The 257,266-nt window shown below is 44.6% G+C and overlaps 1 protein-coding gene and 1 long non-coding RNA gene across 4 annotated transcripts; one reads left to right on the plus strand and one right to left on the minus strand.

Annotated features, from left to right (window-relative positions):
• Positions 1-14,474: 14,474 nt before the first annotated feature.
• Positions 14,475-188,724, minus strand: LOC134345851 (semaphorin-4F-like). 2 transcript variants are annotated; one of them, XM_063047154.1, is made up of 14 exons: positions 188,273-188,724; positions 102,255-102,412; positions 93,149-93,205; positions 84,358-84,456; positions 81,211-81,319; positions 74,487-74,603; positions 52,268-52,413; positions 47,440-47,621; positions 44,245-44,389; positions 38,402-38,624; positions 30,385-30,494; positions 26,763-26,926; positions 22,012-22,070; positions 14,475-18,327 (listed from the first exon to the last, which is right to left on the minus strand). In XM_063047154.1, the coding sequence occupies exons 1-14, from the start codon at positions 188,385-188,387 to the stop codon at positions 17,705-17,707; spliced, it is 2,307 nt and encodes a 768-aa protein (XP_062903224.1). In that variant the 5' UTR covers positions 188,388-188,724; the 3' UTR covers positions 14,475-17,704. The 2 variants fall into 2 exon arrangements, with proteins under 2 accessions (XP_062903224.1, XP_062903223.1); XM_063047153.1 differs by having other exon boundaries at positions 22,012-22,073.
• Positions 187,300-192,921, plus strand: LOC134345853 (uncharacterized). Of its 2 annotated transcripts, none has more exons than XR_010017779.1 (3): positions 187,300-187,544; positions 191,010-191,092; positions 191,998-192,921. It is a non-coding gene; the product is annotated as an uncharacterized LOC134345853 (long non-coding RNA). The 2 variants fall into 2 exon arrangements; XR_010017780.1 differs by lacking the exon at positions 187,300-187,544 and adding an exon at positions 189,294-189,427 and having other exon boundaries at positions 191,013-191,092.
• Positions 192,922-257,266: the final 64,345 nt, after the last annotated feature.

A 257,266-nucleotide genomic window follows, 5' to 3' on the forward strand; every position in this document is an offset into this window, starting at 1 on the left:
CAGTGCAAGCTGGTCTTAGATAGTGGGATGGTTCTGGGGCAGACTGGTGGTATTGGCAAAGCAGCAGGTTCTGGGATAGGCAAAGAAAGAGAGTGGTGGAGGATCAGACAATGAGATCAGATCATACACTCCAGAACTTTTATAGGAGAATTCCCCCCCTCCCCCATTACAGGTGCTGAGATGGGGGGGTGGTCACATTACTTGAAAATGGTACATATCACAATCTTCTGCAATGCATCAAGGAATGCAAGTAAGCAAATCTGTGTTTACTTCTTTAGTTTTTTTCCCCCACATAACTTCTCTTGGGCAAAATTTTTATTCCCCATCTGACTTATTTTGAGTAGTGATTTGTGAATTGTGTAAGGGCAAACCTCCGTTACCTGTACTTTCTCTGGCAACACGTTCAACAGACATACAAATCTTTGTGTAAAAAGTTGCCCTTCAAGTTCCCATTAAATCTTTCCCCTCACACCTTAAACCTAAGTCCTCAAGTTCTTAATTCCCCAACACTGGGAATAAAACTGAGTGACTATACCCCTGTCTATACCCCTTATGATTTTATATACTGCTATGAGATTATCTCATTCTCCCACGCTCCAAGTCATCGACTTCCCAGCCTCTCCTGATAATGTAATCCCTCAAGTTCTGGCAATATCCCATGGAAATTTCTTCTGCATTCTTTCCTGTTCAATAATATCTTAACCAATAGCAAGATGATCAAAACTGAACTCAGTACTCCAAGTGGAGCATCACTAGCATCCTGTACAATTGCACCATGCTCTTGCAACTTTTATACCCTGTTTTCATGCTGTATGACTCTATGACTCCGTACCACCTCAGGACAGCTGACACGTGCATGGAACCGCACGATTTGATTTCAAAGCAGTCTCACCTTGATCCAGTTAGATCTCTGTTGTCTGCAACGCAGGAGCAACCTAAGCTTTAAAAGCAGTGATAAACCACGTAGAAACAGTTTCCTTATTACGCGAGATATTTCAGTTGTGAACAGATTGAGTTGCCTTGAACCAGCAGATTGCTGTTCATAACAGAGACAAGGCTGTATATTATGAGTACTCTGTGGTACTACTGGAGCAATAATGAGAAGATGGCTGTTCTTCAGGAAGAACAGAATGCCATAAGACAATAAAGCATAGATGCAGAATTAGACCATTCAGCCTATCAAGTTTGCTCTGCCATTCTATTATGGAGGATCTATTATCCGTCTCAACCCCATTCTCCTGCCTTCTCCCCGTAACCTTTGACTCACTTACTTATCAACTTCAGCTTTAAATATACCTAGACGGCCTCCACAGCCACCTGTGGCAATGAATTCCACGGATTCACCACCCTCTGGCTAAAGAAATTCCTCCTCATCTCTGTTCTAAAGGAACATCTTTGCTTTCTGACACTGTGCCCTTCAATCCTAGGCTCACCCATTATAGGAAACATCCTCTTCCAAAACCCCCAGCAGACTCCTCTCCCACACCTCTTCACTTTGAGAAGACTCCAATTCATATTTCATAGGGAGAATTCTCTTTTTTTAAAAAAAGACAGAACCCGAGGTCAAAGGTGAAATATTTAAGGGAAACCTGAGGGGGAATTTCTTCACTCAGATGGTGGTGAGAGTGTGGAACCAGCTGCCGGTAGAAGTGGCGGATGTGTGTTTAATTTCAACACTTTAAAGAAGTTTGGATAGTGTGACGACAAACCAAGTTATCAGAAGATTGATGCTGATGAGAGAGATAATGGAGACAAATGGAGAAACGTTCAAAATGTTAATGAGAGAGGAGAGAGAGATAACGAAAAGAGACACCAGTCCGAGTATTGATAGACCGGTTGCTTTGAACCTGAACTGTTTGAAGTTTGATGGACAGGTGATACCCCAGCAGGGGGATAAAAAGAACAGGTTCACTAAGGCACGACACACCACGAGATCACGAGATAATAAGACCCTGGAAGAGCAGTGTGCCCCCACAAGTTGGTGGCAGTTGGAGGTCTGGTCGCGGGAACCGACCATAGACGCACAGGGTGAAAGGGTACGATCGGTGGGAACCTGGTGTGTGTGTCCGCCCTTGCTTGGGTGCGGGGTTCACCATGGAAGAATGGTTGTATCCGGAATGGAGGGGTCACAGTCGGTGACCACAGAAGACATTAAAAGGGTTCGCCCGAAAGCTAACTGCGAAGAACAAAGGTCTGTCTGAATCAGATTTGCATATTATCTCTCTCTCTCTCCAACGGCACAACAGCGATTACTGCGAACTGTACTAAGCTGAACTGAACTCTGCGTCACTTGAGACTGATCATTTTACCCCTGGACTGCGATAGAGCTTGATTGATTCCTATTATCCTAGTTCTGTGTACATGTGTGTTTTATCATTGCTAACCTGTTGCATTTATATCCTTACAATTAGAATACTGTGTTGCTCATTTCTTTAATAAAACTTTATTAGTTCTGTTAAACTAGACTCCAACTAAGTGGTCCATTTCTGCTGGTTTGGCAACCTAGTTACAGGGTACGTAACATAACTGGGGATCTCGTCCGCGATTTTGAATGCCAAATTTGGGACTGGGTAAATTGATTGGGTTAAAATTCCCGAAAGAAAGAAAGGGCATACAGCAGAAATGGAGATTGAGAAATTTCTAAAGGCGCCAATCTTGGAGGCATTAGAGGATGCCAGGAAATCAGAATTGGCAACTGTTGCCAAATGGTTGAATCTTTTTAAGGGGAAGTCGACAATGAGGAGAGCGGAGATGCACAGAGCTATCATAGAGCATTATGTATCTAAAGGTGTGTTTTCCCAAGGGGAGCTGGAGGTGGTATCTATGGGCAAACCTGGTGGAGAAGCAGTACAGCTGCAGATGGAAAAATTGAGACTCGAGCACAAGTTCTGGGTAAAACAGCTGGAGCGAGAAGAGAGGGAGAGGCAGTTAGAACGGGAAGAAAGAGAGAAGGAAAGGGAGTTTGAGCTTGGGAAGTTAAGGATGGCACTAGATAGGGGCCAAATGCTGAACCAAGGTGGAGGGTTCAGGGCGACCCAGGAGGTTAGGCTGGTTGCCCCATTTGGGGAGGCCGATGTTGATCAGTACTTTCTCCATTTTGAAAAAGTTGCTGCAAGTCAGGACTGGCCGAGGGATAAGTGGGCTGTTTTGCTTCAGAGCGTACTTAAAGGAAAAGCCCAGCAAGCTTACTCGGCTTTGTCCGCAGAAGATGCCCAGAAGTATGATGTGGTGAAAGAGGCCATACTCAGGATTTATGAGTTGGTCCCGGAGGCATACCGGTAGAGGTTCCGGAATGCGAGGAAGCAGTGGGGCCGCACGTATTTAGAGTTTGCCCGTGAGATGCAGTTGTATTGTGAGCGTTGGTGTGCCTTGAAAGGGGTCAATGGGGATTATGACAGACTGCTACAGCTAATACTGATTGAGCAGTTTAAAGGTTGTGTCCCTGAAGGTATGAGACCCTACCTAGATGAGAAAGAGGCAGACACCTTAGCCGCAACTGCTAAGTTAGTGGATGAGTACGCGTTGACACACAAAGCGAAGTGTACCCTGAGTAAAAGCTACCAGAAGGGTAGTCAAGAGGGCGGGGAGAGTCTGCCAGAAAAGTCAGAAAGTAAGCCGGGGACTAGTGAGAGGGATAAGGTAAACCGGGAGCAGTTTGGTAGGAAGTCTCCCGGGGTCGTATGCTATAATTGTGGGAAAGCCGGACACTTTGCGTCCAGGTGCTTTGCCCCAAAGAAAGAGATGGGGAAAGGAAAAAGGACGGTTCCGACTGGCTGTATTGAGCTGGTAAACAAACCGCTGGGGAGAAGAGGTCTGATAGAGTTCAGGAAGGGCGCGACAAATTTATTTCGGCCGGATTGGTGTGAAGGAGGGGCCAAACCCAGTTCCAGTGCGGATCTGGAGAGACACTGGAGCTTGTCAGTCACTGATCTTAAGGAGTGTTTTAGACTTTAGTTCAGAGACCGAGATTGGGGAGGTCAGTGTGATAAAAGGCATTGGGAAAGGGACTGAAGCAGTACCTTTGCACCAGATAAACCTAAAAAGCGACTTGGTCTCCGGACTGGTCACGATCAGGGTGAGGCCCGAACTACCGATGGAAGACGTGGAGGTCTTATTCGGTAATGACCTTGCCGGCAGAGAGGTGTACCCAGCAGTAAGATTGACAAGCCAGCCTGCCAGCATTGAGGCCCCGCCCATGGACTCACAGGCTTATCCCGTTTGCGCAGTGACTCGGCGCATGTCCAGAAAGGCTGCCGAAGCGAATGTAGATTTAGCTGAGACATTTTTACCAGCCTTGTACCAGGAGGGGTTAGAAAGTGAGAAGCAGCATAGTGAAACGGAAGTTAAGGTAGATTTATCATTAGCAAGGAAGGAATTTATACAGGTACAGGAGCGAGACGAGGAGCTGATGGTTTTGACGGAGACAGCTCTCTCCGAAGCAGAATTAAAAAGGGAGCCAGTGGGCTATCATGTGAAGGAGGGAGTACTAAGGAGGAAATGGAGACCAAGTACCGTGCTCACAGATGAGGAATGGGGGGTGATAGTGCCGAAAATTTATGGGGGTCAGATTTTTAACCTGGCCCACAAGATACCCCTTGGTGGACATTTTGGGGTAAGAAAGACAGTCGATAGCATCATGAAGGAGTCTTACTGGCTGCGCAGGAGGAAGGATGCTATTGACTATTGTAGACGTGAGCTAACACAGTTACAGGCTATTGATATGCTAACAGCTTGCCACGATAGGCGAGCAGGCCTAGTCGGTGTTATCACGAAAATTAATGAGGCTAGGGTGCCACCTGATAAGGGGAAAACCTATTTTGAAAAGATAAGTATGGTGCCGACCAGATGGGAGAACTCTATTGTTTTGGCCAGCTTTGCTGATAAGGTCTCTCCCTTAACCCCCGAACAGAGCGAACCGCTGAGAAAGCTAATGCAGATGTATGTCCGGATGTCCCGAGGCGATGCAAAGAGCCGGGACATGGTGTTGTTGTCACATCAGGTCGGCCTAGTAAGCAACACTCCTATAGGATGATTAATTCAGTGACAAAAGGGCTAAAGAACGCAGAAGCGTATATTGGCAATTTAGTGGTCTGGAGTGACACGTGGGAGGGGCACATTGTGGCAGTAGAGGAACTGTTTAAAAAGCTGTTTGAAGCCAGCCTGACAGTGAACCTCGCAAAAAGTGAATTCGGCCACGCAAAGGTCACTTATATGGGATTTGTGGTAGCAGCTGGCTCCAATGTAGGCTAAGGTGCAGGCTATCTCTGAAGTCCCCACCCCGACAGACAAGAGAGCCCTGAGAAGGTTCTTGGAGATGGTGGGGGACTATCGGAAGTTTTGCAAAAACTGCGGATATTACCCTCCCTCTTACTAAGCTCCTGCAAAAGGACGCGAAGTTTGTGCGGGACGACCCTTGTTATATTTGTCCGGGACGGAAACCACTGAGAAGTTACACTGATCACAACCCATTAGTGTTTTTGGCCACTATGAAGTTTGCTAAGTTGGAGCCTGGTCTTAGAGGATTATTAAAATAACACATATAAAAGGAACGGAAAGGTGATTGCTGACTGTCTGTCAAGGTGTTGACAACTTAAAGTTCTCTGTATTAGCGGAATAGCTGATGACCCTGTATATTAGTGTGTATCTAATAATGTATTCATGCCTATAATTTTTAACCCGGTAAAAATCCTTTGAAGGATAGGGGTGTGACAACAAACCAAGTTATCAGAAGATTGATGCTGATGAGAGAGATAAGGGAGACAAATGGAGAAATGTTCAAAATGTTAATGAGAGAGGAGAGAGAGATAACGAAAAGAGACACCAGTCCGAGTATTGACAGACCGGTTGCTTTGAACCTGAACTGTTTGAAGTTTGATGGACAGGCGATACCCCAGCAGGGGGATAAAAAGAACAAGTTCGCTAAGGCACGACACATCACGAGATCACGAGATAACGAGACCCTGGAAGAGCGGTGTGCCCCCACAAGTTGGTGGCAGCTGGAGGTCTGGTCGCGGGAACCGACCATAGACGCACAGGGTGAAAGGGTACGATCGGCGGGAACCTGGTGTCCACCCTTGCCTGGGTGCCGGATTCACCACAGAAGAACGGTCGTATCCGGAATGGAGGGGTCACAGTCAGTGACCACAGAAGACATTAAAAGGGTTCGCCCGAAAGCTAACTGCGAAGAACAAAGGTCTGTCTGAATCAGATTTGCATATTATCTCTCTCTCTCTCTCTCCAACGGCACAACAGCGATTACTGCGAACTGTACTAAGCTGAGCTGAACTCTGCGTCACCTGAGACTGATCATTTTACCCCTAGACTGCGATAGAGCTTGATTGATTGCTATTATCCTAGTTCTGTGTACATGTGTGTTTTATCATTGCTAACCTGTTGCATTTATATCCTTACGATTAGAATATTGTGTTGCTCATTTCTTTAATAAAACTTTATTAGTTCTGTTAAACTAGACTCCAACTAAGTGGTCCATTTCTGCTGGTTTGGCAACCCAGTTACGGGGTACGTAACAATAGGCACATGGATGGGAGGGGTATGGAGGGCTGTGATTCAGGTGCAGGTCAATGGGACTAGGCAGAATGACAAATCAGCACAAACTAGATAGGTCTGTTCCTGTACTGTAGTGCTTTATGATCCTTTGACTCGCATCTCATCTCAGACAGCACATACACCTATACCTTACAATCAGCCACACTAGTATTCTTCAATTGGACTTGGACCACTGTCTAGCAGGGGTTCCCAAGCTGGGGTCCACAGATCCCTCAGTTAATGGTAAGGCTCCATAGCGTAATAAAAATTGGGAACCCCAGAGCAAGAAGTTCTGATGGTTATTGAAGACATCTGTATAACTTAAGCAAATCCTTGACTGTGGCCAGATCATGGTGCACGTGGGAATTCATGTTAAAGAAATTATAGCCTCACTGCAGCTGACCATATGATTACAGTAGAGCTGCCATGTTAATCCCGCGATGATTGTGTATAACCTCCAATGTTAAGCTGATCACTACCTGGTAACATGCATAAAATGCTGGAGGAACTCAGCAGGCCAGATAGCATCTATGGAGAGGAATAAAAAGCCAATTTTTCAGGCTGATCTATAGATGCTATCTGACCTGCTGAGTTCCTCCAATATCTTGTCACTCAGGATCTTAAGCATCTGTAGAATCTCTTGTGTTTGTCACTACCAAGTGATTCCTATGTCCTGCTTGTTCTAATCTTTTAATATGCATGGTCATTTGAAAAGGAGATAACTATGAGGGAGGTTGCATGGTGAAACATCTGCTGTTATTACAAAAGGCAATGAATTCTAAAGGTCTGATTAGGTGAAGCTAACATGGATTTCTGGAAGGAAAAGTGTGTGAATAAACCAGATACTCCTTTCATATCAGTGCCTTGGAAAAGCAGCCAACCTAATCAGAGACCCCACTCCCTCTGGACATTCTCTCTTCTCTCCCACCCATTGGGAAGAAGAGACAAAATCCCAAAAGCACATACCACCAGGTTCAAGGACAGCTTCTACCCACTGTTATAAAACTATTGAATGAACCTCTTTAAATTGGGGGACTGCTTCATCAAGCACATCTGCTAAAAGCAGAACTTCCTGGTGGCCAAATATTCTAATTCCCATTCCCATTCCCGTTCCAACATGTTAGTCCATGACCTCCTCTTGTACCAAGGTGAAGCCACACTCAGGGCGGAGAAGCAACACCTATGTTCTCTCCAGGTAGCCTCCAAATTAATGGCACAAATATCAATTTCTCCATAAGACCATAAGATGTAGGAGCAGAATTAGGCCATTTGGCCCATTGAGTCTACTGTGCCATTTCATCATGGCTGATCCATTTTCCTTTTCAGCCCCAATCTTGTACCTTCTCCCCATATGCCTTCTGCCCTGACTAATCAAGAATCTATCAACCTCTGCCTTAAATATACCCAATGACTTGGCCTCCACAGCTGCTTGTGGCATCGAATTCCACAGATTCACTCTTCTCTGGCTAAAGAAATTACTCATCTCTGTTCTAAAAGGACACCCCTCTATTATGATACTGTCCCCTCTGGTTTTAGACTCCTCCACATCCAATAGAGGCCTTTCAACATTCTATAGGTTTCAATGAGGATGCCCTCATTCTTCTGAATTCCAGTGAGTGGAGGCCCAGAGCCATCAAATGCTCTTCATATATCAAGCATTTCAATCCCAGAATTGTTTTTGTGAATCTCATTTGAACCCTCTCCAACATCAGCACATCCTTTTTTAGATAAGGGGCCCAAAACTGCTCACAATACTCCAAGTGAGGCCTCATCAGCATTTTATAAAACCTCAATATTACATCCTTGCTTTTATATTCTAGTCTCCTTGAAATGAATACTTATATTGCATTTGCCTTCCTCACCACCAACTCAACCTGCAAATTAACCTTTAGGGAATCCTGCACAAGGACTCACAGGTCTCTTTGAATTTTCTCTCCTTTTAGAAAATAGTCTACCTTTTTACTTCTTCCTCCAAAGTGCATGAACATACACTTCCTGACACTGGATTCCATCAGCCACCTTTTGCCCATTCTCCTAATCCGTCTAAGTCCTTCTGTAGCATACTTCCTCACAATTACCTGCCCCTCCACTATCTTTGCATTGTCCACAGACTTTACCGTAAGGCCATCAATTCCGTCATCCAAGTCATTGACATCAGCTTCCAGTTAAAAAAAATCCCCCCCCCCACTAGTCCCCACACCAGTCTTTTACCTCTTCTCACCTGCCTATCACTTACTCCTAGGTCCCTCCTTCTTCCCTCTCCTCTCCTATCCAACTCCTTCTTCAGCCCTTTACCTTTCCCACCCACTTACCCTCCTTCCCTTCCCCCTACATTATTATTCTGGCATCTGCCCTCTTGTGGTATCTTCCTTTCCAGTCCTGAAGAAGGGTCTCGGCCTGAAATGTCAACTGCAGTTATTTCCATAGATGCTGCCTGACCTGCTGAGTTCCTCCAGCATTTTGTTTGTGTTGCTCTTGTATGATAAGGTAGACTCTTGACCTCCAAGTCTATCATGGCCTTGCACTTTATTGTCTCTGTTGCAGTTTTTCTGTAACTGTAACACTTTATTCTGCATTCTGGTTTCCCTTGTACAACCTCAATGAACTGATGCTGTGCAATAATCTGTATGGATGGTATGCAAAACAAACTTCACTGTACCTCAATACATGTGATAATAATAAACCCGTTACAGCTCCCTCCACACTCCAGTACTCTTAACTCTTGGAGAGGCAGAAGAAAGGAAACTGTAGGGCAGTTAGACTGACCTCAGTGGTCGGGAAGATTGTTAAGTATGTGGTTTCGGGGTACTTGGAGTTATGTGATAAAATGGGCCATGGCATGGTTTTATGATGTTGTGTACTTGGATTTTCAGAAGGTGCTACACATAAAAGAGTGGCGCAGTAGCTTGTTGGTTAGCACATTTTGCAATACCAGTGATCCAGGTTCAGTTCTTGCTGCTGCCTGTAAGGAGTTTCTGTGTTCTTCCCGTAACCATGTGGGTTTCCTCCAGGTGCTCTGGGTTCCTCCCACAGTCCAAAGATGCACTGGTTAGTCGGTTAATTGTTCATTGTAAATTGTCCAGTGATTAGGGTAGGATTAAATCCAGTGATTGCTTGGTCGCGCTGCTCGAAGGGTCTGTTCCAGGCAGAATCTCAATAAGTAAATAAGGCTGTTTAACAAGCTATGAGCTTATGGTATCATAGGAAAGATTCCAGCATGGATAGAGCATTGGCTGATTGACAGGAGCCAAAGAGTGGAAATAAAGGGAGCTTTTTCTGATTGACTGCCAGTGACTAATGGTGTTCCACAGGGGTCTGTGTTGACCCCGATTCTTTTTACATTATATGTCAATGAATAGGTTGAAGAAATTAATGGCTCTTTGGCCAAATTTGCAGAATTATGGTTATTGTCACTTTAACATTTTTACCACTTTGGATTGAACTGCAATCTTTGCACCATTCTGTCTTCTGCTCATTGTTCTCTGAATTCTATTTATGATCACTCTGTATACTGTTTTCATTATCATTGTCTTATATGGTGTGAAATGCGTTTTTTTTGTGTGGCAGCAGTGCAGTGCAAAGTCAAAAAAAGTACTATGTAAGTTACTATAAATAGTGCAAAAGAAGAGAAATGGGATAGTGTTAATGGATTATTGGACTTTTTGAACTCTGATGATGGAGGGGAGGAAGCTGTTCATGAATAGTTGAGTATGGGTCTTCAAATTGTCCCTCCTCCCCAATGTTGGTATTGAGAAGAAGGCATGTCCCAAATGGTGGGAGTCATTAGATGACTCCCTTTTGACTCTCTGCCTCAAAGATGTCCTTGGTGGGGAGGATTGTCCTCTGATTGAAATGGCTGAGTCTGCAACCCTCTTGCGATCCTGTGCATATAATGGTAGAACCATCCAGTGGTAGATGTTACAAACTGCGTTTGCAGTGGAGTGAGTGAATGGTTGTGGATGGGATGCCTATCAATTGCATGTACAGCACTTGGACTAAATTGCATGTAAAAAGGTTCGTAAAAATTTGAAGCATGAGTTGAGAAGTAATTATTGGCATGGATTGAAAATTAGCTGACAGAGGAAACAATGGAATACTGCAAAACACACAAAATGCTGGAGGAACTCAGCAGGTTAGGTAGCATCTATGGAAATGAATAAACAGTTGACATTTCAGGCCAAGACACTTCTTCATTTTTCAGTGGAAAACTGGGTCATTTTGGAGTGGCAGATGGTAAACTAGAGGTATTAGAGGGATCAGTGCTCGAGCCTCACCCAGTTATAAATCAATATTTAATTAGGACATGAGAATAGAGGAGCAGAATTGGGCCATTGTCCCATCAAGACTGCTCCACATTTCATCATGGCTGATCCATTTTTCCTCTCAGCCCCAATCTCCCACCTTCTCCTTGTACCGCTTCATGCCCTGACCAATCAAGAATCTATCAATCTCTGCCTTAAATATACATAAAGATGGTCTCCACAGCTGCCAGTGGCAAAGAATTCCACAGATTCACCACTCTTTGGCTAAAGCAATTCCTCCTCATCTCTATTCTAAAAGGACGCCCCTCTGTCCTTAGACTCTCCGATCATAGGAAAAATCCTCTCCACATCCACTCTGTCAAGGCCTTACACCATTCAAAGGGGTTCAATTAGGTCACCACTCATTCCTCTGAATTCCAGTAATATGGGCCCAGGGCCATCAAATGCTCTTCCTATGACAAGCCACTCAAACCTGGAATCATTTTCCTGAACCTCCTTTGAACCCTTTTCAGTTTCAGCACGTCCTTTCTAAGATAAGAGGCCTAAAAACTGCTCACAATACTCCAAGTGAGGCCTTGTCAGTGCTTTCTAAAGGCTTAACATTACATCCTTACTTTGAGATTCTAGTCCTCTTGAAATGAATGCTAATATTGATTTGCCTTCCTTACCTCAGACTCAACCTGTAAATTGACCTTCAGGGAATCCTGCACAAGGACTCCTAAGTCCCTTTACGCATCAGATTTTTGTATTTTCTCTCCATTTAGAAAACAGTCAACCCTTTCTTCTACCAAAGTGCATGACCATACATTTTCCAGCACTGTATTCCATCTGCCACTTCTTTGTCCAATCTCCTAATCTGTCTAAATCCTTCTGTAGTCTCTCTACTTCCTCAAAACTACCTGTCTCTCCACCTATCTTTTTATCCTCCGCAACTTTTGGAACAAAGCCATCAATTCCATCATTCATTGGCATATATCATAAAAAGAATCAGTCCCAACACAGACCCCAGTGAAACACCGCTAGTTACTGGAAGCCAACTAGAAAAGGGTCCCTTTATTCCCACTCTTTTATCCATGCTGGAATCTTTTCTGTAATAGCATGGGCTTGTAGTTTGTTAAGCAGCCTTATGTGTGGCACCTTCTGAAAATCCAAGTACACAACATCAAGTAATTCTCCTTTGTCTATCCTGCTTGTCATTTTTTCAAAGAATTCCAAAAGATTTGTCAGGCAGATTTTCCCTTGAGGAAACCATGCTGAGTATGGTCTATTTTACCATGTGCCACCAAGTACCCTAAAACCACATCCTTAACAATCGACTCCAACATCTTCCCAACCACTGAGGTCAGATTAACTGGCCTATAATTTCCTTTTTTCTGCCTCTCTCCCTTCTTGAAGAGTGGAGTGACATTTGCAATTTTCCTCTCTTCCGGACCCATTTCAGAATCTGGTGATCCTTGAAAGATCATTAGTAATGCCTCCACAATCTCTTCAGCCACCTCCTTCAGAACCCTGGGGTGTACACCATCTGGTCCTGTGACTTATCTACCTTCAGACCTTTCAGTTTCCCAAGAACCTTCTTCCTAGTAATGGTAACTTCATCCACTTCATGACCCGACACCTGGAATTTCCACCTTGCTACTAGTGACTTCCAAAGTGAAGACTGATGCAAAATACTTAGTCAGTTTGTCTGCCATTTCCTTGTCCCCCATTACTTTCTTTCTTTTACACTTTATATATCTAAAGAAACTTTTGGTATCCTCTTTAATATTATTGGCCAGCTTACTTTTGTATTCCGTCTTTACCTTCTGAATGCCTTTTTTAGTTGCCTTCTGTTGGTATTTAAAAACATCCTAATCCTCTAACTTCGCACTACTTTTTGCTCTATTGCCCTCTCTTTGGCTTTTACTTCCCTTGTTAGCCATGGTAGTGTCATCTTGCCTTTAGAATACTTCTCCCTCTTTGGGATGTACATATCCTGTACCTTCCGAATTGCTTCCAGAAATTCCAGCCGTTGCTGGTCTGCCATCATCCCTGCCAGTGTTCTTTTCCAATCAATTCTGGCCAACTCCCCTCTCGTGCCTCTGTAATTTACTCCACTGTGATACCGATTTTAGTTTCTCCTTCTCAAATTTCAGGGAGAATTTGATCATATTATCTCTGGAGTTTTGAAGAATGATAGGGGAATGGTTACAGCACCAGGATAATCAACAGGTTCAATTCCCACCACAAACACAGGAAAATCTGCAGATGCTGGAGATCCAATGCAACATGCACAAAATGCTGGAGGAACCCAGCTGGCCAGGCAGCATCTATGGAAAAGAGTGAACAGTCAACGCTTCTAGCTGGGACACTTCTCCAGTCCTGAGGAAGGGTCTCGGCCTGAAACATCGACTCTTTACTCTTTTTCATAGATGCTGCCTGGCCTGCTGAGTTCCTCGAGCATTTTGTATGTGTTGCTTCAATTCCCACTGCTACCTCTGAAGAGTCCTCCCCATGACCAGATGGGTTTCCTCCAGGCCTCCTCTACTGCTATGATGAGACTAAACTCAGGTTGGAGGAGCAACACCTCATATACCGTCTGGGTAGTCTCCAGCCCCTGGGTATGAACATTGAATTCTCCAACTTCTGGTAATTTCCTCCCTCTCCCTTCCCCCATCCCAGTTTCACTCTGCCTCCTCCCCCAGCTGCCTATCACCTCTCTCATGGTTCCGCCTCCTTCTACTACCTATTGTGTTTCCCCCTATTCCTTCTTCACCTTTCCTGCCTATCCCCTCCCTGCTTCCCCTGCCCCAACCCCACCCCTTTATCTTTCCCCTTACTGGTTTTTCACCTGGAACCTACCAGCCTTCTCCTTCCCACCTTCCCCCCCCCCACCTTCTTTATAGGGCCTCTGCCCCTTCCCTCTTCAGTCCTGACAAAGGGTTCCGGCCCGAAACATTGACTCTTCCACGGATGCTGCCCGACCTGCTGAGTTCCTCCAGCGTGTTGTGAGGGTTTCCTCCGGGTGCTTCAGTTTCTTCCCACATTGCAAAGATCTTATGGGTTAGTGAGTTTTTGGACATGCTATGTTGAAGTCACTTTGGGGTAGCCATCAGTATATCTGCGGACTGAGTTGGTTGTTGACGCAAAACGACACATTTCACAGTATGTTTCGATGTACAGGTGGCAAATAAATAAAGCTTATCGTTATCTTTACTGAGTGTGAGGAGGATGTTGTCCATGGCTGGGATTTCTACACTGTTCAAGGTTACAGTTTACAAGACATTTAGGACTGAGGTGAGGAGAAATTTCTTCACTCGGGGATTGGGGGAGGCGAACTATGGAGTTCATTATCACAGAGGGCTACTGAATAAATCACTGAATGCATTTAAAGAACAGAATACACTTCCAGATGCAAGCAACATCAAGGAATATAGAGAAAGGACAGAAATATGATACACATCATATTGAATGGCATAGTAGACTCAAGTGGCTGAATGAAGCACATTTGTTTTCAGTATGAGCAGCTAATGGAAGAATCAGTAACGAGTGACCATTAATGATAAAGTTGAAAGCAAAAATAAATTACAGATAGACTGCTTAATGAAACACTTTGCTTAACTGAAGTGGCTGAATAGAATTTAAACATATTTTTAAAAATACCACAAAATAGTAATTTATTTAGAAAAAAATTGAATAATACAGCAGTGAAGACTGAGGATCTCTCAGTCAGCTAATATTAACATTTACCATTTCCATTCTCTCTGCCAGAATTATGCAGGTGAAGTTCAAACTCAACAGTCATAGTTTTGCTCTGGCAGCATACAGCAATGAGTTAGATAGAAGAACATTTCAAAAGATCTTAAAGAAATATAAAACCACATTATAACTGGGCATAAATTCACATAAAAAGATTGTTGCTAACTGCAACAGTCAGAAAATCTAAAATAATCTTTCAAGAATGAAGTTTATCAACATTGAACCCCGACTCAAATCCTAAACCTCTCCCCTTTCTATAGGGCACCAAACTGCAGTGGGCTTCATTTCGAACCAGAGGTCCTTCAGTGTCCGTTCAGCAAACCAGAGACCATGTACAGTGACAAGTGATATGAGACTAGTTAGTGACCGAATAACTGAGTGTAAGCTGATCGTAACACCCTCTACACACCCATACTGGCTTGTGCTATTGATAAACAATTGTAAACAGAAGTCACTGTGATACTTTCTCCTCATTATCTGAGGGCCATCGATAAAAATCTCTATCATCCACACTGCTGTCCCTGCAGTGCCCCTGGTACTCTGCCTGGGCCAGTACCAACCAGACGCCGTTCGATCCTTGCATCCATTAAGCAAAGCCCTCCCCAATTTGCCCTTCCCCCACATCCTACCCCATTCTTTTAAAAAAAACCTCCAGCCCAATTTTTAAAAATCTAATAAATCTGCATTATTAAAAATTTTTTTTTGCCATGTTATTAAAATCAATACCATAGAATACTGGAAAGGCTCAGGCTTTTCACTGAATACTGATAAAGGCGAGGAGCAGACTCTAGTTCCAGGCCAAATAAACACATGGAGTGATGGCTATTTTATAACAGCACTATCCTAGGATGCCTTGGTCAACTAGGATTTCAATAATGCTCCTCTTAGACTTTGTAGAGAATATCTAGCAACAGAACTCTACGTTCTGCCAATCCAATGTGCATGTTAAACTCTGCGAGACAAAGGCAGAATTGTAACTTTAATAAGTGGAGTTCATACATTATATACAATCATCCTGTTCTCCGAGGATTGTCACCTTGTTATGGGGGACAGGCTTGTGAATCCTGAGGTCCTGAGAGTGATGCCATCTGGAGTTCAGCTGTCTGGCACTTAGCTTCTGGTAGGGTCACCCATGGAGGCGTCAAGGGGGAGTTTCCAGACAAAGGTAGATGTAACCAGGACCTGAACACGGAGTTGGCGGAGGACGATGACACTTCACAATGGCAGTGAAGGATCTCCAGACATCTCGCACTCCATGCCGCAGGGCCCTGATTTCGATCTGTGGTGGCTGCCCATACATCAGCTTCCCCATGTTAACCCAGTTTACACACATGCACCCTCCATTAAGAGGACCTACCCTAATATCTCGGAATATGTGGGCCTCTACAGTCACCTGAGGACCCAGCTGTAGACAATCGTTTAGGAGAGCATCATACTCAACTCAAGTGATCTCATTACCACTACCTTTCAGGAGAAATCTATGCATGAGAATGATGGGTGGTGTATAAAGTTAAAAGGTATTTTGTTAGTGACCAAACTTTGAAATCATGCCTAAACACTGATGGTTATAGGTCAGATATTGGTGGGGGAAATTTGAAGTGATGATAAGAAAAACAATATAAATTTACTTGTTGGATTAAAGCATGGATCTTCACCCAAACAGCAGGGTTAGAGTCTATGATCTAAATAATCCTAAAAACAGTAGTTAGGTCCTCTCAAATCCAGTGGTTTTCTCGGTTAAACTGTAACAATCGATAAGGACTGAACACACCAATCATATTCTAACCCCACAATCACATCTGTGGTCCAAAACCATTTGAACAGCATCAGTTAATTGACCCTTACAAGGTGAACTTTTAGAGTAGAGAGAGCAAATCTTAAAACTTCACACATCAATTACAGAGCAGTCTCTAAATATCAAAAGTAAACTGAGAGTAACTCAACAAAACTCCCATTTGCAGCACATTTTTACAGTGGTTTCAGGAGTCCACACTTCTGGTTATATAAAGAAATCCACCACATTGGAACCATTTGGAAGAGATATTGGAGGCACCAGCAATTCCTTTCTGCTGCACTCCAGAACACCAGACAAGAAATGGATGCAGATTTCAGCTATTCTTTACAATTCCCTGTCCATCCAGGGGGGGGAGTGATTGCAAGTAGTCGCAGAGTATAAACATTGACTCTGTGAAGAGGGTTGTGGACCATTTGCAGGAGTCCTACTTTGAGAGCTGGCCAAGCACAACTTGCATTGAATATCCTAGCAATCATTTCACTGCTCAAGTATAGCAACTTTTATGTATTTGAAACAGGTGAGAGGTTCCCAGCAATCTAGCGTCTTATGATTGCTGACGTTTACGATATCAAGAAGGCATCGAGTCCTATTCAGCGTGGACCCTCCCACGTGGGGTCACTCACTGTAACCTGAGCGAGCAGAACAATACATTGCTGAGAAAAACCGTTTGGTACCTTGAACTTGCTGCTCTGAAAGGATTATCTCACTGTTCCTCTCTTTTATCACTGTTCTTCGTACAGCAGAAGACGTTAGAGGCCAGTTCTGATTCTTCACTTATCTAGAAGTACCCTCTGTGGCAGTGGTCACTGGAGCAGAAATTCTCAGTGCTCATATTTACCCTTCTTGGTCAGGGGCTGAGTCCTCACTGGTATCCCAGACCGATGCCAGTGAATTCAACACAGCATAGCAGACAACCCAGAGCTCCATGGTCCAAGTACCTCAAGTTACATTACCTAATGTCTTTCCAAACACATTTGCATTTTGCAGAATGTGAATGTTTATTCACCAAATCAAATGATTTCAATTCCTTAGTTATTTTGATGTAAATAAAACTGGAAAAACTTGGGTTGTCTATAGAAAATCGAAGGTCACAAGGTAACCACACAACGTCTCAAACAGTGCAACTGTAAACAAGGAGGTGTTGCAAACCCCAGCCACTCTACCCAAGGAGGCAGGGAAGCGGATGTGACAACGTTGCTGAGTGGGGGTTGGGCTGGGACAGCGGTCATGTTCTTTCTTGGAAGGAAGACTAGTGGACAGTGTTAAAAGCAACACCACAAATGCAATAAGGAAGATTGCGGCAAAGCAAATGCCTGGCTACCCTTTCAGGACACATTTTTCAAGGGCTCGAGTCTGACCTTGATTAAATTGAGGTTTCATCCTGGAATGATATGATTGAAATGGTCTGGTTCCTTGGAGAGCCCAAGTTCATTCCATTCACCTCCTTCTCCACGTTTTCATTAACCACCTCTTTCTCACTGGTTCCATTTCCACCCGATCCACTCCGCTGGGTAATGGTTAAGGGCCGGACTTCATCAGTAGAGTCCAAGCTGTGGACCGTGGCACCCTGCGGTGCGTTCGTGTAGTCTCTGTTGCAGCCACCCTTAGAAGCTAACATTTTTATACACCATGAGTGGCCATACTTGTAGACAAGGACACCAGTAAAAATGCCAAGAACAAGGAAGACAAACATCAGGAAATAATTAACAGAATCCTTAAACTTGCTGGAACTATTTGAAGGCTTGGTCTCCAAACTGTAGTGAGCTTCAGGAATGCATATTTCGTCCTCAACACATGAGCATTTGTATTCACCCAGAGTGCTCTGTGAGACCACGATATGAATCCCTCCAATGTTGTCATTATTCTCCAAGGTTCCGTTTGATGTTGCCCATTCACAGGTCGACCAGGCAGAACTAGGAGTGCACTGAAGAAACACGGTAGCTCCCTCCACCACGGATACTACCTTTGTCAAGGGGACAGGAGATTCTGGAGACAAAAGCACAAGCCAAAAGGTTATGTGTAGGATCTCCTCAGTAACTTTCAACTCCCTGGCCCTAACCGGCGTCATCTTAACCATGGATGTTCAGTCCCCCATCAAGGAGGCCTCAAAGCTCCCCACTTCTTCCCTGACAAAAGAAACAACCAATCCCCTCCACCACCACCCTTCTCCATCTGGCAAAACTGCTCCTCACCCTGAACAATTTTTCCTTTGCTACTTTCTACTTTTTCTACTTTCTACTTTCTCCAATCTCGAGGGGTAGCCACGGACACTCGCAGGGCACCAGCTATGCCTGCCATTTTCGTGGGCTATTAGAGTAGTCCATGTTCAACGACTTCCCTGGTTATACACCTCAACTCTTCCTCCGCTACACTGGCGACCGCATTGCTGCTGCTTCTTGCACTCACACTGAGCTGGTCAATTTGATCAACTTCCACCCTTGCCCTTAAATCCACTTAGTCCACCTCTGGCACCTCCTTCCCCTTTCTCAATCTCTCTGCCTCCATCTCTGGAGACAAACTGTCAACCGCCATCTTCTATAACCCTGCTGATTCCCACGGTTATCTGGACTATACCTCTTCCAACCCTATCTCCTGTAAAAATGCTACTCCCTTTTCTCAGTTTCTTCCCCTCCACAGCATCTCTTCCCAGGATATGGCTTTCAGCTCCAGGACGTCAGAGAAGCTCTCCTCATTTAAAGGATGGTGTTTCCCTCCCTCAACTATGATGCTGTTCTCACCCGTATCTCCTCCATTTCCCGTACATCCACACTTACTCTACTTTCCTGCTGCCTTAATCAGGATAGTTCCTCTTGTCCTTACCTACCACCCCATCAGCCTCCGCACCCAACACATGTTCCTCTGTAATTTCTACCATCTCCAAAGGGATCCTACCACTAGACATATCTTTACTTCCCCCCTCTGCTTTCTGCAGGGATGGCTCCCTCTGCAATTCCCTTGTCCATTCATCCCACCCACTGATCTCCCCCCCAGCACCTATGCCCGCAAGCAATCTAAGTGCTACACCTGCCCCTACATCTCCTCCCTCACCCCATTCAGGGCCCCAAACAGTCCTTCCAGGCGAGGCAGCACTTCACATGTGAATCTGCTGGGGTCGCCTATCATGTCCGCTGCTCCTGATGTGGCCTCCTCTACATTGGTGAGACCCGTCATAAACTGGGGAACCGCTTCGCTGAGCACCTCTGCTCCATCCACCACACGTGGGGCTTCCCGCTGGCCAAACGTTTCAATTCTGATTCCCATTCCTCTTCCGATGTGTCTGCCCATGGTCTCCTCTTGTGCCAAGATGAGGCCACCCTCAGGAGGGGCAGCACCTCATATTCTGCTGGGTACCCTCCAACCTGATGGCATGAATATTGATTTCTTCTTCCTGTAAATAAATATCCCCCCTTCCACCACCACCTTCCTTTATTTCCTACTCTGACCTTTCACTTCTTCTCACCTGCCTATCACTTCCCCCTGGGAGCCCTCCTCCTTCCATTTTTCCAATAGTCCACTCTCCTCTCCTATTAGATTCCTTCTTCTCCAGTCCTTGACCTTTCACGCCCACCTGGCTTCAACTATAACCTTCCAGCTAGCCTGTTTCCACACCCCCACTTTTTTTTCCTGGCACCTTACCCCTTCCTTCTCTGTCCTGAAGGAGGGCCCCGGCCCAAAACGTCGACTGTTTATTTATCTGCATGGATGCTGCCTGACCTGCTGAGTTCCTCCAGCAGTTTGTGTGTGTTTCTCTGGATTTCCAGCATCTGCTGATTTTCTCATGTTTACGTATAGGATTAAGCTTTAGACATACACTCAGTGGCCACTTTATTAGGTACACCTGCTCATTAATATAAATATCTGATCAGCCAATCACATGGCAGCAACTCAACGCATAAAAGCATGCAGACATGGTCAAGAGGTTCAGTTGTTGCTCAGACCAAACATCAGGATGGGGAAGAAATGTGACCCAAGTGACTTTCACTATGAAGTGATTGCTGGGTTCCAGATAGGGTGGTTTGAGTATCTCAGAAACTGCTGATCTCTTGGGATTTACGCACACAACAGTCTCTAGAGTTTACAGGGAATGGTGCGAGAAACAAAAATCATTCAGTGAGCAGTTCTGTGGGTGAAAATGCCTTGTAAATGAAAGAGGTCAGAGGAGAATACCAGACTGGGTCAAGCTGACAGGAAGGTGACAGTAACTCAAATAACCACGTGTTACAACAGTGGTGTGCAGAAGAGCATCTCTGAACACACAACACATCGAACCTTGAAGTGGACGGCCTACAGCAGCAGAAGACCACAGCGGGTTCCACTCCTGTACATAATAGAGTGGCCATTGAGTGTACATGGAGCATGGTCCAAAAGCACTTTTCAGGCAATGTAATACATACACAAAAAGTTTTCTCAGAGGTGTTTTTACAACCAAATAATCTGTTTTGGCAACGTTGGTTAAGAAATAATCATTGACAGGACGCTGAGCCAATTTTCTCTGAGAAAACCGAAAAGAGATTATTACTTTCAAAACACGATTGCCAATAGCGTCAGTCATTAAAAGAACGAAGAGCAGAAGCACAGGAAGATAGTGAGTGCAGAAAACTAATCAAGAGCAGTGGTGAGAGTGGTGGTGGTTTTACACAATAATGGGATTTTTTTTTAAATCAATAATAAAATCATAAATGATTCAATATAATAAACATGAGAAATTCTGCAGATGCTGGAAATCCAGAGCAACACACACAAAATGCTGGGGGAACTCAGCAGGTCAGGCAGCATCGATGGAAGTGAATAAACAGTCGAAGAGGGTCCGGAGGAAATTGATGAGAATTATTCTGGCAATGACAGGGTTAACGTATGAGGAGTATTTGACGGCTCTGGGCCTGTACTCACTGGAGTTTAGAAGAGTGCTCATTGAAAGGTCTTGCATAGTGAAAGGGCCTAGACTAAGTGGATATGGAAATGATGTTTCCAAAAGTGTGAGAGTCTAAGACCAGAGAGCACAGCCTCAGAATACAGGGCATCCCTTTAGAACAGGGATCAGGAGGAATTTCTTTAGCCAGAGGATGGTGAATCTGTGAAATTCATTGCCATAGACAGCTGTGGAGGCCAAGTCTTTGGGTATATTTAAAGCAGAGGTTGATAGGCAGTTGATTAATAAGGTTATGGGGAGAAGGCAGGAGAATGGGGTTAAAAGGAATAATAAATCACCATGATGGAACGTCAGAGCAGACTCGATGGGCCAGATGGCTTAATTATGCTCCTATGTCTTATAGTCTTACGGATTGGTAGGTCAATTGGTCACATCAGTGCAACTGTGTGGTGCAGATTTGAAGAGACTGGTGTTGCATCTCTAAAATAAAATTTTAAAATTGTCACTGGAGCATGGTGACCTGAGCCCACAACTGGGGTCCTGGTGCGGGAGTGCGGAGCGGCAGGGAGGGCCTTCACACCAAGCCCCTGGAGCAACAGCATTGTCAATAAAACCTCTGTGCTGACGTCACAAGAACACCCGATCCCAGGAGTGCAGGAGGTGAGCCATCAGTACACAGGACAATGATTAGCATCTGCAGAACTGCAGGAAGTTACCACCGCCGTTAGAGCACCACCTTCAGAATTGAGAAGTGAGAGGTTAAATATCTACAAGCAGGGAGCGTATCTTATCAAACATACCTTTTCCGTTCTTGCATAAGGTTTTAGCTTGCTGAGAGACATTCTCCATATTTTGAGATCTGCTGAGATTAATTCATTTTTTAGTGGGGTGAAAAAGCATCACAAGTAGCATTTCATAGTAACAAATCGATATTAAAAATCTAATTCACCAGAATTTGGTCATCAAAATGGTGCACAACACGAACAAGACGCCAAGACTGGGCTTCTACAACTGAAGGGTGCTAAGACAGTACAACATGTTTGCGTTGGTCCATTTTATGAAAATGTGGACGCAAAATTACAGTAGATATATAGGGAACTTGCTGAGGCTTTATTAAGCATTGATCAGACCACATGGAGTGTCATGAGCAGTGTTGGGCTCCTATCTAAGAAAAGATGTGCTGACATTGGAGAGGGTCCAGAAGAGAATAACCCCGGGAAGGAAAGGGTTAACATGTGAAGAACATGTAATGAACCTAGGCCTGTATTCACTGGAGTTTAGAAGATTGGGGGGGGGGGGTGCGGAATCTCATTGAAACCTATTGAATATTGAAAGACCTCAACAGCGTTGATGTGGAGAGGCTGATTCCTGTAGTGGGGGAGTCTAGGATCAGAGGGCACAGCCTCAGGATAGAAGGATGTCCCTTTAGAATAGAGATGAGGAGGAATTTCTACAGATTCCTCCAGAGGGTGCAGAATCTGTGGCTTTCATTTCTACAGATGGCTGTGAATGCCAAGTCATTGAGTATATTTAAAGCGGAAGTTGATAGCTTCTTGACTAGTAAGGGTGCCAAATGTTACGAGGATAAAGCAGGAGAATGGGATGGAGAAGGATAATAAATTAGCCATGATGGAATGGTGGAGCAGACTTGTCCTAATGTCCTAATTCTAATCCTATATTTTATGGTATTATGGTCCAAATGCACACTCAAGACATTTAGTGGTTTCTAGAGAGATCATTTGAAGAAAAATCCCAATGATTTAAGGAATCAATTCACTCCTGAATAGTCTAAGATTCTGCCTATTTTTCTGGGATCCTAAAACAAGTAGTTTCTGAGAAACTCTGTCACATAATACGGTTTGTATACTGCACTGTGACTGAATTTCAAATAAAAATCGAGGGCCGTACATGGATCTTAAAGTCCATTGTAAAGTCTAACCCAGAACTGTGCATAGTTCTCATCTCACCACACGATATTAAGGATGTAATTGACCTAGAGGAGGCGCAGAGAAGTTATACTTTATACTTTATTGTCACCAAACAATTGGTACTAGAACGTACAATCATCACAGCGATAATTGATTCTGCACTTCCTGCTCCCTGGATTACAAATATTAAATATTAAAAACAGTAAAAATTAGTAAATATTAAAAATTTAAATTATAAATCATAAATAGAAAATAGAAAAATGGAAAGTAAGGTAGTGCAAAAAAACCAAGAGGCAGGTCCGGATATTTGGAGGGTATGGCCCAGATCCGGGTCAGGATCTGTTCAGCAGTCTTATCACAGTTGGAAAGAAGCTGTTCCCAAATCTGGCCGTACGAGTCTTCAAGCTCCTGAGCCTTCTCCCGGAGGGAAGAGGGATGAAAAGTGTGTTGGCTGGGTGGGTCGTGTCCTTGATTATCCTGGCAGCACTGCTCCGACAGCGTGCGGTGTAAAGTGAGTCCACGGACAGAAGATTGGTTTGTGTGATGTGCTGCACTGTGTTCACGATCTTCTGCAGCTTCTTCCAGTCTTGGACAGGACAACTTCCATACCAGGTTATGATGTACCCCAGAAGAATGCTTTCTACGGTGCATCTATAAAAATTAGTTTCACGAGGGCATTGACTGGACTGGAAAGCTTGAGTTACAAGGAGAGACTGGATAGGGCGGGACTGTTTTCACAGAAGCAGAGGAGGCCGAGAGGTGACAGGAACATGCTTATGGAATTACAAGGAGCATAAAAAGGGTAACTGATAAAAGTTCTTTTGACTATTGGGTAGCAGAGTCTATATCTAGAGGGCGTATGGATAAATTGAGAGGGAAAAGATTTAAATGGGCTTTGAGAAGGTATATGGAACAAGTTGACAGAGGAGCTGGTAGAAGCAAGTGTAATTACAATATTAAAGTGTGATATGTAACATTTGCTTATTGTTTATTATTATTACAATAATTATTTCTTTTCTCTTTCTTTTTGTATTTGCAGGTTTTTTTGCACATTCATCATTATCCACCCCCTTAGGTGCAGTTTTTCATTGATTCTGTTGTATTTCTTGTATTTACCGTGATTGCGCACAAGAAAATGAATCACAGGGCTGTATTTGGTGACATATATGTACTTTGATAAAAAAATTACTTTGAATATTGAGAAGGCAGGATAAAATGGTTGTGAAGGGGATGTTTCCTATAGTAAGAGAGTCTAAGGCCAGAGGGCACAGCCATAGAATAGAGGGGCATCCATTTAGAACAGAGATGAGGAAATATTTACTTAGCCAGAGGGTGGTGGACTTTGAAGATGCTTGGCTAGATAGATGGATAGGAAAGGTTTAGAGGGATTTATATCAATTGCAGGCAGATGAGAATAACTCAGATGGCCATCTTGATCAGCATGGATTTTTTTTTTTGGCCAAAGAACCTGTTTTCTTGCTGTATAATGCTGTGAATTCATGTTTCCTTCAGTCTCATTCACCCAGAGCCTGCTTGTAATCTGGGACACACTGAGTGTACGAATACAAGAACCCTCGATGTTTAAATAGTATCAAACACCCAAAATGACAAGATGCAGAAGGTTAGGGACAAAGTGATGATAAATGTCTTGGATGCCACAGTAGAGTGCTGGTTAGCAGGACACTGTTACAGCTTGGAGCTCAATTCCAGCACTGTTCTATAGGGGCAACACACGCAAGATGCGGGAGGAACTCAGCAGGCCAGGCAGCATCTGTGGAAAAAAGTACAGTCGACGTTTTGAGCCAAAACCCTTCAGCAAGACTGGAGAAAAAAGAGCTGAGGAGTAGATTTGAAAGGTGAGGGGAGGGGAGAGAGAAATGCCAGGTGATAGGTGGAACTTGGAGGGGGAGGGATGAAGCAAAGAGTTGATTGGTGAAATAGACAGAAGGCCATGGAAGAAAGAAAAAAAGGTGGGGGGGGGGAGCACCAGAGGGAGGTGATGGGCGGGCAAGGAGATAACATGAGAGAGTGACAAGGGGATGGTAAATGGTGAAGGGGGGAAAGCATTACTGGAAGTTTGAGAAATTAATTTTCATGTCATCAGGTTGGAGGCTACTCAAATGGAATACCAGGTGTTGTTCCTCCAACCTAAGTGTGGCCTTATCACAACAGCGGAGGAGGCTGTGGATGGACATATTGGAATGGGAATGGGAAGTGGAATCAAAATGGGTGGTACTGGGAGATGCCACTTGGTCTGGCAAAGGGAGCATAGATGGACTTCCAATTTACATTGGGTCTCACCGATATACAAGAGGCCACACCGGGAGACCAAACATAATATATGACCCCAACAGCCTCACAGGTGAAGTATTGCCTCACCTGGAAGGACTGTTTGGGGCCCTGAATGGTAGTGAGGGAGGTGGTGTAGGGGCAGGTGTAGTACTCGCTCCACTTGCAAGGATAAGTGGCAGAAGGGAGTTGCAAGAATAAGTGCTAGGAGGGATTACACCCACCTCTACACCTCCTCCCTCACTACCACTGCATCTGCAGATCTTCTCTTGTTTACTGTTCTATAAGGAGTCTGTACATCCACCCCGTGGAATGTGTGGGTTTTTGCCGGGTGCTCTGGTTTCCATATGATCATAAGACATAGCAGCAGAATTAAGCCAATCAACTCATTAGGTCTGCTCCACCATTCCATCATGGCTGATCTTGGATCCCACTCCCACGGTCCAAAGACATACCAGGTAGGTTAACTGATCATTGTAAGTTGGCCTGTGTTTAGGTTAGGGTTAATCGGGTTTGTCGGGGGTTGCTGGGTGCTGTGACTCAAAGGACCAGCAGGGTCTATTCCACGCTGTGTCACCAAATAAACTAAATAAGCTTGAAAGAGCACAGAGAAAATTTACAAGGATGTTGCCGGGCCAGGAGAACCTATGTTATAGGGAAAGATTGAATAGATTAGGACTTTATTCTCTGGAACGTAGAGGACTGAGAGGAGATTTGATAGTGGTATACAAAATTATGAGGGGTGTAGATACGGTAAATGCAAGCAGGCTTTTTCCACTGAGGTTGGGTGAGGCTAGAACTAAAGGTCATGCATTAAGGGTGAAACATTTAAGGTGAACATGAGGGAAAATTTCTTCGCTCAGAGGGTGGTGAGAGTGTGAAACAAGCTTCCAGCACAAGTAACCCATGCAAGCTCGATTTCAACGTTTAAGAGGAGTTTGGATGGATACACAATGGGAGGGTTATGGAGGGATATGGTCGATGGGACTAGACTGTTTAAATGGTTCTGCATGGACTAGCTGAGCCAAAGGGCCTGTTTCTGTGTTGTACTTCTCTCTGACTCTAAATGGGATATATATATATAAATATGTACTTGGTTATCGAAATGATCCCAGTGGAGTGTAGGGCTGGTTTCTGTCCCCTATGACTCTTGATTTTTACACGCACATCTCTTTGCAATGAAGTATTTACAAAGAGCCTGTCCTCTTTCTATTCACCAAATTATGTATCCACAATTTTGTCAGATGGTCCTCAGCGAGCGAACCCTCAATTTTATATTTGGTATTAAAGCATTTCCCTGTTGAAATTCATTTTATGGTTTTAAGACCACACACCTCTGGATGTTTGTGCTTTCAATGTGAACACATTCCCATTTCTGCACATCCCAGGTACACGATGGATCCCTTGCCAGGAGACAGGCATTACAGTGGGAATATCGGCTGCAGTTCACTGCTGGAAGTTGAACCAGCCTATTAGATGATCCAATGTAGAGAAACCCCTGAAAAATATTAATCAGTACATAATTCACATGTAACCAACAAATAACTCATGTACAAATTCTTCTTCATTAAACAATTTTCAAACTAAACTCTTCTGTCATTGATACAAGATCATCAGGTCCCACCCCACCAGATTCAGGGACAGCTATTACCCCTTAACCATCAGGCTCCTGAACCAGAATGGTTACCTTCACCTACCTCAAAACTGAACTGATTCCACAACCTATGGATTCACTTTTAAGGACTGTACAACTCATGTTCTAAGTATTTATGAGGTATTTATTCATTATTTTTATCTATTTTTTTTCTTTTATGTTTTTGCACAATTTGTTAACTTTTGCACATTGGCTGTTTGTACATCTTTGTTCTGTGCAGGTTTTCATTGGTTCTATCGCGTTTCTTTGTATTTACTGTGAATGCCCACAGGAAAAAGAAACTCAGGGTAGTAAATGGTGACATAGTTTGTACTTTGATAATAAATTTACTTTGAAGTTCAAAAAAGTGGTGGAGACGGCCCAGTCCACCACGGGTGAAGCCCTCCCCACCACTGAGTACACCACACTATTGAGCGTTGTCACAGGAAAGCAGCATCCATCATCGGGGACTCCCACCACCCAGGACATGCTCTCTTCTCACTGCTGCCACCAGGAAGGTGGTACAGGAGCCTCAGGACTCACACCACCAGGTAGAGGAACTGTTATTACCCCTCAACCATCAAGCTCTTGAAACCAAAGTTCAAAGTAAATTTTATTATCAAAGTACATAGATGTCACAATATTACAACCCTGAAATTCATTTCCTTGCAGGCATACTCAATAAATCCATAGAATAATAACCACAACAGTATCAATGAAAGACCGCACTAACTTGGGTGTTTAACCAGTGGGCAAAAGTAACCAACTGTGCAAATACAAAAAGAACGAAATAAAAATAATAAGTAAGAAAGAAATATCAAGAACATGGGATAAGAGTCCATTGGTTGTGGGAACATTTCAATGATGGGGCTAGTGAAGTTGGTTCAGGAGCCTGATGGTTGAGGGGTAATAACTGTCCCTGAACCTGATGGTGTGGGACCTGAGGCAGCAGCGAGGAGAGAGCGTGTCCTGGGTGGTACGGTGCCTGATAATGGATGATGCTTTCCTGCGACCATGTTTCGGGTAGATGTTCTGGATGGTGGGGACGGCTTTACCTGTGATGGACTTGGCCATATCCACTACATTTTGCAAGTCTTTCCATTCAAGGGCATTGGTGATATAGCCAGTCAATATACTCTCCACCACACATCTACAGAAGTGCATCAAAGTTTTAAATGTCATGCCGAATCTTCACTAACTCCACGGAAGTAGAGATGCGGCTGTGCTTTCTTTGTAATTGAACTTGGGTGCTGGGCCCAGGACAGGTCCACCAGAATAATAACGATTGAGGAATTTAAAGTTGCTGGTCCCCTCCACCTCTGATCCTCCAGTGAGGACTGGCTCATAGGCCATCAGACTCCCCTCCTGAAGTCAATAATCAGCTCCTTGGTTTTGCTGACATTCGGTAAGAGGTTGTTGTTGTGGAACCGCTCAGCCAGATTTTCAATCTCCTTCCAGTATGCTGATTTATCACCACCTTTGATTCGGCTAATGACAGTGGTGTTGTCACCAAGCTTGAACATGGCTTTGGAGTTGTGCTTAGCCACACGGTCAGAAGTATAAAGTGAGTAGAGCAGGGGCTAAGCACACAGCCTTGTGGTGCGCCTGTGCTGATGGAGATTGTAAAGGAGAGGAGGAGGAACTTTGAACTGTGGGGTTAGGCGTTTCCAGCAGGACAGATGATTCATACTTCATGTCTCTTAGTGAAACATCATTAATATGCAGAACCATTAGTGTGTTGCATTGAGTCATAACTAAAGCGTGTGAATAAATAGGAAGCTTTCCATAAAACTGTCCCTCAATTAATACAGAATGGCTTATTTAGACAGAGGGAGGTGAATCTGTGCAATTCATTGCCACAGATGGCTGTGGAGACCAAGTCACTGGATATACTTATAGCAGAGGTTTGTAGGTTCTTGGTTAGTAAGAGTGTCAAACTTTTTAGGGAGAAGGCAAGCAAATGGGGGATTAGAGGGATAATAAATCAGACATGATGGAATGGACCAAATGGCCGCATTCTGCTCCCACAGTCCTGTGCACAAGTCTTAGGCACATAAATATAGCTAAGGTGTCTAAGACATTTGCACAGTACTATAGTCACTTTATGTATTGCACTGTACTGCTGCTGCAAAAAAAATTCATGACCTATGCAAGTGATGATAAACCTGATTTAAGATTGCCTATAGCACTGGGAAAACAGAATCAGCACATGGCTCTTCTGTTTGGATTTTCCTTCAGCTGACTGTATTTGCAATGTACAGTGGAACACCGGAATAGCCTGTCGAACATGTTCCACCATTTACATATCTATCCTCTAACTCCTATACAGCACAATAAAACTCTCAAGACATGTGGCCACTTTATTAGGTACACCTGTACACCTGCTCGTTAATGCAAATATCTAATCATCCAATCAGGTGGCAGCAATTCAATCAAGTATGCAGATATGGTCAAGAGGTTCAGACCAACCATCAGAATGGGGAGGAAATGTGATCTAAGTGACTTTGACTGTGGAATGATGTTGACGCCAGATGGGGTGGTTTGAGGATCTCAGAAGCTGGTGATCTCCTGGGATTTTCAGACAGCAGGGGTCTCTAGAGCAAGGGTTCCCAAGCTGGGGTTCACAGACCCCTCGGTTAATGGTATAAAAAAGGCTGGGGAGCCCAGCTCTAGAATTTACAGAGAATGGTGCGGAAAACAAACAAAAAATCCAGCCAGCGGCAGTTCTGTGGGCGAAAATGCCTTGTTAATGAGAGAGGTCAAGGAAATTGACCACAAAATACTCTGCAGATGCTGGGGTCAAAGCAACACTCACAACACGCTGGAGGAACTCAGCAGGTCAGGCAGCATCCGTGGAAACGATCAGTCAGCGTTTCGGGCCGGGACCCTTCGTCAGGACTGAAGAGGGAAGGAGCAGAGGCCCTATAAAGAAGGTGGGGGAGGGTGGGAAGGAGAAGGACCAGACTGGTTCAAGCTGACAGGAAGGTGACAGTAACTCAAATAACCACGCGTTACAAAAGTGGTGTGCAGAAGAGCCTCTTTGGATGCACAACACATCGAACCTTTAAGCAGATGGGCTACGTCAGCAGAAAACCACAAACGTACCAATTTATTAGGTACAGGAGAGCTTAATAAACTGACCACTGTGGATACGATTACTGGATCAACATGGCAATGAGTTCAACAGGAATTGGACAGAATGTCCAATGCAGCTTATAGGACAGGAAGTCCGCTGAGATGAATGGCCACCCATACTTATGAGTGTGTTGGCAGCAATCTAATTTCTGTTCATTCCGTTAAGTTTGATCGACTGTCGTCCTTACCTGCCGTAATGCAATGCTGAGTACTTTCTCCTCTGGTTTAAAGATGACATAATCCTCCACCACAAGAACTTTGGAGCCGGTATTGATCACTTTATGCAAATGTCCAGTTTCTATGACAAAGTACAAAATAAATCTATGTTTTTTTTTGAATTTTATTGAGAGATGCAGGGCGGCACTTCCACCCCAAAGAGCCGCTCCACCCAGCAACCAATCTATCTAACCCTAGCCTAATCACAGGACAATTTACAATGACCAATTAACCTACTATCTGACTGTGAACTGTGGGAGGAAACCAGAGGATCTGGGGGAAATCCACACGTTCATGGGGAAGGACAAACAAACTCATTACAGACAGCAATGGAACTGAACTCTGAACTCCGACACCCCAAGCTGTAATAGCGTTGCACTAACTGCTACACTACCATGGTGACCCCTTGTTTGTTCTCAATTAAACTTAAACAGATGTAGTGTACTAAAACCTCCAGTTCATATGGCAGTTAGGAGATAAATCTGACTTTAGCCTTAAAGCTTCCCACTTTAAGGACTCTCAGCATCTCATGTCTGGCTTATTGATATTGATAACACAAATGCTTCATTGGCACTGCGGCATGCTCTGTATAATAGATGGTAAATTAAATGCACTTTAGCACTTTAAATTGCTACATTCATAAATTCACTACTTTCCCATGGAATAAAACAAAAATTTCTCCCCAAAACTTATGTGAATGACTTACAGGCAATCAATGTCACAGCCCTCCAAGACGATCACAACCTTCTGGAGGCTTGCGTGCCTCAGTGACCTGGAGAGCTATGTTGGCTGGAGTCAGGGCCTTATGCTTTAGCTCTTGGTAGGGGCACCCATGCCAAACAGGTCAAAGGGTAGAGGACAGACTAAGAGTGGCCCACTGGTCCTCCCAGGTTCGGGAGTCAGCTCAGTGCTAGCAACGGACTGGTAAAAAACTGTTATGGAAATAGCTATGAAGAATCCTTCTACATCTGAGTGTGATGGTATTCCTGAGTCTCCTCCTGGGACTTGCACAACAGACAGTAGTGAAAACCAAGAGGAGGCTACTGACACAGTGAAGGAAGCCCTGAACACTGCCAGAGATGGAGGTCCTTCTTTGCTGCTCTAAACGCCAGCGGTGTAACGGGCAGTAAGTTAGTGTCACAGCAGTCTTGTTTCAATGTGAGCAACTGGATGACAGCCAACAACGGAATTTATGTCTACATAAGCAGATCCCTGGACAAAATGTTAAACTGCATCCTATTTGGCTCAGGTGAATGATAGAAGATTCCACAGCCCTATTTCTAAAGAGTTATAAAAATGAATGGGTGACACTCTGGAGCCAAATTCAGTCCCTCAGAAATTATTGCAGTATTGATTGACGATGCCAGTGCATACTTTGGGCTAACTACTTCCTCATACAGCAATCAATGGCAGATGACAATAAAACAGATGGTACAGTGGACAATAAAGAAGGTCATCAGAAATTGGAGGGTGTTCTTTGTCAGCTGAGTATGTGGGCTGAGGAATGGCAAATGAGTTTAATTCGGATAAATAAATGCAAGGTGTTGCATTTTGGAAAGTCCAGTCCGGGTCGGATTTTCACAGTGAACGACAGGGCTCTGGTGGGGAGGATACAGAACAGAGGAACCTTGGAGTACACGGTTCACTGAAAGCGAAGTCACAGCTAGACAGAGTGGTGAAGAAAGCATTTGGCACACTAGACTTCATGATTCAGGGCACTGAGTATAAAAGTTGGAAAGTTGTACAGGATGCTGGTTAGATTCAGAATCAGAATCAGGATTATTATCACTGGCATATGTTCTGAAAATTGTTGTTTTGCAGCAGCAATACAATGCAATACACAAAACAACTATAAATTACAAAGAGACACATATATAAAACATTAAATTAAAAGTGAGCAAAAATAGTTTTCATGGGTTGGTTCAGAAATCTGATGGCAGACGTGAAGAAGCTGTTGCAGAATCGTTGAGTGTACTCCTCCCTGATGGTACCAGTCAGAAGAGGCCATATCCTGGCTGATGGGCGTGTTCAATGGTGGATACTACCTTTTAAGTCCACAATTGCAGAACTGTGCTTTGGTCACCCTGATGTAGGAAAGATGTGATTAAACTGGAAAGAGTGAAGAAAAAATTTATAAGGATGCTGAAAGACCTTGAGGGCCTGAGCAATAGGCAGAGGATGGGCAAGCAAGGACCTTATTCCGTAGAGCACAGCGTCCAAACCTCTTTATGCTATGGTCCAATACCATTAAGGAAGGGGTCCGTGGATCACAGGTTGGGACCCCTGCCTTAGGGGTGATCTTATAGAAGTGTAAAAAATCAACAGGGGCTTAGATAGGGTGAATGCATTCAGTCAGTCTTTCTTCCAGAGCAAGAACTAGAGGGCAAAAGTTTAAAGTGAGAAGGGAAAGGTTGAAGAGGAACAGTCTGTCAAGAACACAGGCATATCAATAACATTCAGACAGTCGGTCGGTGTTGCTACATCTCAAATAGCAACAAACTGCATTCAAATTGTGGAAGGTGTGAAACGAGAGCAGAGACAGCCAGGTGGACATTGTGGGTTAAATGGCCCCTTTTTGTGCCATAACCAATCAACGATACCGTGAATACTCTGCGGCAAAGAGACACCATAATTGATCTTAACCGGATGTCCAAACAGGAAAGCCACTACTTAATAATCAGCTTCAGAACTGTGGGTAGATTCTTCCACTCTCTGCCCAAAAGAGACGGCATTATAATTGATATTCTTATCAGAAGGCAACCATGAAGTGGGTAACGGTCAGGAGGGGGAAGGACAGGAGTCAGAAGCTACAGAGTACCCCTGTGGCTTTCCCCCTTAACGATAAGTACTCCTGCTTGAGTACTGTTGCTGGGGGGACAGCCTACCTGGGAGAAGCAACAGTGGCACAGGGTCTGGCTCTGTGACTCAAAACGGTAGGAAAAGGAAGAGATGGCAGGGGGACTCTATAGTTAGGGGGTCAGAAGGCAATTCTGTGGACGCAAGAAAGAAACACAGATGATAGTTTGCCTCCCAGGTGCTAGTGTCCGGGACATTTCTGATCGCATCCACAATATCCTGAAGTGGGAAGGAGAACAGCCAGAGGTCATGGTACATATTGGTACCAACGACATAGGTAGGAAAAGGGAGGAAGTCCTGAAAACAGACTACAGGGAGTTAGGAAGGAAGTTGAGAAGCAGGGACACAAAGCTAGTAACCTCGGGATTACTGCCTGTGCCACATGAGTGAGTATAGGAATAGAATGAGATGGAAGATAAATGCATGGCTGAGGGATTGGAACAGGAGGTAGGGATCATTTCTGGATCATTAGGACCTCTTTTGGGGCAGGCGTGATCTATACAAAAAGGACGGGTTGCACTAGAATCCAAGGGGGACCAATATCCTGGCAGGGAGGTTTGCTAAGGCTATTGGGGAGAGTTTAAACTAGAATTGCTGGGGAGTGGGAACTGAACTGAGGAGACAGAGGAAGAGGCGATTGGCTCACAAATAGAGAAGCTTGGAGGGACAGGAGACAGTGCCAGAGGGAGGACAGGCAGATGATAGAGAAGGGACGCGCTCAGACCGATGGTTTGAGATGCGTCTATTTTAATGCAAGGAGTATCTTGTGGGCACATGGCCAAGTGGTTAAGGCATTCGACTAGCGACCTGAAGGTTATGAGTTCGAGCGTGTTGTGTCCTTGAGCAAGGCACTTAACCACACATTGCTCTGCAATGACACCAGTGCCAAGCTGTATCGGCCCTTGTCCTTCCCTTAGACAACATCGGTGTCGTGGAGAGGGGAGACTTGCAGCATGGGCAACTGCCAGTCTTCCATACAACCTTGCCCAGGCCTGGCCCTGGAGAGTGAAGACTTTCCAGGCGCAGATCCATGGTCTCACAAGACTAACGGATACCTTCAAGATCATGAACAAAGCGGATGAGCTTAGAGCGTGGATCAGCACTTGGAGCTATTACAGAGACTTGGATGGCTCAGGTTCAGGAATGGTTATTTCGCAGGGGCAGGAATGGTTATTTCGAGTGCCAGGCTTTAGTTTCAGAAAGGACGGGGAGGGAGCAAAAGAGGTGGGGGCGTGGCACTGTTGATCAGAGATAGTGACACGGCCGTAGAAAAGGAGGAAGTCATGGAGGGACTGTCCACAGAGTCTCTGTGGATGGAAGTTAGGAACAGGAAGGGGTCAATAACTCTACTGGGTGTTCTTTATAGACCACACAATAGTAACAGGGACATCAAGGAGCAGACAGGGAGACAGATTCTGGAAAGGTGTAATAATAACAGGGTCGTTGTGGTGGGAGATTTTAATTTCCCAAATATTAATTGGCATCTCCCTAGAATGAAGGGTTTAGATGGGGTGGAGTTTGTTAGGTGTGTTCAGGAAGGTTTCTTGACACAATATGTAGATAAGCCTTCAAGAGGAGAGGCTAAACTTGATCTGGTATTGGGAAATGAATCTGGTCAGGTGTCAGATCCCTCAGTGGGAGAGCATTTTGGAGATAGTGATCACAATTCTATCTCTTTTACCATAGCATTGGAGAGGAATAGGAACAGACAAGTTAGGAAAGTGTTTAATTGGAGTAAGGGTTGAAATATGAGGCTATCAGGTAACAACTTGGAAGCAAAAATTGGGAACAGATGTTCTCAGGGAAATGTACAGCAGAAATGTGGCAAATGTTCAGGGGGCATTTGTGTGGAGTTCTACATAGGTACATTCTAATGAGATGTGGAAAGAATGGTAGGGTACAGGAACCGTGGTGTACAAAGGCTGTTGAAAATCTAGTCAAGAAGAAAAGATGAGCTTACAAAAGGTTCAAAAACCTAGGTAATGATAGAGATCGAGAAGATTATATGGCTAGCAGGAAGGAGTTTAAGAATGAAATTAGGAGAGCCAGAAGGGGGCATGTGAAAGCCTTGGTGAGCAGGATTAAGGAAAACCCCAAGGCATTCTACAAGTATGTGAAGAGCAAGAGGATAAGACATGAGAGAATAGGACCAATCAAGTGTGACAGTGGAAAAGTGTGTATGGAACCAGAGGAAATAGCAGAGGTACTTAATGAATACTTTGCTTCAGTATTCACTACGGAAAAGGATCTTGGCGATTGTAGGGAGGACTTGCAGCGGACTGAAAAGCTTGAGCATGTAGATATTAAGAAAGAGGATGTGCTGGAGCTTTTGGAAAGCATCAACTTGGATAAGTCATCGGGACCAGACGAGATGTACCCCAGGCTACTGTGGGAGGCGAGTGAAGAGATTGCTGAGCCTCTGGTGATGATCTTTGCATCATCAATGGGGACGGGACAGGTTCTGGAGGATTGGAGGGTTGCGGATGTTATTCCCTTATTCAAGATAGGGTGTAGAGATAACCCAGGAAATGATAGACCAGTGAGTCTTACTTCAGTGGTTGGCAAGTTGATGGAGAAGACCCTGAGAGGCAGGATTTATGAACATTTGGAGAGGCATAATCTGATTAGGCTTTGTCAAAGGTAGGTTGTGCCTTATGAGCCTGATTAAATTTTCTGAGGATGTGACTAATCACATTGATGAAGGCAAAGCAGTAAATGTAGTGTATATGGATTTCAGCAAGGCATTTGATAAGGTACCCCATGCAAGGCTTATTGAGAAAGTAAGGAGGCGTGGGATCCAAGGGGACATTGCTTTGTGGATCAAGAACTGGCTTGCCCACAGAAGGCAAAGAGTGGTTGTAGACGGGTCATATTCTGCATGGAGGTCAGTGACCAGTGGAATGCCTCAGGGATCTGTTCAGGGACCCTTACTCTTCGTGATTTTTATAAATGACCTGGATGAGGAAGTGGACGGAGGGATTAGTAGATCTGCTGATGGCACAAAGGGGGGTTGTTGTGGACAGTGTGGAGGGCTGTCAGAGGTTACAGCGGGACATTGATAGGATGCAAAACTGGACTGAGAAGTGGCAGATGGAGTTCAACCCAGATGAGTGTGAAGTGGTTCATTATGGTAGGTCAAATATGATAGCAGAATACAGTATTAATGGTAAGACTCTTGGCAGTGTGGAGGATCAGAGGGATCTTGGGTCTGAGTCCATAGGATACTCACAGCTGCTGTGCAGGTTGACTCTGGTTAAGAAGGCATACGGTGCATTGGCCTCCATTAATCATGGGATTGAGTTTAGGAACCAAGACCCTGGACAGACCCACACGAAGTACTGTGCTCAGTTCTGGTCGCCTCACTAGAGGAAGGATGTGGAAATCATAGAAAGGATGCAGAGGAGATTTACCAGGATGTTGCCTGGATTGGGGAGCATGCCTTATGAGAATAGGTTGAGTGAACTCAGCCTTTTCTTCTTGGAGTGATGGAGGATGAGAGGTGACCTGATAGAGGTGTACAAGATGATGAGAGGCATTGATCGTGTGGACAGTCAGAGGCTTTTTCCCAGGGTTGAAATGGCCAGCACCAGAGGGCACAGTTTTAAGGTGCTTGGAAGTAGGTACAGAGGAGATGTCAGAGGTAGGTGTTTTTTTTGTTTTGCTTTGTTTTTTACGCAGAGGGTGGTGAGTGTGTGGAATGGGCTGCCAGTGACGGTGGTGGAGGCGAATATGATAGGGTCTTTTTAGAGACTCCTGGATGGATACATGCAGCTTAGAAAAATAGAGGACTATGGGTGACCCAAGGTAATTTCTAAGGTAAGGACATGTCCGGCACAGCTTTGTAGGCCGAAGGGCCTGTATTGTGTCATGGGTTTTCTATGTTTTTATGTTTCTATGATGCCCTTCCTCTCCTTCAGGTCAAGAAGAATTAATTCTACTTGGTATAAATTCTATTGCTGTATCAAGAACTGCAAGAAAAGCAACTTTCTTATTCATTCTCACATTTTGGGTATCACTGACAAGACCATAACGTTTTGTCAATCCATAAATGCTTTTGAAATGAATTAATGAAGTCCACCAGGGAGGTACACTCAGTGTACTCTTTATTAGGTATACCTGTACATCCCTTTGTTAATGCAAATATCTAATCAGCCAATCGTGTGGCAACAACTCAATGCATAAAAGCATGCAAACATGGTTAAGAGGTTCAGTTGTTGTTCAGACCAAGTATCAGAATGGGGGAAAAATGTGTTCTTAGTGCTTTGACTGTGGAATGATTGTTGGTGCCAGGCGGGGTGATTTGAGTCTCTCAGAAACTGCTGATCTCCTGAAATTTTAACACACAATAGTTTCTAGAGTTACATTCATTTGGTGGGTGGTGAATCTGTGGGTGAATTAATGACTGAGGTCAGAGGAGTTTGGCCAGACTGGTTCAAACTGACAGGACAGCAACAGTAACTTAAATACTGAACACAGTACAGGTCAAATCTCGAAGTGGATGGGCTACAACAGCAGAAGACCATGAACATACACACAGCGGCCATTGGATTAGGTGCACGAATAAAGTGGCCACTGAGTGTATGTCTCCTTTACTGTCCAAACAGTAAATGAGAAAGCTAACCCTTGATATACAAACAGTAAATGAGAAAGCTAACCCTTGATATAAAAACAGCAAAGGAGAAAGCTAGCCCTTGATATACAAACAGCAAAGGAGAAAGCTAGCCCTTGATATACAAACAGTAAAGGAGAAAGCTAACCCTTGATATACAAACAGTAAAGAAAAAAGCTAACCATTGATACACAAACAGCAAAGGAGAAAGCTAGCCCTTGATATACAAACAGTAAATGAGAAAGCTAACCATTGATATACAAACAGCAAAGGAGAAAGCAGGCCCTTGATATACAAACAGTAAATGAGAAAGCTAACCCTTGATATAAAAACAGCAAAGGAGAAAGCAGGCCCTTGATATACAAACAGTAAATGAGAAAGCTAACCATTGATATACAAACAGCAAAGGAGAAAGCTAGCCCTTGATATACAAACAGTAAAGGAGAAAGCTAACCGTTGATATACAAACTGTAAAGGAGAAAGCTAACCATTGATATACCAGAAGACAGGTTACGACTTCTTACCTGTTCCCAAATAGAAAACTTCATAATCTGAACCACTCCTGGATTTTTCTCTCTGGACAATAATCTTGGAATACCGCGTGTCCTTCATGATTAGGAGTGGCTTCTTACCAATCGGATTTATAAATCCTGCCATTAGCAGATGATCTCGAATAAACATTAGCACGTTGTCTGGAAGATCTAACGTTGTATTATAGCCTTTCTCTTTCAGCTTATCAGTGATGCACTAAAATAAAACATGAAAAATATCACTCAGATTTTGGATCTTTGATGATGGCTACTTCTTTAACAATGTTTGCCACAGTCAGGTAGTATCTTAACCAGTTCTCTTTCACTCAGGAACCCCTCTTCCTAATTCTCTACATAGACAGTGCCTTGTAAAAGTATTCATCCCCTAACGCTTTGGTTTCATGAATGAGTATTATAACCAGGGATTTTGATCAATTTAACTGAGAATTTTTATTTATGAATCACATGCTCCTTTTTTTTCCCCCACAGTACAGCCCAAACAAACAGGGAAAATTGTAAAGCACTAAAAACTATAAAATTCAAAACCTGAAATGTTAACAGTTCAAAAGTATTCATCCCCCTTTGCTCAGTAATTAGTTGAATCATCTCTTGCAGATATCACAGCCAGTAGTCTTTTTGGGCAAGTCTCTATTAGCTTTGTACAACATGATGGAGCAAGATTTGCCCATTCCTCCTTGCAAAGTTGCTCAAGCTGTGTCAGGTTAGCTGGGGAGCGATGGTGGACAGCAATCTTGAGGTCTTGCCAGAGATGTTTGATCGGGTTAAGGTCAGGTTGACTGGGCCTCTCAAGGACAACAATCTTCTTCATTTGAGCCACTCCACTGTTGCTCTGGCAGTGTGCTTTGGGTCCTGTTCTGCTGAAAGGCAAACCACCTGGCAGGTTCTTTTCCAGGATCTCTCTGTATCTAGCAGCAGTCATCTTTCCCATCAATCCTGACCAGATTTCCAATCCCTGCTGCTGAAAAGCATTCCCATAGCATGATGCTACCTCCACCAAACTTTACAGTAGGGATGGTTTTACTTGGCTAATATGTAGTGTTAGATTAATGTCACATGCACCACTTGGCATTGAGGCCAAAAAGTTCCATTTTAGTCTTGTCTGATCACAAGAACTTCTTACACATCGTTACAGTATCTTCTAAATGATCCTTTGCAAATTCCTTACGGACAAGGAAATGCTTCCTTTTAGCCAGGGTTTCTTCCTTGCCACTCTTCATTAATGCCCTTTTTGTGCCAGGCCTTAGAGATTGTGGAGCCATGAACTTCATCTTCAGTTGTAGCCACTGACCTCTGCAACTCACTCAGAGTGACTGTTGGCATCACAGTAGCCTTTCTTACAGTGCCATTCTTCTCCAGGGACTAGTTTAGAGAGGCGGCCTGACCTAGTCAGTGCGACTGTGGATTCATATTTTTTCTGCCTTTTCACAAAGGACTGCACTGAGCTCTGAGGAACCTTCAGTGCCTTTGAGGCGGTCTTGTACCCTGCCTCAGATTTGTGCTTCTCTATTATCATCTCCCTGACTTGTCTTGAATGCTCTCTTGCCTTCAATTTGGTTTTCTGTTGAAAATATACCATACTGTCAGACCTCACAGAGAAAGGAGGTATTTATTCTTATAGATTCATGGAAAACAGGTGATCCTCCTATTTTCTACATCAACAAATTGGGCAAGTTGGTAAGGTAGGAAAGTTAGCGTAGTAATTACAAAGGGGATGAATACTTCTACAGCCTCATAATTTTGTTTTTTTTTAAATATTTAGTAAATTGTTGACAGATTTTGATTTTTTTCTGATTTGACATGATGCACCATGTTTTGTAGATCAGCTCAAAAAATTCCTACTTCAATATATTTTAAATTTAGAAAATGGGGTAGTAAAAGGTGGAAGTAGTTGTGGGGTCTGAATACTTTTTCAAGGCACTGTAGCTCAAATGACAATAGTCAACTCTAGGGACCTACAGAGACTCCTTACAGAACGGCGCTGGAATTGAACTCTTAACTCCAGAACACCCTGAGCTGTAATAGCGTCACGCTAATCACGACGTCACCATGAGTACTGGGATTTCAGCGGTCCCTCTGCCTGCACGGATACCAGATTTTCAGAGGCACAGGGTGGACAACCAGCATCTTCTTTCTCCAGCATGGCAACGGCTGATACCAGAGGACATCTGTTGAGGGCGAGTGGAGGAAAGCATTGGGGAGATGTCAGAGGAAGGTGGTTTTTTTTTTAAATAACACACAGAGAGTGGTGGATGCCTGGAATACAGCGCTGGGGTTGGTGGCAGAGGTTAATATAATATGGACATCTAAGAGACTCTTTGATAGACTCATGGATGATAGAAAAATGGAAGGTTATGGGCTGTGTCAGAGGAAAGCGCGAGATTGATCCTGGACAGCACAACATCAAAGGCCAAAGAGCCTATAATGTGCTCTGCTATGTTTAATGTCATCACTCCCTTACAATTCTCCTATTTCTGATTCGCTTAATGCTCAAAAATATATTGATTTCAGAAATGAACATTCAAGCCCTTTATAATGCCCTCTGAGCTGGAAAATTCCACAGAATCCTCTACATGAAAAGCTGCATCCTCTTGTCCGTAAGACAGCCATTGGAACAGAATTAGGGCATTCAGCCTATCGAGTCTGCTCTGCTATTCCATCATGGCCAATTTATTATCCCGCTCAACCACATTCACCTGCCTTCTCCCCATAACCGTTGACGTTTGTTCATTATGTTCATATGATGTGGACTACCATGGTCTTTCCATGACCATGATTGTTCTTAGCATTTTTTCTGATCATTACATAGTGCATTGAGGAAGAACAAAGTAAAACACAGTCGTACAGAGCAAATGGATCATTCTGCTCTCTCCTGGAGATTCTACTGTCATCAATACCAGTCATCATCATCATCACTATGTGCTATGTCGTATGACATGAGCAATCATGATCTTTTCACGACCATGATTGCTCTTGGCAAACTTTTCTACAGACTTGTTTTACCATCGTCTTCTTCTGGGCAGTGTCTTTACAAGATGGGTGACCCCAGTCATTATCAATACTCTTCAGAGATTGTCCGCCTGGCGTCAGTGGTCACATAACCAGGACTTGTGATCTGCACCAGCTGCTCATACGACCGTCCACCACCTGCTCCCATGGCTTCACGTGACCCGATTACCTGAATTGGGGGTGGGGGGGGGAAGCTAAGCAGGTGCTACACCTTGCCCAAGGGTGACCTGCAGGCTAGCGGAGGGAAGGAACGCCTTACACCTCCTCTGATAGAGACACCTCCATTCAACCGCTCAACCTGAGACACACTGAATAATCAAGAACCTATCAACCTTCGCTTTAAATATACCCAATGATCTAGTCTCCACAGCCATCTGTGGTAATGAATTCACCAGCTTCTGGCTAAAGAAATTCCTACTCATCTCCATTCCAAAGGGGCATCCTTGTACTGTGAAATCATTGGCCCCTCATCTTGACACCATGACCCAATGTAATTGTGAATTCTAATTCAGAGAGTTGAAAAGGAGAGAAATCTGTTAAGTGTTAGGAATCAGAAATAAAAACAAAAGAATGCTGGGGATAAACAGAGTGAATATTGCATGTCAATGACTTTTCATCGGAAGGGGAAAAGGGAAAAATAAGCATGTTTTAAATTGCAGAGAAGCGAGAAGAGGTGGAGAGAACAAAGAAGATCTCTGTGACAGGATGTACAGCGGGATCTTGGGGATCAAGTCTGTAGCTCACTGGAAGTGGCCTCACAAGTGGATAGGCCAGTAGTGGTGGAGGAAGTCATACTCGCCTTTATTAGCTGAGGTATTGAGTTGAAGACTCCGGAATAAGACTCTCGTTAGCTTGCAGCTGGAGTATTGCATTCGGTTTAGCTCATCACATTACACAAAAGATGACGAAAGTTCAAAGTAAATTTATTTTCAGAATACATATATGCCACCATAAACTATCCTGAGATTCATTTTCTTGCAGGCATACTCAATAAATCCATAATAGTGTAATAACCGTTTCAGAATCAATGAAAGACTGCACCAACTTTGGCATTCAACCAATGTGCGAAGGACGACAAACAGAACACAAAAATAAATAAATAAATAAATAAATAGATAGATAGATAGATAGATAGATAGATAGATAGATAAGCAAGCAAGCAAGCAATAAGTATCGAGAACGTGAGATGAAGAGTCCTTGAAAGTGAGTCCATAGGTTGTGGGAACACTTCAAAGATAGGGCAAGTGACGTTGAGTGAAGTTATCCCCTTTGGTTCAGGAGCCTGATGGTTGAGGGGTAATAACTGTTCCTGAACCTGGTGGTGTGAGTCATGAGGCTCCTGTACCTTCTTCCTGATGGCAGCAGCAAGAAGAGAGCATGACCTGGGTGATGGGGTCCCTGATGATGGATGCCGCCTTCCTGTGACAATGCTCCGTGCAGATCTACTCAATGGAGGAGGGGACTTTACTTGTGATGAACTGAGCTGTATCCACTACTTTTTGTAGGATTTTCTGTTCTATGCTTTGGTGTTTTCATACCAGGCTGTCATACAGCCAGTCAAAATACTCTCCGCTACACATCTATAGAAGTTTGTCAAAGTCTTAGCTATCATACAGAATCTTCACAACTCCCAAAGTAGTAGAGGCCGCTGTGCGTTCTTCGTAATTGGACCTACAGTACGTGCTGGGCCCAGGACACGTCCTCTTAAATGATAACACCGAGGAATTAAAAGTTGCTGACTCTCTCCATCTTTGATTCCCAATGAGGACCGTCTCATGGACCTCTGGTTTCCTCCTCCTGAAGTCAATAATCATTTCCTTAGTCTTGGTGACATTGAGTGAAAGGGTTGTTGTTATGGCAACACTCAGCCAGATTTTCAATCTCCCTCCCATATGCTGAGTCATCACCACCTTCGATTCAGCCCACAACAGTGGTGTTGTCACCAAACTTGAATATGACATTGGAGCTCTGCTTTGCCCCACAGTCATGAGTAAGTAGAGTAGGGGGCTAAGCACACAGCCCATGGTGTACCTGAGCTGATGGATACATTATTATCAATGCACTCATTATCAAAGCACATATATGTCACCAACAATTACCCTGCGATTCATTTTCTTGCGGGCATTTACAATATATATATATTGAAGAAAAACAACAGAACCAATGAAAAACTGCACACAACAAGGACTGACCAACAACCAATGTGCAAAAGACAAAACATTTGGAAATACAAAAAAAGGTGGAAAAAACTAATAATTATAAATAAATAAAGAATAAATATTGAGAACATGAGTTGTGGAGCCCTTGAAAGCGTGTCCATAGGTTGTGGAATCAGTTCAGTATTGGGCTGAGTGAGGTTTTTTTGGTTAGTGAAGTTATCCATTCTGGTTCTGGTTCTTAACTTGGGGTTTCCATCTGTCATCTATCAGCTTCTGAATTAATACTCCTACTCTCTCCCTATCTCCATCTGCCACCCACACCCTGTACGTGATTCCACATGACATCTGCCAGCCTCTGTCTCACCTCTCCCTTTCACTTTGACATACGGTCCATCGTCCCTCAGCCCTTTAATAGGATTTGAACCCAAAATGTCCAGCAGTCCTTTGGCTCCATAGATACTGCTTGACCCACAGTTCAACTTTTGATCCAAATTCCAGTAGCTGCAATCTCTTGTCTCTCATGAAACTTACTTTTAAGACCTTAAAAACGGTCTTGGGTATTTGAAAAACCAACAAACAATGTTTTCCTCATTTCAAGGTGCAGTATTTCACTGTTTGGAGATTCCTTACTGTGATAGGGTTTCCACTTACCATGCCAGGTCGGGGATCCGGAACTTCACCCTCAAAGATAACCCATTTCCTCGCATCACTTTTATATCCCATGTATGACCCAAGGAAAGCATCATTCACTTCCTTAATGCTGTACGCACACACTGCAGAAATAACTTGGTTGTACCTGGAGACGAGAAATGGCAGTTTAAACAAGAATATTATTTCTCCCCCATATAGTCTTTATTACTTAGCAAATAGCGTGACTTCAAGTTCATTGTCATTCAACCCAATACATGTATACCACCAGACGAAACAACTTCCCTGTGAACCAAGGTACACAATACAGTACCTATAACTCACACATAACACTTAAAGTAATATTACCACAAGTAAATCAACAAATAATAAAATATATTCCAGAAGATAGATATTTTGCATAAGGTGCATTTACATCACAAGTAAAAAAAATAACCAATGTAACGTTGCTGGTGCTTCATACGTGATGAGACCTGTGTGGTGACAGGGAGTTCAGTAGTCTCATGGCCTGGGGGAGAAGCTGTTTCCCATCCTAATAGTTCTTGTCTTAATGCTACAGTAGTTCCTGCCTGATGGATAGGAGGTCAAAGAGATTGTCGTACGGATGGGAGGACTTAAAAATACCCTCCAAGCTGAAGTTCTAAAAAAGAACCAAATCAATAATACAAAACATTCTTGGTCAAGGACAGAGCAACACACATAAAAGTTGCTCCAGGCCAGGCAGCATCTCTAGGAAGAGGTACGGTCAACGTTTTGGGCCGAGACCCTGCATCAGGACTATCTAAAAGAAGAGCTCATACTTTATACTTTATTATTGCCAAACAATTGATACTAGCACATACAATCATCACAGCGATATTTGATTCTGCACTTCCCACTCCCTGGATTACAAATCGATAGTAAATATTAAAAATTTAAATTATAAATCATAAATAGAAAATAGAAAAATGGGAAGTAAGGTAGTGCAAAAAAAACCGAGAGGCAGGTCCGGATATTTGGAGGGTACGGCCCAGATCCAGGTCAGGATCCGTTCAACAGTCTTATCACAGTTGGAAAGAAGCTGTTCCCAAATCTGGTTGTACCAGTCTTCAAGCTCCTGAGCCTTCTCCCGGAGGGAAGAGGGACGAAAAGTGTGTTGGCTGGGTGGGTCGTGTCCTTGATTATCTTGGCAGCACTGCTCCGACAGCGTGCGGTGTAAAGTGAATCCAAGGATGGAAGATTGGTTTGTGTGATGTGCTGCGCCATGTTCACGATCTTCTGCCACTTCTTCCGGTCTTGGACAGGACAACTTCCATACCAGGTTGTGATGCACCCTAGAAGAATGCTTTCTACGGTGCATCTTTAAAAATTAGTGAGGGTTTTAGGGGACAGGCCAAATTTCAGATAGTAAAGATGCTGGTGGACCTTCTTGGCAGTGGACTCTGCTTGGTTGGACCAAGTCAGGTCACTTGTGATATTGACCCCGAGGAACTTAAAGCTTTTGACCTGTTCCACTTGTGCATCACCGATGTAAATTGGGTCATGCGGTCCGCTACTCCTTCTGAAGTCAACAACCAATTCCTTTGTTTTGTTGATAGAGCTAGTAAGATATTTGAAAGTGGGAGGGGGAGGGGGAGATCTGAAATGAAGGGAGAAGACAGGAGGGGGAGGGATGGAACCAAGAGCTGGACAGATGATTGGCAAAAGGGATATGAGAGGATCATGGGACAGGAGGCCAAGGGTGAAAGAAAGGGGGAGGGGGAAGCCCAGAGGATGGGCAAGGGGTATAGTGAGAGGGACAGAGGGAGAAAAAGGAGAGAGAGAAAAAGAATGTGTGTATATAAATAAATAACGGATAGGGTACGAGGGTGAGGTGGGGCATTAGCGGAAGTTAGAGAAGTCAATGTTCATGCCATCAGGTTGGAGGCTACCCAGATGGAATATAAGGTGTTGTTCCTCCAACCTAAGTGTGGCTTCATCTTTGCAGTAGAGGAGGCCGTGGATAGACATATCAGAAGGAATGGGACGTGGAATTAAAATGTGTGGCCGCTGGGAGATCCTGCTTTCTCTGGCGGACAGTGTTGGTCAAGGACAGAGGTGGTTCTTATATTCTTTGAGATTCAATAAATTGTCAGATAGTACTCCCAATAACTCAGCAACAACTCAATACATAAAAGCATGCAGACATGGTCAAGAGGTTCAGTTGTTGTTCAGACCAAACATCAGAACGGGAAAGAAATGTGAGCTAAGTGCCTTTGACCGTGGTATGATCGTTGGTGCCAGACAGGGTGATATGAATATCTCAGAAATTGCTGACCTCCTGGGATATTCACGCACAACACTCTCCAGAGCAGGAGTTCCCAACCTTTTTTATGCAATGGACCCCCACCATTACCTGAGAGGTCTGTAGAGTCCATGTTGGGAACCCCTGCTCTAGAGTTTGCAGAGAATTTTGCAAACAACAGAAAACATCCAGTGAGCAGCAGTCTGTAGGCGAAACCATTTTGCTAATGAGAGGTCAGAGGAGAATGGCCAGGCTGGTTCAAGCTGACAAGAAGGCAACTTGAGGGAAGCCAGGGAAGTGACCGAGTGGGTTTCCTCCACAGTGGTGTGCAGAAGAACATTTCTGAACACACAGCATGTCGAACCTCAAAGTGGATGGGCCACAGCAGCAGAAGACCACGAACATGCACTCAGTGGCCACTTCATTAGGTACAGGAGGTCTCTAATAATGTGGTGCAGTGTGGATCTGTAGCTTATTTGCCAGCTGAAAACCACCTCCGCCATGTCAACTCTGATTGGTGCATTTGAAAGCAGCAGCTGCTCTTCCCGTTGGTTGGATTGTGTGCCACGACATCCAGTGTCCAGTTTCAAACGCTCCAGCTATTAAGAATAGCCGTGCAGGAGACTTCCTCTCTAAAGCATACCTCACAGAACCATTGGGAAGGTATGCTCTGCACACACTTTTCAATAAAGCATCTGTTTGATGAATATTCAGTTTTACAGTTTGTGTACCTTAAGGGAACTTAAATGTTTGGTTGAAGTTTTACTGTTTGTAAATAAATGATTAATATACTTATTCATAGTCAGTGTTTTCTGTCTCGCTCACCAAACCCACGAACCTGCTTCCACAACACATGTGGCCATTGAAAGTAAATCTTCAGAGCTGTCGGAAATCCACACCACTGAAGTCAGATATTTCTTGCAAGCCACACTCACCATTTTGTGGAAAAGACGCCGTAGAAAACAGTTGATTCTGCATCACCTGGGACCCGCTGCAGTGTAAATACATCATGAATTGTATTAAAATACATCTCATTTTTCTCATCAGAGCACACCAAACGGGCTTTAAGGAAAGAAGTCCATTTCTTCTGAAGTGTCTTCAGGCCACCAATATCACTCTGCATAAAAAAAAGATATATTATGATGGTTGACGTACAGGAACAGCTGACAATCTTTATAGGTCATCATGGACTACAGGAAAAGGTATGTGAAGTTCAATCACAGATTAGACATTATCTCACTGAATGACAGAATAGGCTCAAGGAGTTCAGTGACACCCTCCTAACCCTAATGAACTTATGAAGTGAATGAGCAATTAAAGTGCATTGATACAACTAACAACTTAAAAAAGAATTTAAAGTCAAAGCTAATGTAAAAGCAAAAGAGGGTATGCAGCAATGCAAAAATTAGTGGTAAGACAGAAAATTGGGAAGTTTTTAAAAACATAGAGAGGGCAACTAAAAGAATTGTTAGGAGGGAAAGGATGAAATATGAATGCAGGCTAGCAAATAATATCAAAGTGGATAGTAAAAGCCTTTTCAATTATGTGATAAATAAAAGAGAAGTGAGAGTGGATATGGGACCGCTAGAAAATGAGGCCAGAGAAATAATAACAGGGAACAAGGAGATGGCGGATGAACTAAATGAGTATTTTGCATCAACCTTCACTGTGGAAGACACTAGCAGTGTGCCAGATGTTGAAGGGTCTGACGGAAGAGAACTGGGTGCAGTTCTATTACAAGAGAAAAGGTGCTCCAAAAGCTGAAAGGTCTGAGGGTACATATGTCATCTGGACAAGATGAACTGCACCCTAGAGTTCTGAAAGAGATAGTGTTAGAGATTGTGGAGGTATTAGTAATGATCTTTCAAAAATCGTTGGACTCTGGCATGGTGCCAGAGGACTGGAAAATTGCAAATATCACTCCATTCTTTAAGAAAGGAGGAAGGAAGCAGAAAGGAAATTATAGACCAGTTAGCCTGACCTCAGTGGTTTGGAAAATCTTAAGTCAATTGTTAAGGATATGATTATGGAGTACTTGGTGAAATAGGACAAGATAGGACAAAGTCAGCGTGGTTTCCTTAAGGGACAAACCTGTTGGAATTCTTTGAGGAAATTACAAGTAGACAAAGGGGATGCAGTGGATGTTGTATATTTGGATTTTCAGAAGGCCTTTGACAAGGTGCCATACATGAGGCTGCTTACCAAATTAAGGGCCCATGGTACATATTACAGGTTAGAGCATTAGCTGATTGGTAGGAGGCATGAGTGGGAATAAAGGGATCCTTTTCTGTTTGGCTGCCAGTGACTAGTGGTGTTCCACAGGGGTCGGTGTTGGGACTACTACCTTTTATGCTGTATATAAATTATTTAAATGATGAAATAGATAGCTTTGTTGCCAGGTTTGCAGATGATATGAAGATTGGTGGAGGGGCAGGTAGCGTTGAGGAAATAGGTAGGCTGCAAGAGGACTTAGACAGATTAGGATAATGGACAAGAAAGTGGCAAATGAAATACAATGTTTGAAAATGCCTGGTCATGCACTTTGAAGGTACAAATAAATGTGCAGACTATTTTCTAAGTGGGGAGAAAATCCAAAAATCTGAGATGCAAAGGGACTTTGGAGTCTTTGTGCAGAACACCCTAAAGGTTAACTTGCAGGTAGAGTTGGTGGTGAGGAAGGCAAATGCAATGTTAGCATTTATTTCAAGAGGCAGGATGTGATGCTGAGGCTTTATAAGGTACTGGTGAGGCCTCACCTTGAGTATTGTGAACAGTTTTGGGCTCTTCATCTACGAAAGGATGTGCTGGCATTGGAGAGGGTCCAGAGGAGGTTCACAAGGATGATTCTGGGAATGTAGGGGTTATCATACGAGGAACATTTGATAGCTCTGGATCTGTACTCACTGGAATTCAGAAAGAAGAGGAGGGATCTCATTGAAACCTTTTGAGTGTTGAAAGGCCTAGACAGATATGGAAAGGATGTTTCCCATGATGGGGGAGGCTAGGACAAGAGGTCACAGCCTCAGGATAGATGGGTGTCCATTTATAACAGAGATGCAGAGAAATTTCTTTAACCAGAGGGTGACGAATTTAGGGAATTTATTACCACAGGCAGCTGTGGACGCCAGGTCGTCGAGGGTATTTAAGGCAGAGCTTGATAGGTTCTGGATTGGACACAGCATCATAGGTTATGGGGAGAAGGCCCGGGAGTGGGGTTGAGAAGGGGAAAGAAAAGGATCAGCCAAGATTAAATGGTGGAGAGACTTGAAGTGCCAAATGGCCTAATTCTACTCCTATATCTTATGGTCTTATGGACTTTTATCATTAAAAAGAACAAAATTTGAATCCTCGACTCTCAGGAGAACTTAGACCATAAGACATAGGAGCAGAATTCGGCTATTTAACCCATTGAGTCTGTGGTGTCATTCCATCATGGCAGATTTATTATACCTCTCAGCTCGATTCTCCTATATTCCCTCCATAATCTTTGACACCCTTACTAATCAAGAGTCTATCAATCTCTGCTTTATGTATACCTAATGACTTGGTCTCCACAGAACTCTGTGGAAACACTTCCACAAATTCACCAGCCTCTGGCTAAAGAAATTCCTCCTCATCTCTACTCTAAAGGGATGTCCTTGTATTAGGAGGCTGAGTCCTTTGGTCTTAGACTCCCCCACTATAGGAAACATACTCTCTATGTCCACTCTTTCTCAGCCTTTCAATATTCAATAGGCTTCAATGAGATTCCCCCCCTCCATTCTTCTAAACTCCAGCTAGTACAAGCCCAGAACTTGAGACAGATAAAGAAAAATGCTTGTAGGACAGCATTTCTGTATTTTGTATAATTTTCTTAGATTTGACACCCAAAATTATACATCTCACACTTATCTAGATTAAATTCCATCTGCCATTTCCAACTGATCTATACTGTGCTATATCATGTAACAAGGTTCGTCCATCGTCATCGATGAAGACCTCGACACCATTAGTACTTTTTTACGAGGTCGAGTTGCTAGCTCGACACTCAACCCGGCACAGATGGAAAGCGTGCCCGGGAGCGGCTCTATCAGATTCGAACTCAGGAACCTTCGCTCCCAGAGTCCGGCGCTGATGTCACAACGCCACCAGCCGGCTGTTCTTTATGGTGTCGAGACTAGCACTTGATTTGGATTTAAGTGAGGGAGAGTTGCGCAGTGTCAACCTCACTCTCTCTTCCCAATTCCCATCTGGATCCAGTGGCAAGACAAGAGTTGAGACGGCTGGAGATGGGACTAGGCGCAGTGGATGACCAGGACGTCTTCTGTGTCTTGTCCTGCTCTACACGTTCCATGACGCTTGCAGAGACCGCCTTCTTGACCATTGGACCTTCCATTGGTCTCGTCCGCTCAATCCGTCGGAGTCTGTCTTCACATCATGTAACAATCTTTCTCACTAATCACAACTCCACCATTTCTCATGTGCACTTTCATCCATATCATTTACATGGGAATCCCAGCTGGGATCCATGCGGAACACCTCCAATGAGGGATGCCCCTCTGCACTATTACCTTCTGTCTTTCACGTGCAAGCCAACTGTCGATCCAATTTACCAACTCGCCTTGTATTCCATGTGACTTAATCTTCTGGGCCAGCCTACTAAGGAGGTCCTCATCAAACTAAGGTCCATGTAGATAATATCCCACTGCCTACACTCATCAACCATCTTCGGCACTTTCTCAAAGAACTCAACTATGAAATTGGATCTCCACAACACGATGTTGACTACTCCTAATAAGTACACACTTTTCCAAATCTGGGCAGACGCTGTCTATGAGAATCTTTTCCAATAATTTCCCTATTACCAATCTAGAATTTTCTGCTTTGTCCCGACCTCCAGCGTCTTGGTCCTTAATATCAGAGAAGTGTGAATCGAGAATGATGATTCTGCAACATTCGACTAACATGTTGAATTCAGTCACCTTAGAAATGTGACAAAAATATAGAGAAAACACTTCTAAAGAGATATAGTTAAAATGAGGAAGTAGTGTTGAGTTCAATCAAAAGTATTCTTAGTGTCATAAAGCACTACAGCACAGAAACAGATCCTTCGGTCCATCTCATTCATGCTGAACTATTATTCTGCCTACTTCAATCAACTTGCACCCGGACCATGGCTCTCCATACCGCTGCGTCCATGTCAATCATTCTTTATGTGCTGTTGCGGTGGGCGATCATAGCCTTGGCCATGATTGCTCTTGCAAATTTTTCGACAGAAATGATTTGCCATTGCCTTCTTCTGGGCAGTGTCTTTACAAGACGGGTGGCCCCAGCCATTATCAACACTCAAAATCAGAGATTGTCTGCCTGGCGTCAGTGGTCACATAACCAGGACTTGTGATAGACACCAGTTGCTCATACGACCATCCACCACCTGCTCCTATGGCTTCACGTGACCCTGATCGGGGGGTTAAGCAGGGGCTACATCTTGCCCACGGGTGACGTTTAGGCTAGTGGAGAGAAGGAGCACATTACACCTTCTTTGGAAGAGATGCATCTCCACCCTGTCACCACCCCACCCGCCCCCCCCCATCCGTGTACCTATCCAAATTTTTCTTAAGTGTTGAAATCAAACCCACATCCAGTATTTCTGCCTGCAGCTCGCTCCTCACTCACACCACCCTCTGTGTGAAGAGCATAACCCCTCTTGGTGGTGAAGTCTTTGTTCTTTTCTGCAGAAATTGTGTAAATAGATCTGAAGGGCTTGGAGGGCTCCAAACTGACCTTGCAAACACGGGCCACCCTCGGAACTCGCGGGATCTTATAGTAGTCAAACTCTCGAGCTACCTCACTGAAGAAAAAGTAGAGTTTGTCATCGTCACCACTCCCTTCATTTTCCCTGACAAATGTTGATCCCACAAACTGTGGATCTAGGAGGAAGCAGAAAGTTAGATTACTGCCAATATAACTGATAAAGTGCTTGCTTACTGAATAAACAGATACAACAAAACAGCAGGTGTCGGTCCCTTCCACATTTAGCTTGTAAGAGCCATGTATTCTGCATTACCTGTTTATTAAGGAAATTCATCCCATCAGTGGGGGTGCGGTAAAAGTGAAGGGGAATTACCTTTGTAATCATGCTTATTTTGTGGCCGTTTGTAGCCTGGGGCCAGCAGAGGTCATTTCTTTGCTGACCACTGAGATAATGCTTAATAATGCTTAATTATACATTTGCTAATAAAGGATCGAATAAAGGGCTCGACTTCTTAGAGCAATCATTGGAGCTGTGGACATGTCACGCAAGTATAACAAGTTCATATTGTGACGAGAATACACATAAAATTAAGATGTTTGCTGGCCTGGGTTAGCATCAGTGACATCAGCAAGTGGTCTGCCACCTGCCCTCAGGGGAAGGAGAGATAAGGAACAATGGAGCAGCGTCTGGAGATGTGTAATGAAGGGACGGGGGAGAGAGAGCTGTCTGGAGCGGCTCCCCCTTTGAACCCTGAACTGTTTGAAGTGATGGACAGGCAATACCCCAGCAGGGGGATAAAAAGGGACCGGTTCGCTAAGGCAGGACACACGCCACCCGAGGTAACGAGACCCTGGAAGCGGTGCGCCTCTCACGAGTGGGTGAGAAGTACCAGACAATGGCCAGGGTGGAAAGGTACGATCAGCGGGAACCCGGTGTGTGCCCGCCCTTGCCTGGGTGCCGGGTTCACTGCAGAGGATCGACCGCATCTGGAGGAGGGGTCACAGTCGGTGACCTCAGGTGACATCACCAAGGACCCGCCCAAAAGTTGCTTGTGAGCCATCCCGCTGGTCTGTGAGTGAAGCCGTTCTGAATGATCAGTTGTTCCTGTTCTATCTCTCTCTTCCCCCACGTTGTCCATCGCCATGGCAACGATTACTGCGAACTGACCTACTAAACTGGACTGAACTTTGAGTCACTTTGAAATTTGGTCATTTACCCCTAGACAAGGATAGAGCTTGATTGATGCTGTTATCTTAATTCTGTGCACATGTGTGTTTATCATCGCTGAACTGTTGCATTTATTATCCTTTCGATTACTGTGTTGCTTGTTTCTTTAATAAAACTTTCTTAGTTCTAGTAATCCAGACTCCAACTGAGTGATCCATTTCTGCTGGTTTGGCAACCCAGTTACGGGGTACGTAACAATATGTTTGCAGGTAGGCAGCAATTGTTTTGATTTTGGTCAGTTTTGCCGTTACACAGCCATCAGGGATGCTGAAAGGAAAATGTTTTTGGAGCACTGTTATCAGAAAATTTTAATTCAACTATATACCGTACATCTGAATTAAATCAGTAATAACGATCAGAGAAATATACAGTGAGATGGCAACAGGGAGCTGGCCGAGAGGTGCCAGAACAACAACTTCACACTCAATGTCTGCAAGAACAACGAGCTGATTATTGACTTCAAGAGGAGGAAACGGAGGTCCATAAGCCAGTCCTCACTGCGCGGGGGGGGGGGGTGAGAAGTGGAGAGGGTCAGTAATTTCTAATTCCTCAGTGTTATCATTTTAGAGGCCCTATCCTGGACCCAGCATGTAAGTGCTGTTGGCCAGAAGAAACTACTACAATCTACAATTAGTGGGTTTGACGAGTCAAGGACAGGGGAAGCAGACAAACCAGTTGTCTCTATTTCCCCCCATCTTGTGGTCTCTGAACTGACTCTTGCTCTGGGATGATCGAATCAGAGCAGCTGAATGTGGACACAAGGAACTTCAGGCAATGACCTGTTAAACCTGAGACCATTTTTAGATGAGTAGCTATTTATTATGTAAAATGCCAGACCTACCAATGAAGAAATTTGTAATCTTGTCAGGCTCTGTCTGGGTCACCTCATTTAAATGGTTTAGACCAATCAGAGTTGAAAGACACAAACAGACAAGGTTGGGGTGGGCAGAACCATGAAACAATGTTGGTTGTAGCCCTGGATTAGAATCAGTAAGCAGGTGACCCAGGCAGGTCAAGTGACCTTGAGCCAATGGGATGGAGATCCAACAGTTCAATTAACGAGGAACACTATAAGAGTCAGGAGCTCCATAAGCAGGGACGGTAACTCTCCAGCAACCAGAGACCAACCATTGCAGATGAGGACAACCCCACAGACATATGGAGGTCAGGACCATGAGGAACGCTAAACCAGCGTAGACTCCTTTCCCAGGTAGTACCTTTTCTCTTCGCTGACTGTTCATGGATGGACAGGGAATTCTAACAGGGTGCACACAGGTAGTTGGTTTGTGAACCCACATGCCTTTTAGTTGCAACAATAAAAGTTACTTGTTGGAAAATACAGATTCTCTGCGCCTCACTGACTATTATTGCAAGAGATGATTCTTGTAACAGTTATGAAGAAAGCAAAGCAGCAACTCTACTTCTTGAGGAGCTTGCCAAGATTCGGCGTGACATCTAAAACTTTGACAAACTTCTATAGATGTGTGGTGGAGAGTATATTGACTGGCTGTATCACAACCTGGTATAGAAACACCAATGCCCTTGAATGGAAAATCCTATGAAAAGTAGTGAATACAGCCCAGTCCATTGTGGGTAAAGTCCTCCCCTCTATAGAGCACATCTATACAGAGTGCTGTCGCAGGAAAGCAGCATCCATTGTCAGGGACTTCCAGCATCCAGGACATGATCTTTTCTCGCTGCTGTCTTCAGGAACAAGCTACAAGAATCTCAGGACTCACGCCACCAAGTTCAGGAATAGTTATTACTCCTCAACCATCAGGATTCAGGATCTTGAAACAAAGGGGATAACTTCACTGAACTCTACTTGCCCCATCATTGAAATGTTCCCACAGCCTATAGACTACTTTCAAGGTCTCTTCATCTCATGTTCTCAATACTTATTGCTTATTTATTATTATTTCTTTCTTTTTGTATTTGCACAGTTTGTTGTCTTTTGTATACTGGTTTATCGCCCAAGTTGGTGTGGTCTTTCATTGATTCTATTGTGATTATTACGGATTTATTGAGTATGCCTACAAGAACATGAATCTCAAGGTTGTACATGGTGGCAAATATGTACTTTGACAATAAATTTATTTTGAATTTTGATATAGGAGTGAGATACATCAGCAGATTGAGTGGTATCGCAACATCAACAGCCCACTCAATGGCAGCAAGTCCAAGGAAGGGGAAGTCAGGAGAACACACCAGTCTCATCGAGGGATCAGCAATGGAAACAGTGAACAGCTTCAAGTTCCAAGGCGTCAACATCTCAGAGGATCAACTTGGGCCCAACACACGGAAACAATCATGAACGAATGACAACGGCTAGTCTAAACTGTTTGAGAATATTTGGTATGTCACCAAACACTCTTGCCAACTTCTACAGATGAACAGTGGAGAGCACCCTGACTGTCAACATCACTGCCTAGTCCTATCCTCATCTATCCTCTTCTTGGAAGAACTCTTGGAGTTCTTGATTTATCAGACACGATTTCCCACGTACAAAACCGTGTCGACTGTCCCAAATCAGATCCTGTCTCTTCAGATGTTGGTAGATCCTGTCCTTCAGAATGCCCTCACACAGTTTACTCACCATTGATGTTACACCCACAGGTCTCTTGTTTCCCAGCTTCTTTCTGCTCCCTTCTTTAAACAACGGCACCACATTAGCTGCTCTACAGTCCTCTGGAATTTCATCAGTGACGAGAGATTAAGCAAAAATCTCTGCAAGTACTTGCCTGGCTTCCAACAAGGTTCATGCCCAAGGGTTTTACCCACCTTGATGCACTTTAAGGCTTCTGATAAACTCTTCCCAGCTAATGTGTATGTGCTCTAAGACAACACCATTCACTCCCTCATTTCCTTAACTTACATCATATTTATTTATTTAGTGAAACAATAGACAATAGGTGCAGGAGTAGGCCATTCAGCCCTTCGAGCCAGCACCACCATTCACTGTGATCATGGCTGATCATCCACAATCAGTACCCTTTCCCTGCCTTCTCCCCATATCCCTTGACTCTGCTATCATTAAGAGCTCTATCTAACTCTTTCTTTAAAAATCCAGAGAATTGGCCTCCACTGCCTTCTGAGGCAGAGCATTCCACAGAACCACAACCCTCTGTGTGAAAAAGTTCTTCCTCAACTCCGTTCTAAATTCTCTACCCCTTATTCGTAAACTGTGGCCTCTGGTTCTGGACTCCCCCAACATCGGGGACATGTTTCCTGACTTTAGCGTGTCCAATCCCTTAATAATCTTATATGTTTCAATCAGATCCCCTCTCATCCTTCTAAATTCCAGTGTATACATCCCCAGTCGTTCCAATCTTTCAACATATGACAGTCCCGCCATCCCGGGAATTCATCTTGTGAATCTACGCAGCACTCCCTCAATAGGTAGAATGTCCTTCCTCAAATTTGGAGAACAAAACTGTACACAGTACTCCAGGTGTGGTCTCACCAGGGAAACAGCACGGAACAGGCCTTTCCGGCCCACCGAGACACACTGCCCAGCAGCACACTTATTTAATCCTAGTCTAATCGCAGGGCAATTCACAATGATCAATGCACCTACTAAGCGGTACATCTTTGGACTGTGGGAGGAAACCAGAGCACCTGGAGGAAACTGAAGCGCTCACGGGAAGGACATGCGAACCTCTTACAGAGGATGCCCAAATCAAACGGCCCAAGCTACGACAAGAGTTGTGCTAACTATGACGCTGCTACAGCAACCCCTAATCCACAGTGAAAACTGAAAAGAAATGTATATTAAAAATCTCACCCATTTTGTCCCACGTGCTGATCCATTCTCTCCCAAGCAACCCTTTTATTCTTAATACACAGTACATACTGAATCTCTTGGCTTGATACTATATTGTTCAATATTCTATAGATTGTAAGAATGCTCAAAATTCAAAGTAAATTTACAATCAATAAACATATACGTTACCATATACTATCTTGAGATTTACTTTCTTGTAGGCTTTTGCAGAAAATCAAGAAATACAATAGAATTTATGAAAAACTATACATCAACAGCGACTGACAAACAAACAATGTGCAAAAGAAGACAAACTGCAAATAATAAAAAAGTTAAATAATAGATACTAAGCTGTAGAGTCCTTGAAAGTGAGTCCATAGGTTGCGGAATCAGTTCAGCGTTGAGTTGGGTGAAGTTATCCACTCTGGTTCAGGAGTCTGATGGTTGAAGGGTAGTAACTGTACCTGAACCTGGTGGTGTACGACCCAAGGCTCTGGCATTTCCTTTCTGATAGCAGCAGCTAGAAGACTGCGTGCCCTGGATGCTGGGCGTTCATGACAGATACTGTTTTCTCATACCAGCGTTCTTTGTAGATGTGTTCAATGGCGGGGATGGCTCTGCCTGTGATGGACTGTCATCATCTTCTGTCGGCTCCTCTGTTGAGAATTAGTTGGATCGCTCTTCATCTGCAGCCACCCCTTGACCATGAGGGAACCACGCCATGATGACCCTGCAAGGAGTTAAGCTCCAGAGGGCATCGCTCTTGGGATCTCAGGAACTGACAAGCCTATTCCGCTGAGACAAGATAATGTTCCGCAGAGAAGATCTGTCCTACACACCATACATGAACTGAGCTCATCAGACCTGTGCGGGGAGCTGGAGAGCATTGGGCTCCGAGGTTTTTGGAGCACCTGAATTGGTTAATGGTTGATTAATAAGATCGTTAAAATCGTTTAGAGCTCCTTGTGTTTTGCTCCAGCGATTCGCTCTCTGTAATGCAGTCTCCTGGTGCTTTCTGTTTGAGCTTGTTAAGTTATTCTGACAAGCTTGGTGAGATTTTAAGTGGATGTCCAATTAGTGCCAATCGCAGGGTCCGAGTTTTGAGAACGTTACATCTCCCAGTGTCACTCGGCCAAGCCACCGATGTTCTGTTGGAATTCTTGTGAATAAATTGTAGTTGTCATCTCTATGCAGAGTCTGTCTTTATTCCGCACTTGGGTTCCAATATTGCCAGCACACATTGTGACAATGTAAGTAACATGTATTTTTCAAACGTACTAACAAAATTTTCTACTCCTGTCTAATTATTACACAAAGTAGAGGATGAGCAGTCAGCATTGTAGCTCCCTGATGGCCAGTCTACCAATCAGTAAAACATCTATCAACTATTATTTTTTGCTTTTTGCCAGAGAGTCAACTTTGGATGTAACTTTCCTTGGATTCTACAGACTTCAATTTTCAGATTAGCCTGCATCTGGGAATTCATCACAGTAAAATTATAAACACCAGGTCAAACTATCTTACCAAATCATTACCAATCTTGCTATATCCCGAAAACCTGAATCAATCCAAGTCATAGAATCACTTAGTTGCTGTTCAGGGGCTGGAAATCTCAAAGTGACACTTCTTCATTCAGCTCACTTGTGAAACCTTACCACTATTTACCACACACATCAAGAGTGTAGTAGAATATCTCCACTTGACTGGATGAGTACATCTCCAACAACAAGCAAAGAAGGTCAATACTATTCAGGATTAAAAGAACTCCTCGACTAGCATGCTACCCACTACCCTGATCCGTCTCCGGCAGATATTAGTGGATCAAGATGGTGATTCAGTAATACGTCACTGTTGCCATCAATGAATACATTAAGCCAGAGATGGCAGGTTCTTAACAAATCCGTGCTGACTGACCACATCGTTACAGGATTAACGATTTAACGATTTGTGTGGATGAGGATTAGCGCTTATCTGCATTTGAAGAACAGTGTTGACCATTCATCAACAAAACTAGGTTAGGCAATTCACTACACAACTCGTAATTAATCGACGCTCACACTTTATTCTCTCTGCACAAGCCACAATGGAACTATGTTGACCCCTGGGCCAACAACTTAGAACATAAATACTGCTGCTCCCTTTGTACTGTTACGTACCCCGTAACTGGGTTGCCAAACCAGCAGAAATGGATCACTCAGTTGGAGTCTGGATTACTAGAACTAAGAAAATTTTATTAAAGAAACAAGCAACACAGTAATCGAAAGGATAATAAATGCAACAGTTCAGCAATGATAAACACACATGTGCACAGAATTAAGATAACAGGATCAATCAAGCTCTATCGTTGTCTAGGGGTAAATGACCAATTTCAAAGTGACGCAAAGTCCAGTTCAATTTAGTTCAGTTCGTAGTAATCGTTGCCATGGCGATGGACAACGTGGGGGGAGGGAGAGAGAGAACGGGAACGACTGATCATTCAAAACGGCTTCCACTCACAGACCGGCGATATTGCTCACAAGCAGCTTTCGGGCGGGTCCTTTGTGATGTCACCTGAGGTCACCGACTGTGACCCCTCCTCCAGATGCGGTCGATCCTCTGCAGTGAACCCGGCACCCAAGCAAGGGCGGACACACACTGGATTCCTGCTGATCGTACCTTTCCACCCTGTGCGTTTAAGGCTTGGTTCCGCCACCAGCCTTCCAAAACGACTCCTGCCGACTTGCGGGGGGGGCACTGCTTCCAGGGTCTCGTTACCTCGTGGTGTCGTGTGTGTCCTGCCTCAGCGAACCTGTCCCTTTTTATCCCCCTGCTGGCGTATCGCCTGTCCATCACTTCAAACAGTTCAGGGTTCAAAGGGGGAGCTGATCTTGACAATACCCAGACTGATGGCTCCTTCATTAACATCTCCAAATGCTGCTTCATTGTGTTCCTTATCTCTCCCTCCCCTGAGGACAGGTGGCAGACCAACTGCTGATGCCACTGGTGCTAGCCCAGGCCAGCAAACATCTTAATTTATGTGTATTCTCGTCACAGTACCAATACTCACTCGGACAACTTGTCCAATTTATAGCACCAAAATGGGCAATCTCCATTGGCCAGATGGTCTATGCTTTCCTCTCCCAGCCCCCAGCATGGGGGTTCTCCCTTGCAATGGTGGGTCTCTTGAGAGGATTATCGCTGATAGCACACTGAAAGTGTCCACTTTAATACTTGTTCCTTACCAATTCAAATACTGCATTCCTGCGGCATTGGCTTTAGGTCATGTGTCTGACCTTTAACATCTTTTTATTGGCTCTTCAGTGACCAAGTCGAATCACTCCAGGCAAGCACAGACCCCAATATTCACAAACCTACATGTTATATTATATCAAAAACACCCCACAAATAATTTCTTATTTGGAAATGGTCTCGAGTCCATTACCTGAAGCAACATTGTGTTTATTTTAAAACACAGAAAGGAAAGCAACTTCATCTCACAAAATGGAGGATTAAAACAGTTCCACAAAATGGCAGCCTCCATCTCCAAAAACACGGCAGGAACGAAGACAATTGATCTGTCTGCTTCCACTGCCCTTGACCCATTCGAGTTCAGCAATTTTTTCCATATTTTAAATCCAGCATGGCCAACAACATTACAGCCAAGAACAACCATCTGAAATAAGTGCAGCAACCATGCCTGGGTAACAACCTGAAGTAAGAACCTCACTAAAAAGTAGAATATGCAGTACAGTGCAAAAGTCTGAGGCACATGTACAAACGTTTGTATATCGCTAGGGTGCCTAAAACTTCTGCACAGTACTGTATTCGTCAACATAGAACGGAGAGCGAGATTGTAAATCTGGCAGGAGGAAAGGATGTTGGGAATGGTGAGGGCGGAGCACTGTGGCAGGGTTGTGGGAGAGGTGACAGAGAAGAAGTGCCAGGACTGGTGAGGGGAGGGGTGCGGTCCGGGTGCAAACACACCCAGCCTTGAGACACCAGGCAAAGTCATCTGATTCAAAACAATTGGTTTATTGATATTTATAGAATGTCTCTCTGGTGCTTCCCACTCCCTCTCCCTTCCCCTTTTCCCAACCATGAATCCCTCTCCCAGTCCCCTTCCCACTCTCAGTCCACAATAGAGACCCCCAGATCAGAATCAGGTGTATCATCGCTTACAGACATGTTTTTTGTGGCAGCAGTACAATATATAAAATTACTACAGTACTGTGCAAAAGTCTCAGGCACCCTAGCTCTGTGTGTGTGTGTGTGCGTGTGCGTGTGCGTGTGTGTGTGTGTGTGTGTGTGTGCGTGTGCGTGTGTGTATAATGCCTAAGATTTTGAACAGCAGTGTGCAAATTTCAAAGCAAATTTATTATCAAAGTACACAGAGAATTTGTCACCTTCACTATCGTACTGTAGCGATGTGCTACACACAGCGCTAGAATAACCACACGGAGTCGGTGAGTTAGAGTTGCGATGAAAGAGGTTTATTCAAACTTCGCGGCCCGCTTTAAAGCCTTCCCGTTCCCGCCCTTTTTGCTGCCGGCCCTCTGCCTGCGCGCGCTGTTTCGTGAGCCGGTTCGTGGGTGTCAGAAAGTGGGTCGCCACATAACCCCCCCCCCCCCCAGAACCGGCGATACCTCCCCCAATGTCCACAGTCTGGATCGGCCTCTGTTTGGGAGGTCTGCCCCTGCGCCGCGGTGCCTGAGCCTGGACCGGTTGCGCCAAGTCCACATGGGCCGGTTTGAGTCGGTCCACCGTGAAAACCTCCTCTCTCCCCGCAATGTCCAGCACGAACGTGGACCCGTTGTTGCTGATCACCTTAAACGGCCCCTCGTAGGGCCGCTGTAGCGGTGCCCGGTGTCCTCCCCGTCGTACAAAAAGAAACTTACAGTTCTGCAGGTCTTTGGGTACGCAGGTCAGGCTCTGTCCGTGCTGTGAAGTGGGTATGGGGGCCAGGTTACCGAGCCTCTCCCGTAGTCTGTCCAGGACTGCTGTGGGTTCTTCCTCTTGCCCCCTTGGGGCTGGTATGAACTCTCCTGGGACGACCAGGGGCGCGCCGTACACCAACTCGGCCGACGAGGTGTGTAGATCCTCTTTGGGCGCCGTGCGGATTCCGAGCAGGACCCAGGGAAGTTCGTCCACCCAGTTAGGCCCCTCCAGGCGGGCCATGAGAGCCGATTTCAGGTGACGGTGGAAGCGCTCCACTAGTCCGTTTGACTGTGGGTGGTAGGCAGTTGTGTGGTGTAGCTGTGTTCCTAAAAGGCTGGCCATAGCCGACCACAGGCTGGAGGTGAACTGGGCGCCCCTGTCGGAGGTAATGTGGGCTGGTACCCCAAAGCGGGCTACCCAGGTTGCGATCAGTGCTCGGGCGCAGGATTCAGAGGTGGTGTCGCTGAGCGGGACTGCCTCTGGCCATCTGGTGAACCGGTCTATCATAGTTAGGAGGTACCGCGCTCCTCGTGACACTGGCAGGGGCCCCACGATATCCACATGAATATGGTCGAACCTCCGGCGGGTGGGTTCGAACCGCTGCGGTGGAGCCTTGGTGTGCCGCTGCACCTTGGCCGTTTGGCACTGCATGCACGTTTTGGCCCATTCACTGACCTGTTTAAGAAGTCCATGCCACACGAACCTGTTGGAGACCAGCCGGACGGTTGTCCTGATGGAGGGGTGCGCTAAGTTGTGAATGGATTTGAACACCCGCCGGCGCCAGGCTGCTGGGACGACGGGGCGGGGTTGGCCAGTAGCTACGTCACATAGTAGGGTCCTCTCACCTGGGCCTACGGGGAGGTCTTGGGGCTGCAAACCGGAGACTGCAGTCCTGTAACTGGGGATCTCAGCGTCTGCCTGCTGTGCCTCTGCCAGCGCTGCATAGTCCACCCCCGGGACAGGGCCTGTATGGTAGGTCTGGAAAGTGCGTCTGCCACGACATTGTTCTTTCCAGAGACATGCCGGATGTCCGTCGTGTACTCGGAGATGTAGGACAGATGTCGCTGCTGGCGGGACGACCAGGGGTCGGACACCTTAGTGAACGCAAAGGTAAGCGGTTTGTGGTCTGTGAACACGGTGAAGGGCCTACCTTCTAAGAAGTACCTGAAATGCCGGATTGCCAGGTATAGTGCCAATAGCTCCTGGTCGATAGCACTGTATTTGAGTTCGGGTGGTCGTAGGTGTTTGCTGAAGAACGCCAGGGGTTGCCAGCGACCCTCGATGAGTTGTTCCAGCACCCCACCGACTGCTGTGTTGGATGCGTCCACCGTGAGGGCAGTAGGAACGTCCATTCTGGGGTGCACTAGCATCGCGGCGTTTGCCAAGGCTTCTTTGGTTTTAACGAAAGCGGTTGCGGCCTCTTTGTTCCAGGTAATGTCCTTGCCCTTACCCGACATTAGAGTGAACAAGGGGCGCATGGTTCGGGCTGCTGAGGGGAGGAAACGGTGGTAGAAATTCACCATACCCACGAATTCCTGCAAGCCTTTGATTGTGTTGGGTCGGGGGAAGTGGCGGACCGCGTCTACCTTGGCGGGCAGCGGGGTTGCCCCGTCTTTAGTAATCCTGTAGCCCAGGAAGTCGATGGTGTCGAGTCCGAACTGGCATTTGGCTGGATTGATTGCAAGGTCGAATTCACTCAGGCGGGAGTAGAGCTGGCGGAGGTGGGACAGGTGCTCCTGCCGACTACTGCTGGCTATGAGGATGTCGTCCAAATAGATGAATGCAAAGTCCAGGTCGCGTCCCACAGCGTCCATTAGCCGCTGGAAAGTCTGTGTGGCATTCTTTAGACCAAACGGCATTCAGAGGAATTCGAAAAGTCCAAACGGGGTGATAAGTGCTGTTTTGGGGATGTCGTCCGGATGTACAGGGATTTGATGGTATCCCCGGACGAGGTCTACCTTGGAAAAGATCCTTGCGCCGTGTAGGTTTGCTGCGAAGTCTTGAATGTGCGGCACCGGGTAGCGGTCTGGCGTTGTAGCCTCGTTCAGTTTGCGGTAGTCACCGCATGGTCTCCAGCCCCCCGTTGCCTTGGGCACCATGTGAAGGGGGGAGGCCCATGGGCTGTCGGACCGTCGTATGATCCCTAATTCCTCCATTTTCTTGAACTCCTCCTTCACCAGTCGGAGCTTGTCCGGGGGAAGCCTTCGAGCACGGGCGTGGAGAGGTGGTCCCTGGGTCGGGATGTGGTGCTGTACTCCGTGTCTGGGCATGGCTGCCGTGAACTGCGGTGTCAGTACTGATGGGAAATCCGCCAGGAACCTGGTGAATTCATCGTCGGACAGCGTGATGGAGTCCAGATGTGGGGCTGGCAACTGTGCTTCACCCAGGGAGAACGTTTGAAAAGTCTTGGCATGGACTAATCGCTTCCCTTGCAAGTCGACCAGCAGGCTGTGGGCTCGTAGAAAATCTGCCCCCAGCAGTGGTTGGGCCACGGCGGCCAGTGTGAAGTCCCACGTGAACCGGCTGGAGCTGAACTGTAGCCGCACCGTGCGGGTGCCGTAGGTTCGTATTGTGCTGCCATTAGCGGCCCTCAGGGTGGGTCCCGGTTCTCTGTTGCAGGTTTCGTAACTCGTTGGAGGTAAGACGCTGATCTCCGCTCTGGTGTCGACCAAAAAGCGGCGTCCCGACTGCTTGTCCCAGACGTACAGGAGGCTGTCCTGATGGCCAGCCGCCGTAGCGATCGGTGGCGGCTGGGCCTTGGCGTTTCCCGGGAATTTGCAGGGCGGTCTGCAGCGGCGGGCCTCCGTGCCCCACCGCTGGTGGTAGAAGCACCATTGTTCGTTGGGCTCCTCACTTCCGTCGCCGGGTTTTGTAGGCTCTGCTGCCAGGCCTGGTCTGGTCTGTCGTTGGGCACGCGGCTTGGTGATCTGTGCGACGGATGCCCCTCTCTCTTTCCTGGCATTCCACAGCACATCTGCTCGGGCCGCCACCTCCCGGGGTTTGCTGAAATCTGCGTCAGACAGCAGCAGGCATATGTCCTCGGGCAGTTGCTCTAGGAACGCCTGCTCAAACATGAGGCAGGGTTTGTGTCCTTCAGCCAGGGCCAGCATCTCGTTCATTAATGCTGACGGCGGCCTGACTCCCAAACCATCCAGGTGCATTAAGCGGCGTGCTCGTTCGTGCCGTGAGAGTCCGAAAGTCCTTATGAGCAGGGTTTTGAATGCTGTGTATTTGCCGTCCTCCGGGGGCGACTGTATAAACTCCTCAACTTGTGCAGCAGTCTCCTGGTCAAGAGAGCTCAGCACGTAGTAGTAGCGAGTGGACTCCGAGGTTATCTGCCGAATGTGGAATTGTGCTTCTGCTTGTTCGAACCATAAATGGGGTCGCAGCGTCCAGAAGCTTGGCAGTTTTAACGAAACTGCGTGAACAGATGCAGCATCGGTCATCTCTGGTCCAAATATCGTTTGGGCCGTCGGGGTCACCAATTGTAGCGGTGTGCTGCACACAGCGCTAGAATAACCACACGGAGTCGGTGAGTTAGAGTTGCGATGAAAGAGGTTTATTCAAACTTCGCGGCCCGCTTTAAAGCCTTCCCGTTCCCGCCCTTTTTGCTGCCGGCCCTCTGCCTGCGCGCGCTGTTTCGTGAGCCGGTTCGTGGGTGTCAGAAAGTGGGTCGCCACAGTACTACCATTCACTTTCTAGTGCAGGGTGGAACAGAGAAATACTGTAGAATCAGCAAAAAACCACACACAAAGATTGACAAACAGCCAACGTGCAGATGAGGAGAATTTCTGCAAATAGAAAATAACAAGTCATAATACATAATATAAATAAATAATACTGAGAACATGAGTTGGCGAGTCCCTGAAATTGAGTCCCCAGGTTGTGTTCAGTGATCAGTTCAGTGTTGAGGTGAGTAAGGTATCCACGCTGGTTTAGGAGCCTAATGGGTTTTTTTTTTAAGTAGCTGAGAAATTGCAGGGCTTCCGCTATCTACCATGGTCTCACTCATAATGGGATAAAGTTGAGGTCTTTATACTTTGAACCACTGTCTTTTTTCACCCTTTTCTAGATTTGCACACAGCAGCCAATGCCAGTGACAGCAGCAATCTGACGGGGAAGAAAAATCCTTCCCAAATCATCTGCAATTTTCACAGCAGCAGCAATAGACTATTAGACTATAAAGTAACAAGAAATAGCAGCAGAATTCTGCCACTCAGCCCATCAAGTCTGCTCAGCCATTCCATCATGGTCGATTGTCCTTCTGCCTTCCTCTGTAACCTGTAACACCCTTTCTAATCAAGAACATTTCAAACTTCACTTTACATATACCCAATGACTTGGCTCCACAGCTGTCTGTGGCAATAAATACCACAGATTCACCAGCCTCTGGCTAAAGAACTTCCTCCTTATCTCTGTCCTTCTATTCAGAGACTGTGCCCTCTGGTCCTAGACTACCTCACTATAGGAAACATCTCCACTCTATCTAGGCCTTTCAACATTTGGTAGGTTACACTGAGTTGCAATTTCAACCGAACCATTAAACTTTCCTACCTGGAAAATTAAGTTAATACAATAGATTAGGCATTGTAAATGACTGGGTTACAGTGGGCCAAAGAAATTTTTGTCAGAGGAGCCGGTACTCAGGCAGACATCAACACATGAGGTCTAAGGTACTGTACAATTACTGAATAAGTCTTATTTAGAGAAGATCAGAAATCAAGCCTGCAGCCAGGGAGTCACAGGGTGAGGGGCTCGTGAATGTCTGTATAAAGGCTGGGAAGGAGGTTTATTCTCAAATCATTTGCTGCAGGGTTTGGATAATTGCCTACAAGGGTGATTTCTGATTTTCTCAATATAAGCCAACTGAACTGATTCCACGACGCAACCTGCAGACTCACTTCAACAACTCATTACAACTCGTGTTTTCAGTATTATTTATTTAAATATACAGCATATTTTATTTTATTTGCACTATTTGCCTTTTGCACATTGGTTGTTTGTCAGTCTTTATGTATGTATAGTTTTTTTCTTAAATTCTAATGTATTTCTTCATTTTCATGTAAATGCCTGAAAGAAAATTAACTTCATGGTAGCATATACTGTACCTCCTGCACCCAGTAAAGTGGCCACTGAGTGTATGTTTGTGTCTGCTGCTGCTGAAGCCCCACTTTGAGGTTTGACGTGTTTTGTGTTCAGAGATGTTCTTCTACGCACCACTGCTGTATCGTGTGGTTAGTTGAGTTGCTGTCGCCTTCCTGTCAGCTTGAACTGGTCTCGCCATCCTCCTCTGACCTCTCTCACTAACAAGGCATGTTCACCTGCAGAACCACCACTCTGTTTTTCACACCATCCTCTGTAAATTCTAGAGACTGTGTGTGAAAATCCCAGGAGATCAGCAGTTCCTGAGATACTCAAACCACCCATATGGCACCAACAATCACTCTAGAGTCAAAGTCACATAGATCACATTTCTTCTCCATTCTGATGTTTGGTCTGTACAACAACTGAACTTCAATAGGTTTCAAAAGGTACACTTAATGTCAGAGAAATGTATACAATATACATCCTGAAATTCTTTTTCTTCGCAAACATCTACGAAAACAGAGGAGTGCTCCAAAGAATGAATGACAGTTAAATGTTAGAAACCCAAAGCCCCCCCAGCTCCCCTCCCTCCCACACAGCAGAAAAACAACAACCCCACCAACACCAGCAAAAAAGCATCAGCACCCTCCACCAAGCACTCAAGCGTGCAGCAAAGCATCAGTAAAGACACAGACTTGCAGTACCCCAAAGATTACTCGTTCAGTAATTTGACATACTACAGGCTCTCTCTCTCACTCTCCCTAATAAGAGAAAAAGATGTGTCCCTGTTTCTTGACCACATCAGCAAGTTTATATGCATTGAGTTGCTGTCATATGATTGGCAGATTAGATATTTGCAGTAACAAGCAGGTGTACAGATGTACAGGTGTACCTAATAAAGTGGCCAACTTGATTAAACTTTACTCAGACTTTTGAACAGTAACCAGGGATCAGTGCACATATCAGTAGCTTATCATTACGTAACAACAGCTAAAAAGTACACCACTGATCTCAATTGCAGTAGGTTAATCATTTATTGTTAAAGACACTCTACATTTGCAAGTTTTTTTTTAATGTTTCTTTCTCCAACAATTGTACCCTACCTTCCACAAACCTCACTCCAATTCTGAACCGTCGTCTGCAGTTAAAGCTGTTCATACTGGTGTGCTGGGCTATGCAACAGAGATAGGGGAGAACTCAGGCAGGTTAGAGATTAGCACGCTCTCTTCTCACTGCTGCCATCAGGAAGGAGGTACAAGAGCCTCAGGACTCACAGCACCAGGCTCAGGAACAGCTACTACCCCTCAATCATCACCATGTGTGGTTTTTCATCGACTCTACTGACTTTCTTTATATTTACTATGAATGCCCACAAGAAAATGAATCTCAGGATTGCATATAGTGACATATACTGTATGTCTCTAAATTAATAATATATTTACTTGGAACACTGAAGAAATGGCCTCTGGCAGTGCCTTGTGCGGGTGCTGGGCTCTGCTGTAAAGTTTTTTTTACACAATGTTCAAGAAGGAATTGTGGTTGCTTTAAACTTTAAATGGTACATTCGGTGCCGACGTTAGATGCCAAGTAGATTTGCATAGTGTAACAATATCTGAACCCACAAATGAAAGGCCGTATTGTCACTGATGGTGGGAAATCCTGAATGTGACACTCTATCATACTGCGTCCTCAGTGCCTCTGTGACTGGGTTCTTTGCCAGTCCAATCTAACCAGCGATTACATTATTGTGAACTGAGGGAACAGCAGGACGTGTCAACCGAAGTATACCATTCGACAGAAGTCTGAAGCTCTGCACGAAGGCTACAGCTTGTCTTTGCTGATGTTATTTATTCTTGTTGTGCCAATCATATGATTCATAACTTGTTGGCATTTTTGCAAGTGCAATCACTGTAGGCATAAAGAAACAGCTTCACAGTATTTTAATCAAGAACACACACAAAATGCTGGAGGAACTCAGCAGGTCAGGCAGCATCTATGGAGAGAAATAGACAATTGACACTTCAAGCCAAGAGCCTTCACCAGGACTGGAAAGGAAGGGTTGGCTTCTTCCCCCTTTCTTTTCAGTCCTGATAAAGGGTCTCAGCCCGAAATGTCATCCATTTTCTTCAAGAAGGATGCTTACTTGAAGTCTTAAGCTGATCTTTGGTTCTGCTGTTATTTTTGGTTAATATATTTGGAAAAGGGTGATGAGTCCAGAGTAGTGTCAGGGAGTTCAGTAGTCTCATTGCCTAGGGGAAGAAGCTGTTTCCCATCCTAACAGTCCTTGTCCTAATGCTACAGTACCTCCTGCCTGATGGTAGGGAGTCAAAAAGATTGTGGGATGGTTGCTAGGACTCCTCAACAATGCTAAGTGTCCTATGTAGGCAGCGCTCCCAATAAATATCTCTGAAAAAGTGGAAGAGAGACCCCATTGATCTTCTCAGCAGTCCTCACTACCCTTTGTAGGGTCTTGCAGTCAGATGTAGTGCAATTCCCGTATCAGATAGTGACATGACTGGTCAATAGAACTAATGTAAAAATAGACGCTGAAGATAGAGCACATATGCAAGGAGCATCCAGAGGAAGTGATTGAGGTACAACAATAATGACATTTAAAATACACTTTGATAGGTATGTAGATATGAAAGGTTTACATAGATATGGGCCAAACATATGCTGCACACGATGACCCCGTGATATCGGTCTCTGAGGCCGATGTTAGGCGTCTTAAAGAAAGTGAACCCTCCCAAGGTGGAAGGTCCCGATGGAGTACCTGATAAGGCTCTGAAAACCTGTGCCAACCAACTGGCGGGAGTATTCAAGGACATTTTCAACCTCTCACTGCAACAGGCAGAAGTTCCCACTTGCTTCAAAAAGGCAACGATTATACCAATGCCTAAGAAGAATAATATGAGCTGCCTTAATGACTATCGCCCGGTAGCACTCACAGTAATGAAATGCTTTGAGAGGTTGGTTATGACTAGACTGAACTCCTACCTCAGCAAGGGCCTGGACGCATTGCAATTTGCCTTTCGCCACAATAGGTTAACTGCAGATATAATCTCAATGGCTCTTCACACAGCTTTAGACCACCTGGACAACACAAACACCTATGTCAGGATGCTGTTCATAGACTATAGTTCAGTACTTAATACCATCATTGCCACAATATTGATTGAGAAGTTACAGAACCTGGGCCTCTGTACTTCCCTCTGCAATTGGATCCTCGACTTCATAACCGGAAGAGCACAATCTGTGTGGATTGGTGATAACATCTCCTCTTCACTGACTATCAACACTGGTGCACCTCAGGGGTGTGTGCTTCGCCCACTGCTCTACTCTCTCTATACCCATGACTGTGTGGCTAGGCAGAGCTGAAATACCATCTATAAATTTGCTGACGATACAACCATGTTGGTAGAATTTCATGTAGTGACGAGAGGGCGTACAGGAGTGTGATATGCCAACTAGTGGAATGGTGTCGTAGCAACAACCTTGCACTCAATGTCAGTAAGACGAAAGAGTTGATTGTGGACTTTAGGACGGGTAAGACGAAGGAACACATACCAATCCTCATAGAGGGATCAGAACTGGAGAGAGTGAGCAGTTTCAAATTCCTGGGTGTCAAGATCTCTGAGGATCTAACCTGGTCCCAACATATCGATGTAGTTATAAAGAAGGCAAGAACAGCGGCTATATTTCATTAGGAGTTTGAAGAGATTTGGTATGTCAACAAATACACTCAAAAACTTCTATAGATGTACTGTGGAGAGTATTCTGACAGGCTGCATCACTGTCTGGTATGAGGGGGAGGGGGGTTACTGCACAGGACGGAAAGAAGCTGCAGAGGGTTGTAAGTTTAGTCGGCTACATCTTGGGTGCTAGCCTACAAAGTACCCAGGGCATCTCCAAGGAGCAGTGTCACAGAAAGGCAGCGTCTATTATTAAGAACCTCCAGCACCCAGGGAATGTCCTTTTCTCACTGTTACCATCAGGTAGGAGATACAGAAGCCTGAAGGCACACACTCAGCGATTCAGGAACAGTTTCTTCCCCTCTGCCATCTGATTCCTAAATGGACTTTGAACCCTTGGACACTACCTCACTTTTTTTTTAATATATAGTATTTCTGGGTTTTTTTGCACAATTTTTAATCTATTCAATATTTGTATACTGTAATGTATTTATTTATTTATTGTTATTTTATTTAGGTTTTTTTTCTTCTATATCATGTATTGCATTGAACTGCTGCTGCTAAGGTAACAGATTTCATGTCACATGCTGGTGATAATAAACCTGATTCTGATTCTGACACATCCACATGGTCACCTTGGTCAGCAAAGAGGAGATGTCTTGTTTCCCTGCTGTCTTACCCTATGACGCTGACACTATGTGGCACATTTCCAGCACTGCACCAAGAATTCATCAGTGAAGTTTATACAGGCATCATGTATGTTAACAAACGTTTTCATTTTGTTTTGTGGTATGGATCAAGCGTGTGCAGATAAAACTCCTGTCAAGGTGTAGTTTGCACGTCACCGGCTCCCTTGTACTCATCTCGACCCCTTCATATAAGATCATGAAAGATAAGAGCAGAATTAGGCCATTTGGCCCATCAAGTAGTCTGTGCCATTCCATCATGGCTGATCCATTTACCCTCTCCACTGTTCTCCTGCCTTCTCCCCATAACCTGTGACCCTCAGACTCATCAAGAACCTGTCAGCCTCCACCTTAAATACACCCAATGACTTGGCCTCCACAGCTGCCTGTGGCAACAAATTCCACAGACTCACCACCCTCTGGCTAAAGATATTCCTCCTCACCTCCATTCTAAATAGATGCCTCTCTATTCGAAGGCTGTGACCTAAGGTCCTAGACTCCTGCACTACAAGAAATATCCTCTCCATCTAGGCCTTTAGGGAATCCAGCACAAGGACTCCCAAAGTCCCTTTAATCCATGGAATTTTGAATTTCTTGCCAGTTTATAAAATAGTCTGCACCTTTGTTCCTTCTATCGAAGTGCATGACCATACACTGTCCGACACTGTATTCCATCAGCTACTTTGCCATTCTCCTAATCTGTCCAAGTCCTTTTAAAGCCTCTCTACGTTCCTCCATGGAAACAGGCCATTATAAAGCTATGGAATGGTTCCCTGGTACAGTAAAATGGACTCTAAATCTCACAATCTACCTCGTGACGATTCTGTACATGAATGTCTACCTGCACTGTTTCTATAGCTGTGACATACTAGTGAGTTCTGTTACTGCTTTCCTTGTATTACAACGCACCAGGTCATCCTTTGAACAGTATGCTAGGCAAGCTTTGCACACTCAAGGGTACAATATTGTGCTAAAGTCTTAGGCACAAATACATAGCTAGAGAGCCTAAGACTTTTGCCCAGCAATTTAATGTATTGCACTGTACTGCAGTCACAAAAAAAACCAACAAATTCATGACATATGTGAGTGATGGTACCCCTGATTCTGGTATGGGTCTGAAAGTGGGAAGGAGGTAGGGAGAGGGGAATCATGGTTGGGAAAAGGGGAAGGAACGGGAAGCACCGGAGAGACATTCTGTAATGATCAATACACCAATTGTTCAGAATCAAATGACCTTGCCTGGTGTCTCAGGGCTGGGTGTGTCCGCACCCACACCACCCCCACCCCAGTACTCCTTCTTTGCCACCTGTCCCACACTCCTCCTGCAGCGCTCCACCCTCGCCATTCCCAGCATCTTTTGTTCCCACCAGATTTACAAACTCACTCTCCGCCCACATTGACAAATACAGATATGCTTAAATCTCAGTGACCCTAGCTATATAGATATGCCGAAGACTTTTGCACAGTACTGAACGTACTGATAATAAATTTACTTTGAACTTTGTCCTAGCCTCATTCGTTTTCCTAAGATTCATCACCTCACGCTTAACAGCTTTAAACTCCATTTCTCAGCCTATTTCACCAACATATTAATATGACCATGTAGCCAAAGACCACGGGCCACATTGTCAACCACTGCTGTCTGTAAGGAGCTTGTATATTCTCCTTGTGAGACCACCTAAGTTTTCTCCAAGCGCTCCAGTTTCCTTCTATGTTCCAAAGACGTACGGGTTGGGAAGCATTGGTGAGCTGTGGGCAGGCAACGTTGGGCACTTGTGGGCTGCCCTCAGAACATCTTCAGAATGTGCTAGTTGCTGAGGCAAATGCCACATGTCACTAGAAGTTTCAATGTACATGCGACAAATAAAGCAAATCTTTAATTGTTATCTTTAAATTTTGGATCCACAAAGTATCAAAAATGGAGCACTGCCTCACTATTTTTGACTTCCTTTTTGCACAACTTAATTATTTTTTTTAAATATACACACACTCAGTGACTACTATATTAGGTAAGGGAGGTAACGAATAAAGTGGTCACTGAGTGCTTATGCTCATTGTCTTCTGCTGCTGTGGCCCATCCACTTCAAGGTTCAATGTGTTGTGCGTTCAGAGATGCTCTTCTGCACACCACTGTTGTAATGTATAGGTATTTGCGTTACTGTCGCCTTCCTGTCAGTTTGAACCAATTAGGCCATTCTCCTCTGACCTTTCTCATTAACAAGGCATTTTCTCCCACAGAACCGCTGCTCATTGGATGTTGTTTTGTTTTTCACACCAAACTCTAAAGATTGCAGTGCACGAAAATCCCAGGAGATCAGCACTTCCTGAGATATTCAAACCACCCCATCTGGCACCAGCGATCACGCCACAGTCAAATTCATTTAGATCACATTTCTTCCCTATTCTGACGTTTGCTCTGAACAATAACCTCTTGATCATGTTTGCATGCATTTGTGCATTGAGTTGCCGCCACACGATTGGATGATTAGATATTTGCATTAATGAGCAGGTGTTCAGGTGTACCTAATAAAGTGGCCCATGAGTGTATACTACTTATTGTAATTTATAGTTGTTTTTTAATATATTGCACTGTACTGCTGCCACAAAACATCAAATTTCACAACACATGTTGATAACAATAAACCTGATTTTGATGCTGAGAATGTGGAAGTAACTTCACAGGCCACATAGCTCACCCAGAACTCCCAACATCTCCTTTTGCAATATTTCTTCACACTGACAGTTTTGACTAGCTTTCAATATTGTTGAGAAGGTGATGATAAACCATCTTCTTGAACTACTGTGGTCTTTCAAATGAAGATACTCCCCAAGTGTTGATGTACCCACGATCAGTGGGTACAAAATATTAATAGATTCTCACCACTCAGCCAATTGACAGATTCTTCCGTGCGAATCTTTTCGACCTGCCCTTTACTCTTAACCACGGCTATATCCTTGCCCTGAAAGTCAACTGCAGTCGCTGCATACAGCACTTGGTCTGGAAATAAACACACAGAGGAAGGAATTAATCTCTCTCTTTCAACCAGTTGCCAAATAGTTACATTCATCTGCAGTTGTGAAATGTACAAAATGGTGTAAGCACTATTAGTCTGAATTATAAACAGAAAACACTGGAAGTGGACTTTAAAGTTCACATTGTGCAATGAACAACAATGTTGTGCCCCGCAGCAGAACTTGAAAGGCAGTATTATTTTTTTAAACTAAATTGAATCTAGGCTCAAAAACAGTTACTTTCCCCTGAGTAGTAAGGCTAACAACACCTCCATGCAGTAACCCATCCCACCACTTTCCCTAACACCAGTACTTTACCATTTCCTGTCAGTCACCTTATGCACAGACACTCCCAAGGCTAGCGTCACTTTATGGACATAAAATCAATATACCACCCTATCCTCATTATATGCGTCTTCAGACAATGCGTTTTCACAGTTGCGTGTCGAACCTATTTCTACCAACTTCTCCTTAAATGCGTCCAAAACTCACAAGTTATGCGTGCGCGTGCGGTGGAGTCTGCAAGGCTGTTGGCCGACCAGTATTGTGTGGGATGAGACACGCGCATTCCCCCAAAAACAAGCCACACGCGCACGCCTCACAGTCTCACTCCCGCCAGTCTCACATTGGCAGCGGCAGCGTGTGCATGTGTGACCTTGCGCCCTTAACCTGCACGGTGCACTGATTGTGTGCTTGAAGTATTTAACCATGCCTCCTAAGCGTCCTATGTCAAGTCCTGGGCCATCAGCCAAGCGGCAGAGAACCGCTTTAACACTTGAAAAAAGTTGGAAATTATAAACAGGGCTGCGTCGGGTGAAGGTAACACAGCTCTGGGGCGCTACTTCGGCCTGTGAGAGTCCATGATCAGGAACATAAAGAAAAATGCTGATAAAATAAAAAGTGCAATGATTGATTCAGTGTCTTCAAAGATTGTTACCAAAATGCGTCACCCGATTATGACAAAAATGGAGAAAAGGTTGAGTTTGTACATTGAGCATGAAACAAAGAAAAAAAAACAAGTCAGTCCCGATCATCTTCGTGTGAAAGCTTTGAAAATTTATGGTCGTCTTTGTTCACAGAGGCTAGTGAGGAAATGTCAAGTGATATTGTTAGCTTTAATGAAAGTAAGGGATGGTTTTCTAAGTTTGTTAATCGTCACAGGCTTCACAATTTAGCTGTGCGTGGTGACCAAGCTCGTGCTGACCACGAAGCTGCTGAACGCTACCCTGTGCAGTTGTGGGCTGTGATAGCTGAGTTGGGCATCACATCAAAGCAGGTGTTTAATGCAGATGAGACTAGGCTTTCTTGGAAGTGTATGCCGAAACGCACTTACATTAGTAAGGATGAAAAGACTGCGTCAGGTTTCAAGGCAGCAAAGGATAGGTTGACTCTGCCTATGTGTTCCAGTGCCGAAGGGGACTGTAAGATGAAGCCTCTCTAAGTTTACCATTCACTAAACCCCCGTGCTCTTAAGGGTTTGAGTAAGAATATGCTTCCTGTCCACTGGGCAGCTAACAAGAAAGCATGGGTCACTGGTCAAGTCTTTGAAGATTGGTTTGCTAATCATTTTGCTGTTGAGGTTGAACGCTACTGCCGGGAACAGAATCTTGCCTTTAAAGTTCTTTTGTTGCTTGATAATGCGCCAGCCCATCCCAAACATTTGGACAGCATTCATCCTAACATAACAGATCTTGAGACTGCTGACGTGGTAGAACTCCTGGATTCTCATGATGAAGAATTAAGTGTGGATGAACTTCTGTGTTTAACTCAGACTGAAGGTGATAACAACGATGAAGAAGAGTGTCGAGTTGCAGGTGAAGGATTTTACGGTGAAGCAACTTGCAGAATTTTTTAAGGCTGGGGAACACTTGGCACAAATGGGATGGACATGGACCCAAGTTTAGAACGGAATCAGCATTTTAGTCATTCCCTGCAGTCAATCCTTCTTCCCTACAAGCAAATTTATGCTGAAAAACAAAATGCTGCCAAGTAAACAACCCTCACCACTTTCTTCAAACCGGTGTCACCCACACCAACTCCACCTCCACCTGAGCACTCCACACTTGTCGCATCTCCTGCTACCGGCAGTTCTGAGAGTTCCACTAACTTGCCAGAGAGTTCTGGGAGTCTTCCTTCACCCCTTGCTGTCCTTGATGATCCTAACGACACACAACCATCCACCTCATCCATGTAAAGCTGCCCCACACCACAACAACCACGCATCTCCTGGAGCCAACACATCTGCCACTGTTGGTGAGTACTGTACACCCTAGAATGTTAACTTTCTATGATTTATTACATTGAATATTACCATAAATTGATGAAATATAATATGAATGTTCCCTTGTGGTACTGCTTTTGTGTTGTATTGGTATGAAAATGTCATAATTTACTGACAAAACACATTTAGGAAGCCCTCCAGAACGCATCCCTATTTTTTCCATTTAAATAATTATTCACATAATGCGTTTTCCATACTATGCATCGACTGCGCAGACCGTATCCCTCGCATATAATGGGAATAGGGTGTGTGTATGTGTGTGTGTATGTATGTAGAGGGGAGAGAGAGAGAGAGGGAGGGAAAGAGAGAGAGGGGGAGAGAGGGGGAGAGAGAGGGGGGAGAGAGGGGAGAGAGGGGGAGAGAGGGGGAGAGGGGGAGAGAGGGGGGAGAGGAGGGGGGGAGAGAGGGGGAGAGAGGGGGAGAGAGGGGGAGAGAGGGAGAGAGAGGGGGAGAGAGAGGGGGAGAGAGGGGGAGAGAGGAGAGGGGAGGGGGGAGGGGAGAGGGGAGAGGGGAGAGGGGAGAGGGGAGAGGGGAGGGGGAGAGAGAGGGAGAGGGAGAGAGAGGGAGAGGGAGAGGGAGAGAGAGGGAGAGGGAGAGAGAGGGAGGGAGAGAGGGGGAGAGGGGGAGAGGGGGAGAGGGGGAGGGGGAGAGAGGGAGAGAGGGAGAGAGGGAGAGAGGGAGAGAGGGAGAGAGGGAGAGAGGGAGAGAGGGAGAGAGGGAGAGAGGGAGAGAGGGAGAGACCGAGAATTTTGGCAGTGTGCAGGAACACCGGGATCTTGGGATCCTTCAAAGTTGCCGCACAAGTTGATAGGGTGGTTCAGAAGGCATGTGGAGTGTTAGCCTTCATCAGTTGGGAGACTGAGTTCAAGGGTCACAAGGTAATGTTACAGCTCTATAAAATTCTGGTTAGACCACACTTGGAATAGAGAGCAGGTCTCATGAGAATACATTGCGTGAGCTATGACTTTTCTCTTTGGAGAGAAAGATGATCTGACATGTCTTGGTAGAGGTGTACAAGATGATAAGAGGCACAGATCAAGTGGACAGTCAGAGACTTTTTCCCAGGTAGAAAATGACTGAGATGAGGAGGCCCAATTTTAAGGTGACTGGAGGAAAGTATAGGGGAGAACGTCATAGGTAGGTTTGTTACACAGAGAGTGGTGGTTGTGTGGAATTTGCTACCAGGGGTGATGGTAGCGGCAGATACATTAAGGACATCAAGCAGCAGTAAATCAAGGCAACTGGACTTGCTGTGTTGTCTAAAAGACATTTCACCACTCATCCGAGAGGCTTCTTCAGTTCTGATCCATGGTGGGTCATCTTCCAGCTTATAAACTCTGTGAGTTGTTTAAAGGTATAGCAATCACACAAGGGTTGTTAAGAGTTGAGAGCATCTGTCGACAGGAATAAAGAATCGATGCTTTGGGCCAAAATGAAGGGTCATGGTCCAAAACCTTGACTGTTAATTCCTTTCCTCAGATGCTGTCTGACCTGCTGAGCTCCTCCAGCATTTTGTTTGGGTTTCTCAACGTGAATGTGGACAGCTAATCTTGGAACATTTGTACATTTTGAATAATTTATTTCAGTCATTTGAATCTTGTGAGGAAACAGCAGGAGACAGAGAGTTCAGGAGAGAGTTACAAAGGGTCTCTGTATGGTGATGCCACAGGTAAGGGTGGGTGTGAATGTGGTCTAAATTTAAATGATCATAGAACATCTAATTTTAGCAACTAAAATTATTTAATGAACTGAGGTAAATAATTAACACTAAATGAATTAAATAACTACAACTAAACTAATTAATATGAGAATGATAGGTCAGGAAATATATTGCTGAGACACGTGGGAATTTGTGGACACTTTTGTCCTAAGTGACTCCAGACTGAGGAAATATTCAGATCTGGGTTGAGAGTGGACATCCAAGTTGCAGGCACTGAGAGACAGCAGGAGAGAGTAAGTCAATTGAATCATTTGTTTTGGGAGATTAACACATCAAAGTTCAAAGTAAATTTATTATCAAAGTACACGTATGTCAGCTCCACCACGGATGGTTCCAAGCCCGGATATGGAAGGAGGAGGGTTGATCACCCCATTCTGTAAAAAAAAAACAGTACGACAGAAACGACAACAGAAGCTCCAAAGATCTCATCCCCAGGAGAGGAAAGATCCTCAAAGGGCTACAAGCCGGGGACAACTTGGGAGACACACAGGATACAGGACTCTGGCAAGCCTATGCTCCATAGGGTTGATGAGCTAAGAAGCAGACATGCATGGCACCATATACTACCCCGAGATTCATTTTCTTGCAGGCATTCATAGAAGAACAAAGAAATACAATAGAATTAATGAGAAACAACACACAAAGACTGACATCCATTATGTAAAAGAAGACCAACAATGTAATCACAACTTATAATAATAACTAATAACTTTTGAGTTTAACTCAGTCTGATTATTTACACAGGCACAATCAAGTAGCAAACATCATTCACCAAAATCTTGTTTTAAAATACAAACTTATAAAAGATACCATACCTTACTATAAATACAAGTCTGATCCAGTATTAGAGACAGATTCCTACAAATTATATTACAACTGATCCATTATTACAAACAGGACTATCTGGATATAATATTACAGGATAAACAAGCAAGAAAAGTTTACTGAATAGATATAGCCATTCCAAACACACACAATGTACAGAAATCAATAAGTGAAAAACACCAGAAATTGAAAGACTATGGAATATGAACAGGGTATATATTGTCCCGATAGTAATATCTACAGCTGGTGTCATCCCAAAGTCACTACACTATAGCATTAAACAATTAGGGCTACCCAGCAATATCTATGTAAACCTCCAGAAAGCCACAATACTAAACACCACTAGAATCGTCCAAAAGTTCCTAGCAATTGAGAAACGAGTGTGCTTGGCTAATAATAATAGTAATAATAATAATAGTAATAATAATAATAATAATAATGAGGAAGCACTTTATTGATCCCGAGCAGGAAATTCATTATGCTCGTACCAGCTTGAGCTGAGAAAAAATAAAAATAATAAAAAATAAATAGGCAATAAATATCAAGAACATAAGTTGTAGAGTCCTTGAAAATGAGATTGTTGGTCATAGAATCACCTCAGTGTTGAGGTGAGTGAAGTTATCCACGCTGGTTCAGGAGCCTGATGGTTGTTGGATAATAACTGTTCCTGAGTCTGGCTGTGTGGAACCTGAGGCTCCTGTCCCTGCTTCCTGATGTTGTGCAAGTATCATTGAATTTCAAGTCTGGCCACCATCATGGGCAAAATCAGTACTAGTAGAAGCAATGACCACTGCATGCACAGTACAAATTTGCCATTTTTATTGATTTAAGTTGATAAAATATTTCAATTTGCCCCTATATTTTTTATCTCACTGGATTGAAACCTATTGAATTTTGAAAGGTCTGGATAGAGTGGATGTGAAGAGGATGTTTGCTATGGTGAGGGGGTCTATTCCAGAGGGCACAGCTTCAGAAGAGAGGAATGTCCATTTGGAACACTGATGAGGAGCAGTTTCTTTAGCCAGAGTGTGATTATGTACAGTTTTCATAAATTCTATTGTATTTCTTTATTTTCCTGTAAATAGCCGCAAGAAAATAAATCTCAGGGTTGTATATGCTGATGTCTATGTACTTTGATGATAAATTTACTTTGACTTTGACTTCTGTGCAGCTCTCACATTCACCGCTTTGTATCAGGTCTCAGTAATACTTCCAATCTTCACTTCACAGCTCTATCATCTTCCTTTGCTTTTCTCCCTCTCACACACACATCCTCTCAATCTCTCTCCCTCCTCTCTCCCTCACCTTCTTTCCATCTGGCTCCCTCTCACTCTCCCCTTTCCCTCCAGCTCCCTCTTTCCCTCGAGTGCCCCCTCACTCTCTCATCCTCTTTCCCTCCAGCTTCCACTCCCTCTCTCCCCTTTCCCTCTCCTTCACCCTCTTTCCCTCTACCCCTCCCACATTCCTCCCTGCCCCCTTCCTTCCCCTCACCATCTGTTCCACACACAACAGGATCACCACAGTAACCTTGGCTTCATCCCGTTAAAGATACTTCCTGCATCCTATCCCTCACTCCACTCCACCGCCTCTGCACTCAAAACCTCACTTCAACTCTCTCTCCCGCTCTTTCCATATACCGTCGGGCAGTCACGGCTACCTCCAATTTTATTTCCGAATTCTAGCATCAGCAATTTTTTTGAGTGAGTTAGCTGTTTCAATATAAAAAAAAGTACTCAGCGCAGTAGTGCTCCAACTCAGGTCATGTACCTGCCAAAGTTGCTGCAAAAGGGTGCGTGGGCTCAAATGGACACCTTCCTCGGCCATTCTCCATTCCGGCAATTCTGCTCTCCGATGCGTCGAATGAGTCAAAGACGTTCTGAAATACAAGATTGCGTATTGCTGTTAAGTAAAATTAAAAAACCGTTTTAAAGTAAATTCATTTTTGAAGTACAGTACATTTATGTCACTATACACAACCCTGAGATTTATTTTCTTGCAGGCATTCACAGTAAATACAAGAAACACAACAGAATCAATGAAAACCCCCCCCCTCCCAAACAGGACAAACAACCAGTGTACTAAAGACATCAAACTGCAATTACAAAAAGAAATAAAATAATAGTAGTAATAAATAAGCAATAAATATTGAGAACATAGGGTGAAGAGTCCTTGAAAGGCAGAGGACAATTAGATTAGATTAGATTCAGCTTTATTGTCATTGTGCCGAGTACAGATACAAAGCCAATGAAATGCATTTAGCATCTGACCAGAAATGGAAAGAATAGTATTATTTACAAAATAACTGTGAATAAAAAAAGTGCTACAGCACACAAATATAAAAGTACTGAGACAGTACAATATGGGTGCAATACTGCTTAGCGCTGTGATGTGAGGTTCAGCAGGGTCACAGCCTCAGGGAAGAAGCTCTTCCTGTGCCTGCTGGTGCAGGAGCGGAGGCTCCTGTAGCGCCTACCGGATGGGAGGAGAGTAAAAAGTCCATGATTAGGGTGAGATGCATCCCTGATAACGCTTTTCACCCTGCCCAGGCAGCGTTTATGGTAGATGTTCTCAATGGTGGGCAATTGGGTGCTGATAATCCGCTGGGCAGTTTTCACCACACGCTGGAGTGCTTTGTGGTCTGATACGGGACAATTGCCATACCACACTGAGATGCAGTTGATGAGTATGCCCTCAATGGTACAACGGTAAAAGTCCATCAGTATCCTGGGACAGAGGTGAGCTTTCTTCATGCTCCGCAGGAAATAAATGCGCTGTTGCATCTTTTTGATCAGGATGGAGGAGTTCAGGGACCAGGTGAGATCCTCGGAAATGTGGACACCAAGGAATTTGAAGCTTGATACACGCTCCACTACAGTTCTGTTGACGTAGATGGGGACGTAAGTGTGACTCCTGGCATGCCTGAAGTCCAGAATGATCTCCTTGGTCTTCTGGGTGTTAAAGGCCAGATTGTTGTCGGCACACCATGCAGCCAGGTGCTGGACCTCATCCCTGTAGGCCGTCTCATCATCCCCTCTGATCAGACCAACCACCGTGGTGTGGTGATTATGGAGTTAGAACCATGTACAGGAACGCAGTCATAGGTGAAAAGGGAGTACAGAAGAGGGCTAAAGCACACAGCAAACAATTTGGAGGAGAAGTTGAGGACAAAAATATTTAAGGAGAAGCCAGATCCCAACGATCCTACATTTTAGGTTTAATGGAGGTGATTTTGGATTTTTTCCAACAAATGGTCTCAGGTGGGTTGCAGACTTTGATCTTTTAGAAAGGACGCTGAAAGCATTTCAACCTATTTTATTATTTGTACCGCAACTGAAAGAAATTAGGAAATGTGTTTCTGGCCTCGAAAAAGGCTATTTCAGCTGGGTGAATGAAAAGGCACTTTGAAGCAACAGATGACAGACAGTACACTCAGTGCCCACTTTACTTGGTACAGGAGTGGAACCCGGCGTGGTCTTGTGCTGCTGTAGCCTGTCCACTTCAAAGTGCACTCAGTGATGGTCCTCTGCATACCACTGTTGTAACGTGTAGTTATTTGAGTTACTGTCACCTTCCTGTCAGCTTGAACCAGCACTGTACTCCCTCTGTAGCTTTTATACTTTATTCTGCATTGTTATTTCTTTACTTTGAAGGAATCTCAGAACTGATCCCTATGGAACCGACCACCAGGCAGAATACACTCGATCTACTAAAACTCTCTTCATTCTGTAGGCAAACCAATTCCAAATCCACACAGCCTTGGAACCCATGCTTCATGACTTCCCTAATGAGCACACCATGGGGAACCTTGTCAAACGTCTTACTAAAATCCATGAGCACCATATACATCTTGCTGGTGATGGACAATGAAGTTCCCATCCACAGAACACAGTCAATTCTTTCTGTCCCTCCCCACCCTTGCCAAAGGTTCTTGTTCACCATCTGAAGGAGGGTGGTAGAGGGTAATCAGGAAAAGGGTTCCTTGCCCAAATTAGACCTTATACCACGAGAATTCATGGGGAGTCAATGTGGAAGATTCCACCTGCCACGCAGTCTCATCCTACCGGAAGGACAAGATCTACCCAGGAACTGCAAAGGAAGAATCTTGAATAGTCTGCAAAGCATCATTCTGTAGGTAAAACTATGTCAGGCTGTTGCCCATTGTCCCACAGATCTGCCAATTTAGATGCAAGAATTTACAAGGTCCACAGTTCTTGCAGCGATGTTGGTGTATCTGTTTTCGGTGCCTGTATTGATGCTAGTAGTCCATGACGTTTTATTTCTTCTGTGTTTAAGTAAGACCACAAGAATCAAGCCATTTGGTCCATCGAATCTGCTCCACCATTCCATCATGACTGATTTATTATCCCTCTCAACCCCATTCTCCTGCCTTCTCCCTGTAACCTCTGATGCCCTTACTAATCAAGAACCGATCAACCTACATACCCAATGACTTGGCCTCCACAGCCATCCGGGGCAATGAAAACCACAGATTCATGACACTCTGGCTAAAGAAATTCATCCTCATCTTTGTTCTAAAGGGACATCCCTCTGTCCTGAGGATGTGCCCTCTGGTCCTAGACTCCTCCAATACAGGAAACATCCTCTCCACTTCTACTCTATCGAGGCCTTTCAATATTTAGTAGGTTTCAATGTGATCCACCCTCATTCTTCTAAGCTCCAGCAAGTACAGGCCCATGTAATGGTGCTACTAGGTGGCTAGCTACCCCTTAGAGGCAGAAACGAGCCAAGCACACGAGTACGAGAGAGTATTAATCCATTTACCAAGAGACAAAAACCATTAGAGTATCTTTAAAGCACTTAGTACGGACAGGAAAGGAAATATATTAACGTGGGAAATAAAGTTCAAAAGCAGTTTTGGCCAGGGTTCACAAAGCATTAATAAACGACACTTACGATAAACGCATAATGCGGGTCAAAGGCGTAGGTCCCACAGGCAAAGAGATGCGTCTCATTCCAGACTTCCAGGATTCGAATATAATTGTTACATTTAGTCTACACCAAAAACAAAAGGAAGTCAGTCAATAATAGCCACACGGTTACAGAACACTACAGCAGAGAAACAGGCCCTTCAGCCCATCCTGTTTATGCTGAGCCATTAATCTGCCTAGTCCCAGCAATCTGCAACCGGACCACAGCACCTCCATGCCCCTCCCATCCATGTACCTATCCAAGTTTTTTTTAAGTGTTCAAATCGACCCTGTATCTACCATTAGCACCGGCAGCTCGTTCCACACTCTCACTACCCTCTGAGTGAAGAAGTTCCCCTTCAGGTTCCCCTTAAACTTTTTACCTTTTCACCCTTAACCCATGCCCTCTACTTGTAGTCTCACCCGACTTCAGTGGAAAAAGCCCATTTGCTTTTACCCTATCAATACATTTCATAATTTTGTATAGCTCTTTCAAATCTCCCGTCATTCTTCTACACTTTAGGGAATAAAGTTGTAACCTGTTAAACCTTTCCCTATGTTGGCTATCTCTATCAGTCCACATCTATCCAAATACTCATGTATCTGCTCCCTTAGAATACCTTCCAATAACTTTCCCACTACTGATATCAGACTCACTGGCCAGTAATTTACATGCATTACATGCAATTACTGGCATAATTTACATATTACTATTTAACTATTTATGGTTCTATTACTATTATTATTTATGGAGTAACTGTAACGAAAACCAATTTCCCCCAGGATTAATAAAGTATGACTAATACTATGACTATGACTAATTTCCTGTTTTATTCTCAGAGCCCTCCTTAAACAACAGAACAATTCTCCATCACCTCACCCATGGCTAAAATTGTTGTAAATATCTCTGCTAGGGCCACTGCAATTTCTGCACTATCCTCCTGTAGGGTCCAATGGAACACCTCATCAGGCCTTGGGGATTTATCCACCCTGATTTGCCCCGAGACAGCAAACACCTCCTCTGTAATCCGTATTCTGTCCAAGACATCACTGCTGCTTTGCCTCACATCTATAGACTCTGTGTCTGTCCCCCAAGTAAATACAGATGCAAAAAATCTGTTGAAGAACTCCCCCAGCTCTTTCAGTTCCATGCATAGATTACCACTTTGACCTTCCAGAGGATCAATTTGGCCCCTTGCAATCCTTTTGCTCTGAACATATCTGTAGAAACCCTCAGGATTGTCCTTCGTCTTGTCCGCTATAACCTCATATCTTCTTTCAGTCCTCCTGTGTTCTCTTGCATTTCTTGTACTTTATAAGTACTTTTCTTCCTATCTGCCTGTAAGTACCTCCTTTTTTCCCTCAACCAGGGCCTCAATATCTCTTGCAAACCAAGGTTTCCTAAATCCATAATCCTTGCCTTTTATTCTGACAGGAACATACGAACCTAACCTCCCAAAATTTCACCTTTGAAGGCTTCCCAATTACTAAAGCAACACATACAAAATGCTGGAGGAACTCAGCAGATCAGCCAGCATCTATGGAAATGAATAGCCAGTCAATGTTTTGAGCTGAGACCCTTCGGGACTGATGGAGGAAGGGGGAAGATGCCAGAATACAAAGGCGAGGGGTTGTGAAGGAGGCTAGCTGGAATGTGAAATCGGGGGTGGGGGGGAAGAGGTAAGATCAAGAGCTGGAGAAGGAATCGAGTTTGAGAGGAGAGTGGACCATGGGAGAGAGGGAAGGAGGAAGTACCAGGGGAGATGATAGGCCAGTGAGAAGAGATCAAAGGTCAGAGTGGGGAATAGACGAGGTGGGGGGGGGGGGGGGAAGAGTTTGTTTACCAGAAGGAGAAATTGATATTCATGCCATCACGTTGGAGGCTACCCAGAATATTGTCGTACCCCGTGACGGGGATAAAGAAACCAGCAGAAATAGAAACCACTTTGGAGTCTCGTATTGCTATAAACTACTAATATTTATTAGTAACTACGCAATACAGTAATATCAATGTAAATAAATCACACAGGTTAGCAATGAATATATATAAAAGTACATAAATCAGTAAGTGTGGAAATGTATGTATGATAGCCAAGCTTCTTTAAGTCTAGGGGTAAAAAGATACAGTCTTACGATGTTGAGTCACGTTCAGTTCAGTTCGTGGTATTTAGTTGAGTAGTGATAGAGAGAGAGAGAGAGAGACAGACAGACAGAGGGGGAGAGAGAGAGAGAGAGAGACAGACAGACAGAGGGGGAGAGAGAGAGAGAGACAGAGACAGAGAGAGAGACACAGAGAGAGAGAGAGAGAGAGAGAGAGAGAGACAGACAGACAGAGGGGGAGAGAGAGAGAGAGACAGAGACAGAGAGAGAGACACAGAGAGAGAGAGAGAGAGAGACAGACAGACAGAGGGGGAGAGAGAGAGAGAGACAGAGACAGAGAGAGAGACACAGAGAGAGAGAGAGAGAGAGAGAGACAGACAGACAGAGGGGGAGAGAGAGAGAGAGAGAGAGAGAGAGACAGAGAGAGAGACACAGAGAGAGAGAGAGAGAGAGAGAGAGACAGAGACACAGAGAGAGACACAGAGAGAGAGAGAGAGAGAGAGTGAGTCGAGTCTTCAGGTGAGCTGTTGCCGTCGATCTTCTCGTCGTCCTCCGAAATCCTTTACAAGTCACCGACTGTGACTTTAACCAGGGGGACCGGTTTTCCTGTGGTGGAGCTATCACCCCGGCAAGGGTGGACACAGACAACTCCCCACCCTTCAACCCCTTCTTCACTGCTGGGATAGCAATTTGGATTGATCTGCCTGACCGATCCTCCAAAACCCACTTTCTCTGTGGGCACAACAATGCTCATTCAGTGTCCAGATCATGTGTCTGAGGTCTGTATCATCTGATCTCCCATTTATTTCACCAGGCTGAGCATCACCTGTCATTCAAAGAGTCCCTCCTTCCTTTGTCTGTGAAGAAATGTACAAGCAGGCAACAAGTCCTTGAAGAAATATTAACAACCGGCTGAAAATCATAACATCGAGTGTCCATTAAATAACACCGCCTTCAGTCACCATAGCAACTTACGAGCTGCTCGGTGCTGTCTCCAACTCCAAACTCAGTAAAAATCCAAAGTTACTTCCAATGCCTTAAAGTGACAGTCCAACCGTCAAATCTTGGTCTCTCTCTCTTCTCTTTTCAAAAGCAACATATCGGTGGTAAATAACTCTGTCTCTCTCTCCTTTCCAAACAAACCATCAATGATAAATGTCTCTCTCCAAACAGTTAATAGGGGCACTCCTGGATCCCCTCACAATATAAAGTATTGCTCCTCCACCCTGAGGATGGCCTCTCATGGACCAACACATCAGAATAGGAATGGAAATAGGAATTAAAATGTTTGGCCACCTGGAGGACACGCTTGGGTCAGATGGTGCAGAGGTGCTCAACAAAACAGTGCCCCAATTTACAACAGGTCTCACCAATGTACAGGCCACAGCAATGGGAGCCACAGGGCCAGACTCCTGACCACTGTGGCTTTCCTCTGCTAGGTCACCCCACCCCCCCCCAAACAATATCCAAACTTGTTTTTGAGTGCGATGGCCACAGGGGTGTTCTGCACTGGCTAATCTAGAAATCAAACCACTGAACAGGAAAATTCATGATACTTCTCATCCCAAGTCCTGATGCAGAGATGAAGAGGAATTTCTTTAGCAAGAGGATGGTGAATCTGTGGAATTCATTGCCACAGACAGCTGTGCAGGCCAAGTCATTTAAAGAGCAGGTGTCAACGGTTACAGGGAGAATGGCATAGAGAAGGATAATAAATTGGCTACGATGGAATGGTGGAGCAGACTTGATAGGATGAATGGTCTAATCATGGTCCTATGTCTTATTGTAGACTAGAGTCTCGACCTAAAACATCGACAATCACTTTGCCTCCACAGATGCTTCACAGCCCTCTGAGTCCGTTCAGGAGTATTTTCTCTTGCGATCCTAGCACCTGCAAGGTTGAAGCTTATTTGTGGTGTGTTGATCAAAACGCTCAGTGAAATGCACCGGGGGCAGCCCACAAGGGTCGCCAAACATTGCAGCGCTAACACAGCACGTCCACCATGTTCAGCAGAACATCGCAGGACGCAACAAGCAACACCAGCCCCGTTATACACACACACACACACACCACCCCCCCCCGAACATTTTACAACAGAGGAGGAGACTATTTGACCAGTTCTCAGAATATTCAGAATCAAATCAGATTTAATATCACTGGCACATGTCGTGAAATCTGTTAATATGTGGCAGCAGTACATTGCAATACACAATAATAAAAACAGTGAATTACAATAAGTATATATATATTTAAAAAGCTAAACTAAATAAGTAGTGCAAAAAGAGAGGGGAAAAAATGTAGGGAGGTGGTGTTTCTTAAGTTCAATACAATTCCATACATCCCAGTCTCACACTTACATCCCTGGCATTGGAAAGGGTCCAGAAGAGATTCAAGAGAATGATCCTGGGAATGAACGGGTTAATGTATAACAAACATTTTGGCTCTGGGCCTGTACTCACTGGAGTTTAGAAGAATGGTGGGGGGGGGGGGATCTCACTGAAAGATATTGCATATTGAAAGGCCCAGATAGAGAGGACATTTTCTATAGTGGGGGAATCTAGGACCAGAGGGCACAGGCTCCAAATAGGTCACCCTTTTGTAACAGAGATGATGAGGAATTTCTTTAGCCAGATGGTAGTAAGTCTGTGGAATTCATTGCCACAGGTTGCTGTGGAGACTAAGTCATTGAGTATATTGAAGACAGGGGTCAATAGGTTCTTGATTAGTCAGGGCATCAAAGGTTACGGAGGAGAAAGCAGGAGAGTGGAGTTGAGGGGATAATAAATAAGCCATGGCGGAATGGTGGAGAAGACTTGATGGGCTGAATGGCCTAATTCTATCCTGTGCCTTATGCTCCCATGGTCTTAATTCTAATACCCAACGAAAACTTCCCCACATCTGACCTGAAAGATAATTATCGCAGACATTTGATGTGGAGAGTTTGGTCTTGCTTCTGAGAAACAAGTAGAAAAGTCCCTGCTTCTGAAGGTGCACGAAAGCCGTAGGTCTCTTTCCCACATTTTCCTTTCATGGAATTCAGACTGCACAATCCAAGAATATTCTTTCCTCAATCATCCGGATCAGACACCACCAGAGTTAAAATTAGGAGCTGTGTCACATGGGAACTGACAACCAATGAAAGCAAACATATCCCAAAACTATTTAAATTCTATGCGTTTCAGCTCCAAGCCATATTCTTAGTGACCGAGTCTCTCTTTTCCCCAGCCTTTCATCTATAATTAATAAAAAGGACTTTGTTCATGTGGCCTTAATCTGCTAATAAGCTCAAATTTTAACTGTTTCTTTTCTCCCACAAAGTGGAAAGCATTCCAATTATACCGATTTTGTCATTTTCCTTTTTTCTGTCACACCTTTCTTGCGCCGTAAACAGATTACACTTCAGTGAATAATAGAGCTATTATGGGAAAATGTCCCTATTGTTCCCTTGTCACAGCGTCCACAATGAAAGCATCTGTTAAAAGCTGCAGTATCTTCCTCACTTGCTTTACTGCGACCATGAAATGACAGAACATCTCCTGATGAAATGAATTATGAATCACTGTACAAAAGGAATGCTCATCATTGAACCACATCTAACCTTAAAAATAAATTGGAAGTAATTAGATTCCCACATTTTTCAGATTCCACTCACTACTAACTGTTATCAGTTTCGCCTTGATGGCCTGTTGAAACGGCAGCTCTTTATATATATATATTTATCTATGTGGGACTGGAAAAAGAACCACGTGGCCCAATACCATATGAGGAGCATTTGATGGCTCTGAGCCTGTGCTTGCTGGAATTTAGAAGACGGGAGGTGGTGGTGGGGGAGGTGGAATCTCCTTGAAACCTAATTCATTCACTGAAAGCTATCGACTGTTGCAAGGCCTAGATAGAGTAGATGTGGAGGTGACATGAGGACACAAACTCAGAGTAGGAGGACGTCCATTTAGAGTGGACATGAGAAGGAATCTCTTTAGCTAAAGGATGGTGAATCTGTGGAATTCGTTGCCACAGGCGGTGGAGGCGGAGCTCAAGTCATTGGGTGGATTTAAAGCAGAGGCTGATGGGCTCTCGATCAGTCAGGGCACGAGAGGGCACGAGAGGTCTCGGGGAGAAGGCAGGAAAACGGGATTGAGAGGGAAATGGATCAACTGTGATCAAATGACAAGAGCAGACTCGATGGGCTGAATGGCATAATTATGCTCCATTATCTTCTGGTCTAATATATGGCTTCACCCAGTCAGCTCGTAACACTCATTAACTTCCACCTTCTACTTTCAAAACAAAACTAACACTTTCCATTTACTATGGTCACCCCTGACTGGTTCTGATACCTCGGCAGACAGTCCACACAAATTCTCTTGAACTTCTATGTCTGAGTTGTTGGAAGTGCTCTGACAGGGTGTATCTCAGGCTGCTCTGCTCTTGACCGAGTGAACCTGCAGAGAGGTCATCACAGTTTTTCCCCCACTTCTTTCCACTCAGCCCACCTTCACAGTGCGTTGTTTCAGGAAGACCTTCCCTGGGAGAAGGCACAGAAGCTTGAACGTCCAGACACTCAGGAGGAGCAGGAGCCTTCTCCTTCATTGTTATCTGACCCCTGAACCAATCACCTCTTTCACATCCCACGGTACATGGGAGTTACTGTAGCGCAGCTGCTAACACGACACCATTAGAGCTCGGGGTGTTTCGGAGTCGAGTTCAATCCCGGCGTCCTCTGTACGTCCTCCCAGTCTATTGCATGGGTTTCCTCCGGGTGCTCCTGTGTCCTCCCACAGTCCAAAGACATACTGGGTTAGGCTAATTGGTCATTGTAAACTGTCCCGTGATTAGGTTAGGGTTAACTGGGTTTGTCAGAGGTTGCTGGGGCAGTGTGACTCAAAGGGCCTGAAGGGTCGTTAAATAAAATAAATAACTAAACCCACTTAGTTGCACACGTACAAAATGCTGGAAGAACTCAGCAGGTCAGGCAGCAGCTTATAGAGGGGAATAAACAGTTGACATTTCAGGCCGAGACCCTGCATCAGAAGCCAGAATAAGAAGCTGGGGGTGGGTGGAGGAGCACAAGCTGGTAACGCCCTAGGAAGGGAGACACGAGATTCTGCATATTGCTGGGAGGTAGGTGGGTCGGGGAAAGGGAATGATTTAAGCAGCTAGGAGGTGAGAGGTGGAAGAGGTATCGGGCTGATTAAAGTTCAAGCGTTCGAAGTAAATTCATTATCAAAGTATGTATACATCACCATATACAACCCTGAGTTTCATTTTTTTGTGGGCATACTCAATAAATCCATAATAGACTAATAACCATTGAAAAAACAATGAAAGACCACACCAACTTGGGTGTTTAACCAATGCGTAAAAAACAACAAACTCTCCAAATACAAAAGGTAAGAAATAATAATAAATAAATAAGCAATAAATATCAAGAACGTGAGATGATGGGTTCTTGAAAGCCAGTCCAGAGGTTTTGGGAAGTGGAGTTGAGTGAAGTTATCCCCTCTGGCTGAAGAGCCTGATGGTTGAGGGGTAATAACTGTTCCTGAACCTGGTGGTGTGAGTCCTCAGGCTCCTGTACCTTCTTCCTGATGGCAGCAGCGGGAAGGGAGCAGGTCCTGGACGGTGGGGGCTCCTGACGATAGATGCTGCTTTCCTGTGACAGTGTTTCACGTGGATGTGCTCATTGATGGGGAGATCACTGTAAATGGACCTGTGATTAGGCTCGGGTTACACAGCCGAGTCGCTGACCCGCGCAGCTTGTTGGCCTGCGCCGCACTGTATCTCTAAATAAACAGACAGACATAAAGAATGCAGTTGACGTGGTTAGTGAACTTGCAGATGACACCAAAATTGGTGGTGTACTGGAAAGTGAAGGCGGCTAATTAAGATTGGAACAGAATCCAGCTCAAATTGGGAGAGTGGATCAAAGATTGGCAGCTTCCAGGTGCTCCGCTTTCTCCCCTCATTCCAAAGACATACCAGTTAGAAGGTTCATTAGTCTTTATATACTATTGTGCAAAAGTCTTAGGCATATATATATTATAGCAAGGGTGTCTAAGACTTTTGCACAATACTAACGTAACCTTACAGCATAGTACTGCTGCCTCAAAAAAACAAATTCCATGACATATGTGAGTGATGATAAACCTGATTCTGATCTGGGTCTCTATTGTGGACTGAGAGTGGGAAGGGGGCAGGGAGAGGGGAATCATGGCTGGGAAAAGGGGAAGGGAGAGGGGAGGGGAGGGAACAGGAAGCACTGCAGAGACATTTCGTAATGATCAATAAACCAATTGTTCGGAATCATGGTGTCTCAGAGCTGGGTGTGTCTGCACATGCACCACCCCTCCTCACCCCGGCACTCCTTTTTTGCCACCTGTCCCACACCCTTCCTGCAGCGCTCCACCCCCACCATTCCCAACGTCCTTTGCTCCCCCGCCAGATTTACAAACTTGCTCTCTGCATCATGTTGACAAATACAGGTACTGTGCAAAACCCCTAGGCACCTGTGCCTCAGACTGTAAGTTGTCCTCTGATTAGGCTAGAGTTTATACACTGGTTTCTGGACAGTGTGGCCCATGGGCCAGAGGGCCTGTTGCGTGCTGCATCTCTAAATAAATAAATACTTATTACTACAAAAGTTAGAAGGCAAATGAGAAAAATATTCGAAACAAACCTTTTTGCCTTTTCGTAAGCAGGAATGATGTTCCTTCTCTGTGACTTTCCAGTCGATCTGTAAAACAAATAAATCCAATGAAGTCCATTTCTGATGTTTTTGCTGCTGCTGGTGCAAAGTGAGGGGAGGGGCTTCGGGGTTTCAATGCTTCTATCATTCATTCTATGGAGTTCCTTATTTCTTGATCGTCTTTGAGGAGTAAGAATTTAAGGTTGTATACGGTATACACTCCCTGATATTAGAAGAACCTTTGAAACTTGGAAGGTATTTATTTCTCTCCAACTGAAGAGAGGTGGACTTTGCGCATCTATACTCGTCATTCTACAGATCAGCAGTAGACAGTATCCCCTCTGTGGACAGGAAGGGTCTACGGGTAGTCAAAACTGACTCCAGTCGACCCGCCATCAAGGACATACAGTATATACAGAAAGGTGCCGGAAAAGGGCCTGTAACATCAAGAATTCCACCCGCCCTGCTCGTGGACTGTTTGTCCCACTCCCATCAGGGAGGAGGCTGGTAGCATCCACACCAGGATCATCAGACTCAAAAACAGTTAGTTTCCCCAAGCAGTGAGGCTGATCAACACCTCCACCCACTAACGCACCCCTCCATACCCCACATCACCACAAGTTTATCATTTGCTGTCGGAGTCACCTTATGTACAGACACTCCTGTGCCTAGCGTCACTCTATGGATGTATAATCAATCTATGTATGCAAGCCATCTTGTGTATTTATAGTTATTGTGTGTTTTTTTATTATTGTGTTTCTTTAGGCTGCATCTGATCTGGAGTAACAATTATTTTGTTCTCCTTTACACTTGCGTACTGGAAATGACATTAAACAATTTTGAATCTTGAATTTTAATTTAATTTTTGTTTAATAATTTGTTGGCACTGACATCCAAACTCAAGGATTTGTCCAAGTATTCTTCTTAATGCTGTACCATGTGACCACCAGAAAGCAAGCCGATTCAACATTACATCCTTGCTTTTATATTCGTGCCCTTGAAATTAATGCTAACATTGCATTTGCCTTTCTCATCACAGACTCAACCTGCAAATTAAAGGATTCCCAAGTTTTGTGCCTCAGTTTTTTTGTATTTTCGCTCCATTTAGAAAACAGTCAACCCTTTCATTTCTTCTACCAAAGTGCATGACTATAGACTTCCCAACACTGTATGCCATCTGCCATTTCTTTGCCCATTCTCCTAATCTGTCCAAGTCCTTCTGCAGCCTCTCTACCTCCTCAAAACTACCTGCCTCTACCTATCTTCATATCATCTGCAAACTTTGCAACAAAGGCATCAATTCTGTCATCCAAATTACTAACAGATACCATAAAAAGAATCGGTCCCAACACAGACCCCTGTGGAATACCACTAGCCACCAGCAGCCAACCAGAAGAGGCTCCCTTTATTCCCACCCTTTGCTTTCCTGCCAATCAGCCACTGTTTTATCCATGCTGGTATCTTTTCTGTAATACCATGGGCTTGCAGCTTGTTCCGTAGCCCTTGTGCGGCACCTCATCAAAGGTTGTTGGAAAATCCAAATACACAACATCAACTGAATCTCCTTTGTCTTTCCTGCTTGTTATTTCTTCAAAGTATTCCAACAGCTCTGTCAGGCAAGATTTACTGTTGTTATTGATTTACTGTTACTGTTTACAAGATTTACAAAGTCTACTGATAAAAGATTTACTGTTACTGTCGCCTTGCTGTCAGCTGGAACCAGTCTGGCCATTCTCCTCTGACCTCTCCCATCAACGAGGCTGCTCAGTGGATGTTTTTGTGTGTATTGCACTATTCTCTAAACTCTAGAGACTGTTGTGTGTGAAAATCCCAGGAGATCGACAGTTTGTGAGATACTCAAACCACCCCATCTGGCACCAACAATCATTCCACAGTCAAAGTCGCTTAGACCACATTTCTTCCCCATTCTGATGCTAGGTCTGAACAACAACTGAACCTCTTTTATGCCTTCAGCTACTGCCACATGATTGGCTGATTAGATATTTACATTAACGAGGTGTGTAGGTGTCCCTAATAAAGTGGCCACTGAGTGTGGACGGATTAAGTGAGCAGCAAAGATCTGGCAAGTAAAATAAAATGCAGCCAAACATGGCCTGAAGGGTCCATTTCCCTGCTACAAACTCTGTTTAAAATGTGAAATTATCCATTTCAACGTGAAAATATAAAAGCATATCTTCAAACGGTGAAAGACTGAAGAACTGTAAGATGCGGAAAACACCTGGATGTCCTACAGTGCCACTCACAAAAAGCTGGTGTGAAGATAGAACAATTAGAAATGCTAAGCGAATGTTGTCAGTTACTCAAGGAGAAATTAAATACAAATATAAGGAGGTTCTGCTTTGGGTACAGAGGGCATTGAGCATTTGGAACACTCTGTATAGTTCTGGTCTTACTTAAGGAAGGTGCTGATACTCTGGAAGGAGCTCAGAGAAGCTTTATTAGACTAACAGTAGGGGGATCGAGTATGATCTTCTCCAACGGAGTTTTCTATTGGATGGTCCTCAGGTGGCAGTGGAGGCCGATCCAGGATCCCTATATCCGGGGTGTTCGTGTGGATTCCCCTAATGGAGAACGCCTGCGCGTGACTGTGTTTAACCTGCATGGGCAGACACCACGCGGTCCATGACAGATCGGCGTCAGGGTCCAGTGGTACAGTGATATGGATTGCAAGGCGACTGATGCAGCCTTCCTCCGCCCCCACTGCCATTATGGCAGGCCACCATCTTCCGCCAGCTCCACTGTGGAGGATACAGTTGGATCGCTCTTTGTCTGGAGCCTCCCCTTTGACCTTACTGCCCACCAGGAGCGAGACCCCAGTCAGCGTCCATCACGGGACCTCAGGAATTCACAAGTCTCCCAACCATGACAAGGTGACAAGGATGAGAAGACTGGGAAAGGGCAGATTGACTTAGTATATAGAATTGGATAGACCATACCATAACTAACGAAATTTAGAAGTGTGAGAGGGCAACTGATTGAAGCAAACAGAGATTCTGAGCAATCTTCATTAAGTTAGACAAGGAAAGGAAGCTTCCTTCTGTGAGAAAATCTAGAACTAGAGACCACTGTTTAAACTTATTAGATTGCCCACTTAAGACAGATGAGATGATGTTACTTTCACCTAAAGGGTTGAGGGTGTTTGCAACTCTCTTTAACAAATGGTGGTGGAGAATCTGAATATTTTTAAGGCAGAGATGGACAAGTTCCAGAAAGTCAAGAGGGGGGTGTGGCGGTGGGAATAATAAGTTACTGTAAGTAGGCAGGAACATGAAATTGAAGTTAGTAAAATATGATTTTATTAAGTGGTCTAGCAAGTTTGAGGGGCCAAATGGCCTACTCTTCAAGTTTATTGTCATTCAACCATACACACGTATATCACCAAATGAAACAAGTTGGGTCTTTATTCTTTAGAATGTAGAAGGTTGAGGGGGGACTTGATAGAGGTATTTAAAATTATGAGGGGGATAGATAGAGTTGTCATGGATAGGCTTTTTCCATTGAGAGTAGGGGAGATTCAAACAAGAGGACATGAATTGAGAGTTAAAGGGCAAAAGTTTAGGGGTAACATGAGGGGGAACTTCTTTACTCAGAGTGTGGTAGCTGTGTGAAACGAGCTTCCAGCAGAAGTGGTTGAGGCAGGTTCGATGTTATCGTTTAAAGTTAAATTGGACAGCTATATGGACAGGAAAGGAATGGAGGGTTATGGGCTGAGTGCAGATCGGTGGGACTAGGTGAGAGTAAGAGTTCGGCACGGACTAGAAGGGCCGAGATGGCCTGATTCTGTGCTGTAATTGTTATATGGTTATATATGGAAACAACGCTCCTCTGGACTAAGGTACACAACACAGTACATATATCTCACACACATAATAAGTAATATTACCACAAAGAAATGTACCTTACTATTTGTTAATTTATAATGCAGGTTATAAAGTAAACAGTATATCATTACTGGTGCTTCATCCATGATGAGACCTGGGTAGCGTCAGGGAGTTCAGTAGTCTCACGGTCTGGGGAAAGAAGCTGTTTCCAATTCTAACAGTTCTTGTCCTAATGCTACGGTACCTCCTATCTGATGGTAGGGGGTCAATGATATTGTGCGATGGATGGGAGAGATCATTGATGACATTAATGGCCCTTCATACACAGTATTCCTGATAAATATCTTGAATAGGTATCCTGATAAATATCTTCTGTTCCTAATTTGTACATATATAGCAAATTCACTCCAGCATAACAGCTGTAGTCAGTTGAACCAAGCAATTTTAATTTAATTTTCTGATTATAGTTGTTGGACTTAATCCAAAGTACTGAGTAGAATTTGCGCATCATGTCTAATTGACCTACTGTAAATATAATATAGCAGGTTCCCCAAATACAATCACATCCTTACTAAAACAGATGTGATACATTTTCTTTAAAGACAGCTTGTACCTCATCAATATACCTACAGGTGTCCGAAGTCCTCAGTGAGCCTGCAGACACTCAGTGAGTCCTCAGAGAGTCTCAGACACTCAAACGAGTCCTCAGTGAATCCGCAGACACTCAGACAGTGAGTCTCCAGCGATGTGAATCCGCAGACACTCAGACAGTGAGTGATCAGTGAGTCCGCAAACACTCAGACAGTGAGTCTCCAGCGCTGTGAATCCGCAGACACTCAGACAGTGAGTGATCAGTGAGTCCGCAAACACTCAGACAGTGAGTACTCAGTGAGTCTCAGACACTCAGACAGTGAGTCCTCAGTGAGTCTCAGACACTCAGACAGTGAGTGCTCAGTGAGTCTCAGACACTCTAACAGTGAGTCAGCAGGCACTCAGACAGTGAGTCTGCAGTGAAGTTTGTCAAAGTTTTAGATGTCATGCTGAATCTTCGCAAACTCCTCAAGAAGTAGAGGCGCTGCCGTGCTTCCTTTGTAATTGTACTTAAATGATGGGTCCAGAACAGATCCTCTAAAATAGAAACCCCAGGAATCTGAGGTTGTTAACCTTCTCCACCTCTGATCCGCTGACAAAGACTGGCTCATAGACGTCTGGTTTCCCTCTCCTAAAGTCTACAATCAGTTCCTTGGTCTTGCTGGCATTGAGTAAGAGGTTGTTACTTGCTATAGTCATACAGATAGTACAGAGAAAGTAATCTAAAACACATGGGACGTGCACGGCAGAGCACCCAAAAGTGAGCCCACAACTGCAGAGCCCGTTCAATGCTGATGTGGGTGGAACCTGTGCAGAAGCCCAGTGGCTGCAGGGCAACAGTGGTCCTGAATCTTGTGGCGTGGGACCCAAGACTCCTGCACTTTCCTCCCGCCGGGAGCAGCGAAAAGGGACCGGTTAAACACAGGCAGGCAGCGCTGAACACGAGTTCATTCCTCTGCTCTCGTCCTCAACCATTTTAAGCCTGCTCGACATTTTAATCAGTGCGGAGTAATGGAGCTGACCACAGGTTCACGTTCCGCCATCAGGAACAACCCCAACGACGGCCGTGGCTGCACTCTCCACTCTCATCCACGCTGACTCCCCCAGGAGATTGCAGAAGCACCAGATCATTCGGTCTGCTCAAAGGCACATTCTTAGAAGGGAAATTGCAGGCTGCAATCAAACGCAGTTCAGAGAAAGAAGTATATTTAGAGGAAGAAAACTATCTGGTAGTTTAGTAGATTGTCTGCAAGATGTTGCCGTTGGTTGCAGCTTTCAAAAAAATAAGTACACATGAAAGTACAAATGCTAATGGTGAATTCATCACCTATTTGGAGATGCAGTCTGGCGAGTTTGATTTCCCTTACCACAAATATCCAACTTTAGGGGCGACAGGGTACTGTAGTGGTTAGCGCACTGCTTTACAGGGTTCAGTTCCTTCCCGTGTCTGTAACAAGTTTATACGTTCTCCCTGTGACCACGTGGTTTTCCTCCGGGTGCTCTGGTTTCCTCCCACAGTCCAAAGACACCTGTTACTGTGCTGTATCGCTAAATTATAACACTGGGCAACAAAGATTTTGCTTCCTGAATAGTTTTGGGTGTACCTTACTGATTTTTGGCTGCTAATCATGAAAATCACCTTGAAATTTCCCAATCATTCACCATTTCTTTTTGGAAAACCAATTTCCCCCGGGATTAATAAAGTATGACTATGACTAAATTGTTTATATTTGTTATTTCAATTCGTAATTCAAGTCAGAATAACTGACGCCAAGATTAAGGAAGGCTTTTTTTGTTGATCCACAAATCAAACAGGTTATCAATGATAGACAATTCAAAGAACTTCTCATGGGACCAGAGGAAAATCGCACAACATGCTCGAAGAACACAGAACCATGAAGTGCATTATGTCACTAAAGACTTATTTTCTATATTCCCATTCAGACTTCTTCCCTGTAAATCTTTGCAATGACAGTGACGAGCATGGTGAAAGGTTTCACCAGGACATTGCACTCATGGAGAAATGGTATCAGGGCAACTGGAATCCATCAATGTTGGCTGATTATTGTTGGACACTTAAGCGAGAAGCCTCAGACACAAATGAAAATAATCAACAAAACATTTTTAGCTTAGTTAAACTATTGTAAAACATCAGCACTGTTATACAATTAAATGCATTATATTCAATAAATGTTAATTTCTTATTTCTCCAAGTTCTTACGTGATACAGGTAGTCTGAAACTACATCTGCGTTCAGCTTCAAACAGTCTATGAGAAACAAAAATATTTCTGAGGAAGCAATACTTTTGAAAAACACACACACACAAAACGCTGGAGGAACTCAGCAGGCCAGGCAGCATCTATGAAAAAGAGTACAGTTGATATTTCGGGCCGAGACTCTTGGGCAGGACTGGAGAAAAAAGATGAGGAGTAGAGGTAAAGGCTGGGGGGAGGGGAGGGAGAAACACAAGGTGATAGGAGAAACCGGTGGGGGGGGGTAAAGTAGAGCTGTGAAGTAGATTGGTGAAAGAGATACTGTGCGGGGGAAGGGGGAATCTAACAGGAGAGGACAGAAGGACATGGAAGAAAAGGAGAGAGGAGCACCACAGGGAGGCAATGGGCAGGCAAAGAGATAAGGTGAGCGAGGGTAAAAGGGGATGGGGAATGGTGAAGGAGAAGGAGGGGCATTACCAGAAGTTCAAGAAATTGAAGTTCATGCCATCAGGTTAGAGGCTACTCAGATGGAATACAAGGTCTTGTTTCTCCAACCCGAGTGTGGCCTCATTGTGACAGTGGAGGATGGACATATCGGAATGGGAATGGGAAGTGAAATTAAAATGGGTGACCACTGAGTGATCCCACTTTTTCTGACGGTCGGAACTTAGGTGCTCAGCGAAGCGGTCTCCCAATCTACTTCGGGTCTCACCAAAATACAGGAGGCTGCATCTGGAGCACCAGACACAGTATATGATCCCAACAGACTCACAGGTAAAGAGCTACCTCACCTGGGAGGACCGTTTTGGACCCTGAATGGTAGTGAGGGAGGAGGCGTGGGGGCGGGTGTAGCACTTATTCCACTTGCAAGGATAGCATCAGGAGGGGAAAGTTCAGTGGGGAGGGACGACTGGACAAGGGAGTTGTGTAGGGAGCGATCCCAGTGGAAAGCAGAAAGTGGGGGGGGGGTTGGGTAGTAGAGAAAGGTGGGCTTGGTGGAGGATCCTGCTGGAGATGGCAAAAGTTGCGAAGAATTATGCACTGGACGCTGCGGCTGGTGGGGTGGTAGGTGAGGACAAGAGGAATCCTATCCCTGCTAGGGTGACGGGAACACACAAAATGCTGGAGAAGGAGATGCGGCTTTCTGAAACAAACGTGCTGTCCAGTATAATTGATATAAATGAATAGGCTTCACTCCATAAATACAGGATCATCAGTCGAAAACTCCAGGCTCGTTGTTTTAACTTCATTCTTAATGAAGTGTCCAAAAACCTTTAAATGTGTAGTTACTTTCTCTGTAAAAGCACACTATGTGTTGCTGTTCTGATCCATGTTTCCCTTTTCCTTTACTTAAAGTGGCCATTGGATTACTTGGGTGACAGGGTGGAGATACGTCTCTACCAAAGGAGGTGTAAGGTGCTCCTTCCCTGCACTGGCCTGCAGGTCACCCTCGGGCAAGATGTAGCACCTCACTTAAACCGCACCCCCCCTACCCGATCAGGGTCATGTGAAGCCATGGGAGCAGGTGGTGGATGGTCGTACGAGCAGCTGGTGCAGATCACCAGTCCTGGTTATGCGACCACTGACACCAGGCAGACAATTTCTGAAGAGTATTGATAATAGCTGGGGTCACCCGTCTTGTAAAGACTCTGCCCAGCAGAGGGCAATTGCAAACCACTTCTGTAGAAACATTTGCAAAGAACAATTATGGCTATGGAAAGTCCATGATCATCTACATATTTAAGAGCAACTATAAGACTGTAAGATCTTAAGACCATAAGATAAAGGAGCAGAATTAGGCTATTTGGCCCCTCGAGTCTGCTCCACCATTTCATCATTGCTGATTCATTTCCTTCTCAGCCACAACCTCCTGACTTCTTCCCGTGTCCCTTCATGCCCAAACTAATCACGAATCTATCAACCCTGCCTTAAATATACCCAATGACTCGGCCTCCACAGCCATGTATGGTAAAGAATTTCACAGATTTACCACTCTCTGGCTAAAGAAATTCCTCCTCATCTCCATTCTAAAAGGACACCCCTCTAATTTGAGGCAGTGTCCTCTGGTCTTAGATTCCCCCACAATGGTAAACATCCTGTCCATATAAGCCACATCTCACTCTCTAATCCAGTCCCTCCCCATCTCCCATGCAGAGCTAACCACACCATGCAGTTTGGATTCACGAGATTCAAATAATTTGACCCCCTTTAAGTGAATGCAATCATTAATTTTAAACACAAGAGATTCTGCAGATGCTGGAAATCCAGAGCAACGCACACCCACAGAATGCTGGAGGAACTCTGCAGGTCAGGCAAAATCTATAAAAGGAATAAAGAGTCGACATTTCATGCTGATACCCTTTGTCAGGACACTACAAAAACTATGCTACAAAGAGATTTTTTAAACCACACAAGAAAACATCTCGCAGCTATGCTTGTGGTGAAATTACCGTAAATAGGTCCTGGTCCACGGAAGTCAAATTGAGCACATAGATCGTATTATTTGCTCCCACATAAAAGCGGTTATGTGGTTCATCCACCAAAAAGCTGTTAAAAGTGTTATCACTGTCCTTCAGAAAGCTTCGCATTGATGTCAGTTGTTGAAGCTCTGAAAACAAAAGAAACACATTGAAATGTTAAAATATGATCTTTTTATTAACTATTTATTTATGTATTGAGATACAGCATGGAACAGGCCCTTCGAGTCGCACCGCCCAGCCACCACTGAGTTAACCCTCGCCTAATCATGGGACAATTTACAATGACCAACCAACCTACCAACCGGTGCGTCTTTGGACTGTGGGAGGAAATCGGAGCACGCGGCTGAAACCCAGGCAGTCACGGCGAGAAGGTACAAACTCCTTACAGTCGGTGGTGGGAACGGTATCATTCTGCTATTAAAAAAAGGCCTGAAGCTTCAGGCTTAAATAAAATGCAAATCTGTATCCTGTAACAATTTAACCATGGTAGAGCCCCCACTGTCTGCTGCAATGCAGTTTCTGGACAACTTTCATACAGTACTGTTGTATTCTGATGGAGTGAGTGTCGGTGAATGGGTGGTCAAAATACTTTCAATTTAGGATAGAAGAGAGCTCGTTGGCAGTGGAGCCCACAGCGCTGATTTTTTTTTCCCAGTAACAAATATCCTGGACTTTTTGTTAAGTACACTCACACTCAGTGGCCACTTTATTAGGTACACCTGTCCACCTGCTCGTTAATGTAAACATCTAATCAGCCAATCATGTGGCAGCAACTCAATGCAAAGAAAAGCATGCAGACATGGTCAAGAGGTTCAGTTGTTATTCTGACCAAACATCAGAATGGGTTAGGAAAGTGGTCAAAGTGACGTTGACCATGGAACAATTGTTGGTGCCAGTCGGGGCAGTTTGAGTATCTCAGAAACAACTGATCTCCTGGCACGGTCTCTGTCACAGGGGTTCCCAGCCTTTTTTATGCCGTGGACCTCCGTCGTTCACCAAGGGGTCCGGGACCCCAGGTTGATAACTTGTGCTCTAGAGTTTACAGAGAATGGTGCGATAAACGAAAGCCATCCAGTGACGGGCAGTTGTGTGGGGGGAAATGCCAAGTTAATGAGAGAGGTCAGAGGAGAATGCCCAGTTTGGTTCAAGCTGACAGGAAGGTGACAGTAACTCAAATAACCACAGATTACAACAGTGGTGTGCAGAAGAGCACCTCTGAATGCACAACACACCGAGGCTTGAAGTGGATGGGCTACAGCAGCAGAAGACCACAAACATGCACTCAGTAGTCACTTTATTCGGTAAAGGAGGTGCCCAATAAAGTGCAGGCTCAGTGCATTTCATTGATTGTGGCTATTAGTTACAAACTTGGCATTCAGTACCTGTTCCAAATTGTTCTTGAAATCAAGCGGGTTCAGAGGCCAGTTGCAAGTCATCACAAAAGGCCAGTTAGTGTAGACAAGGAGTTTTACAGAAAGAGCCAATAGGCTGTTTTTGGTTCCTTTGGAGCAGAGTGTTCTATGATTCTATTGGTCGGGGTGCAGGTTGATGGGACGAGGCAGATGAACGGTTTAGCACAGACTAGACGGGCTGAAGGGCCTGTCTGCGTGCTACAGTGCTCTATGATTCTCTGATCTAAGTTAAGGCAGGAAACCCAATAGAAGCGTCCAATATAATGAGGGGTACAGATGAGGAAGACGGCATAAGTTTCCCCTACAGCAGATGTGTGTGAAACCAGAGGGCAGAGGTTTAAGGTTAAAGGAGATCCAAGGAACATTCTCATTGCCCCACACAGGGGACAGTTACAGTTTGGAAAGAATTGTGGGAGAGAGTGTTGGAGCTCAAGATATTCATAACATTTAACAAGGCTCTAAACCAGTATAAGACCATAAGACAGAGGAGCAGAAGTAGGACATTCGGCCCATCGAGTCTGCTCTGCTATTTATCATGGCTGATTTACTGTTCCTCTCAACTTCAGTCTCCTGACTTCTCCCTCTAACCTTTGACACCCTGATTAATCAAGAAGCTATCAACATCCACCTTATATAAACCCAATGACTTAGTCTGCACAGTCTTCTCTGGCAATGAATTCCACAGATTCACCACCCTCTGGCTAAACAAGCTATTCCTTATCTCTGTTCCAAATGGACATTCCTCTATTCTAAGGCTGCGAGCTCTGGCTCTGGACTCCCCCACTATAGGAAACAACCTCTCCACATCCACTCTATTTAGGCCTTTCAATATTCAATGAGATCTACCTTCATTCTTTTAAACTCCAGTGAGTACAAGCCCAGAGACATCAAATGCTCCTCATAAGCTAACCGTTTCATTTGTAACAAGTACTTCACCCTATTGAAGTGTCCTGGCCTGAAACATTAACTCTTTACTCATTTCACCTGCTGAGTTCCTCCAGCATTTTGTGTGTGTTGCTCTGGATGTCCAACACCCTGCAGAATCTCCTGTGCTTCAGTATTTAACTCCAGTATGGATGGTCCCAAGCCTAGCTGTGAAAGGAGCAGTGTTGGATATGGGGCTAGCAACCCCATCCCGTGAAATCCCAGAGCTACAGAAACGGCAGCAGAAGCTCCTGAGGCTTTATTCCTGGGAGAGGAGGGATCTTCGATGGGCTACACCTGGGGACAGCATGAAGGACTGACCCAGGCTGGGGCACTCTGTCGAGCTGCTGGCAAAGGCCTATGCCCCAGTGGGGGTGACAGGCCAAAGTAAGCAAATACTTGAACTACCTAGGCTGCAGACCAGGTACCAGCAGGTAGGGTTAATATGGACAAGTACACAGAACAGTACCACACAGGAACAGGCCCTTCTGCTCACAATGCTGTACCGAACCAATTAAATTAGTAATCTAAACTAATCCCTCTGCCTACACAATATCCATATCCTTCCATTTCCCTCACATTCCTGTGCCTATCAAACTTACTGCCCGTTATGCCACTGGTGTTTCGGGCAGCAACAAAGGTCCTCCATTTCTGTCTGTCCACACTGTCGCACACAGATATAGAAGGATTCCTCATTGCTGTTTCTGTGACAATTGTTTCTGACCAGTCAAGGTTGTTAGCCCTGAGCTGAACCTCCAAATCTGGGAGGACCAGTGTCCTCTACCCTTTGACCTGTCTGGCATGGGTGACCCTACCAAGAGTCAAAGCATAGAGCGCCGACTCTGGCCAACTTATCTCTTTGGATCATCGAGACATGCAAGCCTCCAAACCCAATGACAAGGTTGTGATCTGCTTGGAGGACATGCCCATCTAAAAGTCTCTACAAAGTCCCTAATGTATCTGCCTTTACCGCCATCCTGGGCAGCATATTCCAGGCACTCTCCACTCTCTGAGGACTAGAAGATTGGCATGGACAGAGTGGACAGGAAGACATAAAGAATTACTCATGATGTTTTCTTTTATCCATTTTGATTAGCGAAACAGACCTTTAAACAATCCAGAAATGCAAGTTTATAATTTCAGAATATTTTGTATGTGTCTTCACAGAATGCGGGATCACAGGGGGAAAACCACAAGCAATTATAAAAATAGAGACTAGCAATTTCGAGAAGGACTGGAATATAAAAGCAAGGATTTAATGCTGAGGCTTCTGAGGCATCGGTCAGTCCGCACTTGGAGAATTGTCAGCCATTTTGAACCTCTTATGTAAGAAAATGTATGCCGGGCCGGCTGGTGGCGCAGTGACATCAGCACCGGACCTGGGAGCGGAGGTTCCCGGGTTCGAAACCAGTCGGGTCCGCTCCCGAGTACGCTTTCCATCCGTGCCGGGTTGAGTGTCGAGATCGCAACTCGACCTCGTAAAATAAAAAGGGAAAATACTGTGAAAATATCTGTGTGAGGAGTGCCAGTCTCTCTCTCGCTCCGCGCCTTGTAAAAGCCATGAAAAAGACATCGTCACGGACACGCACAGATTCGCACGCACGCAGGCACACGCCAGAAAAAAAGAAAAGGAAATGTGTGCCACAGTAGCGTGGTGGTTAATGCGACACTACACAGCCCTGTAAGGAGCCTCTGTATGTTCTCCCCATGACATGCGTGTGTTTTCCCCAGTTGCTCTGGTTTCTTCCCACAGTCCGAAGGGTGGGTTGACTGGTCATTGTAAATTGTCCCGTGATTAGGTTAGGGTTAAATCAGGGTTTTCGGGGGCTGCTGTATAGTGTGGCTCAGCGGGCCGCGAGCGATCTCTGAATAAGTAAAAGTAAAAGTTACATTGACCTTGGAGAGGGTTCGGAGGACGTTCACGAGAATGACTGTGGGAACGAAAGCGTTAACATATGAGGAGCATTTGATGGCTCTGGGCTGTGGAGATCAAATCATTGAGTATACTTAAAGCAGTGGCTGATCAGTCAGGGCATCAAAGGTTTTGGGTGAACGCAGGAGAATGGGGTTGAGAGGGAAATGAATCGGCCATGATGAAATGGCAGAGCAGACTCGATGGGCCGAATGGCTTGTGTCTCAAAATTTTAGTAGCTTTAGAACTGCTAGTTCTGATGACCTGAAACGTTTAATTTTCTCGTATAAAATGCTGCTTTTCTATTTCTAGACTTTCTAAGGTGACCATGAACTGTTATTTGCAGTGCACGCATGTTTCCCAACACAAGCCCAAGTACGAATGGTCAGCTTTCAATGAAGCAGTCTCTCTCATTGGCTGAAGAGTTGCAAACAAACAGTACTTGATTATGTTACAAAGATCCATAATTCTGATTCAGATTCACATTTATTTATCATATCAACACAGAAACACACAGCGAAATGTGTCATTTCTGTTAACAACCAACACACACAAGTGTCACCACACATTCTGGTGCCAACATTACATGCCCACAATGCTCAGCAGAACAACAGCAGCAAACCAAGACCCGTTGCTCCCTCCCTCACTCCCACCCACCCACCCACTCACAGACATACGCAGTCCTCTCACCCCCAGGACAGGCTGTCTTCGGCCTCCAGTCTCCAATGGACTTGAGGATTCTCAGGCACTGGGCCCCGTCTTTCCGAGCGAACTCGCAGAGATTCGCAGTCTTGGGGCTCTAGCCAGCAGCCCTCGACCGGACATCCAAATATCCTTCAATCCGGACCTCCGATCAGCCACTTGAGCTTCAATCCAAACTGCCGATCAGCCTTTGCACTTCAACCTGGACCTTCGATCAGCCTTCAAGCTTCAATCCAGCCCGCCAATCATCCTCAGGCTTTAATCTGGACTCCAACAATTCTTCAGGCATCAATCTGGACCACCGATAATCATTTGGTTCTCCTTCCTTCAGCCTTGAGGCTTCAATCCGAACTAGCAGTCGTCCTTTGGACTTCAATTGAACCCTCTGATTGGCCTTCGGGCTTCAATCTGGACCCTCCGATCTGCCGTCAGGCTTCAATCTGGACCTCCAATCAACCACTGGACTACTGGAAGGGCCAGTGATGAAACTTGCCTTACAATTGCACTGTGAATATTATTTACAAAGCCCTGTGGCTGAAATTAAACCTTCAACAACCATTACCACCTTCCTTGTGCAAGATGTGAATCTAGGTAATATATCCATTTACGGCAACTATATTGGGACTCATTGGCACCCTGAACATCCATTCCCTTCACAAGTGGGCCACTGAAACAATGCATTCCAGTTATTCTTTAAGGATGACATGAGAGCCCTTTGCAAACCTGCAGGCCAACAAGGAGGGCAATAACCTTATGGAATTGCCATTTCCTTCCAATTTCTCTCCAGTACAAAGCCCTGATGTGGAGAACCTGGACGGGCTGAGTTGGTTTTCTCTGGAGTAGAGGAGGCTGTGAGGCAACTTGACAGAGGTATACAAAACTGTGAAGGGAACAGATGAACAGATAGTAAAAATCTCATGCTAGGGGTGTCAAAGACGAGAGGCAAAGGTCATAGAGTCATAGAAACGTATGGCACAGAAACGGGCCCTTTGGCCCATCTCGTCCATGCCGAACCATTTAAACTGTCCAGTCCCATCACCCTGCACTGGGACCATAGCCCTCCATACCCACCACCATCCATGTATCTACCCAAACTTCACTTAAACGTTGAAATCGCACTCGCATACACACTCTCCACACTCTGACAACCCTCTGAGTGAAGAAGTTTCCCCTAATGTTCCCCTTAAACTTCTCACCTTTCACCCTTCAATCTATCCCTTGGCCATATCTGCCATGGTCTTATTGAATGGTGGAACAAATTCGATGGCCTACTCTTGCCCCTATTTCTTATGTTCTTAACCCATGACCTCTGGTATTTACAAAGAACCGTGCAAAAAAAAACAGAAAAACATCAAGTGAAGGGGAGCTCTGTGGGTGAAAACGCCTTGTTAATGAGAGGGGACGGAGGAGAACAGGCAGACTGGTTCAAGCTGACAGGAAGGCGACAGTAACTCAAATAACCACACGATACAACAGTGGTGTGCAAAAGAGCATCTCTGAACACACAACACATTGAACCTTGAAGTGGACGGGCTACTGCAGCAGAAGACCATGAACAAAAGGTACCTATAAAGTGGGCACTGGTGCAATAGGAGCACATAAAAGGGATTAGTGTAGAGAACTGTAACAGATTGAATACACATGCCTGGCTGAGGAGCATTTTTCTGTGCTATTTGACTATCACCCCAGTGCACTGACATTTTTGAAGTTGCAAGTTTGAATCAAAAAAGCTGAAGACAGAAACACAAAAAAAAATAATTACAGACATTGAAAAACTGAAACAAAAATAGTATGTGCAAGGTATAATCAGCAGGTCCGGCAGTCGAACGTAACCTCAAAGAACAGCATCTCGTCTACTGTACAGACCCACTGCAATCCACAGACCCATGTTCAATTTAACAATTTCACAGATAGCCCAAGCTTTCATAACTATTTCACAAGTGGTCAGTTCAGATGCAAAGTTTCCCACCCGTAACATTGACTCAATCTTTCCCTCACCACAGAGGCTGCGTGACCTGCAGGGTATTTTCATCACGCCTTCCACACCCCTACCCCCTCCATATGCCCGACATCTGCTTTATTCCACATTTAATTGTTCTAACATTCTGCGTTTTCCATGTTTAGCCTTCACACAACTACCCCTAATCTTCAATCCACAATGAGGCTTCAAAAGCATCATGCCATCTTAACAACATTGGTGTTCTCCCCCCAACACCACCCCCCAATCAGAAACAGCCCTTTTGTCTTCTCCAACCCCATTTCTAAGTACAATTTAAACCACACCAGAATCAAAATCAGGTTTATTATCACTGGCAGAAGGGGTGGAATTTGTTGTTTTGTGGCAGCAGTACACTGCAATACACAATATATATTATAAATCACAACAATAAGAAAAATGTATCTATAGTGGATTCCGGAGTTAATTGCAACACATCAAGACCAGTACATTTTGGCCCAGTTAAGCGGCTGCCCCAAATAGCCGAAGTTTCATGGAAATTGTTAAAAGGTACAAAAAAAAGACAAACTATCATTTAAATAAGTAACAAATTACATATTTAAATGAAACACAGACCAAATTAGAACACTACCAATATTACTACAGTACTATAGAACTGTGTATTAGTTCCTAATATTTATCGATGGAGGAATTCACCCAGTGCCTGTTGCCGTGTTCTTTTGATTGACTGTAAATGAACAAAATCAGTGCAAACATCTTGGGCAGATAATGGACTGCCTTCGTTGCCTTGCTGCACAGTCAAAATAAAATGATCAAAAGTCACTGCTTTTTGAATCGGCGTCCATCAGCCCAAATGGATAACAAACCATAAATACATGCAGCCGTTGCTATTTAAAAAGCTGAATACTGAGGCTTTGGGCCTGCTTCGGGCTGCTCCAGGGATTTGGGTTGAAGGACTCAATTTAGTTCAGAATGCTGTAGTTGTTTATCACTTCTATTTTTATACCTGATTTGTTTTGTGTTTTTTATTTCCTCCTTCTCTGTGGGTACTGGGGCGGGGGTTGGGGGTGGTCTTATTTTTTCTAATTGGGTTCTTTTTGATTCCTTGCTTGTGACTGCCTGTTAAGCAAAGAAATCTCAAGATTGTATAATTTATACATTCTTTGATAATAAATACACTTTGAATCCAGCGTGTTTGTCTGATGCTAGTTAGAAACTGTTCAGCAACACCTCCCTGCCCCAATTAAGCGGCACAGTGTCCCAAATAAATGAAAGGAACCCCGGCTATTTTCTTCACTAGTTTTTGTTCTTTAAAAGTTGCCCCAATTAAGTGGCTTCCTTGATTAATCATGGATATAATATAGAAAATAATCTGTGCAAAAATAGTGAGGGAGTGTACATGGGGTCATTGCCTGTTCAAAGATCTGATGGCAGAGGGGAAGAAGCTGTTCCTGAAACGTTGAGTGTGTGTCTTCAGGCTTCTATACCTCCTCCCTGATGGCAGCAATGAGAAGAGGGCATGTCCAGGGTGTTGGGGGTCCTTAATGATGGATTTGCCTTTTTGAGGCATTGCCTTTTGAAGGTGTCCTCGATTCTGGGGAGGCTAGTGCCCGTGATGGAGCTGACTGAGTTTGCAACCGTCTGCAGCTTTTACTGACCCTGTGCAGTGGTTCCTCCATACCAGACCAGTAAGAATGCTCTCCACAGTACATTTGTAGAAATTTATGACTGACTTTGGTAACATGCCAAATCTCCTGAAGCTCTGAAATACAGCCACTGGCAAGTTTTCTTGGTAATTGCATCAAGACGTTGGGCCCAGGATCGGTCCTTAGAGACGCTGACACCCAGGAACTTGGAACTGGTCACCCTCTCCACTGCTGTGCATTCCCTCAAGTGCCCCCTCCTCTCCACAATTAATTGTGGAGGCCCAACCAGAGGCAGGAGCAAACCACAGCGATGAGGTTTCTCGCAGGTCGGCGACGCTTGTTCAAAAGAAGAGCTTTGCGGGTTTCGGACATTCTGGAGGCCCAATCAGCGGGAGCAGAGCACAGCGATTTTAATAAAAGTACAGATGGGACAAGCGGGGCAGCCATTGTTGGGAGTAGGATAGTGCTGAGAGTAGGAGGGTCAGGCTTCGACTCAAAGGAAGCTTAGGCTCAGAAGAGGCATTGGCTCTGGGTGAGTTTCTGTTCAAGTTCCCTGTTTCTCTCTCTCTCTTACTGTACCTCGTGTAGGAAATGGCTGCTGTGTGTTCTTCATGCCGGATGCTGGTATCCTGGGAGACCCAGAGTATCCCAGGGAACTACATCTGCATAAAATGCATCCAGCTGCAGCTCCCTGAAGACCACGTTAGGGATCTACCGCAGCAACCGGATGACCTTCGACTTATACGGGAGAGTGAGGAGATAATCGATCAGAGTTACAGGGAAGTTGTCACCCCTAAGCTGCAGGAGATGAGGAGCTGGGTGACTGTCAGGAGAAATAGGAATGTATATAGGCAGTCAGCACAGACCACCCCTGTGGCCATTCCCCTCAATAATAAGTATACTGTTTCGGATACTGTTGTGGGGGATGACCTCCCAGGGGAGTGCCATGGAACCCAGGTGTAATGCCCTGGTACCAGGGGGTTGCGCAGGTTACTGGCACTGAGCATGGGTCCATGGTGCAGAAGGGAAAGAGAGAGAAGAGGGGAGCTGTAGTGATAGGGGACTCCAGGAGATTCTGTGGATGTGAACGGGACACCCGGATGGTATGTTGCCTCTCAGGTGCCAGGGTCAGGGACACCTTGGATCGTGTGCACAGCATTTTGGAGGGAGAGGTGGAGCAGCCAGATGTCTTGGTATATATTGGTACCAATGACATGAAAAGAAATGAGGTCCTGAAGAGAGAATCTAGAGAGCTAGGTAGAAAGCTGAGAAGCAGCGCCTCCAGTTTAGTGATGCAACACACACCAAATGCTGGTGGAACGCAGCAGTCCAGCCCGAAACGTCGACTGTACAGTACTTCTCCATATAGATGCTGCCTGGCCTGCTGCGTTCCTCCAGCATTTTGTGTGCGTTGCTTGAATTTCCAGCATCTGCAGATCTTCTCGTGTCCAGGTTAGTGATTTCTGGATTGCTGCCTGTGCCACGCACCAGTGAGGTTGGAACAGGACGACTTGGCAGATACAAACGTAAATATGTGGCTGAGAAGCTGGTGCAAGGGGCAAGGTTTCAGGTTCTTGGATCATTGGGATCTCTTTCGGGGGGAGATATGACCTGTTCAAAAGTGACGGGTTGCACCTGAACCCGAGGGGGACCAATATTCTCGTGGGCAGGTTTGTTAGAGCTGTTAGGGAGGGTTTAAACTAATTTATCAGGGGTTGAGAACCAGTGTGAAGATGGATGGTGAAAAAAAAAGCAAAGATAGCGTGCAGACTAACTGTCAGGAAGGGCAGGCGGATGATAGGACACAATGGTGGCCAGCAAGGTGAGTATCAGAGCCATAGGGATGCAGAATCAAAAAAAGTAGCAAATACAGCACTCAATCTGTTATATCTCAATGCAGAGTATAAGAAATAAGGTGGATGATATTGTTACATGATTACAGTTTGTCAAGTACGATGTTGTGGCCATCACTAAATTGTATCTGAAGGATGGTTGTAGTTGGGATCTGAATGTTCAAGGTTACATGTTGTATTGGAGGGACAGGAAGATAGGTAGAGAGGGTGGCTTGGCTCTGCTGGTAAAGAATGGCAACAAATCAGTAGAAAGATGTGCTACAGGATTGGAAGATGTTGAATCCTTGTTGGTTGAGTTAAGAAAATGCAAGGTAAAGGACCCTGATGGCAGTTATATACAGGCCTCCCCAACAGTAGCTGAGATGTGGACCACAAATTACAACAGGAAGTAGAAAAAGCATGTCAAAAGGGCAATGTTATGATGGTCAAGGGAAATTTTAACATGCAGGTCAATTGGGAAAATCAAGTGGGTAATGGATCTCAAGAGAGTGAGTTTGTTGAATGCCTACGAGATAGCTTTTCAGAGCCTACCAGGGGATCAGCTATACAGGATTGGGTGTTATGTAATGAACCAGAGGCGATTAGGGAGCTTAAGGTAAAGGGACCCTTAGAAGGCAGTGATCACAATATGACTGAGTTCAACTTAAAATTTGATAGGGAGAAAGTAAAGTCTGACGTAGCAGTATTTCAATGGAGTAAAGGAAATTACAGTAGTATGAGAGAGGAGTTGGCCAAAGTTAATTGGAAGGAGCTCCTGGCAGGGATGTCAGCAAAGCAGCAATGGCGTGTGTTTCAAAAACAAAGAAATACTCAAATGGCAAAATAGTACAACTGTGGCTGACAAGGGAAGTCAAAGCTAATATAAAAACAAAAGAGAGGACATACAACAAAGTGAAAATTAGCGAGAAGATAGAGGGTTGGGAAACTTTTAAAAATCTATAGGAGATTCTAAAAACCAATAGGAGAGAGTTCAAAGGAGGTTCACAAGGATGATCCGGCAATGAAAGGATCATCATATGAGGAACGTTTGATAGCTCTGTGTCTGTACTTGCTGGAATTCAGAAAGATGCGTTGGGGGGGGGGGAAGAAATCTTATTGAAACCTTTCGAATACTGAAAGGCTTAGACAGAGTAGATGTAGAAAGGATGCTTCCCATGGTGGGGGAGTCATTTAGGAGAAGAGGGCACAGCCTCAGGAAAGAGGGGCGTCCATTTAAAACAGAGATGCGGAGAAATTTCTTTAGTCAAAGGGTGGTGAGTTTGGGGAATTTATTACCACAGGCAGCTGTGGAGGCCAGGTCGTTGGGTGTTTTTAAGGCAAAGTTTGATAGGTTCTGATTGGACACGGCATCAAAGGTTACAGGGAGAAGGCAGGGGAGTGGTGTTGAGGAGGGGATAAAAGGATCAGCCATGATTGAATTGCAGAGCAGACAAATGGCCTAATTCTGCTCCTATGTCTTTGTAATTCCTTGCTCTTACTGACGTTGAGCAGTTCTTGGAATGGGCTTCTGAGATGTTGGAGCATGCACTTGGGGAATAACGGACCTCACATGGAGCTGAACTTTGTAGGACACATATTAAGCAAATAAAATCGCCACAGCCCTCAAGATCTGACCTGGTGTAGATGATGCAGCATTGTTTCTCTGTGTTCCAGTTTTGATACAGGGTCAACTCTGCTACTTTTTCAATGCTGCATCATCTGCTCTTTATCTCCATCACCTGTTTGGAGTTAGGAGTTTGAGGAGATTTGGTATGTCACTAAAAACAATCACAAATTTGTACAGATGTACCATGGACAGCAGTCAAACCTCTGACTCACAATGTCTCTGCCAGCCACCACATGCCAATCCAAACTAATCCCATATGGCTTCATGCAACACACATCAAAGTTGCTGGTGAACGCAGCAGGCCAAGCAGCATCTATAGGAAGAGGCGCAGTCGACGTTTCAGGCCGAGACCCTTCGTCAGGACTAACTGAAGGAAGAGTGAGTAAGGGATTTGAAAGCTGGAGGGGGAGGGGGAGATGCAAAATGATAGGAGAAGACAGGAGGGGGAGGGATAGAGCCGAGAGCTGGACAGGTGATAGGCAAAAGGGGATACGAGAGGATCATGGGACAGGAGGCCTAGGGAGAAAGACGGGGGGGGGGGGGGTGACCCAGAGGATGGGCAAGAGGTATATTCAGAGGGACAGAGGGAGATAAAGGAGAGTGAGAGAAAGAATGTGTGCATAAAAATGAGTAACAGCTGGGGTACGAGGGGGAGGTGGGGCCTAGCGGAAGTTAGAGAAGTCAATGTTCATGCCATCAGGTTGGAGGCTACCCAGACGGAATATAAGGTGTTGTTCCTCCAACCTGAGTGTGGCTTCATCTTTACAGTAGAGGAGGCCATGGATAGACATGTCAGAATGGGAATGAGATGTGGAATTAAAATGTGTGGCCACTGGGAGATCCTGCTTTCTCTGGCAGACAGAGCGTAGATGTTCAGCAAAGCGGTCTCCCAGTCAGCGTCGGGTCTCACCAATATATAAAAGGCCACATCGGGAGCACCGGACGCAGTATATCACCCCAGTCGACTCACAGGTGAAGTGATGCCTCACCTGGAAGGACTGTTTGGGGCCCTGAATGGTGGTAAGGGAGGAAGTGTAAGGGCATGTGTAGCACTTGTTCCGCTTACACGGATAAGTGCCAGGAGGGAGATCAGTGGGGAGGGATAGAGGGGACGAATGGACAAGGGAGTTGTGTAGGGAGCGATCCCTGTGGAATGCAGAGAGGGGGGGGAGGGAAAGATGTGCTTAGTGGTGGGATCCCGTTGGAGGTGGCGGAAGTTACGGAGAATAATATGTTGGACCCGGAGGCTGGTGGGGTGGTAGGTGAGGACCAGGGGAACCCTATTCCTAGTGGGGTGGTGGGAGGATGGAGTGAGAGCAGATGTACGTGAAATGGGGGAGATGCGTTTAAGAGCAGAGTTGATAGTGGAGGAAGGGAAGCCCCTTTCTTTAAAAAATGAAGACATCTCCCTCGTCCTAGAATGAAAAGCCTCATCCTGACAGCAGATGCGGCGGAGACGAAGGAATTGCCAGAAGGGGATGGCGTTTTTGCAAGAGACAGGGTGAGAAGAGGAATAGTCCAGATAGCTGTGAGAGTCAGTAGGCTTATAGTAGACATCAGTGGATAAGCTGTCCCAAGAGACAGAGACAGAAAGATCTAGAAAGGGGAGGGAGGTGTCGGAAATGGACCAGGTAAACTTGAGGGCAGGGTGAAAGTTGGAGGCAAAGTTAATAAAGTCAATGAGTTCTGCATGCGTGCAGGAAGCAGCGCCAATGCAGTCGTCGATGTAGCGAATGACATCAGTGGATAAGCTGTCTCCAGAGACAGAGACAGAAAGATCTAGCATTCTAACTGGCTGCATCACTGTCTGGTGTGGGGGTGGGGGGGGGGGAGAGGAGGAGGGCACTGCACTGCAGAAAGTTATAAACTCACTCAGCTCCATCATGGGCACTAGCCTCCCCAGCATCCAGGAAATCTTCAAGGAACAATGCCTCAAAAAGATGGCATCCATCACCAAGGACCCCCACCACCCAGGACATGCCCTGGTCTCATTGCTTCCATTAGGGATGAGGTACAGGAGCCTGAAAGGGCTCACTCAACATTTCAGGAACAGCTTCTTCCTCTTTGCCATCCGGTTGCTAAATTGACATTGAACCCACGAACACTACTACCTCTATTTCGGTTTCTCTTTTTGCACTATACACACTTCTTACTGTAATTTAAAGTTTTTAATCACCACGTACTGCATTGTACTGCTGCCAAATAACAAATGCCAGTGATATTAAACCTGATTCTGATTCCAGCTGATGGTGCACTGCACGTCAGACACCTCCCTCACCAAACAACAGGAATTCTGCAGATGCTGGAAATTCAAGCAACATACATCAAAGTTGCTGGTGAATGCAGCAGGCCAAGCAGCATCTATAGGAAGAGGCGCAGTCGACGTTTCAGGCTGAGACCCCACCGTCCTGACGAAGCATCTCGGCCTGAAACGTCGACTGCGCCTCTTCCTATAGATGCTGCTTGGCCTGCTGCGTTCACCAGCAACTTTGATGTGTGTTGCTTGAATTTCCAGCATCTGCAGAATTCCTGTTGTTTCCATATGGCTTCATGTGGTCTTTCACCCTCCATTCCTTGTTTTTTTTTGTGTGTTTTTATCCTGATGAAGTGTCTCAGCCCAAAATGACAACTCAGCTCGGATGTTTACTCATTTCCATAGATGCTGCCCAACCTCCTGAGTTCCTCCAGCATTTTGAGTGGTGCTCTGGATTACCAACATCTGCAGAACCTCTTACGTTTATTTTTCTCTCTTAAATATTGCTATAATAAAAGAAAGATGCAGCAGAAAGACCCGAATTGTTTTTCTTTTGCTTTCAAGTGAATAGCACCATTCCTCAGGGAACAACTTGGCTTTTTTTTTGCACCTATGTTAAAGAATTGGCTGGCAAGCCCACGGTTTCTAAATTTGCAGATTTGGCAAAACTTGGAAGTATTGTGACGTGCAGGAATTGTAGCTCGATGGCAGAAGGGCATTGCTGAATGGCACAGCAGGTACACACGTTACCTCACTGCTCATCCCCATTCTGTTTGTGTAAAACGCAGAGACCATCTGGGCTTCTTTCAAATACTCAGTGCCCATATCCCAAGGTCAGTGCAGGGCCCAGGCAAATTCCTACAGTGAATATACTTTATAATTTATTGTCGCCAAACAATTGATATTAGAACGTACAATCATCACAGCGATATTTGATTCTGCGCTTCTCACTCCCTGGATTACAAATCGATAGTAAATATTAAAAATTTAAATTATAAATCATAAAATCATAAATAGAAAATAGAAAAATGGAAAGCAAGGTAGTGCAAAAAAACTGAGAGGCAGGTCCGGATATTTGGAGGGTACGGACCAGATCCGGGTCAGGATCCGTTCAGCAGTCTTATCACAGTTGGAAAGAAGCCGTTCCCAAATCTGGCCATATGAGTCTTCAAGCTCCTGAGCCTTCTCCCGGAGCGAAGAGGGACGAAAAGTGTGTTGGCTGGGTGGGTCGTGTCCTTGATTATCCTGGCAGCACTGCTCCGACAGCGTGCGGTGTAAAGTGAGTCCAGGGACAGAAGGTTGGTTTGTGTGATGTGCTGCGCCGTGTTCACGATCTTCTGCAGCTTCTTCCGGTCTTGGACAGGACAACTTCCATACCAGGTTGTGATGCACCCTAGAAGAATGCTTTCTACGGTGCATCTATATCACTGCTTCACATCGAGATACACAACAATTGGGATGAGATCCTGGTAGATAATTTCCATTACAAAAAAATCTCTGGGATGTGAAGAGGATGTTTCCTATGGTGCGGGAGCCTAGGACCAGAGGGCTCAGAATAGAAGGACAACAATTTAGAACAGAAATGAAAGGGAATTTCTTTAGCCAGAGGCTGGTGAATCTGTGGAATTCATTGCCACATGTGGCTGTGGAGGCCAAATCACTGGGTATATCTAAAGCAGAGGTTGATAGGTTCTTGATTAGTCAGGGCATCAAAGTTACAGGAAGAAGGCAGGAGAATGGGATTGAGAGGCACAATAAATCAGCCATGATGGAATGGAGGAGTAGACTGACTGTCCTAATTCTCCTCTTATGTCTTATAGTCATCATCATTATTATGTGCTGTGTCATACAACATGAGTGATCATGGTCTTGACCATGATTGTTCTTGGCAAATTTTTCCACAGAAGTGGTTTGCCATTGCCTTCTTCTGGACAGTGTCTTTACAAGATGGGTGACCCCAGCCATTATCTTCAGAGATTGTCTGCTTGGCGTCAGTGGTCACATAACCAGGACTTGTGATCTGCACCAGGTACTCATACCATCCACCACCTGCCCCCATGGCTTCACATAACCCTGACTGGGGGGGGGGGGTGGGTAGGTGTGGGGCTAAGCAGGTGCTATACCTTGCCCAAGGGTGACCTGCAGGCTAACAGAGGGAAGGAGCGCCTTACACCTCCTTTGGCAGAGAAGAATCACCACTTTGCAATCCAATGGCTTGGAGTAACACTATGCAAATGCAGACATATTGCTAATTATACAAAGCATTTCCCAAACAGCTCAATGCCTAATAGTCCTTTCAGTAATGTAGATGGAAGCACAGGCAGAAAGAAGAGGAAGTCTAAGATGATTCAGACAATAGGAGCATAAGTAGGCCACTTGGGCAATCACATTCAATCATCCACTTCTGCCTTCACCACTTTTGGAAGTGCAGCACATCTACCTCCTTCTGGAATAACATACCAAATGCTGGAGGAACTCGGCAGGTCAGGCAGCATTTACGGAGAGCAGTCAAGAGTCGACGCTTCGGGCCGAGGTCCTTCATCAGGACTGAAAAGGGAAGAGGATAAGGGGAGGGGAAGGAGTACAAGCTGGCAGGGATAGGTGAGGCCAGCTGAGGGGGGAGGTGGATGAAGAATGAAGCTGGAATATGATCAGTGGGAAAAGTAAAAGGCTAAAGGTGGAATCTGATTGGAGTAAAGAGAACCATGGGATAGAGGGACACAGAGGGAGATGATCGGGAGGTGAGAAGAAGGGAAGAGGCATATGAGGGAACCAGAAAGTGGAATTGAAAAAGAGAGAGGGGGAGAAGGGGGAAGAGTCTGTTGAGTTCTTCAGTTGCATCTGCAGATTCTCTTGTGTTCTGACTTGAACATATTACCGATTACTCCATTACTGATGTTTATTGTTGTCACATCTACAGTGGAAAACATTTTGTATGACATCCATACACAGCATTTCACAAAATATGTATATCAAGCTAGACCAAAAATGCAGTATGCAGTGTTACAGTTAGACAGAAAGGCAATGCAAGCAGACAATAAAGTTCAAAGTATATTTATTATCAAAGTATGTATACTTTGGAGACCTGGTGATGTCTCCTTACAGATAGCCACAAAACAAAGAAACCCAATAGAACCTATTTTTAAAAAAGACTGACAAACACTCAACATGCAGAGAGAAAAAAAAATCAAAAGTAAGCAAATCATATTCAGATCTGAAATTCACGAAAGTGAATTCACAGACGAAAAGCTAGGCATCACTGCAGCGGATTCAGGAGCCTGTTAGTTGCAGGTCACAGTCTCAGTTCAGCACAGAACCAAGTAAATATCGCGAAGCAGCAAGCTGAACCGGCCTATCTCTCACCTCTGGCCCTGACACCCTGACCTTTTCAATCTGGCCCGGCACTCAGATCGTCCGAATCTTAGATCATTTCTTGCTCTCAGACCTGGGCTCAGCTGCTTCAATCCACTCTTAGGCCGGTGCCTCAATTCGGCCAAGGGTGAAAGTGCAAGGGCTGTGACAAGCTAGATTGTGAGGTAAAGAGTTCACCTTTAATGCATAATCGTCTAAAATTCACAGGATAGAAGCTGTCCTTGAGCTCTTCGTGCACGTTCAATCTTTTGTCCTCCTACCCTAGGATGGGACGATAAGGGGTGGGAGGGGGCCTTTGATAACATTGGCTGCTTTCCCAAGACAGCAGGACGTGTAGACAGTCCCTATGAAGGGGAGGCTCGTTTCTGTGATAGACTGAACTGTGTTCGGAACGCTCTGCAGTTTTCTTGCAGTCCTGGACAGAACAATTGTCAGACTAGTTCTGATTTAATCTCGACTGCCTTTACCCTACCGACGAAGAAATTTCTTGTGCTCTTAGTTCTAAATGGCACAGACCAGTTCTCGAAGCAGACAAGGGTTCAAAGAAAGTATACAGTATACAACCCTGAGATTCGTCTTCTCCACAGACAGCAACAAAACAAAGAAAACCATGCAACCCGTTCAAAGAAAAGCATCGAACCCCCCACCCCCCACCCCCCACCCCCCACCCCACAGGCAAAAATAAACATGCAAACAGTAACAAAAAAAAACAAGTGAAAAACACAGAATACAAAACTCAAAATCGAAAGAGTCCATGTACAGTTCAGCTCAGTTTTCGTCATCTGCAAGCCATCCCGATTCAAAGGCGCCCAAAATAGCAACAGATAAAGGAGCACCAGAAACCAGAAATATATAATGTGAACTACAGTCCACTCCACAAATTGCAAACCAAGAAATTCTGGCGCCAAGTGAGAGACCATTCTAATGCAGGGACTTTACTTTGGGAGCAGTGAGTGAGAGGGAGAGACCACCACACGCAGACATGTTCCTCCGGCAGTATCGAGCGGGGCAGTGACGACACTCGTTCGCCTTCCGCACCCGCATCGATATTTTCAATCTTTAATTGCCGAGAAATGGAGTCAATCATGGGCTCACGCCCCGTCTCAGAGGCTCCTGGTCTTCCGTCCACATGCTTCACTCAAAGCCTCTTGGAGACAGCAAGCGCCAGATCACTCAATCGGTCCATAAACGGACTATCAAACTGTAGATCACAGGCTCAAACAGTAGCAGAACCACATTTGAAAGAAAAAGAAGACGTAAAAGAAGTGGAAGTAGTAATTTTGTGAACCATCTGGAGGATGTTGCCCGTGGTGGTGGTGTTTGCTGGTGCCATCTTTCTGGTTACAGATACCTAAGCCAACAGAAACATCTTGCCCCTCTCCAGCAGGTCCAGTCCTGCTTATATCTCATCAGTTTTCACAACATACACCTTCATTCTTCTAACCTCTTGTACGGTACTCTGCAAAAGTCTTATGCACATACGTATACATAACTAGGGTGCCTAAGACATTTTGCACAGTACTGTAGTGATTTTATAGAACATAGAACATAGAATAGTACAGCACAGTACAGACCCTTCGGCCCACAATGTTGTGCCGACCCTCAAACCCTGCCTCCCATATAAGCCCCCACCTTAAATTCCTCCATGTACCTGTCTAGTAGTCTCTTAAACTTCACTAGTGTATCTGCCTCCACCACTGACTCAGGCAGTGCATTCCACGCACCAACCACTCTTTGGGTAAAAAACCTTCCTCTAATATCCCCCTTGAACTTCCCACCCCTTACCTTAAAGCCATGTCCTCTTGTATTGAGCAGTGGTGCCCTGGGGAAGAGGCACTGGCTATCCATTCTATCTATTCCTCTTATTATCTTGTACACCTCTATCATGTCTCCTCTCATCCTCCTTCTCTCCAAAGAGAAAAGCCCTAGCTCCCTTAATCTCTGATCATAATGCATACTTTCTAAACCAGGCAGCATCCTGGTAAATCTCCTCTGCACCCTTTCCAACGCTTCCACATCCTTCCTATAGTGAGGTGACCAGAACTGGACACAATACTCCCAAGTGTGGCCTAACCAGAGTTTTATAGAGCTGCATCATTACATCGCGACTCTTAAACTCTATCCCTCGACTTATGAAAGCTAACACCCCATAAGCTTTCTTAACTACCCTATCCACCTGTGAGGCAACTTTCAGGGATCTGTGGACATGTACCCCCAGATCCCTCTGTTCCTCCACACTACCAAGTATCCTGCTATTTACTTTGTACTCTGCCTTGGAGTTTGTCCTTCCAAAGTGTACCACCTCACACTTCTCCGGGTTCAACTCCATCTGCCACTTCTCAGCCCACTTCTGCATCCTATCAATGTCTCTCTGCAATCTTTGACAATCCTCTACGCTATCTACAACACCACCAACCTTTGTGTCGTCTGCAAACTTGCCAACCCACCCTTCTACCCCCACATCCAGGTCGTTAATAAAAATCACGAAAAGTAGAGGTCCCAGAACAGATCCTTGTGGGACACCACTAGTCACAATCCTCCAATCTGAATGTACTCCCTCCACCACCACCCTCTGCCTTCTGCAGGCAAGCCAATTCTGAATTCACCTGGCCAAACTTCCCTGGATCCCATGCCTTCTAACTTTCTGAATAAGCCTACCGTGTGGAACCTTGTCAAATGCCTTACTAAAATCCATATAGATCACATCCACTGCACTACCCTCATCTATACGCCTGGTCACCTCCTCAAAGAACTATATCAGGCTTGTTAGACATGATCTGCCCTTCACAAAGCCATGCTGACTGTCCTTGATCAGACCATGATTCTCTAAATGCCTATAGATCCTATCTCTAAGAATCTTTTCCAACAGCTTTCCCACGACAGATGTAAGGCTCACTGGTCTATAATTACCTGGACTATCCCTACTACCTTTTTTGAACAAGGGAACAACATTCGCCTCCCTCCAATCCTCCGATACCATTTCCGTGGACAACGAGGACATAAAGATCCTAGCCAGAGGCTCAGCAATCTCTTCTCTCGCCTCGTGGAGCAGCCTGGGGAATATTCCGTCAGGCCCCCGGGACTTATCTGTTCTAATGTATTTTAACAACTCCAACACCTCCTCTCCCTTAATATCAGCATGCTCCAGAACATCAACCTCATTCATATTGTCCTCACCATCATCAAGTTCCCTCTCATTGGTGAATACTGAAGAGAAGTATTCATTGAGGACCTCGCTCACTTCCACAGCCTCCAGGCACATCTTCCCACATTTATCTCTAATCGGTCCTACCTTCACTCCTGTCATCCTTTTTTTCTTCACATAATTGAAGAATGCCTTTGGGTTTTCCTTTACCCTACTTGCCAAGGCCCCCTTCTTGCTCTTCTCAGCCCCTTCTTAAGCTCCTTTCTTGCTTCCCTATATTCCTCAATAGACCCATCTGATCTTTACTTCCTAAACCTCATGTATGCTGCCTTCTTCCTCCTGACTAGATTTTCCACCTCACTTGTCACCCATGGTTCCTTCACCCTACCATTCTTTATCTTCGTTACCGGGACAAATTTATCCCTTACATCCCGCAAGAGATCTCAAAACATCGACCACATGTCCATAGTACATTTCCCTGCAAAAACATCATCCCAATTCACACCCGCAAGTTCTAGCCTCATAGCCTCATAATTTGCCTTTCCCCAATTAAAAATTTTCCTGTCCTCTTTGATTCTATCCTTTTCCATGATAATTAGAAAGGCCAGGGAGCAGTGGTCATTGTCCCCCAGATGCTCACCCACTGAGAGATCTGTGACCTGACCCGGTTCATTACCTAGTACTAGATCTAGTATGGCATTCCCCCTGGTCGGCCTGTCCACATACTGTGACAGGAATCCATCCTGGACACACTTAACAAATTCTGCCCCATCTAAACCCTTGGAACTAATCAGGTGCCACTGTATTGGATGTATTGCACTGTACTGTTGGAGCAAAAAAAAACAGATTTTATGACCTATGATAAGTCTACATGGGTCTCTCTTGCAGACTGAGAGTGGGAAGGGGGCAGGGAGAGGGGAATCATGGTTGGGAAAAGGGGAAGGGAGAGGGGAGGGAGCAGGAAGCACTAGAGAGACATTCTGTAACAATCAATAAACCAATTGTTTGGAATCAAATGACCCTGCCTGGTGTCTCAGTGCTCGATATGGCTGCACATGTCCACCCCCCACCCCAGCAATCCTCCACTGCCACCTGTCCCTCACCCCTCCCATGGCACTCCACCCTCACCATTCCCAACACCCTTTACTCCCACGAGATTTACAAACTCGCTCTCCACCCCATGCTAACATTACTGGGCAAAAGTCTAAGTCATCCTAGCTATAAATATACATGTCCCTAAAACGTTTGCACAGTACTGTATTCCACCCAATATCGGTCCTATTGTCTCAGTAAACCGTCTTATAAATGTCTGCTGCACGCCCTCCATGCAAAAACAGTCTCCCTTCAGGTCAATCAATGCAAACTGCACACAAGAGTCTCGCCAAGGCTCTGTGCAACCTCAGCAAGGCATCCTTGCTCCTTTGTCAAGGAATAAATGGTTGGGTGGGAGGACAACCAGAGGTCATGGCTTAAGGGTGAAAGGTGAGAAGGTTAAGGGGAACACGAGGGGAAACTTCCTTCACTCAGAGGGTGGTGAGAGTGTGGATGGAGCTGCCAGCACAAATGGTGCATGCAAGCCCGATTTCAAAGTTTAAGAGAAGCTTGGATAGATACATAAATAGTAGGGGTATGGAGGGCTATGGTCCAAGTGCAGGTCGATTGGTCTAGGCAGTTTAAATGATTTGGCATAGACTAGATGGGCTGAAGGGCCTGTTTCTGTGCTGTACTTCTCTATGACTATGTGACAGCAATGAATCATTTACTCTGAGTAAAACACCTACCACAGAGCTGCCACTTCCACTTTGTATGTAACAGTTTAAATCTAATATGTATTTATTTAACGACAACATTTTATTTTTAATTATTTATTTTAAACTGTCATCTTAAGCCATGTCAGATTTAAAACAGTCCTAAAAGAATATTGGACCTAGATGAATTATGCTCCAGATAATTAGCCTAAACTGGTTATCCAGCTACCCCAGCTAGAGGTTCCTGACAATATGGCCTACAGAGAACAGATGTATCAGCATGAGGACACATGGTGGTGCGATGGTGTTACAGTCCGGGCCGTTCCAGATTGGAGTTCAATTCCGGTGCCTTCTGTGAGAAATTTGTACGTTCCCCCCGTGACGGCGTGGGTTTCCTCTGGGTGCTCTGGTTTCCTCCCACAGTCCAAAGACTTACTGGTTAGTGGGTTGGTTGTTGTAAACTGTGCCGTGATTAGGCGAGGGTTAAATAGATAGGTCACTGGGGGATGCGGCTCGTTGGGCCAGAAGCGACTGTTTCACGCTGCATCTCAAACAAATAAAGTGACAGAGCTAGATTTTTTTTTTAAAATCTCTTGGCTCCAGAGACACCAACTGAATCTCAATGAAAAGATCTTAGAGTACGCATTCCACCATGATGGAGATGATGGTTTCCTCCAGCAACAGAAAGCCAATTATTTGGATTTCCAAGGCAAAAGAAGAATAACATTGACAGAACTGTGTCACCAAAGCCATGGTTAGTACTGCTGGCAACACAGTCAAAACCAGAATTGAAAAGCCACAAACTCTGCAGATATGGTGAGTGGTTTGCTCTGCATCACTGTGTGAGCAGCTGGAAGTGTGCTAAACTATTACTGTCTCTGTGCGAGGTTACATTTCCAAATATAGGCAGAGTCCTAGTACAGAAACAGGCCTTAAAGACTGCAGTGGAAGATTGCAGTCTGCCAAAACTGACAGATTGGAGGAGAGTTCAGACAACAGACAGGAGACATTTCAAATAGAGAAGTGTAAAGGAACATGTACTTCAGTGAGTGTATGAACAGGAACAGAAACAGCAGTAAATCAGCCCATGAAGCATCCTCGGACATTCGAATGTTGAAAGGACAAGAAAGGGTGGATGTGGAGAGGATGTTTCCTCTGGTGGGGGTATCCAGAACTAGAGGGGCACAGCCTCAAAATTGAGGGGCAAACTTTTAGAACAGAAGTAAGGAAGAATTTTTTTTAGCCAAGGAGTGGTGAATCTGTGGAATGCTCTGCCACAGACTGCCGTGGAGGGTAAGTAAGTGGGTATACTTAAAGTAGAAGTTAATAGATTCCTAATTGGTCAGGGCATCAAGAAATATGGTAAGAAAGCAGGTGTATGGGATTGAATGGGATCCAGGATAGGCCACAATGAAATGGAGGAATGGACTCGATGGGCTGAATGGCCCAATTTTCTCCTGCATATTATGGTCTTATGGTCTAACAAGCACTGTGCAAACGATGACAAATAGTGCAAATACAATCAATCAATAAATAAATAGATAGATAGATAGATAGATAATATTGAGAACAAGAGTTGTAGAGTCATTGAAATTGAGCCCATGGGCTGTGGAATCAGCTCGGTATTGAGGTGAGTGAAGTTATCCACACTGGTTCAGGAGCCTGATGGCTGTAGGGTAATAACTGTTCCTGAACCTGGTGGTGTGGGACCCAAGGCTCCTGTACCTTCTTATAGAAGGAGGTTTCCTCAGGGTGCTCTGGTTTCCTCCCACGTTCTAAAGATGTACCGGTTGGTGGGTTAATTGGTCACATGGGTGTAATTGGGTAGCGTGGGCTGGTTGGGCAGGAAGAGAATAGAAGTTAGAAGGGAGCATGGCCTGGATGTTAGTGGTCCTTGGTCCTTGATGATGGGTGCTGCTTTCTTGTGGCAGTGCTCCTTGTACATGTACTCAAAATTGGATCAGTCTTCACAATCTAATCTTCGCAGCAAATACTGCTTTCCTACTTTTATAGAACATAGAATAGTACAGCACAGTACAGGCCCTTTGGCCCACAATGCTGTGCCGACCCTTAAATCCCGCCTCCCATATAACCGTCCCCCCACCTTAAAATCCTCCACATACCTGTCCAGTAGTCTCTTAAACTTCACTAGTGTATCTGCCTCCACCACTGACTCAGGCAGTGCATTCCACGCACCAACCACTCTCTGAGTAAAAAAACCTTCCTCTAATATCCCCCTTGAACTTCCCAACCTTTACCTTAAAGCCATGTCCTTTTGTATTGAGCAATGATGCCCTGGGGAAGAGGCGCTGGCTGTCTACTCTATCTATTCCTCTTAATATCTTGTATACCTCTATCATGTCTCCTCTCATCCTCCTTCTCTCCAAAGAGTAAGACTGTTCCTGAACCTGGTGGTGTGGAGCCACAGGCTCCAGTATCTCCTACCCAGTGGCAGCAGCGAGAAGAGAGTATGGCCTGGTTGGTGGGGAGTACGGGGTGGGGTAGGTACTGGTTGACAAGACAGTTGAGTGGTATCAACAGTATTTGGATTTCAAGAAGATCGGCTTCCATTCGTCTGTACTCCGATGTTTAAGCCTTACAGCTCAACATATATTCATACGTCAGCCACTTCACCCCAGAAATCAGACTGGTGAATCTCCTCCGCCCAGGCCGAATCGGGGCGACGAGGCTTGGCAGACCCAAGGTCCAAGAGCAGGAACAACCCAAGGTTTGGACGATTTAAGCGCTGGGCCAGATTGAAAAGATCAGGGTGTTGGGACAGGCCGGTTCAGGTTGCTGTGCTGCGAGGTTTACTTGTCTCTGCGTGAAAAAGGCTTACTCATTTCTGTCTGAACTGAGGCTGTGGCCTGCAACTAACGCGTTTCTGTGGACTCACTTCCGTGAGCTTCATGTCTGAATGCCATTTGCTTACTTTTGTTGTTTGCACAATTTGTTTTTTCTCTCTCTCTGCACACTGGGTGTTCGACAGTCTTCTTTTGATTGAATGGGTTCAATGGGGTCGCTTTGTTTTGTGGCTGCCTGTAAGGAGACGAATCTCAAAGTTGTACATACTTCAATAATAAGTGGACTTTGAACTTTGATACCCTTTCTAAAAGACCACCAAAAATATATGCAGTACTCCATAGTGACACATACAGTATATACTTTCACAATAAATTTACTTTGAACTTTGAACACACGTAAAGCTGCATCTAAATTCCCTGTTTTTTGTAGTCCAGACCCCTGAGTGAACTTAGCTATATTATAATCGAATCAACCCTTTGCATTTCAATGAATAGACCTCTCAGATTCCTTTGTACCATAACATGCTGCAGTCTCAGTCAATTTAAACAGTATTAGTCTTTATTCTTCCTCTACAGCCTACAGAACTGAACGGGTGGAGCCAGTTCATCACAAGAGAAGCCCTCCTCGCCAATGAGTACATTTACATGGAGCGATGCCACAAGAAAGCAGCATCTGTCATCAAGTAGCTACCCCACCCCGCACTCCCCACCAACCAGGCCATACTCTCTTCTCGCTGCTGCCACTGGGTAGGAGATACTGGAGCCTGTGGTCCCACGCCACCCGGTTCAGGAACAGTTATCCGTCAGGCTCCAGAGTCAGTGTGGATAACTTCACTCAACTCAACACTGAACTGGTTCCATAACCAGTTATGGAATTGAAGTAAACATATGTGTATAATTCACAAAGATAGAATAAAAGCAAATTATACACAAAAGGTGTAAAAATATGCCCAGCAATTTTCCAAGGAATTGCCCCATCTCCCAGTACCACTTTGAAGAAGGGAGATTATCTGCACAAACCTGGCAAAGGTACAACCATCCACTGGGTGTAGACATCCATTGAAAGAGGAGCTGCGGTGGAAAGTGTCTGGCCCCTTCCAAAACCATTAGAGCACCCCTAGATGAGGTTAAAAACCCAGCACCCATACAGATAAAAACAGAGCTGAAATCCCAGTCCTCACTTAAAAACTCAGGGACTACGGCAGCGTAGTGGTTAGCAGGACTCTATAGCAGTTCAGTGTATTCTGGGGTTCAGAGTTCAATTCCAGCAGCAGCCTGTAAGAAGTCTGCATACATCCTCCCCGTGAATGTACGAGCTTCCCCGGGTGCTCCAGTTTCCTCCCCACAGTCCAAAGACGTACTGGGTAGGTTAACTGGTCGCTGGAAATTGTCCCGTGGTTAGGTTAGGGTTAATCGGGGTGTGGGGTTGCTGGGCAGCATGGCTCAAAGGGCCAGAGGGGCCTACTCCATGCTGTATCTCTAAATAAATAAATACTTTTAAAGAATCTTAAATTATTGAGCATCTATAATGTAAAAAGGTGGATGTAATTAATCAGCTATGATGTCTTCAACTGCTTGAGCAGAAAATTTCAATTTCAAACTTCCATTTCGTTCTCTTTTGTCCCTTTTAAAATGTCAAGCTCATCATCCATTCTATTCGTTTCAAAAATAAACCCAAGAAGAATGTACACCCACACAGAGTTTAGCTCTGCAGTTGGTGGTTTCATGTCTATCTGCTTCTAGGCTCCCCACAATGCACAATAGCCGTAATGAAAGTCTATTAACTCTTCATATACAGGAAGATAGAACATCGAACAGTACAATAACCCCTTCAGCCCACCATGCTGTGCAGATCTTTTCACCTACTCGAAGATCAATTTAAGCCTTCCCTCCTACATAACCTTCCATTCTTCTACCATCATGTGCGATGTAAGAGTTTGTTAAATGTATCTGGCTGGTAGGCGGTGTGGAGATACGTCTCTACTAAGGGAGGTGTACGGCTCTCCTTCCTCCCTCCACTAGCCTGCAGGTCACCCTTGGGCAAGGTGTGGCACCTGCTTAGACCCTGCTAACCGGCAGGTGTACCTAATAAAGTGGCCACTGAGTGTATGTCACAAATACGACACTGAACTTCATTTCAGCCCACGGTCAGTGTGTGCCGATGGCTTTGCCTGTCCGTCTTTGTTGTTGGGGGTGGTAAGTGAGGGAGGGCAAGAGTCTGGTCTCTGGGGGGGGGGGGAGTTCACAGTGGAGAAACTGAGATGCAACTTGTTCTACATCCCTATTTAAAACCTTCCACCACTGGTCCATCAAGTTTTTTAGCTGCCAGCTTCTGAGAATGAAGTTGGCAGCGAAAAAGCCTTAACATTTCCATCTGCTGAACAGACATTAATCCTGCTTTATCCCAGGGCTTGGGCATCTGTTTGAAATTCTCCAGATTTAAGATTTAAGATGTCATTTCCAGTACACAAGTGTAAAGGAGAATGAAATAATTGTTACTCCGGATCTGATGCTGTACATAAAAAAAAATAAGATAAAGAACAAAATAATAAAAAACACAATAAATATAAATACATAAGATAGCTTATATACAGAGATTGATTGTATGTCCATAAAGCAATACCAGGCACAGGTGTGTCTACATATAAGATGACAGGAAATGATAAAGTAGTGGTGATTGGGGGTGTGGAGGGGTGGGTTACTGGGTGGAGGTGTTGATCAGCCTTGCTATTTGGGGAAGGTCACTGTTTTTGAGTCTGGTGGTCCTGGCGTGGATGTTGTGTAGCCTCCTCCCTGATGGGAGTGGAACAAACAGTCCGTGAGCAGGGTGGGTGGGACCCTTCATGATGTTACTGGCCCTTTTCCTGCACCTTTCTGTATTTACAGTATATCCTTGATGACAGGTAGGCTGGTGCTGGTGAGAATTTTGTAAACTAATACATTTTTGGATATTCACTTGCATAAATCCAGAGCATATGTAAATTATTACCGCTGCTAGAAAGTGCTCTGCAAATTTCAGGAGGTGAGAAACACTGGGTTAAGGGATTCAGAGTTCAAAGTAAATTATTATCAAAGTACAGAAATGTCACCATATACAACCCTGAGATTCATTTTCTTGCGGGCATACTCAATAAATCCGTAACAGAATAGTAACCATAGTAGAATCAAAGACAGACCACATCAACTTGGGAGTTTAACCAGAATGTCAAAGGCAACAAACAAATACAAAAAGAAAGAAATAATAATAATGAATAAATAAGCAATAAATATCAAGAACATGAGGTGAAGAGTCCTTGAAAGTGAGTCCACAGGTTCTGGGAACAGTTCAAGGGCGTTATTGAGAACAAGCACTAATTCCCTAAAAAGTTAAACAAGATAAAATGGTTGTAGGATTGGATATTATGGGCAGATCTTCTCCGAGGGTCATCAGCTTATCATGGTGGAGAGGCTTGTGAGATCCTGAGATCCCGAGAGAGATGCTGTCTGGAGCTTAGCTCCTCGTAGGTTCACCCATGAAGGTAAGGTCAAAGGGGAGGTTCCACACAACAAGCAATCCAACTAAGACCTCAGTGGTGGAGCTGGCAGAAGATGATGTCACATCACAACAGCGGTGAGCGTAGAGGAAGGCTGCAGTGGTGAAGGGGCCCTAGTCATCTTGCACTCCACGTCACTGGACCTTGACCTCAACCTGCCAAAGACCATGGGTGGTGGCTGCCCGTGCAAAGTTAAACAAAGTCACGCACAGGTGTTCACCGTTAAAGGAATCCATTCCAACATCTCTGATATATGGATCCTGGATCAGCCTCCACAGCCACCCGAGGATCCACCAGTAGACAACCCCTTAGGAAAACATCATACCCAACTCAAACAACAGGAATTCTGCAGATGCTGGAAATTCAAGCAACATACATCAAAGTTGCTGGTGAACGCAGCAGGCCAAGCAGCATCTATAGGAAGAGGCGCAGTCGACGTTTCAGGCCGAGACCCTTCGTCAGGACGGTGGGGTCTCAGCCTGAAACGTCGACTGCGCCTCTTCCTATAGATGCTGCTTGGCCTGCTGCGTTCACCAGCAACTTTGATACCCAACTCAACATATGATGGGTAGGTACCATTTCAAAGGGAGAACACATTTCAGTTTCTATCAACACTTTTGTTATATAAATACTTTCACAACCTTCAATTCAAACAATCACACAAATATAGTCAAAGAAATCTGACGTAAAACAGAATGCTCCAGTTACTCAGCACACTGAGCAGCATCTGTAATGGTGTAAAGGAACTGTTGACATTTCAGGTCAAGACCGAGAAAGCGGAGGGAATATAAACTGCATATGAAAGAAGAGGAAAAAGTGTGAGATAGGGTTCAGTAGGTGATAGGTGGACAGGTGAAGAATAACCACAAGACCATAAGGCACAACTGAAGAATTAGGCCATTCAGCCCATCGATTCTGCTTTGCCATTCCAGCATGGCTGGTTTGTTTTCTCTTTCAGCCCTATTCTCCTGCCTTTTCTCCGTCTTGTCATATAAGAGGCCCATTCAATAGACTTATAACAGCGGGATAGAAGCTGTCCTTGAGCCTGGTGATATGTGCTTTCAGGCTTTTAGACTTTACTAACCAGTGACCGAGGGGAGAAGAAAGAATGTGTGGGGTGGAAGAGGTATTCAATTTACCGAGGCAGGATGAAGGGAGATGGAGTCTAGGTGGGGAGGGGTTGGGAGACAGGAGCAGAGAGGTGATCGGTGGAAGCAGACAAGGGGAGAGAGGGAGACAGAAGGTAAATGTGAAGATACCTGCTGGAGAGCGATAAGCAGGAATACAACGGACATCAGTGCTAGAAATAGATAGCTAAGAAAGTGATGATGAGAACTATCAAAAGAGAGGTTTACTTACTCGGCTATGCAGCACAGAGTGGGCCCTCCTGGCCTTTTGAGCCACACTGCTCCTGAACCCCACAATTAACCCCAACCTAATCACAGGACAATCTGTAATGACCAGTTTACATACCCAGTACGTCTTTGGACTGTGGGAGGAGACCAGAGGACTCGGAGAAAACCCACGTGCTCCACTAGGAGGACATACAGAGGATCCTTACAGAACAGTGCCAGGACTGAACTCTGCACCTCTGGAACGCCCAAAGCTGTAACAGTGTCACACTACCGTGGCAGTTTGTAGATGTAGGGCAGATGGAACTCCATAGGGGAGGTGGCCTGGTGGGTGAAGTTTGTGGGTAGTGGGCAGATGGAACCTGGAATGGTACAAGAAAAGGACTTCATTTTGAAACAAACAGGATCTCCCAAGGGTTCAGGACAGAATGGATGTAGAGAGGCCTCAGGCTGTGAGATTAGTGATCACCCTGCCACCACTGAGCTCTCGATTCTCCAACAGCGAGCTGTTTACTGTTTAGCTGTGCTGAGCACTGCGTGCTCTTTGAATTATATTTCATTAAAGTCTGTGTGGTAATAGTTTGTTTTATGCACTGTGTGTGATATACGTATTGTGGGTACACCCTGGTCCAGAGGAACATTGTTTCATTTGGTCAGGTGACAATAAACTTCAACTTGATGTTTTCTCCTGTGAGAAAAACGTCCCTTTAAAATAAAGAAGTCGCCCATCGAGGTAAACAGCAGGTGAAATTAATTCACAAACAAGAGAAAATCTGCAGACGCTGGAAATCCGAGCAACACACACAAAATGCTGGAGGAACTCAGCAGGCCGGGCAGCATCTATGGAAAAGAGTAAACAGTCGACGTTCACCATTCCCCATCCCCTTTTCCCTCACTCACCTTATCTCCTTGCCTGCCTCTGGTGCTCCTCCCATTTTTCTTTCTTCCATGGCCTCCTCTCCTATCAGATTCCCACCTCTCCAGCCCTGTAGCTCTTTAACTAATCAACCCCAGCTCTTTACTTCACCCTCCACACACCCCACCTTGTATCACCTTGTGTTTCTTCCTCTCCTCCCCCAACCTTCAAACTCTGATTCCACATTTTTTTTCTCCATTCCTGAGAAAGGGTTTCGGCCCGAAAAACATCGACTGTACTCTTTTCCATAGATGCTGCCTGGCCTGCTGAGTTCCTCCAGCATTTTGTGTGTGTGTTGCTTAGGTGAAATTAATCTTCTCTCAGAGGGCCTAGAAACTTTGGAACTTGCTTCCTCACAAGGCCAGTGGAATATTTTAAGAAAGTTACGGAACAAGGAAAATGGATTTGTAAGTTACAGTTTGATTAGCCATGACCTTACTATATAGCAGAGCAGGCTTAAGGGGCTAGACAGCCTACCTCAGCTCCTAATTTAAATGTTCATTTGGAGAAGTTGCAAAAATAAGCAGGAGCATCAAAAACACTGGACTGATAAATTTGCACACAGTACAAAAATTGGCAGAGGCATGGATAGTGAGGAAGGTTGTCAGGGAGTCAGTAGGGTAAAGATCAGGATAGAGACATGGGCAGAGAAATGGAAGACAGGGTTTAAATCCGGATAAGTGTGAGGCATTGTACTTTGGGAGGTCAAATGCAGCACAGTAAATGGCAGGACCTATTGTAGCTTTGCTGTAAAGAGGGATCTGAGGGTGAAAGTCCACAGCTCCCTGTAAGTGACAACACACGCAGATAGGATGACACGGAAGATAAATGGCATAACTGCCTTCATTTGGCATAAAGGCAACACACACAAGATGCTGGAGGAACTCAGCAGGTCAGGCAGCGTCTACAGAAATGAATAAACAGGCAACGTTTCAGGTCAAGACCCTTCATCAAGACTGGAAAGGAAAGGAAAGGGGAAAACACCAGAATAAAAAGGTAAGGGGGAGGGGAAGGCTAGCTGGAAGGTGAAAGGTGAAGCCAGGTGGGTGTGAAAGGTCAAGGGCTGGAGAAGGAGGAATCTAACAGTGAGGAGAGTGGACAATAGGAGAAAGGGAAGGAGGAGAGGTTCCAGGGGAAGGTGATAGGAGGTGAGAAGACGTAAGAGGCCAGAATGGGAAATAGAAGAAGAGGGGAGGTCGAGAGTAACATTTTTGTTAACCAGGAGAATTTGACATTCATGTCATCAGGTTGGAGTCTATCCAGACGGAATATAAAGTTTTGCTCCTTCGCCCTGAGGATGGCCTCATCTTGGCACGAGAGGAGGCCATGGAATACAAGGGTCAGAAAGTTACGTTGCAGTTGTACAAAAGGCTACTTTGGAGTACTCTATACAATTCTGGTCGGGTCACATTACAAAGTTTTGGGGAGAGAGCAGGGCTGCACAAGTGGTTGACCAAGATAATGCCTGCAATAGAGAGTATTAGATACAAGGAAGGTCAGACAACTCGATTGTTTTCTCTGAAGCATCAAGAGGTGAGGGGCAACCCAGAAATACGTAAAATAATGAGAACAAAAACAGGGTCTTGGCCCAAAACCTCTTCTGCATATTCCCCTCCATAGATGCTGCCCGACCTGCTGAGTTCCTCCAGCATGTGCTGCCCTGGATTTCCAGCATCTGCAGAATTTCTCATGTTTATTATAAAAGGAAAAGATGCAAGATGAAAAGAAGTAAAATTTAAAGCAGATTTCACACTGAGTGGAATGTGCCTAGAAAATCTATGAATTGATTTCACTCAACTTCTCAAGATGCAGACTTCAAATGATCCTGATCCACAAAGAGACTGTAGGTATTCTCTATGTTCTGCCTATCATCCTCCTCCCATCTTTTCTGTTATCTGGATTAACTTGCTTTCTCCCTTTTTCAGTTCTCAGGAAGAGCTCTAGTGTTAACTGTTTCCATCTCCACAGATGCCAAATGAACTGTTGAGTTTTCCCCAAGTGTTTTTTGCTTTAAATTTCAGATTTCCAGATCTGTGGGGTTTTTTTTGGACTTTCACTGACATTTTTATCTCCTTTCTTTTCCATTGCTGTTTAAAGATCCATTTTTATGTTACTGGCAAGCTTTATTCTTCGCTGGTACTAGCTTTTTCACAGATTTCTGATTTAACTAATTCCCAGGAATTAAAACTCCCAACCACTTAAAGAGGATTTGAATACACAGCCCTGGATTAGTGGCCCAGGCCTCTGGATGCCAATAAACGCTAAACCACTGGAATTCATAGCTAATTTGAGTGCATGTGATAGGCCTCAAAAGTAATTCTGTTGTTGTTGTTGAGTGCTGTGTGATATGAAAAAAAACCTGAAGTCCATGTGCAGTTTTACGAGGAGCCCATTCTCAGGCTGGAGGAGCAACACCTCATATTCCATCTGGGTAGCCTCCAACCTGATGGCACGACAATCGATTTCTCGTTCTGGTGATTTATTTCACCTCTCCCTTCCCACTTCTTCTATTCCTCACTCTGGCCTCCTACTTCTTCTCCTCACCTGGGTCCCCTCCTCCTTCCCTTTCTCCTATGGTACCTCTCCAGTCAGATTCCTTCCTTTACCTTTTCTACCCACCTGGCTTCACCTATCACCTTCTAGCTACCCTCCTTCTCCTCCCCCTACCTTTGTATTCTGGAGTCTCCTCCTGCTTCCTTTACAGTCCTCAAGAAGGATCTTGATCATTCGTAAGGCCAGTGATGTTGTGGGGATGGAACTGGACTCTCTGACGGTGGTGTCTGAAAAGAGGATGCTGTCCAAGTTGCATGCCATCTTGGACAATGTCTCCCATCCACTACATAATGTACTGGTTGGGCACAGGAGTACATTCAGCCAGAAACTCATTCCACCGAGATGCAACACAGAGCGTCATAGGAAGTCATTCCTGCCTGTGGCCATCAAACTTTACAACTCCTCCCTTGGAGGGTCAGACACCCTGAGCCAATAGGCTGGTCCTGGACTTATTTCCTGGCATAATTTACATATTACTATTTAACTATTTATGATTTTATTACTATTTAATTATTTATGGTGCAACTGTAACAAAAAACAATTTCCCCCGGGATCAATAAAGTATGACTATGACTACTACTAACATTGACTGGTTATTCATTTCCATGGATGCTTGTGTTTATGATTTGTAGTTTAAGAAACTTCCTCAATGTTGACTACCACAATATATTAGTCAGCATTAAATAAAGTCATCCGTTAGTCTTGCGAGACCATGGATCTGCGCCTGGAAAGTCTTCACTCTCCAGGGCGCAGGCCTGGGCAAGGTTGTATGGAAGACCAGCAGTTGCCATGCTGCAAGTCTCCCCTCTCCACGACTCCGATGTTGTCCAAGGGAAGGGCATTAGGAACCCATACAGCTTGGCACCAGTGTCGTCGCAGAGCAATGTGTGATTAAGCGCCTTGCTCAAGGACACAACACGTTCCCTCGGCTGGGGCTCGAACTCACGACCTTCAGGTCGCTAGTCCAATTCCTTAACCACTTGGACACGTGCCCACCCTACGTGTCAGCATTAGAGAATCGGTAATAACAGCGTATGTATTCCAATTAAGTCACAGAGTCTTGTCATCTTCAGAAGTTTTCTGATGACTCTGCCATAGTTGGATGCATCAGCAAGGGAGATGAGGCTGAGTACAGGGCTACGGTAGGAAACTTTGTCACATGGTGTGAGCAGAATTATCTTCAGCTTAATGTGAAAAAAACTAAGGAGCTGGTGGTAGACCTGAGGAGAGCTAAGGTACCGGTGACCCCTGTTTCTATCAGGGGGTCAATGTGGACATGGTGGAGGATTACAAATACCTGGGGATACGAATTGACAACAAACTGGACTGGTCAAAGAACACTGAGGCTGTCTGCAAGAAGGGTCAGAGCCATCTCTATTTCTTGAGGAGACTGAGGTCCTTTAACATCTGCCGGACGATGCTGAGGATGTTCTACAAGTCTGTGGTGGCCAGTGCGATCATGTTTGCTGTTGTGTGCTGGGGCAGCAGGCTGAGGGTGGCAGACACCAACAGAATAAACAAACGTAAGGCCATTCGTAAGGCCAGTGATGTTGTGGGGATGGAACTGGACTCTCTGACGGTGGTGTCTGAAAAGAGGATGCTGTCTAAGTTGCATGTCATCTTGGACAATGTCTCCAATCCACTACATAATGTACTGGGTGGGCACAGGAGTACATTCAGCCAGAGACTCATTCCATCGAGATGCAGCACTGAGTGTCACAGGAAGTCATTCCTGCCTGTGGCCATCAAACTTTACAACTCCTCCCTTGGAGGGTCAGACACCCTGAGCCAATAGGCTGGTCCTGGACTTACTTCATAATTTCCTGGCATAGTTTACATATTACTATTTAACTATTTATAGTTCTATTACTATTTATTATTTATGGAGCAACTGTAACGAAAACCAATTTCCCCCGGGATCAATAACGTATGACTACGACTATGTAAAGGGGGCATATGGGGTGGTAGGGTAGAGTTACGACTCTACCAAAGGAGGTGTAAGGCCCCCTGATCAGAGTCATGTGAAGCCACAGGAGCAGGTGGTGGATGGTTGTGTGAGCAGCTGTGCACATCACAAATCCCAGTTATGCAGCCACTGATACCAGGCAGAGGCTGAGGTCACCCATCTTATAAAGACACCACCTAACAGAAGGCAATGGCAAACCACTTCTGCCGAAAAAAGTGTCATGCTCATGAAAACACCATGATCACCCACATCATATGACACAGCACATAACGAGCAACCAAACTACAGAAAGGGAGGGGGGATATATTAAGGCCAATTCTTGCCAACTCAACATCTGGGGAGGGGCAATTCTTTTGAACAGAGAGGCAAGCTGTATTGAATACTGAAGCTATTCTAAATAGGGAGCAACCTCAGAAATCAAAGGATTAATCTTCAAAGTTGAAAGTAAATTTATTATCAATGTACATGCATGTCACCATTTACAACCCTGAGATTAATTTTCTTGCGGGCATGCACAGTTAATCCAAGAAACACAATAGAATCGATGGAAGACTGCACCCAACATGAAGGGCAAACAACTAGTGTGTAAAAGAAAGCAAACTGTGCAAATACAAAAAGAGAAAAAAGAAATGGTAATAAATAAGGAATAAATATTGAGAACCTGAGATGAAGAGTCCTTGAAAGTGAATCCATAGGTTGTGGGAACAGTTCGGTGATGGGGTGAGTGAATTTGATTTGAAATCAAATCCCTCTGATTCAAAGGGACTTGGGAATTCTTGTCCCTTTTTTATGCCACGGACTCCTACCATTAATCGAGGGGTCCGAGCCCCCAGGTTGGGGACCCCTGCCCTAAAGGTTAACTTGCAGATTGAGTATTGAAGCTACTGCACAGGAAGTTAATAGTTAAACGTTGTGTAAGATTGTTCAGAGTACATAAGTTGTGGCAAAGCATACTACTTCATTATACCTTGTGGTATTTCTTAGTTATTTTGTTGTGTATTTGTACTTAACTTTAATGGACTTTAAAAGAGTTTCCAGTGATGTTGATCTTTTGTCTTGACTAACTTAATCCACCAGTACAGATTCAGGACATTACATGCCACTGGAGGAAACTAGGACAATGCTCACTCACAATGTGTTCTCCACTAAACTGTAAGAAACAAGCACTAATTGGGAAACTCACACAAAATGTTGTGAAACGGAGACACTGCTTTCTCCCTTATTAGGGAGAGAGAGAGAGCCTGTGGTATGTTGAATACCGGGTACTGCAAGTCTGTGTCTTTGCTGTTGCTTTGCTGCATGCTTGGGTGCTCGGTGGTGGGTGCCAATGCCTTTTTTTTTTGCTGGTGGGGGGAGGGGGGCTGTTGCTTTGCTGCTGCTTATGCGTGGGAGGGGGAGCTGGGGGGGGGGGCTTTGGGGTTCTAACATTTAACTGCCATTCATTCTTTGGGGCACTCCTCTGTTTTCGTGGATGTTTGCAAAGGATGTATATTGTATACATTTCTCTGACATTAAGTGTACCTTTGAAATCTTTGGAGGAACTCGGCAAGTCAGGCAGCAACCGTGGAGAGGAATAAACAGTCAACATTTTGGGCCAAAACCTTTCATTAGGGTGATGATGGAGGGTCATGAGGGGTCTTGTCCTGCAATGATTGTGTATCAGCGCTGAGCCTCAATGGTCCAATTTAATATCAGAGAATAGATACGGTATATAACCTAAACTTCTTACTCTTCACACGTTAAGCTGATCACTGCCTAGTGACGCACGCAGAATGCTGAAGGAACTCCGCAGGCCAGGCAGCATCTACGAAGAGGAATAAACAGCCAACATTTCGGGCCGATAAAGGGTCTCAGCCTGAAGCGTTGGCTATTTCTTCTTCTCTATGGATGCTGCCCGACGTGCTGACTTCCTCCAGCATTTCTGTGTGCGCGCTCTGGATTTCCAGCAATCTGCACAATGAGGTACATACCTGCTTAGCAGAATACCTCTATTCAGTCCACAGGGGTGGCCCTGAGCTTCCAGTTACCCGTTAAAATTTTCCCGTCCCATTCTCATGCTTTGCGGCTTCTTGCAACACAAACTCAAGGAACAGAATCTCATCCTCCAACTTCCAGTAATTTCTCTTCTAACTAGGGACTTAACAGCTCTGAGGACTTGGTAAATTGAACAATATTAGATAACCCACCTTTCCAGATGTACAGGGAGAAGGCGGGAGAACTGGGTTGAGAGGGATAATAAATCAGCCATGATGGAATGGTGGAGCAGACTCACTGGACCGACTGTCCTAATTCTGCTCCTACGACTTGTGGGTCTAATATCCTTCCTACATCCAATGTGGCCACACAGTAGAATTTTACAGGTGTCTGTGAGTTCATCTTTTATTCTTGCAAACCTCCTGTCTATACTTCTCACTGCCTCAGTAAAGTAGCCAGTATAAACAAAGACCCCATCCCACCCTGGACGTTCTTTCTCCCCCCTCTCCCTTCAGGCAGAAGATACAACAGCCTGAAAGCCCATACCACCAAGCTCAAGGACAGCTTCTATCCCACTGTTATCAGACTACTGAAGGGGCCTCTTGTATGATAAGATGGACTCTTGACCTCACAATCTACCTCGTTATGATCCTGCACTTTATTGTTTACCTGCACTGCACTTTCTCTGTAAACTTAACACTTTATTCTACATTCTGTATTGCTTTTCCCTGGTATTACCTCAGTGTAGTGATGGGCCTGAAGGAATACCGGGAGAAGGCAGGAGACTTGGGCAGAGCGGAAAATTGGATCAGCCATGATGAAATGGCAGACCAGACTCGATGGGCAAATGCCCAATTCTTCACCTATAGCTGAGGGTCTAATGGATGGCATAGCTTTCACACTTCGCTCTGCATTGTGTACGTTTGACCTTATCCTATTTCAATGCATTGTGTAATGATTTGATCTGTATGAACAGTGTGCAAGACAAGCTTCTCACTGTACGTCGGTACATCTGACAATAAAAAAACCAAGACTCATAGTATCTATAGTGAATACAAGCTTAATTAACATACATTTCAGACAGCATGATAGCATAGTGGTTAACACAAGTTACAGGACAGGTGACCCAGGTTCAATTTCCGTCCCTGTCTGTACATTCTCCCTGTGACCATGTGGGTTTCCTCCGGGTGCTCTGGTTTCCTCCCACAGTCCAAACGTACTGATTGGTAGGTCAATTAGACATTGTCTAATCACGGGACAATATACCAGATTTAAGTGAGGGGATTTCTTGGCAGCACGGCTCAAAGGGCCGCTGTATCTCAATAAATAAAAGTGCTTTCGTCCTTTTCCTGTTCTGCTGTCTGGTGAACCTTCGCCGAACTCCCTCTGTAATAAGAACTTCCTTCTCCAGACAAGGAAACCCAATGTACACAATACCCAAGGTGGCGTCACACCAATAGTTGCACAACTGTAGCAAGACATCCTTCCTCTAAAACTCAGATGTTCTCACTATGAGGCCAGCATTCTGTTGGCCATCTATTCACTTGGAGTGATAGAACACTACAGCTGAGGAACAGCCCATTCAGCCCATCTAGTTCATGCCATCAATCTGCACCTAGACTGTAGCCCTCCATACCTTTGTTGAAATTGAACCTGCACCTACCAGTACCCTCTATGACACTATTTGCCACCTTAACCACCAGCATGTTTAACCTCAGCATAGGGCAGAAATTTCTGCTTTACTTAGACCAAGGGTTCCCAATCTGGAGCCCACAGACCCCTCGGTTAATGGTAGGGGGTCCAAGGCATAAGAAAGGTTGAGAACCCCCTGACTTCGATGAATTTTTGGGTCCCTGGAAGGTGAGAAGGTATGAGGTAAAAGAGCAAGTTCAGCATAGGAATGTGTGTGAGAAGGGGAGTAGGTAGGTATCTCCAGGAACAGCCTAGAAGACAAGTTCTCTTGGGGCTGGGAGATCGGAAGTCAGAGAGCAGCCCCTTGGTCGACCCAGTTCCTTCCTCGCCAATTCAGTGGCGTGGGAGGCCAGAACATCGAGGTTGGAACACCGAGATAGCAGGTGGTGTGTCTGCTAATCACCAGCTGCTGTCGGAGTAAGACCCCTGTACTAGAGAGGGTGGAGGGAGGAGGGAGGGACTGTCGGACCTCAGGGAAGCTCAGAGGCAGACTTGCAAGATTGTAACATTGCAACTCTGTCCTTGTTGTTGCAGGAACGACCTCTCTCCTCCCTCACTGAGGGAGAGCCTGTCTGAGATTCTGAAGAGGTGGTTTGTGGACCGCAGATGGAATCTGGATCAAGGACTCTTTGGGGCTTCTACTGTTGTTTGCATGGTGGAGGGCGGGGAATATCGTTGCTTCTGCTAGCGCGGTGGGAGTGGGGGGGGCCAATACTTTTGGTGCTACTTGTGCAAAGGGGCGAGCTTCGATGATTCCCTTCATTCTCTGAGGTTTCTTGTTTCGAGGATGTTGTGAGGAGTACAAATTTCAGGTAGTATATTGTATACTTCCTCTGATATTAAATGAAGCTTGAAGGATGGATGTAGTAGATAAGACAGAGAGAACATGGAGATGGAAGAGCAGGCCAGGTTGTCAGGGGGAACAGTCCTCACAATGGTGAATGTGGAAAGAAAAATGTTTCGAGTGATGGAAACTTAATTAAGGTAGCAGAAATTGTGAATGAACTGTATTAGATCGATTATGAGAACATAGAAAGTGCACACGCAGCCAATTGATGGCGCGGTGAATGGATTGGGCCTCCTACATGAGGGTGGCACTCTCTAGTTTCACGCAGGCTTTCGGGTGCGTGGGTTTACGTCTCACAGGGCCCAGTTCGTAGCTCCCGCACTACAGCTTGCTCAGTGTGTACAGTGGCTAGCATGAATCAGTAAAAATGTTTAATTAGTGAAGGACTATAAAACATGGGAGCAGAATTAGGCCATTCAGCCCATCGAGTCTGCTCTGCCATTTCATCATGGCTGATCCCGGATCCCACTCAAATCCATACACCTGCCTTCCGGCCATATCCTTTGATGCCCTGTCCGATCAGGAAACGGTCAACTTCCGCCTTAAATATACCCATGGACTTGGCCTCCACTGCAGTCGGTGGCAGAGCATTCCACAGATTTACTACACTCAGGCTAAAAAAATTCCTCCTTACCCCTATTCTAAAGGGTTGCCCCTCAATTTTGAGGCTGTGTCCTCTGGTTCTGGATACCCCCACCATAGGAAACATCCTCTCCACATCCACCCTATCTAGTCCTTTCAACATTCGGTAGAATGAGAACCCCCACATACTTCTAAATTCCAGTGAGTACATGCCCAAAGCTGCCAAACACTTCGCATATGATAACCCCTTCATTCCGGAATTATCCTCATATGGTCTAACATGTCCACCCCAGACTAGGGTCAAGCAAAGGTGCAATTGATTTTGCCGCATCGAGGAATGGCGGAGCAGACATCTTGGTGGACTCGTATCCCTCAAACACATTGACCTGTTTCCTCACTGTAACCTTTGAAGGCCTAATAGTCAAGAACCTAGCAGCCTCTGCTTTAAATATTCCCAATGACTTGTCCTCCAAACCCAGCTGTGGCAATGAATCACCACCCTCTGGCTAAAGAAATCTCTCCTCATCTCTGTTCTAAAGAGATATTCTATTCCGAGGTTGTTTCCTCTGGCCCTAAACACCCCTATTATTGGAAGCAAATTCTCCATGTCCACTCCATCTAGACCTTTCAATATTCAGTAAGCTACAATGAGATTCCCTTCCCCTCATTCTTCTAAACTCCAGTGAATACAGGCCCAGAGCTAACAAACACGCCTCACGCAATAACCCTTTCATTCCCAGAATCATTCTCGTGAACATCCTCTGAACCTTCTCCAATGCCAGCACATCCTTTCTTAAATAAGGGGCTGAAAACTGTTCAAAATACTCCAAAAGTGGTCTGACCAATGTCTTTTCAAGCCTCAACATTACATCCTTCCTCAACATTATTGATCAGAATCACAGCTTGCAGACCACAGTGTTTCAAATACCTAACAAAAAAAGACCTCTGGAGACAAATTAGAACAATGTTCTTGGTTGTCCTTTCTATTTGTTCACGCCTTGTGACAGCAGAAAAATGACATTGCCTTTGGAGCAGATTGAGGAGACCACTTGGATCATGAGATCACTAGAACACTACAATATAAAAGCAGGCACTTCAGCCCATCTAGTCTGTGCTGAACTATTATTCTGCACCGGCCCCATAGTCCTCCATACCCCTCCCATCCATGTACTTATCTAAACTTCTCTTAAACGTTGAAATTGAACCCCCAATCTACCACATGTGCTGGTAGTTTATTCCACACTCTCACCACCTTCTGAGTGAAGATGATCCCCCTCATGTTCCCCTTCAACATTTCACCTTTCACCCTTAACCCGCAATCTCTAGTTCTAGTCTCACCCCTCAGTGGAAAAAGCCTGCTTGCATTTATCCTATCTATAACCTTCATAATTTTATATACCCCTATTAAGTCTCCCCTCATTCTTCTGCACTCCAGCAAATAAAGTTCTAATCTACTCAATCTTTCCCTATAACTCAGATCAAGACCTGGCAACATCCTTGTAAAATTTTCTCTTCTACACTTTCAATCTTATTGATATCTTTCCAGCAGGCAGGTAACCAGAACTGCACACAATGAGGCATCACCAATGTCTCATACAATTTCAACATATCATCCCACTCCTGTGCTCAATTATCGATGATTACTCGACGATGATTTTGTCTCCAAAATTCCAAGCAATTCCAAGTTCCATAAACACGGGAAATTCTGCAGATGCAGGAAGTCCAAAGCAACCCACACAATATGCTGGAGGAACTCAGCAGGCCAGGCAGCATCTATGGAAATGAACAAACAGTCGGCGTTTCGGGCTGAGATCCTTCATCAGGACGGGTCTTAATCCAAAACGTCGACTGTTTAGTCAGCTTCATCGTCTTCCAGCATTTTGTGTATGTTGCTGAATATTATGTTCCAAATGCACTCTGAGAAAAGAAATTTCTTCATCTTAAATGGCTGACTTTTATCCTTAAAGGTTTGCTAATTTTAGTTTCTCCCATGAAGGGAAACGTCCTTTCAACACAACATTGGGGCTCTAACATTTAACTGCTGTTCATTCTTTGAGGGCACTCCTCTATGTTTTCATGGATGGTTGTGAAGAAAAAAACATTTCAGGATGTATATTCCACTACAGTGAGTCTGTGCAAAATTCAGAAGCACTCTCATGCCTTGTCTGTACAAAACTATTGTCTAATGGTGTCTTAATGATTCAGGTAGTTGCAAGAACTTGCCTAAAGATACCAAAACCAGTCTGACGAGAACCTCTTCCATTTTATTCGGTTTATCCAGCTAGGAGTGTGTGTTGCCTTCTAAGTAAATTTCAAACTAAAGTCTATACATACACTGCAGTTATAAGCATCTAATATGCATGAAAATGATCATTTCTTAACAGATAAGCAAACACCTGGAAATGCAATTGCATGGTATTGCAGAGAAGCTTTTATTAAGTTGGTAAAACATCTAATATACCTCTAACCCAAAAAGGGAGTTAGACAGGAGGCATGAATTTACATGCAGGCAGGTGGTTTAACATCTGTCAGTGAGGAATCTTTAGAAGCTGTTATGTAGAAATTTAAGTTAAGGTAATCAGGCAAAGACAATGTGGTTCAGTGAAATGGAAATCATGTCTGACTGAATTATTTTTAAAAGTAAGTACTTTGAATAAACAACAGGACACACATCGAGGAAGTGCTGACATTGAGGAAGCATTAAACTACAAATCATAAACACGAGATTCTGCAGATGCCAGAAATCCAGAGTAACACACACACATAAAAATTGCTGGAGGAACTCAGCAGGTCAGGTAGCATTTATGGAAATGAATAAATAATCAATGTTTCGAGCCAAGTCCTTTCTTGAGATCAGGAAAGGAAGGGGGAAAAAGCCAGAGAGAAAGGAGTATAAACTAGAAGGTGATGAGTGAAGCTAGGTGACTGAGGAATGGTGGTTGGGGGGGAGTAATGTAAGCTGGGAGGTGATAGGTGGAAAAGGTAAAGGGCTGAAGAAGATGGGATCTGATAGGAGAGAGGAGAAGATCATGGGAGAAAGGGAAGGAGGAGGGACACCAGGGGGAGGTGATAGGCAGGTAAGGAAAAAGTAAGAGGGAAGAAGGGAACCAGAGTGTGAATTGGAAGAAGACTCTCCGCCACATCTGTTCCCAGGATGGGTGCTTTCCTTTCCACAACATCAAGGATCTAATTTTTCAAAGACCGAGGTTTCCCTTCCTCCACCATCGATGATGTCCTCCACACTCTGGACATCCACCATCAACTCATCATCCCGCCATCTTAACAGGGATAGAGGCCCTCTTGTCCTCACCGACCAGTCCACGATCCTTCGCATCCAGCACAGCATTCTGCTCAAAATCTACCATCTTCAACTGGATCCTACCACCACACACATCTTTACCTCTACCCCACTCTCTGCAAGGATCACCCCCTCAGTGATTCCCTTGTCCATTTCTTCCTCATCCCCCCCCCCACTAATCTCCCCTCAGCACTTATCCCTGTAAGTGGTCAAAGTGCTATACCTACCCATTCTCCTCCTCCCTCACCTCCATTCAGGGCCCCAAACAGTCCTTTCAGGTGAGGCAACACTTCACCTGTGAATCTGTTGGGGTCATCTACTGTATCCGGAGCTCTCAATGCGGCCTCCTCTACATTGGTGAGACCTGACATTGACTGGGGCTCTGCTTTGTCGAGCATCTTCGTTCCATCTACAAAAAGCAGGACATCCCAGTGGCCAACCATCTTAATTCCAATTCCCATTCTTGTTCAGATATGTCGGTCCATGTCCTCCTCTAATGCCGTGATGGGGCCACTCTCAGGATGGAGGAGCAGCACCTCAGGTTGCATCTGGACAGCCTCCAACCTGTTACCATGAACATCTACTTCTCTGATGTCTGGTGTTATTCCCCCCTCACCCTCGTCTCTTCTTCAATTCTCCACTCTGGCTCCCTTCTTACCTCTTCTCTTCTCCTCACTTGACCTGTCACTCCCCCAACCGCCCCCCAACCTGGTGTCCCACTCTCCTATCAAATTCCTTCATCTTCAACTCTTTACCTTTTTCACCTATCACCTACCAGCTTCTCACTTCAACTCCTCCACTCACCTGGCTTCACCTTTCACCTTCTAACTTGCCTTCCTTCCCTACCCTTTCCAGTCCTGATGAAATGTTTTGGCCCAAAACATCAAATGCTTTTCCCCCTCCGTAGATGCAGCCTGACCTGCTGAGTTCCAGCAATTTGTGTGTGTTGCTCTGGATTTCCAGCATCTGCAGAATCTCTTGTGTTTACTGTGAATAAAGGGGATCCAGTAGATGTAAAAAAAAAACTAACAGACAGAGAAACACACGCACAATGCTGGAGGAACTCAGCAGGTCAGGCAGCATCTACAGAGAAGAATAAAGGGTTGACATCTCAGGCCGAGACCCTTCATCAGGACTGGAAAGGAAGGGGGACGAATCCAGAATGAGATGGTGAGGGACCAGAATTCTAACATTTTTTTATAAAAAGGAAAAGAAAGTTTGAGTAGCGGGCGTTGCTGCTGTCAATTATCTCCCTCCCAGCACCTATCCCTGCAAATGGCCCTGTACTCTGTCTAGACACCCTCCAACCTGATGGTATCTCCTTCCAGTGAACAGATTCCCACCCTCCACTATTCCCCACTATGACCTTTTACCTCTTCTCACCTGCCTATTACTTCCCCTGGGTCTCCTCTTTCCCTTTCTCCTACTGTCCACTCTCCTCTCATATCAGATTCCTTCCTCTCCAGCCCTTGACCTTTCCCGCCCACCTGACCACCTAGCTCCTTCCAGCTAGCCTCTTTCCTCTCCCCCCCCCACCACCTTTTTATTCAGGCATCTTCCCCCTTCCTTTTCAGTCCTTTAGAAGGGTCTCAACCCAAAACGTTGACTGTTTATTCATTGCCATGGATGCTGCCTGACCTGCTGAGTTCCTCCAGCGTTTTGTGTGTGTTGCTCTGGATTTCCAGCATCAGCAGAGTTTCTCATGTCTGTGATTTGCCACTGCACTTGTATATTTGTATATCTTATATCAAAGACTTGAATAAAGGCACCAACGGTATCATTGTTAAATTTGCCGATGCAAATTTGACACTATATTTGATAATGTGACAGAAACAGGCATTGTGAAGAGAACACAAGAAAGCTAAAAAGAGATATAGATGCTATCATATGGGAAAACAGTAAACTGTATTTTGGCATTGAAAAAAATATGGGAAGAAATTGAAGAGCACTTTGATATAGAGGGATTGGGGTGTCCAAGAGAACAATTCACAAAAGCCTCGTATGCAGTTACAGCAAGGAATGAGGAAAGCTAAACAACTATTACATAAGCTGAATTATTTTTTCGCCTCCTCACCCACCTCAACTCAGAGGGTTACACATTTTTGCGATGCTCTTCCTCAAAGAGCAGCACACACACACGCAGTCTGAATAATTCAAAGCTAGGAGTAGATAAATACTTGATAAGTAGAAGGGCAACATGGGAATGTGGAATTGAAGCAACAATCAGACCATCAAGAATTGGGCAGTGCAGTGGTGTAGTGGCTAGCACAACACTGTACAGTACCAGCGACCCGGGTTCAATTCCCATCACTGCCCGTAAGGAATTCGCATGATCTCCCTGTGGCCACATGGGTTTCCTCCGGGTGCTCCAATGTCCTCCCACAGTCCAAAGGTGTACCAGTACAATCCAAAGAGCTACCGGTTGGTAGGTTAATTGGTCATTATAAATTGTCCTGTGATTAGGCTAGGGTGGGTCATTGGACTGCGTGCCAGAAGAGCCTATTCCACTCTGTATCTCAATAAACAAATAAATACTTAGTAACATGGGCACGTGGCCAAGTGGTTAAGGCACTGGACTAGCGACCTGAAGGTCGTGAGTTCGAGCCCCAGCCGAGGCAACATGTTGTGTCCTTGAGCAAGGCGCTTAATCACACATTGCTCTGTGATGACACTGGTGCCAAGCTGTATGGGTCCTAGTGCCCTTCCCTTGGACCACATTGGTGTCGTGGAGAGGGGAGACTTGCAGCATGGGCAACTGCTTGTCTTCCATACAACCTTGCCCAGGCCTGCACCCTGGAGAGTGAAGACTTTCCAGGCGCAGATCCATGGTCTCGCAAGACTAACGGATGCCTTTACTATTACTTAGTAACAGAGCGGGCTTTTCTTTTCAAAGTTCAAAGTCAATTCATTATTAAAATACTTATATGTCACCATATACAACCCTGAGATTTCTTTTCTTGTGGGCATACTCAATAAATCTAATAACCATAATAGAATCAATGACAGACCTTACCAATAGAGAAGACAACCCGAGTGCAAAAGACAGCCAACTGCGAAAATACAAAAAAAAACAAACAAAAAAATATCGAGAACATGAGAAGAGCTTGAAAGTGAGTCCATAGATTATGGAGACAGTTCAGTGATGGAGCAAGAGATGTTATCCCCCCTAGTTCAAGAGTCTGGAGGCTATCGGGTAATAACTGTTCAGTGCGAATGCAAATAAGTAAATAAATAAATAAATAATGCTGAGAACATGAGATGTAGAGTCCTCGAAAGTTAATCTATAGGTTATGGAATCAGTTCAATGCTAAGGTGACTGAAATTATTAATGCTGCTCAGGAGCCTGATGGTTGAGGGGTAAAAGCTGTTCCTGAACCTGGTGGTGAGGCTCCTGGACTTCCTTCCTGATGGCAGCAGGGAGAAGAAGGAATGTCGTCCTGGATGGTGGAGGTCATTGATGGTGGATGCTGCTTTCCTGCGGAAGTGCCCCTTGTAGATGCGTGCAATGGTGGGGAGGGATTTTCCTGTGTTGGACTGGGCCGCACCCACTGCTTTTTGTACTTTTTCCATTCATTGGTGTTTCCATATCAGATCGTGATGCATCCAGTCAGGACACTCTCCACCACACATCTAGAGAGAGGTTTGTCAAGGTTTTAGATGACATGCCGAATCTGCACAAAATTCTGAGAAGTAGAGGCCTTTAGCAAATGAGTGTGGTACTCCTGCTCCAATATCACATGATTGTTGTGTAAATTTGGGGGTTCTTGTACCACAGTGTCTTCGAGATTGCCTCTGTGAAATGGTCTGACTATTACATTCTCTTAAGTGTCACTTCTAGAAAAGAGGAGAGTAATGATCTGCAAGGGATTAATTGGTTTACTCAACGGATGAAGATCACAGCATTCATTACATTAAGAGCTAGTTCACCTGTAAGTGGGACTGACAGATGTTGCCCCTCTTCCACTGCTAAATTTGCAAAGAAAGCTGACGCCCTGATGTGTCACTGCCTCTTTCTTGTATCATAGCGGTTCAGCAACTGTTGTAATCTCAAACTTTTGAGTCACACCCTGTCTTCCTGCTGTGATTAGCACTGAATGTTCATAAAATATAGTAATGGACCACCCAAGTTCAAAGTTAAATTTATTACCAAAGTACATATATGTACTTTGAACCATGAGGATCCCACCCATCCTACTCATGGACTGTTTGTTCCACTCCCATCAGGGAGGAGGTGCCACAGCATCCACACCAGGGCCACCAGAATCAAAAACACTGACTTTCCTCAATTAGTAATGCTGATTAACACCTCCACTCACTAACCCACACTTCCACCACTTTATCATTTCCTGTCAGAGTCACCTTATGTAAAGTCACTCCTGTACCTAGCTTCACCTTATCAACAAACAACCTATGTACATAAGCTAGCTTATGTATTTATATCTATTGTGTTTTAATCTCATTTTTTTTATGTTGCATCAGATCCAGAGAAACAATTATTTCATTTTCCTTTACAGTTATGTACCAGAAATTACAGTAAACAATCTTGAATATACCCTGACGTTGATTTTCTTGCGGGCAATCACAGTACATAGAAAGAAACACAATAAAAATCAGTGGAAGCCAGACAAACAACCAACGTGCAAAAAACAACAAAGTATGCAAAAACAAACTGAAATAAATAAATATCAAGAACATGAGATTTAGAGTCCTTGAAAGTGAGTCCATAGGTTGTGGGAACAATTCAGTGATGGGGTAAGTGAAGTTGAGTGAAGTTATTCCCTCTAGTTCAACAGTCTGATGGTTGAGGGATAATAACTGTTCCTAAACCTGGTGGTGTGGAACCCAAGGCTTCTGAACCTTCTTGTTGATGGCAGCAGCATGACAAAAACATGGCCTAAATCAGGGGTCCCCAACCTTTCTTATGCCATGGACCCTGCCACTAACCGAGGGGTGTGTGGGCCCCAGGTTGGGAACCCCTGGCCTGCATGGTGGGAGTCCTTAATGATGGATGCTGCTTCCCTGTGACAACGCTCTGTGTGTGTGTGCTCAATGGCAGTTCAGTAATCCCTGTTCAAGAAATTTTAGCAAGGACAGTTGGGGGCAATGAGACTGATGTGCAAAAGTCACAAAAACAATAATTCATTGAGACCAGACCAGTGCTTTATAAAGGTTCAGCCTGATATCACTCCTTTGAAAATGTGAAATCCTATTGACAATGTCCCACACCATGTAGGCCTCACTAATAGATTTTAAACAAAAAGCAATGTCCAACACCAACCACTGGAGTAAGCCTTCCTTCCTTCACCTTCAACCATGTCTTAACAAAAGCAATTACTGCAATCCACGGTTGTTTGTTACTTCACCAACTGATATCCACACTATCACTACCTCTTTGTGCTCTAACTTCACAAATAAATAACAACTTATCAGAAAGCCTTCTCGATGTCTCCGTACACCATACTGACGATACACTTGGTAGCCTCTTTAATTGTTTCCTCCTTGTTACAGAGAAGCAGGTTCACAGGTTTGGTAAGCAAGACAGAAGACACCGATTGCGAGTAACCACATTAGCCATTTATTTACAAATAGTCAAACATTCAACCAGACATCTAAGCCACCCTGCTGCATTCCCCACCTCGGTCAGTCAACAACCGGGACAGAGAGAGTGCCTTTCAACCGGCAAGCAATCTAAACTTGCACATTACACTCCTGTACCTAATGAAGTGGCCACTGTGTCTACATTTGTGATCCTCTTGTGCTGTAGCCCATCCGCTTCAAAGTTCCATTCGTTGTGCATTCAGAGATGCTCTTCTGCACACCACTGTTGTAACACGTGGTTATTTGAATTACTGTTGCCTTCTTGTCAGCTTGAACCAGTCTGGCCATTCTCCTCTGACCTCTCTCCTTAGCAAGGCATTTTCACCCACAGAACTGCAGCTCACTGGATGTTTTTCACACCATTCTCTGTAAACTCTAGAGACTGTTGTACGTGAAAATCCAAGATCAGCAGTTCCTGAGATACTCAAACCACCCCATCGGACACCAACAAGCATTCCACAGTCAAAGTCAATTAGATCACATTTCTTCCCCATTCTGATGCTTGCTTTGAACAACTGAACTTCCCGACCACGTCTACATGCTTTTATGCACCGAGTTGCTGCCACATGATCGGGTGATTTGATATTTATATTAATGAGCAGGTGTACCTAATAAAGTAGCCATTTAAGTGTATTACATCAACAATCAATCCTTACAAAAGATTCTGCAGATGCTGGAAATCAGAGCAACACACACTAAAATGCTGGAGGAACTCAACAGGTCAGGCAGCATCTATGGAAATGAACAGTCAATGTCTCAGGACTATTATTTTGTATGTGTGTTGCTTACAGCAGACATTTCTTGCCAATGCAATACAGGGGAGGAGGCAGAAAGCTCTAAAGGTTGGAGGAGATTATAGAAATGTAAGGGAGTATAGTGGACATTCCCAGAATTGAATGTTGCCGAAGCAATAATGAATTCCTTTGCAAGAGATGGAATAACATGAAATTTTAAATGCCAGTTCTGTAATATTTTCACACTTAAGAATGCACGTCTAAAAATCATTTTCATTTAAATTTTAACTAACATCAGTGAAGAGCTATTAAAATATGTACCCAAGGTTGCAGTGACCTGGTGGGCAGTAAGTAGTCTAAGGAGGGGTTAACAAGCAGCCTATTGCCAAAACCACTAAAAATTATTAAAATCCAAATCAGCTCTAATTCAGAATCAAGTTTATGAACACTGACATTTGTCGTATAATTTGTGGCTTTACAACGACAGAACACTGCAAGACAAAAGACTCACTATAGAACCAGCACACACAAAACGCTGGAGGAACTCAGCAGGCCAGGCAGCATGTATGGGGAGAAAGTAAACAGTCGACATTTCAGGCCGAGACCCTTCAGCACTACAGGGCAAGTTACAAAATAAATAAATAGTGCAAAGGAACAAACAATGAGATGGTGTTCATGAACTGTTCAGAAATCTGACGCCAAAGGAGAAAAAGCTGCTCTTAAAACATTGATTGTGGGCCCTCAGGCTCCCATACTTCTTCCCCAGTGATAGTAATGTGAAGGTGGTGATGGTCTTTAATGATGGATGCTTCTTTCTTGAGGCGCAGTCTCTTGGCGATGTCCACAGTGGTGGGGTGGAGTACGCTCGTGATAGAACTGGCTGAGTCTACAGCACTCTGCACCCTGGAAGTGCCACACAAGGCCACGATGCAATCAGGCAGAAAGTTCTGTACCAGACACCTGCAGAAACCTGCAAGAGTCCTTGAACTCTCCAACTCTCCTTGAACTCCAAATGAAGTAGAGCTGCTGCTGTACCCTCATCAATGTCCTGGTCCCAGAACAGATCCTTGAGGACAGGGGTTCCCAAAATGGGGTCTACGGACCCCTCAGTGAATGGTAGGGATCCATAGTGTAAAATATATTGGGAACCCCCTGCTCTGGGACGTTGACACCCAGGAACCTGAAACTGCTCGCCCTCTCCACTGCTGATCCCTCAGTGAGGACTGGGTTGTGTTCCCTCAACTTCCCTTCCTACAATTCACAAGCAATTCCTTGGTCTTCCTAACGCTGAGTGCCAGGTTATTGTTGTGATACCACTCAACCACCTGATCTATCTCGCTCCTGTTCGCCTCAGCCTTTCAGGCCCTGCTACCACTACCATATTCAATTATGAGAACGTTAGGCTAGCATAACCTGGTACCATGGATTCTCCAATCTGATCAATAAATTGGGGATTTTGTGGAGGAAGCACCCATGGTACCTCACCAGTGCTTTGGCGTGGGCAGCCCAGGTTCACGATTCAAATTTATTTGCCATGTCTACATTAAAGCATACAGTGAAATGTGCTGTGGGCAATCTGCAAGTGATGTCACATACCCCACTGCCAACATATCATGGCCACAATGCTTGGCAGATCAACATAGAACACAACAAGCAACAAAACAGCAGCAGCAAAACAAGCCTCATTCCTCCCTCCCACCCACACACATACATAGTTCTCCATCTCCAAAGCAAGTGTCACAAAACTTATTCAATGAGTCTGTGGAATTGTTTGCCTCAGGCAGCTGTGGAGGCCAAATCTTTATGTATATTTAAGGCAGAGGTTGATAGATTCTTGATTGGTCAGGGCATGAAGTGATTCAAGGAGAAGACAGGGAGACTGGGGCTGAGAGGAAAATTAGATCAGCCATGATGAAATGGCAGAGCAGACTTGATGGGCCAAATGGCCTAATTCTGCTTCCATATCTTATGGTCTTATAGGAATTTGGGGCTGAGAAGGAAATTGATCAGCCACAGTGAAATGGTGGAGCAGACGTGATGGTCAAATGGTCTAATTCTGTTCCTGTATCAACAATAACTCAAAGATATTTCTGATATTGAAAGTTCAAAAGTTAATTCATTAAAGTACGTGCATGTCACCATATACGATCAAGTAACACACATCAAAGTTGCTGATGAACGCAGCAGGCCAGGCAGCATCTCTAGGAAGAGGTACAGTCGACGTTTCAGGCCGAGACCCTTCGTCAGGACTAACTGAAGGAAGAGTTAGTAAGAGATTTGAAAGTGAGAGGGGGAGGGGGAGATCCAAAATGATAGGAGAGGACAAGCGGGAGAGGGATGGAGCTAAGAGCTGGACAGGTGATTGGCAAAACGGATATGAGAGGATCACGGGACGGGAGGTCCGGGGAGAAAGACAAGGGGGGGCGGGGGGAACCCAGAGGATGGGCAAGGGGTATAGTCAGAGGGACAGAGGGAGAAAAAGGAGAGAGAGAGAAAGAACGTGTGTATATAAATAAATAAATAACGGATGGGGTACGAGGGGGAGGTGGGGCATTAGCGGAAGTTAGAGAAGTCAATGTTCATGCCATCAGGTTGGAGGCTACCCAGACAGAATATAAGGCGTTGTTCCTCCAACCTGAGTGTGACTTCATCTTTACAGTAGAGGAGGCCGTAGATAGACATGTCAGAGTGGGAATGGGATGTGGAATTAAAGTGTGTGGCCATTGGGAGATCCTGCTTTCTCTGGCAGACAGAGCGTAGGTGTTCAGCAAAGCGGTCTCCCAGTCTGCGTCGGGTCTCGCCAATATATAGAAGGCCACATCGGGAGCACCGGATGCAGTACATCACTCCAGCCGACTCACAGGTGAAGTGTCGCCTCACCTGGAAGGCCAAGTTCCCTGGCCCCCACCGCTTTATTTTCACCATGGATGTCCAGTCCCTATATACTTCCATCCCCCATCAGGAAGGTCTCAAAGCTCTCCGCTTCTTTTTGGATTCCAGACCTAATCAGTTCCCCTCTACCACCACTCTGCTCCGTCTAGCGGAATTAGTCCTTACTCTTAATAATTTCTCCTTTGGCTCCTCCCACTTCCTCCAAACTAAAGGTGTAGCTATGGGCACCCATATGGGTCCTAGCTATGCCTTCCTTTTTGTAGGCTTTGTGGAACAATCTATGTTCCGTGCCTATTCTGGTATCTGTCCCCCACTTTTCCTTCACTACATCAACGACTGCATTGGCGCTGCTTCCTGCATGTATGCTGAGCTCGTTGACTTTATTAACTTTGCCTCCAACTTTCACCCTGCCTTCAAGTTTACCTGGTCCATTTCCGACACCTCCCTCCCCTTTCTATATCTTTCTGTCTCTATCTCTGGAGACAGCTTATCCACTGACGTCTACTATAAGCCTACTGACTCTCACAGCTATCTGGACTATTCCTCTTCTCACCCTGTCTCTTGCAAAAATGCCATCCCCTTCTCGCAATTCCTCCGTCTCCGCCGCATCTGCTCTCAGGATGAGGCTTTTCATTCCAGGACGAGGGAGATGTCTTCCTTTTTTAAAGAAAGGGGCTTCCCTTCCTCCACCATCAACTCTGCTCTCAAACGCATCTCTCCCATTTCACGCACATCTGCTCTCACTCCATTCTCCCGCCACCCCACTAGGAATAGGGTTCCCCTGGTCCTCACCTACCACCCCACCAGCCTCCGGGTCCAACATATTATTCTCCGTAACTTCCGCCACCTCCAAAGGGATCCCACCACTAAGCACATCTTTCCCTCCCCACCCCTCTCTGCTTTCCGCAGGGATCGCTCCCTACACAACTCCCTTGTCCATTCCTCCCCCCCATCCCTCCCCACTGATCTCCCTCCTGGCACTTATCCTTGTAAGCGGAACAAGTGCTACACATGCCCTTACACTTCCTCCCTTACCACCATTCAGAGCTCCAGACAGTCCTTCCACATGAAGCGACACTTCACCTGTGAGTCGACTGGGGTGATATACTGCGTCCGGTGCTCCCGATGTGGCCTTCTATATATTGGCGAGACCCGACGCAGACTGGGAGACCGCTTTGCTGAACACCTACGCTCTGTCCGCCAGAGAAAGCAGGATCTTCCAGTGGCCACACATTTTAATTCCACATCCCATTCCCATTCTGACATGTCTATCCACGGCCTCCTCTACTGTAAAGATGAAGCCACACTCAGGTTGGAGGAACAACACCTTATATTCCGCCTGGGTAGCCTCCAACCTGATGGCATGAACATTGACTTCTCTAACTTCTGCTAATGTCCCACCTCCCCCTCATACCCCATCCGTTATTTATTTATATACACACGTTCTTTCTCTTTCTCTCCTTTTTCTCCCTCTGTCCCTCTGACTATACCCCTTGCCCATCCTCTGGTTCCCCCCCCCCTTGTCTTTCTCCCCGGACCTCCTGTCCCATGATCCTCTCATATCCCCTTTGCCAGTTACCTGTCCAGCTCTTGGCTCCATCCCTCCCCCTCCTGTCTTCTCCTATCATTTTGGATCTCCCCCCTCCCCCTCCCACTTTCAAATCTCTTACTAACTCTTCCTTCAGTTAGTCCTGACGAAGGGTCTCGGCCTGAAACGTCGACTGTACCTCTTCCTAGAGATGCTGCCTGGCCTGCTGCGTTCACTAGCAACTTTGATGTGTGTTGCTTGAATTTCCGACATCTGCGGAATTCCTGTTGTCACCATATACTATCTTGAGATTCATTTTCTTGTGGGCATTCACAATAGAATAAATGAAAAACAACTAAGATTGACAAACAACCAAAGTACAAAAAAAGACAAACTGCAAATAATACATAAATAAACAGCATGTTGTAAATGTGTGAAAAAGGTTGACTGAGAGGCACAGATTATCAGCTTGGTCTCACACAGCTTTTACTCCATTTTGGTTGGATTCCAAATATCTGACCACTCAACATTGCAACACTGTTCATTTTACTGTTATTTAAATCAAGTTAATATTTAGCACTAAAACATCTGAAGGTGGTTTACATTCTCAGCCAACAGAGGAAATTCAAAACCGGATAATCAGCTACATAGTAGTGTTGGATTAGACTATATAATCATTTTGTTTGCAGATTAACAATGAATTGTCTGCCTGTGTTTTATAATACATGCAGACTTTAGGAAGACTGAGCCTGCACTGTTCCTTGTTACTATTGAGGGTGAGGACGTGGAAGTGAATGAGGTGAGGACCTACAGGTACCTGGGGGTGCACCTGGATGACAGGCTTGAGTGCAGCACCAACACAGAGGCTGTGTACAAGAATGACCAGAGTCGTCTCTACTTCCTGAGGAGGCTGAGGTCCTTTGGAGTACGCAGGCCTCTCCTTCACATGTTCTACCAGTCTGTTATCACCAATACAACCTTCTATGCGGTGGTGTGCTGGGGCAATGGCATCAACACAAGTGATGCCAACAGGCTCAATAAACTGATTAGAAAGGCTGGCTCCGTTATAGAAGTCAAACTAGACACACTGGAGGCTGTGGTAGAACAAAGGACCCTATGGAAAATCCTGGCTATTCTGGACAATGTTTCTCACCCTCTGCATGCCACCTTGGCTGAACAGAGGAGCACTTTTAGTCATAGACTAAGACAACTGTGCTGCTCCAAAGAGCGCTATATGAGGTCATTCTTGCCCTCAGTCATTAGACTCTGTAATGAGTCTAGGGAAGTGATGACATCGTCCTGTTAGACTGTTTGAAGCAACTTTTTTTTATTCTTTCTAACTTCTCTTCTAATATTTGTATATTTGTGCACTTGTAATGCTACGGTGACACTGTAATTTCCTTTGGGATCAATAAAGTATCTACCTAACTACATGACTACCTATACATTTAACTGTTTAGTATGTTTCCTACTGGTAACAGTGTGTATATGAATTTGTTCAGTGTGTCTCCTAGTTCTTTGTATCCTGGAAAACGCTGGGAAACTTCTCTGGTGATGTATTAATTGAATAAAAGCTAACTCCTATCTGCAAATTCAAATGGAATGTTTCTTATCCATGTGTAGAAAAAGAGCTGACCGCAAGACAGCACCATCTCTTTCTTTTCTCCTTCTCTCCCTACTGCTGCTAGCCTCTGCTCCTGCTACTGTTTTTCAATTTTCTTTGTTCTACTAACACTTTAAAAAACAATCATGAAGCAACAAGTTTTGTGCCTCTTTCCTGACTTCCGAAAGAACCTTGGATCAAAAACATCAGAATCCAACAGGAGGAAGCTCAAATTATACTAAGTAGGTTCCAATGCAGCTACAAATGAAATGGTGATGTCACTGTGCAGTGGAAATTTAAAGATTCAAAGTATATTGATTATCAATTTACCTTGATCTGGGGGTACATGTCCACAGATCCCTGAAAGTTGCCTCACAGGTGGATAGGGTAGTTAAGAAAGCTTATGGGGTGTTAGCTTTCATAAGTTGTGGGACAGAGTTTAAGAGTCGCGAGGTAATGATACAGCTCTATAAAACTCTGGTTAGGCCACACTTGGAGTACTGTGTCCAGTTCTGGTCGCCTCACTATAGGAAGGATGTGGAAGCATTGGAAAGGGTACAGAGGAGATTTACCAGGATGCTGCCTGGTTTAGAGAGTATACATTATGATCAGAGATTAAGGGAGCTAGGGCTTTACTCTTTGGAGAGAAGGAGGATGAGAGGAGACATGATAGAGGTGTACAAGATAATAAGAGGAATAGATAGAGTGGATAGCCAGCGCCTCTTCCCCAGGGCACCACTGCTGAATACAAGAGGACATGGCTTTAAGGTAAGGGGTGGGAAGTTCAAGGGGGATATTAGAGGAAGGTTTTTTACTCAGAGAGTGGTTGGTGCGTGGAATGCACTACCTGAGTCAGTGGTGGAGGCAGATACACTAGTGAAGTTTAAGAGACTACTAGACAGGTACATGGAGGAATTTAAGGTGGGGGCTTATATGGGAGGCAGGGTTTGAGGGTCAGTACAACATTGTGGGCTGAAGGGCCTGTACTGTGCTGTACTATTCTATGTTCAAAGCATGTATGCAGTACACAACCCTGGAGTTTTGCCTTCCCACAGACAGCCATGAAAGAAAGAAACACTGTGGAACCCATTCAAAGAAAACATCAAACACCCAATACACAAAAAAAAACAAATCGCACAAACGGCAAAAAAATAAGTGAAAACCACAGAATATAAGACCACAGAGTCATTGAAACAGTCTAGAAATGTTCAGTTCAGTTTAATTTCGTGCTGTGTCATTCGCAGAGTGCAAGCTGCGGAGCCAGTCTGCTCTGATTAGAATCACACAGAATCGCAATTTTTTTAAAAAAGTAAACAGAAGCACCTCAGAAAATGAACTACAGAGTCCAACCCACAAACCACACTGATTAAACCTTGCTCAAGACCCAAGACTCCTCCTGCAGCATCAAGCGAGAGGAAACGCAAGAGAAATTTTGATTCTACATTTGCAAATTCTGGTCATATATTTTGCTGTTTACTTTCTTTTAAGCAGTCGTTTTGACAGTGCTAAATATCAGAAGTGATCACAAAAAGTAGTTAAATACAAGTTGAAACAAGCTATTCTCATATCCGAAATCTCCTGGGTAAGCACTCAGTTAAAGATGAAGTCTATTTTCTAATCAATACTGCTGGACTGAAGAGAATATACAGAAATAGAGCAGACAGGCAGCATCTTTTCCCCAGGGTTGAAATGTTTAATACCAGAGGGCATGCATTTAAGGTGACAGGGGAAATGAAGGGCAAGTTTGCTTCCCCCCCACCCCCTGCAGAGAGTGTTGGGCACCTGGAATGGTGATAGAGGCAGAAACATTATGGACTTTTAAGAGACACTTAGTTGGGGAGCCACTGTGGTGTAGCAGTTTGTACAACGCTGCTGCAGCTCAGGCTGTCGGAAGTTCAATTCCGGCGCCGACTGTCCCCGTGGAATACGTGGGTTTTCCCCAGCTGCTCTGGTTTCCTCCCACAGATGTACCAAGTAGATTAATGGGTCATTGCAAAACTGTCCCATGATTAGGGTAACGTTAACCGAGTTTGTCAGGGGTTGCCGGAGCACAGCGGTTCAAAGGGCCAGAAGGTCCTACTCCGTGTCGTATCACTCAAAAAAATAAATGGAAGGATACGGACATTGTGTAGGCAGAGGGGATTAGTTTAGTTGGCCATTTGATTACTAATTTAATTGGTTCTGCACAACATTGTGGGAAGAAGGGCCTGTTCCTGTGCTGTACTGTTCTATGTTCTGGACACAACGAAGATCCTCTCCAGTCCTGTTGAAGCGTCTCAGCCAGAAAGATTTGACTGTTTGTTCCACTCCATAAATGTTGCTGAACTTTGAGTTCCTCCAGCACTCTGTGGTTTTGTGTGTGCGTGTGTGTGTGTGTGTGTGTGTGTGTGTGTGTGTGTGTGTGTGTGTGTGTGTGTGTGTGTGTGTGTGTTGTGGAAGATATTCACCAGGATGGTGCCAGGATCGGCAGCATGGACTAGATGGGCCGAAGGTCCTGTTTCTGTGCTGTACTTCTCTATGATTCTAATTGTAAGGAGGGATTGGACAGGTTGGTTTTATTCTCTCTGAGGCCTGACCTTATTGAGGGATAGAGATAGGGTAGATAGGAGTCTTTCCCTTGGAGGGGGAGGTGTGTGGGAAGGTGTCTAAAACTAGGTGAGAGGGCATATACTGAAAGGAAATCTTCAGGACAAGATTTTCACAAACACGGTGGTAATAAAATGGTACAATCTACTTGAGGAAGTGATAAAGGCAGATACAATTAAGGCCTTTAAGTAATCATTTGGGTAGGATTAGATAAAACGTGGAAGGTTTATAAACCGATAGCACGCAAATGGGATTAACCTGGCAAGGCATCACATTCAGCGTGGATAAATTAGACCCCATTGCAATCCTGTGCCTCAACTACTCATAATACACTCAGTGGTCTCTTTATTAGATCACTAATAATAAGGTTTATTAGATACCTCTTGTACCTAATCAATGGCCACTCAGTACGTGTTCATGGTCTTCTGCTGCTGTAGCCCATCCACTTCAAAGCTCGACATATTGTGCATTCGGAGAGAGAAACATAGAAAACCTGCAGCACAATACAGGCCCTTCGGCCCACAAAGCTGTTCCGAACATGTCCCTACCTTAGAACTACCTAGGCTTTACACATAGCCTTTTAGTTTTCAAAGGTCCATGTAGCCATCCAGGAGTCTCTTAAAAGAACCTATCGTTTCCACCTCCACCACCGCCACTGGCAGCCCATTCCACGCACTCACCACTCTCTGCGTAGAAAACTTATCCCTGACCTCACCTCTGTAGTTACTTCCAAGCACCTTAAAACTGTGCCCTCTCGTGTTAGCCACTTCAGCCCTGGGAAAAAGCCTCTGACTATCCCCACAATCAATGCCTCTCATTATCTTGTACACCTCCATCAGGTCACCTCTCATCCTCCATCGCTCCAAGGAGAAAAGGCCGAGTTCACTCAACCTATTCTCAGAAGGCATGCTCCCCAATCCAGGCAACATCCTTGTAAATCTCCTCTGCACCCTTTCTATGGTTTCCACATCCTTCCTGTGGTGAGGCGACCAGAACTGAACACAGTACTCCAAATGGGGTCTGACCAGGGTCCTATATAGCTGCAACATAACCTCTCACCTCTTAAACTGAATCCCACGATTGATGAAGGCCAATGCACCATATGCCTTCTTAACCAAAGTCAGCCTGCATAGCAGCTTTGAGTGTCCTATGGACTCAGACCCCAAGATCCCTCTGATCCTGCACACTGCCAAGAGTCTTACCATTAATACTATATTCTGCCATCATACTTGACCTACCAAAATGAACCACCTCACACTTATCTGGAGTTGAACTCCATCTGCCACTTCTCAGCCCAGTTTTGCATCCTATCAATGTCCCGTTGTAACCTCTGACAGCCCTCCATACTATCCACAACACCTCCAATCTTTGTGTCATCAGTAAATTTACTAACCCATCCCTCCACTTCCTCATCCAGGTCATTTATGAGGGATAATTGATAAGTTCGTGACATAAGATAGGAGGAGTCAATTTTAAAAAAACCTAGCACATCTATTTTTCCTACATTTACACACTTAGTCCAGCAGTCGTGGAGCATACGGATCCTTCTTTGTAAAAGTCAGCGTCTTGGACCTCCAGAAAGTGGTCCACAGCAGGGGTGATTGATAAGTTCGTGGCCTAGGGTAGAAGGAGATGAGTTATTAATTCAAAATTTCTGCATTTTCACTCAAAGAGTTGAACTGCACGTGCACATAACGAGAGCTGTATAACTCATCTCTTTCTACCTTAGGCCACGAACTTATCAATCACCCCTGCTGTGGACCACCTGGAGGTCCAAGACGCTCTCATTTATTGCAAATGCAGTTCTACTCTTTGAGCAATAATGCAGAAAGTTTGAAGTTAATAACTCATCTCCTTCTACCTTAGGCCATGAACTTATCAATCACCCCTCGTATAAAAATGACAAAAGAGTAGGGGTCCCAGACAGATGCTCTTCTGCACATCACTGTTGTAACGCACAGTTATTTGAGTTACTGTCGCCTTGAACCACTCTACCGTAATCTCTCTCATTAATGGCATTTCCCATAGAATTGCTGCTCACTGGATGTGTAGTTTTGCTTTTTGCACCATTCTCTGTAAAATCTAGAGGCTGTAAAATCCAGAATATCAGCAGTATCTGGGATACACAAACCACCCTGTCAGCCACCAACAATCAGTCCACGGTCAAAGTCACTTAGATTACATTTCTTCCCCATTCTGATGTTTGGTCTGAACTGTTAGCCATGGAGGAGTTAAAATATGGAAGAAAATGTGGAACTCGAATGGAATTGAATTGACTTTATTTCTTACATCCTTCACATACATGAGGAGTAAAAATCTTTATGTTACATCTCTGTCTAAATGTGCAATCATAGTAATTTATAATAATTTATACTAAATAGAACAGTCAATGTAACTTAGAAATACACTCAAATCAGTGTGAGTTAATCAGTCTGATGGCCTGGTGGAAGAAGCCATCCCAGAGCCTGTTGGTCCTGGCTTTTATGTTGCAGTACCGCTTCCCGGATGATAGTAGCTGGAATAGATTGTGGTGGGGTGACTCGGGTCCCTAATGATCCTTCAGGCCCTTTTTTCACATCTGTCTTTGTAAATGTCCTGAATCATGAGAAGTTCACAACTACAGATGCGCTGGGCTGTCCACACCACTCTCTGCAGAGTCCTGCGATTGAGGGAAGTACAGTTCCCCTACCAGGCAGTGATGCAGCCAGTCAGGATGCTCTCAATTGTGCCCCTGTAGAAAGTTCCTAGGATTTGGGGGCCCATACCAAACCTCCTCAGCCACCTGAGGTGAAGGAGGCACTGTTGTGCCTTTTTCACCACACAGCCGGTGTGTACAGACCACGTGAGGTCCTCGGTAATGTGAATGTCTAGGAACTTGAAGCTGTTTACCCTCTCAACCCCAAATCCATTGATGTTGATAGGGGTTAGCCCATCTCCATCCTCCTGTAATCCACAACCAGCTCCTTTGTTTTTGCGACATTGAGGGAGAGGTTGTTTTCTTGACACTACTGTGTCAGAGAGACGACTTCTTCCCTGTAAGCCATCTCGCTATTGTTTGAGATAAGGCCAATCAATGTAGTGTGATCGGCAAATTTAATGAGCAGATTAGAGCTGTGGGTGGCGACACAGTCATGGGAGTAAAGGATGGGACTCAGTACACAGCCCTGAGGAGCTCCTCTGTTGAGAGTCAGAGGGGTGGAGGTGAGGGAGCCCACTCTTTCCACCTGCCAGCAATCTGACAGGAAGTCCAGGATCCAGCTGCACAAGGCAGGGTCAAAGCCGAGGTCTCTGAGCTTTCTGTTGAGCCTGGATGGAATTATGGTGTTGAATGCTGAACTGTAGTCCAAGAATAACATTCTCACATAAGCATCCTTCTTCTCCAGATGTGTAAGGACGGTATGTAGAGCATACCGAATGGTTCAAGGACAGTAGAAGCAGACAAGCCATGTTGTTGCCATGAGGCCAAAGGAATGGAGGCTGCCATTTTGTGAAGCTGTTTTGCATCCTCCATTTTGTGAACTGATTTTTGCTCAGCTTGATCAGTGCTTTAAGGTAGACACAATGATACCCCAGGTAATTTGCTAGACTAGAGATAATTTCCAAACAAGAAGTTATTTGTGAGGTGTTCTTTGGTATGACATAACATGCAGGTCTGTGAATGTTGGGGCTTGTGTCTCCACTGAGTGATTCAAGCTGGTTACTGCCTTGGATTTAAAACAAAGAACCAGCTGTCACTTAAAGAGGGCAATAAATGGATGCTAGCTTGGACCAGAGCCAATAAGAAGGTGATATAAATCAGTCAGATGAGCCATAGCTGACAACATGGAAACACAACATTTGAACAGGTAACAAATGAATATAAAAGCAAATATTCCATATACAGGGTAGCAATAACTTTGAAGATTCAGCATCAAAAGGAAGAAACTCCGTGCCAGGGACTGGGATCAGAAGGATCGGTGATCTGGCCAGTGGGAGATCCCCTATTTCGGTGTTATAAATTGGAAAAGTGGTCCCAGTGAGTATCGTTACTAATGGAGCAGTGAACCTCCTGACCACGTCTGCATGCTTTTATGCATTGAATTGCTGCAACATGATTGGCTGATTAGACATTTGCATTAGCGAGCAGGTGTAGAGGTATTCCAAATAAAGTTGCTATCGAATGCATCCTCTTCAATTGCTATACCAATTCACATTTCAGAAAGATTTGAAGTACCAGAGTAGGTATTTACTGTTTCTCCAAACACTGCACACTAGTTCTAGAGTCAGAGAACAATTTAACTATGTAATCATACCCAAGATGGGAATGGCTTCGTCAGCGAGACAAGGAGATGGAATGTATAAATTTGTCCTATTGTCTTGGGTCTCAGAACTGCACAGACGATCTTGAATGGGCTGTCGCCATCATGACAGGAATTGTTTATTTAATGTCACCGCACACCCACCTCGGCATCAAAATTATTGGCATGGACTGGTGGCTCTGGGTTAGGATTCAAGGCTGTTTAATGTCATTCCTGGTACATAAGTGCTAAGGAGACCATTGTTACTCCAGATCCAGCACAAAAAAAAGACTGAAAACACAATAATAAAGAAAATATAATAAATATAAATACATAAGATAGCTTATATACATAGATTGACTGTACGTCCATAAAGTGACACTAGGCACAGGAGTGTCTGTACTGACAGGAAATGATAAAGTAGTGGTGGTTGGGGGTGTGGGATGAGTGAGTGAACAAGTGGAGGTGTTGATCAGCCTTACTGCTTGGGGTGCCAATGTAGCAAAATGGTCAGCACGATGCTATCGCAGCTCAGGACTGACACCAAAGTATAGGGTTCAATCCCAGTGTCCTCCGGTAGAAGTCACTTGTACGTCCTCCCTCTGGAAAGCATGGGTTTTCTCCAGGTCCTCTGGCTTCCTCACACAGTCCAAAGATGTACAGGATAGGGTCACTGGTCATTGCAAACTGTCCTGTGATTAGGATAGGGTTATAATAGGGAGATCGGGTGGGGTGGGGGGGGGGGCAGATTGTTAGGCAGTACAACTCGAAAGACCGGAAAGGTCCATTCTGCACTGTAACTCTAAATAACTAACTAACTCATAACTGCTTTTGATTATGGCCGCCCTTGCATGGATGCTCCACAGCCTCCTCCCTGATGGGTGTGGGACAAACAGTTCAAGAGCAGGGTGGGTGGGATCCTTCACAATATCACTAACCAGTTTCTAACATCTTTCTGCATATGTGTCCTTAACAGGGAAAGGCTAATGCTGGTGATGCGTTGGGCAGGTTTGACTTCCTACCAGGATCACCGGTTGGTGAAAAGTTACAAATAGGAGGTCCTCCTGTTTTCCATACAAACCATAGAAAAACTACAGCACAGAAACAGGCCTTTTGGCCCTTCTTGGCTGTGCCAAACCATTTCCTGCCTAGTCCCACTGACCTGCACACGGACCATATCCCTCCATACACTTCCCATCCATGTATCTGTCCAATTTATTCTTAAATGTTAAAAAAGAACCCGCATTTACCACCTCGTCTGGCAGCTCATTCCACACTCCCACCACCCTCTGCGCAAAGAAGCCCCCCGTAATGTTCCCTTTAAACTTTTCTCCCCTCACGCTTAACCCATGTCCTCTGGTTTTTTTCTCCCCTTGCCTCAGTGGAAAAAGCTTGCTTGCATTCACTCTATCTATACCCATCATAATTTTATATATCAAATTTCCCCTCATTCTTCTATGCTCCAGGGAATAAAGTCCTAACCTATTCAACCTTTCTCTGTAACTGAGTTTCTCAAGTCCCGGCAACATCCTTGTAAACCTTCTCTGCACTCTTTCAACCTTATTTATATCCTTCCTGTAATTTGGTGACCAAAACTGAACGCAATACTTAAGATTCGGCCTCACCAATGTCTTATACAACCTCATCATAACATTCCAGCTCTTATACTCAATACCTTGATTAATAAAGGCCAATGTACCAAAAGCTCTCTTTATGACCCTATCTACCTGTGACGCCACTTTTTAGGGAATTTTGTATTTGTTCCATTCAATAATATTACATCAGAAAAGAAAACAAAAGCAACAAAACATAACATTGCAACACACCAATGGTTCGAAAGTACACGAGTAAATCAGGTCATATTCGTGCAGAGACACTGTTGTCCTCGGAGAGCAGCACAAAGAATTGTATTCATGCTAACTCTAATCAGATTAATGACTATTTATTAAACACGGTGCATGCTCGTACTCACCGAGACTTAGCAGGTTTGCACAACATGTGCAGAGTTTTTATAGCTACAGCAGGTCCAAGAGAATGGAAATATATCAAAGTACATATATGTCACCATATACAAACTGGACAATGAATCTTGGGGTTGCATATGGTGACACGCGTTCTTTGATAATAAATTTACTTCGAAATTTAGGGGAAAAAAACATAGAGGAACATAAAAAGAAACCGATCTTGAAGAAGAAATAAGCAGGGGCTTAAAAGGGCCACTGGCAAATAGGATGATGAGGATCTCAAGGCATTTTACGCATATATGAAGGGTGTAGCAGCCACTGGAACAATTCAGCTGCTGGAGATCTCACACAGGTAGTTATCCTGCCTGATGTGCCCTCTAATCAATCCAATAATAATATTCCAAGAATGCCAAAATGTATTCAATCCTTTATTAACCATGAGCAGCACATGCAATCTCGAAGCGATGGAATTAAAACTAGCTCTTGAAATTGCAGCATCTGCAGATTTCCTCGTGTTTGCGATATTAAACGCATGTTAGCACAAGGTTTAGCACAACGCCTTAGGTACAGGTGACATGGGTTAATTTCCCGTGCTGCCTGTAAGGAATTTGTACATTCTCCCCATGACCGCATGGGTTTCCTCCGGGTGCTCCGGTTTCCTCCCACAGTCCAAAGACGCACCAGTCAGTAGATTAGTAGGTCATTGTAAATTGTCCCGTGATTAGACCTGGGTTAAACTAGGGGTTACTGGGCAGCATGGCTCAAAGAACAGATGGGTCTACTCGTGCTGAATCTCTATAAATATATCAATAAATAAACATACGAAAGTGCACTAGAGTGAACATTAGTGATTTCAAATGTAATTAAGCGATGTCACACCTCGTTCTTCTGAATTCCAGTGAGTACAGGCTCAGCGGCATCAAACACTTCTCATATGCCAAGCCTTTCAATCCCAGAATCATTTTCACAAACCTCTTTTAAACCTTCTCCAATGTCAGTACATACGTCCTTTCTTAGGAAAGGGGCACAAAACTCCATGAGGCCTCACCAGTGCTTTATAAAACCTCAACATTACTTACTTGTTTTAACACATCAGGCAGCATCTAGGAGGGAAATAATGAGTCGACATTTTGGGCCGAGACCCTTCATCAGGACGGTAAAAGAAAGGAGAAGCCGCCAGAATAAGGTGGTGAGGGGGAGGGGAAGGAAAACAAGCTGGCAGCTGGTCCGTGACGCCAGCCAGGGAGCGGGGTAGCGGTCAGCTGAGCGACGATGATGTTCAAAGCCGAGAGGAGCTGAAGAATATGGAATCTGATACGAGAGGAAAGTGGACCGTGGGAGAAAGGAATGGAAGAGGGGAACCAGAGGGTGATGGACAGGTGAGAAGAGAAGGGGTAAGTGACAGGAATGGATCTTTCGCTCCTGTTTTAAAAATTTGCTTCCCTTTAAATGCCAGAAAGTTGCGGAATAAAGCTCAACTCTTGCAACAAGTTATCATTCGGTGCAGTAGCAAGGAACTGAGCAACCCACGCGAAATAGTAGAGGGACACAGCAAGTCAGACAGCATCAATGGAGATGAGTAAACAGAGACCCTTCATTAGGACTCCAGATGAAGCAGCGACTGTTTATCCACTTCCAAGGAAGTCAGAAATCTGCGTTGCTCAGGCATGGTATTTTAAACGAGCTGCTAAAATACGGCTTTGTCTACTCAAATGAAGATGTGCAGTCACATGACAGTATCTGAAGAGAACTGGTATTCTGCATATTCATTATCAAAAACACTTTTCCACTGGACGTGGCTGAGGCTAGAACGAGAAGTCACGATGAAAAGTGAAACCTTTAAGGGGAACGTGAACCTTCACGCAGAGTGGTGAGAGTGTGGAACGAGCTGCCAGTGGAAGTGGTGGATTCAGGTTCGATTCCAGAATTTATGAGAAGTTTGGATAGGTAAATGGATGGGGGGGGTACGGAGGGCTCTGGTCTGGATATAGGTCGATGGGACAAGGCAGAATAATAGTTTAGCACAGACTAGATGGGCTGAAGGGCCTGCTTCTACATTTGTGAAATACTCCCACATTTCCTGTCAAGATCATATTGCAGATCCGAAGGTGAGCCCCATCACCCTCAAACATTACAGCCAGTCGAGGTGAATGGCCTCAACCCCAAAACGTCAACCATCCATTTCCCTCCACTGAAGCAGCACGACCTGCTGAGCTCCTCCAGGATCTGGTGGACCTCAAGCATCGACCTGTCTCCTCTCTTCACAAGTATTGGGTTACTGAGTGTTTCGAGCATTTTCAGTTTTTACTTCAAAGTACCACCCAGCAACCCAACTAGCCTAGCCACAGGACAATTTACATTGGCCAGTTAACCTACTAACCAGCAAGTCTTTGGACTGTGGAAGGACGCTAGAGCACCCAGAAGAAACCCACAGGAAGTATGTGCGGACTTTCTCACGGAGGACACCAGAATCGAACTCTGAAACTCTGATGCCGCAAGCTGTAATTGCAACATACTACCATGGCGCCCCAAAACTAAGCCACAAACAGTACAGCAAATATAAAATAAAGACAGGAAGAATAAAGTCTAATAGTTATTTTAGAACCACTGTATGGTTTGGAAATGTCAAGTTCAATCCCCCCTCCTTTTCTTTAGAGTCCAAGCTTCTGTGTGTTCCAAAAATGAACAGAAATATTCTTACAAATTTGGTCAATTCATTTTTGAAAACTGAAACTTCTAATGAATCTTAAACTAATCCATGTTGTCATATGCACAAGGGATTCTGCAGGTGCTGAAATTATGCAGAATCTCTTATGTTTATGACCTGCTGTTCCACTGCGAAGTCTCTTTGAGGGATGACTACATCGGTTAAAATCTTCTCTTTGACGGGGTTTCAGTGAGACCCTCTCTCACTGCTCCCTCACCATCGCTTCCTATCAGATCCCTTTTCTTCTCCAGCCCTTGGCCTTTCCCACCCACCTAGCTTCACCTATCACCTTCCGGCTAGCCTCCTTCCCCTCCCCCCAAAATTTTATTCTTACATATTCCCCCTTCCTTTCCAGACTTCCCTTTCTCCCATGGTCCATTCTCCTCTCCTATCAGATTCCTTCCTCTCCAGCGTTTACCTTTCCAACCCACCTGGCTTCACCGGTCATCTTCTAGCTACTCTCCCTCCCCTCCACCCCCATCTTTATATTCTGGCATCTTCCCCCTTCCTTTCCAGTCCTGAAGAAGGGTCTCTGTCTGAAATGTCGACTGATTATTCATTTTCGTAGATGCTGTCTGACCTGTTGAGTTCCTCAAGCATTTTGTGTGTGTTATTACATGAATGTATTTCCCTGAGGAAGTCTGACGGTTTGAGAAATCCTGTCCTCATGTTAAAAAGATTAGAACAAGCTCCAGACTCATTCACCCAGCAGGAAACTCGAAAGTGATAATCACACTCCACAATTTGTTCTACCATTTGTACAATTCAAAGATTCAAAGGACATTAATAATCAGAAAACAATGGGATCCGTCCTCTCACAGGCAGCTACCAAACAAAGCAACACCATCATTCCACCTTAAAGTAAGAAAGCTGCAGTGAGTTGTAAAATTAGTCAGCTCCATCATAGGTACTAGTGGGCCGGTGGTGTAGTGGTATCAGCTCTGCACTTTGAGGTGAGTGGTCACGGGTTTGACTCCAGCCGGCTCCTTGCTAGCTTTCCAGCCATGCTGGGCCGAGCACTCAGCTGGCAATTCGGCCTTATAAAAAACAGACAAAATGCTAAAGAAACAGCAAGACTGCCACACGACATGCCGTGCCACAAGGCGCAGAGAGGAACAACAACATTACTACCCTCCGTGGTATCCAACAGCAGTGCTTCAAGAAGGCAATATCCATCATTAAGAACCCCCATCACCCAGGACTTGCTCTTCTCATTGCTACCATCAGGGAGAAGCACGCAGGCACACTCTCAGCCTTCACAAACAGCTTCTTCCCCTCTGTCTGCCAATGTCTGAATGGACATTGAAACCACAAACACTATCTCACTACTCTGTTTTTGCACTACTCATTTAACTTAACTATTTAATATATATATTTACTGTAATTCACTGATGTTTTTAGTATATTATCATGTACTGCATTGTACCACTGCCACAAGGTTAAAAAATATCATAGTATATACCATTGTTATTAAACCCGATTCTGGAATCAAATGAAAGCTTATAGATCATGCAGAGAAATGCGCCCTGGTACGTCCGTGTCTGTTATTATCTTTGGCAGACGCGAGGATGAAGCACTCAATCAAGTGGAAGATAAGAAAAAGCGTGGAAATATTGATGGCCCAGGAAGAAACTATTTAGCCTGTCGTGTTATTCACCATAGGTTGAGTACTCCTTATCTGAAATGTTTCAGATTTTGGAATATATAATGAGATAGGTAGCTTGGGATCACCATCGTATCTGACTCTGAACCTCTGTGCTACTGGTAGGCAGTCGTTGTCCTACACACTTGTTCATTACACACATGTACATATACACTTCAGGAGAGTGAAACCACAAGTCCATGAGCCAGTCCTCATTGAAGGATCAGAGTGGAGACGTTTAGTAACCTTGAATTCCTGTGTTATCATTTCGGTGGACCTGTCCTGGCCATAGCTCACTAAGTTCCATTATGAAGAGAGCATGGCAGCACCTCTGCATCCTTTGTTTGCAGAGATTTGGCATGATACCTAAAACTCTAACAAACTTCTATAGATGTGTAGTGCAGAGTATATTGACTGGCTGCATCACAGTCTGATATGGAGACATCAATGCCCCCGAAAGGAAAATCCTACAGAAAGTAGTGGATACCGCCCAGCCCATAACGGGTAAAACCCTCTCAGCCACTGAGCACATCTACATGGAACATTGTCGCAGGAAAGCAGCATCCATCAACAGGAATCCTCACCACCAGGACAAGCTCTCTTCTCACTGCTGCCATCAGGAATAAAGTACAAGACCCTCAGGACTCACAACATCAAGTTCAGGAACAGTTACTAACTCTCAACCATCAGGCAACTACTTATTGCGATTTATTCCTATTTGCATTTGCACAGCTTGTTGTCTTGTGTCCTCTAGTTGATCTTTCCCTGCTTCTGTTACAGTTACTACTCTATAGTGAGTATGCCTCAGGGTTGTATATGGTGACATACATGTACTTTGATAATAAAATTACTTTGAACTCTTGAACTGAACTCTTGGGACAACTTCACTTGTCCCATCATTTCGATGTTCCCACAACTTATGGATTCACTTTGAAGGACTCCTCATCTCATGTTCTCGATATTTATTGCTTATTTATTTATTGTTTTGTTTCTTCTTTTCTTATTTGCACAGTTTGCTGTCTTCTGCACTCTGGATGAACGCCCTAGTTGGGTGGTCTTTGATTCTGCTATAGTTATTATTCTATGGATTTCTTGAGTGTTCTCACAAGAAAATGAATCTCAGGGTTATATAGTTGACATATATGTACTCTGATATTACTCTGAACTTTGAATATGTACCGATGCAGTCTAAATTTTCACCAGCGACGATCTTGGCAAACTCATCAATGAATTTCTCTGCTGCTTCATGATCTGAATCAGAATCACTTTATTACCAGTTTGTGAAACACAACAGAATTGATTGTGGTCCAGTGCCAGACATAAAACACAGGACAATACCATAACAGACAACACAAGAGCAACCAACAATTTACAAGACAATAGTGCAGACAGCCAACAGCAATCAACAATTAGCACAGCAGTCACACACGCAAATGTCAATAATCAAATTTAAATAAATGTGAACACATGAACAGACTCATTAATTATCAACAGAACAAAGAGAGCAGGAAAGACCTTTTAACAGATGTTGTGGAGGACACTTTATCACAAATCTTTAAAAATTTTATGCGTACCTTTTCTTAAATTTCTGCAACCATCCTGCTGAATATTCACAATTACAGTCCCTTGAAAAAGTATTCAAACCCCATCCCTTTGTTCACATAAATGAGATTTTGATCAACTTAATTGAGGCTTGGGGGCTGAATACATTATCAAAGTACTGTACGTTCAATTTTTAGTTCATGGTGATGGATCTTTGCTTATTTCATGATCAGCACACCGTTAAGCGGCATATGTTTACCCCGACACTGACAATACATGATCGAGATCTTCATTTTCACTTAATGTTTTCCTTTTTCTCATTCACTTCTGTTCATTGCTTTGCGAGGTCACTTCTCAGAACTGTGTGGTGTGCAGGGACCTGCGCATCGCCAGAGAGACCTTCCCAACACCTTGCGGAATTTTCCATTTGTGATGCTGTGACGTCATGTCGGCATTCAAAACAAAACTTTGGATTACAGATTTTGGAATTTTGGCTAAGGGGTGCCCAACCTCTACTAGCTTTGGGACAGTTTCAGAAAGGCAACTGCTTAATGGCTGCTTAAACATGCAACAGCAGGCTTTATGTTGGGCTTCTAAGAAAATAATACAAAAATCACAACTGTGAAGCAGGCAGAACAGTGAGAGAATCTGATAACACGGAATCAGGCCCTTCGGCCCATCTTGTCCATGCTGGTTCTTTTATTTATTTAGCGATACAGTGTGCAACAGGCCCTTCCGGCCCAAAAGGCCATGCCGCCCAGCAACCCACCTATTGAACCCCAGCCTAATCACTAACCGGTACGTCTTTGGACAATGGGAGGAAATCAGAGCCACTGCAGGAGTTGGTCACATCTGGCCACAAAACCCCCTAAACCTCTGCCATCCATGCACTGCTCCGGGCTTCTTCTCCGAGGCTCCACTTTTGTCCCAAACGCCATTTGCTTGCTTTTACTGTTTGCACGATTTGTTCCTCTCCCTCACCCTCACCCCACATCGGGTCTTTTTTAATGGGTTCTTTTGGCTCTCTTGTTTTGTGACTGCCTGCAAGGAGACGAATCTCAGGGTTGTATAATGTATACACACTTTGATAATAAAATGTCCTTTGAACTTTGAACGGCAATTTCAGTCGTGTTTTAAAATGGAGCTGATGTGCTGGCTTCAACCACAATTTCTGGCAGCATTCTCCAAATATCAACACACCCTGAGTGAAGAAATTGCGTCTGATGTCCCTTCTAAATCTCTTGCCTCTGAGCTTAAACCTAAGCCCTCTTGTTTTTAGCAGCCTCTCCCTGGGGGAAAAGAGACTATAGGCTTTCACCCTGTCTATACTCCCCCCCCCATTAGTTTATATACAGTCACCCCTCACTCTCCTGTATGCCAGGGAAAAAAGCCCAAGTCTATGCAACCTCTTCCTGTGACTAGGGCAATATCCCAGTAAAACTTTTCTGTACTCTTCGTCTAGCTTAATAACACCTTCGCTATAACAGGCTGGTTAAAATTGTAAAGAACACACCAAGTGAGGCCTCATCAATGTCTTATATAACCACAACATTAACCCAACAAGGCCTGAGAAGATTTAGTATATCACCAAAGAGAGTCATAAATTTCTACAGATGTACTGTGGGGAGCATTCTAACTGGCTGCATCACTGTCTGGTGTGGGGGTGGGGGGGGGAGAGGAGGAGGGCACTGCACTGCAGAAAGTTATAAACTCACTCAGCTCCATCATGGGCACTAGCCTCCCCAGCATCCAGGAAATCTTCAAGGAACAATGCCTCAAAAAGATGGCATCCATCACCAAGGACCCCCACCACCCAGGACATGCCCTGGTCTCATTGCTTCCATTAGGGATGAGGTACAGGAGCCTGAAAGGGCTCACTCAACATTTCAGGAACAGCTTCTTCCTCTTTGCCATCCGGTTGCTAAATTGACATTGAACCCACGAACACTACTACCTCTATTTCTGTTTCTCTTTTTGCACTATACACACTTCTTACTGTAATTTAAAGTTTTTAATCACCACGTACTGCATTGTACTGCTGCCAAATAACAAATGCCAGTGATATTAAACCTGATTCTGATTCCAGCTGATGGTGCACTGCACGTCAGACACCTCCCTCACCAAACAACAGGAATTCTGCAGATGCTGGAAATTCAAGCAACACACATCAAAGTTGCTGGTGAACGCAGCAGGCCAAGCAGCATCTATAGGAAGAGGCGCAGTCGACGTTTCAGGCCGAGACCCTTCGTCAGGACTAACTGAAGGAAGAGTGAGTAAGGGATTTGAAAGCTGGAGGGGGAGGGGGAGATGCAAAATGATAGGAGAAGACAGGAGGGGGAGGGATGGAGCCAAGAGCTGGACAGGTGATAGGCAAAAGGGGATACGAGAGGATCATGGGACAAAGCGGTCTCCCAGTCTGCGTCGGGTCTCACCAATATATAAAAGGCCACATCGGGAGCACCGGACGCAGTACATCACCCCAGTCGACTCACAGGTGAAGTGTCGTTTCATGTGGAAGGACTGTTTGGGGCCCTGAATGGTGGTAAGGGAGGAAGTGTAAGGGCATGTGTAGCACTTGTTCCGCTTACAAGGATAAGTGCCAGGAGGGAGATCAGTGGGGAGGGATGGGGGGGACGAATGGACAAGGGAGTCGCATAAGGAGCAATCCCTGCGGAAAGCAGAGAGGGGTGGGGAGGGAAAGATGTGCTTAGTGGTGGGATCCCGTTGGAGGTGGCGGAAGTTACGGAGAATAATATGTTGGACCCGGAGGCTGGTGGGGTGGTAGGTGAGGACCAGGGGAACCCTATTCCTAGTGGGGTGGCGGGAGGATGGAGTGAGAGCAGATGTGCGTGAAATGGGAGAGATGCGTTTGAGAGCAGAGTTGATGGTGGAGGAAGGGAAGCCCCTTTCTTTAAAAAAGGAAGACATCTCCCTTGTCCTGGAATGAAAAGCCTCATCCTGAGAGCAGATGCGGCGAAGACGGAGGAATTGCGAGAAGGGGATGGCATTTTTGCAAGAGACAGGGTGAGAAGAGGAATAGTCCAGATAGCTGTGAGAGTCAGTAGGCTTATAGTAGACGTCAGTGGATAAGCTGTCTCCAGAGACAGAGACAGAAAGATCTAGAAAGGGGAGGGAGGTGTCGGAAATGGACCAGGTAAACTTGAGGGCAGGGTGAAAGTTGGAGGCAAAGTTAATAAAGTCAACGAGTTCTGCATGCGTGCAGGAAGCAGCGCCAATGCAGTCGTCGATGTAGCGAATGACATCAGTGGATAAGCTGTCTCCAGAGACAGAGACAGAAAGATCTAGAAAGATCACCACCTTATCTACCCGAGGAGAGGCCATCACTGGACATCAACCTCAGTCGCTCCAAAACCAGCCTATCATCCCATCGACACCCATAGCATGATTCAGGCTTGAATGTAGACAAAGGTATACGTGAGAACAGATAGGTGTTTAGATCGCAGCCACACCACCTTGACACCTGTTGCCAGAGCAGTGTTCACAATTCAGGGCAGAAGAACACAGAGGCCGACATATTCACCCAAAATTCAGACAAGAGTTTAAGAATAAAATACACTGTCCAGTTGATATGGTAATAAAGAAAGTTCACCAGGAAGGAGGTACAGGAGCCTCAGGTCCCACACCACCAGGTTCAGGAACAATTACAACCTTTGAATCATCAGGCTCCTGAACCAGCGTGAGTAACTTCACTCACCTCAACACTGCACTGATTCCACAACCTGTGGACTCACTTTCAAGGACTGGTGTTCTCAGTATTATTTATTTACTATTTATTATTATTATCGTTTATTTTGTACTGCAGCTCGTCTTCTTTTGCACATTGGTTGTGTTAGTCATTGTTTTTCCCGATTCGGTTGTATGTGGAACAGGCTCTTCTGACCCAATGAGCCACATCACCTAGCAACCAACCTATTTCTGTTTAAACTGAGATACAGCCCGGAATAGGCCCTTCAGGCTGCACTGCTCAGCAACCCCTGATTTAATCCTAGACTGACCATGGGCCAATTTCCCAATGACCAATTAACCTATCAATCGGTAGGTCTTTGCTGAGAGGAAACCCCAGCACCCGGAGGAAACCCACACGGTCACAGGGAAAACGTACAAACTCCTGACAGACAGCCACAGGAATTGAACCCGAGTCACTGTTACTGTGAAGCATTGTGATAACTATTAGCTACCACGCCACTACAACCCTAGCCAGGTCACAGGATAATTTACAATGACCAATTGAACGACTAACTGGTACATCTTTGGACAGTGGTGGAAACCAGAGCACCCGGAGGAAACCTATGCTCTCACGGGAAGGACATACAAAATTCCTACAGACAGCATTGGAACTGAACTCTGAATTCTGACACCCCAAACTGTAATCGTGTCACACTATCCACTGTGAATGCCAGCAAGCTAATGAATCTTGGGGATGTATGTGGTGGCATTTGGGTACTTTGACAAATAAATTTACCTTGAACTATGAAGTAATCAGCAGAGTAGGCTGTGACTCAGCTCAAGCAAAATGCAATTAATTAAATCACACTTGAACGACGTGCACATAAACTGGAACATGATTCTAACTGGATCTCCATAGCCTTTGAAAAGAAACTAAACTGTGGACAGGAGGCCTCGACAACGGGTACTCAAAATTGCCCACTGTATCACCAGCGCCAGCCTACCCACCATCTAGGGCACATATACAGAAAGGTGCCAGGAAAAGGGCCAGTAACATCATGAAGGATTCTGCCCAGCCTGATCATGGACTACTTGTCCCAATCCCTGGCAGGAGGCTGCGTAGCATTCACATCAGGTTAACCAGACTCGAAAACGGGTACTTTCCCCAAGCAGCACACACAAAATGCTGGAGGAACTCAGCAGGCCAGGCAGCATCTATGGAAAAAAGTACAGTCAACGTTTCAGCCTGAAACTGTACTTTTTTTCCCCATAGATGCTGCCTGGCCTGCTGAGTTCCTCCAGCATTTTGTGTGTGCTGCTCTGGATTTCCAGCATCTGTACATTTTCTCCTGTTTGTGACTTTCCCCAGGCAGAAAGGCTGATCTACACCTCCATTGCTTGATTATTTCTCAACAGTCACCTTATGTGCAGCCTAGTGTCACATTATGGACATACAATCAATGTATATCAGCAACACACACAAAATGCTGGAGGAAAAGGGTACAGTTGATGTTTCGAGCCGAGACCCTTCGGCAGGACTGGAGAGAAAAAGATGAGGAGTAGAGGTAAAAGGGGGAGGGGGAGGGGAGGAAGACACACAAGGTGGTGATATATAGTTAAATAGTGGAAAAAATAGAAATAAAAAAATGTAAGGTAGTGTTCATGGTTTCATTGTCCATTCAGAAATCGGATGCTAGAGGGGAGGATGCTGTTCCTGAATCATTGAGTGTGTGCCTTCAGGCTCCTGTACCTCCTTCCTGATGATAGTAATGAGAAGAGAACATGCCCTGAGTAATGGGGGTCCTTAATGATGGAGGCCGCCTTTCTGAGGCACCGCTCCTTGAAGACATCCTGAATACTATGGAGGCGAGTACCCATGATGGAGCTGACTGGGTTTACAACCCTCTGCAGCTTACTTTGGTCTTGTGCAGTAGCCTCATCCACCACCCTCTGCTTACCGGACAGCGATGCAGCCAGATACAATGCTCTCCATGGCACATCTGTAGAAATTTAAGAGTGTTTCAGGTGACACACCAAATCTCCTCAAACTCCTAATGAGATATAGCCACAGTCATGTATTCTTTGTAGCTGCATCGATACGTTGGATCCAGGTTAGGTCGTCAGAGAGATATTGAAACAAAAATGGAGCTACTTGTGACACCGAGAGGCTTAGTTAGTACTCACAAGAGACAGCCATGAATATCAAACACTTCCTTTGCAGGCTACGAGTGCCAACTCTGGTGACGCTAGCAGGGAAATAGTGGTAAAGTAAATAGGACATTGTGTCAGTTTGAAAAGTATATTGTTTCTCTCTCTCTGCCCCGAAACATTCTTCAATAATTGTCCTCTGATTACAACAGATAGTCTTCTGTATGTCGACTAATGACTGAAGAGAGGCCCATACTTTATAAGAACAATAAACTCTTTACAAACACTTCCTACAAACCATACATTAAAAATCATTCAGCAGCTCAGGCAACATCCTTGCAAATTTATTTATGAGGTACAGCGCGAAATAGGCCTTTCCAGCCCGTTGAGCTGCGCTGCCTAGCAAATCGCCCAATTTAATCCCAAGTCTAATCATAGGACAATTTACAATGACCAACTAGCCTACCAACCAGTACGAAATCGGAGTACCTGGAGGAAACCCATGCAGTCTTGGGGCGAATGTATAGACTCTCTACAGCCAGCAGCAGGAATTGAAGCTGTGTCACGTTCTCTGTAAGATGTTGTGCTAACCACCATGCTACCGTGCCACAATGAATAAGCGGGCAACGTTTCAGGCCATATTCAGGAATGTATTCTCAAACCGAAACACTGACTGTTTACTCCTTTCCATTGATGCTGCCTGACCTGCTGAGCCCTCCGGCATTTTGTGTGTTTTGCTTTGGGTTTCTAGCATCTGCAGACTTTCTCGTGTTTATTAAAATCATTCCTTTAATTCACATTCCTATATCAAAGAATGATCAGAATTTATCTTTCAGACAATACCAACAAGGCAAAATTTAAATTCAAGTTTAAGTTCATGCTCATTGTCATTGAATTATATACATGTATACCAAACGAAACAATGCTCCCCTGGACCAAGGTGCACAAATCAGTACATATAACACCACCATTGTCTGTGAGGGGTTTGTACATTCTCCCTGTGACGGCTTGGGTTTCCTCCAGGTGCTCCGGTTTCCTCCCACAGTCCAAAGAGGTACTGTTTGGTAGGTTAACTAGTCACTGTAAATCGTCCTGTGATTAGGCTAGGGTTAAATCCGGGTTCTGCAGCATTTACGTCAACAACCAACACAACCCATGGATGTGCTGGGGGGAGCCCACAAGTGTCACCACACATTCCGGCACCAACACAGCCAAAATGCTCAAAGTTCAAAGTCAACTTACTCAAAGTCACCATATACTACCAGGAGATTCCTTTTCTTACAGGCATTCACAATAGAGTCAAGAAATACAACAGGGTCAATGAAGAACTACACACAGACACACACACACAAATACTGACAAACAACCAATGCGCAAAAGGCAAACTGTGAAAAAACAAAAAAACAAGAGTTGGAAAACTCTTTAGTAATTTGCTTCAAAAATGAATGCTAACGGTAAAAATTTTCAATGTTGCAGTATAGAATCAGAATTAGGTTTGATATCATTGAACTTATGTAATGAAATTTGTTATGTGGAAGCAGTACTTTGCAATGCATAATTATAAAAACTGTAAATTACGATAATTATGTATATTAAAAAAAGTTTAAAAAGATGACTTTGCTTGGTTTTATCTCCAGAATTTAAAGATCAAGATTATTGTCCATAAGATATAGGAGCAGAATTAGGCCATCTGGCCCATCGAGTCTGCTCCACCATTTAATCATGGCTGATTCTTTTTTTTTTAACCTCCTCAACCCCAGTTCCCGGCCTTCTCTCCGTAACCTTTGACGCCATATCCAATCAAGAACCTATCAATCTCTGCCTTAAATACACCCAACAACCTGGCCTCCACAGCTGCATGTGGCAACAAATTCCACTAATTCACCACCCTTTGGCTAAAGAAATTTTTCCATATCTCTGTTTTAAAAGGGCACCCCTATATCCCGAGGCTGTGCTCTCTTGTCCTAGACTCTCCCACCATAGGAAACATCCTTTCCACATCTACTCTGTCTAGGCCTTTCAACATTTGAAAGGTTTCAATGAGATCCCTCCTCGTCCTTCTGAATTCTAGCGAGTACAGGCCCAGAGCCATCAAACATTTCTCTTATGATAACCCTTTCATTCCTGGAATCATCTTTCTGAACCTCCTCTGAACCCTCTCCAATACCAGCGCATCTTTCTAAGATGAGGGACCCAAAACTGTTCACAATACTCAAGGTGAGGCCTCACCAGTGCCTTATAAAGCCTCAGCATCACATCCCTGCTCTTGTATGCTAACATGGCATTTGCCTTCCTCACTACCGACTCGACCGTCATTCAACCACGCACATGAATACAGCCAAACGAAACATCGTTCCTCTGGTGCCAAAGTGCAAAGCACGGACCCGACAGCACACTGCACGTACAGCAAATCTTGTTATGATAGCAAAAAATACACAATCACAAAAAATATTATAGCCCAAGTCCCTGAGTGTCATGGCCCATAGGTTGATGATGCAGTATTCTGAAAGAACAGCTGTACCAAAAGGATATTAAATAAAAATGCAAATCAATAACCGGAGTCACACAACTCACCAGAACAAAGCTCCACACTATAAATCATGAAATCACGCCTGCTTGGAGTTTATTTTTCTTCAAACATCATTTATAAATTGAATAAAACAAACTTCGCCAGTGATACCTGTAGTAGCCATATACCTATTTTCTATGTCTGTAATGTATTTTATATTGCCTGCTAATTATGAGTAATTTGTCACCTGGGTTGGGGCATGGTAGAGCAAATCAGCATAGTAACATATTTATGTTCAGTTTAGTCTAGTCAGAGCCAGGGTTAAGCCAGGGATGTTATTTTTATGCAACATACATCAAAGTTGCTGGTGAACGCAGCAGGCCAAGCAGCATCTATAGGAAGAGGCGCAGTCGACGTTTCAGGCCGAGACCCTTCGTCAGGACTTGTTGTTTATGTTATTTTTATGCTGGCTGCTTATCGCTAACTTTGCTGATCAATCACAAATTAAACGGCTAATTTCTCTATTACACTAAGATCACTTAAATATGCTAATTTATACCACTTATCTCTTTATATCACTAGTTTTAGTTTTGGTAGTTGTTTTTTTTAAATATCGCTACAAGGTTGTCTGTCTGTGCTGGCAATGCATAATTATAAAAACTGTAAATTACAATAATTTCAGCTCTAGCAGTCTAAAACGGGAATATATGGAGATTTCCATGAGAGCTGCTTGCGCAAGTCGCCTTCTTAATGCCGCCAACACACCCATCAGCTTCCAGCTTCTCACTTCATCTCCCCCACCCACCTGGTCTCACTACCACCTGCAAGCTTGTATTCTTTCCCCTCCCTCCACCTTCCTTTTCTGGGTTTGTTTCCCCCCCCCCCAACTTCCTTCCCAGTCCTGATGAAACGTATTGGCTCGAAACGTCAACTGTTTATTCCCCTCCATAGACGCTGCCTGACCTGCTGAGGTACTCCATAATCTAGTGTGTGTGGCTGGATAGATTAGAGTCTTTTAAGGGACGTTTAGAATGTGAGGAAAATGGAAGGATGTGGACATTGTGTCGGCATAAGGGATTAATTTGGCCATTTGATTACTAATTTAATTGGTTCAGCACAACATTGAGGACTGAAGGGCCTGTTCCTGTTCTGTACTGTTCCATGTCCTTGTTGGTAGAAGTAACAGGTGAATTTGTGGTCAGTAATATAATTCATTAGATAACTGAAAGAAATTTTTTCTTCCCCACACCATCTGTGGAATCATATCTATCCTATAAACATCTATACTCACGACCGTCGACAGATGTGCAGTAGGGAGCACCCTAACAAGCTGCGTCACTGCACGGTACAGAAACTGCACTGCGGCGGACGGGAAGTCTCTACGGCAAGTAGTCGAAACTGCCCAATGCATCACCAGCACCAGCCTACACACCATCAAGGACATATATACAGAAAGGTGCCAGGGAAAGGCCCATAATATCATGAGACATCCCACCCACCCTGCTCGTGGACTGTTTGTCCCACTCCTAGGGAGGGGGCGACACAGCATCCGCACCAGGACCACCAAACTCAAAACCAGTGACTTTCCCCAAGCAGTGAGGCTGATCAACACCCCCGCCCACTGACCCACCCCTCCACACCCTATCATTTCCCGTCAGAGTCACCTTATGTACAGACACTCCTGTGCCTAGTGTCAATTTATGTGTTTTTTTTTTGCTGCATCATATCCAGAGTAACGATTATTTTGTTCTCCTTCACACATGTGCACTGGGAATGACATTAAGCAGTTCTGAATCTTGAATCTTAAGAGGGATGCTAATCACCCCTGTGCCTGTGCTGGGACCTCCACAACAGCTGTGCAATTGGTTCTGCACCCGGCTCCATTTCTCCAGCTCAGCAAATTTCTCTTTAAGTATATATCAGATTCACTATGCTCCTTGGTGGATCTAGATAATGCCATACCCATATTTGAAAGGAGTGGAACTGTAACACTATATTCCACATTGTTATCACTTTCCTCTGTAAACTACCTCAACATATGTCAATGTTTTAAAATGATTTGCATGGAAGGCAGGCAAAACAAACTTTTTCCACTGTAGTCGATAATCAGACCGTTAGGCATAGGAGCAGAATGAGGCCACTCAGCCCATCGAGTCTGCTGCACTATTTGACACGGCTGATTTATTTTCCCTGTCAACCCCATTCTGCTGCCTTTTCCCCGTAACCTTTGAAACCCTGAGTAATCATGGATCTATCAACCTCCGCTTTAAGTATACCCAACAACTTTGCTCCACAGCCGTCTGTGGCAAAGAACTTCACAGATTCACCACCCACTGGCCAAAGTAATCTGTTCTAAAGGGATGTCCCTGTACTCTGAGGCTCGGCCCTCCATCTCTAGACTATCTCAATATTACAAATCTCCTCTCCACTTCACTCTGTCCAGGGTTCCCAACCCATGGAGCCTCACCATTAAGTGAGGGGTCTGTGGATCCCAGGCTGGGGACACCTGATCTAAGCCTCTCAATATGCGATAAGTTTCAATGAGACTCCCCCACACCCCCCCACCATTCTTTTAAACTCCAGCAAGTACAGAGCCCAGAGCCATCAATGCTCCTCATACATTAACCCTTTCATTCCCTATGTGACAATGTTAAACAATTAACAAAGGATTCTGCCTGAGCAGCCTCCAACCTGGCATTTTCTGACTTCTGGTAACTATGCCCCCCTCTCTTTCTTTTCTCTCTCCTCTTGGTCCCCATTACTCTCTCTCCTACCCCACACTGATGGAGACAGACATGAGAAGCAGAGGAACATCTGGAGAAATTTCTGAAACGCCTGGTTCGCTGCTGCTGCTACTGTGCGATCGAGAATCTCCGGAGGGAAGGCCCCAAAATCCCCGGCTTTGCCTGCTGCTGGCGACCGAGGCTGAGGTCGAAGCGTTCGGATAGAGATGGTGCTCGGTACTCGGTGTTGGAGGGCTGATCAGAGCTCGAAGTTTTCAGATGACTCAGAGTCGGACTGTGGTTGGGCATGGCAAGGAGTTTTCTTCCTTCTCCCGTCTGCATGAGATGTGGGACTTTCAAGAGACTTTGAACTTTTTTTACTGTGCCCATGGCCTGTTCTTCATCAAGTTATGGTATTGCTTGCACTGTTGTAACTATATGTCATAATTCTGTGGTTTTTGTTAGTTTTTTAGTCTTGGTCTGTCCTGTGTTTCTGTGATATCACAACCAGAGGAAAATTGTATCATTTCTTAATGCATGCATTACTAAATGACAATAAAAGAGGACTGGGTGTCCTCATGATCTAACTCTCCGTCTGACCCTCACACACACACACATTCTCCTCAACCGTCCCCCTCCCCACTTCTCTGCCTTTATTCCACGTTCCACTTTCCTCCTTTATCAGATTCCAATATCTTCTGCCTTTTGTCACTACATCACCTCCCATTTTTGACATCACTCCTCCCACATCTTCCTATTGCACCCCCCGCCCCATTTTCACCTGGAGGCATCTATCAAGTTTATTGTTACCTGACTGTACATACATACAACCAAATGAAGCATTCCTCCAGACCATGGTGCATCCACAATACATGTATCACACACAGCACATAAAACAAAATATTCCTGCAAATACGGCACATTTTACATGTCTTAGGCACATGTAAAAAAAATTCTGTAAAGCCAAGATGCTTTCAAAAACTTAGAAATGTTTCATTTCATTATACCAAAAAAATTACAATAAAGAGCAGTAAACAGTAAAACAAAAGCTAAATCAAATCAATATTTGGGGTGGCCATCCTTTCCCTTTAAAACTACACCAATTCTCTTGGGTGCACTGTCGTGCAGTTTTATAAGAAAATCAGCTGGGGGGGGGGGGGTTTGTTTCAAGCATTTTGGAGAACTTGCCACAGTTCTCCAGACTTTGGCTGTCTCGCTTGCTTCTGTCTCTCCAGGTAATCCCGGACAGCCTCGGTGATGTTGAGATCAGGGCTCTGGGGAGGCTATGCCATCTGAAACCACATAAAACAGGGGTTCCCAACCTTTTTTTTAATCCCTACCATTAACCGACTGGTCTGAGTCGTGGTTGGGAATCGTGATATAAAAAACTCTAGGGGGCCCTAGACTTTTGCACAGTACTGTTAAATTAACCAAATATAATTCAAAATGCGTGCAGAAGGTGAACAGTAAACAGCTCGCTGCCCTAGTGAGGAGACTTTGATGTTGGCAGGGTATTCATTAGTCTCAGAGTCTGAGGGAAGAAGCTGTTACCCAGTCTGACAGTCCTAGTCCTGATGCTCCTGTACCTCCTTCCTGATAGTAGTGGGTCAGAGAGATTGTGGGATGGGTGGTAGGGATCCTCAACCACCAGCTCCAGCTCCACCCCTTTCCTCCAACTTTTTGCACCGGCTAGCTTCCTTCTTTTTTTCCAGTCTACATGAAGGGCCCTGACCCGAGGCGCAGACTGTCCATTTACCCTCATGGATGCTGCCCGACCCACCAAGTTCCTCCAACACTCTGTATTGCTTCAGATTCCAGCTTCTGCTCTCTCTCTTGTTTGCACCAAATGGTTCTTCCTGGGATGCTAGCCAATACTTTTGTCAATCAATATCAGAAAGCAAATTACACGGTCATTATCACACCACTGATGCGGAAACCTTGATGTGTTTTTCATAATGCCTGTCATAATCACTATATCACTGAGTACATATACTTCCAACAGGTACACCTGCTCATTAGTGCAAATATGTAATCAGGCTACAACTCAATGCACTAAAGCATGCAGCCACGGTCAGGAGGTTCAGTTGTTGTTCAGACCAAACATCAGAATGAGGAACGAATATGACCCGAGTGACTTTGACCGTGAAATGATTGTTGGTGTCAGACGGGGTGGTTTGAGTATCTCAGAATCTACCTATCTCTTGGGAATTTTCATGCACAATAGTCTCAAGAGTTTACAGAGACTGGTGCAAAAAAACCAAACAGAAAATCCAGCCAGCAGCTCTTCTGTGCGTGAAAACACCTTGTTAATGGAGAGGTCAGAGGAGAATGGCCAGACTGGTTCTAACGGATAGGAAGGAGACGGTAACTCAAATTACAGTGATGTGCAGAAGAGCAGGCTGTATCTTCAAGAGGGTGGGCTAGAGCAGCGAAAAGACCATGAACATACATTCAATGGGTACTTTATTAGGCATAGGCTGTGCATTAAATTGGCCACTGAATGTACTTATTGAACTGCAGAGCACATTCGGATGTGAAAAATCACTTAATAAAATGTTTTTGTCATTTTGTTTCAAAGGTAGTTAAACACGTTAGATCTTCATTCATGATTGCTACAACTTCTGTGTAAAATTAATCTATTAAATTCACTTCAATACCAGGTATTTGTTTCGTTTTGACATCCAGCTCCGCTGATAAAACTGAATTAACACCAGGCTTATTATCACTGACATCTGTCGTGAAATTTAACACACAAGAGATTCTGCAGATGCTGCAATCCAGAGGAACACACACACACACTCGCTGGAGGAGCTCAGCAGGTCGGGCAGCGGCCATGGAGAGGAATAAACAGTCAACGTTTTGGGCAGCATCATATCTATCGATGCTGCCCGACCTGCTGAGCACCCCCAGCAATTTGTGCGCGTTGCCGTGAAATCTGTTGTTTTGCGGTGGCAGTTCAGTACAATTTTAAATTTCTCTGGGGTGTTCCGATGCCCGGGATGGTGGCAGAGAGAGGCTTTTAAGAGATGTTTATGGATGCAAGGAAAATGGAGGGATATGGAGATGGTGCAGGTAGGAGGGATTAATGTTCGGGTGCTTTTTGATTGTTGAGATGGTTCGGCACAACATTGTGGGCCGAGTGGCCTGTACTGTACTGTTCTATGTTACAAGAAACAGAAATATATAATGCAAAAAAGGAGTAAAATAGCGAGGTGGTGTTCAAGGTCAGTTAGGGACCAATGGTCCTGTGGGTGAAAAAGACATTTATGTTTCAATAATAATCTTAAATTGAAGACTAGGAATAAATTACTGGAGAACAAACATCGTAATTCCACACCCAGCCCGAACTCTGCCGAACTTCCGGTAGTGTTTTCCTATTTAGACACTGAGCAAGCTGCCTGCGAAGGTATAGCAGGTGTCACAGAGACAGCGGGCTGTGTGTTTCGGAGGTCTCACAATCGGCGTTGATCCAACTCGGAACGACGGCCACAACTAATTCCATCAAATTCAGCTCGTTTCCCTCTGACCTAGCTGAGTGCTCCCCACGTGCTCCTACATTTAAAAAGTAACAAATCCGCGGTGTTTTACTCCGAAAATCGCTACAAGTCACGCCGAGGTCGAGCACAAGCAGTTTCCTTTGTGATCCAAGAATCGCGCTGATTATTTCACCCTCGTAAACAACGCATGGCGAAGCCACTGTCGCCTCTCGACCAGCTCACGTACATGTCAATGACTTGGATTAATACCAGTAGGAAATATCGATAAAAATGAAATAAAATAAAGCAGACACCAACACCTACCACTATAAGAGATGGTCTTCCTGGGAAGTGATTCCTTAGCCAAGCCCAAAACATAGACACTGATAGGACAGAAAATCGCAACGTAAACAGCCACAGCCGCGGATCCCCCCTTCATCGTGTCTTAAGATATCTGAGAACAAAAATATTTCCAATTCTTTTTCTCTCCCAGTTATCTTCTTGCTTCTAATACCACCGGGCGGAGAAGAATAAAGTACAAACGCCACGACCAGGTGTTTGAAATAAAGGTCAGCACTCCTTCCCCTAATTTTTTTTTTAAAAGCAACTTTTTGTAATCCAACACGGTTTTAAAGTTGGTCTGTAGTTCAGCCTCGAATCCTCTGGAGTTACGAAAAGTTTGCTTGCTTAAAAAACTGCGCTTGATGTCGACAGTCAGACATATTACGCAGTTGCTTTCTTGTTCCTACATGGAGCATGACAACAGCGCCAGGTAGCGAAAGACACTCCAATCGAATGGGCGGGCCAGATTTGAATCGCAGCTTTTTTTTAAAGAACCTAGCGAAACTCCACCTTCTCAACTGTTCCCAAACGGAAAGAACATCAGCGATCCCCTTCTAAACTGGAAATCATTTTTATTCGTGTGGCATTTAGTACTAAACTTGCAGTTTCTTTCTTCATCATTTTTACTTTTGTAATTTTTTTTCCAATGCCTCAAATATATATGCATATAACAATCAGATCAAACCCAACGAGGCGCTTCTTCAGAGAGAGAGGAAAAAAAACCTTCCATTGGGATCTCGCCCAGCAAGCAACAATTTAAAATGCCGGTGAATCTGTTGCGGGGCTTTCAAGTTGATGGAGGGGGTGGGGGAGAGGAGTTTCACTCAGACGCGATCTGTGCAAGGTTGCATGCAATGCAGGAGAAGGAAATTGGGTGATTAAAGATTAAAATGTTCAGATTTTAAAAGCCTGTCGGACTTTGTTGTTACTTTAAAAAGTACGGAGAATAAAGCATGCAAATCCGGACGACGGATGGGGCGGGTATCGGGATCACATGATGACCTCTAAATCCTGGAGCAGGCGAAATGCCGGTAATTACTTTGACTATAAAACACGGGAGCAGAATCTGACCTTCCACAGATACTGCTTGAACCGCCGAGTTTCTCCGGAAATCTGTTTTCAATCCCTGTCGGCACGGTAAGAGTGGTCAGTGTCGTGTTAGGTGGAGGTTCATTTCCTTTTCGCCAGCCCTTTGATGCCAGAACATTTTAAATACTGAATCTTCGGCAAGGCATTACCCGGCGGGTGACAGCGAATAGCTGGCCACTTCTGTCTCCTCACGCAAGAGGGGTACGAAGATGTACGTTAAGGGTATTTTTCAGCTCTGCATAGTATATAGGTCACCCAGCGTGTCGAAAAGCGGCCTACTGTTTACCTGAGCTGGCATGAAAAATGCATGAGGGAAATGTAAGGATAGCAATTTCCCTTCCACTATTTACAGAAGATATCGGTGAAAACTCAGCAGATCCGGCAGTATTTGTGGAAAAGAGTTACATTATAGATCATCGGCTTCATTTTCCACAGGATCTGCCTGGAGTTAGATTTCCCGTACTTGCTGGTCTTGCTGCAGACTTTTCCATCGCAGGCAAAGCCCTCCCCATATGTAATTGATCACATCTGCAAGGACCGCTGCCACAAGAAAGCAGCATCCACCATCAAAGATCCCCACCATCCGGGCCGTGTGCTCTTCCCGCTGCTGCCATCGGGAAGGAGGTACAGGAGCCTTAGGTCCCACACAACCAACCAGGTTCAGGAACAGTTATTACCCTACAACCATCAGCCTCCTGAACTAGCGTGGATAACTTTATTCACCTCAACACTGAACTGATTCCACAGCTTATGGCCTCACTTTCAAAGACCCTACAACTCAGGTTCTCAGTGTTATTTACCTATTTCAAGTTCACGTTTAATTTTCATTCAACCAAACACATGAATACAGCCAAACAAAATCGGTTCCTCTGGGGCCAAGGTGCGAACTACAGTACTGACAGTCATGCACTGCACATTGAGCACTTAGCACATATAATTATGATAGCAGAAAACACAGTTACAGAAAATATAGCCCAATTCCCTGAGGGTCATGACCTGTTAATTGATGATGCATAGATGTTGTCCTGGAGCCATGTTTCTTCAGAACAAGCATGCAGCAGTTCCTCATCTCGCACATGACTGCTGCAGATGAGTGCATTTGAGCTTGTCTTTCATTGAGTGAACACCAGAGGGCAGCACTGACAGGAAAGGGACAGCACCCCCCACAAACCAGTACAGAAACCAGCAGCACAGCCAGCTCTGGTGTCACCTTCCTCGGCAGCCGCCACAGGCAACCCTGAGGCACAAATGAGGGCCTGGTCCGCACTACAACTAAGGCCCCTCAGCTCCCCCGATGCCAGTCTCGTCGATGAATCAGTGGATCAGACCTGCAGTTTTCTACATAACCAATGTCCACCAGGGTCTTGCAATCATGACAAAAGCCTCTGAGATAATATTATTACCTTGGATTTTTAGTAATTTTACAATTTGACTTTTTTTGCATATTGTTTGTCTTTGAGTGTAGTTTTTCATTGATTCTATTGTATTTCTTTCTACCTGCTGTAAATACCTGCAAGAAAATTAATCTCAAGGTAGTATATGGTGGCATATGGGTAAATTGATGGTAAATTTACTTAGATCTTTATATTTTATTTTAATTTGCATTTATCCACCTTTAATTTAAACCAAGCAGTCGGAAGCCACATACTCAGTGGAAGGGACAAGAGGGATGACAAATCAAGTTCTGTTTGTGTGGCGAAAAGGGAACCCAAGGTAAGACTTTCTAAGCTACGTCATAGAGGAACATTAATAGAAGAATATTCTGTTAACAGTTAGTTTAAAAACCACAGTAAGCTTGAGAAATTGTGCTGCAGAAAGAACATCATTCGTGATTTGGCTTGATTTTGGAGGTGGAAACCAAACTAGAGGAACTGAAACGTTCAGTGGTGTGGATGTCGAATTAGAATCCCGTTGATCATACAGTCAGAACACTGAAGAGGAGAGAGAGATGGACTAGAAGTTTGGAGCTACAAGTTCAAAAATTCAACATAAATTTATTATCAAAGTACATATGCAGTATATGTTACTATATACAACCCCGAGATTCATTTTCTTGTGAGAATTCATAGTAAATACAAAGAAACACAATAGAATTAATGAAAAATTACGCACAAAGACTGACAAGCAACCAATCTGCAAAAGAATACAAACTGTGCAAATACAAATAAATCATATAATAATGGTAGTAAATAAATTATACTGAGAACATGAGTTGTAGAGTCCTTGGAAGTATGTCCATAGGCTGTGGAATCAGTTCAGGGTTGAGGTGAGTGAAGTTATCTACGCTAGTTCAGGAGCCTGATGTTTGAAGGGTACTAACTATTCCTGAACCTGGTGGTGTGGGACCTAAGGCTCCTGTACCTCCTTTCCAATGGTAGCAGCAAGAAGTGAGCATAGCCTGAATGTTTTGACCGATCTTTTCCACAGATACTGCCCAACCTGCTGAGTTCCTCCAGTGTGTTGTGAGTGTAGCATAGCCTGGATGTTTGGGGTCCTTGATGATGGAAGCTACATTCTTGTGGCAGCATCCACGAAGATGTGCTCAATGGTGGGGGAGGGAGGTTTAACCTGTGATGGACTGGGCTGTATCCACTACTTGTATGTTTTTCTGATCATAGGCATTGAAGTTTCCATACCAGGCCGCGATGCAAGGATACTCTCCACTGTGTGTCTATGGAAGTTGGACAGTTTATAACACTGGACAACAATGATTTTGCTTCCTGAACTCTTTTGGGTGTATCTTTTGGATTTTGGGCCTCTGATCACGAAAATCACCATGAAATTTCCCTATCACACACCTTTTTTTGAAATCATATTTGTTACTTCAATTCATAATTCAAGCCAATAACTAATGCCAAGATTAAGGAAGGCATTTTTGTTAGTCTACAAATCAAACTGGTCATCAATGAAAGGCAATTTAAAGAGCTTCTAGTGGGACCGGAGAAAATCGCATGGAAGGCATCCAAGAATGTTGTTGAAATTTTCTTGGCAACTACAGAACACCAAACTACGTGCAGCTAGTTAACAACATGCTTCAAGCATACAAAACCATGATCTGCAACATGTCACCGAAGATTCATTTTCTGCATTCCCATTTAGACTTCCTCCCTGCAAATCTTGGCACTGTCAGTGACGAGCATGGTGAAAGGTTTCACCAGGACATTTTGAACTTTTTACTGTCGGATATTGAACTTTTTACTGTTGGACTTCGGCCACATTCCACCGAGATACAACACTGGGCGGCATGGGAGGTCGTTCCATCGAACATGCAGCTCCTCCCGTGGAGGGTCAGACACCCTGAGCCAATAGACTGGTCCTGGACTTATTTTCCATCTGGCATAGTTTGCATTTTGTTGATTGATTGTTTGTGGTTTTTGTATTGCTATATTTACACTCTATTCTTGGTTGGTGTGGCTGTAATGGAACCCAATTTCCCTCAGGATTAATAAAGTATATCTATCTATTAGTCATGGAGAAACGGTATCAGGGCATCTGGAATCCATCAATGTTGGCTGATTATTGTTGGACACTTAAATGAGAAGCCTCAGGCACTATGTACAAATGAAAATTATCAACAAATATTTTTAGTTTAGTTGAACTTTTGCAAGTAAATGCATTATATTAAATGAAAGTTCATTTCTTGTCTCTCCAAATTCCTACATAATACAAGTAGTCTGACATTATATTTGTGTTCAGCTTCAAATAGTCTTTCATAACCAGAAAAAAATTTCTGGGGAAACAAAACTTCTGAAAAAAAATTTGTTGTCCAGTGCAATTGTCATAGGTACCCAGATACAGCGAAAAGCTTTTGCGTGCCATCCAAACAGATCATTTCACACAAATATACATCAAGGTAATAAAACTGAAAATAGAATGCAGCATAAAGTGTGACCGAGAAATTGCAGTGGAGGTAGACAAATGCCTGACAAAGCAACACACAAAAATTTCTGGAAGAAATCAACAGGTCAACCAGCATCCTTGGAGAAGAATAAAGAGGCAACGTTTTGGGCCGAGGCCCTTTTTTTTTCAGATTATGAGGACACTCGGTCCTCGTTTATTGTCATTTAGAAATGCATGCATTAAAAAAATGATACAATGTTCCTCCAGAATGATATCACAAGAAATACAAGACAAACCAAGACTAAAACTGACAAAACCACATAATTATAACATATAGTTACAACAGTGCAATGCAATACCGTAATTTGATAAAGAGCAGACTATGGGCACAGTAAAAAAAAGTCTCAAAGTTCCGATAGCCTCATCATCTCACGTAGACAGTAGAAGGAAGAAATTCTCCCTGCCATGAACCTCCAAGCGCCGCAAACTTGCCGATGCCGCACCACGGAGGCACCCGACTGCAGCGGACTCTGAGTCCGTCCGAAAACTTCGAGCCTCCGACACCGAGCACCGAGTGCTTCGACCCCGCCCCAGCCGCCAAGCAACAAGCAAAGCCAAGGACTCGGGGCCTTCCCCTCCGAAGATTCTGGACCACACAGTAGCAGCAGCAGCGAAGCAGGCATTTCAGAAGTTTCACCAGATGTTCCTCCGTGCTCTCACATCTGTCTCCATCAAATCAGGATTGTGCACGGCACCCTACTTGAAAGATAACAGACATCACCACCGGAGTGGCCGTTGCGAGCTGCGTCGCGCCGCCATCTTCTCCTCCCGAGCAAGGGTTTCTGAGCTGCTGAGTTCATCCGCTGCTTAATGTTTCAAAGTTCAAAGTAAATTTATTGTCAAAGTACATTTATGTCACCATATACAATCCTGAGATTCATTTTGTGTGTGTTACTCTGGATTTCCAGTATCTGCATTATCTCTTTGGCAGAGCAAGAATTCATCTTTTCCTATACAAGCAATCCATTCAAGAGTCTAATAACCATAAGACAATAAGATATAGGAGCAAATTAGGCCATTTGGCCCATCGACTCTGCTCTAGCATTTCTTCATGACTGATCCATTTCCCTCTCAGTTCCAGTATCCCAATCAAGACTAATAACCACAGATTTGTATCTATCCTTGAGCCTGGTGTTACGGTGCTCTCAAGCTTTTGTGTCTTCAGCCTGATGCGAGTGGGTAGAAGAGATACTGACCAAGGTGGAGTGGACCTTGATTACTTTAGCTGCTTTTCCAGCTTTATGTATAGACAGAGTCAACAGAGGCTGGTTTGAGCGATAGACTGGCCAGCCTTAATAATTCTCTGCAATGTCTCGCAAGGATGAGTTTTCGAGGAAATTCAGCAACTGTAATAAAAACAAAATGATGTTGGAAATACAGAGGTTAGTCAGTTTTGATGGTGAGAGATATGGAGTTAATCTTTCAGCTCTGTTGATGGTGTTTTGAAAGGGGAAGTGCATGAAAAAGCAAAATTATCTGCAGTTTGGAGAATTGTGCGTTTAACCCATGTAAACTCAGAGGCCACTTTATTAGGTGTCTCCTGTATCTGATCAAGTGGTCACTGAGTGTATGTTCATGGTCTTCTGCTGCTGTAGCCCATCCACTTCAAGGTTCAACATGTGTGTTCAAAGATACTCTTCTGCACGCTACTGTGTTTATTTGGGTTACTGTTACCTTCCTGTCAGCTTGAACAAATCTGGCCATTCTCCTCTAACGTCTCTCATTAAGAAGGTATTTTCATCCACAGAACTGCCACTCACTGGATGTTTTATATTTTTCACACCATTCTCTGTAAACTCTAGAGCAGAGGTTCCCAACCTGGGGTCCAAAGGCCCCTCGCTTAATGGTATTGGTCCACAGCATAAAAAATGTTGGGAATCCCTGCTCTAGAGACTGTTGTGTGTGAAAATTCTGGGAGCAGCATTTTCTGAGATACTCAAATCACCCTAGGTGGCACCAACAATCATTCAATGGTCAAAGTCACATAGATCACATTTCTTCCCCATTCTGATATTTGGTCTGAACAACAGCTGAACCTCTAGACCATATCTGCATGGTTTTATGCAGAGAGTTGTTGCCACATGATTAGATATTCACATTAACAAGCTGGTGTACAGGAACTGAGTGTAGTTTGAGTGGAACAGAAAGAATTAGGCAGTAACAAGAATATTTCTGAGACTATATTAGGAGTGTATGGGAAGCTTGCCTGGCAAAAATAAAAAGATAGAAAAACAATGACCTTAGCTAAGCAGGTAGCATCCAACGCAATGACAAATGAATGATTATTATGATTATGAGGACACGCAGTCCCTTTTTATTGTCATTTAGTAATGCATGCATTAAGAAATGATAAAATATTTTTCCAGACTGATATCACGAAAACACATGACAAACCGACTTAAAAACTAACAAAAACCACATAATTATAACTTATAGTTACAACAGTGCAAAGCAATACCGTAATTTGATAAGAACAGACCATGGCACAGTAAAACTCTCAAAGTCTCTCGAAAGTCCCATCATCTCACGCAGACGGTAAACCTCCAGCACCGCCAACTTGCTGGTGCAGCATCCTGGAGGCATCCGACCACAGTCCGACTCCGAGTCCGTGCGAAAAGCTCCGAGCCTCCGACCCACCTCTTCGACACCAAGCACCGAGCACTATCTCTGCCGAGCGCTTCGACCCCGGCCCCGGCAAAAGGCCATACACAAAGCCGAGGATTTGGGGCCTTCGTCTCCGGAGATTCTCGATCGCACGGTAGCAGCGGCAGCGAAACAGGCATTTCGGAAGTTACTCCAGATGTTCCTTTGTGCTTCTCACAGCTGTCTCCATCAAATCCGGATTGTGCACGGCCCCTAGTTACCCGTAATCGATATTCATTCAGAACGGCCGCGCGCACTGCGTTGCTCCACCATCTTCTCACCTTTGAATGAATGAACTCCATAGAGTAGCACTTTGATCGGGCAGAGTGGGTGGTGGGCTAGAAGTAACCAGTTACCGCTGCAGTACAGAAAGGAAACTCATGAACATTCTTTTTCATTTGTTATTTCTTTGCATCACTTTTTTAATGCCTTGCACTAAGCTGCTGCAAAACAATGAACTTCACCTCAACGCTCACAAACATCAAACTTCAAAGTGAATGTATTATCAAAGTACATATACGTTCACCATATACTACCCTGAGATTAATTTTCTTGTGGGCATTCAAAGTAAGTACAAAGAACTACAGCAGAATCAACAAAAATGCACATAAAAGGACAACCAACGTGCAAAAGACAACAAACTGTGCAAATACAATAATAATAATAATAAATAAGCAAAAAATATTGAGAGCATGAGATGAAGAGTCCTTGAAAATGAGTCTATGGGTTGTGAGTGCAGTTCGGTGATGGAGCGAGTGAACTTGAGTGGTTATCCCCTCTGGTTCAGGAACCCGATGATTGGGGGGAGGGGGTGATAACTGTTCAAGATTGTTCCTGAGGCTCCTGTACCTCCTTCCTAATGGCAGTACCGTGAAGAGTTCATGGCTAGATGATGCGGGTCTCTGATGATGGTTGTTGCTTTCCCGTGCCAGTGCTCCATGCAGATGTTGGGGAGGGCTTTACCTGAGATGGACTGCCGTATCCACTACTTTTTGTAGGGTTTTTCATTCAAGGACATGCAATGTAGAAAATAAAGCCATGAACACTACCTCATTATTCCTATTTTGCATTATTTAGTTATTTTTGTGAATTATGGACATTAGGTATGCCCACAAGAAAATTAATCTCAGGGTTGTATATGGTGACATATATGTACTTTGGTAATAAAATTCCTTTGGACTTTACAGTAATTTTTAATATCTTGCACTGTATCACAAATGAGCTGACTTGGTCCAACCAAGCAGAGTCCACTGCCAAGAAGGCCCAACAGCGCCTTTACTTCCTGAGAAAACTAAAGAAAAATTTGGCCTGACCCCTAAAACCCTTACTAATTTTTATAGATGCACCGTAGAAAGCATTCTTCTAGGGTGCATCACAACCTGGTATGGAAGTTGTCCTGTCCAAGACCAGAAGAAGCTGCAGAAGATCGTGAACGCAGCGCAGCACATCACACAAACCAATCTTCCGTCCTTGGACTCACTTTACACCGTGCGCTGTCGGAGCAGTGCTGCCAGGATAATCAAGGACACGACCCACCCAGCTAACACATTTTTCGTCCCTCTTCCCTCCGGGAGAAGGCTCAGGAGCTTGAAGACTGGTACGGCCAGATTTGGGAACAGCTTCTTTCCAACTCTGGTAAGTCTGCTGAACGGATCCTGACCCGGATCTGGGCCGTATCCTCCAAATATCTGGACCTGCCTCTCGGTTTTTTTGCACTACCTTACTTTCTATTTTTCTATTTTCTATTTATGATTTATAATTTAAATTTTTAATATTTACTATCGATTTGTAATCCAGGGAGCGGGAAGCACAGAATCAAATATCACCGTGATGATTGTACATTCTAGTATCAATTGTTTGGCGACTATAAAGTAAAAAGGTATAAAGTACTGTTGCTGCAAAACAACAAATTTTCCATTAGTTCTAATGAACTTGACTATGACTCCAAATCAGAGGCACATAGCAAAATAACACAGTTCCTGTTTACCTTCATAATGTGAAATTCCTCACTTCCATCAGAGTTTTCTTTCTCCCACAACAAATACATCTTAATACACAATTTCACAATTACTGCAGATGATTTATCTTTTATTGTTTCCTACTGTTGTCAGCTTTAGCTATTGGCCATAATTTATGTACTTTGCCCCTTAAATATTTCAATTTGATAGCAAATATAGATCAAATATTGGAGAGGTATACTTATTAAGGGATAGGAATTCATTCATACAATGCCAAGCAAGCTGCCAAGCTGTTGAAAATCCAATTAGGTTAGATTAGATTAGATTCAACTTTATTGTCATTGTGCCAAGTACTGATACAAAGCCAATGAAATGCTATTAGCATCTGACCAGAAGAGTAAAAGAATAGTATTATTTACAAAATAACTGCAAACAAAAAGTAAGTGCTACAGCACACAAATATAAAAGTACTGAGACAGTACAATATGGGTGCAATACTGCTTAGCACTGTGATGTGAGGTTCAGCAGGGTCATAGCCTCAGGGAAGAAGTTCTTCCTGTGCCTGCTGGTGCGGGAGCGGAGGCCTGTAGCACCTACCGGATGGGAGGAGCATGAAAAGTCCATGGTTAGGGTGAGATGCATCCTTGATAACGCTTTTCGCGCTGCCCAGGCAGCGTTTATGGTCGATGTTCTCATTGGTGGGCATTTGGGTGCCGATAATCCGCTGGGCAGTTTTCACCACCTGCTGGAGTGCTTTGCGGTCCGATACGGGACAATTGCCATACCACACTGAGATGCAGTTGGTGAGTATGCTCTCAATGGTACAACCTGCAGCAATGCAATTTTGTACGTGTTTCTGGGTGACTTCATGCCCGCTGGGAAATTTGTCTCATTTCTCGATGGAATTTTTGTTCTCTGGCACTGTTTTATCCCGTGCAAGGTTCCCACAAACTGGACTCGAACATGCAAAATTTCTGTGGTGAGATTTTCAAACTCTGTGGTATATAAAACGACAGTTCTCATTTATTCAAAGGACAGACAAGTTCTAGTAACAATGAAACAATGCTGTTTAAAATGTTCAGCGCTCAAACTACTCTTTGTCCTTACTTCTGACCTCTGATTCAACCTATTGTGCCTTGTCTGCTTTACCCATGAAGGCTACCATAAGACCTTAAAACATAGGAGCAGAATTGAGCTGTTCAGCCCATCGAGTCTGCTCCGTCATTCCATCATGGCTAATTTATTTTCCCTCTCAACCCCATTCTCCTGCCTTCTTCTTTGACTTTTGATGTCCTTTCTAATCAAGAACCCATTACCGTATGAATAGGAATGATTTGGCCTCGGCCATCTTTAGCAATGAATTCCACAGATTCACTCCCCTCTGGGTATAGAAATTCCTCCTCGTCTCTGTTTTAAAGGGACATCCTTCTATTCTGAGGCTGCTCTCTCCGGTTCTCGACTCCCCCTCTACAGGAAACATCTTTTCTGCGTCCATTCTATCTAGGCCTTTCAATATTTAATAGGTTTCAATGAGATTCCCCCTTCACTCTTCTAAACTTAAAGAGTAAGGGTCCAGAACCATCAAATGCTCCTGATACATTAAGGCTTTCATTCCAGAAATCATTCTCATGAATCTCCTCTCCAATGCTAGCTTATCCTTTCTTAGATAATTAATTTATTTATTGTTTATTGAGACGCTTCCAGTCTTTTAAACTGTGGTGCCAAGCAACCCCCTAATCACAGGACAATTTACAATGACCAATTAACCAACTAACCAGTATGTCTTTGGACTGTAGGAGGAAACCAGCACCCGAAGGAAACCCACGCGTTCTACGACGACATGCAGAGACTCACACAGATAACGTCGGAAGTGAATTCCCAACTCTGACGCCCCGAGCTGTAATAGCACGCGCTAATCACTATGCTACTCTGACGCCCCAAAACTGCTCACAATACTCCAAGTACGGTCTGACCAATGCCTTAGCATTACATCCTTGCTTTATTATTCTCGAGATGAACGTTGTAGCTGCATTCACTCTGTTCCTTAGCGTCAGAATCATTTTAAGCTGTTCTTGTTCATTTCTACCTCATCAGCCCACCTATAGTACTTTGAAAATCTTCTATAGCTGTGTAGTGGAAGTATATTGACTGGCTGTATCACATCCTGGTATGGAAACATCAATGCCTTTGAATGGAAAATGCTACAAAAGGTAGAGGATTCGGCCCAGTACATCACGGGTAAAGCCCTCCCAACCATTGAGCACGTCAACATGAAACACTGGTAGCAAAGCAGCATCCAACATCAGAGATCCTCACCACCCAGGCTATGCTCTTTTCTTACTGCTGCCATTAGGTAGAAGGTACAAGAGTCTCAGGATTCACACCACCCGTTTCAAGAACAGTTACTACCCCAACCATCGGGTTCTTGAACAAAGGGGATAACTACACTCACTTACCCATCTTTTGAGATGTTCCCACAACCAGTGACCTCACTATCGAGGACTCTGTATCTTGTTAGTTCATGTTCTCATTATTTATTTGCCTTTGCACCATTTGTTGTCTCTGTGCTGCCTGATCTTTCATTGGTCCTGTTATAGTTACTATTCTATAGATTTGCTGAGTATGCTGTCAGGTAAAAAATTCTCAGGGTTGTATGTGGTGACATGTATGTACTCAGGTAATAAAAGTTTCTTTGAGCTTTGAATTTTTCACAGTTTGTTGCTCAGTCACATATTAGGGAGGTGAGTTAAATGACACATTGAAGGACAGAAGATTTCATTTACTGTTTCCTCAGTATAAACTTGCTCGGAAAGCATGAACAGGTGTTTGCTGCATTGTAGAGATATACAGCAAGGAAACAGGTCGACCAAGATGTCTATCCAAACTCATCCATTTGATTACACCTCAAAACTTTCACTCTGCATCTACCTGTCCAAATGGATTTTAATTATTGGAATTGTACCTTTCTCTGTCACTTCAACTGACATCTTATTTCAAATACAGTACTGTGCAAAAGTCTTGGCACGTAGATATAGCGAGGGTGTCTAATACTTTTGCACAGTACTGTAGCAATTTTATGTGCTGCCACTAAAAGAACTCCCACAAAATTCATGACATATGTGAGTGATGATAAACCTGATTCTGATCTGGGCCTCTACTGTGGACTGAGAGTGGGAAAGGGGCAGGGAGAGGGGAATCATGGTTGGGAAAAGGGGAAGGGAGAGGGGAGGGAACAGGAAGCACCAGAGAAACATCCTGTAATAGTCAATAAAGCAATTGTTTTAAATCAAATGCCCTTGTCTGGTGTCTCAGAGCTGGGTGTGTCTACACCACGCCACCCCATCTCTGGCACTCTTTCTCTGCCACCTGTCCTACACCACTCCCATGGTGCTCTACTCTCGCCATTCCCAACATCCTTTGCTCCCGTCAGATTTACAGACTTTCTGTCCCCTCTGTGTGTGTCTGTGTCTGTCTGTCTGTCTAAGACTTTTGCACAGTACTGTACCCACTACCCCCTCTGTGAAAAACTTGCCCCTCCTGGCCACCTAAGCTTCTGGTTGCTAAGTATTTTCTTTCCCCACCCCATTCCAACATCAACCTGCTTGTCCTCGGCCTCTTCCACTGCCACGTTGAGGCTAAATACTGTCCCCATATGTCCACCCCACTGCCTTATTTAGTTCCTGGCTCCTCCTCAACCTGTCTGATTCCAGCATTTGTAGCTTTTTTTTTGCCTTCACCTATTATCTCCTAGCCTCGGTCATTATTTCCTTTGTTTCCTCCTCCATCTCCTGTCTCCTCTCCTTTCCTGAATCAATCTATCACCTGCCAACTCTTGATCCACCACTGCCTCTCACCTCTTTATACTGGCTGCCTCCCCTCTGTCTTTCATTCTAGAAGCCTTGATATGAAATGTTACAGTCAATACCTCCTGTACCTAATAAAGTAACCTGAGTGTATGTTTGTGGTCTTCTGCTGCTGTAGCCCATCCACTTCATGTTGTGCATTCAAGGAAGCTCTTCTGCACACCTCTGTTGTAACGCATAGTCATCTGAGTTACTGTCCCTTTCCTGTCAGCTTGAACCAGTTTGGCCATTCTCCTCTGACCTCTATCATTGACAAGGCATTTTCAGAATTAGAATCAGGTTTAATATCACTGGCATATGTCGTGAGATATGTTGTTACCTTCTGGAATGAGGGGGCACATCACAGGATTGAAATAAGGTGCAGAAAGTTGTAAATTCTGATGTCCATCATGGGCACTAGCCTCCAGGACATCTTCAAGGAGCAATGCTTTAGAAAGGTGACATTGATCACTTGATGACATTGAGGACTTCCATCACCCAAGACATGTCCCCCTCTCATTGCTCTCAGGAAGGAGGTACAGGATTCTGAAGATACACGTTCAATGATTCAGGAATAGCTTCTACACCTCTGCCATCAGATTTCTGGTTGGACTTTGGATCCATGAACACTACCTCACTACTTTTTTTTAACCCTTCATCCACAGATGCTCACTGGATGCTTTTTTGTTTATCATGCTATTCTCTGTAAAATATTGTGCTTGAAATTCCCAGTAGTTTCTGAGATACTGAAACCACCCCATCTGGCACCAACAATCATTCTATGGTCATAGTTACTTAGATCACATTTCTTCCCCATTCAGACATTTGTCTGAATAATAGCTGAACCTCTGGACCATGTCTGTATGATTTTATGCACTGAGATGCTCCCACAAGAATGGGTGATTAGACATTTGCATTAACAAGCAGGTGTACTTAATAAAGTGGCCACTGAGGGTAACTGTCCATTTCTCTCCACTGATGCTGCCTGACAGCATCAATATGTAAGGGAATTGGGAAAATCAGATTGTCAGATCACAAGAGAGGGAATTTGTTGAATGCCTACAAGATGGCTTTTGAGAGCAGCTTGTGCTTGAGCCTACTTGGGGAAAGGCCATCTTACATTGGGTGTTGGGTAATAACCCAGATCTCATTAGGGAGCTTAACGTAACATAAAGGAACCCTTAGGAGGCAGTGATCATAATCTGATTGAATTTATACTGCAATTTGAGAAGGAAAAGCATAACTCACATGTATCAGTATCACAATGGAATAAAGGGAATTACAGAAGCATGAGAGAGGAGCTTGCCAAGGTGGATTGGAGGAGGATACTGGTGGGGATGATGGCAGAGCAGAGATGGCTGAAGTTTCTGGGAATAGTTCACAAGGCGCAGGATAGATATGTCCCACAGAAGAAGTTGTTCTCAAATGGCAGGGGTAGGCAACCGTGGCTGACGAAGGAAGTTAAGGACTGCATAAAAGCCACGGAAAGAGCATATAAGGTAGCAAAAGTGAGTGGGAGTTGCATGATTGGGAAGTTTTTTAAATCCAACAGAAGGCAACTGAAAAAGCTATAAGAATGAAAAAGATGAAATATGAGGGAAGACCAGCTAATAATACAAAGCAGGATACCAAAAATTTTTACAGTTATATAAAGAGTAAAATAGGTAAGAGTTGATATTGGACCACCGGAAAATGATGCAGGTGAGGTAGTAATGGGGGACAAGAAAATGACAGATGAACTAATGGGTACTTTGCATCAGTCTTCACTGTGGAAGACAATAGCAGTGTGCCAGAGGTCCATGAGTGTCAGGGAACAGGAGTGAGTGCCACTGCTATTCCAAAAGAAAAACTGCTAGGCAAACTCGAAGGTCTTAAAGTGGATAAGTCACCTGGGCCAAAATAGACTACATCCCAGAGTCCTGAGAGATGTTGCTGTAGAGATAACGGATGCATTGGACATGATCTTTCAATAATCACTTGATTCTGGCATGGTCCCGGAGGACTGGAAAATTGCAAAATGTCACTCCACTCTTTAAGAGGAGAGGAAGGCAAAAGAAAGGAAATTATAGGCTGGTTAGCCTAGCCTCAGTGGTTGGGAAAGTGTTGGAGTCTGTTATTAAGGATGAGTTTTTGAGGTACTTAGAGACTAATGATAAAATAAGTCTAAGTCAGCATAGTTTCTGTCAAGGGAAATCCTGCCTGACAAATCTATTAGAGTTCTTCAAGGAAGTAACAAGCAGGGTGACAGAGGAGAGGCAGTGGATGTCATTTACTTGGATTTCCAGAAGGCATTTGATAAGGTGCCACACAAGGCTGCTTAACAAGGTAAAATCCTATGACATTACAGGAAAGATACTGGCGCGGATAGAGGAGTGGCTGATGGGTAGGAGGCTGCCAGTGACTAGGGATCAGTATTGGGACCACTATTTTCCATATTGTGTGTCAGTGATTTAGATAATAGAATTGATGGCTTTGTAGCAAAGTTTGCAGACGATACAAAGATAGGTGGAAGGGTAGGTAGTGCTGAGGAAGCAATGCGATCGCAGCAGGACTTAGACAGATTGGAAGAATGGGCAAAAAAGTAGCAGGTGGAATACAGTGTTGGGAAATATACGACAATGCATTTTGATAAAAAGGAACAGTAGTGCGGACTATTATCTAAGTGGTGAGAAGGTTCAAACATCAGAGGTGCAGAGGGACTTAGGAGTCTTTGTTCAAGACTCCCAGAAGGTTAATTTACAAGTTGAGTTGTGGTAAAGAAGGCAGATGCAATGTTGGCATTTATTTCAAGGGGAAAAGCAAGGAGATAATGCTGAAGCTTTATAAGACAATAATCAGGCTGCACGTGGAGTATTATCAACAGTTTTGGGCCCTGTATCTCAGAAAGGATGTTTTGTCATAGGAGAGAGTCCAGAGGAGGTTCACGAGGATGATTCCAGGGATGAAGGGGTTAACATATGAAGAACATTTGGTAGCTTTGGGCCTGTACTCACTGGAATTTAGAAGAATGCGTGGGAATCTCATTGAAACCTACCAAATGTTGAAGGGATTAGATAGGGTGGATGTGGAGAGGATGTTTCCTTTCATGGGGGTATCCAGAACTGGAGGGCACAGCCTCAGAATTGAGGGGCGACCCTTTAGAACAGAGGGAAGGAGGAATTTTTTAGCCTGAGAATAGTGAATCTGTGGAATGCTCTACCACAGACTGCGGTGGAGGCCAAATCTGTGCGTATATTTAAGGCAGAAGTTGATTGTTTCGTAATTAGTCAGATGTCACGTACCCCGTGACAGGTTAAAGAACCAGCAGAGATGGAAAACACTTTGGAGTCAGTATTGCTATTAACTAATGATATTTATTAGTAACTACGCAATACAGTAATATAACTGCAGATAAATCAAACAGATTAGCAATGATTATATATAAGTAAGTATATCAGTAAGTGTGGAAATATATGAAAACCAAGCTTCTTCAAGTCTAGGGGTAAATAGTTACAGTCTTACAATGATGAGTGAAGTTCAGTTCAGTTCATGGTATTGAGTTAAGTAGTGATGGAGAGAGATTTGAGTCTTCAGCTAAGCTGACGCCGTCGATCTTCCCGTTGTCCTCCAAAATCCTTTATAAGTCACTGACTGTGACCACAACAAAAGGGGACCGTTCTTCTGTGGTGGAGCTATCGACCCAGGCGAGGGTTGGACACGAATAACTCCCCACCGGTCACACCCTCTTCACACTGCAAGAGCCACTGATTGATCCTCCAAAAACCCACTTTTTCTGTGGGCACAACAAAGCCCATTCAGTGTCCAAAACCATGTGTCTGAGGTCTATCATCTGGCCTTCTATTTATCTCCCTATGCTGAGTACCAACTGTCTCTCAAATAACCCCTCCCTTCTCTTTCTGTAAGAATGTACAAGCAGACAATGTCCTTGGGGAAAGTATAAACAAACTATGAGCAGTCTTCGTCCCTCCGTCTCCTCCTTTCTCTCTCTCTTTTTAACAAGGTGTCTGTTGTTGAGCAGCTCTCTCTCTCTCTCTCTTTTCAAAAGCACAGTTCATAGGGGTAATTATGGACCCCGTCACACAGGGCATCAAAGGATATGGCAGGAAGGCAGGGGAATGGGGTTGAGTGGGATCTGGGATCAGCCATGATGGGCTGAATGGCCTAATTTTGCTTCTATGTTTTATGGTCTTATGGACATGCTGAATTCCTCCAGAAGCTTGATTTTGGGTTCAGATCAGTAGCTTTATTGACTGTTATGCCCTAGTGAGTGGGTCAGTGACATAATCTGGGGAAGCTGATGTGAATGTGGGGAAAATAAATGCAATTAGGGTAAATTGGTGTTTGATGCTCAGCCCAGACTCATTAGGTGAAAGATCTGTTTCTCTGTGCTATGACTCCATAATTACCTTATAAGGTACGTGCACAGATTCTGTAACTCACTCGTTGAGCAAGTAGGTTAAGGAGTGAACATCAGCATCAGAACCAGGTTTAATATCACCGTCACATGCCGTGAAATTTGCTCACTTTGCAGCAAAACTACGATGCAGTACATAATAATAGAGAAAAAATGTGAATTACAGTAAGTATCTATATATTAAATATTAAATTAAATAAGTACAAACATAGAAATAAAAAGTAGTGAGGTAGTGTTCATGGGTTCAATGTCCATTCAGAAAGTGAATGGCAGAGGGGAAGAATCTGTTCCTGAATCATTGAGTGTGAGTCTTCAGGCTGCTGTACCTCCTTCCTGATGGTAGCAATGAGAACAGGGCATGACCTTGGTGATGGGTTCCTGAATGATGGATGCCACCTTTTTGAGGCATCGTTCCTTGAAGATATCCTGGACGCTATACAAGATGTTCTTGACTGAGTAGTGACGTGAAACACAATGTGGTTACCCAACTTCTCCTTCAGAATCAGTTTTTATTCCTGTCTTTTTGCAAGCACAGATCACATATTCCATAAAGCCGCAAATTTATTTAAAATTTACCTTCAATCTATTAAATATTAAGGCACAATATGATTCCGTAAATGCCTGCCCAGAGCATAATTTATAAGCGGATTAGTAAAACCACAGTACAAAGAAATCTGCAGATACTGGAAATCCAGAGCAGCACACACAACATGCTAGAGGAACTCAGCAGGTCAGGCAGCATCTATGTGAAAGAGTAAACAGTCGACATTTTGGGCCAGGATCCTTCTTCCGTCCTGAGGAACAGTCTTGGCCCGAAACGGCGATTGTTTATTCTTTTCCATAGATGCTGCCTGAGCTGCTGAGTTCCTCCAGCATTTTGAGTGTGTTGCTCCGCAATTAATGATTTGAATTATCATGGTAGTGCAGCAATTAGTGCAACTGTTTTACAGCAGGGGTTCCCAACCTGGGCTCCACGGACCCCTTGATTAATGGTAGGTGTTTGTGGCATAAAAAAAAGTCGGGAACGTCTGCTTTACCTGTCAGCCATCACCGATCAGGATTCAATTCCCGCGAGTGTCTGCAAGGACATTGCACATTCTGCCCGTGACCATGTGGGTTTCCTCCGGGTGCTCCAGTTTCCTCCCACATTCCAAAGGTGTATGGGTCAGGGTTGGTAAGTTGTGGACATGCTGTGTTGGTGCTGGAGGTGTGCAGACACTTGCGGGCTGCCCCCCAGCACATCCTCGGACTGTGTTGGTGTTTGATGTAAAGTGTTGCATTTGACTGTACATGTGACAAATAAAGCAGTTGAGGGGGTAATTTGGGGGTGGGGGGGTAAGGCTGTGATTTCAGAAAGCAGTTCTTCACACAAAGTAATGTGAAAACGTGCGTTGACCAAGCCAGTTTCAAGACAATGAGGATGGATTGCTGTTTGACGTGTAGGAACATTAAGGGCTCCAGATGAGTTAACTTCAGATCTGGGTAGCGGCGCACGTCCATGTTGCCGGTGTTCCTGGGTTCGGCTTACTCTTTACCTTCGCTGTTTTGAGCAGTTTGATGCAGACTGGAGCACTTCAGCGAAGAATGGCCCGCGGCCTGCATTGGCTCATGGCACGGTGCCAAGCTGAACTAAACTGAACACTCCTGGCTTTGAATTGAATGATCTTTATTGTCATTATACATAAGTACAATGAAACTCTGTTTGGCTTCCTCTCAGGCAATTAAATAAAGCGGTAGATAAAAGCAAGACAGTAATAGAAAAACAGTATTAAATAGATAAGTAGCAGAAAATAGGTTGCAGCAGCACCAGAATATCACAGTAATGTACAAAGTGCCGTTAGTGCAAGTATTTGAGTCCTCGTGTATGCATGTGTGTGCTCACAGCTTGTCATTGTCCTGTGGGAGTGGTGTGATGGAGACCACAGCTCTGGGATAGAAGCTGTTCCTCAGTCTATTTGTTCTGGCTTTTAGTGTCCTGAACCTTTTGCTGGACGGCAGTGGGTCAAACAGGGAGTGGCCGTGGTGTGTAGTGTCTCTGGTTATGCTGAATGCTTTCCTCCTGAGTCTGCTGGAATAGATGGTGTCCAGTCCTGGGAGCTCCAGCCTGACAATTCGCTGGGCCGCCTTCACCAGGCGATGCAGGTCTTGTCGCTCAGCGGCTGTGCAGCTGGCACACCGCACTGTGGCGTTGTCGGTCAGGATGGTTTCAACTGTGCTTCTGTAGAAGTTAAGCAACAGTTTTTGTGGGAGTTTGGCCTGTTTCAGCTTTCTGAGGAAGAAGAGTCTTTGTTGTGCCTTTTTTACAAGCAAAGAGGTGTTGGTGATCCATGTCAGCTGTTTTGACAACATAACTCCAAGGAACTTTAGGTTTTCCACACTTTCCACTACCTCTCCACATATACGGAGGGGGGTGTGTACTCTGTCCTGTGATCTCCTGAAGTCAATGATCATCTCTTTTGTTTTAGAAGTGTTAAGGACCAGGTCATTGTCCATACACCACTCCTGCAGATGATACACCTGAAGCCTGTAGGCTGTTTCATCCTCGTCCAAGATCAGGTCAACCACTGTGGTATCGACCGAAAATTTAATTATGGAGTTGGAGGTGTAGATGGGGGTGCAGTCATGTGTGAAGAGTGTGTAGAGCATAGGGCTCAGCACACAGCCCTGCGGGGTGCCTGTTTTTAAGATGAGGGTGGTGGAGGTGTGCTTACCAATTCTGACTTGCTGTGGTCGGTCTGTGAGAAAGGCCATGACCCGTGAGCACGGGGAGGAACCAAGGCTAAGAGTGTTCAGTTTGCTGACCAGTTTATGGGGGATGACTGTGTTAAATGCAGAACTCAAGTCCACAGATAACATCCTCACATAAGTGCTCGGTTCCTCTAAGTGAGTCAGAGCAATATGGAGGGCTGTTGTGACTGCATCCTCTGTGGAGCGGTTTGCTCTGCTGCTTGTCCAGATCAGGTGGGATTATTTGATGTTTGAAATTCTCTCTGTCGTTCACTCGCTTCTTGATGTTTGCGCAATTTGTTCTTTTTTCGCGCATTGGGTGTTTGATGTTTTCATGGTTTTTCTTTGATTCGTGGCTGCCTGAGGGAAGACAAATCTCAGAGTTGTATTCTGTATACACGCTTTGATAATGAATGTACTTTGAATCTTTGAGCTCTGGAAGATGAATGCCGACCTTGCTCTATTTGTCTCTTTTTTTTGTAGGTTTTAAATATTCTGTGTAGCGGAAAAAATCGATTCAAAATGAAAACAAAGCCACCTGCAACCCCAGATGGAGTTGTTATTCTTCAGGGATACACCCATCACTCCAATGTTTGCTCCAAAAAGTTGAATTCCCTATTTTGATCCTTTATTAGCAATTAGCAAGCATACAATGAAGCATTATTGAGTGTTATCTCAGCAGTCTACAAAGATATGACCTCCCCCCAGTCCCAAGGTGCAAACTGCCGTGAAATAAGCAAGAATACAAAACTTATTCCCTTCGCCTTTACCATACACTAATGTGACTAGTTACCGTAATATACACATAATAAACAGACAACACAGAATACATTGCTCCTACAGTCTGCTTATATCTTGACTTTGCAGCTTCTGAACATAGAAACATAGAAACATAGAAAATAGGTGCAGGAGTAGGCCATTCGGCCCTTCGAGCCTGCACCGCCATTTATTATGATCATGGCTGATCATCCAACTCAGAACCCAGCCTTCCCTCCATACCCCGTGACCCCTGTAGCCACAAGGGCCATATCTAACTTCCTTTTAAACATAGCTAATGAACTGGCCTCAACAGTTTGCTGTGGCAGAGAATTCCACAGATTCACCACTCTCTGTGTGAAGAAGTTTTTCCTAACCTCGGTCCTAAAAGGCTTCCCCTCTATCCTCAAACTGTGACCCCTCGTTCTAGACCTCCCCAACATCGGGAACAATCTTCCCGCATCTAGCCTGTCCAATCCCTTTAGGATCTTATACGTTTCAATCAGATCCCCCCTCAATCTTCTAAATTCCAACGAGTACAAGCCCAGTTCATCCAGTCTTTCTTCATATGAAAGACCTGCCATCCCAGGAATCAATCTGGTGAACCTTCTTTGTACTCCCTCTATGGCAAGGATGTCTTTCCTCAGATTAGGGGACCAAAACTGCACACAATACTCCAGGTGTGGTCTCACCAAGGCCTTGTACAACTGCAGTAGTACCTCCCTGCTCCTGTACTCGAATCCTCTCGCTATAAATGCCAGCATACCGTTCGCCTTTTTCACCGCCTGCTGTACCTGCATGCCCACTTTCAATGACTGGTGTATAATGACACCCAGGTCTCGTTGCACCTCCCCTTTTCCTAATCGGCCACCATTCAGATAATAATCTGTTTTCCTATTTTTGCCACCAAAGTGGATAACTTCACATTTATCCACATTAAATTGCATCTGCCATGAGTTTGCCCACTCACCCAACCTATCCAAGTCACCCTGCATCCTCTTAGCATCCTCCTCACTGCTAACACTGCCACCCAGCTTCGTGTCATCCGCAAACTTGGAGATGCTGCATTTAATTCCCTCATCCAAGTCATTAATATATATTGTAAACAACTGGGGTCCCAGCACTGAGCCTTGCGGTACCCCACTAGTCACCGCCTGCCATTCTGAAAAGGTCCCGTTTATTCCCACTCTTTGCTTCCTGTCTGCTAACCAATTCTCCACCCACACCAATACCTTACCCCCAATACCATGTGCTTTAAGTTTGCACACTAATCTCCTGTGTGGGACCTTGTCAAAAGCCTTTTGAAAATCCAAATATACCACATCCACTGGTTCTCCCCTATCCACTCTACTAGTTACATCCTCAAAAAATTCTATGAGATTCGTCAGACATGATTTTCCTTCCACAAATCCATGCTGACTTTGTCCGATCATTTCACCGCTTTCCAAATGTGCTGTTATCACATCCTTGATAACTGACTCCAGCAGTTTCCCCACCACCGACGTTAGGCTAACCGGCCTATAATTCCCCGGTTTCTCTCTCCCTCCTTTTTTAAAAAGTGGGGTTACATTAGCCACCCTCCAATCCTCAGGAACTAGTCCAGAATCTAACGAGTTTTGAAAAATTATCACTAATGCATCCACTATTTCTTGGGCCACTTCCTTAAGCACTCTGGGATGCAGACCATCTGGCCCTGGGGATTTATCTGCCTTCAATCCCTTCAATTTACCTAACACCACTTCCCTACTAACATGTATTTCGCTCAGTTCCTCCATCTCACTGGACCCTCTGTCCCTTACTATTTCTGGAAGATTATTTATGTCCTCCTTAGTGAAGACAGAACCAAAGTAATTATTCAATTGGTCTGCCATGTCCTTGCTCCCCATAATCAATTCACCTGTTTCTGTTTGCAGGGGACCTACATTTGTCTTTATCAGTCTTTTCCTTTTTACATATCTATAAAAGCTTTTACAGTCCGTTTTTATGTTCTCTGCCAGTTTTCTCTCATAATCTTTTTTCCCCTTCCTAATTAAGCCCTTTGTCCTCCTCTGCTGAACTCTGAATTTCTCCCAGTCCTCAGGTGAGCCACTTTCTCTGGCTAATTTGTATGCTACTTCTTTGGAATTGATACTATCCCTAATTTCTCTTGTCAGCCACGGGTGCACTACCTTCCTTGATTTATTCTTTTGCCAAACTGGGATGAACAATTGTTGTAGTTCATCCATGCAACCTTTAAATGCCTGCCATTGCATATCCACCGTCAATCCTTGAAGTGTCATTTGCCAGTCTATCTTAGCTAATTCATGTCTCATACCTTCAAAGTTACCCCTCTTTAAGTTCAGAACCTTTGTTTCTGAATTAACTACGTCACTCTCCATGTTAATGAAGAATTCCACCATATTATGGTCACTCTTACCCAAGGGGCCTCTCACGACAAGATCGCTAATTAACCCTTCCTCATTGCTCAAAACCCAGTCCAGAATAGCCTGCTCTCTAGTCGGTTCCTCGACATGTTGGTTCAAAAAACCATCCCGCATACATTCCAAGAAATCCTCTTCCTCAGCACCTTTACCAATTTGGTTCACCCAGTCTACATGTAGATTGAAGTCACCCATTATAACTGCTGTTCCTTTATTGCACACATTTCTAATTTCCTGTTTAATACCATCTCCGACCTCACTACTACTGTTAGGTGGCCTGTACACAACTCCCAGCAGCGTCTTCTGCCCCTTAGTGTTACGCAGCTCTACCCATATCGATTCCACATCTTCCCGGCTTATGTCCTTCCTTTCTATTGCGTTAATCTCTTTTTTAACCAGCAACGCCACCCCACCTCCCCTTCCTTCATGTCTATCCCTCCTGAATATTGAATATCCCTGAACGTTGAGCTCCCATCCCTGGTCACCCTGGAGCCATGTCTCTGTGATCCCAACTATATCATAATCATTAATAACAATCTGCACTTTCAATTCATCCACCTTATTACGAATGCTCCTTGCATTGACACATAAAGCCTTCAGGCGCTCTTTTACAACTCTCTTAGCCCTTTTTAATGCTTGCCCTGGATTTGTCGGCCTGCCACTTTTACTTTTCCCCTTTGTACTTTTTGCTTCTACGCTCACTTTACACCCCTCTGTCTCTCTGCACTGGTTCCCATCCCTCTGTTGTGAACTAACCTCCTCACACCTAGCCGCTTTAATTTGATTCCCACCCCCCAACCATTCTAGTTTAAAGTCACCTCAGTAGCCCCCGCTAATCTCCCTGCCAGGATATTGGTCCCCCTAGGATTTAAGTGTAACCCGTCCTTTTTGTACAGGTCACACCTACGCCAAAAGAGGTCCCAATGATCCAAAAACTTGAATCCCTGCCCCCTGCTCCAATCCCTCAGCCACGCATTTATCCTCCCAAGAACAAGATCTTGGGCCAGTGTACCTGGTATTTTCATGATGGGACTAGGGAGAATAACTGTTTGGCATGGACTGGATGAGCCAAAGGGCCTGTTTCTGTTCTATAACTCTAAGTCCATTTCCTCCCCTTGTTTTGCTAACTGCAAAGTATACAAGTAACACCTGGTTTCGGTGTCTACTCTCAGTGTCTTACGCCACATGCTGGTTTGATGCTCTTGCACAAACACAAAAGTTCTATTTCTCATTTTTAGTTTGACCCAAAAATGTTTAAAAATTTTATTGTTTTCCATGTGGAAAGAAATTTGTCTATAAATCAATAACAAAAGTGAAATAAATTATATCCATAAGATATAAAAAGAAAGCAGCATGGTAGCATAGCGGACAGTGTAATGCTTTACAGCGTTAGCAACCTGGGTTCAATTCCCGCCGCTGTCTGTAAGGAGTTTGTACGTTCTCCCTGTGACCACATGGATTTCCTCCAGGTGCTCTGGTTTCCTCCCAATTTCCAAAAGGTGTATGGATCAGCCGGTTAATCGGTCATATGGGTGTATTTGGGCAGCGCGAGCGCATTGGGCAGGAGGGGTCTGTTGCCATGCTCTATCTCCAAATAATTTTTTTTAAACCTAAAAATTAAATTCTTATTTCATTTTGTATGTAGGTAATCTTACAGTGTAGGAATAGTTGTCAAGTTTACAGCACCAGCGATCTAAGTTCAGTTCTGCTTCTGTCTATAAGGAGTTTGTACATTCTCCCTATGATTGAGTGGGTTTCCTCCGGGTCCTCTGATTTCCTCCCACATTCCAAAGACGTACCATTTAGTAGTTTAATTGGTCACATGGGTGTAATTGGCAGTGTGAGTTCATTGGGCCTGTTATTGTGCTGTATCCCTAAATAAATACTTAATTAAATAAATGAATAAATAAGTTAGAAGAGTTTTAATTTATTTTAAGACACTTAATATGTCTATCAGTGAAGTCCAGAAAGATCTCTTCATTGACAGATTGATACAATAGTTTTGTAAGAGACCCTTTCCAATATTTATAGATATCAGCCTGGCATGATATCCATGAAAAGTCCAGTATTATAATCGTAATCACTTAGTATGTCCCCAAATTCTAGCAAAATTATAAGTTCTTGTTGCCATTTATGTGATTTGTGCAATTTGGTTGCTTTTTTGTGGAAGGAGAGGGTTTGGGGTTTGATGTTCATGTTGTTTGTCCGATTTGTTTTCTTTGCACGGGGGGGGTGGGGATTGATGCTTTTCTTTAACAGATTCCAGTTTTCTTTGCTTCATGGCTGTCTAGAGAAGATGAATCTATCTCAGAGTTCTAAACTGTATGCATGCTTTGATAATAAATGTACCTTCAACCTTGACATTTCTACAGATGGACCGTGGGGAGTTTTCTAAGTGGTTGCATCACTGTCTGGTACAGAGGGGCCACTGCACAGGATTGGAAAAAGCTGCATTAAGTTGTAAGCTCAGCCAGCCCCAGCATGGACACTAGCCACCCCACCCTTGAGGACATCTTTAAAAGTCAGTACCTCAGAAAGGAGGGATCTGTCGTCAAAGACCCCCAACACCCAGGATGTGCTCTCTACCATCAGAGGGGAAGTACAGGAGCCTGAAGACACACAACTCAATGTTTTAGGAACAGTTTCTAACCCTCTGTCATCAGATTTCTAAATGGACATTATGTAACTATGTTTGCTCTCTTTTTGCACTATTTAATTTAACACAATGTCTTATTGTAACTTATAGTATTTGTATGTTACCACAAATCAACGAATTTTACAGCACGTCAGTGATACTAATTCAATAACCAGTCATTGGAGCTTTCTCTTAAAGTATTTGTTCTAAAATATTAACTCTTCACAGATGTGTGCTGCCTGACCAAATAAATATTTCAGCAGCCTTTTGTTCCAGGTTTCCAGCTGCTCTGGCATTCTGCATTTGATCAGTCTTTATGGACTCTGGATGCAATAGCTTGTGACTTAAGCCTGTAAACATTAAAAAAAATTCAATTTCCTGTTTTGAATATCCAAATTGTATTTGCTGGGATTTGAAGCTAATGTTCAGCATTCTTGTTGACAAAGTTCCAAAGAATATTAGCTGACTAAATTATGCTGTGAAAGAGAATCCAAAACAGCAGGCTGTGCTTTAAGTGTGACCTGTTGCTGAGGCTTCCATCGGTCTGAGTTGACCATGGATGTTGTGTCCTAGCTGTCTAGATACGCAAGCCAGGGCAGTGCAATATGGAGAGTAAACTATTGCCCATTTAGCAAGCTTTCCCAGTTCACACATCTGATGAACCCAAAGGAATGGTAGAGAGAAATACAATTTGGCAGCATCACAGGAGTTGCCGATCAGCATTGAACTTAAAGTTGGATTGCCTTAAGGATGCCAGCTCTGGAATTTTCCCTCGAGGTTTACTCTTGAAGCCTTCCCCATGAGTGATACGAGCCGCAAAGGATTGGAGGTTTGAGATCAGAGTCTTCTTTCACCTGAGTGAGCTGCCAACCACGACTGATGAGCCCCATCTGCCCAAAGCGACTGGTTTTAAGGTGCCAGTAACCCGCTTTTGCCCCTTCTCCTCAGTAGAAATGGTTCCACCGGTCTTAGTGGCTCAAAGTACATTAAAAATAAATTTATTATCAATGCACATATATGTCACTATATACAACCCTGAGATTCATTTTCTTGTGGGCATACTCAACAAATGTTTAGAATAGTAACATGCGGCCGTTCTGAATGAATATCGATATGTGTAACTAGGGGGCCGTGCACAATCCGGATTTGATGGAGACAGCTGTGAGAAGCACGGAGGAACACCTGGAGTAACTTCTGAAATGCCCGCTTCACTGCCACTGCTCCTGTCCAATCGAGAATCTCCAGAGACGAAGGTCCCAAATCCTCGGCTTTGCCTATTGCCGGGGCTGGGGTCAAAGCGCTCGGCAGAGATGGTGCACGGTGCTGGAGAGCTGGTCAGAGGCTTGGAGTTTTTGGACGGACTCGGAGTCGGACTGTGGTCAGATGCTTCCGGGATGCTGCATTGGCAAGTTGGCGGCGCTGGAGGCTCACTGTCTGCGTGAGATGATGGGACTTCCGAGAGACTGTGAGACTTTTACCATGCCCATGGTCTGTTCTTATCAAATTACGATATTGCGTTGCACTGTCGTAACTCTATGTTATAATTATGTGGTTTTTGTTAGTTTTTAAGTTGGTTTGTCATGTGTTTTCGTGATATCATTCTGGAAAAACATTGCATCATTTCTTAATGCATGCATTACTAAATGACAATAAAAGAGGACTGTGTCCTCATAATCTAATCTAATAACAGGATCACTGAAAGGCTAACCAACTAGGGTGATCAACCAGAGTGCAGAGAACAACAAACTGTGCAAATGTAAGTATAAATGAATAGCAATAAATAATGAGAACATGAGATGAAGAGTCCTTGAAAGTTAGTCATTAGTCCATTGGTTGTGGCGACATTTCAATGACGGGGCAAGTGAACTTGACTGGTGTTATCTCCTTTTAGACCATAAGACTTAGGAGCAGAACTAGACTGTCTGGTCCGTCGAGTCTGCTCTGCCATAAAATCATGGCCGATCCTTTTGATCCCTTTTTTTCTATCTCCTCCGCAACCCCACTCCCCAGCCTTCTCCCCGTAACCTTTGATGCCATGTCCAATCAAGAACCTATCAATCTCTGCCTTAAATACACCCAACGACCTGGCCTCCACAGCTGCATGTGGCAACAAATTCCTCAAATTCACCACCCTTTGGCTAAAGAAATTTCTCCGCATCTCTGTTTTGAAAGGGCACCTCTCTATCCTGAGGCTGTGCCCTCTTATCCTAGACTTTCCCACCATGGGAAATATCCTCTCCACATCTATGCTGTCTAGGCCTTCCAATATTCGAAAGGTTTCAATGAGATCCCCCCGCACACCCGATCCTTCTGAATTCCAGCGAGTACAGACCCAGAGCCATCAAATGTTCCTCATATGATAACCCTTTCATTCCTGGAATCATCCTTGTAAACCTCCTCTGGACCCTCTCCAATGCCAGCACATCTTTTCTAAGCTGAGGGGCCCAAAACTGTTCACAATACTCAAGGTGAGGCCTCACCAGTGCCTTATAAAGCCTCAGCATCACATCCTTGTTCTTATATTCTAGACTTTCTATTCTAGAGCCTGCCCTTTTATTCAAGAGCCTAATGGCTGAGGACCAGTAACTGTTCTTGAACCTGGTAGTGAGAGTCCTGGGGTTCTTTTATCTTCTACCTGATGGCAGTAATCCTTAATGATGGATGCTTTCCTACAACAGCGGTCCATGTAAATGTGCTTGATGGTTCGGAGGGCTTTACCTGTGGGCTAAGCCACATGTGAAGGCCAGGAACTGGACTTGGTTGTCAGAGGCTATTTGAGGCATACGATATTGGGAGTATTTAATAGGTAGAGGAAGCTTATCCCCATTACCACCCCCAGCTATAACAATCTTAAGGAACCATATAACCTAGTTATGGCCTAGTATTGCAGGAGATTGGGACTGAGAGGATCTACCATGATGAAATGGCTGAGCAGACTCGACGGGCCAAATAGCCCACTTCTGCTCCTATATCTTAAGGTTTTGCCATCTATATAGTTCATACAAAACTCTCATTCCAATGTTACTCTTATTCTCAATCTTGCTTTTATAACTCAACATATAAATAGTTTTATCTAAATGCATCTTCAGTTCCAACAAATTATATACTTGAACTCCTTTGTGATTTCAATGCAAATAAAAAAAGCAAGCAGAATCTTCAACACTGTTCCCTCTAAGCTGCGTGGCAGTGCAGTAACTGAAATGCTCCCGTGAACATATCCTTCGTTGCCATGCAGCTAGAGTAAAGACAAGAAAAACTTTACAATTTTCTTTGTTGTATTGCATTTCATTATACCCTTCAATTAATAAATAATATCAAAAGCATGTGATTTTTCAATTTTCATTCTAAATATTCATAGTAATCATATTAAAAAATGTTTAAGGTGCCACAGTTTTCAGGCTGTGTTAAGAATTTTCTGATCAGAGCAATGGTTAGTCCACATAGCTGTAAAAAAATTTAGAGGAATGTGGTTGTCAATCAGGTAGCTAACTTAATTTCAAACATTTAACATACTGCCAAAAATCGAAAAAAACACCAACTCTTCACAGAAGCAGTAAAAAATGTAAAGAATAATAATACCACAAAGTAGAAATAGGCAAAATATTTTATGAAGTCCAAACAAAATGATATAATGGATATAAACAAAATGAAGTTATGATCAGCAAACAACAGGAATTCTGCAGATGCTGGAAATTCAAGCAACACACATAAAAGTTGCTGGTGAACGCAGCAGGCCAGGCAGCATCTATAGGAAGAGGCGCAGTCGACGTTTCAGGCCGAGACCAGCAACTTTTATGTGTGAAGTTATGATCAGGATCAGAATGAGGTTTAATATCACTGGCACCACACACAAAATGCTGGAGGAACTCCGCAGACAAGGCAGCATCTGTGGAAAAGAGTGCAGTCGACATTTTGGGCCAAGACCTTCATCAGGACTATTCTTGGCCAGAAATGTCAACTTTAGTCTTTTCCATAGATGCTGCCTGGCCTGCTGGGTTCCTCCAACATTTTGTGTGTATTGCTTGGATTTCCCGCATCTGCAGATTTTCTCATGTTTTTAATATCACTGGTGTATGTCGTGAAGTTTGTTGTATTGTAGCGCAATGCATTGCAATACATAATATAAATGGAAAATTACAGTAAATATACACAGCATATATTTAAAAAGTTAAATACGTAGTGCAAAAAGGGAAAAAAAAGTGAGGTAGTGTTCACGGGCTCGATGTCCATTCAGAAATCGGATGGCAGAGAGAAGAAGCTGTTCCTGATCGTTGAGTGTGTGTCTTCAGACTTCAGTATCCCCTCTCTGATGGCAGCAATGAGAAGAGGGCATGTCCTAGGTAGGGTTGCCAACTGTCCTGTATTAGCCGGGACATCCCGTACATTGGGCTAAATTGGTTTGTCCCATCAGGGACCGCACTTGTCCCGTATTCCCCCTGCTAAGGTAGAGCGTTCCTATGAAACCGTTCGTAAGCCGAAATGGAGTAAAGCGAAGAAGCAATTACCATTAATTTATATGGGAAAAATTTTTGAGCGTTCCCAGACCCAAAAAATAACCTACCAAATCACACCAATAACACCTAAAACCTAAAACAACACTAACATATAGTAAAAGCGGGAATGATATGATAAATACACAGCCTATATAAAGTGGAAATAATGTACGTGCAGTGTAGTTTCACTTAACAGAATTGGGAAGATTAAGCCAAAACCGATTTGTAGAGGAAAATCGGCACGTACACGTATGTGTATGTCACGCATGTGCACACAGGTGCCCGTGCAAGGCCTCATGGTCATGGTCATGGTAGTCTTTCTCGGGGTAAACACAAGTGTCCCGTATTTGACTGCTACTTTTGTCCCTTATTTGCGAGTGAGTAAGTTGGCAACCCTAGTCCTGGGCGATGGGAGTCCTTAATGATGGATATCACCTTTCCTGAGGCATCACTCCCTGAAGACGTCCTGGCTGCTGGAAAAGATGTTTTTGACTGAGAAGTGTTCTGAAGCACAGTGTGGTTACCCAACTGTTTTCCTTCAGGATCAGTTTTTATTCCTGTCTTTTTGGAAGCACAGACCTCGTATTCCAAATACCTGCAAATTTATTTAAAATTTATCTTTAATCTATAAATATTAAGCAACTATATGATTCCTTAATTGCCTACCCAGAGCACAATTTATACGTGTGTAAGTAAAATCACAGCTTACCTAATTTCAATGTCTTGTGACTAACGGAGATGCTTCTATTAACAGAACATGAACAGCAGGCAGAGCAGCAGGGGGAGCTGGAACATTCTGCACGATGCTGCACCTAGCTCCAGGGTTCCTCACACCTTGTCTGGGAGCAGAGCACACAGCAAACAGCAGGTCTGATTAAGAGGCCTGTCGTGCAGAAGGAGAAATAAAAATCTAAAGGAGGAAAAATATTTTGCATTAATCATCTTGAAGGAAATTGTGTCATGGGGGGGCGGGAACATTCTGATTGTTTCAATTAAGATATCAAATGTGTTAACCATGCTTCAAATGTATCAGCTGTGACTCAGCGAATAACACCCATCTCTAAGTTAATTCTGGTTCAAATCTCACTCCAGAATCACATATGTGCACATTATATAAGCTAGTAATTTTGAGTGGAATTGAGGAACACTGCTCAGATGAATTCTCTTCAATAAACCTTGACTTTTAAAATGGATTAAGAAATCAGTTGGCATTATTGCAAAGAAAATTTGTGTTTATCAATCTGTTTGGCAGAATAACAAAGTATAACTTTAAAATGCATCTATTAAAAGTCAGAGTTATACTGTATGCAAACAGGACAACCAAGGTGCCTTCCTAAGTTGCCCGAGTTTAGCCCATAACCTTTCCTATTCATCAATCCGCCCAAATGTTGCTTAAACTTTGTAATTGCACCTTCTATCATTTTAAACTTTGTAATTGTACCCAGTTCTACTAATTCCTCGGGCAACATGTTCCATACATTCTTGTGAAAAACCTGCCCTCAGGTCTCCTTTAAATATTTCCCCCGTCACCCTAAACCTGTGCCGATTAGTTTTAGACCCATCTCCTCTGCGAGTGTGACAGTCCACCTTATCTATGCACTTCATGATTTTATAAACCTCCTTGGTTCCAGGGAAATGAGTCCCAGCCCAGGTCATGACAAAAGGTCTCAGACTGAGATGTCAGTTGTTCATTTTCCTCCATAGATGCTGCCCGGCCCACTGAGTTTGTCCAGCGTTTGGTGTGTGTTGATCCAGCCCATCTAGCCTCTCCTTATAATTCAAGCCTTCCGGTCTCAGTAACTTGACTGTGAATCTTTCTGCATCTTCTCTAGCTTAATCCCATCCTTTCTATTGTATCGCGACTGTACTATACATAATATTCTAGATGTAATCTCATTAATGTCCTATACTGCTGTAACAGTAACCCATTTCCCACCCAACAGAGGCAAAGGTACCATACATGTTCTTCATCACCTTTTCTACCCGTTCCTAATCATGCCTCTGCATTTTATTCAAATCATTAATATACAAGGCAAACTGGTACTATGTTTTGCATTTTGACCCCAAAGAAATGCTATTTCATTTGGCTCTATTCGTGTACGTTGAATGACAATTAAACAAACTTCAACTTGCACAACAGACAACTGGAAAATAATGGTCAACTTACCATCCTCTGGCTCCTCCCATGATGCCAGTTGTATATGAAAGTTGCTAACTCGCCCTGTATCCCCGTGTAATTTCACTCTTCAGACCAGTCTACCATTCAGGTCCTTGTCAAAGGCCTTGCTAAAGTCCATGTGGAGCAGATCTACTACACCCTATCTCATCAATTCTCTTGGTCAAAAACTCAGTTATATTTGTGAGACACAGTTTCCCATGTACAAAGCCATGCTGACTTCCCTAATCGGTCCGTACCTTTCCAACCGCAGATAGATACAGTGTCTCGGAATTCCCTCCGGTAGCTTGCTCACCACTGATAGTAGGTTCACTGACTTATCATAAATAAAGGCATAAAAATAGCCACTCTCCAGTCTTCCGGTAGCTCACCGGAAGATACAAACATTTCTGCCAGTGCCCCAGCCATTTCTTCCCTTGCTTGCCACGTTATCCTTGGACAGCCCGATCAGATCCTAGGATCCGTCCACCTTTATACACGTCACGACCACGAACACCTCTTCTTTTGTAATATTAGTATGGTTCAGTAAATCATCGTTCTCTTCCCTGAATCTCCCAGCTTCCATGGTAAATACAGCCAAGAATTACTCATGTAAGAACTTACCTATCCTCTGTGGCCCCACACTTAAATAAACATACTGATCCTTCAGGGAATCTATTCTCCCTAGTTATTCTTCTACTCATAATATATATGCCTTACCTTATCTGCCAAGGATATCTCATGTCCCGTTTTTGCCCTCATGATTTCTATCCTGTATCCTGTTACAGCCCTTCAACTTAAGAGATTCACTTGATCCCAGCTCGCCAAACTGGATGTAAGCTTCCTTTTCCTGACCAGAGCCTCAGTATTCCCTATCAACCAGGGTTCCCTAATACTGACCATTTTGTCCTTTACTCTAACGCAGGGTTCCTAACTTGGACACCACCCTTAATGACATCGACCCAAGGCATAAAGAGATTGGGAATCCCTGCTTTACAAGAACACATGGTGGCTCTAGAGGGAAAAAATATATAAATTATAAAATTGAAATCTCTGCAGGTCTCCTGGAGGAATTAGAACATAGAATAGTGCAGCACAGTACAGGCCCTTCAGCCCACAATGTTGTGCCGACCCTCAAACCCTGCCTCCCATATAACCCCCCACCCTAAATTCCTCCATATACCTGTCTGGTAGTCTCTTAAATTTCACTAGTGTATCTGCCTCCACCACTGACTCAGGCAGTGTATTCCATGCACCAACCACACTGAGTGAAAAACCTTCCTCTAATATCCCCCTTGAACTTCCCATCCCTTACCTTAAAGCCACATCCTCTTGTATTGAGCAGTGGTGCCCTGGGAAAGAGGTGCTGGCTGTCCACTATCTATTCCTCTTATTATCTTGTACACCTCTATCATGTCTCCTCTCATCCTCCTTCTCTCCAAAGAGTAGAGCCCTAGCTCCCTTAATCTCTGATCATAATGCATACTCTAATCCAGGCAGCATCCTGAAACTCTCCTCTGTACCCTTTCCAATGCTTCCACATCCTTCCTATAGTGAGACGACCAGAACTGGACACAGTACTCCAAGTGTGGAGAGTACTCCAAGAATTGAAGGCCCAATGTCTGTGAGTCCGGGTCCACAGGAGGCTGGAGGCCAAAGACAACCTGTTGGGTGGGAGGGAGAAATGGGGCTCGTTTTGTTGTGGTTTTGATACTTGCTGTGCTCTGTGTTGTTCTGCTGAGCACGGTTAACACTGGAATGTGTGGTGACACTTGCAGGCTACTTTAGCTCATCGTGGACGTGTTGGTTGTTAATGCAAATGATACAGTTCATTTGAATCAGAAGGAAATTTTTAAAAACTGACTGAAACTAAGGTTTGTTTTTCATTTCAGACACAGCCTTTTCAAGCCTTTGTTAGTCCAGGTTGGAGGTAAATCTAGACAAAAAAGGGAATTCTGGAACAGAATCACAAATACTCCCATCAAGGGCAGTATTTGTTGAGGAGACAGTCTTCATCGAAATCTTCCTTCCGGTGCTCACTCATTGCTTTCCTGTTCTTGAAAAACTTCTTCATGCTTTGGCTCTCATTGGACTTTGGTCTTTGGGCTGTCAATGTTGAAGAATTTATGTTGGGATTATCATCTTATTATTGGATCTCCTACACTTCCAAACAATCGTCTGTTTTCAGGTCATGATATATTTTTGTTGTCATATCTTTGCTTTCTGGGGCTGGTAAAGCTTTTCTCTGCCTTGGAGGTAAAATGCAGTTTCTAATCCAAATATCTTGTTTTTGTGATTAATTAGCTCTTGGATCTACTGGTTGTTTTCATCAAACCACTTGCAGTATTTTCTGATAGAGAAGCCAAAAATGTCATCGTAGATGCTAATTAATAATGGTGAACCTAGACACTGATGACACTCCCCTTTTGGCTTCTATTGGTTTGGAACCATGAGGCACCAAGAAAAGCTGTCTTAAGAATTTCATTGAGACAGTTTTTTTTTGCAGCTCTTGTATTGGTCTAATTATTCTGGGGCCAAACTACTGGAAAAACAGAGCAGATAAGGAAGTGTTTGTAGCACTTACTTAAAAACAAACCAGAACCACAGAGAGATTATGCCAGGGTAATCAATGATGCAGTTCCAATAATGAATTTCCAAATTCCTATTCACCTGCCTTCAACCCATATCCTTTCATGCCTGACTAATCAATAATGAATTTCCAAATTCCCATTCACCTGCCTTCTCCCCACAAACATTCAAGCCTGACTAATTTCCAAATTCAAAAAGGTACATTCAACCAGCAAAGACAAATGATCTTGTAGTGCTAAAAAATTACCGAGGTCTAAATTAGTGATATAACGGTGTAACTTGCAGTCAAATAGCGATATTAGTGTTCGAATAACTAAACATTCTAACAGCATTCCAATTACCGTAATAATGCAGTTAACATAACTAATTGACATATTTAAGTTGTATCAGAATTAGCATTCTACACTTATTTAAATTGTCTAATAATGTTTCAATTACAGTCAGATGCACGGCAACTCCAGCAGGGTCTGCAGGTGAAACTCAATAGTATGAATGGCAGCGATGCTTCACTACCAGATGAACTCAATGCCTTCTATGCCTGCTTTGAAAGGGAGAACACAACTACAGCTGTGAAGTTCCCTGCTGAACCTGATGACCCTGTGCTCTCCATCTCAGAGGCCGATGTTGGGCTGTCTTTAAAGAGAGTGAACCCTCGCAAGGTGGAAGATCCCGATGGAGTACCTGATGGGGCTCTGAAAATCTGTGCCAACCAACTAGTGGGAGCATTCAAGGACATTTTCAACCTCTCACTGCTATGGGCGGAAGTTCCCACTTGCTTCAAAAGGCAACAATCATACCAGTGCCCAAGAAGAATAATGTGAGCTGCCTTAATGACTATCGCTGGATAGCACTCACATCGACAGTGATGAAATGCTGCGAGAGGTTAATCATGACTAGACTGACGCCTGCCTCAGCAATTTGCCTATTGCCACAATACATCAACAGCAGACGCAATCTCAAAAGCTCTTACCATGGTTTTAGACCACCTGGACAACACAAACATCTACGTCAGGATGCTGTTCATTGACTACAGCTCAGCATTTAACACTATCATTCCCACAATCCTGATTGAGAAGTTGCAAGAACCTGGGCCTCTGTACCTCTCTCTGCAATTAGATCCTCGACTTCCTAACCAGAGGACCACAATCTGTGCGGATTGGTGATAACATCTCCTCTTCGCTGACGATCAACACTGGCGCACCTCAGGGATGTGTGCTTAGCCCACTGCTCTACTCTCTATATACACATGACTATGAGGCTAGGCAGAGCTCAAATATCATCTATAAATTTGCTGACGATACAACCATTGTTGGTAGAACCTCAGGTGGTGACAAGAGGGCATACAGGAGTGACATATGCCAACTAGTGGAATGGTGCCACAGCAACAACCTGGCACTCAATGTCAGTAAGATGAAAGAGCTGATTGTAGACTTCAGGAAGAGTAAGACGAAGGAACACATACCAATCCTCATAGAGGGATCAGAAGTGGAGAGAGTGAGCAGCTTCAAGTTCCTGGGTGTCAAGATCTCTGAGGATCTAACCTGGTCCCAACATATCGATGTAGTTATAAAGAAGGCAAGACAGCGGCTATACTTCATTAGGAGTTTGAAGAGAATTAGCATGTCAAAAAATACACTCAAAAACTTCTATAGTTGCACTGTGCAGAGCATTCTGACAGGCTGCATCACTGTCTGGTATGGAGGGGCCACTGCACAGGACCGAAAGAAGCTGCAGAAGGTTGTAAATCTAGTCAGCTCTATCTTGGGTACTAGCCTACGAAGTACCCAGGACATCTTTAGGGAGCGGTGTCTCAGAAAGGCAGTGTCCATTAAGGACATCCCCTTTTCTCAATATTACCATCAGGAAGGAGGTACAGAAGCCTGAAGGCACGCACTCAGCCATTCAGGAACAGCATTTTCCCCTCTGCCATCCGGTTCCTAGATGGACATTGAATCTCGGGACACTACTTCAGTTTTTTAAAAATATACAGTATTTCTGTTTTTGCACTTTTTAAAATCTATTCAATATATGCAATTGATTTAATTGTTTATTATTATTTTTTTTTTCTCTCTGGTATATTATGTATTGCATTGAAATGCTGCTGCTAAGTTAACAGATTCCACATCACATGCTGGTGATAATAAATCTGATTCTGATTCCAGTTCTGAACAAAGAGCTATCATTCTCTGTGGCTTGCTTACTCCCCACCAGGCTAAACTTAAACAACGAACAAAAAGTGTGAAGACTTAACCATACTCATTTGCTTCAACCACAACCACCCCCCCCCGCCCAACCACGTGACAGATTACAATAAACGTGCCACAAAACAATACAGACAGGAAATGGACACACGGCTCCGACAGACAGAAAATAGATTCATGACTCCAATGGACCGATATGAACACCTGGCCCCAACAGACAGGAAATGGACACCTGGTCCAATGCACGAAAATTAGGTACATGGCTCCAGTGGACAGAAAATAGATGCATAGCTCCAACAGACGGAAAATAGACACATGGCTCCTGCAAACACAAAATAGATACATGACGCCAATGTACAGAAAATAGATACATGGCGCCAATTGACAGGAAGTATATACCTGGCTCCAATAGACAGAAAACAGACACATGGCTCCTACAGACAAAAAACAGATACATAGCTTCAATGGACACCTGGCTCCAATGGACAAAAAAATAGATATATGGCTCCAAAGGACAGAAAATAGATACCTGACTCATGCAGACAGAAAATAGACACATGGCTCCAACATACGTAAAATAGACACATGGTTCCTACAGAGGTGAATCTAACAGTCATCAACAGGTGTGATGGCACAGGTTATGTGCTCTTTGTTACAGACCCTCACTTGCACAGAACACAATCTGACAGATGCTAGTACAGGAGCATTACACAATCTTTTGTAATCATCTCTCAGCAAAGTCATGTTCCAAACATTTTGTCTGGGGGAGGACGCTATTGGAATTAGCTTTCCAAACACTTTCATCAATCTTTCCAGCATTTCCATCCTTTTCAACTCTGACATTCATGTTTTCCAAGAGAGTCATTGTGTCTGCTCTAAGTTTTCTCAAGTTTGGAATTTTCCCAATGTCTCACATATCGTTTCCAATATTGAGACACAAGACCATAAAACATAAGAGCAAAATTAAGCCATTCAACCCCATGTGTCTGTTCCCATTTGACCATGGCTGATATATTTTCCCTCAACCCCATTCACCTGCCTTCTCCTCGTATCCCTGCATGCCCTGATTAATCAAGAATCTATTAACCTCTTCCTTAAATATACCCAATGACTTGACTTCCACTGTCACCTGTGGCAAAGAGTTCCACAGATTCACCACCTTCTGACTGAAGAAATCCCTCCTCATCTCTGTTCTAAAAGGACGTCGCTCTATTTTGAGGCTGTGTACTCTGCTCTTACCAGTCTTAGACCCCCCCCCCAACATAGGAAACATCCTTTCCACATCCAGTCTCTCAAGGCCTTCCATAATTCAATAGGTTCCAATGAGATCACCCCTCGTTCTTCTGAATTCCAGTGAGCAGAGGCCCAGAGCCATCAAACGCTCCTCCTTTGACAAGCCATTCAAACCAGAATCATTTTTGTGAACCTCCTTTGAACTCTCTCCAATGTCAGCATATCCTTTCTAAGATAAGGGGGCCAAAACTGCTCACTATACTTCAAGTGAGGCCTCACCAGTGCTTTATAAAGCCGCATCATTGCATCCTTGCGTTTTATATTCTCGTCCTCTGGAAATAAATGCTAACATCGCATTTGCCTTCCTCACCACCAACTCAGTGTGCAAATTAACCTTTCGGCAATCATGCCCGAGGACTCCCTTTGCACTTCAGATTTTTGAATTTTCTCTCTATTTAGAAAAAAGACTACACTTTCATTTCTTTAACCAAAGTGTATGACCATACACTTCCCATCACTGTATTCTATCTGCCTGTTCTTTGCCCATTCTCCTAATCTAAGTCCTTATATAGCTTCTCCGCTTCCTCAAAATTACCTGGCCATCCACCTATCTTCATCTCGTCCACAAGTATGGCCACAAAGCCACCAATTCCGTCATCAAAATCACTGACAAAAGAAACAATCCCAACACTGTGGAACACCTCTAGTCACTGGCAGCCAAACTAGAAAAGGCTCCCTTTATTCCTACTTTTTGCCTCACCAATGAGCCAATGCTCTATCCATACTAGAATTGGCTCTCAATTTGTTAAGCAGCTTCATGTGTGGCACCTTGTCAAAAGCATTCTGAAAATCCAAGTACACAGCATACACTGATTCTCCTTTGTCTATCCTGCTTGTTTATTCTTCAAAGAATTCCAACAGATTCAGTATCCTGAAACCTCATCCTCAGTAATTGACTAATATTTTGCCAGTCACTGAAGGCAGGCAAATTAGTCTCTAATTTCCTGTCTTCTGCCTCCCTCCCCCCCAACTTAAAGAGTGGAGTGACATTTGTGATTTTCCAGTCTTCTGGAACCATTCCAGAAACTAGTGACTTTTGAAAGATATTTACTAATGCCTCCACAATCTCTTCAGCAACTTTTTCAGAACCCTGGGGTGCAGTCCATCTGGTCCAGGTAATTTATCCATGTACAGACCTTTCATCTTCCCAAGCACCTTCTCATTAATAATAGCAACTACACTCAATTTCTGGCCCTGACACTCAAATTTCTGGCATACTGCCATTGCCTTCCAAAGTGAAGACTGACACAACCTACTTATTCAGTTCTTCGCCATTTCTGCATCTCCCATTATTACTTCTCTGGTGTCATTTTCCAGCAGTCCAAGGTCCATTCTTGTTCCTCTTTTACTCTTTAAATAGCTGAAAAAAAACTTTGATATCCTCTTTTATATTATTGGCTAGTTTATCATCATATTTATTTTTTCTCTCCTTATTGTTTTAGTTAACGTATGTTATCTTTTTAAAAACTTCCCAATCCTCTAGCTTCCATCCAATTTTTGCTATATTTTATGCCCTCTTTTACTTCTATGTTGTCTTTGACTTCCCTTACCAGCCACAGTTGCCTCATTCTCTTTTTAAGAGTACTTTTTCTTCTTTGTGATGAACCAATCTCTTGCTTCTTTCTAATTACACCCAGAAACTCCAATCTTCCTGCTGTAATGTCATCCTTGCTATATTGTCCACTTCCAATCAACTTTAGCCTGCTCATCTTTTAGGCTTCTGTAATTCTCTAACCACAACTTTAATACTGATATAGTACATCAGAATAAGGGGTAGACAATTTAGAACGGAGTGGAGGAAAAACTTTTTCACTCAGAGGGTTGTGGTTCTGTGGAATGCTCTGCCTCAGAAGGCAGTGGAGGCCAATTCTCCGGATTCTTTCAAAAAAGAGTTAGATAGAGCTCTTAAAGATAGCAGAGTCAAGGGATATGGGGAGAAGGCAGGAAAAGGGTACTGATTGTGGATGATCAGCCATGATCACAGTGAATGGTGGTACTGAATAGCCTACTCCTGCACCTATCGTCTATTGTCTATCTGACTTTATCTTCTCCACTCTTAAACTGCAGGCTGAACTCTATCATATTATAATCACTGCCTCCTAAGAGCTTATTTTCCTTAAGCTCACTCATCAAATCTGGTCACTTAATCCAGAATTTCCTTTCCCTAGTGTGCTTGACCATAAGCTGCTCTATAAAGTCTTCTTGTAGATATTCCACAAATTCCTCCTCCAAAGATACAGGTCCAACCTAATTTCTGAATCTAGCTATGTAGTTGATTTTAGTATAACATGCTGGTCTTTTGTGAGCATGAATACCATGAGATAGTCACTTCTCTGCTAAAGGGGAATTACTAAGACTGCAGACTAGTTCATCATCTAGAAGGGGGAACCCAGCTCAAAAGGATATTATTCCTCTTCCAGTTTGCTCTTCCAGAAGGTGTATGCATAAACTTGTTCTTTGAGCTGATTAAGGTCTGCTGATGATCCAGTTGCAGAGGGAGGCACAGAGGCTCAGGTCTTGAAGCTTGATGATGAGCTTGAATGGGATGATTGTATTGAATGCCAAGCTGTAGTTGATGGACAGAATTAGATTACGAAGACACGTAGTCCTGTTTTATTGTCATTTAGTAATGCATGCATTAAGAAATGATACAATATTTCCTACGGTGTGATATCACAAAATACAGGACAGACCAAGGCTGAAAAAACTGACAAAACCACATAATTATAACATATAGTTATAACAGTGCAACAATACCATAACTTGATGAAGAAGTCCATGAGCACAGTAAAGTTCAAAGTCTCTCAAATGTCCCACATCCAACGCAGACAGGAGAAGGAAGAAAAACTCTCCCTGCCATGCCAACCACAGACCGACTCTGAGTCATCCGAAAACTTCGAGCTCCGATCAGCTCTCCGACACCGAGTACTGAGCGCCATCTCTGTCCGAACGATTTGACCTCAACCTTGGTGGCCAACAGCAGGCAAAGCCGGGGGTTTTGAGGCCTACCCTCCGAAAGATTCCCGACCACGCAGTAACGACAGCAGCAAACGAGCGTTTCAGAAATTTCTCCAGATGTTTCTCTGTGCTTTCACGTCCATTCTCCATCAAATCAGAATTGTCCACGGCCCCTATTTAACAGATACGATATCATTTTTCACCGGCGCGCTGCTCTCTCTCCTCCCGCTTTTTAGAATTAGAATTATTAACACTAATTTACCATTGCACCGCAGTAGTAGAGGGAGTCAGAATTCGGAGATCAATCCTGACATCCTCTGTACATTCTCCCCATGGAATGCGTGGGTTTCCTCTGGGTGCTCCGGTTTCCTTCACAGTCCACAGGCATACTGGGTAGGTTAAATTTTCATTGTAAATTGTCCCCTGATTAGGTTACGGTTAAATTGGGGTTGTCAGGGGTTGCTAGGGCAGTGCGGCTCGAAGGGCTGGAAAGCCCTGCTCTGCACCGTATCTCTAAATAAAACTAAAATAAATAAGTAAACTTATATGATGTAAAATTTGCTGTTTCAAGGCAACAGCTCACTGCAAAGGCATCACAGACATATTTGTTCTCATTGTCCAGATGGTTCAGAGCAGAGAACCAGAGAAATCGCACCTGCTCTTGATCTGTTGTGGTGGTGGGAAAACTGAAATGAATCCAGGTCACCTCTGAGACAGTGTTTCACGCCTTAGCCAGCCTCTCAAAGCACTTCATTACGGTTGATGTAAGCACTACAGGATAGTATTCATTGAGGCATTTCACCACGCTCTTCTTGAGCACCAGTACAATAGATGCTTTTTGAAGCAGTTGTGGACCTTAGACCACAGAACTGAGAGGTTGAATAAGTCTGTAATTACTACAAACTGTTAATCCATGCAGATCTTCAGTACCTAGTCAGTTACCAAATACCTTTCATTGGTTTACCCTCTTAACAGATGCCCAGACATCAGCCTCAGAAATTACAAGATCATCTGGAGATGTGGGGCTTTTCTATTTTACATTGTATTGGGCACGTGGCTAAGTGGTTAAGGCATTGGACTAGCAACCTGAAGGTCGTGAGTTCGAGCCCCAGCCGAGGCAACGTGTTGTGTTCTTGAGCAAGGCACTTAATCACACATTGCTCTGCTGTGACACTGGTGCCAAGCTGTATGGGTCCTAATGCCCTTCCCTTGGACATCAGTGGCATGGAGAGGGGAGACTTGCAGCATGGGCAACTGCTGGTCTTCCATACAACCTTGCCCAGGCCTGTGCCCTGGAGAGTGAAGACTTTCCAGGCGCAGATCCATGGTCTCACAAGACTAATAGATGCCTTTACTACATTGTGCATTAAAGGCATTGAACTCATCTAGGAGAAATTGGTCATTGGTCACAAGATGTAGTCTAGATCTCTCAATATACATCTTGAGGCAAGTGGTGCCAATGAATATTTCCTCTGGGGGAAAAAAAACACCCTAAAATCACATAATGGCTATTGTCTGTCTCAGAATTACTGCAGTTATTTTTAACTCCAACTCTCCTGATTTCCTCGTGGTGCCAGCCACTCTAACAGTATTCCCAATTTTCTCCTAATTCAAAGCAATGAAATGGAAGGAGATGAGTTGGCTTGGATAGAAATCTAAGGTACTGGAAAGAGAATAACCTGTGAATGGTTATTTTTCAGGGATTGGCAGTAGGAAACAGCTTTGCTAAATTTATATTAGTGATGTAGACTTAGTACAAGGCACAATTTCCAGAACTGCAGATGACACAAAGTTTAAAGGCATAAAGATGTTTATCACAAGAGCAATAAATTTCAAGGAGATATAGGAAAGCTAAAGGAAAGGGTAGATAGGGCAGAATAAATTTATTGCTAAGAACTGATAAATTTGATAAGAATGAAAAGATGTAATATAAACTAATGGCTCAAACCTTAAAATGAGCGCCAGAACTGAAAAGGCTGGCGCTATACAGTAGGTACATAATTTGTTGAAAGTGGTTAAGCGTGCGTACAGAATCCTGGGCAGAGTAAAAATTCAAGGAAATCATGATGAATCTTTATAAAATACTCATTTAGCCATAGCTGATATACTGTAATATTTTGGGCACTATTCTTTAATTACAAAAAATTTAGAATGGATGTAAAAGGGATTTAACAAAATGATTCCAGATTGAGAGATATTAGTTATGTGGATAGACTTGAGAAGTTAGGGTTGTGATTTTTAGACCAGAGGAGATCTCACAAAGATATTTAAAAGGGGGGGGAGAAGAGGAGGGGGGGGGAGAGAAGAGGAGGGGGGGGGAGAGAAGAGGAGGGGGGGGGAGAGAAGAGGAGGGGGGGGGGAGAGAAGAGGAGGGGGGGGGAGAGAAGAGGAGGGGGGGGGGGAGAGAGAGGAGGGGGGGGGGAGAGAAGAGGAGGGGGGGGGAGAGAAGAGGAGGGGGGGGGAGAGAAGAGGGGGGGGGAGAGAAGAGGAGGGGGGGGGAGAGAAGAGGAGGGGGGGGGAGAGAGAGAGAGAGAGGGGGGGGGAGAGAAGAGGAGGGGGGGGAGAGGAGGGGGAGAGAAGAGGAGGGGGGAGAGAGAGAGGGGGGGAGAGAAGAGGAGGGGGGGAGAGAAGAGGAGGGGGGGGGGGAGAGAGAGAGAGGGGGGGGGAGAGAAGAGGAGGGGGGGGAGAGAGAGAGGAGGGGGGGGAAGAGGAGGGGGGAGAGAGAGGGGGGGGGAGAGGGGGGGGAGAGAAGAGGAGGGGGGGGGGAGAGAAGAGGGGGGGGGGAGAGAGAGGAGGGGGGGGGAGAGAGAAGAGGAGGGGGGGGAGAGAGGAGGGGGGGAGAGAGAAGAGGAGGGGGGGAGAGAAGAGGAGGGGGGAGAGAGAGGGGGGGGAGAGAAGAGGAGGGGGGGAGAGAAGAGGAGGGGGGGGGAGAGGAGAGAGAGAGGGGGGGGAGAGAAGAGGAGGGGGGGGAGAGAAGAGGAGGGGGGGAGAGAAGAGGAGGGGGGGAGAAGAGAGAGGGAGGGGGGAGAGAGGAGGGGGGGGAGAGAGGAGGGGGGGGAGAGAAGAGGAGGGGGAGAGGAGGAGAGAAGAGGAGGGGGGGGAGAGAAGAGGAGGGGGGGAGAGAGAGGGGGGGGGAGAGAGAGAGGAGGGGGGGAGAGAGGAGAGAGAGGGGGGGGAGAGAGAGAGGGGGGAGAGAAGAGGAGGGGGAGAGAAGAGGAGGGGGGGAGAGAAGAGGAGGGGGGAGAGAGAGGAGGGGGGAAGAAGAGGAGGGGGGGAGAGAAGAGGAGGGGGGGAGAGAGAGGAGGGGGGGGGAGAGAAGAGGAGGGGGGAGAGAAGAGGGGGGGGGGAGAGAGAGAGAGGAGGGGGGGAGAGAGAGGAGGGGGGGGAGAGAAGAGGAGGGGGGGAGAGAAGAGGAGGGGGGGAGAGAAGAGGAGGGGGGAGAGAGAGGAGGGAGGGGAGAGAGGGAGGGGGGGGAGAGAAGAGGAGGGGGGGAGAGAAGAGGGGGGGGGAGAGAAGAGGAGGGGGGAGAGAAGAGGAGGGGGGGGAGAGAGAGAGAGGGGGGGAGAGAGAGGAGGAGGGGGAGAGAGAGGAGAGAGAAGAGGAGGGGGGGAGAGAAGAGGAGGGGGGGAGAGAAGAGGAGGGGGGAGAGAAGAGGAGGGGGGGAGAGAGGAGGGGGGGAGAGAAGAGGAGGGGGGGAGAGAGAGAGGGGGGGGGAGAGAGAGGAGGGGGGAGGAGAGAAGAGGAGGGGGGGAGAGAAGAGGAGGGGGGGAGAGGAGAGAAGAGGAGGGGGGAGAGAAGAGGAGGGGGGAGAGAAGAGGAGGGGGGGGAGAGAAGAGGAGGGGGGGAGAGAAGAGGAGGGGGGAGAGAAGAGGAGGGGGGGGAGAGAGAGGAGGGGGGGAGAGAGAGGGGGGGGAGAGAGAGGAGGGGGGAGAGAAGAGGAGGGGGGGAGAGAAGAGGGAGAGAGAGAGGGGGGGAGAGAAGAGGGGGGGGGAGAGAAGAGGAGGGGGGAGAGAAGAGGAGGGGGGAGGAGAGAGAGAGGAGGGGGGGAGAGAAGAGGAGGGGGGAGAGAGAGAGGAGGGGGGGGAGAGAAGAGGAGGGGGGGGAGAGAGAGGAGGGGGGGAGAGAGAGGAGAGGAGGGGGGGGAGAGAGGAGGAGGGGGGAGAGAGAGAGGAGGGGGGAGAGAGAGAGGAGGGGGGAGAGGGAGGAGAGAGGGGGAGAGAGAGGAGGGGGGGGAGAGAGGAGGAGGGGGGGGAGAGAGAGGAGGGAGGGGGAGAGAAGAGGAGGGGGGGGAGAGGAGAGGGGGGAGAGAGAGAGGGGGGGGGAGAGAGAAGAGGGGGGGAGAGAAGAGGAGGGGGGGAGAGAGAGGGGGAGAGAAGAGGAGGGGGGGGGGGGGAGAAGAGGAGGGGGGGAGAGAAGAGGAGGGGGGGAGAGAGAGGAGGGGGGGGGAGGAGGAGGGGGAGAGAAGAGGAGGGGGGGGGAGAGAGAGAGAGGGGGGGGGGAGAGAGAGGAGGGGGGGAGAGAGAGGAGGGGGGGGGAGAGAGAGGAGGGGGGAGAGAAGAGAGGGGGGGAGAGAGAGAGGAGGGGGGGGGAGAGAAGAGGAGGGGGGGGGAGAGAGAGGGGGGGGGGGAGAGAGAGGAGGGGGGGGAGAGAAGAGGAGGGGGGGAGAGAGAGGAGGGGGGGGGGAGAGGAGAGAGAGGAGGGGGGGGAGAGAAGAGGAGGGGGGGGAGAGAAGAGGAGGGGGGGGAGGAAGAGGAGGGGGGGAGAGAGAAGAGGGGGGGGAGAGAAGAGGAGGGGGGAGGAGAGAGAGAGGAGGGGGGGGGGGAGAGAGGAGGGGGGGAGGGGGGAGAGAGAGGAGGGGGGGAGAGAAGAGGAGAGGGGGGAGAGAGAGGAGGGGGGAGAGAGAGGAGGGGGGGAGAGAAGGGGGGGGGAGAGAGAGGAGGGGGGGAAGAGAGAGAGGGGGGGGGAGAAGAGGAGGGGGAGAGAAGAGGGGGGGGAGGAGAGAGAGAGGAGGGGGGGGAGAGAAGAGGAGGGGGGGAGAGAAGAGGAGGGGGAGAGAAGAGGAGGGGGGAGAAGAGGAGGGGGGGGAAGAGGAGGGGGGGAAGAGGAGGGGGGGGAAGAGGAGGGGGGGAAAGAGGGGGGGGGAAGAGGAGGGGGGAAGAGGAGGGGGGGAAGAGGAGGGGGGGGAGAGAGAGGGGGGGGGGAGGGGGGGGAAGAGGAGGGGGGGGAAGAGGAGGGGGGGGAAGAGGAGGGGGGGGAAGAAGAGGGGGGGGGAAAGAGGGGGGGGAAAGAGGGGGGGGGAAAGAGGGGGGGGGAAAGAGGGGGGGAAAGAGGGGGGAAAGAGGGGGGGAAAGAGGGGGGGAAAGAGGGGGGGAAAGAGGGGGGGAAAGAGGGGGGGAAGAGGGGGGGGAAAGAGGGGGGGAAAGAGGGGGGGAAAGAGGGGGGGAAGAGGGGGGAAAGAGGGGGGGAAAGAGGGGGGGAAAGAGGGGGGGAAAGAGGGGGGGAAAGAGGGGGGGAAAGAGGGGGGAAAGAGGGGGGGAAAGAGGGGGGGAAAGAGGGGGGGAAAGAGGGGGGGAAAGAGGGGGGGAAAGAGGGGGGAAGAGGGGGGAAGAGGGGGGGAAAGAGGGGGGAAAGAGGGGGGGAAAGAGGGGGGAAAGAGGGGGGAAAGAGGGGGGAAAGAGGGGGGGAAAGAGGGGGGGAAAGAGGGGGGGAAAGAGGGGGGAAAGAGGGGGGAAAGAGGGGGGAAAGAGGGGGGGAAAGAGGGGGGGAAAGAGGGGGGGAAAGAGGGGGGGAAAGAGGGGGGGAAAGAGGGGGGAAAGAGGGGGGGAAGAGGGGGGGAAAGAGGGGGGAAAGAGGGGGGAAAGGGGGGGAAGAGGGGGGAAAGAGGGGGGGAAAGAGGGGGGAAGAGGGGGGAAAGAGGGGGGAAAGAGGGGGGAAAGAGGGGGGAAAGAGGGGGGAAGAGGGGGGAAGAGGGGGGGAAGAGGGGGGAAGAGGGGGGGGAAAGAGGGGGGAAAGAGGGGGGGAAAGAGGGGGGGAAGAGGGGGGAAGAGGGGGGGAAGAGGGGGGAAAGAGGGGGGAAAGAGGGGGGGAAAGAGGGGGGAAAGAGGGGGGGAAAGAGGGGGGGAAAGAGGGGGGAAAGAGGGGGGAAGAGGGGGGAAAGAGGGGGGGAAAGAGGGGGGAAGAGGGGGGAAAAGGGGGGGAAAGAGGGGGGGAAAGAGGGGGGGAAAGAGGGGGGGAAAGAGGGGGGGAAAGAGGGGGGAAAGAGGGGGGAAAGAGGGGGGGAAAGGGAGGGGGGAAAGAGGGGGGGAAAGAGGGGGGGGAGAGGGGGGGAAAGGGGGGGGGGGGGGAAGAGGGGGGAAGGGAGAGGGGGGGAAGAGGGGGGAAGAGGGGGGAAGAGGGGGGAGGGGGGGGAAGAGGGGGGAGGGGGGGAAGAGGGGGGGAAGAGGGGGGGAGAGGGGGGGGAAGGGGGAAGAGGGGGGAAGAGGGGGGAGAGGGGGGGGGGGGGGGAGAGGGGGAGAGGGGGGGAGAGGGGGGGAGAGGGGGGGAGAGGGGGGAGAGGGGGGGGGGGAGAGGGGGGGAGGGGGGGGGAGAGGGGGCCATGTTAGCATTCATTTTAAAAGGTCTAGTGCACAAGAGCAAGGATGTGATTCTGAGGCTTTATAAGGCACTGGTGAGGTCTCACCTTGTGTATTGTGAACAGTTTTGGGCCCCTCAGTTTAGAAAAAATGTGCTGGCATTGGAGGGGGTCCAGAGGAGATTCACAGGGATGATTCCAGGAATGAAAGGGTTATCATCTGAGGAACGTTTGATGGCTGTGTCTGTACTAGCTGGAATTCAGAAGAATGAGGGGGTATCTCATTCAAACCTTTCAAAATGTTGAAAAGCCTTGACAGAGTAGATATGGAAAGGATGTTTCCAATGGTGGGAAAGTCTAGAACAAGAGGGTACAGCCTCAGGATAGAGGGGTGCCCTTTCAAAACAGATGTGGAGAAATTTCTTTAGCCAAATGGTGGTGAATTAGTGGAATTTGTTGCCACATGCAGCTGTGGAGGCCAGGTTGTTAGGTGTATTTAAGGCAGAGATTGATAGGTTCTTGATTGGATGTGGCATCAAAAGTTATGGGGAGAAGGCCTGGAACTGGGGTTGAGAAGGAGAAGAAAAAAAATCAGCCATGATTTTATGGCAGAGCAGACTTGATGGGCCAGATCGCCTAATTCTTATGGTCTTAGTTCAGCTGAAATTACCTAGAAATCTAAATGATAAGGCCTGAAAATTTGTGTTGCTCAATCCACAGAGCCTAGCCTGTTAACATACCATAGGAGCTTTAACACAAGTATAAAAACTAGACTAGTGTCTTATAAGAAGTGAACAGAGTCCTTACACTACAAAAATTACAAGATAACAATGACTGTCTGTAAAGATTTAAGCCAAAATCCTTGCTGGGGGGGCTTTCTTATGCAGTTGCACTGTTTTATAACAACTTGGCTGGAGGATGAGATACAGATAAGGGAAAAGGTTCAGTTAAATCTAGAAGAAAAACTGGATAAGTCCGATATGTAGAGCAGAGATGGACATGGATTGGAAGGACTTATGTTCTTATGAAGACTAAAGTGCATCTATATTAATGCTTGAAGCCTTGTTGGGAAGGCAGATGACCCAAGAGCACTAATTGGTGCAGGGGAATGATATTGATGCAACTGAAACATTGTTGAAAGGAGGCCAGGACAGCCAAATCAAAATTTCAGTTTAGAAGATCCAGGTGTATATAAAAGAGGACTGAGCATTGTTTCAAAGGTACATTTAATGTCAGAGAAATGTATACAATATACATTCTGAAGTTCTTTTTCTTTGCCACCATCCACAAAAACAGAGGCATGCCCCAAAGAATGAATGACAGTTAAATGTTAGAAACCCAAAGCCCCCAGCTCCCCCCTCCCATGTGTAAGCAGCAGCAAAGCAATGATCCCACCTCCCCCACCAGCAGATAAAAAGCAAGTGGCCCCTCCCACCGAGCACTCAAGCATGCAGCAAAGCATCAATAAAGACACAGACGTGCAGTACCCCAAAGACCACTCTTTCACCTGGTAATTCGACATACCACAGGCTCTCTCTCCCTAATGAGGGAAAAACAGGTGAATCCATTTCTGACCATCACTGCGCCAATGACAACACCTGAGAAGGTTATTCAAAAAAGGGTACTCACAGGAATTATAAAGATTAAAATATTAAAAATTATCTTTATTTATCACATGTACATTGAAACACACTGAAATGCGTCATTTGCGTCAATGATCATCACAGTCAAGGGATTGATCTGGGGGCAGCCTGCAAGTGTCGCCACGGTTCTGGTGCCAACATAGCATACCCACAACTCACTAACCCAAACCCTAACCATATGTTTAAGGAGGTGGTGAATATTGGTATTCATAACCATGTGTCTTTGGAATGTGGGAGGAGACTGGAGCACCTGGAGGAAACACATCCGGTCATGGGAAATATACATATAAACTTCTTACAAACAGTGGTGGGAATTGAACTCCAACCAGTGATCACTGGTGCAGTAAAGTGTTGCACTAACCTACAGACATCACAAGAGTCAGGCAGAACTCGAATAGTGAATCAGGAGGATCAAATGGGACCACAAAATATCCTTTGGCAATTAAGATTAAGGCAAATCCAAAGGCATTTTATACATACATTAAAAAAAACGATGTTAGTTAGGGAGAGGGTAGGACCACTTAAGAATGAAGGAGGGAATTTATGCTTGGAGCCAGAGGGAATGTTCAAAATACTAAATGAGTACTTTGCATCAGTATTCACCTCACTCTTGTCCTGGATAAATTCAATCCTTACTGAAAACAATAAACTCAAAACTTTCAGTGTTTGAAGGGTGTGCAGTTTATGTGGGGTATGCTAATATTCTGTAGTGAGTAGATTACAAGGAGCTATTTAAGGATATTAAAGGGATGGATATCCCTAGGGCTCGACTGGATCTATTCCAAGTTATTGAGAGAGGCAAGTGAAGATTTCTCAGAATAACCAACTGTTATTCCTTTGTTTCAGAAGAACAATAAGGAAAACCAAGCAAATGAAAGGCCGGTAAACCTTACAGAGTGTTAGAGACCTATTGGAGAGGATTTTTAAGGGTAAGATTTACTTGCATTTGGAAAAGCATGGGGTAGTCAACATGAGCAATGGTCCTGTCTTATAAATCTGAATTTTTATGGGGGAGGGGAGGGGACAAAGATGATGATGTAGGTAGCACAGATGTTGCCTCCGTGACTCCATAAGGCATTTGACAAAATTCCTTGTGTGCTGATCCAGAAGTTGAAGACACATGGGAAGTGCTGCGACTGGGTAGGCCAGATTCCAAACTGGATTGGCCATAGAAGACAGAGGGTAGCGGTGGTGGACAGATAGTGCTCTCTATGGGTCAGTGCTGGGATATCTGTTGCTTATGATATATTTGACTTGAACAAAAATGTAGATGGGCTGATAAGTGAGTTGGGAGACGATACACACATTGGTGATGTTGTGGAAAATCAAGGTGGTTGCCAAAGGCTACAGCAGGATGTAGATCAGGAGACATGAACAGAGAACTGGCAATTGAATCTGGTGCAGACAAGCATGAGGATTTGGACTTTGAGAGGTAAAATGTAAGAGGGAACTATATAGTACGTGGCAAGATCATTAGCACCATTGAAGTACAGAGGGATCATGGGGTCCAAGTATACATCTCCGTGGAAGGGCAACAATAGATAGGATGGTAAAGAAAGCACACAGCATACCTGCCTTCATTGATCTATTGAATATAAAAGTCAAGAAGTCATGTTACAGCTGTCTAAAATTTTGGGTAGGCCAAATTTGGAGTATTGTGTGGGGTTCTGGTTGGTCACATTACAAGAAGAATGTGCAACCTTGGGAGAGATTGCAGAAGATTTTCACCAGAATGTTGTCTTGCTTGGAGAGTATTAGCTGTGAGAGCTTGGGCAAACTTGGATTTTCTCTAGGATGCTGGAGGCTGAGGGACAACTTGATAAGTTCTATAAATTTATCAGAGGCATATATAGGATCACTACGCAATATTTTTTATGAGGTAGAAATATCAAGTTCAGATGATATAGCTTTGGGGTTAGAGGGGGAAATTTTAAAGATGTTTAATGATAATTTATCAACAAAGTATGTATATGTCAATATATACCACCATCATTTTCTTGCAGGCATTCAGTGAAACAAAGAAATGCAATAGAATCAATGAAAAACTTCACAAGTCCTTCTGAGAGGTTTCCAGGAGGATGAGGCGGCATGCTTGAACCTCATGGTAGGCAGGCTGTGGGATGGGGTACGAACCAATATTCAACTCCATTTCACCAATTAAATCTTCCATTGTTCACGAACTTAAGCGATGAGGGGAAATTGAAATATCAAGGCCAATGCGGAAGTTTGGAGATTGTTTGGGTGCTTCAGCGTTCTGCAGTCAGAGAGGGTTCCAGGAGACAGACAGCACAGCGAGCCTCATGGCGCAAGTCAATGTTTGACTCCATTTCATCAATTCAAGCTCCCGTTGATAAGGGAGGCAAAGGCAGAAGGTGAGTGCTAGCTGCCTGTGTTTCAATCACTCCGCTACCACAGAGGGAGGGGTCTGCTGCTGTGCCTGTAGGATGTTACCCAGGTTTTCTGCATTTTGGATATGGACTTAGACTTTAGTCTTAGTTTTTTTTTTATATTCTGTTTTTCACCCAATCTTTCTCTTTTTTTGTGCAGGGGAGGGGGATTTTGGGGTCAATGTGCCTGTTCCATTTTGTTCATTTTTTGTGAGGGGGGATTTGGGGGTTAACGATCATGCTTCCTTTTTCTTTCTTGGTTTCATGCTTACATGGAGAATAATTTCAGAGTTGTACAATTTGATAATAAATGAACCTTTAAAGACGGACAAGCAACCAACATGCAAAAAAGTCAAATGGCCCAAATACAAATAAATAATAATGATGACATTTCTAGGACGCAGGGCCAGGATGACTGCTGAGGACACTTGCTGAGGTAAACAGCCAAGGGACCCCTGGACTGGACGAGAATATGAAGCCTTGACTTGGACAGGACTAGAACACAGCGCCTGGAAATTGGAATACGGGAACACAGGAACACAGAGCCAGGACCCCTCCTTGAGAACAGGACTCTTCTTTGACAGACACTAGACACAGGGACATAAAGATAGTTCCAAACTCAACGATAGATAGTTCCTTCTCTTGGCATGGCAAGGCTCCAGTCACACTCCGCCAGTTGAACTTGACAGGGATGCAGGCGAGGCTTCAGAAGGAAGGGGAAGGGAACAGTCCAGCAGGGAATCCTTGGTTTGAGGGGTATTTATGTGCCAGCCCAAAACAAGAATCAGGTGCCTCAATTAAGGCACCCAATGGAACAAGGGGAAACAAGAAAACCTGGAATAAGGAATCGACAGACCAGACCATGAACCAGAATGCGGACATCACAGACCAGACCATGACAAATATTAGTTCAAGAGTTGGATGGTTGAAGAGTAATATCTGTTCTTGAACCTGATAGTGCCTGTGTTACCACACATAACTCCAACCTGCTGATCAAATTTGCAGATGACATGACATTGATAGATCTTATTTCCAACAATGATGAGTCTGCCAAGAGAAGTGAACACCCTGACAGTGGTGCCCAGGAAACAACCTCTCCCTCGATGTCAAGAAAACTAAGGAGTTGATTGTGGATTAAAGGAAGAACAGAGACAGGCTAGCCCCTATTGAAATCAATGGGACTGTAGTTGAGAGGGTGAGTCATTTCAAGTTCCTCAGTATACACATCACTGAACATCTCACCTGGACTGCACCTACCAGCTGTGTAGTGAAAAAAACACAACAGTACCTCTATCACCTCAGATGGCTGGAGAAGTTTGGCACGAGTCCCCAAATCTTCAGGACTTTCAACAGGGGCACCATTGAGAGCATCCTGGCAGGCTGTGTCATTGTCTGTTACGGGAACTGAATTGTCCTCAATCACAGGGCACTGCAGTGGTGTGGACAGCCCAGCACATCTGTGGATGTGAACTTCCTTCTTTTCAGGACATTTACAGCAGCAGGTGCATAAAGAGGGCTTGGAGGATCATCAGGGACTCCAACCACCCCAAACACAAACTGCTTCAGCTGCTTCCATCTGGCAAGCTGTACTGCAACATTAAAGCCAGGACCAACAGGCTCCAGGACAGCTTCTTTCACCAGGCCATCAGATTTAGCAATACACATTGATCTGATTGTATATTTAAGTACACATAACAAATGGGTACAATTTTAGTGTCTGGCCAATATCCTCCCACATTTGCCCTCTTCATTGCTTTATATTATGACAGGGGCCCAAGGATTTTTACTCCCTTGGATGCAAGATATAAATACAAGTACAAATAGTGTGGGACCCAAGACTCCTGTACACCCTTCCTGACAGCAGCAGCAAGAAGAGTGCATGGTTTGGATGGTGTGGGTGTTGGGTTGTTAGGTTTTGACAGGACTCAAGTGCAGACCAACAAATACTTTTTCACCAGGGTTTATGAGGGAGCACAAAGGCAACAGTCTTTCAAAAACAGAAGGCAGGCACAAATCTGAAATGGCAGGCCAAGGTCTTACCAGGAAAGGCAGTCAGGTGAGGGCAGACAATCCAGAGCACACAGGCAAAAATCAGGTCCAAGAACAGGCAAAATCCAAACACAGAATCAAGCAAAATCAATTGGCAGAAGTTGCAATGACAGTCTAGAATGACACAGGTCAGAATCTGAGACAAACTGGCAGAGAATGCTAGTCAAGGCAGGGTTTAAATGGTCAGGGTAATGAGAGAAAATTAGACACAGGTGAGTGCAAGTGAGGAGACAAGCAAGTAATTGGAGGAAGTCCAAAAAAGGAAAGGGGCTGGGCCAGAACCCACAAGGCCAGGTGAAAGAAAACAGAAATTAAGGACTGTCGTGATCCAGAGCTACCAGCAGATGCTTGTCGACCCAGTGTTCAGGCCGGATCCTTAACAGTGGGTCCTTAATGATGGATGCTATTTTCTTGTGGCAGCACTCCTTGTAGATGTGGTCAATAGCTGGGTGGGCTTTTCCTATGATGGACTAGGCTGTATCCACCACTTTTTATAGGCTTTTCCGTTCTTGGGCCTTGGTGTTTCTATACTAGGCCATTACAGGTATTCTCCACTTTGCATCTATAGAAGTCTGTGAAAGTTTTAGATGACGTGCCAAATCTGCACAAAGTTTTTAGAAAGAAGAGGTGCTGCAATGCCTTCTTTGAAGTGGCACTTATGAGCTGGTCCCAGGAATTTGAAGTTACTGACCCTCTCCACCTCTAATCCCCCAATGAGGACTGGTTCATGGACCCCCAGTTTCTTTGTCCTGGGGTCAATAATCAGTTCTTTAGTTTTGCTGACATCGAATGAGAGATTGCTGTTGTGGCATCATTTAACCAGATTTTCGATCTCCTCCTATATGGAGTAGTTCCATAGACACCTGAAGAGCAGACTATCTGTTGGATGGAAGTGACGAACAACTCTGATAGAGGCAGATGCCAAGTTTTTAAGCTCACCAGTGGGAGGTGGTGCTTTAGCACTGCTGGCCCACCACCTCAAGGGAGTCTTGATCATAAGTGGGCCGAAACTCCTGAAGACAGGTGGCAGATTAACTGATGATCCCACTGGTGATAGCACAGGACCATTAACATCTTAGTCCACGTGTATTTTTAAACTCTGCAGATTCATCACCATCTTTGATTAGGCCAACAACAGTGCTGTCTTCAGCAAACTTAAATATGGTATTGGAATTGTACTAAGCCTCACGGTCATAAGTATAAAGCAAGTAGAGCGGGAATCTAAGCACAGAGCCTTGTGATGCACCTGTGCAATACAGATATATGTGGAATGCACTACAGAGGTCGTACAATCAGATACAATTGCTACATTTTAGAGTACATTTTACATAGCACTTCAGTAGGCGAGGGATAAGCTAGTGAGGGCAATTGAAATGAAATAGAACATAAAAGTTGGTTCAAAGAGGCTGTTCCTGTGCTGATGAAGTGTCTAGGACTAAAACATCAACTTTTTACTCTTTTTTATAGATGCTGTACTCCTCCAGCACTTTTTTGGTGTTCCTTTAGATTTCCAGCGTCTGCAGATTTTCTCATGTTTTGTGTTCCTGTGCTGTACAACTTTAGGAATTGATGCAGTTTTACAGGCTATTTATAAAATACCTTCTCCAATTTCTGTAATGTCATAGCACTTCCATTTGATGACTACTAACTGGTGTGTATTTCCTTAGCCAAGATCAAAGCAATCGGTAACATATGAATATTGAAGAGGGCAATCATTTGGCATCTTTTTAAAACCACAACTTTTCATTAAGCTTTCTGTGACTTTGTAATATTTCCTTCTACTTTCTCATGCCTAAGTACATCACTGTGAAGTGTCATACAATGCTTTCCAATTCTGAAATTGTATATTAACACCATAGATCCTGAAATAAAACACCCATTTATTTATTTCCCATCTAAACAAAACACTATTTTGAACTCTCAGTTTCTGGGAAATAAATCTATCGGAGCAGTTATCAAAGAGATTTAATTTGAGATGAACACTGTTAATCTAGATTTATTACTTTCAGAAAGTAATGAGGCACTTGGGTTTCCAAGGTAGAAACCGAAGCCAAAGAAGCCTCAAAGACCAACGGAAAATGACTCGGAAGTACATGGTACAGGTCTACGAAAGTAACATCACCTTCTCCATTGGCACAGAAAGCTCTGGAACTGCACGCCCCTAGCTAACTTTAACTTTAGCAGCAAACTCAGCATTAGATCTTTAAGTCACTTGTTCATTCCAATGGGATTTTGGGGATCTTGACTGTCCTATTGACTACAATATCCCATATCTCCAAGATGACTTTGGCCAAGAATCAAAGCAGTAAGATTGCCAATGGATTTTATATGTGTTCTTTTAAACCGTGGCATCCCCTATCTTGCATATCTCAGCCTAACTTCCCCAATAATCTGTAGTCACTATATCTGGCCTCCTCAATACATGCAATTAATTGCCTTTCATTTCTCCTTGATCTCAACCCCACAACCATAGAGCCCATCACGAACAAGAGAAAATCTACAGATGCTGGAAATCGAAGCAACACACACAAAATGCTGGAGGAACTCAGCAGGCCAGGCAGCATTTATGGAAAAGAGTATAGTCGACATTTCAGGCCGAAACTTTTCGACAGGACTGCTCATACAGCCTAATTAGCCATGACCACAAATCTCCTCAAAACTTCACTCACCCATTAACCTGCTTCATGGGACCAAGCTAACTACGATCACTGCACTCACTAACACTTCACCCAATTCACCTGCTCCATAGGACCTAGCTAACCTAGCTAATCATTAAAATTTCACCCACCCATTCACCTGCTCCATCGCACCTACAGTAGCTAGCCACAACCACAAACATCATCCCCCCCTTCACCTTTTGACAAGGTTCCACACGGTAGACTTATTCAGAAAGTTAGAGGACATGGGATCCAGGGAAGTTTGGCCAGGTGGATTCAGAATTGGCTTGCCTGCAGAAGGCAGAGGGTGGTGGTGGGGGGAGTACATTCAGATTGGAGGATTCTGACTAGTGGTGTCCCGCAAGGATCTGTTCTGGGACCTCTACTTTTCGTGATTTTTATTAACGACCTGGATGTGGGGGTAGAAGGGTGGGTTGGCAAGTTTGCAGACGACACAAAGGTTGGTGGTGTTGTAGATAGTGTAGAGGATTGTCAAAGATTGCAGAGAGACATTGATCGGATGCAGAAGTGGGCTGAGAAGTGGCAGATGGAGTTCAACCCGGAGAAGTGTAAGATGGTACACTTTGGAAGGACAAACTCCAAGGCAGAGTACAAAGTAAATGGCAGGATACTTGGTAGTGTGGAGGAGCAGAGAGATCTCAGGGTACATGTCCACAGGTCCCTGAAAGTTGCCTCACAGGTGGATAGGGTAGTTAAGAAAGCTTATGGGGTGTTAGCTTTCATAAGTTGAGGGATAGAGTTTAAGAGTCGCGATGTAATGATGCAGCTCTATAAAACTCTGGTTAGGCCACACTTGGAGTATTGTGTCCAGTTCTGGTCACCTCGCTATAGGAAGGATGTGGAAGCATTGGAAAGGGTACAGAGGAGATTTACCAGGATGCTGCCTGGTTTAGAAAGTATGCATTATGATCAGAGATTAAGGGAGCTAGGGCTTTACTCTTTGGAGAGAAGGAGGATGAGAGGAGACATGATAGAGGTGTACAAGATAATAAGAGGAATAGATAGAGTGGATAGCAAGCGCCTCTTCCCCAGGGCACCACTGCTCAATACAAGAGGACATGGCTTTAAGGTAAGGGGTGGGAAGTTCAAGGGGGATATTAGAGGAAGGTTTTTTACTCAGAGAGTGGTTGGTGCGTGGAATGCACTGCCTGAGTCAGTAGTGGAGGCAGATACACTAGTGAAGTTTAAGAGACTACTAGACAGGTATATGGAGGAATCTAAGGTGGGGGCTTATATGGGAGGCAGGGTTTGAGGGTCGACACAACATTGTGGGCCGAAGAGCCGGTACTGTGATGTACTATTCTATGTTTCTATGTTTTTCTTGGGACTCAGATAACCACAACATATCTCAGCAAACTTCACCTCTTCAGATACCTTCCGCATCAATTTAGTGCTTTGACTAATAAAGACAAGCATGCCATATTCCTCCTTTATCATCCTACCAGCTAGTGCAGTCACTTTCAGATAGCTATGGACTTCCTCAAGACAGCACGGTGTGTCAACGCTGTTAAGGTTTGCAGTTGATGACAAGTTTTCTTCACTTAACTCATGGACCTCTCACATACCTTCACTTCTAGGGACTTCTACTCTATGAGGAAAAGCATCAAGATATTCCTCCCTCCCTGCTGGCTTCCCAACTTTCCTCATCACTGTGTCCCAAGTCCCCCCTCATCCATCCCATCCCAATTCCTCATTCATCCTTCCCTCCCTCTTTACCCTGTCCATCCCTCCCTCTCTCCCCTGTCCATCCCTCCCTCTCTCCCTCATCCATCCCTTTCTCCCTCATTCACCCTTCCCTCTCCCTCGTCCACCAGTAAGGCATTTGATAAGGTTCCCAATGCAAGGCTCATTAAGAAAGTAATGAGGCAAAGGGTCCAAGGAGACCTTGCTTTGTGGATCCAAAATCGGCTTGCCCACAGAAGGCAAAGGGTGGTTGTAGATGGTTCGTACTCTGCATGGTGACCAGTGGTGTTCCATACTGATCTGTTCTGGGACCCTTCCTCTTTGTGATTTTTATAAGTGACCTGGGTGAAGAAGTAGAAGGATAGGTTAGACACAAAGGTTGGGGATGCTGTGGATAGTCTGGAGAATTGTCAGACGTTACAGTGGGACATCAATAGGATGCAGAACTGGGCTGAGAAGGGGCAGATGGGTTTCAACCCAGATAAGTGTGGTGGTTCATTTTGTAAGGACAAATTTGAAGGCAGAATATAATATTAATGGTAAAACTCTTGACAGTGTGGGGGATCAGTGAGATCTTGAGGTCTGTATCCATAGGACACTTAAAGCTGCTGCACAGGTTGACAGTATTGCATAGAAACATAGAAAATAGGTGCAGGAGTAGGCCATTCGGCCCTTCGAGCTTGCATCGCTATTTATTATGATCATGGCTGATCATCCAACTCAGAACCCTGCACCAGCCTTCCCTCCATACCCCCTGATCCCCGTAGCCACAAGGGCCATATCTAACTCCCTCTTAAATATAGCCAATGAACTGGTCTCAACTGTTTCCTGTGGCAGAGAATTCCACAGATTCACCACTCTCTGTGTGAAGGAGTTTTTCCTAATCTCAGTCCTAAAAGGCTTCCCCTTTATCCTCAAACTGTGACCCCTTGTTCTGGACTTCCCCAACATCGGGAACAATCTTTCTGCATCTAGCCTGTCCAACCCCTTTAGGATTTTATACGTTTCAATCAGATCCCCCCTCAATCTTCTAAATTCCAACGAGTACAAGCCCAGTTCATCCAGTCTTTCTTCATATGAAAGTCCTGCCAACTCAGGAATCAATCTGGTGAACCTTCTTTGTACTCCCTCTATGGCAAGGATGTCTTTCCTCAGATTAGGGGACCAAAACTGCACACAATACTCCAGGTGTGGTCTCACCAAGGCCTTGTACAACTGCAGTAGTACCTCCCTGCTCCTGTACTCGAATCCTCTCGCTATAAATGCCAGCATACCATTTGCCTTTTTCACCGCCTGCTGTACCTGCATGCCCACTTTCAATGACTGGTGTATAATGACACCCAGGTCTCGTTGCACCTCCCCTTTTCCTAATCGGTCACCATTCAGATAATAATCTGTTTTCCTATTTTTGCCACCAAAGTGGATAACTTCACATTTATCCACATTAAATTGCATCTGCCATGAATTTGCCCACTCACCCAACCTATCCAAGTCACTCTGCATCCTCTTAGCATCCTCCTCACAGCTAACACTGCCGCCCAGCTTCGTGTCATCCGCAAACTTGGAGATGCTGCATTTAATTCCCTCATCCAAGTCATTAATATATATTGTAAACAACTGGGGTCCCAGCACTGAGCCTTGCGGTACCCCACTAGTCACTGCCTGCCATTTTGAAAAGGTTCCGTTTATTCCCACTCTTTACTTCCTGTCTGCTAACCAATTCTCTATCCACATCAATACCTTACCCCCAATACCGTGTGCTTTAAGTTTGCACACTAATCTCCTGTGTGGGACCTTGTCAAAAGCCTTTTGAAAATCCAAATATACCACATCCACTGGTTCTCCCCTATCCACTCTACTAGTTACATCCTCAAAAAATTCTATGAGATTCGTCAGACATGATTTTCCTTTCACAAATCCATGCTGACTTTGTCCGATGATTTCACCGCTTTCCAAATGTGCTGTTATCACATTTTTGATAACTGACTCCAGCAGTTTCCCCACCACCGACGTTAGGCTAACCGGTCTATAATTCCCTGTTTTCTCTCTCCCTCCTTTTTTAAAAAGTGGGGTTACATTAGCCACCCTCCAATCCTCAGGAACTAGTCCAGAATCTAACGAGTTTTGAAAAATTATCACTAATGCATCCACTATTTCTTGGGCTACTTCCTTAAGCACTCTGGGATGCAGACCATCTGGCCCTGGGGATTTATCTGCCTTTAATCCCTTCAATTTACCTAACACCACTTCCCTACTAACATGTATTTCGCTCAGTTCCTCCATCTCACTGGACCCTCTGTCCCCTACTATTTCTGGAAGATTATTTATGTCCTCCTTAGTGAAGACAGAACCAAAGTAATTATTCAATTGGTCTGCCATGTCCTTGCTCCCCATAATCAATTCACCTGTTTCTGTCTGTAGGGGACCTACATTTGTCTTTACCAGTCTTTTCCTTTTTACATATCTATAAATGCTTTCACAGTCAGTTTTTATGTTCCCTGCCAATTTTCTCTCATAATCTTTTTTCCCCTTCCTAAATAAGCCCTTTGTCCTCCTCTGCTGAACTCTGAATTTCTCCCAGTCCTCAGGTGAGCCACTTTCTCTGGCTAATTTGTATGCTTCTTCTCTGGAATTGATACTATCCCTAATTTCTCTTGTCAGCCACGGGTGCATTACCTTCTTTGATTTATTCTTTTGCCAAACTGGGATGAACAATTGTTGTAGTTCATTGTTAAGAAGGCATATGGTGTGTTGGCATTCATCAACCATGGGACAGAGTTCAAGAGCCATGAGGTAATGTTACAATTATATAAGACTTTGGTCATACCCTACTTGGAGTACAGTGTTTAGTTCTTATCATCTCACTCCAGGAAGGATGTGGATACTGTAGAAGGTGCAGAGGAGATTTACAAGGATGTTGCCTAGATTGAGGGTGTACCTTACGAGAATTGGTCGAGAGAACTTGACCTTTTTTCCTTGGAGCGATGGAGGATGAGAGGTGACCTGATAGAGGTGTGTATGATGAGAGGAATTGATCATATGGATAGCCAGAGACTTCTTCCCAGGGCTGAAATGGCTAACGCAAGGGCATAGTTTTAAGGTGTTTGGAAGTAAGTACAGAGGGGATGTCAGGGGTAAGTTTTTCACACAGAGTGGTGAGTCCGTGGCATGCGCTGCCAGCAACGGTGGTGGAGGCGGATACAATGGGGTATTTTAAGAGACTCTTAAATAGGTACGTGGAGCTTAGAAAAATAGAGGGCTATGCAGTAGGGAAATTCTAGGCAGCTTCTAGAGTAGGTTAAATTTGTCAGCACAACATTGTGGGCCGAAGGGCCTGTAATGTGCTGTCGACGTCTATGTTCCAACGCCGCCGTCTCGCGCCTTTCGCCCCCCCCAGCCCACCCGCCATCCGAGCTGAACCAACCAATGGGCGCCCGCCTCTCGGGGTCAGCGTCAAATCGGAGAAAGAGCGGGTAAGTTTCGTGGCTTCGTCCCAATGATCTGGGCAAGTAAAGCTCGTGTCATACAGCGTAGTCGGATCAGCTCTGTTCGAGACATTTGTTTAACTTTAACTGTCAGAATGTATTGCAACGCTTTACCTCAGAAATATATTTAATGCATTTTAGATATATTTATCTACCGCGATTTACTTCAGGAATTCGCGTATATATTTTTTTTCATTTAGGTTATACTTTCACACATCGACGCACCTTTAAAAATCTAGGCTGTTTTGTTTCAAAATAAACGGGACAATGTCCTGTAAAAATAAGTTCCTGCATCTGCAGATTCTCTCGTGTTTGTGAAGATAACTGAATACTTGTAAAGAAAAGATACAACTGAAGTAACAAGTATAACAGGAACCTTTTGCTGGTGTCTGATGCAGTTTTGTTGGCTGCTTGCCATAAGCATTTGTACAATCACAAAAGATTTCCCTCTATATCATATCTACAAATGAATTTCTATTAAAATATTGTTCAACTTTGAATGCAAGTGTGTAATCTCCATTTCCGTGCATGATTAATTCGTTAAATACATAATGTAGACAAATGATCTTAGCACCCTTAACCCAACCTACCCATGATACCACCAAATTATTTACGAATTTTACTTACTGTTGCAGTACTGAGACCTGAAGTGTTTAAATTGATTCATCTTGATGAGTTGAATTGTCCATCTCCTACACTTAGAGTCTCAGAGTTCTACATGACAGAAATAGGTAATTCAGTCCATCCAGGTCTCGCCAACCATCAACCACCAGTTTCATGAATTCTACTACTGGAATTCTACTACTGAAATTCTCCCTATATTCCTATCAGCTCACATCAAATCTTACACATGTACCATAGAAAGCATAGTGTCTGGATGCATCGTGGCTTGGTATGACAGCTGCTCTGCTTGAGACTGTGAGAAATGACAGAGAGTTGTGAATGCAGTTGGGTCCATCATGTAAACCAGCCTTGCCTCCATGGACTCTGTCTTGGGAAAGCAGTCAACAAAATCAAGGATCTCTCCCATCCCGGATATTCTCTCTTCTCTTTCCCACCACCCCCAGCATCAGGCATAAGATACAAAAGCTTGAAAGCACGTACCACCAGGCTCAAAGTCAGTTTCTACCCCGTTATTATCTCTCTTCAACAGATCTCTCATGTGCTGAAAGATTATCTTGAGCTTCCAGTCGACCTATTTGTTTACCACTTTCTCTTACTATATTCTGCATTGTTTTTTTTGTACTCCTTCAATGAACTTACATATGAAGAGATCTATCTGGATGGCCCACTAATAACGGTTTTCACTGTATCTCAGTGCACACGATAATAATAAACCATTTCCAATTCCCCTCAGATTCTACCACCCACCTACACTCCAGTGCAGGGGTTCCCAACCTTTTTTGTGTCATGAACCAATACCATTAGACAAGGGGTCTGTGGACCCCAGGTTGGGAACTGCTGCTTAGGAGCAAGTTCCAGTGGCCAGCTAACCTACCAACCTGCCAATGTCTTTGGGACATGGGAGGAAATCGGAGAATATATACCATTATAGAGGGAACTTGCAAACTCTAGCCTCAGGCAGCACCTAAGTTTAGGATTGAACCTGGGTCACTGGGACTGCAAGGTAGCATCTGCACTACTTGGAGGAACAATCATCAGTGTTTACAAACAAGGTGGCTAGAAATACTCAGGGGGTCAGGTAGCATCTACAGAGGGAAGTGAATAGAAGATGCTTCAGGTCAAAACATTTTTTTCATCTTTCCCCACAGATACGGCCTGACCCATTGAGTTCCACTAGCACCTTGTTTATCCTCCAGATTGTATTTCCAGTCGCTTGTGCCTCCAATCAACACTTGCTGAATAGAGTATAATTCATCACTGTGCCCTCCACACCATCACAAGCAGTTGCATGAATCCTATTATTTAAATCCTATCAGCTCACATCAATTTGTACACATGCATATAGAAAGCATACTGTCTGGATGCATCACAGCTTGGTATAGCAGCTGCTCTGCATGTTTACCTTGCAAAGATATAAGATCCTGCACCAATTCCCCTTCATCATTGAGGCTCTGTCTATGCCCAGACAGATCACGGTTGTACTTACAAAATGCTGGAGGAACTCAGCAGGTCAGGCAGCATCTATGGAAAAAAGTACAGTCAACGTTTTGGCCTGAAACATTGAATGTATCTTTTTCCGTAAATGCTGCCTGGCCTGCTGAGTTCCTCCAGCATTGTGTGTGTTGCTTGGACTTCCAGCATCTGCAGATTTTCTCTTGTTTGACTTCTTGATAGCTGCTTGTGGAATTACTAGAAAAGTAGTGATCTTCAAAACTGACGATCATGTTGAGGAATCTGAAGAATTTGATAGGGAGGGATGTGGGAGAGTAGGTGAAAGAAGTGATATCTTCCATTGTTTTGGTACATAGACATTAACTCCAAAGGAATAGTGTCATCAGGCAGGTTAGTGTTAGGGACATTTAATACACCCTTGCAATTCTTGCTGTTCAGAAAAGATTTATTTTAAATCCACATATTCTAAGTAAGTATCAATTGATGTTTCATACTTGACACCATCATACTTGACTCCCTACCTCCAAGTTTACAAGTTAAGGTAGCACGTGGAATTCTAATTTAAATGCTTCAAGCATGTAACTTACATCCTCTCATGAAGACTATTTGAGCAACAACTAAAGCACAGGAACAGGCCCTTTGGTCATATTATTGAGCCAAGCTAATCAATCTTATGATTAAACACCTAACTAAATTAATGCCGTACACAATGTCCATATCCCTCCGTTCTCTACACATTTATGTGCCTATTAAAGAGCTGCTTAAGTGCATATATTGTATTTGCCTCCACTAGCACCCTGGCAGCACATTCCAGGCAGGCATCCCCCACTCTGAAAAAATACTTGCTCCGCCTCTCCTTTGAGTTGAAACCTGTCATCTGAAGTGCATGCCCTCTAGCGTTAGACATTTTAACACTAGGAGAAAGATACTGGCAGTCTATACTGTTTATGCCTCTCATAATTGTACAAACTTGTATCAGATTTCCCTCAGCCACCTGCCACTTAAGAGAGAGAAACAAACAGTATATCTAACTTCCCTTATAGCACACCAGGCAGCATCCTGGTGAACTGTTTCTGCCTCCTCTTCAAAACTTCTACATGCTATTTATAGAAACATAGAAACGTAGAAAATAGGTGCAGGAGTAGGCCGTTTGGCCCTTCGAGCCTGCATCGCCATTTATTATGATCATGGCTGATCATCCAACTCAGAACCCCATCCCAACCTTCCATCCATACCCCCTGATCCCCGTAGCCACAAGGGCCATATCTAACTCCCTCTTAAATATAGCCAATGAACTGGCCTCAACTGTTTCCTGTGGCAGAGAATTCCACAGATTCACCACTCTCTGTGTGAAAAAGTTTTTCCTAATCTCGGTCCTAAAAGGCTTCCCCTTTATCCTCAAACTGTGACCCCTCGTTCTGGACTTCCCCAACATCGGGAACAATCTTCCTGCATCTAGCCTGTCCAACCCCTTTAGGATTTTATACGTTTCAATCAGATCCCCCCTCAATCTTCTAAATTCCAATGAGTACAAGCCCAGTTCATCCAGTCTTTCTTCATATGGAAGTCCTGCCATCTCAGGAATCAATCTGGTGAACCTTCTTTGTACTCCCTCTATGGCAAGGATGTCTTTCCTCAGATTAGGGGACCAAAACTGCACACAATACTCCAGGTGTGGTCTCACCAAGGCCTTGTACAACTGCAGTAGTACCTCCCTGCTCCTGTACTCGAATCCTCTCGCTATAAATGCCAGCATACCATTTGCCTTTTTCACTGCCTGCTGTACCTGCATGCCCACTTTCAATGACTGGTGTATAATGACACCCAGGTCTCGTTGCACCTCCCCTTTTCCTAATCGGCCACCATTCAGATAATAATCTGTTTTCCTATTTTTGCCACCAAAGTGGATAACTTCACATTTATCCACATTAAATTGCATCTGCCATGAATTTGCCCACTCACCCAACCTATCCAAGTCACTCTGCATCCTCTTAGCATCCTCCTCACAGCTAACACTGCCACCCAGCTTCGTGTCATCCGCAAACTTGGAGATGCTGCATTTAATTCCCTCATCCAAGTCATTAATATATATTGTAAACAACTGGGGTCCCAGCACTGAGCCTTGCGGTACCCCACTAGTCACCACCTGCCATTCTGAAAAGGTCCCGTTTATTCCCACTCTTTGCTTCCTGTCTGCTAACCAATTCTCCATCCACATCAATACCTTACCCCCAATACCGTGTGCTTTAAGTTTGCACACTAATCTCCTGTGTGGGACCTTGTCAAAAGCCTTTTGAAAATCCAAATATACCACATCCACTGGTTCTCCCCTATCCACTCTACTAGTTACATCCTCAAAAAATTCTATGAGATTCGTCAGACATGATTTTCCTTTCACAAATCCATGCTGACTTTGTCCAATGATTTCACCGCTTTCCAAATGTGCTGTTATCACATCTTTGATAACTGACTCCAGCAGTTTCCCCACCACCGACGTTAGGCTAACCGGTCTATAATTCCCCGGTTTCTCTCTCCCTCCTTTTTTAAAAAGTGGGGTTACATTAGCCACCCTCCAATCCTCAGGAACTAGTCCAGAATCTAACGAGTTTTGAAAAATTATTACTAATGCATCCACTATTTCTTGGGCTACTTCCTTAAGCACTCTGGGATGCAGACCATCTGGCCCTGGGGATTTATCTGCCTTCAATCCCTTCAATTTACCTAACACCACTTCCCTACTAACATGTATTTCGCTCAGTTCCTCCATCTCACTGGACCCTCTGTCCCCTACTATTTCTGGAAGATTATTTATGTCCTCCTTAGTGAAGACAGAACCAAAGTAATTATTCAATTGGTCTGCCATGTCCTTGCTCCCCATAATCAATTCACCTGTTTCTGTCTGTAGGGGACCTACATTTGTCTTTACCAGTCTTTTCCTTTTTACATATCTATAAAAGCTTTCACAGTCAGTTTTTATGTTCCCTGCCAGTTTTCTCTCATAATCTTTTTTCCCCTTCCTAATTAAGCCCTTTGTCCTCCTCTGCTGAACTCTTTTTCAATCTCTTTATTAATTTTAGAATATATAAACAAAACATAGCAATGATACAAATAATTGGAGATAAATTGTTACACTTACAAACAGTAATTGTAAAGTCCAATATTGAAATTTGACAAAGCTCCCAATCATGTAAAACTAACAACGGATAAAACAGATCAAAAAAAAACTAAAAAGAAACATGAAAAAGAAAAAAAACCCAAAACCAAAAAGAAAACCCCAACCCAAAAGAAAGACAAAATTAATCAACTAAACTAAAAGACTTGGGCAAATCTAAGAACTAAAAATGAAAAAGAAGAAAACCTCAGTGCCAACGACTCCATTCCCCTCCAACAACAATACAGAGAAATAGAATAGGTTTGGAAATAAAGATACTACATTAAGTGAAAATGCTGAATGAATGGCCTCCAAGTTTTTTCAAACTTGATGGAAGGGTCATAAACTGCACTTCTAATTTCTCTGAACTCTGAATTTCTCCCAGTCCTCAGGTGAGCCACTTTCTCTGGCTAATTTGTATGCTTCTTCTTTGGAATTGATACTATCCCTAATTTCTCTTGTCAGCCACGGGTGCACTACCTTCCTTGATTTATTCTTTTGCCAAACTGGGATGAACAATTGTTGTAGTTCATCCATGCAACCTTTAAATGCTTGCCATTTATAATGAGGAGACTGGAATTGAATGCAATATTCCAGATGCAGCCTAATCAGAGATTTTTATTAATATATTTATTTTTTATTGAAGGAATGACACAATACAGAATATATAATGGATTACATTTTCCTCCATTTTGCTTTAGTATCGTACCCCCAAAACAAACCTCCCCCCCACCCGCCCTCCCCGAACATATCATGGCAGCTAATATATCTACAACACAACAATTCACAAATACAAGTACGGACATTTCACAACCGTACCCCCACACTACTTCAATACAACAGCTCATACACATCTGCAACATGTCAGATGATCCAAAATACACTCATATTTACAATTCATCAACCACCCTGTGAGGTAAATTATAAGTGTGTTAAATGGGAGGCAACTTCCTAAGTACAATCAAATGCCCTCAACTAGTAGGTAATTCCTTAAGACTCCCAAAATATGATAAGAAAGGTCCCAATTTCGAATAGAACTTTTTCACAGACCCCCTCAAAGTGAATTTAATCTTTTCTAATTTCAGAAAAAACATTACATCTTCTAACCAAGCAGCAGCAGTTGGGGGAGTGGCAGATTTCCAAACCAGCAAAATTCTCCTACGGGCCAATAGCGATGTAA

Source organism: Mobula hypostoma, chromosome 4 (genome assembly GCF_963921235.1).
Source record: "Mobula hypostoma chromosome 4, sMobHyp1.1, whole genome shotgun sequence".
Lineage (NCBI taxonomy): Eukaryota > Metazoa > Chordata > Chondrichthyes > Myliobatiformes > Myliobatidae > Mobula > Mobula hypostoma.

Excerpts from the sequence above, each read along its gene's own strand:
- LOC134345851 (XM_063047153.1), bottom strand. The coding sequence starts at position 188,387 with ATGAAGGGGGGATCCGCGGCTGTGGCTGTTTACGTTGCGATTTTCTGT. Across the intron at positions 74,604-81,210 it reads TTTTGCAGCAACTTTGGCAG|ACCAAGTGCTGTATGCAGCG; the intron begins GTACATGACCTG and ends GTTTATTTCCAG. Across the intron at positions 44,390-47,439 it reads GGCGTCTTTTCCACAAAATG|GTACAACCAAGTTATTTCTG; the intron begins GTGAGTGTGGCT and ends TCTCGTCTCCAG.